Here is a 288,358-nt window from a genome sequence, read left to right on the forward strand (position 1 = left end):
AGCAGGCAGCTGAATCCCTCAAGATTTTGAAACAATGATCAAAGGAAAATGTAAAAAAGGAACATGTTCTCAGAAAGTCAGAGGAAAAAGATTTCTAGCACAACAGTGGGGATCAGGTGCCAGAGGAGGTATTTCAGCTTCTCCAGGGAATCCAGCCTCTCCCACACCAGGAAAGCACACACTTGTGCTGCAGGGAGAGCATGGGCAGGGCCGAGCAGAAAGGCCAAGTTTCCTCCTGCCTAGATTATGGGAAATGCCACAGGTGCTAAGTGTTGGATCTGGGTTGGCATGAAATGATGTGTGAAAAATAAGATATTATATGTAAAGGGAAAAATTTTCATAGCAGAGGTGGTCAAATGCTGAAACAGGTCACTTACAGAGGTTGTGCTATCTCCACCCTTAAAGATTTTCAAAGCTCGATCGGGAAAGGCCTTGGGTAAACCATTTTAATCTTGAAATCAGACTTGCTTTGAACCAAATGATCTCTTGCAGTTCCTTCCAACCCAAATTGCTCCATGATTCTGTAACTCTATGATCTGAAATGATCTCAGGGTAATATTTTAAAGTTTTAAGATGTTTGCCTGCTGTACTGGAAACCCAAGCACTGCAATACTTGGACTTAGAGAGCTGGAAAGGAGCTTACAAGAAAATGCCAGCTCCTAGCCATTCCTCAAATAGTCTGACAACTAAAGTCAAACTTCTCCTCTTGCTCGCAGACTGGGATAGGTTATATGTCTGTACCCCTGTTGTGAATATGAGTGATTTTACCAGTCAGCATTTCCACTGGGCAGTGCATCTCACCTTATAAAGGAGCAAAAGAGCATCTCTACTTCTTGCAAGCAATCAGATATTTTTACTTTATGTTCTATCTTAAGACAAGTTTTAGTGCTTGGTTTGGGTAGTTCTGTGCTGATGGGGGAGAAGCAGGAACATTTCATACACTCAAAGTCTCTTTGCAGACTTCATCCTGCCAGCCTCAAGAGAAAGTATTTGGCCATAACGTGTTTTGATCAGCCTGCTGGAAGAGTAAGCCCAAGGTCATGGACCCTGTAGCCCTGACTCAGAGCAGGAGCTAGAGAAATAAATATTAAAATGCACCTGAAAAATAAAAGCATGTGTGTGGAAATATCCCGCGGCACAGGGCAATCCTGTGGCAACATTTGATTTAAAGTTGGCCATGCCTTGCATATCAAGGCATGGCCAGGATGCCTTACCTTGCAGCTACCAGCCACCCAGGACTGAATACCCCAAACAGATCACACTTGATCGATAGTCCTTCAGTAATACCTTGAAGCTTCACAACACAATGACCCTACAGAGACAGATATTATGTGCACAAAATATACCCCCTCTCCTCCACCATCATAGTGAATTTTCCAGTCTATTTTCTCCCTTGACCCACATTTCTGTAGCAGGTGCTTTTAAAGGAAGGAAAGAAAATGAGAAGCAGCTGTTTGATGGCTACTGAATGGCCTGGGATGGCAGCAGCAGCCTGGGCTGAGAAGGATTAATAGGCAGCGTGCAATGTGAGGAGGTCAGAGGTGGCAAATAAATGCAGTTTATCAGAGAGTTTCAGAAATAAAGGAATGAATCACATTGCTCTCATCACCACAGATGAGGTATAAATAGAGTTAATCAGCACTGAATGAAGGCATATTAACTCAAGGAGAATTATTCATGCACTGCAGGTGTTTTCCCAATCCTTGTCCATGGAAGTAATAAGTGAGAGCAGTAATTGGTGTCCAGCCCATCTCTAGCCAACAGCTATTGCCCCTTCTGGACTGAATTAATCTTCCAAATTGCTATGTTGCTTTACAACACATATTTCAATATAATGATCTTTTACTTATTATTATTTTGGGTAGCTAGTGAGTTATCGAGATTGATAGCATCCTTTGCAAGAGAAATAAAGAATCCAAGGGGAACTGATAATTCATTGAACTTTTGAACTACCTCCAAGTCACCTCTCTGGGACTTGAAAATTATGATGTATTATTTATCCAGCCCTGGCTGTGCCTCTCACAGTGTGGTAGGAAGCTTCAGGAGAGTAATACAACACAGGCCCTGTGTGCTTTCCCTGAACACTCACTGGAGAGAGCTTGCTACTAATTTGCCTTTCAATAAGGGATGTATTTTTCCTTCATAGCCACTTTTTAAAACAGCAATTTCTATGTGCCAAGTTACCAATGCAGCCTCAAGAGTTTCCTTCGCTCTGGTCAGCTGAGCTGCTGCCTCCCTGCTGCGGCACAAGCTGTGTTTTGCAGCCCTCACAGGGAGGTGCACAGGTACTGCTGCCCTCCCTGCTCTCCAGGCTGACACCACATCTCCTGCAGACTTCAGCAATACAAGGACTGATCCCCAAATAAGCAGATGTAGCTCCTTTGGGTCCAGATCTCCCCTGCAAGGTGCTGAGCTATGTAGCCCAGATTCAGAAAAGTGCTTAAGCAGAGGCTTAACACAAGCATGTGCTCAGCTTCCTCATGAACTTAGGGCTCAAAGGATCATCCCTAGGCAACTCCAAATCGCATTTAGTTCCCAGCGAAGCAAAAAGGGGAAGACTTCAGTGGGTACTGAGAAAACAGCTTTCATTCGTACCAGCAACATTGAGTTTTCTCACACTCACCTCCTTATCCTCCCTACATCATGCCAGGCAGGGGGAAGATGCTGGCCGTTAGCCCTATGCTGGGAGCTGGGCTATGGCAGCAGGGCTGTGACTGTGACTTTGCGATGGCAAAGCCCCGTTTCTCTGAAGGCCTGAAGTAGTGAGGCAGGAGGAAAAAAGGCGAGCACGAGAGGTGTCTGCCTTTGCCACTTGCATTACGTTTGGCCTCTGACAGCCCTCATCAACACCACTGCCCACATCCCAGCCCGCAGCCCGCAGCCCGCAACCCGCAGCCCGCCCGCAGCCCCGCCGGGCGGGGGCCGGGGAGCTCCGCGGGCCACGGCGGAGCCAGCTCCCGCGTTTCCTTTACTCCTGGCTCCCTCTTGTGGGCCTCCCCAAAAAGCGCAGGCCCGGCGGCCCTCCCCGTCTCCCGGCCGTCACCCAGCCCAGAGCTCCGCGAGTGGGGAGGAATGCAGCGGCAGTTCGTGCTGCGGTGCCCGGCCGGGGGCATCGTTCTGATTGTGAGGTGAAATACAGTAATTTGAGTTTTCCAGGAGGTGTTCGGCTTCACAACTATGCTCAAGCCCCCAGCTATGGGGACTTGGTCATTTCATGCTCTTGCTTTCATGCCTCACCAACAGTGTAGGGGCAGATGTGTTTTCATCCAAAGCAAAAGACTGCCCGCTCCTCTGCCCTCTCCTGCACTCCCTCAAGCTAAAGTTTGCAGTAGTTGTGTCCGTGGCAGTGTCACTGCATTTCATCCCCTGCTGCTTCCCTCTATCTGAGGGGTTGATCCTGCCTGTCTCTGTAGCATCCTCCATCTACCCCACAACCTGGCTTAAATCTTCATCTAAATCTTCAGCTTGCAGCACTTTTGAAGAGCTGTCACCTTCCTCCTCATCCCCAGCCTGCTTGCCAGCTCCTCTGCCCCTTCTCGACCCACTTCACCCTGGCTCTCAATTCCTTTTTCACTAGCTGTGGCCCTGTGCCTGTTTGGCAGCCCTTTCAACTCTTCCTTCTCTCTCAGCACCTTCTACACTGTTGTCTGCCAGGGCACTGTCCGCACTGCTGCCTGCCTCTGTTGTCTGACCCCTTCCTTTCACCCCTGTGACCCCAAGTCACCTGAAAATTGCTTATCCTCCTTCACTCCTTCCTTTCATTCTTCTCCTTCTTACATTTCCACATTTCAGTCCCAGCTGTATCCCATATTCCAGCCATAGCTCATTCTGAGATGCAAACAAAGAGTGACAAGCCATGTCATCGAAAGCTGCACCAGAGCTATCACGAGGCTCAGGACATGCCTGCAGCTGCGGGGGTGTGAATTAGTGTCTGCTGCTTTGCTGCATGAACTCAGGTGGGTATCTGAACCTTCCCGTGCCTGCCTTTCCCTCTTTCACCTGATCTCTATATTTCAAACTTAAGCTGCCGAATGCAGGACAATTTCTTTGTCAGGTCAAAAGAGGTCTTAATTTCTGTGCAGATCTAAGGCCTGATAATAACACAAATAATAACAGCAGTGTATAGAGCTTGTAAAATAAACCTTTGGCAAATGGATATCTTGTAAGTGAAGTGATGCTTGCTAGACTTTTACACATTAAATACTCATGAGCCTGCACCTGCCTCCAGGACAATCTGTTTCAATTCCACCTCATTTTCCACTTGTGAGATACTCCATGAGATTTAGTGACAGTATGTGAAAAAGGAGCTAGAAAGCGTTTTGGTGTAGAACAGCCACTGAGCCATCCAATATGCTTGATGCACTTTATTTAGAAACATAAATCACTGAGTACAGAAAATTTATGAAGAATTATACCATTTGGTGATGCTTCTACCTTGCCCTTGTCACTGGTTAGGTTTCTTTGGGATCCCCGATGCATTTAGCTAGGAAGAGCATGCCCAGCCGCAACTGGGTCTTCCATGCCCCAAGTCGATGATGGAGCTCCTTTGCCTCATGGTACAAAGGGTGTAAGTGACACGGAAAACACAACTTCTTCCTCCACAAGAATCACTATTTACACATCACTTGCTCAAAATTTAACTAGGACTGTGTGTGAGGACTAGTGTCGCAAGTCTTTGAAAAACAAAGCAAGGCTACTTCTGAATGGTGTCATTCAGACTGGTAGGTTTCCCTACCAAGATGGCTCTTCGCTATTAGAAAGCAAAGTAGTTCACAGCTGACAGAGGAAGTAATTTTTGCTTTGACTGATTCAGTGTCCTTTCGGTCAGGTTGCACATGAGCTGTCCTGGGCTAGAAAGGCCTTTGTGTCTGGCAGCCTGCAACCTACTTCCCAACACATTCTTTTATCGGAGGCATAAATGCTGGACGGAGGCTTGGCCACTCAAAGCATTTCAAGCTTGGAATCTGCTGCTAAATGAAGCCTCATGTGCTCTGTGTCTGCCTCTCCCCATCTCCTTTGTCTTCAGCAGGAATTATTTATTGCCCAGGAGCAGCAGTGAGGGGCTGGGTGTTGGTCTCCTGCTTGGAGAAAGTCCGCAGCCAGAGCTCGAGTCCGCGTTTTGATTCCTTTGCCATCAGATCCATTTTTATTTCAGAGGACCAGATACTCTCTTGATGTACAATAGAAAAGAGTGAAGACATAGTACTTATCCCAGGATGATCCTCTTTAAATTCTGATGTTTGATCAGCAGATAAAGAGGCAGAGAGCAGGGGACGGAGGGGAGATCACAGGACCATAAGAATCCTGAGGAAGCTTTGTCATCTTTGTGCTGTTTCCATCAGCTCAGGAAGTCTGCAGATTTTGATTCTGCACATCGAAGTCAAAGGTGAAGGCAAGTAAATGGAGTTTATTCACTTCTCATTTGGGTGGTAAGAGTTTACCCATTCCTCACCAGGTGCTTGGAGCCCCAAGCAGGGATGATGGCTTACTTTTATTCACCACTGTAGCACTGATCCTGCTTCAAAGGCAGGTTATTGTTATTATTTTTCTATTTATTTTTCAACTTAATGTTACACAAAATGGCCAAAGTCCTCTTTAGCCTGTGCCTGGGAGAGGCAACCAGCAGGTACTTAGGGGAGACACAACACGTGCTTCCCTTGCCCCACAGCCACCAGACTTATTCAACAGTTATGCCCAGACCTCTGCATTGAACCCCTCTTGGTGGTCCCTCTGAACCTGATGGGTGTGCATTGCCACCCACTCTTGCTGTGTCTTGGTGGGCTCCTAGGTGGGTCATGCAGGACGAGGTGCAGTGCAAACACCTCCCCCAGGAACAGTCCCTTCCTCCCCCAGGGCCTTCATACCAAAGGATGGGACAGGGGACTCCAATATGACCATAAAGCAGAGGACAGCAACAAAGCCAGCCCCCTTGCTATTCGGGGTTAAACTCCTCTCCCTCTGCCCTGGTTCACCACAAAACTTCTACTAGAAAATTTTTGAGGGGTCGCTGTGGTTGGCAGGTGAATTTGGGGAGAGCTTTCTACCAGCTGCTGAGCGGGGAGGCAGAAGCACAACCACAAACAGCAGAAGACCACAAATCAGACATCAATATTGCCTACATTGGGGGAGCAAAGTGGGCAAGGGGACATGGCAGGCTGCATGATTTCAAGATGAAGCCCAGGGTCTACCTGCAGGAGGGCTTCTGAGCAGAGAGGCAAAATGACATGGCCTTGGTATTATGGTAATCTTATGATGCAGCACAAACATTACCTTTCCTTCCTTTTTATACTTACTTTTTAAGAATATTTTACAAGGAGGAGGTGGGGAAAGTAAACAATTTCAGCCTACATCTTTGATGGCAAGCTGCAAAGCTGGACTGTTGAATCTATAAATTCAGGGCTCTTTAGAAGAGCCAGTGGCTGCGAGCTGGGTGCCCTGATTGTCCCAACGCCCAGGCTTGTGCTCACACGTTGGCTTGCACAAAACCAGGAGTGGTATTGCAGCTTCATCTGCAGCAATCCTGAGTGCTGGAAACTCTGACTAACTCCCCAGGGACTCATGGGCCGCTGACTTAGGAGAGCATTTGCAGTCAGTCAGGCTGGAGAAGTCCAGTCACAAGCAGCAATGCGGCATCTTATTGCTCAATTCATTCATCTTATTCGTTAACTGTTACAGAGGAAGAAATACCCTGGAAATAGATAACATCTGACAGTCAGAAAGTGGCCAGAAGCCTTGCTAGTGTGGTTCCTGCTCCCACTGCAATTACAACACAGGGCTGTGGTTATGATATCCATCATGGTTAGACGGCACAATTATGGTTTCCCAGTGCAGTGAGCAGGGTCTGCAGCAAGCAGGGTCTGCAGCAGACAAGGGGAATCCTGTGCCACCCTGGCTTGTGCTTAGCAAGGCACTGTAAAGGCCACTGAATTTGGATTTAAGAGTGGGAAAATGGTCCTTTGGAAAGAGGGTTCTGTCTGGAAATGATGGATAAATACTATCACAAGCTCCTGCCCCCTCCCAGGGCTGCTGTTGGGGTGATTTATGAGCTGGTTTATGGACACAGACATGCAGTAGCGATTGACTGTTCCTCTGCAGTGCAGCACAGGCTGCAGCTGGCAGTAGCTGAAGGGCAGAAAGCACTGCTGTGCAGTCTCCATGGCTGGGCAGAGACAGGCCCGTTGCTCCTGACCCCAGAGAGACCCACCCTTGGGTCCTGCCCCAGGATAACACCCGGCCCAGCAGTCACAGCAGTCATATCCTGGCCTCTCATGGGCAGTCAGGGCTTGAAAAATCCTAATCACAAGGCAGCTGCAATATTCAGGAGGTCAGAGCTGCAAGGATGCTCTTTCATAAATCAAGTGCATCTACTGGCTAAATCTTCCCAATCAGAGTTCCCAGGGAAAAAAGGCTTTTTGTCTGGAATTAATGTTTGGGGATTTGCTTTATGGTTCCAAGTCAATACGTTTAAATGCTTTGCAAAAGAGCAATGGAAAAGAAAAAGCTCTGCAAACTGGCCATGCATATTAAAAGCCTCAACCTTCAACAGACTAATGCCAAGTAATAATCCACTCAGCTCTTGCTTATTCTAAGCTCATTTTTAAAATAAAATGTGGAAAGCCATCAGAACACTTGGAGCGCATTAGACAACCTGGTATCTCTGACCGAACAGGTCGCAACCTGCAGCCTGCCTGAGGAACCGTGTGTGGCTAATCTGAATGTCCCCATCCTGCCATCACGCAGGGCTGTGCGGAGACTGCAGGCCCCTTAGGCCAAGGACAGTTTATAAATCTGCTCAGCATTTCATTCTTGTCTTGCTTTGCCATAATAAATGCGATAATCACAATCAGCATTATCACCCTAGCTATTTATTATTGCTATTTGACTTATAATGGTAATTTGCATTATCGCATGAGAGCCTCTCTCTATTCTAGGCAACCACATTGGATTGGGAAGATATATTGGCAGTCAAGCTGCCCATTTTAATTTACTCCTTCATCTTAGCAATGGCAGCGCTGGTCCTGCCTGCACACAGAGCGAAGGCCTGCCAGCTGAGGACGCCAGCAATTTGCTCAGCTGTTCATCTCCTCACTTGACTTATCCCAGTAAATGGATTTCCACTGGGAAGCCAAGGAACAGGCAGGCTCCTACCCAAGCCTGCTGCAGTTGCAATAATGTAAATGGAGAGACACAGCAAAATCTAGATAAAAGCTAGTGAGCTGGCTGGGACAGATACAGTCCCCATGCAGAGAACAGCTGGAAGAACAGAGATGTCTTCCCCCTGGCTTCATGCAGGGCTTCACGAAGGGAGGGGGAGATGCCCATGCTGTGGTCAGAGGGGTTTGGCCCTGGAGGCGCAAGGGGAGCAGGCTGCGGTAAGGTACTGCCATCCGCCTCTCTTGCCTCATCTATTTGAAAGGGCAGCTCATGACAGAACTGTGAGGAACATCTGTCTGTGACTTTATCACTGGTTTCCATGGAAAATGTGTCACAGGGGAGTATGAATTCAAGGCAGGAACAAGCTGAAGAATCGGAAAAGCTGGGTAACAGGGCTGCTGCTGCTGAGCCAGGGCAGCTGGGAGAAGGCAGGGCAGGGACAGTAATGGTATCCTACCAATGGGCTTTCTTGGTGGTCAACTTGCACGTACAGGCTGCACAGCTGCCGCAGGGTTTCCAGCAGCCTACGGTGGTGAGGCCACAGGTTGTTTTTTTACAAATCCTCACCCTTGCAAAGGCCTCTCCTCCAAACCACCCCCGAGGCCCCGCTGGGCTCCCACCACTCCCCCTCAGCCAGACCCCCACACCCCGAGTCCTGGGATGCCCCTGGAGCCCCGGCACGGCTCGGATCCTGTGTCACTAGAGGGCACTCGGGTTATTTTTTCCATCAAACCTCCAGTATTAATATTCATACCACGCTCTGCGCTCTTGGGGCGGGTTGGCAATATCCTCTTGCGGGAGCAGAGAATTCTTTTCCATCTGGTTTGCAGGGAGCAGGAGCGGTCCCAAAGGCAGCGCCTGCTTTTGGAGGGGATGCCACAAGGGCTGGCGGGAGCACCAGAAATGGTGCATGCACAGGGTGTGCTGCACAGGCTGCTGCTGTACCCGCCATACGTGGGACCCCTCCCTGCTGCTCCTCAAAGCAGTGCGGGAGAAAGAGAGGGGTCCTGGCCTCACAGGGCTTTCAGTAAACTGCTGATTGCAGCAAACTCGCAGCCTCTTAGGGCTCCGAGTAAAATAAGAGTACTGACATATCCAAAGCTTGATGCCTGGTGAAGGATGAACTAGCAGTGCGGGCTTTTGTTTACTGCCTCTGATGCAGATGAGGTAATGTACTTCTATAGGGATCTGGAAAAGATCATTTAGAAAGAGAAGATGTGAGCAATTAACTGCCTGGATTGAGGGGTTGCGCTGCAGGCAACCCCTGCAGGGTTTTTATCTGGAGGGGTTTTTTCTCCAATTTTGACCTGACACTAAGGCTCCTAGTGTCCTGCCTGGCTCTGGTGTGCCCAACAGAACAGGCGGTCCAGCCACTGCCCATGCATTGCCCCGAGCCAGAGCAGCACTGCTGCCCTTGGTGTAGGCATTTGGTGCTTCCTCAGCTGCAGGATGCCCCATGCCAGGTCCTCTCCCCATGTCCTGCCCATAGGCACGTTCACACCAACACACATCAGCACACAGGGTACCACTGGCGCATGCCCCAGGAGCAGCCAGTGGCTGGCACAGGGTATGACTGTCAGGGAGGAGCACTTAGGATTACAGCTCCTGGGTTCCCCCAGCTGGCTAGGGCCAGCCCTGGCCCAGGAGGTAAGCAACCTGTGGCAAATTCCCCGATGGCTCTTCCACTGATGCTGGAGGAGAAGCCTATGCCCTCCCAAGGGATGCCAAAGCTGGCATACTGCAAGTCGCAGAAGGGTCGGTCTCACACTGGCCCTCGAAGCCTTCGCCAGCAGCAAAGTGCATGTCTCTCTCCTCTGATGAAGCACATTTCCCTCTCACAGACCATGTCTCATTAGCAGTAATGCTTTCTAAGCTGTAACTGGTATTCAAATCAAAGTAGAGTATTTTCCCTTATTTATTGCCACTTTATTTGCACTGGAGTAGCGGCTAGAGGCTCTGATTGGGACTCCCTTGTGCAAGATATAATGAAAATATGGTTCCTGCCCCAAAGAGCTTCCGGTTTAATTACAGAACAAGCGACAACAGACGGATGCCCCATACAGACAGGGAGGAGCACAAGGTAACAGGGAGACAATTATGATTAGCTTAATAAGCCGCGGTCACAGTACAACAGCTGCCTGCCATTGTCAGTAATTGTCACTCCAATTGCTATGAAAGAATTGTTTCAGTTTAATTGCAGAATGTTCTCCATCACCCAGGAGGAGAAAACACAGATATTTTCCTATGCCTTGTGCCTCTCTGTGAAAAAGTCCCACCAAGCCTAGGGATGCAGGACATATCGCCTCTGGCAGCGGTGCTCCTGCAGGATCTCCCTGCCCCTGCTCGCTTCCCGCCTGGTCCTGAGACATGGCAGCAATTTCTGGCCACTCTGCTTCTGCCCCTGTCTGGTCTCACCATGAAATGGATGGAGGAGCTCCAGTACTGTCCAACCACAACCTGAACCCATCTTTCTCTTTTCTCTCTCTTTCCCACCACCACAACTCAGCTACATTGTGCGTGCTCACTTCCAGCATCCCTCATGTGCTTTAACACTGTGACTGTTGCAGTGTAAGACCAAACTGACAGCCTTTTTGTGGCTGAAGTAACCATCATGCTTTTAAGTGGCATTAATTCAAAACTGCTCCCATCTATAGCTTTCTGGACTAGCTATTTTCTATGTATTTTTGTATTTTTTCTATGTATTTCTGTGTCTACTTCCAGACTTTGACTTCTCAGATTAATGTTTCAAATGTTTCTGAGCATCAAGACTGGCTTACTGTATTGCACACACATATGCATGCACACTTGAAGGAAACTGAATTCCTCCATGCCCGTAGAGGAGGAGAAACAGAGAGCACATCTGGCCATCCAAATTGGATTTCTGCTCTGACTGAGTCCCAGAGGAGCCTGTTTCACTCCAGCAAACAGAGAGAATCTCAGGAGACTGGGGTTGCAGCTTGGGCTTAAGCCCAAGCTCCACCAGGCACAGCTGCCCTGCACCCCTCCATTTCTACAGCCACCCACTGGCTGTTGTCCCTTCCCATGCACAGGCATGAGCTCTTGTGTGGTGAGTTGGCCATGGGGTGGCTCGGACCATCCCATATTCCTTCTCCACCAATGCCCATCTTACCCCAAACGGGAAAAAAATAGACCTACTGCCTGCTGAGTTACACCCTGACTCTCAAGGATCTCCACTGGTGTGGAGCCACCAGCTCATTTGGCCATGCCAGCTCTTGGTAGCATCTCCCCCAGGAAGGAGCAGAACTGTGAACATTGCCTTTGCTGGCTGCAGCAGTCACTGTGTTACAGGGACCTCAGCCAACCCTCTCTCACTTCCAGGGGCTCGTACTGACTTTGATTTCCTTTGCTGTTCTTCTCAAGCTGAAGCAAAAGACACCTGTGTAGAAATCATGAGGTAGAGAAGGAGGATGCACTTGTCTGCACCCATGAGGACATGGCCCCAAGCTCTCCAGGGCTCAGGTTGTCACCTGCAGCACCAAACCTGCTGTTGCAGTGCAGCATGCAACAGCCAGCAGTGAGAGCAGTGGCTGGACTGGCATCTCCTGCTCATGCTCAGAGAAGCTTCTCTGAAGCAGGACCAGAAGGTTCCTTCAGCCACTGCAGCCCCTGGGGAAGCAGGAGAGGTGCCAGTGGCTGGGCTAGTCTGGGATCAGCTGGGCTGGCAGTGGGCTACAGCCCACCTCTGCTCACCAGCTCGGTGTGCCAATGTCCTGGAGAGAAGAGGATTGCTGGTTTGCTGGCTACGATGGAGCCTGGCCAGCTTTGAGTGAACTAAATGGGAGCGCTCACACCAAAGCGAAGGATAAGCCCGTGTGTGCTGCATGCCTGCCAAGTGCCACGGGCGGCTGCTGGGCAGGCCTGGCTGTGTCCTGTGTGTAAAAGCCATTTCAGGGAACTTCATTTGCTTTGTAGTGTCCTAAAAACAAGAATTAAGTTGCTTTTGCCTTGCAGCTCAGATCACTCTGTGTCCTTGGATACTCACATCAGGTCAAGTGTGAATTAATTGTACTTGCTGCTTTCCTAGATATATTGCTTTTGTTGGGAGAGTAAACTGCCAGGTTTATTAGCAAGCTGAAGAAAATCTCTGGGTTTTGGTTTGTTTGTTTTTTTCCTGAGCATTAATAAGTCCTTATTTATTCCACTATCATAAAAAAACAAACCCCGAGCAATCAAAGATTTTATGGCAGCTGTTGCTGAATGATGCAAAGTGGAAAACCTTCTTCAGTAAAAATTAGCCCATCACATGTTTGCTGGGTTATCTGGGGTTGCACTTCTTTCCTTTCCCTACCTGGTAACTGTCGACATGACAGGTACAGGCAAGACAGAAGATAAAGGGCAAATGTAATCTTAAATAAAACCTTCTGTGTTGAGAAGCAGTAACTATATTGCAATCAATCTGCTGCTACTGTTTTCCTTCTGCTCAAGTGGGTATAATTCAGGGTAAAGGAGGATGCCACAGGACGTAGCAATGTGCTTGCCACAGCCTAGGCTGCCAAACGAGGTATCTTGGGGCCTTAAAGACCGTGACAGTTGGAAATGATTTGCCGACACATATTTTGCACCATATGTCCTAGCAGTTGAAGTACCTTTAAAGTGTGTTTAAGCAATGATATGCTGCCAGGACAAAGGCTGGTGTTCCTCAGCTTTTCAGCAACTCTGCTGACGGGACTGATTACAGAAGCTGCAGAAATCTGTTGGTTTTTCTCTACCTTGGGAATGCAGAGCTGGTTGAACTTGCCAGCCAGCCCAGCAAAAAGGTGTAGGACATCAGAGGCAATTAAAGGCAAGCCAGTGTAGAGTTCGCAGAGTTCAAAAATACTTGGGCAGATCCTGTGAGAATGAGACCATATTCCCAGAAGAAAAATGCAGTAAAATGGAGCGGGGAGCTCAACATAAACATGTATTAGGAAGAAAATATTTCTGAAGGATTCAATAATCTATTTGAGACAGGTCTTGGTAAATCAGCGCTTCAGTGCCTTATTTACAATGATGAGACAGATGATGTGAAATGATGAGAAGTCTTGTGTAACTAATTTGCTGCAATGTTTCAAAGCTGTTAGTGGGATGATAGAGAAAATAGAGAGGTTATTTTGTGCCAAGATTTTTAAAAAGCACCTCATAAAGAGAAAAGTTAAAGATTAATTAACTATTGGCTGTGGTATGATAACGCAGTAAAGCATCTAGTTAGATAGACAACCAGCTTAAAAACAGCTTATGAGGGGAGGCTAAGACATGAGCAAACCAGTAAGCATTTGATTTGAAGACTTTAATTATCTCTAATGTCTTGTATTTTTAAATGACTAGGTTGGGATACGAAATATTAGTTACCAAAATTTGCAGGTTAAGACAACAGTCAGATTTAATAAGCAGGAAGAGAGCTGGTCTGTGTGCAATACAGTTCTGCTCTGAAAGGTGACTGTGAAAATTACATGCTGGAATTTTTTTTACACTTATATTTCATGTACAAGCAAATGACAGTTTCATAACCACCTGCTCTGCAAACTGAACTGGAGATTCTTGAACATCAGTGGGAATATTTGTAGAGTTGGGTGCTTCTCAAAGTGAATCAGGGCATCAGTCTCTGACTCGAAGCCAATAAAGGAGAGATGGGCTTTAATGTTGATGACTAATGTGAAACAATAAATCAGGGAGAAGGGCCAAGCTGCAAATAGCACTGTCATGCAATACACTGCCAAGTATTTGGGAGTCCTATTCAGAAAACTTTTGAGCTCATCAGCATTGTATGTAGCTGCAATAAAACTGGGAGAAATAATGCCGTTGTTGGTGTTATTGAATGCGGAATCTGCACCATATGCCTTGTGGTTGGTGCATTTTGCTAAGAATACAGCACAAAACAAAAGCAGTAGTTCCATAAACACTGTTTTAGGACTGGATTAAATCTCAGGAGCTATGGTAGGTTTCTATGCTGCTCTTCCTTTTAAGGGATCTTTAAGATGTAGTAAATATATGTTTCATATAGGGGAGCCTGCTCAAGAATTCAGCTGTTCTGGATGGCGTGAGTTTGTCCGGGTAGTGTTTGAGGCTGAGTGACAAGGGCTGAGAGACGGAAAAGCAACTCACAGGCCATCCAGAAACAGATACAAGAAGATACATTAAAAACACAGCCTCAGCAGCCAGGAGGAGAATGCCGGCCTTGTGTGTCCCTGTGTCTGCCCAGAGAGCTGCTCATTCAGATCAGAGCACTGGCTGAAAGGCCTGCAGGGCTGTCAGCATCAAAACCATCTCAGGCTGTCTTGAGTCCTGTGTTCAGTACAGCCTGACTAGCTCCCTGGCACATGGGATCTGTCTCTCCCTGGTGTCGCAGGTATATTTTACAGGCCTCGAAGAGCAGTTTCTGACATTCTCACACTTTCGTTTTCCTCCTTTCTCCAAATTCGGCACGCAATTTAGGACACGGTCAACCCTTCCATTATTGTTTCAAACCTCCAAGCCAATAAAAATAGCTTGTAAAGGCTTTCATCTTATCTCCACCGCCCATTTTCTAGTAATTCAGCAGGAACATTTTGTGCCCTGCTGCCTTGTTGGTTCTGAGCTTCCCAAGCATCCCTTGCATCTTTTATTCCAAATTTCTGCTGCAAACAGCTTAGCTGCCTGGAAAACAGCCACTTACTCTTCACCTTTGCTCACTTCTCTGTTAAGGACCTCATTAAAGTGATCCTCTGTGTTTCTGCAATTGAATTCTTTAGAACTAAAGCTCCCATTTTTGTTCTTTATCGGACTTACTCCCACTTGCTATCTGACACTTATGTAAAATGCTCACATGCTGTTAGGGTTTCTTACTTTGCTCCCTCATGTCTGGCAAGCCACAAAAGAAATATCGTTTGCTTCATCCTATCAGCTTTGTGTACCCCCTTTCAGCAACATCACATTCCCCTGCAAGAGACTGTGTTGGATTTTGAATGCAAACAATTCATCATGCTGCACGTAAATCCTCAGCTGCTTTTGTGTCATCTTCCCCATGTTGTGTATGTCTTATAGGTACCAACATCTTTCATAACTCATACAACAGTCAAACCCTCAAACTCTTCTTAGCATTTCTGTGACATCCCTATCTAGATTTGGGTTCCTCAATGCCTCCAAGGTATTTCTATGGCTGTTCTTCATCTGCTTCTTCATCATGCAGGTATTTCTGCTATTGGCATTCTTACAAGTCACAGTCAGAGCTCCTCAGCTGCCTGGTGTTCTGATTGTTTCTGATTTCCTTAGCAACCTATCTTCTGGTTACATGTCTGGTGTTCCCCCTGCATCAGTAACTAGTGAACCTGATTTCTACAAAATGTGTCAAAAGCACAGAAATAGCAAAGACACTGTCTTCCTGCAAGTTCTGTGTAAATCAGTGATTTAATAGAGGAGACAGATGCTGCATTTGTACCCTCCCACAGAGAAAGGCAAGACTGCCTCCAGCCTCACCTACCAGGTCTGGCAACAAACACAGCCAGGATGCTCACGGCACTCTGTTGAGAGCCCGTAAGAGGTAGGTGGGAAACAAGAGAGGGATGAGAAATACTGTGATTAGCCAGGAGGAAGTAGTAAATGCTTTGGCATACCGCAGGGCTGGAGGACAGAGGCAGGGGAAGCATGGATGGGAAAGGCAGGTATGGGACTGGAGTGCTGGATGCAGAGCAGACCTGAGGATGCTGCTGTGGCAACGATGTAGAGGGCAAGTGGAGGAATGAATGTTAACGCAAAGGGCACAGATCCACCAGGAAAAGGTTCCTTAGTACTGCTGCTCATGAACCTGACTGATTGGCATGAGTAACAGTTCTCCAGATTAACAGATTTCCAGTTCTGCACAGGCATATCTTTAAGTGTGGCACAGTTAGCTGATCTCATTCCTTTGTAACTATTAATAGCCCAAGGACTCTTTTACCATGTGATTGGTTTCTTCCTCTATTCTAGCACTGTAGTTCTCTCGCCCATTTCTTAAGACAAACTTGAGAAAACTAGTATGATTGGAATAGTTCTTTATGGACTGTTCCTGTCATTTCATCATTCTCTTCTGCAGTGCCTCCCGACAAAGCAGTAGTCACTGCAGTCACCGTGCTCTCTTTTTTATCCTGAAACAGCAAATTTATTCACCAAGGGCTTCCAAACCAGTGACTGCTAATAACCCAGGCTCATCATAATACACACTCACACTGCATGTCTAGCTGGCTTGCCTCTGCTACAAAACACTGGGTTTGCTGATTTTTAAAAGACAGTCTTCCAGCTCTTTCAACATTTCCATGGCTGTGATACTCCTCTGGTTGCAATGCTGTATTTTGGGGGTGGCCTGAACTGCATAAGATCAAAACATTCCACATTCTAGCCCTTTTCCATCATAAGCCATTTGCACATATTATAGTTGGTGCTTTCCCAAGGTCATTGAGTTTCCCACAAATCAGGGCTTTTATAGGAGAGACGTTAAGCATATGCCCAGCCTGCAGTCTAACGGACCAGCCTTCTTAACCTGGCCACTCTCCTTCAGCATGATGAGGGAATCTGCAAGCAAAACTACTGGAGGCTTAGTTGTACACTCATGGGAATAAAAAAGCTCTTCTGCATGGTCATACACTAACTAGAAAGTGCCATTAAAACACCATTAGAGCTTCTACTTTGTGATGAATGAGGCCCACAGCCCTGCCTCAAGGTAGTGAAAATGAAGCAAACCTTCACTGGAGCCTCAGGAATTATTCTCAAGGGTAAATGCAGTAGGCAGGAGGACGTGAAGGCAGAACAGGACAAACTGTTAACTTACAAGACATCTGGGTTTAACCTGTGTTGCAGACTGAGGACTGCATGCCAAATGCATTGAAATCATAGAATCATAGTGTCGTAGAATGATTTAGGTTGAAAAAGACTTTTAAAATCATTGAGTCCAATTGTAAGGCTAACACTGCCAAGTTCACTGCCAGGGTCACAGCCTGTCCCACACAGACAGGATGGCTACTCACAGTAACACCAATAAAGCTTGAGGGGAGATGGCCAGTCTGATCAGGCTGCATTTTGACAAGTCAGGGGCTGCTACAAGGCACCTTAGATACATGAGTCTGCCTACAAGATGTCAGGGTCAAAATCCTGGGATAGGTGTCCATCCAGGACTCAGCGTGGCTCAGAACTCGAGTTGCAGCCTCATGTTGCTGTGTGTACCACCAGCCAATGCCATCCTCGTGCTTTTCTAGTGGTCCAGCAGGATCCCATAATGGGACCTGCACATCACCTTGCTCAGTGGTGGCTGCTTCTTATGAAGGCTTTCTCAGTAGTAAAACACCAGATAGTTCTGGGGCAAGATAGATGGGTGGACAGGTCTAGTTAAGGACCTGATAAGGTAGATCTGTTGCTTAGCTTAGTACCCTCTTTGTTATGTTCAGAGGAGAGACTGTATCAGCCCTGCTGAGCAGTGTCTCGGCAGGTTCTCTAACTGTGAGGCTTGGCTCCAAGAGTGATATCCTCCTGCAAAAAGCCTGTTTCCCCCAGAAAATATGACAGTTACATGAGCCAGCAATATGTCCTTGTGACAAAGAAGGCCAAAGGTATCCTGGGCTGCACTAGGAGGAATCATGCCAGCAGGCTGAGGGAGGTGATCCTTCCCCTCTACTCAGCACTGGTAAGGCCACTCCTGGAGCATTGTGTCCAGTTCTGGGCTTCCTAGCACAAGGCAGACATGGAAATAGAGGATAGAGTCCAGTGAAGGGCCACTAAGATGGTTAAGGGACTAGAGCACGCTTCTTATGAGGAAAGGCTGAGAGATCTGGGACTGTTCAGCCTGGAGAAGAGAAAGCTCGGGGGGATCTTATCAATGTATATAAATAACTGAAGGGAGGGTGTAAAGAAGATGGAGCTGGGGTCTTTTCAGTGGTGCCCAATGACAGGAAAAGAGGCAATGGGCACAAACGGAAATCTGTGAGCTTCCATCTGAACATCAAGAAACTCTTTTTCTCTGTGAGGATGACTGAACTCTGGCACAGGTTGCCCAGGGAGATTGTGGAGTCTCCATCCCTGGAGGTAGTGCCCATGGTCCTGAGCAACCTGGTGGACCTGCTTGAGCAAGGGGGATAGACGAGATGACCTCCAGAGTTCCCTTCCAACCCCAACCATTCTGTGACCTGTGATTCTGTAATACAAGCAGTGAGGATCCTGCCTAACACCTGGATGCCCAGCACTTTTCAAAAGGTGACCTTAACTCTCTACTATGACAATGACTGATTACATTTGGAAGCTATCCCTGAGATTCTGCTTGAGCTGAAGCCTACTGTGTGTACTTTGCATTTACTCTCAGAAACTACACCCAGGTGGATGGTTCAGAAAACAAATGTCTTTAAATTAGGTATGTGGATTTGCATCTTAATCATGTTATCATGATTAAGTAGTACCTTGGTGTTACCTGAGGCAACCATAGGCTACACACCTAAATGAAACCTGAAATAGTCAAATCACTTATGCTTTGCATATATTATGTCAGTGCAGATTTTCACATCTGCAGGGCATATCATAGATTGGCAAACAGCATTTTAGTGATTGAAAGAGACAGCCTTGCCCAGGACAGGCACTGATTAATTGCAGTAACAATGGATGCTTTGAAATAATGTATACTGTCCCTGGACCATCTCAAAATTAAATTTAGGTCTTGTCCTAGTCCCAGCATAATCGATATCAAAACCTCAGGGTCAGCTGGACATCAGTAGATTTCAATGAAGCTGGATTCTATTAGCTGAAGATCAGCCCTGAGGAGTTTAATTACTGACACTGGAGTGTCTTCAATTTGCTATTGACTCCAATGAAGTCATAACAATTTACTATAGCATAGCATTTACACCATTCCTGCTTAACATCAGGAACAGAAGCAGTATCCATTTAGGATAGAGTAGGCTAGGCTAGGCTATTTCCATTGGGAGGGACCTGCAAGGATCATCTAGTCCAACTGCCTGACCAGATCAGGGCTGACCAAGTTAAAGCATATTAAGGGCATTGGCCAAATGCCTCTTAAACATTGACAGGCTTGATCAATTCTCTAGGAAGCCTGTTCCAGCATTTGACCACCCTCTTGGTAAAGACGTGCTTCCTGATGTCCAGTCTGAACGTCCCCTGGTGCAGCTTCGAACAATTCCCACGTCATGACCCTGGACACCAGGGAGAAGAGATTAGCACCTCCCCTCTCCACTTCCCCTCCTCAAGAAGCTGTGGAGAGCAATGAGGTTGCTCCTCAGCCTCCTTTTCTCCAAATTAGATAAGCCCAGAGTCCTTAGCTGCTCCTCCTAGGACGTTCCTTCCAGCCCATTTACCTACTTTATTGCCCTCCTCTGGTTCTCCTCAAGGACCTTAACATCCTTCCTAAACTGTGGGGCCCAGAAATGCACACAGTATTTGAGGTGATCCTCTCAGAGCAATCACAACTTCATGTTCTTCTGGGTTGCCCAGGCTAAGCACTCAGCCTGTGGCAATGGCCACTGCACAGTCTTCATTTTTGCACTCAGAAAAGCCACCAAGCTAACAGACTCAGAACTAATAAGAACAGCAGCTGCCTCCTCTTACACTGTACAGCTGACCTTATATCTCATGGTGGGGAAGGAGGTCTCTGAACCTAAAGTTACTGGAGAATCGATCCTTACCGCTCCTCCCATGGTGCTTGCTGGTTGGAGGACCTCCTTGCCTGGGACTATGGGCTCTTGGCACCATGTGATAATCACTGCCTCGTCTTTTGTCACTGAAAAGAGGGCTTTGATAGGACATGTATGATGCCATAAAATGTACATTTGACACTCTTACACACACTACCAGACGGAGTCTCTACCCCCATATTAGTGGGAATTGTACCCACACCTGTAACACTGTGTTCGGTCTTGTCTGAGAATTTGAAATCCCAACTGAGGCAGCCCATCACAGATTCGATTTGCAGAACTTAAAGTTGCTCTAAAATGCATGGATCATTCCAACATTATATGGACAGAACTATACAGAGCTAAAAAGAAAACAGAAAAAAGGAGTGGGGACTGCAGATAACTTTTTACTGCTGACGGTGGTTGAGACCTGGTAACTACAGAGCTAGAGACCTGTGCAGGACCAGCAGTTGTCCTTCTTCATTGAAGCTGGAGAGTGAGGCCTGCTGCTACGGGGAGGTGAACACCCTCCCAGGAGCATCATCAGCCACCAGCCAGCCCTCAACCCTAAAATAGCAGGTGCATGTTCAGCTCTTCAGGGTCCTCCCTGGCTTTTTGTCTGTGCTTCCCATCGATTGCAGAAGAAAGCATGATCTCCACAGACGTCTGAAAAGTCCAGCTGAGTGCCACCACCCGCTCCTGCAGTATCTGCTACCTGAGGACAAGTAGCTCATCATCACTAGTCTTGAAGAGAAAGGGGTTGACATGGAGGATGACAGGGAGAAAGCCCCCATCAGGGAGGTGGGGAAAGTGAATCAAATATTTCCTGTGGGTGAGGGACTGGCGGCGGCTGAGAGAAGGGGAGTCAGGCAAGGGCAGCAGTCACACTTGCCTGTAGTGCTGTGAAGCTCAGGTCTCTTCCAAATTGCTGTCAATGTTGTTACAAATCTTGGTAATTGCTGGCATAACGTGCGAGACGGAGGGCTTCTGTGCAGCTCTGCTGAGAAGGGGTAAGGCAGAAGACAAAGGCAGCATTTGTGTAAATCCAGACTGAGTGCCTCTGGATGTGTAATAGCGCAGCCAAGAGCAGCCTGCAGCTCAGGTGAAATCTTCATTCAGAGCAAATGAATAGGAGCAAAATGCCTTTTTTGCACATTGTCACAAAAATCACTTTGGTTTTGGAAGAGATTTTATTGAACAGAAAAGTGAGAATTCTTAGGAGTGGCCTTTCCAGGAGCGGCCCTTCAGGATATTTGATGCTGAAGTTATTTTTTCACTGTCCCAGGATACTGTGAATAAATTGAAGCCATTTTGGTCCCACCTCTGCTCAGAAGTGCTCAGAAATTTATAATAAAGAACCACCAGCTGAGAATGGTTTGCCAGGTCATCATAACTGAAGAAGAAAATGCATTTTCTGCACAGCATCTCCTGATGTTTCTAGGGCAGTGTAAAACTGCATTTTTCCTGAATGCTGTTTATGTACTGTCTTTATCTCAGAATTAGATTGGAATATTTTCTGATTTCAACTTCTCATTACCACAAAATTATTATCTATGGATTGTCCATTGTGGAGAGGGAATGAGGGAAGAGAATATAATAGAACTTGCTCTTTATTTTGATTATACAGTTTCTGAAAATCAAAGAGCACTTTGTCATAGAAGAATGAAGAGTGTATTAGAGTTACATTACTTAAAATGCAAAAATATTTCATTCAAGCAGATTAATTCTCTTCCTTTTAGGTAGACTTAGTTGTGCTTATCTCCATGGGAACATTCTTATTAAAGTCAGTGACAGATTTTTAAAGGTTCAAGAGAGAAGACTGGAAAAGTTCTATTTTTCATCTTCAGTCATTTCTCCCAAGACATAAAAAAAAGGCAGTACTAATTTAAAATGCAGTATGAATAACACTGCTACTCTCAGCAACCCAAGAGAACTAATCCTACAGATTAGCTAAGAAAAAGGAACACATTTTCTACCTATTTTTTGCACATATTATCTAAAACTTGTCTTATTCTCCACAACGAACAGTACTACTGTCAACTTGGCTGAACCAGAGTGCCAGAGTACCTAGAAAAAAAAAAAAAAGTCCACAAAACAGAATTGGATAATCTTAGTCTAGCATCAACCCAGGCGCAAAAAATCGCCTCTAGCAACACGATGCTTTTCACACTTTCTATAAAGATTGATCTGACTGAGTGTGGCAAATGTGAAGTTGCAGTAACACAATACTATTAAATGAGAAAATGGCAGCTGTAGAGAGAGAGCAAGACACGGTACTGCTACTTGCAAGATGTCATAATTGCTGACCACTATTTGTTTTTTTCAATATCATCTCTGTACCATTGCTCACACCTCTTCTGAAGATCCCTGAAGTAGCATGAGATAAGGGGGGGGTTATGGTTTGTTTTGTCACTCTTTCAACACTGTCACGTGCCTAAACAGACTGGTTCCTCGAGCCAGTGCTTTCCTTAGGATACTGTGGCCTTGAAATCAGGACTGAAATAAAAATGAGCTGTTGTGTTGCCTAAATGTGGTGATGACATTCTGCTCCAGATGTCCACGACAATGGCCTCATCTAAACCCCTAGTTCCCTGCACTTCAGCCATCTTCAGACAAATTCTGGACAAAAAAAATAAAAAAGAACAAGTGGTGTCATAATGATTTCGATGGAAGCAGCTGCCCACTTCAGTTAATGCCACTCTCAAAGCGTGAATGGAATGGGAAGCCCGTTAATTTGGTGTGATCCTTTTTAGGCTCCTTGTACTCAACTGTCTGTAATCAGGAAACATACTGATCAATAAGACTCACGGCTTCCTGGAGCAACAGTAGGGAGGCAAGTTCCCTTCTTTCAGGTGAACTTTAAACAAGCATAAATTATTGAGTAAGAAAACTATAGTAGTAAGAAAAAATACTGAGGAAAAGAAAGCGATATCTTTGGGAACCTGCTGCATCTAGACTGGAAGAAGTTAGGGATTAGCATTGTTTCTTTGCCTTTGATGACACTCTGCTCCCTAAATCCTGCAAAACAAGCCAGTCAGAAGTGATAGTACCCCTAAAAGTCTCTACTAATGCACCTAATGATTTTTTGCTTCCTTAGGGTTTGTGTTTGGGTTTGCTTTTTTTTTCTCTTTAGGAAAGAATACACCAAGTGCAAAATCTTTTCATATCCCAGTCTGCCTTACCTTCAGTTCAAAATGTTGGGTTATGACATCACTAAAAGCTAGATACTTACAAGAGGAAAACAGAAGCTCTGCTGACAAATGCACTTAACAGCAGAAAGCACTTAACAGAAGGTAGCTTGCCAGATGGCTTTGCTGCCTTTTTTTCCTTTTAATTATTGTTATGAGAAAGCATTTTAGTGAAAATTGGAAACGACCAGACTCTCAGCCCTTCCCAGCACTTCTCTGTGAGCAACTGCCCTTTCTTTTCCTACCACTTCACTCATCATCACACGCGAAGATGAGAGCATTTGTGAAGCTCCCTTGCTCAGCTAGTGCATTACCAGTGAGCTGAGGCAGACAGACCTCCCTGGAAGCTGAAGAGGAGTTCTAGCATTCATCACCAAAAGAGCAGAGACTTCGCCTTCTTTGAGAAATTTTCTATATACTTCCCACCATGGTTAACATCACACTAATGGTGACTTAGCTGCTGTTGTTTTTAATATCGAGTACATTAGCTCAATGCTCAGGCTTACATGATGCAATGTCATCAAAGACAGCCCCCACTGATAGACTATTTTTGGCTCCCAATATGGATCACAGCTGTAGATTTAAACTGCTTTTGGCAAGAAGGAATTTTTTAAAATATTGCCAAATACAAACAGAGCTGGAAAGGTGACAGCTTCCTAAAAAATAATTCCAGGAAGGAAAGTCTAGGATAACAACAAGATATAAACCAGTTGTGTTACTTTGAGGTATGTTTAACTCTTTCTTATATTCTACCTTTGGAACTCATCACTATGAGCTTTCTCTGACTTCAATTTAATTATATTTTGCTTTCTGAATCCTTAGAAAACGCCTCCCTTGCTGCACATTAGCCAACTTCTCTCTGGGTTAGAAATTTCATCTGATTTCCTCAATAAGAAGAATATATTTAGGTTTTCTAGCTAGGTTTTCTAGCTGTTTATAGACTCCCCTTTGCTTATTAATGTAAAAACAATTAAAACAAAAAGCAAATAAGAGATTGCAACTTGATGCTTTTTTTCTCTTTTTCTAGAATTATCTGAAAGTGACAAAGTAGGTATTTACAACATCTTCACTTTTGTTGTTTTGTTTTAGCATGGGGGGGTCTTCATTGCTAATGAGCAATGTTTGCAACTTCTGTCCATACTCTTTATATTTCTTCGTTCATCTTAATTCCAAAATGATCTGTGGGTGGATTTTCCTGAAGTCATAAAGCGGTGACACAGCTATTTCCTGTTGCCATCAAAATTCTGTAACAGAATTTCTCCCTCTACTAGTTACTAAGTTACTTGGAGTACAGCCAAATACAAAAAAAAAACCCCCACCAAAAAAACCAAAAAACCAATAAAAAACCCTGAAGAAAAAGGAGACCTAATTTGATTGGATCTGAAAAAACTTTTCAGTAGCCATATGGACTTACTGCCTTCAGTTCTGTGGGTCTACAACGATTCCAGAAAATACGTAACTGAGAACCCCTTCACTTACATTTTTTTTCACAAAGACAAAAGAGGATTTTTAAAATCAGATCAGTCCCAGAAAAGGGGGCTGTGTTTTTCCACTGAAATATACCACAGGAAAAAGGAACTGGTAAGATGGATCATTTAATTCATTTTAGCCAGATCACATTTATTTTTAGTATATGGAATTGGCACAGATGAGTAACAGAAGCAGAATACATTCAGCTACATTTTCAAGCTTACATACAGTTTTATCATGTATCCTGAATGTCACTTTTCCGCTCGGTAGGTTTTTGTAACTGAAAATCTTGCTGTGAAAACCCAGCATTATTTACAATACACAAGGCTTTTAACTCTTTGCAAGAGTTTTTGAAATCCTTCAACTAATTCTGGAATACCTACAGTATTGCTCATACATAATCCTGCACGTGCCGGTCTGGTACACTAAACCTTCCATAGTTGTTAAAGCAGGCTTCAATATCATCTGTCACCCATCTGTCATTTTCCCAGCACAGGAACCGATTCCTCCCTGTGACTGGTGTAAGTCAGGAATAGCTCTTGAAATCCCTGAATCCTACTAATGAAAAACAGGCTGAGACTGGAAACATTAGAGCGATTGGTAGGCAGAAAACAGCTATTTCTTCATTCAGCTGCAGTTTCCTTTATAATCTCTTCCTTGCTGAAGGAGGTGGTGATAATCACCATCTGCAGGAACAGATAAGAAGGGGAAAGATAGGTATTGTAACAGGATCTTGAAAACTCTGCTGTCCCTAGTCAAATCAACTCTGATCAACTGCCCAAAAATGAGTCTCCAAAGTGGTAATAAGTAGAAAATGTAAACTCTCCTTTTAAAAAAGCAAGAGCACCAGGAAAGGAAAAAAAAAAAAAAAAAAAAGGATTGTTAAAACGTGAAGGATCCTACAAATGAATGTATCTGTGATATTAAACAGTTTGAGGTCAGGTGAGACAACTGTAACCAAGAAGGAACACAGAGAGAGAACAATGAAAACTTTGAGATATGCTGTGAAATATTTTTTTCAAGGGGGTGCTTGCCGAAGGAAGTACCAAGAGAAGTCATTTAGGAAAAACAAACCAAACTATTTTAGTCCACTGTGTCTTTTCTTTGTTTTAAAATTACAGGTTCTGAGTATAAATGTATGATTCACAAGATCTTCTATCGACTTGCACTTTTTTGAATTAACAGGTCCCAACATGCCTGCACCTTCTTGATCCAGGTAGTAGGTCCAAATACACAGCATGAGTATTATTACGACTTGAATAGCTCTTAGATCTAACAGGTATTTGGTGTCAAAGAGACATCTATCAGACATGCCCGAGGGGCAAGGGCTTCTAGAAACAAGTATGTATGTAATCACCTCCTGGACCTCTCTGTCACGTTGGGAGCAATACTTTCTGCTACACAATAGTCCACCTAGCTCTGCCCGGTTATGTGCCTGGCCGTTTGAAAAGGGCAGCTCCCTGTGTGCCGCACTGGTTGGGTTTGGTCTAGCCAATGGCCCTGAAGGTGACAGTTGAGAAAATACAATTCTTTCATCAACTGACATGTCAGGTCTGCCTGTGAAGGACCCCTGGCAACCGCACCTACCATGGTGCAAACCCCTGTCTAGCTCCAGCTCCCGAGGCAGGGGGTTTCCCAGCCCTGACAGAACCAGCACTCAGCTGCCTCTTTCCGGTGTGATGATTTTCAGCACGCAGCACTCCGTTTCCTCACCAGGGAAGACAAGCAAGGAAAAGGCATCCTTCCCAGTTCAGCTTTGCATCAGGACCTGACTGGCCGCATTCCTAGAGACGTAAACTCCCATCTCCAGCTACTCAGCATCTTGCCTTCAGGTGCTGCAGCCTCCAGAGAGAACAGTTCTCAGAGTAAGTGGTAATGCAAAAGAAAAAGCACTGCGGAAAGTCTGAGTGCCTTACACTCAGTCCCCTTCTCCTTGCAGGGAGTGTGGACAGCAGCTGTTCACACACAGGGCTCTATTTGCCCAGGCTAGCTGCTGCTTTGAACTAAAACCCTATCACCAGGTAGGTTCTGAAAGGTATAGAAAGCCAGAGCTTCCACGTGCCACGTCCTGCTGCGGGGCCCTGCCAGCCCTGCGCCCCTTCCCAGGGTCTCCACGGCGGCAAGCCCAGCTGCAGAGCAGGAGATCGCTGCTGAAGCAGGGAAAGGGAAGGCCCGGCTCCAGCCACGGCTGGAGAAGCCTCCCAAGCCCCACATCGGCCCTGGGCAGGTAACGCACTGCGAAGGCTTGTGGGGATGGCAGCCTCTGGGGTCACCCACGTCCTTCGAGGGGAGCCACGGCCTGGCACAGCCCGGTGCTGGGCTGGGCGGCTCGGAGCGGGCTGCCCGGCCTCTCGGGCACCGCGATCCCTGCCCGCACACCCGACACTCTGCTAGGAGGGCAGCGGGAGGCGAAAGTGCGGATGTGAACAGCGCTGTCCCTCACCCCTGCACCCTCCGTAGCGAATCTGCCGAGACGCGCCCATCACCGGGCAGACACAACTCTACCCCCCGCTACGGCGCGGCGCTCGGCCCAATCTTGCGCGGCCCTGCCTACGTCGGAGCGCGGGGACGCTGCGTGGTGGGCGTGGCCGAGTGCCGCCGGGGCTGCGCCGTGGGACGCGCCGGGCCGCGCTCGCCGGGGCTGCCGCTGCCGGAGGAGCGGGAGCCGCAGCAGCCGTTCCCCGCCGCCGGGGAGAGGCCGCAGCGAGGCGGTGGCCGGGTCCGGCCCATGGACCGTCCGGGCCTGAGGCGGAGCCCGAGGAAGGAGTCGCTCGGCCCCGGCGCGGCCGTGAGGGGCGGGAGGCGGCGCGGGGCGCGGGCGGTGCGGCGCGGCTGAGCGCGGCGCACGGGCCTTTGAGCGCCGTTGTCCGCCGGCTTCGCCGCCGCCCGGCTGTGCCGTGCCCTGCCCTGCGCCCGCCGCCGCGGCACCATGTCGGCCAAGGTGCGGCTGAAGCGGCTGGAGCAGCTGGTGCTGGACGGGCCGCAGCGGAACGACAGCGTGCTGAGCGTGGAGACCCTGCTCGACCTCCTGGTCGGCGTCTACACCGAGTGCAGTCGCGACTCGCCGCTCCGCCGCGACCGATACGTCTCCGACTTCCTCGAGTGGGGTGAGCCCGGGTGGGAGGGCGGGGACGGGCCGGGGCTTGTGGGGGGTGCGGGGCCCGGATCGCGGGGGGCTGTGTGGGATCTCCGGGCGAGGGGCGGCGGCGGCCCCGGGAGTGCGCTCCCGTCGGCGGCCGGGCCGGGCGGGGAGGGGGACGCCGCCCCTGGATGCGGAGCCTCCCTGGGGAACGGCCCCGCCGCCAGCCGGGCTTTGACCCCGGCAGGTCTCCTCCCTGCCCCGCTCGGTCCCAGGCGAACTGCTTGGCAGCCGCATCAGGAACAGCACCGGAGTGTCCTTGGCCTGAAACCCTGCTCGGCTTAACCCGAAATGTCAGGCTAATCCAGCGCTCCTCAGAGGCTCCCTACCTGCGGCGGGGAGGAGGGGGAGAGCAGCAGGCTCCAGCTTTGAAATACTGCTGTTAGGCCAGATTCGTTGCTGTTAGAGAGGGCGTGTGTGTGTGTGTGTGTGTGTGTGTATGTCTTGAAGGAACAACAGTTACCGCTCATCATGCAGTCTTGGGCATGCCCCCGAAGGACAGAGCAATTCTGAGCAGCCTTTATAACAGCTTTGTTTAATGGTTTCCTACTGTTAAGCAGCCTGATAATGAGAAACCTCCAATAGTCTGTAGCGTGCTGACAAAAGAAAACGTGAATACTTGTAATAATGCTTGGGATAAAAGTTTTCTGTCCAGTGTTGTTTAGTTAAGGCCATTGACTACACGTCTGAGGAGAGAGATCTTTCTCTGCTGCATGCCTAAATGAATTTATGTTAAAATGGCCTTGGTGGCTGACTGGTTTATTCAGCTGACTAAGTTATGAATAATCATGTATGACGAAGGTGACTTAGCTTCTCCATGAAATGAGAATTGGAAGGGAGGGAGGAGAGATCACTGCTCACAAGTATATTGTCCCGTTTATCAGCTGTTCCATGCGTGTACAGTTAATTAGGTTTTTTAAGAGCCCTCTTACGGAAAAAACCCAAACCCCAAAACAACCCAATGACCAAAACAAAGGATTTCCTAAGGGAGAAGGAGGGGCTGATTTACTTCAGTAAATGCAAATGTACGTCTTTAGCATTACAGACCAGAGCACTAACATATAGGGACAGCTGGTTCTCCTTAATTTCTGTGGGGACCACCACTCTTTGTCATACACTAACAAACTAAGAGGATTCACTTCCTGGACTCTTCTATTGACGTCAGTAATGCGATTGCCAACTGCATAATTAACCACTTTATCACATCTGCCCCGCAAGGCTGCAGCCTGGGGAACATTGATTATTTGTTTTGTGGTGGGAGATTTGTATGTCTTCTGCAAAGTGCAGGCTGGTTTTACACTCTTGTTCTCAAGCTGATGTCTTGAACGAGTGAGCAACTACAAACTGTTAGGACGGTACTTCAAGCACTGAAGTTGAGGAAAGGATTTAGGGCAGGCCAAAGAGTGATATGCTTTTTCTATAGCACTGCTGGTGGTTGTGTCTTACTGATTGATCCCTGCGTTGTCGTTTTCTGTGTGATGGAGAGGCTGATTGTCCAATTGTTTATAAAATCGCTTCTTTTAATTCTATTTATTGTGTTCACTGAATGTGAAAAGGTTACTGACTTGATGAAAAGTATAGCTCGCAATAAAAACTGTGTGTAGTTCTTACTGCAGTGTGGGATTACCCTAGTATAACAAAGTGCCTATTCAATAAATAATTGAAATGTATGTGAGCTACCATCTGGTGCTGCAGAGTAGGGATAAAAGTTTGTAATCCAGACCCTTGATGGTAAGGGGATGGGCCTAAATCTGGACTGCTGTATATTTGTGTTTCATCAACAAGGAATACCCTTAAAACCAATTATAGTCGGTATTCTCTGTTCTTCCTTTTCCTTCAAGCTGTTAAAAACAAATAAACGCCATCAACGAGACACCTTTTATCTGTGTCCTAATGCCCTCACAGTATGTTTCCACTGACAAGGAACTCGTTTCTGCCTCTAGCTTATAAGGAAAATATCATGCCAAACACGCTAATCTTCCTCATGTCATGAGGTGCAGTCTTAATTACAGCCTGATTCTCTGTTAGAAGATATTCCGGATTGATGTGCACAAGTTTTCTGTGCTGTTATGTGTCTGTAGAAGCATGAGAGTGTAGTTAAATATTTGGGATATACTTTGAAGATCAGTGTTTCTTTATCAACCGGAGACGGAAGGAATTTCCTTTTGACAAAATGGAGACTTATCACTGACAAAGGAAATAAGCTGCATAGGTATTAAGGTTAAATTAAGCTGAGCTACATAACAAGCATTTCTTTAGTATTTTGGATTTAAAATTGGGTGTGAGGTATCACACATATAGAATTCCCTTAAAATGATTCAGCGTGGCTAATGGACTTGCATTCGTAATTGCCAAAATAGAGTTCAGGCGTGGTAGTTGAGGCAGAGCTTCTTCCTGGCTGTGGGGTGCAGAGGAGATGCTGAGTTGTGTGGTGTAGCGCTCTGACAGCAGCAGTGATGCTGCTCATATTGTGGACTGGTGACTGTGGGAGAAGTGGGGAGTCCAGAAAATTAAGTAAGTCCTACGTTTAACCTGTGAGACTTATACCACCTTCTCCCTATTCAACATCTGTAAAAGCCTCATACCTCACCTGCAGAGGCTGGTGAGCCCCAAATGGTGGGTCTCATGGCTTCTGCCCTATAAATCCCCAGGAAGCTGCTGCTTCCTTGCAGTCCTGCCACAGGCTTATTTCTTCAAAATCTTCTTCCTATTTGCTAACCATAGAAGAGTGTAGGGTGTGGCCTTTCGCCTTGAGGCGGCTTGTGGCTTCCATTGCTTTAGAAATGTTGTAAGAATCTGCCATTTTAACCTTGGCAATCACAGCTTTCCCATGGTGAATGGAGCTTTCAAACAGACTATATTTTTTCCCTATACTGGAATTATAATACACATACCTTTATGCCAAGTATCATTGGAGAAGAGCTAGCTGAGCTGTGAGTAAGGAGGTCAAAAGACCTTTTCCTCTAGTTATTTTTATTTATAAATCCTATTGAATAAGTTCTCACCCAGTTGGTTATCACTGTATTGTTTATATAATAGATATTGAAATGATGCCCAGTATGCTTAGTGGGAATTGAGACCAAGTCTATTAGTTAGCAGACCCATGTCTACATGTTCAGAAAGAATTTCCCAAATCTGTGCTTAGTGTCTTTTAGACTGTTGCTACATCTGCTGCTCCTAGAGTGAGAAATAGTGAGGAATCCGAACAGTGAGGAGTCCTATTTATTCTGGTTGTACTTGCTCACTCCTCTCAAAGTCATCAGTGAAACTGGGCTGCTACAACACTTGTGCCTCTGAGGCCAAATTGCTTGACCATCTCTGCTTGTCCTTCCAGTTGTCAGGAGAGCAACCTAGCTGGCATCTGGGGAAATGCTGGAACTGAACAGTCCTGGGTCCTAGAAAGCCTTTAATGCAGTCTTTGTGGGCCTGGAAGTCTATGGAGGTACCTCCCTTGGTGAAGCTGACCTAGGCCACTAGTGAAGACTACCTAATGTTATCATCAAGCACAGAGGAGGCTGTGTGACCTTTGGGCTTATCTGATGGATTATGGTGCACACCAGTGCTTGGGTGCTGTGGGGTAGTATTGTCCATGCACTGCAGAGGGACCTTCTAAGAGACACTTCCTGCAAAAAAATGTATGCTGTCCCTGTTTACCGTGACAAGGAGAGAAGTGTGGGGGTGCTGGAGCAGCATGGCTGCAGCTCAGATCCATGCATCGCTTGTCCTTTAGCTTTCAGGTACAGGGTGTTCCTCCCTGTGGAGCTCCTTGTCCTGTCATACTGAGGGATCTGAATCTTTCATAATGCTGCACTAGAATGGCTGCTCACGGGGCACCTTGGTGGCTGGCATCATGTTCATGCTTGTCTGACATCACCTTGTTTTTCAGGAGTTATCTTAGTTGGCCGTGGCTGGTGCTCACTGCCCCCTGCTTCCAGTCAGCAGGGACTGGTGCAACTGGCTGCTCCATTTTTGCACAGCTACTTGGCACAGTTTGCAGCCAGTAGGCAAGCATGTTCAGAGAAGAGCCTGACAGGAATGGGCCTTATTTGTATTCAAAATGCTGTTGGTGCTGCATAGACTCTCTTGCTCCAGCCTTTGTTTCCTCTGACCCTGTTTAGTACTGTTGGCATGCTACACAGGGCAGGATGGCACATGTCCCCACATAGTTCATTCAGTGTTGTCTCACTCCTGGACTATGTACTGGCTAGTCCTCTCTGTGAGAACCAAAATGTCAGTAGTTTAGACGGATCTGAAATGTGGCGTTTTTTACCTTCAGGCAGGTGCATGGGCACTTCTGTGAACTATTTCTCCTGATGTGCTATGAGCCATCTGTTTGAATGCTGACTTATCTTCTGCATTCTCAGTTTGTGCAAGGTCTGCTGCCTGGCTAGACTGGTGTTCTGCTTTTGGATGGTGGCTGTTTGTTTGTTGGTTGGTTTTTTGTTGGTTTTGGTTTTTTGTTTGTTTGTTCATTTGTTTGTTTTGTGGTTTTGGCTTGCCCTTTTTTTTTTTCCATGTTTGGGTGTTTGTTTTTATTTTTCCTGAGAGGGTGAATTTTAAGGGGGCTGAAGCTGTGGGGAAAAGAAAGAAGATTGCAGGTGATTAGCACAAGAAGGCTGACTGGGCACCTGCTGCCAAGCCTTTGAAGACAGTCTGGCATAACAGGCAGTGGATGCTGGTGTAGTAACGGCAATATATTCCCAGTCTGGGCTAGAGGAGGGAAAAACGTGCATGCAGCATGCTCAAAGCAACCTCTCTAGCCTAACCTCAAGCTGTCACTTTTGGGTATGTAACTGTTATACTTGACACTGAATTATAGATGGGAAAAATCATGCATGTAAAGTTCATCCGAAAGGGTTGCTGTTGTGCTGGTGCGGTGATTCACAGTGTTGGGTCACGACTGGTGCTTCAGGTTTGCATCTTGCTCTTGGAGCGGGGAGAGCTCTGTGAACTTTGCAAGTCTTCTCCCAGGCCTACTTTCTCCTTTCAGTTCTGCTTAAAGAGGCACCTTAACCTTTGAAATAAAAAAAAATACCTAATGAGGGAAGGGAGAGCCTTGTAGGGTGGCCTTTCTGCAGAAGAGTGTAGAGCATGTTCTCTCAGCTGAAAGCAGTTGTATTTAGAAATGTATTTAGATGTGGACCTGAGAAAAGGTCTTCCCAGCCTGCATTAGAGCATCTTCAGAAAACTAGCTGCAGGTGAGACTTAGTCCTGTGACTGCCACAGGCACTGATGTACTAGAGAAAGTACTAAGTAGGGGTGAGGGCACGATGTGTAGCTGAGTGTGCTGCTATAGGAGGCAGAAACTACCCTTAAGTATTTTCAAGATGACCTTAGAGTTGTCAGACTTGGAGGGCTGGTTATGAGGATCTTTTCTTTGGCCTTTTTGGGTTGCACCAGGAAAAACTGTCAAATGATAACATGTCGTGTATCTTGACTTGAGGGCTTAAATTCCTCTCATCCTTCCCTTTAGCAGTCCCCCCCCCACACTGCCCCTGCTTGCAGAAATACACATAGAAAGCCAGGAAGAGACCTCAGGCTCTGCTAGCTTGTGTAATGTCCTTCTCTGTGCAGACGAAAGCTGTACAGCGAGTGATAAGCGTGTTTGGCACATGTGTGAAGTGAGTGTGGTTGGATAATGAAGACAGCTGATGAATTTCAGATTCTGGCCAAAGTTCTTCTACTTCCATCCTCTATCCACCAAAGCCTGTTACAATTCCTTATACTAGAGCTAGCAGCCAGGAGGGTGTGGATGTGGGCCCACTGGGGCAGGGCGCCTTGCAGAGGTTCTGGAAAGGCCAGGGGTGGTGGTGGCGGCCATGGTTTCTTTGTGCACAGTGCAGTGTGGATGCAGCTGGAGCCTTTTCCTGCTCCCTGAAGGTTTTCCTGTGGTCAGAGATGGGGCACCGTGGCTTGGATCGCCTTTGCTTATGAAATCTGTGATAGTCATCGGGCAGAATAGTGTGAACGTGGCCACCGAATCCCAGTTTCCTGCATTCTCTGCTTTGAGTAAACTGGTTCTGTTCTTCTGAAAAGTATGTTAGGATTAATTCATGTTGAAGTAGCTCAAACTGCCATGTTGGCTTTGATGGCATTGTAGTTCGGGCATGAGGTTCAAAGCCTGCTGCTGTATGTATGGTGGACCCTTTACAGTACATCTCTTCTAATCTGTTATTTTTAGAATGAGGCAATATCTTCTAATGACTTTTTCTGTAAAACTTTATGCTATGAAACAGTGGCACTGAATATCGCAGTCATGTTTTGACAGTGGGAAAGTGGTCTGGAGGATGTGAGATACATTGGCATGTGCTGTTAAAATGACTCATGTCCTGAGTGAAGCTTTTCTTGTGTCCCATAGAAGGAACTAATTGTCACTTTTCTCCTGTGGATAAAGTTGCTGATGAATACCAATAGTCTAGTGAGGGCTTGAGGAGTTATGTGGTATGTTAAAGGCTGTGACTTATATTTTGCATTTTAATTTTTGTTTATGTATGAAAACTCAAAAAGGGGTAAACAAGTTATAAATTTGTCTTCATGTAGGAAAAAAATGTGTGCTGCTAGTAGCTTCTCACTCATGGTACATGATAAGGTATAGAACGTAGAGGTAAGGTTTCATCAGCATCCATAAATCTAACATTTTTTCTGACTCGTTTCACTTAGAAATCCAAATAATTTTCATACTGCTTTTCCATATTACAAAAAACTTCCTTGATTTACATCATTTAAACTAATGTGGTTGGCACAGCTACGCATTATCAGCGGAAATGGCTTGGATGTTGGTTTAGTCAGCAGATTCAGTACAATGAACTTTTCTATCAAATGAAGTTGAACTAACCTTTTTTTTGTAAATAATTCATACGTGGGAATGAGTCAGTTTCTTCTACACCTACTAGAAACAAATTATTTTAACTGTGAGTCAGAACCGAAGAGTCTTGTCTCATTAGCTTTTTTTAGCAAGCTGCTTTTACTTTATGGTTATATATTAATGTTTGGTGTTTTAGAAATGTTGATCTGTAGCTGAGATTAGTTGGGAATGTTAAACTACTACAGATTCTTCAAATTTGTGAAACTTGTATTTTATCCCTTGCTTGTAATTTGAGGCAATTTATGCAAGCTGGTTTTAGATGGGTATTACAAAAAGGAAAAATTATAGTACTTACCTAAACAATCAAAAATTTATCTGAGCCATTAACAGAATATAGTAGAATACGGGTTCATCTTTTTCATTACCCATGTCTGGAAAGCTGAGTAGGATGGACTACAGGCAAATTTGTTTAGAAAAATATAAGGGACTTGTTAAAGCCTTTTACTGTATTTTTGCCTTTGATAATACTTTAAACGGAGTTGAGGTTCATTTTCTAAGTCTTTCATAAGGTACACTTGAGAATTCCAATATATTCTTGATGTCCTTACCAAAGAGCTTGTGTTGTGCTTATTAATATATCCCACTGAAGCTCTAGTATTTTTTTCTTGGTTTTTTTTAAAGGATTTAATTTTAAAAAGCTTTTCCAGGTCTATAATTTCTGAGTACATTTTTGTGATTCAGTGTGATCTGTTCATTTTAGCTGTCTCCTAATACTAAAGTATTCCACTCTATTTTTCTCATCAGTGTATGCAGATTGCCAGAGTGCAGGCTTTCATTTATAAAGATCTTTGTTCGCTTATAATGAATGTAGCTTTCTTCAATAGGAAACTACACACTGTTTTCTTAAGCCCTGATTTTGCATAGACCTCAGTAATCATGTCTGTAGATACACTTAGGGTGCATTCAGATTAAGTGTATGCATCCATCATTGCCAGCTGAGGCCTTAGGCATCCTGAAGTGCCTGAGATCTTAATTTCTGTCATTTATGTCATCAGGGTCTTAACACTCTGAAGCCTGTTATTACTTAACCATGGCCTAAAGCTTCAAATGTGACTGAGGATACCCAACCTGAGACCTCTATAAAGGAGTCTGAGCTTTGGAAAAAGGTGGGGATGTCTTCACCAAGTATTGAATCATTGAAAATGTGTGGAGTTTATTAATCAGGTGTGCATTAATGAAGGCTGAGGTATAGTTCTTAATTTGCTTGAGGGTGATGCCATTGAGGGCTGAATATGTATAGCTGCCTTTCCCAAAAAGGCCAAGAAGAGAAAAAATCAGAAGCAACAAAATTCCATATATATCCCAAATTCTTTTCACCAATTATAGTTGTTTTCCAACATAAAAATAAACGTGGATAATTGCTTTGTGGAGTCTTACTTGAAATGTGTTTGTGCCAGGTTAGCAAGATGTGCATGTTCAGGATTTTAGAGAATTCTATACAAAATTCTGTCTGGACTTGTAATTCAGATTAAACCTGTATTATACCGTTCTAATTTTCATAAAAAAATGTAGTGAAAGATGAAGTAATAAGTAAGATGAAATCAGTTTTAAACTCATGTAAAGTAGATATGTGGAAGTCAGTCTTAAAGGAGCATTGCAGCTGTTCTGGAAATATTGTACTTTTATTTGGGACTCTCTATTTCATGGGATGTAGATTAACTATTTTTATATCGATGGAGTAGATTTACCCAAAATACAGCAACCACTATTGAGGTATAGGAGGTTTTAGTATATTATGATTTCCCTTGCAAGGAATGGTCCCTTAGCCTGAGAGCTAAACTGTATGTCTTCCCTGGATAAATGAGACTATAAAGAAAAGCTTTGGGTCCAGTTCTCCAAAGGTGCATAAAAATAGATCATGCTCTACGTTGGTTTAAACCTTGTAGTACTGGGGAAAAAAGGAGGACAAAAAATACCCTCTTCTGGTGAAGACTCTGTGTTTTCTAATTGAAGGCATTTAAAACTTGAATCCCTTTTAGAGTTGTTCTAAGTGGGGTGGGGGAAATCTCTGTCCTCAAATTGTGAGGAAGGATGAGGTTTCTAGTAAGTGCTTGGTAGTACTTCTGGGGCATTTGAAATCTTTTTCCCACTTTTGAGGAATTTCTCTGTCCCTGGTTCCTCTCCTCTTCCAGAAATCCATGTGTACCTTGAGGGGAAATGGGGGTTGTCTCCATTGCCTTGTGCACCTTTGGGTTTCTGCTGTTGTTTCAGCATGGCTTGTGTGATGTTCATTTTGCACATCCTTCGTCAAAAGTTGGCTTCTTCGCGGAGCTTTCCTGTGTGTTGCTGGCTTTACTGCTGCCCATGTGACTTGGATTATCAATACTGAAAGCCAGAGTGTTCTAAGTGTCTTTTATTTTACTGTAATTAAGGCAGAGTAGAAACAGCAGGAGGGTGACTTCAGGCATGAAGATCCTATTAAAATTTTGAAATATGTTCCCAAAGGTTTGCTTTTCAAGAAGCATGTTTAGTCTTTAAATTTATCTCTTCTTCTGTTAAGATTACTTAGGTTGTCATTCCCTCCACCCCCATTTCTGTGTATGATGGCTACCTGGCTATGGTCTTGTCTCTTGTTAGTGCTAAGAGATGAACATGTCTGCAGGCTTGTTGTGCAGGCTCCTAAGTACTCTTGGACAGTGGACCTGAAGAAGCATATTTTTTCTATAGGTAGGTATACTTGAGTAAGAAGTTCGTATTGAAGATTTTTAAATTAAAGGGTTGGGTTTCCCTTATCTGGTCGGTGATCATTTGCATTGCATCTGAGTGAAATGGGAATGTAATACCTGTCTGCATTTTCTTTCCTTTTAGTTATGTTCTTTAGGGCAAGGAAGGGATCTCACTGCACACGTGCTATCAGCGGTTCCTTTTAGGATGCAACCCTCTCGCGTTAATCACCTGAAAAAAGGAAATTAAACTTTTGTGATTCAGAACCTCACCCTATATGACTTGTTACAGGAGGCTGGGAGAAGAGAATTTTTATGTGTACAAATGGCTAAAAGTAATTTAAAGGTTCTAATGAAATAACTGGTAGCTAGTAACCGCTAGGTGCTGGGTTGTAAACACAGTGCGAAGACTGGAGTCTGTGGTATTTAATCTTTCTGCCTTTTATGGGTAATGTGGTATTTCTCCTGAACTTACAACACTTCATCTTCCAGAGCAGACTTTCTGAGAAGTTGCAGATGAGTTAGCCTCTCATAGCTGCTTCTTCAGGGAAGAAGCACAAACATTTTCCTTCCAGACCAGCTTTAACTAGTTGTAGCAAAATGTGGCATGGTATCGCTGTGCAGAGGAGTTGAGTTTGACTGTGTTAACTTACTCTGTTATGTAACTAAGATTTCTACTACCAGTAAGTTCAGCCTTTGGTTTCCTGGACAGTTAGTATTTAAGTTGGGAATAATGACAATATACAAACAGCTGTTTTGAAACTGTGGTTCTGCTGGCCTGGTACTCCAGATAACATAATACAGGACAAACACACAGCAGGGATACTGAACTGAAGGCTGTATCAGGCCCACAGACTGTTTTTATCTTATCCTTAGAAGTATTTACTGGTTATTAAGGCAACTGAACTGTGGTTATCACTCTGTGTATGTTATTGCAGGCCAGCAGGATTTACTAGGCTGGGTGTAGTGCTGTGCCAACAGGGCTATTCTGGTCAGGCTTGACGCAGGCAGGCAAGACCCAGGCAGGTCTATATCCATGGTGGCCTGGTTTCAGCTGGGATAGAGTTAATTTTCTTCCTAGAAATCATAAGTCCTTGTGCATCCTGAAGTTTACGCTGTCCTGGTTTGAATTGTAAAGGCAAAAGATCTGACACTTTGAGAAGGAGGAAAGGGGGAATTTTTCATTAAAAAAAACCAAAACAAAACAAAGTGATGGACAAGCTTTTACTGCTCTTAGGAAAGGACTTTGCAGTAATTTTCCTAAACGTTAAAGGCATGCATGCACTTAAGTGGCTCAAACCTAGAGCAGAAGTGCCCTGATTTTGACAGGATCAGAGTTACAGGTAGTTTAACCACAAACTTCCTGTTCTTGTGGATACTGTTATACATTGTAAATGTTAAATATTTCAGGTGCTTTTTTGAGGGATAGCAGAGATTCTATACTTTACCTTTTGCATACCAGCATTATATTTCCTCCATCCTATAAAACCTCACAAAGTTCAGCATGACAAGTGTGAAGTCTTGCACTATGGAGCAGTAAAAGTCAGGGAATGACTAAATAGAAAGCATCCTTGCAGAAAAAGAACTGGGGATCTTGGTAAACAGTTAGTTAAAAAAGTCAGTACTGCATCACTGCAGAAACGGAGGCTGCCTGTGTACTGTACTGCATCAGCAAGACTGTAGCCAGCAGGCTGAGGGAAGTGGTTATTCTGCTCTTTAGAGCACTTGTGAGGCCATTTCTGGAGTATTCTGTCCAGTTCTGGGATTCCCAGTAAAGAAAAAACACTGCGAAACTGAAGTGAGTCCAGCGGAGAACCACTGACTGGGTTCGAGGCCTGAAGTATGTGGTATTCAAGAAAAGCTTGGGATACCTGGGTTTGGTGAGCCTGAAGAAGGGGAATCTGATCATGATCTTCAACTGCCAGTTGTGTGAATAAGGAGAACACAGAGGCAGACTCTTCTCGGGTGCACTGCCAAGGAGAGGCAATGAACAAAGATTGTGTCAAGGAGGATTCTGACTATGCGTAAGGGGGAAAAAAATTCCTCCTGAGGGTGTTCAGTCACTTGAAGAGGCACCCAGAGAGGTGATAGTCTCTCCATCCTAGGCGATAAACCTCAGCTGAACAAGGCCTTGAGTAACCTGATTGAACTTTGATGTTGTCTCAGCTGGAGCTGGAGGTTGGACTCTGATCCCCAGAGGTCTCTTCCAAGCTAAAATTATTTGGTGGTTCAGTAGTATCTTCCCCCACCCCATTAGTAAATGTATTTAACATCATGGCTCCTTTAATAGGAAACAGTTGTTCTTCATACTTCTCAGAATGAAAAGAAATATGAGAAACAGAGTCTTGTTACTGTAGATAAAGTAGTTGACACAACTTGTGTAAATTAACTTTTTTGGGTTTTTTTTTTTTTGTAACTTAGGTGTTTACCTGGATTGGTTGGCATTTTACCGGGATTTTGAACATAAGTATTGACAAGCTTTTAACATTAAGGCTGGTAAATGATAGAAAACTAAATTTTGTTCACATTGTTCTGCCATGTATTTACTAAAAGCACCTGCTTCCTTGTTCCTGGAAGAGAATTGCCAGAACAGTTTCAAGAACTTTGAACCTATGTTTTATGTCCAATGCTTTTTCCCAGGTGTGATTTCTGTATATCTAGTTGTTACCCTTGATAGCAGTTGAAGTATTTTAAAGCTTTGTTCCACAGAGCTGGCAGAAGAGCCTGCAATCCCTGCATGACTGCAAGCCTGAATCATCCTTTACAAAAAATACAGGTTTAGCTGTTCTGCTGGATACGTTCTCATATCACACAGGGATCTCCATCTAGTGGGATTCCTATATCTGACATTGTAAGGAGTCTGACTAAGCAGTTGCTAACAACAGGGTGAAACAAATCTTCCTCATAGTTGTAAAGATCTAAGTGTGAGATAGTCACTGTTCTTTTGTTTCATCTGTAAAATAAGAGGTCATATGACTTACATGAAGTTGGACTTGCAACATGGTTTTAATGCTGATACCCTTTCTTGATGATAGTGCACTTAGCAAACCAAAACACACAACACATTGTTTCAAAGTCATATCGATGTAAGGAGAATAGCATAGAAAGTGCTATCAGTGATGAGGATAACAATGCACAAATGTGACAAAACCCAAGAACCGAATCCCTTATTAGTGGTTTGTTGTAGTTATGAATAGGGTATGTATATCTGGGATTTTGACTGCGTTGCTTGCAGCAAACTTCTGGGACATAACAAGATTTTTTCAAAATTCTCATGATTTCTAAATGCCTGGAAGTCTGGTAGACGTCCTTGCCAGAGAACGTGTGCCGTCAGCTGCGTCGTGAAGGCATTCATTGACTGTACTATAAAATATAATGATCCATTACCCTTCTGGGGCAAGGACTATGTATGTGAGCCATTTATAATAATGTGTGTTAGTTTTTCAGAAGGAACTTTGTTCGAAGTGTTGTATAGTTGTTTCAGATGCTGTGGTTATGAGCCCTCGGCTGTGTTTGTGATTGATGTGTGGAAGTTGTGCACAGCTGCAGTGTATTGCTTCCCTCTTGGGAGGTACCTGCACACCGTGCAGATACCTTGCGGGGAAAAAACAAATAGTGAAGTAATGGCAGTAACTTCTTTTTTTGTCTGAGTCTTGCTGTCTAAAACTACTGAGAAATATCCCTCTCCTCTCATAATATGAGAAATATCTACGTCTCCTTAATTTCCTCTTTCATTTAATTGCTCAGAGTTTTTTTTACTTATTTCCTATTTGTGTTTAGAAAAGGCGCTTTGCGGTGGTGTCATTAAACCAGCAATGCACGCTTGTGCACGCGTTGCTGCAGTGATCTTTTGCATCAGTGGCTGTAATATGTCATCATGCACATTGGTAATAATGGCTCTGTCTTCAAGTATATGCTTGATAGCTACAGAATGAATGATACAGACACTTTACTGGGAAATGTGCTCTAGTAATTTACCTTCTGAGCTCTGTGAGTAGCTCTGAAATCAGTGACAGCTGGTGAAAGATAATGGATTATCTTTCTGCAAGAGAAGCATGGGCAAGACCTACTTCTTTCTTCAATCTCCTTGCTCTCATCTCTGCCTCCCCCCTCACATCCCATGTAACACTTAAGAACCTGTCCTCTCCATTTTCTGAGGAGACTGTTAGTTATCACTTCTCTGTTTAAAGAAACACAAAAAAATTAATTGGCAAAGAAATAAATTTAGCTGTGCATAACAATTCGTGGAAGAGGAAATCAACACTGTCAACTTGTAATCTTTTAACACTTGTCCAGAAATAGATTGTTGAGGAGTCATAGTATTTGAATTAAAATTTGCAGTATTGGAATAAAAAATAAGCAGGTACATAAATTAGAAAGGATTGGGAAAAGCAAAAGCATCACTTAAAGTCCTAAATATTGATCAATATACTACAGCTGGTGGTCAGACCAGATGTCTTTACCTGGTATTTCCAGAAGTGGTAGCCTGTACTTTGTGTATTAAAATGTCTTTTAAAAAAGATTTTGAAGGAGAGAGCTGGAAACAGTGATGCTTGAAGAAAAGTTTTTCATATGTGATAACTCAAAGACTCCTCCTTTGGGGGTTTTGATGTGTTAAATGATGTTCATGTGACAAAAATAAGACTCCAGATTGATTTCTTGATTCTTTGAAAATGCTTTTCTTATAGAATGGTTCTTAAGAAAAGTGCAACTTCTTAAATTTGGATTTATAATACAGTTGTGAACACTCCTGGCTTCTTTTCTTCCTTTAAAATACAGCTGAACAGTTAGTCGGGGCAAACTTTTGCCAGCAACTGCACAAACTACTCAGCTATTGTAAAATTTCTTAAAACAATTAGGCACATTTTTGTTCCTGTGTAAGAGTTAACTATTTTTGTTACTTTAAAGGCCATAAAACTACCAAGAGATTAAAACGTTTTTGGTAATATTCATGTCCTTGCTGGATTCACAGTGGCAACCTGAAGATGGAATAATGTGTTACTAATCAAACAGTTCTGAGTACCTTTTTCATGCAGGTTGAAGGCGAAGATGATGTAAAGTGGCATAAATATTGAGAATCTTGAGATGAAAAGTAAAGGGGAAAAAATGAAGATTATATCTCTTACAGACTTTTCTTTAGAAAATTCCAAAGAAGTTTATGGAACAGAAGGATTACAAAACCTCAGCTCCACAATACTTGCATCAAAAATGAAACTAGCATGTCTGAACTACAGTATCAAGGATGAAAAGTTTGACAGTCTTTAAAAGATTGTGGTTTGGGACTGAATGGTTTTTTTAAAGTGAGTCAATGCAAGTGGAAAATATTACTTAAGAGCTAAACCAATCTCTTAATGGGCAAAGTAGCCAAGATTTACTTAGATGACACTGGAGATAAATTAGTAAAGGAAAATATTAAATTCTGTGTGGAAAAAGAGGAGGGAATAGGGTATAGCTAAAATCATGTGCAAGAAAGTACAAAGGCAACTGTTTGGCTTTTCTCTGTGTAAATGGTTGCCTCGATGTTTATACTAGTTTACAGTTACATTGCAACAGCGTAAAGTATCTTGAAGATTGTCAGAACTTGCCTTCTCCTTCTGCTTGTGGCCTCCTCAGAGGCCGTGTACTATTTCAGAAGATTTCTGGAAGGAAGTGAGTGCATATTTGCTGGTTTCTACTCTGGAAATGGAAAGGTGTAAAGGCACATCTACACTGATAGGGTTTTTCAGCTGCATCTGTATTGGCATGAAGGTGTTCACCCTGGTGTTGCATTGGAGCATCCAAATGTTTGGTTGTTATTTTCAAGTATGAGTAAAGGAAAAGATTGGAAGCCAACAGAATAGAGCCCGAGGTATAGATGAAGACTTGAGATCGCCAGCCTACTACAAGCTTGTTCTGAATGTCCTGATACTTGATTTTCTGTTTTCAAATCAACATGCCTGTCTAGGTGGGCTGTAAATGAGGAAGGAAACGGAATTCTCTCCTTAAATGCATGAAAAAAAATCCTAGAGCAAAAGTATTATGGATGTAGTTTTTGTTAAATAAAGACGGCAGTTGGATAATCTTACTCATAAATTCAAGTAAGGAGGAGTGTAAGAAACTGAGTAGTTGTCTTTAAAGCGACAAGCTTAAAAGCAGAATGTTCTATCAGATACTGCATCTGATACAGAAACTTGCTGATATAGAAACTCACTTTATATGCCTACCTTGAAAAGCTGAGGAGCGAGACATAAAGGTGCGATATGTGGTATTTACAGTTGTGAGTGTAATGACTGAAATACTTTTCATATGTTAATGGCAGTCATTTTGGTATTGGCTAAGAACAATGAACATATTTTTCCTACTGGCTTTAAGCATATGCAAGAAAGAGGAAGAAGCTAGAGCCCAGGGAGCCTCGGCTGCTGCTGATAGTGCTGGGGTGTGCAGTAATGGGAGGCATGTGAGGATATAAGCTTCCAGGAGCCTACAAGAGGTTTGGGAATGCCTAGAAGTGTGTCCATTAAACAGTGTGTCATGTGGCCTGGCAGTCTGTTGAGAGCTTGTTGTCTAAAATCATGATCCAGAAACTGGATTTAAGAATTTCTGAAAGATATCATGGCAAAGATGTTAGGAAAAGGTGGGCTAAAAATACTAAACAAAGGTAAAAGTGTGTTCATTGATACACAAAAAATTGAGATAAGGGGAAAGAGCTTTTTCAGTGTACTCTACATAAATTAGCAAAAAGCTGTATAAGAAAGGTTGAGAGGGAGAGAAGAAGGGAGAACTCCATCCCAACTGTACTAGAGAAAGCTGAATTTATAATGCTTGGAGACTTGGAAATGTCTCTAGGAAAACGCACAGTATTCTGTTTTTAGATTCTTGTTCCATATACTTTGCATATGCATGTGATGTTGAAGCTCTTCAGTCGTGCTCTAAATCATTGGATTTTAAAAATTCACTCTTAACTCTTCCAGGATTTGACTGCCCTAAGGACAACTGTTTGATTTAAAGGACAGTTTAAAATTTGAACGTGTATAAACTGTCATTTGTCTAATATTCCAAATTAACATTTATCCAAAATGTTTTCTTTCAGGGTTATTTGATGTCTAAACAAAAAACCAACAAACAACCAACCAACCAAAGCAAGCCCTGCTTCCAGGCAAGCCTAGGTGGATTTTTATTCTTGTTTAATAGCAGGTGTTACGATCTTGGTCAGTTTGAAACTTCATAATAATTAGTTGATGCTGTTTAGCAAACCAGTAACTTAAATGGCAATGTTCTAGAACAGAATTCTGGAGGCGTCTTGGTTTATTTCTTAATAATGACAGTTTCGGGCTTTTTTTTTTCCCTTTTGAGCCATGAGCACTTTTAAAAAAATTGTTCTACTAATGATCCATGTACCACACAGTTTGACTCCATTTCTGGAAGTCTGCATCTAAGGCCATGTTTAGGATCTCCTCATAGATTTTCAGTAGATTTATTCCCACAAAATCTAGACTCTCCTTTTTCAATTTAAATTTTAACTGTAGTATATGGAAAGTCTGGGGGTAGATACAAACAAATTTTGAAATGTGCTGAGTCAATAAGACAGTATGGAAAAGTTGCATAGTGAAATGAGAAGCACGTTGCTTTATCTGGGTAAAGTTTTCATCACACCTTGGAAAGCTGAGAGATGTGTTTCTCTTCCCTTTCTACTCTCTTTACATCCTTTCTGAGCAAATAAGTGTCAGGAAACATCCTGCCTTCTGGAGATGCACTTGTCTTCTGAATACTCCAACCCCAGAGATTTTTCTATTACAGGTGACTGACCATGCTCCTAATGCCCCGCTTGTCCTGTGTTATATTAGTTGTGACTTAGCGCTTTGAGTCAGTGAAAATAGTGCTGCTGTAAAGGTCTTCCTCTTCATTGCTCTTAGCAAGGGGCATCGGAAGGAGCAGAGCAAGGTAGAACAGGTTTGGATCCAGAGTTCCTGGTCTAAAGAGGAAGATGAAGAAGTCAAAGTATTTATTATAATAATAAAAAAGTCACTCTGAGCCTTCCACTATAATGTGTAGAAAATTTTAGCATGGGATTTGTTAGTATTCCCTGAAGATTTAAGGACAATCGCCCTCTTCTCTGCTTCTGAGTCACTTGAGTTACTCTAAATATTCTCGTGCTTGGTTACAGTAATTGCTTGTCGCATGTCTTCGTGGCCTTTTCCTATGGCAAAATTTTGACTTTTAATTCACCTTTTAATTAGATCTGGAGCTCCAGGGAAGTTCTGAAACAGGGTGAGTAATGTCTAAGAAAATGTCCTGCTGCCCACTGCCATTTAAAAGGAAGTGGAGTGAAGAGAAAGATGTGCCACACCTGTGCTTAAAGTAGCCGTTGCTGTCTGAACTCCTGACATTGAAAACCAGCTCACGGTATTTATTGCATTCTATAGCACTGTAAGCTGATGTAATGCCCATCCCCTTAGTCTTATATTTCCTGGTTTATGGTGTTGATCTGGCTGAGAACTGAAGCATCAGGAAAAATATAATTGCCATTTAACTCTACTCCCTTACCCAACTTTCTGTGCAGCTGCCTAGGTGTTAGCACCAAGGCAAGGCTACCTCTGCAGCAACTGGACTGCTGTGGCAGCCATTGCATGGGCACTTCAACTCATCTTGGTCTGTGCTACTTAAGGTGATGGCCTCTGAAAAAGAGCTGCGCTCCTTTACCCTTCTTGCTTGCACTGGTGTCAAAGCCTCTCCTGACTCTTCAGTAATGATGATTCAGTTTGTCGAACTACAGGATGATAGCTCCATTGTGTGTCTTCATAGGTTGGGTTTCTGCTGGTTTAGTGAGCAGAATCAGGTCGTTGAGGCAAGATCGGCTGAATTTGTTACAGCTGATACAAGAAGAGAGCAGATATGTGAAACTGCCCCTCTGGTCACAGCAATCCACTTTCGTTGGGTCACTGAACTGCATCTTTACTTCACTTTAAATTTATAAGCAGAAAAAAGTATACCTTATAAGGTGGGTGTCTCTTTTGTAGCTATAAGTGTGAAAGGGTGGCTGCAAAGAACATGGAGGCTCTTTTTCACAAGGAGTCGCATGGAAAAGAGGAAGGGTAATGGGCACAGGTTAATCCCAGGGAGATTCTAGTTGGACACAAGAGGGAAATTTTTCACCATGTGAACAATCTGCCATTGGAATAATCTCCCCAGGGAAGTGGTGGACTCCCCAGCGTTGGACACTTTTAAGATTTGACTGGGACATCTAGCATAGGTCATGCTTTGCCTAGAAAGGTTGGACCTTGAGGTCTCTTCCAGCCTGGGATTCTATAATCTATGGTTCTGTGTAAGTGCATTTGTGTAGGATACTTTGTCAAGAAGAACTTATTAATAGAAATCTAACCTCTAAAATAAAGGAGATGGCATCACAGAACCAATGTAAAGTATGAATTGTTATGCTACATAATGCATGTATTAAATTTTTAGTAACTTGAGAGAACATCTTGCTTATATTTGGAGAAAACAAAAGATGTGTATTTACTGTAAGTAATTGATAGAACAGTTACACTGCTTGTCTTCCTAAGTTTTACTTTGATAATGGAAATAAAGCATACAGTCAGAAAGCTGAAACTTTTCTCATACATTAATGTAAGTGGTGGCTTCTTAATTAAAGTAAGTGTATGTAAGCTTATATCAGCACAGTGTGGCCATCAGATTGGAAGTGTTTTACTTGTTAGCATGGTGTGCAAGAGGTGCTGGCCTGGTGACATTTAAATTCATTTATGTGTTATTGAAATTTGGGTGAGCTAAAATTTTTTCTTAATCTCTAGTCAGAAATTATCTGAAAAAGAAGTGATAAAATCAAAGAGCTTTTCTGAGCAGTCATAATTCTCAAACTGTTCTACAAAAATATTAACTATGCTTTTTAGATTATTCATCCTACCGTAAGATTTAGCAATATTTACAATTTTTTAAATGGAATTAAAAAAATCGAATCGTTGAAATTTTACTATTTGGAGCTAGTGATTCATGTAGAACCCTGAAAGAATTTTCCTGTTTCTAACATGCTTCAGTATGTGGTCACCATTTGCTGTGGCTTAAAGCGCCTCTCCAACACCTGCGAAATTTAAAAACAAGGACATTTTGCCCTTCTCCAGCCTCGTCCTGCTGCCTGCCTTGGGCTGGGGCTCCAACATCACTGCTGTGTGTGAGTCACATTGGGTGAATGGTTCAGCAGGAGGGGACGGGATAGACAAGTCAGCTTTCACCTGGAAACATTTCCTGGTTTGACATACCATGTGAATGTTGATGATGATCCAGCCAATAGAGTGGAGCATGGTGGGAAGGAACAAGGACGAACTCTTTCAGCAGTGGAATGGATTTCCTGGAATAAAGTGGTCATGTAGCTCCGCCATTCAGTTATCTCAAAATATCTGGGACGTCAGAGAGTCCCAGGGACAATCTGTAAGTCAAAGAGCATCGATGTGCACGTGTCTTTTGTGCTAAATAGGATTGTCTTGAAGAAAATGAAAGGACTGAAGATGAAGTTTAAGAAGGCATCAAGTATCAACAGTTACTGAAGAGCAGAAAAGATTCTTTATTCTGGAATAGTAAACTTTTCTTCACATTTTGTTAGCAAGGCTTAAGAGCAAGGAAAGTACCACTTTTGAAAACCTTATGAAATTCAGGTAGAAGCAAGATGTAGTATTTCAGCCTCTTCAGAAAGACAACTCACAGATGTTACTGGGCTTCTGCAGAACAGAAAAGTATTGAAGTTTGTAAAGCTGAAGAGGCTGATAGACCAGGAGGGAATCGTGGTTGGCGTGTCGCCTGTTGAAAGAGCTGGGAAGCTTAGGGAAAGGTGAGAGAGGCATGGCAGCTTTCCCTCTCCCAGGCAAATGTGACAAGTTGGAAAGAGGTGTGAAAAACTGGACTATAAGCTGTAGTCAGGAGCACAGTTTCTCTTGGAGCTTGCTTAACTCTCCTGAGGGTTGGGCTAGAACTTAATCTCAAGCTGCTGAGTGTTTTTTGAAATGACCTGGTTAGTACTCATGAAGGTGCAGGGTTTCTTGTTCGGAATGTGTCATTGCACTTTAAAAAGTCTGTCTGTGTCCTGATAGCTGTGTGCTAAGATGTTATGTATAGTGAAGCTGCACCAAGCTAGTGTGGATGGTAAGTCACTTCTGGGTTTCCCAATGAAATGCTATTTACAGTCACATTTTTCTTCAGTCTTAGTATTGACAGTTCCATCTTCCCAGGTCAACTTCAGCCTGAAAAAAACCAAAAATTTTTTGTGAAAACAACAAACCCTACCTGACTTATTTTTCTGTAGCTACTGTCTTATATACAAGTACAGCAAAAAGTCACTTGGTGTTTGTTCTTGCATCAGAGAGGCACAGTGGCTTTGACGGGAGTTAAATTGGCAACACATTTTGTCACTTGGACTACTCAGAATCATCTGTGTGTTCCTTAGTACTTGTCTGTACAAATCTTGAGTATTATCTTCAGTGTCCTTTCATTGTAAGCATGAAAAGCAGTGAATGGGCTAGTCAGGCAGATAGCCAGCTATTAAGTGTTTGGGGTAACATTCATTAACAAGCTGGCAAATGGTAGCGTAGTGCTGAGTATTGAGTCATTCTATGTGGTACTTGCTTTTGGGGCTTGCCACACAAGAAGAGTAACAGTGAACAGGGATGATGCTTCAAGGTAAATGCTTGCTCTTCTGCTGGCCAATTTACTGACGCTATTGGGACCAGCAGCAGAACTACTGATCAATATTTCTCTCTAAAACATTTCCTGATGCCATTACCCGTTAGCATGGTGATAAGTTTTTTGTGCAGTTATCACAAACTGGTATACAAATTCTAAATGCCAGGATCAGTTCTGTAACTGATAAAGCCGCTCATGGAGCAAAATGCAGAAGCTATGAGCACTCAGTCTTGGTTTGTGCCTGAAAGTAACGATGGTTCTATTCTTTTTAACCTTTGAGGATTTTGCATGTAATTATCTAATCCCAATTTTGTCCAAACTCATGATTCTGTTATTTACCAGAAAGATATCTGATTGAAAATGGTCAGGTACTCTTATCTTACTATTGCCAGAAGGCTTTCATAAAACAAAGCAAAATCTGTAATCATGGCTGCAAATGTGCTACTTCTTCAGAAAAGTTTGAGGGTTTTTTTTAACATTTGTGTATCAGATTAAGTATTACAATGCAATATTTAGTAATAACTGCCACCTGTTCTCTTGAAAAACACTGGCAATCAGCCTCAAGAAGATTCAGTTTTTCTTAGTGTTTGTATTAGTGTATAGAAGTCGGTTTCTGCTGGCGTCTCAGTTCAGATAAATACTGTTAGAAGAGAACATCTTAAAATTACGAAGTACTGACTAGCCAGGCACTATAAAACTAGGTGACCTTGCTCAAAGGATAGAGGGGACTCTGACAGTGTGCGAAGTAGTGTCCCATATCAAGAGGTTGTTCTGCAAGGGCTAGAAGCACTTTGCAAGAGGTAACCAGGTTGTGCTTCTCAGGTTTTTAACCCAGTGGAGCTTGTATCATTATAATGATAGCCAAAGTCTTGCACCACTGAGTTTGTCTAATGGATGTTGATGAATGATGAAGAATCAGATCATTGAGCAAGAGGCAGACAGAGGAAGTGAAGTGTGTGTATGTATGTTATAAAACTGGGAGGGCAGGCATGGCAGAAGTCAAAGGCTCAGCAGAAAATGTGTCAGAGAACACAGAATGTGTCACCTTTTGCTTGTAAACAGCAGAACTTAGGTGAAGTAGAATTGGGATCTCCCTCTTTTACGAGGCTCGGTGGAATAACCCCTTGCCCTTCTCACCATACTACCTTCCCTTTTCTGCTGTACGCTTCCTTTCTTCCCTTTCCTGTGTCATGGTTTGGGTTGGAACCATCTAGTTCCAACACCCCTGCCATGGGCAGGGACACCTTCCACTAGACCAGGTTGCTTAAAGCCCCTTCCAGCCTGGCCTTGAACACTTAAGCACTGTTCTCTGCTGGGTTGGGTTTTTCGAGGGGGGGGGAGGTTGTTTTGTTTTTCGTAAGGCTTGTAGCAATTTGGACAACTTCAGTTAAATTTGGTAAAGGGGATATTAATGGTCTTCACTGGGATCAAAAGGTGCCAGGCAGGAGGAATGGATTTGGACTGCCAAACAGTCTGCTCACACATACCTTATTTCCTTAGGAAACCAGACTGGAAAAAAGTATTCACAGGGCTGGACAGTAAGAGGAAACAGGCCAGCACAGGAAAAGGGAGGCAAGGTTGTATATTGGCAACATTAAGACTGGAGTCAACAAAGAATGGAAGAACTAACAAAAATTGTCATTTCTAAAATACATGGGAAATTTCACAATTAGGTAGCAAGAGGATTGTACTTCTCTAAAACTTGAGTGTGGGTTGTAACAGGTATTTATCACCATAGTAAGCAGGTTGGGGCTACCTGGGTGTGGGTATCTCCCAAGACATGTATACAAGCACTGACTTGTTAAACCTGACAGCCTACTCTTTTAGTAGCAATATCACAGGAATGCTGTTTCTTTGAAAAGGGAGCACAAAGGGCAAACAAGTTACTTGATTTCTACAGTGTAAGTTCAGAGGGATGGTTGAGGGAAATGGTAAAACTTGCTGCTCTTTCATGTTCTTCTTCCAAAGAAAACATCTTAAATAAAATATTGGATCTGCCTGGTGGGAGTATGGCTCCACAGACAATTATCTGCGTCATTTTGTTGTTTCCCTGACATTAATATTTTGCAATTCGCATAGTTTCCTACCACAAGGTTTTGTAAAGGGGATGAGTAGATAAAGGGAGCGTGGTGGCAGATGAATTTCTGTATGACCAGGCAGTTTGGACATAGCTTCTGGGTAGATCTACCTGAATGTTATCGTGATGTTATATAATGACTTAAACCCCAAATCACTTATAAGATCAGTTCAGAACTGCAAAACTAACTGGTGCAGGGTCCTTGAGTATATGAATAGGTTGTCCAGGGAGCCGTAGAGTTACCATCCTTGGAGGTTACTGAGATCTGACCGGGTAAAACCCTGAGTAACCTGGTCTGAAATCAATATTGACTGTGATTTGAGCAGGAGATTATGCTAGAGACCTCCAGAGTTCTCTTTCAGCCTGAATCGTAACACTGTGTATTATTTTCTTGCAGTTGTCACATTTATTTAAAACTTGAAGCTGCCAATGATACAAAACATCAGATGTTCTTGAACATTTGGCAACTTTGACTCAGTTGTTTTTGTGACTCTGAATTTCTGGAAACTTGCACTGCCTAACAAAACACTTAGGAGTCCTCAAATTAGAGCCGTTGGGTAACTCCACCACTGAAACAGTAGTTATCATAAACCCAGTGGAGTTATTTTTCCACTGTATTGTAAAGGTGCTAGCTTTTGTGATTCCAGATAGTAAATTACTGACATATATTGAATGTTTCGATATCTGAACAGAAAGTAGAAATCCAAGACGTACCTCCACACTTCTCATTTTTAACCACAGTCTAGCTTGGGAAAAGTTGTCCTATTATTTTTTGAGGATGGTGTTGACAATACCATCCTTCCCTGACCTGCTTTCAGAAATGAGAGCAAATTTGACATATGCTTCTGACCTTGACAGAGGCCGGCATGCACCCATTCCTGGGGTAGCAGTGTAGAGTGTCTAGTCTGCTGTCTTAGATCGTCTCTGCTGGCATTTGATGCAGCTTTTGATCATTCTGAAACAGTCTTCGAATATCTTTTATCAGGTGTCATGATACAAATTGACTGCAGTGTAGCTGCACCAGCTAACAAACCTAAATCACAAACCTATTTACCTATGACTGCACTTCAAATGATGTTTTCTTTTTGTGCAAACAAAATATCCTAGTCCCATTTATCAGGGGAAGAGGCGAATATGATCAAAATAGGATTTGTTTGCAGGAAGAGAATTATGTCTTTCAAGCAAACCATGGGTTTCAATGAAGAAATAAATGCTGGCATTTAATTTCACATTACAAATATTAATCAAGACATCAACTGTTACTGTTTTGTATTATATTCTTGACAGCATACATTTCTTGGTTCCTTAAAATTAGTGGGTTTGTTGATTTTGGGTTTTTGTTTTGTTTTGCTTCGCTTTGCTTTGGTTTTTTTATTGTGTGTCCTTATGGAGAGAACCCTTCCTCCAAACAAATGTGAATACAATAATGTAGAATCAGCCTGAGAGAAAAGGCAGTGGTGCATGCAGATATATTGCACGTGGAACACCAATTCCAAATTCTCATTACAGCTTCACAGTCATGAGTAAACAAAGTCTTGCAATTACTCTCAGCTAATGTTACCCTGACAACAGTATATATAACAAAATTCAATAATCACTGCCAACAAAACCCCCAATACAACTAATGCTTCTGTTTGCCAGGATGAAATACTTTCATTAAGTATTAAATCAACTCCAAATAGCAAGTCCTACTTTTAATATCAAGTCTATTTTTTTGATGAAGGGATCAAAACTAATCAGTAAAGTGTAATTATTCATTACAGTATATGGAGAGAAGTTGGCTTTGAGTTCCCTCTTTATAGAATAGTGATATATAAAAGGAGAATCTAACGTTTTTAACCAGTTTTATGGTATATCACTGTGGGTATACCAATCACTTGGCATCATTCTGGCAAGTACGGTAAACATAGCTCTCTGATACTTTTTGTTGCAAGTTTCTGCTCACTCATTTTTGCCAGTTCTGTGTGTGCTACTGATGTGGATACTGGAGGGTTGAGGAACAGCAACCTCCTGGGATGGGAGCAGGAAAGCAAATTGGAAATATTTTTTAATTTAATTTACTAAGAGGTAAAAATTGTTCAATCTACTACTTACAAGCAGCAGGTCACATCCTGGTGTAAAGAGGATTCTACTCCAAGATGCCAATAAAGTAAATATGAGTTTAAATGAACTACTGGTGTATTGCCTCCTCTGAGCTCTGATCTGCTGCATAACCTCTATTGTTATGTCTGTGATTATGAGATTCTGTGGATATTAGGTTTTATTTTCAAATTTTACTTCCTTTTAAGGAATCTTGAATGCCTTGACAAAGACTTGAAGGGCTTTTTTCCATTTTGGGGAAAGCCCTATCCAATTCAAAATTTTTCTGTACATTCGAATATTCATGTTTGGTGCTCAGCCTGCCAAGAGAGAGCTCACTGAATTTGCAGTGTTTCTGAACACCTGCTAAACACTAAAAGCCAACATGAGTTAAGTACACAAATAGCTGGTCAAAAAAATAACTTCCTTTTAAGGAGGGAATACTTTTTTTTTTTTTTTTCATTTACGTCTATTAAACTAATTAATTTTAATGTGTAGTACTTTGGTTGACCAATTGAAATGGAAAAAGCAGGACCAGCCTAGGACTCTTGCAGTTTTTGAAGTGAAATGGTAGCAGTCCATAACTTGATAATGGAACTTAAATATTAGTTTCTTATCTGTAGTTGCGTTTCCTCAGTCTGTCCTGATTTGAAGGGAAGGAGGAACCTTGCAAAATCTTGATATATTGATATATATCATCACAGCCATTGGCAGTGATATTTATGTGATTAGGTGTCTGATGGGATTGGTATAGGTCTCTGACTAGTTTGTGTTGGGGTTGCTGGGTAAGTTAGATACAATTTGGGGTTTTGGGGTGATAGTCTCAATGGCTTTGTGGTGGGGGAGACCATGGTAGGTATTTCTGCCCAGCTGAAATGGGGAATCTAGTAGAAAATCCAGTAGTCTTGTTCTTAAATTTTGTACTTTGGATAGACAAGAAACATGCAGTGAAAGGGGTGTTAGTTGTGGGGAAACCTTTTCAATAATACCTCTCCTAAGTAGTACAAAGAAGCAGTGTGCCTACTCTTCAGTACACCAATTTCTTCGTTTTATTAGCTGTTATATGAATTTTGAAGTCTGTAATCTCCAGTTCAGACTTCCATATCTACTGTGTGTTTGTAAAGTTTGGTTTCTTTGAGTTAACATCTGAAATACGTCATCAAGGCAATGACCCCTCTTGTAGGAATTCTGTTTGGTTTATAACTCATTAGCTTAATGATAATGTAAGGTGAGTAAAATGGGAATCTGGGTTGAATTACAAGTAGTAGTTCTGTGATGTTTTATTCAGTTGCAAATGGGAAAATACATGTGTTTAAAAGCTTAATCTTTTTAGTTTAAGAATGTTTGTGATGAGGTGAAGAAGAGCAATCTTTTTTTGTGATAAGTTACATTCATAAGCTGCCACTTTATAGGCACCACACTTGCTCTTACACAGTTTAGCTTGCACCACTGTTTTTTCTTACTGATTTGGTCTTCATAATTAGAGTGATGAATTGTAATAAATGTTGTGTTTAAACAGTAATCCTCATCATGTGATATGATAGAAATAATTAAAATTCTGAAAGGGAATTGGAGAGGAAAAGATTGATGAGATCTGCAGGTACAGTGGAATTTACCAACCAGATATTTTGAGAAATATCCTGAATCCAGTGGGAGCACCGGCAGAAAGTACGTGTAGGTTAGTTAATTGCTGGACATCTATTAGGTTGCAGCCTTTTAATACTTACTGAAATCTAGTGATTGTTGCTTAACAGAAAAGATAGTTCAAAGTAAAAATCTTAAAGTAGCCACAGATCTTGTAGAAAATGATTTCATTGATATCAAGTAGAGACAGCTATCTCCTGAGGATGAGTTGTTAAAGCTTTAGCTGGTACTAGCTGAAATAATAAAAAGTAAAGCTGTACTCTACTTAAGAGGAGAATTATTCTAGTGGGTGAAGGATAGGTCACATTTTCTCTAGGGTTTACTCTCTCTTTCACATGGTCCTTCACTGAATCACAAAACCCTAAAGGGGGAGGGGGAGAGAAATCCTTCTGAAAGACTAGTTTGCTCTCTATTTGCTGGCAGCAAGGCAGAACCAATCATAGGATTGAACTTTTTAAAAAAATTAAGTGTTAATTAGTGTAATTTTTTTTCTTTTTAGAATTCTAATAGTATTTGAAAAACTGCTGTTGTACTGGGTGTGCAATGAATGTTTTTGACCTCTAGTTTATGCATTATTTTGGCTTAAAATATTTCTCTTCATAATTGATTTTTTTTTTTCTTAAACAGCAAGACCGTTTACAAAATTGGTAAAGGAAATGCAGCTCCATCGAGATGACTTTGAAATTATCAAAGTGATTGGAAGAGGTGCATTTGGTGAGGTAAGAGACTCTTACTCTCAGTTGTAGTAATGTAATTATAATCGTTTGTGCAAATGATTTCTTGCTACAGTTAACTTGTACTTATCCTGAAGACAAAAGATGCACACAGACATGTCAGAATACTTCCAAATGTGAGATGTAGCTAGGTACTAGTGAAAGATCCACTTGAAGCAGAGTATTAGTGCCCAGTTCTGCCATTTCTGTGACTGGCTTATTCTTACTTCAGTGTAGCAAAACAAGTGTCTCTTCAATGTGTATATGGCCCGGGTGGTCCCACCTAGCAGCTGCACAGCTGAATTTGAGATCTCTTCTCCCACTTGCCATATGTACTGTTCTGTGCTGCTTGTAATTTAACACAGAACTGGGCTGCTTCTATGGTAGGAACGCAGAGGCTGCTCCACCCATCTGCCTGTCTTTGTAGCAATCTGGTAATGCAGAAAGACACATTTGGCTGCCTCAAAGGCTGTTCCCTGTCATCTTTGAAGATCAAAGGCTGCTGGATCTGTTTTTTGGACAGCAAGTTGAATCATGCTGGGATGATAGGAACGCCTTGTGTTTTGACAGCTCGCCAGTCCCAGGACCCTGGACTGAAGCTTTACTTCTTAATATGCTTGATGAAAGTCGCTTCAGACACAGTAGTCTGATAGGGCTTGCCACTGGCAAAGGCATTCATGAGCATGTCCTCTCCACTAGGCATAGGGTACGTGAGACTTCTGGAGAACCTCAGAGACAACCCTTTCAGCATTTAAGTGCATGTAACTAAAGCCACAGATGTTAGCAAAAGAGGTTATTAACTAGAAAATTTCTGGAAGTAAGGAATACCCCTTAGATTTCTTTCAGGGAGCTTCTTTTAAGTAGTGCCGCACTAAAGTCAAATGTAGTGACAGCCATTATCAGCTCACTTCAGCCCATTAGCACTTGGTTACAACTTCTGCTGCCAGTGGCTAAGGCTAGGGTAGGCTTCCTTATCTTCATCTGGTGGTGTCTTCAGAGAGAGCAGGACATGTGCAGTGCAGGGCTTTCCTTCCAAGCATGGTATGCCCTGACATTTCAAGATATTTCACATAGAGTTTGATTATGAAACAGAGGTATAGATAGAAAAATGCCAGGACCCTACTCGACCTAGGTTCAGAAAGCAGTGAGGTTTCTATGTACATATGCACTTCAGAGTGGGTGAAGTAATAGCTTCATATCTGCATAATTCTAAGCTGCTTCAGACACTGCTTTTGAGGAAAGTGGACACATATGACAGAAATGAGTATTTCAAGAACATCTCTTCATCTGAACCATCATCTAATGATGTGATGAGGTAACATGTAGTTCATGTGTAATCATAGTGAGCATAGCTGCTGAAGGAACTTGAGCATTTTAGGTAAAATGTCCAGATAAATAGTAACATCTTGACCTGTAAGACAAAAGTTCACTTTCTAGTGGTTGTCGAACTTGGTGAGTTGCAACTTCCCTCCACTCCCCCCCAACCCCCCAAAAAAAAAGGAAGTGTTGTTTTAGGGTAGAGGAAATACTGCATGAAAATCAGTTGGTTGTTTCACTTAAATGTTTGGTTTTAGCTGGTGTGTGTTATTTTAATACGGCTTTCAGAGAGAAAAGTTACTGCAAAGAGCTTGGCAGGAAAAAGCAGAAATGGGAAAAAATGCGTTAAGTCTTAAGGAATGGCTGAAAGCTACAAATTAAATCCAGAAAAGAGATCTCAGCAGGGAGAGTAGATAAGTGTGAGCAGATAAAAGGCCTAGAGAACCAAGACAGTAGTAGGTAGCAGTCTACCTCTTTGTTAGGGTTTTGATGCAAAGCAGTAGCACATTTTTTAAGAGAGTGCCCCCACTTACTGTGAAGTGATTTTGCTGTGCATGAGCTAGATTTCCTTTGGAAGAAACTAAACCAGAACCTCCATTCCAGGTGTGCACCAAATGTGCTCCTGGCCCCAAGGAATACATAAGAATCAATCATTGGGTTTGACTCTCCTAGCAGCTTCAAAACATTTAGTTTAGGTCCAGGAGACCAACCTAGGTACAGTCTGAAGCAACAATCCTGAACAGCATACAATATATCTGGGAAGGCTCAGCACAGGCTACTTTCATCTGATGTTCTGGTCTTGCTGTGCCAAATTACTTGCTATAGTGGCTGTGACCACTGATATCTAAAGAATGTTAGATTAGTGTTTTGGCAGTGTGTCTTTTGGTAGGATTAAAAGTGGTTTCTGGATTTTTTCAGAACTAGGCTTGTGAATGCTACAGCTATCAAAAATGGGAACTCTCTATGTGACTTGCAGATGGAGTCAGTGTTGGGAATGCCTTCACACAGTGTAACTTTAAGGAAGGGCTGCTTTCCATAGTACTTGCTCTGTTCTTTTTCAAATAGGTGTTCTTCTCCACTTAACGAATTGACCAGCCGGAAATCTCAGTACAACAGCAGATGAAGTATTTCTAAGAACTTTAAGAGATTTCAGTTTATATTTGCTAGGGCGTTTAGGATGACCTTTCTTGACTTTGAATCAAGAGTCTTAAGGTATATAAAAGATACAAATTCTGTGTGGAAACTCATATTAATAGTGTTTGGAGTGCCTGAATCAACGTGTTTCATATTCTTTCATTTGGAAAAGCATGGAACTTAACTAAAGCAATTCATATCACATCCACCCCAGTGGAAATGAAATTTCGCAGAAGTGGAATGAGAAAGTATCTTATTTTCATCCTTCTGTTAGAACTGTGAGTGCTCACAAAGTCAGCGGTGTTAGTTATCTGTCAATATCATGTTGTCTTGTTCATATTTTAATTTAAAAGTGTTAGTTTATAGTTGTAGCAGCTTGAAACTTTATCAGTTTAAATTATGCAGAAATCATTGATTTTTAAGTTCATTATACTTTAATCCCACTTGCCAGAGAATATTTCATGCTTTTTGCTTATGAATGAATCCTTTGACCCTTCTATATACTACACTGCTACAACTGCCAAATATTATAAGCATTATAAAATAGCAGTTATATAAAGGTTGATGTTTCATAATGAGAAAATAAAATCAAGTTTCTGGAGGGACTTGTGGCATCTGACATGTATAAAGCAACACTTTAGAAAACTGAATGGGGAATCTGTAAGTAATTTTTCCATACTATGTTTATGCATACATAGGAACTATGTTAGAAATTAGTTGGCGGGATTCTAGTAGCTATAAGGTTATTCATTAGCTCTTGTTAAAAACAAACAAACAAAAAATCAAACAGTAGAAAAAAATGACCCAAACGCAAGTATCTGCTAGAAATAAACTTCAAAAATACCTATAGAATATTTTTTAGAATGCATAAATAAATTAATCAGAATTAAATTAAACATATTCCTATTAGAATTAAGTAGTTTAAATTGCATGCTGAACAGCTAAACAAGCAAGTCTTCAAAAAGGATGGCAACTGCATTCCATTCTTCTCAGTTTAGCTACTTTGGACTTTTTGGAGAATGCCAGAGGGTTCAGTCTTGCCAAAGAACTTTTGCGTAAATTGTAGGTTTGATGAAAGATAGCTTAAACAAAATAAAGGCATGATAATAGATATTAGTTTGGGTCACTGGTCAATTTTTGCCACATAACATGCAAGCCAAGGAAACAATGGTCTTTGACCAGAGAGAAGATTGCAAGCATATGTGAGCTTATATTGGTGAACACAACTGCAAAATCAGTGTTTAATTTAAGGCTGATTGATATAATCACCAGCACTTATCTGTACTGGCATGTCAGTGCCTTTTTCTTTCTTTCTTTCTTTCTTTCTCCTTTTCAAACCAGCAGAACTCAACCTGGTTCTTTATAATTTTTCCAGCAACAAGAGAAGAAAACCCAACTGGTAATCCAAAACTACCTGAGTGAAAGTTCTTATAGCACAGGAGATATGAGAAAGCAAGAGAAAAAGTGTTTCTTAAAGTTCTCATAATTATGCTAGGACAGAAATAGCCTAGCTCAAAACCTAGAGATTTCTTCTGTAGCCACCTGCCAAAACACGCAGGTGTCCCTTTCTAATAAACTAAGCCAGCCACTTTGCATGCAGGGTAAACTGAATGTCTGAATATCTTTTACAGCAGCTTTTAAGGCTCTGGCTTCTGGAGTCACTGCTTTGAGAACATAATTTATTTTTTTCAGAAGTTTCATAGTTATGAAGTTCAAAATTTGAAATGTTCTTTGAGTGCACGACAGAATAGCGTGTAACCTGAAATGCTAGCTGTAAGAAGGATAAACTACTTGTGGCTCTTCCCCATCTCCTAGGGTGTATTTGCCTGGGTGTATACCTAGCTGGGTGGAACGTTTTAATGAGTGCCCAAAGTAACTGAAAGTTACTTTCAGTCTTCTTTTTTTTGCAGGTCATATAGACAGATAGTTTATGTGCAGAGGGGCAATGTCCATGAGGAATAAAGCTACTAATAATTTAAAAGCACCCTGAAATAAAATCATAAATAAATGGTTTTCTGTAATCTTCATTCTGGTTTCTATTAATAAAATTAATGTAGAAGTCTGTTTTTGTAGACAAGAATGAGTATGTTGTATAGGGTGAACTAGTGAAAATACACATTCTTTAGAAGAAGATTTGAAGAATATGAGCACAGACTGGAAAACTCCAGCTTTTAAACCTTTAAAAAACCATGCCAAACCAAAAAATCCAAATCACCTGTGACTTGAAGTTCGCATGTGCCTGACTACTTCTTCTATCTAGAAATATTGTTGACCATTATTTGAAATGAAATAATGTCCTGAGAGCCTGTGGTTGGTGGGATTGTGCTTACCTGAGAAATTTATGCCAGCCTAAGTGCCTTCTGCGTGCTTGGTTTTTGCTTCTGCCTGCCAAGGGAACTGAGAGTGCTTGTGCTGCAGTATAGTGAGAGAGATAGGAGGAGGATCTTGTGTATGGGAACTGTCTGGCTCTAAATACTTGCACTGACTCCATCGCAAGCTTCATCTGACCCCTTAGCAGTGTACTTGTAAGTCTTTAAGATCACTCTTATTTTGTGTAAAGGACCAATTAGGCACGCTGCTGTAGATTAACGTGTTTCAGTGACGAGCAGTTGTTGAAAGAACTGTGTCAAAATGTACATAGTTTGAGAACTTGAATTGTATAACGTGGCTGACACCTCCTGGAAATTTGGCAGCATGGGACTGAAACAATTGTTTTCCTTCCCTTGTTTGTTAGCAAGGATCTCTTGAATGAGCAATGCTTACCATGGTTGCAGCAGAAGGGTGGAACTGCTTGTTCTTGCTTAGCACAAAAATAACTAAAACTCTTAATGTGCCCCACCTAAGTATTACTGCTCTGGATGGATTAGAAATACCTCTTGATATAAATGCTGTTGTGTACAGAGTTGATGTGTGTAGTATTTAGTAATAGTACATGTCACCTCGACTCAGGATGCTTAGTCAGAGTCTTACTTGGAATCAAAAGACTTTAAAATGTGTTTCCAGAAGAAAATAAGTAATGGTTGAGAGAATAAGACTGATCCTCTTGTTTCTGATATATTATATGGTTCCTAATGAGAGAGATTACCTGGGACATAAAGAGGAGGCCAAGGTACTCAGTGATTTTTTTTTTTTTTGCCTTGGTCTTCACCAGCAAGAGCTCCAGCCACACCGACCAAGTCACAGAAAGCATAGGCGGGGACTGTGAGAATGTGAAGAACCACCTGCTGTAGAAGATCAGGTTCGAGACCATCTAAGGAACCTGAAGGTGCACAAGTCCATGGGACCTGATGAAATCCATCCATGGGTCCTGAAGGAACTGGTGGATGAAGTGGCTACACCACTGTCCATCATAATTAAGAAGTCGTGGCAGTCCAGTGAAGTTCCCACTGACTGGAAAAATGGAAACATAACCCCCATTTTTAAAAAGGTTAAAAAGGAAGATCCAGAGAACTATAGGCTGCTCAGCCTCACCTCCGTCCCTGGCAAGATCATGGAGCAGTTCCTCTTGGAAGCTATGTTAAAGCACGTGGAAAATAAGGAAGTGATTGGTGGCAGCCAACGTGGCTTCAATAAGGGCAAATTGTGCCTGACAAATTTGGTGGCCTTTTACAATGGGGCTATGGCAATGGTGGATAGGGGAAGAGCAACTGATGTCATCTACCTGAACTTTTGCAAAGCATTTGACACTTCCACATGACACACTTGTCAGTAAACTGGAGAGACATGGATTTGAGGGATGGACCACTGGGTGACAAAAGAATTGGCTGGATGGTCACACTCAAAAGAGTTGTGGTCAAAGGACACCAGGGACAAGTAGTGTTCTTCAGGGGTCAGTAATGGGTCCAGTGCTATTTAACATCTTTGTCGGTGACATGGACAGCGGCTTGTTGGAGCAAGTCCAGAGGGGGGTCTGGAGCACCTCCCATATGAAGACAGGCTGAGGAAGTTGGGGCTGTTCAGCCTGGAGAAGGCTGCGTGGAGACCTCATAGCAGCCTTCCAGTATCTGAAGGGGGCCTATAAGGATGCTGGGGAGGGACTCTTCATTAGGGACTGTAGTGATAGGACAAGGGGGAATGGGTTCAAACTTCAGCAGGGGAAGTTTAGATTAAATATAAGGAAGAAGTTCTTTATAGTGAGGGTGGTGAGGCACTGGAATGGGTTGCCCAGGGAAGTTGTGAATGCTCCATCCCTGGCGGTGTTCAAGGCCAGGTTGGATGGAGTCTTGGGTGACATGGTTTAGTGCAAGGTGTCCCTGCCCATGGCAGGGGGATTGGAACCAGATGATCTTAAGGTCCTTTCCAACCCCGACTATTCTGTGATTCTAATTGAGTGCACCCTCAGCAAGTTTGCTGATGACACAAAGCTGTATGCTGCGGTTGACACGCTGAAGGGAAGGGGTGCCATCCAGAGGAACCTTGACAGGCTTGAGAGGTGGGCCAGTGCCAACCTCATGAAGTTCAACAGGCCAAGTGCAGGGTCCTGCACCACGTGGAGTACTGCGTTCAGCTCTGAGGCCCCCAACATAAGAAGGATGTGGACCTGTTCAGGCAAGTCCAGAGGAATGATCAGAGGGCTGGAGCACCTCTCCTATGAAGACAGGCTGAGAGTTGGAGTTGTTCAGCCTGGAGAAGAGAAGGCTCTGGGGAGACCTGCTAGCAGCCTTCCAGTACCTAAAGGAGGCTTTGAACTGGAAGATGGTAGATTTAGATTAGGTGTTAAGACGAAGCTTTTTCCTATGAGGATGGTGAAGCACCTCCAGAGAAGCTGTGGATGCCCCATCCATAGAAGTGTTCAAGGCCAGGTTGGATGGGGCTTTGAGCAACCTGATCTAGTGTGAGATGTCCCTGCCCATGGCAGGAGGGTTGGAACTAGGTGATCTTGAAGGGCCCTTCCAACCCAAACTATTCTATGATTCTATAATATACTGGCTAAGGATGCAGTGAGACTCAGAAGTGAATATGCAAAATCTAAGCTTCCTGTGGACAGTCGTGCTTGGCAGTGAGACGCAGAGCTGTTTGTGTGTTTTCCAACTGGTAATCACAGCTGTAGGGTACTGAGCTTAATGTTTTTATGTTCTTCCAGAAATTAACCTGGGGTACAGTGAGCCTACAGGCTGCAATTAAGGCTGTCTCACTATTCAGAAGCTTTGGTGATTGGTATTAAGTACCCAGCAGGGACTATGACTTCCTACATCGTAGATTAACAGAATTCAGAAGTATTGCACACAACATGTGACACTTTTCATCCAGCTATTGAAAGAGTCAAAGCATTCAGAATATGAGGCAGAAGAAATATTTAATTAGCTTTGCTTTTCTACAGTATGCTCTTCCCCGCCCCAAAAAAAAATATCAAAGCAACTATTTTCTGCTGTGGAAATGGATGAAGAAAGAAGCTGCTTTGTTTTGGAAATGCTTCAAAAGAGCTGTTTGCTGTCTTGGTTCTCCCCAGCTCCGTGTCTGTTTGTATGGCAGCACTAAGTTACTATGGTGACAGGCAGGTTGCAAGGAGCTGGAGAGACATGGTTCATTATAGTGCTGCTGCGAGACCAGCCATTTGTCTCTGCAACCCCCTCCTGACTGCTGAGGAAGAGCTTAGGTGTTATTCAGGGCCTTTATTCTTTTGCAGATCCTTTCTGGCTGGCACTTGTCACTTCTTATTTGCAAATCATGAAGATCCATGCTGTGTGCTCAAAAAACAGATTTTGCTTTGGAAATGTGTACCATGGTGTATGAACCCTAGCAAAAGACACTCTGGTTGCTCATTTTAAATGTAAAACAGACATAAGAAAACTGAGAGCGCTGTCCAGACCAGTTTTTCCTCAAAGATGCGATATTAAAACCGTTAACTAAGGAGAGACATATCAAAGACTTTTCGTATCCAAGAATATCAGGAGGATAAAGCAGTTCCTGCAGTGTTTTTTCAGTAGCTAGTGTCCAAGGTATCAATAGCATGACACAGAAATAGTAAGAGTGGCATATACAAGACTTAACTGAGGGAAATGACTGTTCTATTCAATTATGAATCTGGTAATAAGACATTATGGGTAAATTGTTTACATCTGAAATGATATTTTGTCTCTTCTCCCAGTTGAAAGGCTTGTCTAATGTCTCTGCTCAAACGTCTAAAGCCATTCCAAGTTCCTGCCAAAGGTTAATTCATGGTAATTTTACACTATTTTATCCGTGTAATTTTATTGTCCATTAGGCTAAGCAGATCTTTTATCTTATGTCATCCTTATAACTGATGCTCTTCCTTCCAATTTTATTTGTAGGTAGCAATCATATCCACTTTTTCTTTAAAACAAGTAAAGCTTTTTCTTTTCCTATGTTAGTATAAGAGGCTCTTTAGTTCCTTGATCATCTCAATAGTCTGCCTTCACACCTGCTCCAAACAGAGTATTTCTCTGAGGTATGGCTCTATGTGCAGTTTCCAGTGAGTTTGTATTTCTACAAAGCACTAATGTTTGCCCATCCCTGGTGGTGTGTATCTGCCTATGAATTCTAGAGTCACGTTTGTCTTCTTCAAAACCATGCCTGCATGGTTTCCAAGAAGTCCTTTTGTTAACTATCTTAATTGTTTTCTGTATATCTAAGCTTGCATTTAAATGATTTCTGCACTTTCATATGCCATACTTATCGCTGCTTACTAATGCTGATTGTGTCACTCAAAGGGCAGAGTACAGTGGTGGGAAGTTCTGTCATATTTGTAGAGGCTGATCTGGTGGCTGATTCCCACTATGTAGGTTTCATTGGGGCATGAGGAAACATGGAACATGGATTAGGATGGCTTTGCACATTGCAGCCCTAAATGTCAATATCAAGTGGGTTTTGAAGATCAAAATGCAGTGAAATACTTCTATAAACCAATTCAAGAAGCAAAATACTAGCTCTTGCCAAAGTCCAAAAATTATATTTTAGCTCTGTTGGTTCCTTTTTCATTGCAGTACAAGTGAAACAGCTTTGAGGCAAAAAGTACAGGGGAAAAAATGGATGGCAGGAGTAATACAAATCTGATAGGGTGTTCTGGCATGTAGTTACCACAGCTGGCTCTCATGTATGCTTTAGCCCCAGTTCTCATACGTTTTTTGACATAAATGTATCTGAAGTTGGTGGAACTGCAGGCACTAGCATTCATTAGGCTTTCTGAGGTCCGTGAGAAAACTACACTTGATTTTTATTGTAATGTCCCTGTTGTGGTGAATCTTAATCTTGATGAGTCACAGTGACAGTAATCAAATCAGCTGGTGACAGTTTAGACCCATTAAGGGCTTGCCTAGAAAGGGGGGGCTGTAGAGGCGAGGGAACCCCTGCATCTGGAATCTTTCCTTGTCAGTGTTTTGAGACTCAGTAAAACAGAAGCACCTGTATCTCTCTACCACACTGCTCTGTGATGGTTGAGTATTCGGAACCCCTGATTCTCCATTCCGACCTAGCATAATGAGATACAAGTTGGGTAAGTTAAAATTCTTAATTTGATAGGGGTATCAGAGATAGTTATTCTGGGTCAAAGGTGTGTGGATTAGTTAGCCCACATCCCATCTCTTTGGCCAGGTAGAGAGGTGTAGGAAGAGAAGGACAGACCAGACGTGAACCCTCCCAGGCTTCCAGCAGCTGAGGGTTCAGGGGGTCTCTAACCACAGTGGTCAGTAATCACTGAGACTTCTGCTGTGTGTGTTACTCAGGTAATTAAGCATGTATTTACATACCGTCTGAATACTTAGCTGTCCACAGCAGCCTGTGGCTGAGTGCCAAAACTGTTGTGTGGCAATAATATTTCCTTAATTCAAATTTTATTTGGTGCTTTTCAATTTCTGTGTTATGAGAAGCAGCAAATAATTGTTCTATATTCATCTTCAAGACATTTATGGCTTTGTATGTCTATCATAGCTGTATCTTGTCCAGGCCTGGAATATTTTAGGCTATTAAACCTTTTTCAGAAACTGTTTTACACCTCTGCTTGTGCCTTTTTCCCACTTCATTATCCTTGCCATACTTTTTTTCCTTTTAACTTCTATTACAGTGTAGGTTATAATAGGCATGGAAATGAAGAATGAACTAATCAAAATTAAATCCTGGTCTTTTGCAGCGTGTGCATAACGTAAGCGCGTGTTTGGCCAGTAGGCTTTTAAACTTCGAAGATAGAAGCAATGCTTTTGTTCTTAAAGTAGGCATTTGCAGCAGTGTACAAATCCATATCCTTTAGAATACCTTGGAACACCAAGTATTTTTTTCTTATGTTAGTAGATATGGTGGATTGGTATGTAGTATAGGAGCCATTGTATTTAAAACCTGACATCTTGCATGGTTAGCACAATTGCAATGTAAGAGGTTTCTGTTTGATCTCGCAAAGCAGTCACTGTGGTTATTATAATTGAATTTGAGCTATGCCAGAGAAAGAGGAATTAATACCGAAGTAAGAAAAAACAACAATACCGCAGCATGTCAGAAGCAGCCAAAGCATTATATGACAATTGTAAACTTAGAAACACTGCCACCTGATGAAGAAAGTAAAAGAAAGCTATCTTGAGGAGACACTGAGGTGTTCTATGGAACTATGGGTATAGGATTTCTTGCAATATTGCAACAATATTCTTGCTTATATTACTACTGAATTTATCAAGGCATAAGTTCGTGCTTCCATGTTTTAGTTCAGACATCACTGAGGTTTGGGTTTTGTGAGGCAACTTCTGCACCTTTCAGGTTTCTTTTCAGAGAGAAATTTCTTGGTCAATTCCCTATTTTGCTGTATGGTTGCATGATTTTTTCTGCTGACACAAGAAGCTGTCCCGCTGTCACCCTTACAACTAAAGCAGCAGTATGTTCACTGGTGCCATATAACCACTTACTGTGAAAATATGAGTCAACTTTCCTTTTATTAATTCTACTTTCTCTTCCACAGAAGGCAATTATCTTCCTCCTGAAGGTTTAAATTGAGCTTTTCTAAGCAGTCCCTTTCAGTTGAAAATAAATAGCACTAGTATAGATAGCAACTGGGGAATTGCTAAATAGGTCCTACAGATTTGGCTTCCTTTTTAGTTTTTTCTTTTTCCAGGCCTGTTCTCATTTTCTATTTTATTATTTGCTCAGCTCCTCAGCTGTGTACATCCTCGATGCCAGGCTCACATCATTCCTCAGCAGTGGAGCATGCTTCGAACTTCCTCCATCCTGCAGTGCTTTCAGGCAGTGATGGCCTTAGATAAAGTGCAGTAGATGCGTATCTGGGTTCTGACTTGTGCACTATATTTGTACTTAAATAGCAGAGCAGTTCTAGGGTTGTGTTGTAATGGAACTTGAATGATGCTACTTCAGGGCTCACAGAGCTATGCTTGCAAATTGCTTCTGCCCCAGAGCTTCTGTTTGTCTGCAGCAGGTAATTGCACTCAGCTCTGGTCTGTCCATTCTGTAGAGATGGGGATATTTCCCGAGTCGTCATGTTCTGTATGGAACAGAGTTTAAAATGTATAGTGGGTAATGTCAGCATCTTGCAGTTCCACAAAGCTCTTAAGGTGCAGTTTGACTTACAGTGTGCTTTCAGCTGTATCAGGGTAATGATTCAATTAAGTGTATGAAGAGGCGTTGTTACAATGGCTTTTAGCTGCAAGGCCACGATAAAGCTAGGAGCAAGGCTAAATGTTTTGAGCCATTACTGAAGGTCAATGTTGAACAGTTTCAAGTGCCAAGGAATCTCATGTGTTTGGTTGAGACTTTCTCATCTTACTTGTCGTGCCCCCCCAGCACAAGCGGGAGGTGTTTGTAGGCCAGGAGACACTGGGATGTAATGTACCTATAGATATTCTACACCACTTACAGAAGCTTCTTCTTAGTGCTGTGTCTTTCCCAGCTGCGTTTAGGGCCAGATGCACGTCTTTCCTGTGACAGGTACCAGCTTGTCCTTTGCTTAAGGCAGGTTTCCATAACATGACTGAGTGCAGGTGTATGCTAGTTGTCACTCACCTGTTACGTGACCTGCTGAGTGGAGCTTCATGCACTGAGGGGTGGAGGCTTAGGTATGCATCTGCTGAGAGGTGTCTGTCTAAATGTGAATGTCCCATTCTTGTGTTACTGGAGGAGCAGTTTCCCCCTCGTCTGGAGCTTCTTTACTGGGAAGATGCAGAGAGATCTTATATTTCCCTCATCCCTCCACAAGACTTCTGACTTTGTATACTGTTGCTCTGCTTGATTCTGCACTATTCCAACCTTGGTTTATAGTCAAGATCTTAGAGCTGCCGTAGCTCCTGAATCTCTTACAGATAAGAGATTTTAAGCAACAGAAGAGGCAAGCTGATGTCATTCCTGTTAGTTTTCCTGCTGCTGTTCAGAGCTCTGTTGGAAGCGATGTAAGCTGATTGGTCTTCTACTTCTGAAATAGAGACAATTTGAGAAGCAGCAGAAATATTCAAGCAGTCCATGTATAGTCTTGTGAAAATGTTGCTTTCTTAGTCGTGATGCCTGCTTTTCTTTTACCAACTGGAAAAAATTTTGTGGAAATGATGGCTTTACTACAAGAAGAATTAGTTTTGGTCTCGGAAAATTCAAGTCCTGGTCAAAATAAAGTCTTTGCATTCCTGAGCCTTGAAGGTTTTTTTATTCTGTTTTTTCTTCCACTGTACAGCTCTGCATAGCTACTGTTCATGATAGACCTGTCTAAGCAAGTCTAATACACAGGATGCATAGTAATATGCTTCAAACAAAATGATGAATAAGTAAATGGATACTGTTTTTACTTCTTTTTTAATAACTGCATACAGTACATAAAAGCATGTTCATTTACAAATATCTTTCAAGTTTCTGAAATCTGAAATGTGAGAACAAATTAGTCGAAGGTAGTGTATTTCTGCTGACAGCAGCCTCTCTTGTTTTCTTAGGCTGCCCTTTAAATGTTGCCTCATTGGCTGAAGGCATGGCATACAAGCATTGCTTGTTCTTGGCAAACAATGCAGCTTTACTACGCATCTTCATATGAAAAGCTTCATGCTCCTCCTGTATCATCCCCCTGTACTTGATCATGAGCACTTGACCACACATAGTGTGCTGTGCATCAAGCACATGATAATAATGTAGGAGGAATATAGAAGGAGCAAAGACTCAAGCTGTAGTTTATCAGTGTGTGTGTTGATTGCTGATGACTCTTTAGTAACTTACTAATTTGTGGGCATTAAGCTGTTTGAAAACTATTTCTCTGACTGCTTTTGTGTGAATATTAAGCTGTTTAAATACTGCCTTTCTCCAATCATGCTTTTGTTAAATAAAGATATCTTGTTATTTCAGGTAGCAGTTGTTAAAATGAAGTGTACAGAGCGCATTTATGCAATGAAAATTCTGAATAAATGGGAGATGCTTAAAAGGGCAGAGGTAAGTAATATGGTTCTTTAATGCAGAGATTTTTTTAAATGGCATTAGGAAAATTACATTGAAGCTCTTCCAGATTAGGAAGAATTATTTCGTGAGCATAGGAGCTTCATTCTTTTATTTATTTATTTATTTATTTATTTATTTCCTTAAGCTGTTTTAATGCAATCAAGTCTGACAGTCCCTTCCAGGCATCTGTTGTTCTCAGCACTACTGCGTATTCATTTATCAGACAGTCTGCCCTAGTTCTTAACCTGAATTTATTGGCCAGATTTTTGTTTACAGTAAAGGCAAGTTAAAGGCTACATGAAAGCTGAGTGAGATTGGTGCTCCTATGACATTTACAGCTGTATACAAAAACATTATGAAAGGTCTTTTTTCTCCTACATTCAGAAAGCATACATTAAGGAGCTTTGCATCCTACAGTTTGTAACAGGATTTATATAACTGGTGAAACTATAACTAAATATTTTGAATCACAGCTTCAGACTGTAAAACAAAATGTGTTAAGAAGGTAAATCTGTTTAAGAAGGGTATTTTTAATAAAAGTTGTACATTGTCACAACAAATTATGTAAATGTGAATGGGTACTTCACAGATTAGGAAAGGACCTACTAAGAATATGCCATGGGAAGTGGTATATTTCTAGGATACCTACTCTTGCATGAGGAAAACCTTGTGGCAAGTATAATATTACATAAGTCAGCAGGTAAATGAGCAATAGATTTGAGGGGAAAATGCATGTAGTGCATCAAAACTTGGAGCAGTTCTATTAAGGGCAAAGGCTAGCTGCTTGCTGAGGGCTGAGCCAGCTGACCCTTCCCTTCCCATTCTTCTGTCCCCTTCCTGACACCACCTCTCCCCCAGCCTACCCTTTCTAGTCCCTCCCTTCCTTTTAGGGAGTCAGTGCCAGCTAGCTCTTTTCCTGTGAATAAATCTCCTCCCTCTTGTTAAGCCCCTCTTCACCACAGCCTTTGCCTGATTTAGTCACACTTTGTCCATCGGACCATGCTCTGCTTTACAAGCAGTGGCAGCCACTGCCACTCTGCATTTCTTTGAGCTGTCAGGGGAGTTCACACTCTTGGCTGTGCTGCATCAGCGGTTCTGCATTAAACCTTCCCCTGTACAGCGGAAATTTGGTGCCCTTTTTACACAGATTTCAGTTGGGTTAATTAATTGGTCAATATAGAATTGTTTTAAACCCAAATGCTTGTAGGAGCTTTCAAAGTCTAATGAAACACAGCTATTGCTGGCTTACTTCAGTCATTTTTAAAGTGATTTAATTAAATGGCCTATCTAAATACCTGAAACTTTTAAATGTAGAGACGTTCTGAGAAGACAGCTGCCTACACATTGTCTTCAAAGTATACAGCTAACTCCTCTTACCCTGTCAGGCAGGCACAACAGGTGGAAGAGGGTTATCCAACAAGAAAAATGTGTAATGAGCAACTGTTTTCCCAAGTTACAGTCCAGCTAAGTTCTCTTCCCGCTGATTTTTCCCCAACTACAAAGTATCATGAACTGTCTTCTCTGCTGTGCCCCATTGTGTTTTCCTGTTCAGTTAGCTGGCTTGAATTGGCTTTTCTGGATAAGCAAGGCTTTATAACCTGCATATCAAGTTCATAAAACATCTGGGTGTTAAAATTTCCCGAATGTGGTGAAACTTGTTAGTTTTTAAAATGAAGCCTGCAAGAATACAGTAGCCTCTTAAGTGAGCAGTTCCACTGAAAAGCAGACTTTGGCTGTTTTCATATCCACTGTAAGAGTGGTCTAAGAAGCATGTTGTTATGCTGGTTTGTTTGTTTTGTATGACTCCTTAAATGTAGCAAAAAGTTACCTAAATACTGCTTATTTGTGTACTAGCTGCAAGAAAAAACCCATATGGTCAGAAACCACTAAAATACAGTGAAGATTAGTGAGTGTCAACTGACATTCATAAATGGGTTGCAAGTAAATAGGCATGCCATTTATGTTGATAAGGTAGACCGTTTGTATTCGTTGTTCTGACAGCAAAATACGTAGTCACTAGTGTATTACTGTTGACAGTTGCAAATAAGTCCTGACTAGCTGATTAGGTAAGCTGTCATACTTTTTCAAGGCACATCTTAAGGCCTTTTAAGCTAGAGTAAGGAGAGCAGCAGAGTTTTATACTTTGAATTCATGATGCAAAGCATTCAGCAGCATTACTGGTTTTGAAGTGTTCATAACATTCCCTCACTATTTGAGGTTGCACAGTGAACTGGATCAAGGAACTGATGTCTTCAAAAATAAACAAACTAGTTTTCTGTGTTGGCAGCCTCTTTGCATCGTGGTGCCAGAAGAACTGAGAAGTGCTGTGCTCTGGTGCTGCGGGCAGGGGATAGGATTACTTAGAGCTGCTGTTGCTGCCAAACTTTTGTAGAGTGATACTTTGGCCTTGCATTCATAAACCGTTAAACCACTCTCAGTTAACATTTAATTATAGTTTACATCTTTCTGCACCAATAATTGCTAACTTTACAACGTGGCCACAGTATGGTCATCTTCAGTAGAAATGTAAACTGACTTTTGCTTCCTTAGGGGGAAAAATGGTTGAGATACCTTTACAAGATGCAATCAGTATATGATAAAGCTTAGGCTTCCCAGGCATATTCCTTCTGTAGTACATTTTCTAAGACATCTGGACAAGTGACAATGACAAAAAAAAAATCAATTATTATCTAGAACTCGAACACTTGAATCTGCAGCTGCTGAATATCCTAATAATGGCTGCCTGAATTGAGAGTGGTGGAAGAGTCCCAAGGTCCTGCATCTTGGTGATTCTGATCCAATAAAAATGTTTTAATATGTTTCTATAAAGGAGGACTTGCTTGAAGTTTATGAAAGCTAGTTTTATGTAAAGATGCTGAGAAAGCCTGTTACACAGAGCTTGCTTCTCTGAAGTTTTGCAGTGTACTATTTGAAGTAGAGGAAAGATTATTGAAAATGAAATGTATTATACTGGACAAAGATAAGACAATAATAGAAGCATCTGCTTATTTCCTATAGTGTGTTGCCAGTGTCTGGAGCTGTAATGTAAGAATTAATCTCTTTTTGCAAAGGTCTTTTTTAGAAGAACCAGACTTACCTTTGTAGAGCCGTTATCTTTCTGCAACAGATTGCAGTGACAAGTTACATTTTTCTGGCTCTTAAAAATACATTATGGAACAAAGATTCAGTGTTGACTTGAATTGGTTTGTGGGCTTTTTGGTGGTTTGGGGTGGTGGTGTGTTGATTGGGGGGGTTTCTTTTGGTTTGGGGGGGGAAGTGTTGTGTTGTTTTGGGGCTTTTTTTAAGGTTGCAGTCAGGATTAGAGTGACTGAATGCTTGACTGCCAGTCTGCAGAGATTCCCTGGCTTGTCACTTGTGCAGACTGAATTCCAATGAATAGAGACCTCTGTTCAGTAATTTAAAATAATCCCATAAAACATCCATATATATTCATCCTGTGAAAACTACTTGTTGATGTTGACAATGGCTTCTCTCTGCTCTTTTCCTTTAGACAGCTTGCTTCCGAGAGGAGAGAAACGTCTTGGTGAATGGAGATTGTCAGTGGATTACCACGTTGCACTATGCCTTTCAAGATGAGAACTATTTGGTATGTTTGATTCATCAGTAGATAAAAGGTTTAGGTTATGAAAGAACTTTATTTTTGGTACATTTAAGGATATTAGTGCAGTAAATCAGTCCGCCTCATGCCTCGCAGCAGTGTTTCAACATTCTTGTTTTGTCCTTGAAGAAAGACTTCAAAGGGACTGACTGTAACTCCAGGAGAGTGAGAAATTCACATAGTACTATAGTATATAGAGGTTTAGTTAAGCACCTTTAACTAATCTACGCTTGTATAAAATATATCATGCGTAAGTTTAATGTTTTGGATAACTTTGCATTTAAATAACTTGAGAGGTGTTAATTCTGGGAAAGTAAGAAATATTTTTATTTTTATTTTTATTCTAAACTTTCAGAATGCCTTTTGAAGCAAGATTTTCTTTAAGAATGGCAAAAGTAATATAAAATTTTATTTTAAAAAGTTATTATACTGGTACTTTAAAAGCCTCAGGAAAAAAAATAGCGTATTTCTTAAAAGAATTTAAATACATTTTTAAATGAGCAGATTGGTCATCTCAGTAGTTAGAGAGACTTTAGCAACCATTTACAAAGAAAGTCATTACATTTTTTAAATGATGGGTTACTAGAACTGTTTACCTTAGTCACAGAAGTCAGAGAAGTACTAGTTAGGAGCAAAGTCAGTAAAGCCCCAACATACTACAATATACCGAACCATACAGCTGCCATGTGGCTACCTGAGGCGGGGTTTGCAAGCCTATTTCTGTAACAGCTGACATAGTTTAAATGTGAAAGTTTTCACCTTCTCAACGCTTTTTAGATAGTACCACAGTAGCAAGTCGTGATTATAAATAAGGAAAATATTACGATAAAAGGCTGCTAATGAGTTCAGGAACTAAGCAAGAAGAGTGAGAAAATACTCAAACATTTTCACAGGTGCTGAAACCAAATTCTTTTGACTGTCATGTTTAAAGTATTTTTGGAATAACAAGCACATCTAAGCAAATAAGTAGTCAGGTCTTAGACCCTCACTTACAGGCTATTTCCATTGAATGCTTTGTGATAGATCCAGGTTTTCAACTTTCCGAAGGCTAGTTATGTCTGGCACTGCCTCCTGAAGATAGCTCATGATTTCAAATTCCTTCAGAACCAAACAGCCTTCAGAGTTACATAAAAATAACCTAACCTAAATATAACATATTTCCAAGTAGCTTGTAAGAATGGAGCTACCTAAGAAAAAATTCAGCTGTACAAGATAGCAAGCAGTAGCGATGACAGTATAAAGAAGGATCTAGTTGCTAATACCATCTTGTACAAATCTGTTCCAAGCAAGCAATAGCAGTATAATACATATCTTTTCCTGAAGCTCCCAAAGACATTTAGATGTGGAAGTTTCACTTGATGGTAGATTTTAGACATCTAGCATCTAATTTAAGACCCAGTATCTAAGAAAGCAACAATTCTGCCTGGCAGTCAAAGTCAGCAGATTTCCAGCTTGCCTGAGGTCTGGTTCTGCATGCTGCCTTCTAATTTGGTCTGTTACTCAGCATCCATCTCATGTAATTGTCTGGTGCTCACAGATGGAGCGTTTCTGCATCTTACTCTGTCATAAATGATGCATGAAGAAAAGGTGAAACACATCAGGAAGTGACTTTTGTCCAAAAACCTGGAGAGAAGGTTCTCTTCTATACCAGTGGTTCACTTGTCCAGGGGCTAAAAGATCTGTTCAGTTCTCTGCTCAGCTTGAAAAAGTTTATAGCCATGTTTTTCCCCATCTCAGTAGAGTGCTGCCATATTACAGAACCTGGTCAGATTGGGTTTACTTTTTAGCTGTACTGTTCATCTTGATCCTAGTAGAATGGAATGCAAAGCTGAGAACAAAACAAGAGCAGGCATAAGAGCTTGGCTCTCCAACCTGGAGAGGACATCACTACTCTGGAAGAGAAATCACTAGGTTCTGGAATCTACTCCCAGTGATGTTTGTGCATTATAGCTAGTGATTCTTAAATACAAAACCAGGTAAGCTGACCCTGAAGTAGAGAGAGAACCTTGGTGTCTTCCCACATCTAGGGCTTGCCATCGTTCTCTGGCTGCATGATAAAAGGTTCAGAATGAGAAATAGAAAGAGAAGATAAGATCTTAAGGTAGAAAAGTAGTAGCTGCGCTTAGGGAGTCTAAAAGTGATTGGGGGTTTATTCCCTCTAGTATTAGTAGAGCATGTGGTGATGCAGAACTTATATTTAAGCAAGAAACAGAAAGTTCTACAAAATGTATATGTTCTGGAGTTCATTTTCTGGTTCTTCTCCTGTAGTTTTAAAATCTTTAGAGGCACATACACCATGTGGTAGTGTTTTCTAAACAGCCAATTCTTAAATGACATGAAATGATGGAAATGCAAGCGTGGTTTTTTTCTGGTTCTTGGAGAGCTTTCGTAGAGACAGTTTGAGTCAAGACAGGTTAAGTAAGCCTCTGGTGATTTTGCTGAAGCAGATAGAGTGTACCTGAAACACAGTCCATGAATATTACGAACATGTATAGGACCTGAAGTTCTTAATCTCTTCCAAATTCAAATCCATTAGTTTTCTTGTGACTTACCAGAAAAATTTTCTTTCCCAGTCTCATTCACAAAGAAGGGCATATATGTGTTTGTCTGCTGTGAGCCTGTTACAGGCTTCTGAGTATTCATGAGAGTATTTTGATGTCTTTTCTTCCTTTGATTTCCAACTACTCTCCTCCTGTTTGATGTAGTCACTTCCCTGAAAGAAATGCAATTCCTATAGATTTCAGTGTCAGAATAGTCTTTATTTTAAACCCATGTGAAGGGAGAATTGCCTCCTGGCAAGAAGATCGTTGTGAATTGGAAGATGAATAAAATTTGTCTTTCTTATAGAATAGGTCTCACCGTCTCCCTCTGATCCAAGTGCCTCATTTCATGAATCAGCTGAGTTCTTGCTGAGTTACGAACACTGTGGGAGCTGAGGGAAGTGCATTACCTTGCCTCTGACAGGAGGATGTTTCGCTTCCCACAGAAGGTTCTGTAAGCTCCCTTAGCTTTGAATTTGAAGAAAAATACTTCACTACAATATCCCTTTTAAAAGATTGCTAGTTCCTGTCTGTATCCTTTTGTTTTCAAACATAATTATTGCATGTGTATAGTGTTCCAGCATGTTTAAAATTCCTCGATGGGTTGTGCAATACGAACTGATCAATTTCAACGTAAGTGACGAAAAATCAGGCTATGCTACACTTTGAATAAGATGGAGAAAAATAGAAAAACCTGTGCCTTTTGGAGTCACTCATTTAAGCCAAAAGGTAGCAAGGAAATTATTAGTATTGCACTTGATGTTCCTTTGGGTTCCTATCTTCTTTAATTTCCTTATGGAAATTTCCTTATGGAAGATCAATGTGTGGCAGGGACAGTGGATCGTAGGTTGCTTTATCTTGAGTAGAAGAATAAGGTGACTGTTTTGGAAAGTTTCATTCCAGAATAAGCAAAGTTATTTCTAAAACCACAGATCAAATCATCTTGGGAAGTATGGAACAAAGTGGCTCGACTGGTAGTACTAGATGATCGTTATACTTGAAGTGATTTAGATGGATATTGCTAGGAAAAAATTAAAACGTAATCCTTGTTTTGTGGTGTGGAAAACCAATAGTAAGTCTAAGTCCTTTTCTTTCAAGTTACCCTATCTATATCTTTCCATAGATAGGATAATGGCTGGTTGGCCTAGGAGGCTGATTACTTTTTCAAAGAAATATATTCAGAAGAACATTGATGTTTGATTTTTAAGTTTCCCACTGTAGTGCCTCTGGCTTGATAGTGTTTCTGACTTGTCATGGGCACCCCTAATGTATAGTGTCACCAAGTTCCTGCCAGCAATGTTATGCATCCATGATGTGGCATGTGCTAAGATGACTTATCACATGGTGATGCGATAAGTCCCACTTTTGGAAAAACAAGTAGTATTGAAATGGTACCAAAACTAAACTAGTAATAAAATGTATGTTTCAGACTAAGCTTCATCAAGTATAGTTTTTAACTGTAGTTTTTTTCTTCCTGCATGCTCTGGAAATTCTCAGTTTAAGGGTTGATAACCTACATAAGTTTGGGTGATATTTAATAATTTTCTGTGTGTGACACTAGTTAAGACAGAGATAAACTCGCCCTGATGAACTTGTTTGTTGCTGCTGTATCTTGGAATTTGTTTTGGGTTTTTTGTTGTTGGGGTTTTTTGGTTTTGTTTTAGGGGTTTGGTTTGGTTTGGTTTTGGTTTTTGTAACGGTAAGAACTGAATGCTGATGTGTTGCCCTTACTGTGATGATTAAAGGAACTTTTACACTGAATAAGCAAGTAAAAATAACACAAAGTATCACCAATTTTTGACTACTTTCCTCAGGCACAAGAAAAAAAAAAAATTAGTGAAAGGGTTTTTGGGTTTTTTTCCAGGCGTTAACTGATGAGCTTTTATTTTTTTTTTCTTAACAGCTGTCTTTCAGTACTTGACTGCTTTATTTCCTTCTTTTCAGTATCTAGTGATGGACTACTACGTTGGTGGTGACTTACTGACACTTCTCAGTAAGTTTGAAGACAAGCTTCCTGAGGATATGGCTAGGTTCTACATTGGTGAAATGGTGCTTGCTATACATTCCATACATGAGCTGCATTATGTGCACAGGTAAAATACCATCTCACTGGCCAAAAAATGCATGTATACTTATATGAAGTTAATCCTAAAGATATTGCTTCATATACAGATGGGCACAGTAGCCACAGGCAAATTACTGTGGGTACTTGCTTACTATATGCTATATAATAGCTGTATAAGCTATTACATTTTAAATACCAAGTTTTGATGGAATGATATTAGAAGCAGTGACATTTATCTGACTAACCTTTTACTAAAGCTTCTATTTTTAATCAGGCTTCTTGACTTATTCTCAATTCTCTTCATGAATATTTATCTGCCTTTGTCCAAGCCAGCCTAGAAGTTTGAAGCAGCTTGAATTCTCTGCAAATGTTTAGACATTCTGCAAAATTATACACAGCAAGCCCATGATATCAGTGCATCTGTTTAGCTGAGGTCATCTTCAAAAAGTTTTTGTAAGGAGAAGACATATGCCAGTCTAATTGTTTTTCAACACAGGATCCAAATTCCAGAATAGTGCCTACCATTGTGCTAACTTAGGTTGTGTTTTATAATATTTAAGAATATGTAATATTCCTTGTTGTCTGTCAGAGGAAATGGGTCAGGAAGGTAGAGTATACTTCTTATGCTGCTGCTTTGGCTTCCTCTCAAAGCAACTGTTTTAGAAGGGCTGTGTATACTGCATGGGGAGGCACTTGATAAATATTTTGTTTCATCATGGCAAAAGTCTTAATGAAGTGAGAATTTCTATCTTTTGTTTGCTTTTCAGATGTAACACCTATGTATGATATGTCAGTTAGAAAGCAAAATTATACTAATTCTGGAAAGCCTTGTGGTTGTCTTGTTATATGCTGCCTTTATAGCTTGATTTCAGTAAACTCATAAGTTAAGAGGTTTTTTAGTTAACTGAAAACTGCTTATGGCCATACAAGTAAGTTCATGATAAGTCACTGAAAGTCCTGGCTGAGAAGTGGACTTCATATATAGCATTGTATCTGACTTGGCAGGTAAATCTTGGCTAGGTCCCTTTTCCTCTTTATGTTTTTTATCTTAGTCTGTGAACTAAGGACAGTTTTACTGTCTCTCTTATGAAATTTATGGTGAAAACCGTCAGGTAAGTGAGGTGATTTTTATTTGCAATTAAATTAATAAAAAGACAGGGAATTCTCAAACTATGATGCTTTGAACTATTCTGTTTGGACTTTGATCACTGTTTCAAAAATTAAAAAGATAAGAGAAACAAACTCTGTAATACTGCTCTGAATATTATATGTTGTGGACTCAGGAGTCTACCAGAGGCATCATTGCACCCATTTCCGAGGAAGGTGGCCTGACTAAATGACCAGCCTACATCTTTGCATGGGGCTGAATGAATGTCTGTTGGGGCAATAGGAATGAATGGCTTCGAGGCCAAAACATACGCTTTGAATAGGAAATGTACGAATGCCCAAGAAATTACTGCTTGGCAACTGGAATGGATTAAGAGGAAGCATGATTGCTCTGGAGAGGATTTCAAGTACCCTTTAAAGGCTTATATGACCTGTCAGCCATAGATAGGAAACAGCAGAGCTCAGAGATGAGGTATTAAGCTTTTCTGAACAGCATCAGTGTTCCCTTAGGCAAGCGAGATCTGCATGCAAAGCGGAAAAGCAGAGATGTGTTGGACGAGATTGGCTCATGCTTTGAATGGCACTGTGAGCAGTGTTCTTTAAAAAACAAATAAACAAATTTGTGTATAGTTGTATATAAGCTCCAATAGTCCTCTGCACTTACTGAGCTTGAATTGTGCTTATGGGACTGCAAGGGAATGTTGACAATATGTGGAACTGAAATGTATGGAGTAAGTCTAACACTAGAAAATTACCAATGAGTTTATTGGGAGTGTATAGTGAGATGGTCTAATTTTCTGGGTTAGTACATATTTTTCTGTATTACACAAATAAGTGTGCATTTAATTTATTTTGACAGGCATAGATTGGCATTTACTATTTTGTCTTAATACTGCTAATGAGCGGCAGTATTAGAGAAGCTTCAGTAATTAATCTCAAAGCATTAGCCCTTGGTTAAACAGTGTTAATTCAAGTTTGTATTGAAAAAAATTATCAGATTGGCAGGATTTTTACACGTATGAGGACCCTTTGTTAAACCTATCATGTTTTTTCTCATGAGTCTCCTCAAGTGTGAAACTATGAAATTTAGCACCTTAAAAATCAGACATTGTCAACTTCCACATATATGTAGCAAGGTAGATTAGAGCATTTTTTTTCCCCTACTTCCTAGTAGTTCTAGTCTCTTCCTCAAAAATTAAGCTGAAGCTATTGCATATTTTTTAAGTTTTTGGGCACATGTAGTGGCACTTGGAATTTCCCATTTGAAAGGAAATGGATTTTATGGTGCAACAAGACAGATGGGTTTAAGGTAAAGCACGTGGTTTTATTATTAATAGATAATATTATTTGAATAAATATATCTAAAAAACCCACCACAAATCAAGATATTTATAGGCTTGGTTATCTTCTTTGGCTAGCTCAGATAAATAATAATAACTGAAAATGGCATGATAATGTGCTAGCATGTTGGGAGCTGATCCTGGATGTGTTTGCTAAAGAAAGAGAAGGAGACTGGTATATGTTATCTCGGAAGACATGGATGTTCTCATTTTTAGCCTGAAGAATTGGCACATAACTGAGTTGACTTTGGTTTCTGCGGTTGCTCTTATCTCTTCCTTTCTTGCTACCTTCCCAACATATTGGGTAGGTGCTCTTAAAATCATATCATAAAATCATTGGGATATTTTGAGACTATTAATTAAAAATTGTATGTATCAGGACTGTCCTATGAAGTTGTCTCGATTCATCTTTTACTGATGCTTTAGTTTGTGTGAATTTGAGAACAAAGTGGTGAAATAAAATGTGATTAATTGGTGGACTAAATTCAATTAACATGCTCTTCAGTAAATCCTTTTTGGCTCCCTTCCTGATATCAAAAAGAATATCAAGTAATGAGCTAGAATGAAATGGGAGTCTTTGTTTCATGTCATTTAGTAGCCTTAGCATGCTGTATATTGTTTTATACCCTGCTATATATATATATGTAAAAATAGGAAAGACACAGCTTGATATTGGAGGCTTTCTAATGTTAGCATGTCCTCTTGAAATGGCATTGCCCTGATCCCAGAGCTGAGGGAGTTCAGTGGCTTGTAGAGTAGCTGCTGCAGGTACACAGGATGTAAAGGTCTTCAGGTATCCGTAGAAGCAAATGTGCTATGCAGTAGTGTATAGAAAGTCTGCTATAGCAAATGAAAAATACTGGCCAAATGGAAATGCTGGACAAAATCTAGAGAATTGTTAAAAAAATCTTCCTAGATAAGAAGTCAGAAGTTAGTTACAAGCTTTGGCAAAAAAAAGACAAGATTTAAAGATTGCCCTTTCTCTTTCATCTTTATTGCCTTTAAATAATATATTGTGATGCCTGATCTAGTTGAAGTTGTCCCTGTTTGTTGCAGGGGGGTTGGACTAGGTGACCTTTGAAGGTCCCTTCCAACCCAAACTATTCTGTGATTCTATGAGTATAATCATGAAATTATGATGATGAAGTAAAGTGCATATCCGTTTCTGTCAACATGACTCACTGTAATTGTTCTGCTTGGTTATTTGACCATTCGGAGATAAACTTGGATCTTGAAAATCTGGTGTAATGTAAGGCTTTAATATTTTGGGCAAAGTTCTAAGTTGGGCAGGAGTAGAGGGTTTTAAGTAGTGCAATAAAAAGAGTTTGCGTCAGTGGGCATCCAACATAAAATTCTTTGTTATTCTGAATCAAGATTAATCTTTATAAGCAGAGCTAATACTTTATATTTAAATCTTTTTTCACTTCTTGCTGTTGTAACAGGGACATAAAGCCTGATAATGTTCTTTTGGATGTGAATGGCCACATACGACTGGCAGACTTTGGGTCCTGTCTGAAAATGAGTGAAGATGGCACAGTATGTATGAAGCAAAATTTAATTGTAGTGGGAATTTTTAAGTGAGTTACTTAAAGCTATTATTCGTTGTCAGTGTGCATCAGGGAGGTGATAGGTTGTAAGCTTATTAACATGCTGAAAATTGAAGGAAGAGTATAACTCAGCATACTCATAAATAATTTTTGACAGCTTCATCTCCTTGCTACTTTTTAACCTTACCCCTTGTTAATGTTTTGCTCTCTTCAACCTTTTTTCCTACTGTCCATTTGAGTTCTCATGAGATTTTTATGAACTGTCCAAAGACCCTTTGTTAAAAAAGGATAGACATTTGATACTATTTGTGTTGAAGTCACGGGTGTTCAGGAACCTAGAAGCCATGCTAGACTTGAAGTGCAAGTCATTCAAATGAGGACACAGCTAAGCACAACTAGAACTTAATCTGGCTACAGCCATAAAAAACAACAAAGTATTCTATAAATATATTAGCAACAAAAGGAGGGCTAAGGAGAATGTCCATTCTATATTGGATGTTGGGGAACATACTGAAAAAGGATGAGGACAAGGCTGAGGTACTTACTGCCTTCTTTGCCCCACTCTTCAGTAGTAAGACCAGTTGCTCTCCATATGCCCAGCCTTCTGAGCATGATGAGGATGGATGTGCATCCTGAGGATGACAGGGATAGAGTGCAGCGTGAAGCCCCCATGTGGTCTCTTCTCCCTAAGAAATGATAGGACAGGAAGAAATGGCCTCAAGTTGCACCAGGGGAGATTGGATATGAGGAAAAACTTTTTCACCAAAAGGGTTCACCAGAAGCATTGGAACAGGCTGCCCAGGAAGTGGTGGAGGAAGCATCCCTGGAGATATCTAAAAGACATGTAGATGTGGTGATTAGTGACATGGTTTAGTGGTGGACTTGGCAGTGCTGGGTTAATGGTTGGACTCAATGATCCTAAGGGTCCTTTACAGCCTAAAATGATTCTATCAATTAATGAGCAGTTTTATATGCCTTTTACAAATGGAACACCACCATTATGGTAATTTGCCATCTTGTGCACTATATTGGATACACTCCTATAAGCTAAATCACTTGTGATGGTTTTTTGCTTGTTTTGTGTAATTTAAGGTGCTTCCAGGGGTGCCAGTCCTGCCAAAGTATGGCATGTAGCATCATTCACCCATTTTGGCACGAACTCGGCTCTTGGTGACATTATGTAGTCAAAAAATGCCTGCCAAGGATTTACCATATTAAAATGCAAAATAAATTGGAAGGAGCCATTAGAACTCTGTGTGAAACCTGAGAGCATATTCTTAAAAATCAGAGGTGGTCTGCTACTGCCACAATGGTCAGGGCTTCCCTACTACTTGGTCGCAGGGCAATTCCCCACCTTACCCTTGTGTTGCATCCAGTTGCACATTATGCAGTAAGTGTTTAAACAATTTCTGACATAATAAAAATAGAGGACTACTTGTGGGAGGACGTTGTTTAGTGATCTTCAAATGAAACTGTAAAATTCAGGCATAGGCTTGAACTCCCTACTTACTCATTTTTAATTTCAACTTCAGGCAGCCAGTTGCAGTTTTAAAGTATTAAACAGACACAAAGGCAAAATATGTTCTCCTTTTGTCTGTCTCCTTTCACAATGGCTGTGATTATTTTGAGTTTCTACTCTGTTCAGAATAAAACATCAGTAGATTTTTTTGTAGAATTAGACTGGAACTTAACATTTGTAGTCTTTGTTACTTTCTTAATATTTTCTTTATTTTATTGTTTATTTATTTTGTCGCTGTGAATTTATAAATCTCCTCCTTTTCCAGACTCATGTCCTGGTGTCTCCATTTATCAAAAATACTAATGTGTAAGAAAGTTGCTGAGAGAACCTTAAAACTTATGAGAATTGTGTTTGCCTTATTTTTAAGGTACAGTCATCAGTAGCAGTGGGTACGCCTGACTACATCTCCCCTGAGATACTGCAAGCAATGGAAGATGGAATGGGAAAATATGGGCCTGAATGTGACTGGTGGTCACTGGGAGTCTGCATGTATGAAATGCTGTATGGTGAAACACCCTTTTATGCAGAGTCATTAGTGGAAACCTATGGGAAGATTATGAATCATGAAGTAAGAGCTATATTAAGTGTTCACAGAGAAACTTATCACTTAAAGATATTGAAGTGGCAGTTCTTTGCTTTTACATGTTTTAGAACCATCTTTTGCAGGTTTGTTGGTTCAGGTTTTAGGAACATTTGCTTCTCCGAACTGCGGAAACTGAATTCTTTCGCAAACTGATTTTTTTTCTGTAAATGCTGATGCTCTTGTCAGAAAATCTAAGCAATCATCACAAAATCAAAATTAAAACCAACTCTTGTGTTAGGCCCATTGAAAGTTTCCTCTGGACTGCAGGAGAAATGAAGTAATGCATTATTTACACAGCTGTGCACATGTTCTGAGCACTGGTAATAGTACAAAAAAGAGAACAGGCAAGTCAACCAGTGTAGACATGAGCTGCGTGAAGAGCATGAGGTCGAGGGGAGTTGCCCAGAGTAGAAGTGGTAGAAGAACATGAACTTGAACTGCATGAAGAATGTGAGGTCAGGGGGTTTGTCCAGGGTCGAAGTGGTAGAGAAGTGCTGGAATTTCTGGGTGCATTTTGACTTTTAAAGAGTAAGTGTAAACCAGGGCATGATGTACTTTCAACAGCTTTATTAGGAGGATGTGTTTATGTGCGTAGTCATCCTAGGTAGCTAGAAGCTGTTACACAGGCTATGTTGTTGCATTTTCTTCTCCCCAGGATGAGTGCAGTTTGCTGATGTTTACAATGCTGTGCTCTGACAGTGAAGCAGTGATGGATAAGAGACTAAATCTTTGCCAGAGTTGAAACCCTTGCTGTGATGAATATTAATCTCTCTCTTGCTTTAATTTCTTCAATTAACTAACTGGTTGCGAATGTAGCAATATATATATTATAAATATATATGTACATATATATTTATACATTTACACGCACCATATATATGTGTGTATATATATGCGCTATTGTCCTTTATTGCAAAAACAAACCACAAAGCCCTTCTTGACTATACAATGGTAACAGTGGTAAGCTAAAGTACAGAAAAAGGTTTCCCGATTTTTATGCAGAATAATTTCAGATGTTAGTGGTAAGTACAGTTTTTAGACCTTCTGTTTGTTTCTGATAATAATAGATGATATTTTGGTAAAAAAACAAGTATTTAACCTATAATACATCCTTAAGTATAGCAAGTGTTTTGTAAAGAATTTGCTACCGTCATGGATTTGTAAGAGTTTAAATCAATAAAATCTCAAGGAGTATATCTTCAGGGGATCACTGGATCTGTGTTTAAGAATGCAGGTGAGGGTCTGCCTTTACTGTATGATCTTTAATATATTGTAGTGTGTCAAAATTCCTGTATGTCTCTAAAAAAAAAAAAAAAGAGTTTGCTTTTCCCAATAGAGTTACTGTAATTGCAGTTGGTTTCAAATAGATCTGTATTAAGGAAATTGAGAAATGATTACTTGTCCTCAAAATCCATTTTAAGACAAAATCCTATCACTGAATGTATTGCATTGTGCTCTGCCACTGCTCACTGAAACTAGAACAGTGTTTGACTATTTGTTTCCAATGCTATTGGTGTAATTTAGCACATTCTTTTTGAAACTACCATTGAAAGTTATGGAATGGATTCCTTCTTTAAAAATGTCTCTATTTGTTTTGTTTTCTAGGAACGATTTCAGTTTCCATCCCATGTTACAGATGTATCTGAAGAAGCAAAAGATCTTATTCAGCGACTTATCTGCAGTAGGGAACGTAGACTGGGACAAAATGGAATAGAGGATTTTAAGTCTCATGCATTTTTTGAAGGACTTAATTGGGATAACATCCGAAACCTAGAAGCACCTTACATTCCAGATGTTAGCAGTCCTTCTGACACCTCAAACTTTGATGTAGATGATGATGTATTAAGAAATCCAGTGAGTCTTTGCTTTTAAATATTACTAATGAGAATTTGCAAACTAAGGTCCTTTCCAACCCAAACCATTCTAGGATTCTAAATGGTAGCACTTGCCAAAATTGACTGCTGTTACATGGTCAAAGTTAAAACATATTTAGGTGGGGAGAAAAAAAAAACGTTAGTTGTACTTTTAGTTTAAAACTTTCCAAGGAGCTAGTATTTGGATTTATTAAAAAAAAAAAAAAAAAAAGTGTCTTCAGAAATATACATATTCTCCATGCAGCTTGCAATTACAGCTCTCCAGGTGAGAGAGAGCTCACACGGCTATTTCTCCACTCATTTAAGAACCAGCAGGCTGGTTTTCAGACTGGGGACATAGGTGTTCCCCTCCTCCATTTCTGTTGAGAAGTAGTTTACAAATTCAAGTCAACAGGAGCAGAGGGCTTTGTGGTAATTTGTTCCTCAATTTGTATTCCAAGAAATGAAGAGCTTTTGGCATGTCCTTTGATTACGTATCTAACAGGAGCTAGCATACTAAAACTAACAGCATGCATTTTGGTGCCAGGGTTAATTAGGAACTTGAAATTTTGGCTTTTCTTTTACTGGTTCATTGTACTTTGAACTGCTACCCTTTCAAGTGCCAGTTCAAGAGGCTCCTAAATTCAGGTCTTGTATTAAGTGACCTAATCTGAAATAAAGTTTGTCCAGAGACAGTGGTAGTCTCTACAATGAAGAGTAGATGCCAATTTTTATTTCGTATACTCTAGAAAAAGTCTTTCTGTTAGCTGTCTCTCTTTAACTGTTGAATCTAGATCAAATGGCTTTAGCTCATATTGGTTCTCTTTTGAGTTTTCATATATGTTATTTTCGTGCAGGAAGTGGTGCCACCAAGTTCTCATACAGGCTTTTCTGGATTGCATTTACCATTTGTTGGGTTTACATACACAACTGATAGGTAAGCAAAGGAGATGTTGTTCATTAAACTTGTTTCCTGAATGCAGCTAGTGCTAGGAAATTCTCATTTTTCTAAACATACAGAAAGGTTGATGTCCATAGGTATGCCTGTGGATAAACTTTTATCCTTTTTTTTTTTTTTCCTTCCCCCCAAGTGTCTGAACGTATTTTGGTCATGCTTGCCAAGAATAGTTGCTTTTGTGTTTAATATTTTGTCTATTTGAAATGAATGAAAGTTAAGGAACTAGATGTGTCACTTCAGTTGGATATAAACTTGCTCTTTCTTCACTGAGAAGCTGAGGGTAAGTCTTGTCCATGTTGCATGTCTGCCAGGAACAGTTCATGATTAGCTCATTAGCTCCGAAGTCCTGCTGGTAGGCTAAGATAATGTAGATGGTTCTGAGCATGGAGAAAGTTGCTCACTTTGCACATCTTTGAAATGGCCTTCATCTGACTTCAGAGATCCCTCAAACAGATACTTGTCTCTGATCTTCAGGTTGTTCTGCCCTGTTTGTTATTTCATTATTTCCCTTCCTAGGGTTTGTTACCCCATGCAAAACTAGTTCAGAAAGAACCCAGTACACATATCTCATCCTTTTTAGAGTGGCTTAAGTCCATCTTTGTCACTCTTTAAACTTTTGTGTTTGTTTCTCAGCTCTCTCAGTGCATGTACACTTACCTGTTTACTTCGCTGTCACGTAGTAGTAACCTTTGGCCTAGGAGAGTTAACATTTTCAATAATTTAGGCAAAATTTATGCCTTGTAAAGTGAATATACATCTGCATCATTAAAGTCCTGGATGCAGGTACCTTAATTCTACAGCAGCATGCACAGTAGCTAGGAAATAATAACTTTATCTACCCTGACAGTTGTCTCAACAGTAATAATTACTGCACTAATTGTTCTTGTAAATTTAAGGTGGATATTTGGTGGAATCCCATCATGTCACTGCTATAGTCTGCTGTATTTATTAAAATGTTCTAATTTATGTATTGTTTTCAGCTCTTTATCTGATAGAGGCACTTTAAAGAGTGCGATGCAGTCTGACACTGTAACCAAAGATATGGATGTACAGCGTGACTTAAAGAACAGTTCACAAATAGAAGGCTATGAAAAGAAAATACGGAAATTAGAACAAGAAAAGCAGGATTTGAACAGAAAACTGCAAGGTTGGTGGTTTAGATTTGTTAGGATTCTTAATTCTGCTTGTTAGGAGGAATGGGAATGTATTTTATTGAAAGCCTTTTCCTTCCTTTTCTGCTTTAAGAATCTACACAGACAATGCAGAACCTCCAAGGTCCAGTGTGTGTTACAGTAAATACAAGCCGTGATAAGGAGATTAAAAAATTAAATGAAGAAATTGAACGGTTGAAGAACAAATTAACAGGTAAGCCTCTGGCATGGTAGTTATAGTAATGCAATTTATTTTGCTATCCCTAGTAACATTTTGTACTGTGTTTTTGCAATAAGTAGATTTAATGTTCTTGAGGTGCTAAAAAACAGGGTTTTTCAGAGTCTCATTCAATACTAAGAGGCATTTCAGTTTTTCCAGATGAGCATTTAACTTTTTTTTCCACTTGCTTGGCCTGATAGCATATACTAGCGTGGGGAGTCTAGAGTATGATGAATTGTGTGGATGGGTTCAGTTGAATATTTTGTGTGATGCTTGTTTCCCTAAAAATCTCAAGAGATCCTGTTCTCCTTACTTCTCCTTTTTTGGGGGAAGTATTGTTTTGGAGGGGTTTTACCTGGAGGCAGGTGTAAGAGACAGTGGGGAGAGAAGACTAGTCACTCTTTCATAACATAAGGGGGTAGGTGTGGGGATATATAATAATAGTTCACATTTAAATATTTCTGAGCTCTTGTTCCCTTTGTATTTGTCTGGTGATGCATTAGCTAGGAAGCATTGAGCATTGCAGAAAAACAAATACTGGCATCTGTCCTGTGAGAAGACTGACTCATCCATATCACTGAAAATCTGTTGTCTGACAATGCTATTAGTTTATCCATACAAACCTCCTATTAGCATCTAATTTTTAAGTGGAAATTGGTGATAAACAAAACAGTAGTTTTGAATCCTAATGACTTGGCTGAGAGGTTTATAGGGGCCTGTAGGGTAGCATAAGTCAGTTCAGGTGCTGAGTTTGTGATGCTGGGTTGGTTTTTTTTTTTTCTCCCTGCATTTTGGCAATATACCCACTTTGTAGGTACATGCATTGTAAACATCAGCTCTCCTACATAGATTATCCTTCCAAAAAGAGCTATTCTAATGTATTTTGGAATTAGGTTTGAGTCCAAATAGGTTAAGGGGCTACTTCTGCAAATGATTCAGGTTTATCTAGCTCTTCATCCAATGGTGTCCTGTTAAATATAGAAAGTAGCAGTAAGGTCTGGTTTAAAAAGTAGTATTGGTTCATGTAGGGTGGGAGGAGGTTTGTGCTGAAGTGAGAAAAGGGAATTATACTTTAATCGTTACAGCAGTGCTTGGGATCCCTGCATTGGGATCCAGGTGCAATTTCCTGTTCTGCCACAGACATCAGTGGAACTTCAGAGAGACAGTTATTCCCTGTGCAGTTTCTTATTTATTTGTTTAAAAAAGGAGAAATTAAAACCAGATGGAGATTGTCAGTTCATTTTCTTACCAACTTTAAGACTGAGCAGAAATAATAAAGGTGGTTCATTTGTTGCACTGAATGGTGATAATTTCAAATCAAATTTGTTAGATTTTCTTTCAGCGTGAACTGCCAGGGATATGGTCAGTTGGGTCTCCAGCCTTGCTCGTGCAGGATGGTATTTCCTTCCCAGATTGTTAGTTCTTATTTACTCTAGGAAATAGTCGTTTCCTGTCTTGCTGGATGCACTAACGACTGACTGCAGCCTTGCTTGCTATATAATGAAAACTATTTACGAGACAAATTACTAGAACTGGAATTAGAGCAACTCAGGTTTATTTCAGTGTTTTCAAGGGCTAGAAGTTGCATTCCTCAAAACCAAAACAAAGCCCTGCGCTAAGGCTTTTTCACTTAGAGATTACAGTTTTTAGGAGGATTTCTTTAATAGGCTGAGAAAATTAAAATTATTTGGAGGTGTCAGTGCCCCAAGATTACCTTAAACAGTCTAGAATGGTGGGAACAGGAAAGAAGTTGATTTTCTGAGCAAAGTGATGTCAGTTTGCTTGAGTAATGTTGCTTACTTTATTGGTGTAAATCTGGGACCAGTTATCTTTAATATGCACTAATCTACAGATATAAGTAAACTGGAAGGACAGCTTGCAGATGCAATGGCTTTTCGACAAGAACATGAAGACTCAATGCACAAGTTGAAAGGACTAGAAAAACAATGCAGAGTACTGCGGCAAGAAAAGGAGGAGCTTCATAAGGTATTGCTCCAAAGAGAGATACGTTTAAAAATAGTCTTGTAAAGTAGGTATAGTTCTGTTGTGATTGCAATTTTAGTGTTTCAAATACTGCTTTTTAAAACTATACAGAGAATTGGGTGAACCTGTTAATTTCATTAGCAGTACAATAGTTTTCCCAAGTAGCACACTTTCATTTTTGGAAGTTGATAGGCATCTTGCTTATTTCAGAAATGTTCTGCTAGATGGAACAAACACCTAAAGAGTGGGTTTAGTTTAAATGTTAATTATTCTTAACTGTTTCAGTAGAAGTCTGAGGGCAATCAAGAGAGACTTCAGGACTTTAGGACAAATGGTTAAGGAGTCAGGAGCACAACTAGTGTTCTCCTCTATCCTTCCAGTTGCATGGAATGATGTGGGAAGAAACAGGAAGAGCCAGGAGACCAATAGCTGGTTCTAGCCTGGTGTCACTGGCAGAATTGTTTTGTTTTGGGTCAGTTTACACAACACCAGGCCTGCTGGTGACAGATGGGGTACACTTGTCTCAAAGTGGGAAAACTATCTTTACACAGGAGTTAGCAGGGTTCACTGAAAGAGCTTTAAACTAGATTTGAAGCAGGAAAGGGGAAACAGCTTTTAAACTTTCAAGTATTGGAACTTCACAGTTTGTACTAAGGAATCTTCCTCAGTTTTCTGAAGAATTTCACAAGATTTGCGGCAGCATCTCGGAGCTGGTACAGTGTATTTGATGTGCTGTCTGCTAAAACATTCCTTTAAAAATGGTTACTGTTGTGCAGGTACATTATTTAGAAGTGAGTTACAGTAGATGCGGAGTAACTGCTGTCTTGGTATGTCACTGCAGCTGCTTAGCCAGAAAACAAACAAACAAAAAAAGTGTAAACTAAGAATTAGAAGTAATATTTAGAATTGATGTAAGGTGGTTGAGCTTTCAAGTGATGCATATGTATGTCCAGTTTCTTTCTCCTTGGAAAGAATATATGGGGTTCAAATCACGGAAGATCTCAAGTGGGGACCCATAAGGGTCGAGTCCAACTCCCTGCTCCTCACAGGATTGCCTAACACTAAATCAAACATCAGCACACTTCCTGCCATCCTCAGGGGCTTTGGGCTACAGCTGCCAGTTTGTACTGGGACAGGCCAAAGGGATCCCATTTGTACTGGGATGGGGCCCAGTCTGTACTAGGAAGAGGTGAGGGGATCTAGTTTATGACCCTGTATTATATTTTTTTTTAATTTAAACCAGCAACTTGTAGAAGCCTCAGAGAGATTAAAGATGCAATCCAAAGAACTGAGGGATGCCCACCAGCAAAGAAAGCTAGCTGTGCAGGAGTTCTCCGAGCTCAGTGAGAGGATGGGAGACTTACGATCTCAAAAGCAGAAGCTGTCCCGGCAACTTCGCGACAAAGAAGAAGAGGTGGAAATGAGCATGCAGAAAATTGATGCCATGAGACAGGACATCCGTAAATCGGAGAAGATCAGAAAAGAGGTAGCTTGATAAAATAGCTAACAATAACATGTTTCAGCTGCTGCTTATCCAGTATCTCATGTGATTGTACTGAAAAATTGGGACTGTTAACAACAATTTACTTTGTCCATCTATAAGAAATTGCCCCAATTCCTCTTCCATTTAACTTTGCTACATTTCACAAAGGAGATCTTGACTTTGTTTCTAAATATTTTACTGATGTATTGGGAAATGAACCAAGGCTGATTTTTATTCTGGAGAAAACTATTCTTACTATATGACCAGCTTCTTAGTTCCTTGTGGTTTGATTCTTGCAGACTCATAGTCAGCTTGAAACCTAATTGTCTTCATATGTGCTATAATATTGGAATATTTTAACTTTTTTTAACTGAATTTTTCTGTTCAGCTGGAGGGAGAAGTAGTGGTACAGAGTAAATATGTGGTTTTCCTTCCTCAGTAGTTAGTCATTGCAGAGAAAGTCTGTAATATTTTTAAGCAAGTTAATTTCCAATTAGTATTATAGGCAGTTTGTAGTTTTACATAAGATGAAGTGGATAACCAGAAGAGGGCAGAAGAAACAGCTATTGTGGTTAACACGGAATATTTTAATCCCTGAAAAATCATAAAATTTTATGTATTCTCTGAGTGAAGCGTAGAAGAGAAATTTGCTGCTTTATAAACATTGCTAGAAAATGTCTGGTGAATTGAAGGGTAGTCTATGAAAATGTAGTAAGAGGTGAAGTTTCTCAGACTCTTATCCATGAACAAGAAGTGGTAGTTAAGTGGGAAGGGTGAAGGGCTGTGGCACCATATTTGTAGGGCTGTGGAACCTTGTCTCCACAGCAGGGTGCAGCAGGGGCATTCAAATATTGTTACTTATTCAGTTAAATATTTGCATGCAGGGCTTTATATTCTCCTGTCTTCATAGTTATAAATTCCTCTGTTCTTCCTTTCCTAATGACTGTATCAATCTTGTATTCAGAACATAGTCTGTAAGTTCTTTATTTTGGCCCACAAATCTAAATACAATCCTTTTGAAAACAACTTTGCTAGTTGAATTTGAATGCAGAAAAACAAATCTTACTCTTCCTGTCAGGTTTTAAAACTGTGCCACTATTACTTGAATTGCAGCAGTTGCCTTAGTTGCCACTAAATCTAAATTGTCTTTCTGATAAGCTTTCTGAAGTTGGTAAATGGATGATCAAGCTTATTTTGTTCCTGAATTGAAAGGTAAAAGTGTTTAGTGTTCATATTTGAAGTATTTTGCAATAATTTGGCTCAAAGGTTGGAATTTTTAAGTTGACTTAGTAGATAGCGAGGCATGGACCTGACCTATGAATGTGGGAGACTTACTTCTTTCACAATTGCAATGACTTCCTAGTGCCATTTCCTTCTTTTAGCATTAATAGAAGCCATGCAGTTATCCCTGCACATACTTGGTGTAGTTTGTATCAGTACAAATACTCATATAGTAATAGTTCTACTGCATGAGACAGATGGATGCCTGGATCACTGAAGGGAAAACAATTATCATGACATTCTGAGATTATTCTTGTAGTGGTGTAACATAAAATAGAAATAAGGAAAACTTTCTGCTCTTCCGTATGGAGGAAAGGAAATGAATGACACAGATAGCACTATCTTGTATTGAAATGACTTAAAATTACTCATTACAGCTGGAAGCCCAACTTGAAGAAGTTGTAGCAGAAGCATCAAAAGAACGCAAGCTTCGTGAGCACAGTGAGGTCTTCTCCAAACAACTGGAAAATGAACTGGAAGCACTGAAGGTTCATGTTTTTTGACAAATGTTTACTCATGGCATGAAAACTGCAATAGCTTTGCTTACTCAACTGTTGATGCCTGTGGGAGACTTAAAAACTACAGCATTACTAGAAATCTGACCTAATAAATCCTGTTAGGATTTATTTTCTTTTCTCGCTTGAAAGACTCTAATATCTCATTGTACACTAATGTCTTGAAAATGTCCAGTTTATGTAAATTCTAAGCAGATATTAAACCAATGTGGTCCAAATCTGTTATCTCTGCAACCCTTTTGAACCCCTTATTAGGGTCATGTAAGCAGGAGCAGTCACTTAGGGGGCTTAATGCTTGGATACAGCCACTTTTTAAATTAATCGGTGCCCAAATAAAAATTTTCCCAAGTGCCACCAATTGGACAGTTCTAATTTTAAACAATATTCCCAAAATATAGAGCTCATAGTCTCTTCCTGATGATTTATCATCTTCTGCAGCTGAAGCAGGGAGGCCGGGCAGCAGGTGCCACACTAGAACATCAGCAGGAGCTTTCCAAAATTAAGTCTGAGCTAGAAAAGAAAATCCTATTTTATGAAGAGGAGTTGGTCCGACGAGAAGCATCACATGTCTTGGAAGTCAAAAATGTGAAAAAGGAAGTACATGATTCAGAGAGCCATCAGCTTGCACTGCAGAAAGAGATCATGATATTAAAGGATAAATTAGAGAAAACAAAGCGAGAGAGGTAAGCTTTTGGGCGTGTTTCATTCATTATGGATTTCTTTTTTTGTGTATTGCATTGCATAGGTTTCTGTGCAGGTTGGTATTTCACCTTAACTCTGTTTATTCCTTTTTGAAAATCCCAGTCTACAGGTTCAGCAGTTTTACAGTGCAAGTGTTTCTGTTTCTTGTTGTTCTTAGGCACAGTGAAATGGAGGAAGCAGTAGGAACAATGAAAGATAAATATGAGCGTGAAAGATCTATGCTCTTGGAAGACAACAAAAAGCTAACAACAGAAAATGAGAGGGTAATTATTTTAAGAAATATTTTTAAGCAAGGTATAATTCTTTCTTACTTTCTGATGTTGAAGTAATCTACTCATTGATCAGAACAGGATCTATGAATGTTCAGGCAGTATCTGAATAAAACAAGTGTTGTTTTTGCCATATAAATATCAGATATCTAGCTAAATAGTACCTTTAGCATCTCAGTACTGCTCTTTGTGAGGTTGATTCCCACAACTCAGAGGGCACCACCTTGTGATTTCTTCATGAAGGCAGCATGGAGAGCAAAGCATTTACAAAAGAGTGCCTGCCTTCCTGATGGCTTACAGTTGAACCTCATTCCTCTCAGTGACCTCTACACTTGCTTTTCCTTTTCCTTTGTTTTGTGTGAACTGGCAATGTTCTTCTGGCCTAAGGAGCCAGTCTCAAGTTCCACAAAAAAAAGAACCCCTTTCAGCTCTTTGGTGTGTGTGGTCTGTGTTAGAACTTCCAGATATCCCAGGGTGGTCTTGTTCGTTCAATTCTGTAGGTGTGTAGACATATGCTTATGTAAAAAGTCTGAAACTGACATAAGTCACAAAGTGAAATTAATCTTTTATTTCAGCTCTGTTCGTTTGTGGACAAATTAACAGCACAGAACAGACAGTTAGAAGACGAGCTCCAAGACCTAGCAGCAAAGAAGGAGTCTGTTGCACACTGGGAAGCTCAGATTGCAGAGATTATTCAGTGGTATGTGCTGTTTAGAGATCCAGATGGCCTTTTTCAACTTCTGAAATATCGATTGGGTTTTATTTTATTTTATTTTATTATTTTATTTTTTTAAATGTATAGCTAGGCCCTTTCTCTCTGTCTGGGACCAGCAAAAGCATGGAACTTCTGTGTGCTGATTAACTGTTTCTCCTGTGCTTTCTAGTATTGCTGAGTAGTAATGCATGTGAAATTGTCAGATGCTACTAAGTACACAGGAGAGGGTTTCGGTATAAACTTGCTTTGTCTCTAATGTGATCATTAAATCGCCCAAATTGGAATATTTTGACAAACTCAGGAAGATGGTCATGAGTTAAAAGGTCCACATTAACATACAGAACCTCACTAGCTGTACTAAGCAAGCACTTGCACTTTATTTACAGGTCAGTTCTTCCCTCTGTTATTTGCTGGTTTAGTGAGCTGTGTACAAGTATTTTCAGCATGCAGAACAAGAAGGACTTGGAAGTAGCCCTTTTAAAAATTGAACAAGCAATATGCAGATCGTGTTCTAAACAATAACAGTGAATCTTTGCAGAACTCCTGCTGATGGTGGAAGGCAAACTTCAGTTTCCTTAGCAACTGCCACAATCAAGAGAATCAGATAAAAGAAAAATCCGAAGCAGGCAATCTAAGATATATTCAGTTTCTGGTTGCTGGGAGAGTTTTGTCTGCTCAGTCCATTTATGTTATATCCCTAAATGCAGTGCAGACACTGATTATTTCGTGCTGCAGTATTTGGTGCTATGAGCCATGAAACTTTTAAGTAACAGTTTTTTGCAATTGCACAACAGGGTAAGTGATGAGAAGGATGCTCGTGGCTATCTCCAAGCATTGGCTTCCAAGATGACAGAAGAACTAGAATCATTGAGAAGTTCCAGTCTGGGGTCACGAACACTGGTAAGAAAATAGCAAGCATTCAGGCTGTTCTGGGGACATCTAAAAAGCTATGTTTTTACTTTCAGCTATCTGAAAGTAAAATTACTATTATTCAGTAATCAGAATTATTTTATAATAAATCCTCTGCTTTCTAGTTTTTGCCTATTGCTTGTGAAATCCAACTAGGTAATCTGATCAGAATTTGATAATTAGAAGTTGCAAGTGTCCCATCCCTGGAAGTGTTCAAGGCCAGGTTGGATGGGGCTTTGAGCAACTTGGTCTAGTTGGAAGGTGACCCTGCCTGTGGCAGTGGTGTTGGACCTAGATTATCTTTAAGGTCTATTCCAACCCTAACCGTTCTGTGAATCACAGGGTGGGGTGTTTCATACCAATATCTGCCATCACAAGCTGCTTTAAACAGTACAGATGGGAGAAGAAACAATGATTAGGGGAGAAGAAACAATGACTTAAACCATTAAAGAGGAATAAAGACACGTATGGTAAATGCAAGTGAATAATGTTAATTGCAGTGTGAGATAACAGAGTAAGTTTTTCTTTTGTGAACATGTATTAGCTAGCTGATATTGTTGCAAATTTGTGACACACTGGGAGCATGTAGCTTCATTTACATGCAGAACAATGAGACCTTACGCCATAACTTTCCCACACAGTAGTAACATGAATTCCCAACAAAATCTGCAAAATAGAAGAGCTCTCACAGAAGAGTATGGTTTCAAAGATAAAACCACTCTTTTGCCTTGGTAGGTACAAAATGTCTGCATAAGGAAAGGAGAGTCGTTTGCAGCTAGGCATGAAAGTTCATGTCCCTATCAATGCCAGTCAGCACAGTCTGCCATGCAAAGAGTCCATCTGCTGCTCTTTTATACAGATAAAGAGTTTCTTACCCCTTCCAAACCTAGGAATAGGAGAGAATATGAGCTAACATTTGCCTGCATCATCGGGAGACTATTATAATATTGAAAAGTTTAATAGGAAAAAGATTGGATCAAATGCAGTTGGCATTTTCGTCTTAGCTACAGCCAGAATAAAGAACGCTGTATGTTCTTTATATTACAACTGGTTTTGTAACTTCAGCAGAACCTGATCTAAGACAATTATTTCTCAACATAAAAAATGCCTCTAATTTTCATGACTGTTATTTGCAAGTTCATGTGTGACTAGAGAGGCAATATCAAAAACGTAGTCCACACTGAAAAAATGCCTGGTAAAGCTCAGAATACTAGTTTTTGGGGTAGTAGGGCAGAATTGCATTTTGTATGCAGAAGTATAGTATATGCTACTTAGCAAGCCTAAGAATTGTTTAGGTAAACGTTCTATGTATCTTGGGTATCTCAAGACCTGGATTGCTTCATATTTTTCATGGTTTTGCCACTTCTGATGTGTTTTAGATTAGTGTGTTTTACATTAAATATTGACATTTATCTCCTGTTTGAAAGCCTGGTATGTCACTGTGCTAGTTTTATAGTCTTTTTCAAGATTGAAAATACTTAGTTTTCATTGTTCGGTGGGTTCTCTCAGTTTGACTTCCATGCTTGGCGATACAGCATTCTGGTTTCAAGCATATCGTGTTAGTGGTTTAACCAATACAAAAATTGCTCATTACTTCATTTTTGTGTAACATCTTCTGTCTGTTGACCAATTTCCTTGCAGCAGGTATGCTGTCCATAACTAACTAAAAGGGCATTCTTTGAAGCAGTGTAAAAACTAATTTATGTCTTTGAATAAGAACAGAAAGGTCTTTAGGCAGTTGACATTAATGTTCAGTAACTTACTGCAACAGGATCCACTTTGGAAAGTACGACGCAGTCAGAAGTTGGATATGTCAGCCAGGCTGGAATTACAATCAGCCCTTGATGCAGAAATTCGTGCCAAACAACTAGTTCAAGAAGAGCTACGAAAAGTTAAAGATGCAAATATGTCTTTTGAAAGGTAATAAGGTCTTTGATTCTGTTTGGCTTTTAATGTACTACTCTAAACTGCTGATTAGAACAGTAACAACTTAGAATGGCCCATTGGGCTTGTGATATTGGACTTTGCCAGAAAGATCCAATCCTACAGACATGTTTCTTACATAGTCAAATAAGAACTCTCAGGATTTGTTCAAGTGAACGTTTCACTGCAGTGAATAGCTTGGTAATGAGATACAGATCTCATTCTCCCTCGGGCACCTGAGGGGAAAAAGCGTAAAAGCAAATTCAATACCTTTTCTTAGACTAACCTGAGAATAGACATATTCTTGGGAATTAAAAGCCAAACTACTATTAGAATAATTTTGCTTGGCAGATATCTGCAATGATAGCAGGAGTCTAAAGTACAGTTTTCACTCTCTAGTAGAGTAATGAGGTGCCTGTTCAGGAGGAAAATAAAATTTATCAGCCTTAAAAATGGAAATATTAAAAAAAAAAAAAAAATCCCCACTCCTAGTTTTCCAAAATGGGATGTAGGACCAGAAATTAAATGAAACCTCTGAGATGTGGGACCAGAAATTAACAACCTTGTGCACTGCTGTTTCTGCCTTTGAGATATTTCACATTGAGTTTTGATCAAATTGTGTTGCTTTAGTAAATTAAAGGAATCAGAAGCAAAAAATAGGGAACTGTTGGAAGAGATGGAAGGTTTGAAGAAAAAACTGGAAGAAAAATACAGAACAGATTCAGGTAATTAAAGCTACTGTGTTTTAACAGAGTTCTTAGACCGCCTGTGGTTTTGCCTTTTAGCTAACCCTGTTCTGCTTTGGGTTTCAGGTCTCAAACTTCCAGACTTTCAAGATTCCATTTTTGAATATTTCAACACTTCTCCTCTTGCACGTGATCTGACTTTCAGAGTGAGTTATTACATAAAATATCTATAAAAATGTGATAACTGAATTATATTTTTATTATGTAAAAGTAACACTTGGGCACTATATGGCACATTTGGATCTGGCATATCAGCCAAATTAGCGTGACGCAGAATTGGATGCCCAACAGCTGTCAGATAGCTTGGCATTTTGTAGAGAAGCTGGTTTCTTTGGCAAATATTCCCAGAAGTTCACATTCATTATTTTCCATTCTATCTTCTTTGTTTAGGTTAATCTCAAATGTTTTGCTAAATAATTTATATTCAGGGTTTTTTGGAAAGGCTGGCACACCCTGTTAAAAATAAGGGATTAAACGCTTTGCAGTTGGAAGATGCTGGTTAATACAAAGAAAAGTATTCACACAGTTCAAGGAGTGTTTAAACAGATATGTAAAATTGTTGGCTCCAGATCTTAATGCAGTGGTTAGAGTAGAAGGAACAGGGAAGAGAATCAGAGCACCCACAGATGTTGGTATAAGAAGTTTATCGTGACACACCCTCTGATCCTAAGGAAACTAATCATACAAATCACAGCTTCAAATGGGCGTTTCACTTTAAAGGGTTTGTGCATTGCCTGAGGAAGCAGCTGTTAAATGCAACATTGAATCATATTTCCTTACTTCATGAACTCTTGATCCTTGAAGATTTTCCAGGAGGTTTTTTGTTTGAGGGTTTTTTTTTTTGTTGGTTTTTTTGTTTTGTTTTGTTTGGGGTTTTCATTGTTTGTGTTTTTTTTTTTTTTTTTTTTTTTCCTTCCCCTTCCCAAAATGTATAGACAGTTTAGCATAAAACCAAGAGCTGTTATGTTTATGGATCTGAGTTAAAGGGACTCAGGTTAAAACCTCATCGGTCTGGTTAGATTTTATATCTGAAATGTGTACTTCTTTCATATTGTCACTGTTGCTGAAAAGAAGACTATGTCCATGTTGTGGTATTTGCATACGCTTTGTGTATGTGCTGTTCCCAGTCACAAAATGTCCACGCTGGCTTTCTTGCTGAAGCAGCAAGGTATACTATATGGATGAGATGGAGGGAAGAGAGAAAAACATGGGATATGCTACTATCCAAATAATAATTTTTATCTACTGCCCTTGCTACTTTAAAACTTTGCTTTAAAAAGTACCAGATATACTTAAAACTGTAACATGTTGGGTATCAAGCCCATAACTAATCAACAGTCCATTCTACAGATCCTGAAATAAATTATAGTTGCTGTGGAAATGTAGGTGGCCTTTTCTGACAAATTACGTTAAAATTGCCAATACTATACTTGATGACTTCTGTTAACAATAGTTTTTCACGTGTTCTTGTAGTCAGTGTCATCTCCTCTGGGTTAATTTAGTTTGGATAAATATCATTTGGCCATACAAAACATTTTATTTAGCTAGCCTACTAATATCCTGTCTGAAGTTTTACTGTGGGTGATAAGTGATCATTTTTATCCCTCACACCCGTTACAACAAAGGATTCTGTTTCTTCTTCGTCTACATCTTCTCTGCTAGCCTTTTGGGAAGAAGTAAGTTTTTGCTAGTAATTTTGTCTCCTTATTTTGTTGTGACCTGTCGTAGTAAAAATGGCCTTCTAAAACTAGTTATTTTGCCTCCTTGACTTCTGTGTAAGTTAATCCACTAAACCTCTTTACAGGCTTACTTTTTTATATTTTTATTATCTATATGGCTAAAGCTGAATCACACTTAGCTTTTGTAAATAGTTCATATTACATAGTGGTAGAATTTGATCTTAATTGGCCCAGCTCTACCATTCAGTTCATAACCCAAAAAATAACAAATATCTGAACATATTTAGTGAGCTAACTGAACTTGAGCCATCTTCTTGTCTAAACTGGCTGGGAAGTGAGTGATTCATTACTTGTTGCCTTTAGTGCTAATTACATCACTGATGTGATGTCTAATCAGATGTTTGTTAATCATTATTTCCATAATGTCCTTAGAGTACAGTAATACAGTGTCCTACTTCCACACCCAGCTGCTTTAGCTCTGGAATTGTAGCATACTTCCCCCTTGTGCTGGCAATTAGTAGTTGCTAATTTAAGTGTGAAATTAATAGAAGGCTTGTAATGGATGCTATTCGTCGATTTTAGTGAAATATAAGTCAATGTGATTAAGAAGATGTGATTCTTTTAATGACGGAGGCCAACCTTTTTTAAACAACTTTTTAAAAGATTGTGTAGCACTACTTTAAGAATTTTTCTTGTGGCAGAATTGCTGGCTGCTGTGTGCTAGAAAAATCCTATTGTAGTAAGCTACCGTGAGAAATAAGCTATTCCATGGCTGATTGCCAAGCTTCTCAGACATCATTCCATACCTGCATGTAAGAGATTAGACGCAGCCTTGCTGGGAGAAGGTGGCTGTTGCAGCATTTATGCTGCCTTCTATGAGGTTTAGCATTTCAGTACTTCCAGTTTTACAGCTTTTCCATCAAGTGGCAGGGTTCATTTTGAGGAAAGATTTTATTTGTTTTTTTCCAGAGTGGAAAGTTGTTAGAGGTATGTGTAGTGCGTATAGAAATCAGCATAGGTTTTTGTTTCCATCTTGTTGATGTGAGAACACTTCGTCAGATCTGTGGTATCTAATCTAACATGTTTGCTATCACTTTTGCAGACGAGTTCTATTAGTGAACAGGAAACCCAGGGTCCCAAGTCAGAAGTTTCACCATCTACTTCGGTTGTAACTGCAGAGCAACAACAAGAAGTAAGAGCCATTTTTCTTACCCTGCAGAAAAATTCATTAGAAAGTCTCTGTCTTATTCATGATAAATACATATTGCAGCATTCATTACGAAGAAGGATTGAATGTTGCTTATTTACAATGTGTCAGTGTTAATTGCAACTGCTTTGGGGACAGCTGCAAATGAAACCTTTTTGCTGGCTCTATGTATGTTGATGTACCTCATTTACGTGTGTTTTCTGTATTGCTGCTTGTGTGTTTGTGTGCAGGCTTTCCTGTGAGTGCTTTAAAACACGATCTGTTTCTCTTAAATCAGAATGGCAATGTTTATGATGATTAAATTGTTGATAATTTAAAAAAAAAAAAAAAAAAAAAAGGAAAAAAAATCAGAACACAATAAGCTTTGCCACCCCAATCTTGAAACAAATTCTTGAAGCCTCATTTTGCTCAATTACAGTTTTTTGTGATTCAGGAACCAATTCGGCTTCAGAGGATGCCTGCTGCTCCTTCCCCCACCATTCAATCCATTTCTCTAGCTGTACCAAAGGTAGGGGGACTGTGCTAACCTTATTCTAAAGAACAAAGGAAAAAATACCATTTATAAATTAGCCCTCTCTGTTTATTGTTGTCCTGTTTGGGTTTGTCATGTGTTTGTTTGTTAGATCTGTGTTTTTAATCAAATGTTTCCACATGCAAGTTGATAGATTTTAATTTGTCAGAAGGGATGGCAAAAAATGGTTGTAGGTTTGGGTTTGAGTGTCTTATGCAGTTGGAAAAAAAATTGTTACTGTTGTCTTGCAACATCTTTTAGAAGCTGCACTTACTTAAAAGCAGCCCAGGTTTTGTAATGTAAGCTGGAGGGTGGTGAAGGGGGTTGTTATATTACATAAGTACAGAAAGTGAAAAGTTACTGGTTTTTTTTTATCCTAAATGTATCTTTCAGCCTAAAGCTCACCAGCTCAATATCAAGTCATTCACAAGCCCCACTCAGTGTAGTCACTGCACTTCTCTTATGGTGGGATTAGTTCGACAAGGTTATGCCTGTGACGGTGAGTCAGTTAAACTTTTTGTGTTTTCAGCAAGTCCCTGAAAAATTGTCCCCAAACTGGAAAGTGTTTTAAGGCAACCTTTTCTGTGGAGAGAGGATGGGAGGGGTAGCTGCCACTGAATGGTTCTCCTTTCTTTTGCATCATCATCAGACTTCTAAAATCAAAGAATTAATATAAGCCCTTATGGTTCCCTTTCATATTACTAATTCATTCTGCTACCATTAGTGCTGTTACATTGTGAGTTGGGGGGGCGAAGTGGGGAAGGCAGGACTGTTTTATGTTTCTGTAGTGGAGAAGAGTATGGCAATGCTCTGGTAACATAAATCTGCGTCTGTCTATTTTGTGCTATCCTGATCGTAAAGCCTGTATGTTGGGAGGACCATTTGCTGGGGTTTTTGGCCTGTAGCCTGTCTTGCTGTCCATTAGTTTTATTTACAATGCTTTCTGTGATGCATGTGTCGCTGTTGAATTCCACGTTGAGTATATGGAGGAATTCTATTTGAAAGTACTTATCTGTATCTTGATTAGACACATGAACACACAAATCTGTATAAATAACCTTACGTATTTCTGTGCCTAGCTTAGTTCTTGCTAGTGAAACCCTCTCCACTGACACCTTCAGTATCATATTCAGATTGCTTCGTCTGCCCTTCAGGGCTTTTTTCCTGGAAAATCTGGTGGCGGCTCTTCCCCGGGAGCACCTGTGCTCTGCCAGCACTTGCCCTGGGGCTTCCTTTTGTCTCCTGTTGATGACAGTTCTAAACTCTTGTTTTGCATCTCTTCCTGCAAGTTTGAAATGGTTTTTCCTTTAGTGTAGCTACCAGCTTTGGGGGTTTCTCTTCGCTCATATTTTGTTGAAACTCTACATCAGTTTTCCAGTTTGCCTCTTCTACTCCACATTGTGATAGCTACAGGAAAAAAAAAAACAAACCAGAATCATTTTGACATAAAAATGTAGATGACTCCAGTAGAACAGAATTTTGCGATGTTCCACTCCCAAACACTTGCTTTTCCCGATTTCTCTTCTTTTTAATGCTGGAGATTAAGATAAAGTACAGCTGCACTTCCAGAGGCCTGTGGAACCGGCTATATCCTGTGGATTTTTCCCTATTATGTAACCTGTGTGCTTTGATATGCACAGTTCCAGATAATTATGATGCCTCCTGAAAGAGCTGAATTTATCATCTGGTCTTGGGGAGCACATGCAGTACTTTTTGGTAACCCCTGTCCTCCTGGGAGCAGACCGCAGCTCAAAGAACAAGTTGGGCAGGCTGCTCTGGCCTGCCCTCTCCCCTGGCTGTTCCCTCAGGCATCGTGAGGAGGAGGTTTGTAGGCCAGTCTGTGGCTCTAGCAGAAAGCAGGCTGTTCCCAGGTTTAAACTGGAATCCTTTCACCCTTTGTAACTATGGGTCTACATGTCGATAGGGTATCTGCCAAATGCCCAATTCTAAGAATGTGGCTAGAAGGAAGCAGAGAATAGAGCACAGTGCTGTGCCACTCTCCCACTGCCTTCCCAAGCCTACTGGTAGAAACAGGATAACTGGGACAAACCAGGCAAAGTCCCTGTGGAAAGATCTGGCCCATAAACTGAGAGTCAGATGCCTTGATATCACGTGTTAATTCATTCTGCAGTTCTTGTAGTCTGCCTCATGTGAAGTGAGACAGTATGCCTGAGTGTATATTCTGAGTTTTTTCTGTGTAGTGCTTCTGTGTGGAGTGCTTTATAGACAAGAGACCTAGAGACATCTGTTCCTTGCTAACGTCTCTGTGTGGTGTAAATGGTAAGAAAAGATGCAACAATTAGTATGGTTGAACTCTATGTCTCTTTCACCACACAGCATTTCAGTCTTTGTCCCCTGGTTTTTACTTTATTATGCTTTCAAGTCTATTGCCTGTGTTTAATAGTTTAATCCCCCCCCCCCCCTTCTTTTGTCACTTTAGTTTTACTTTGTCTTTGCATTATTCTTGCATACTTGGATCGAATTAAACACCCACTCTATTTATCTTGTCTCCTATCACTGCCATGTAATTTTTATTCCTCCTTTATTAATACTTTTTCAATTCTGTGACTGGTTTAGTTTGTGCTTAATACCAGTGAGGCTGACCAACTTGTTTTCCTTCTGGAAAATGCTTTCATAAGTTACCTTGAAATCTGGACTCAGTTCCTGCCCTTTGTGGAAGTAATAGGCTTAAAAGAGACAATAAAAGCACTTTGGAGAGTCTTATACTAGATGTGTTCATTCCTTTAGCATAGTGGGCTATCGCAGTATTTGACTGCCAGTTTCAGTGTGATTAATTGATTTGCTGAGCATAAGGGTAGCCTATGTTAATCTCCTGTTATGACTGACTCATACACGCATTTCACTGTGCATTTTCTCTTTTGTACTTAGTGTGTTCATTTGCATGCCATGTTTCCTGCAAGGATAGCGCACCTCAGGTCTGCCCCATACCCCCTGAGCAAGCCAAGAGGCCTCTTGGAGTAGATGTGCAAAGAGGAATAGGAACTGCCTATAAAGGTTATGTAAAGGTAACAGTCTTTTGTTCTTGTCCAAGAGAAGAATACTAAACTTCACTTAGAGCTATGCAGCTTGGAACCTCTAAGTATGTTTAAACAGCTCTCCTAAATTGTGCTAAAGCCTTAGGGCTTTGTGTGCCATCTGTGTAACTTATTTAACCTTCGTTGCTTTAGATGTGGGAGAAACGGTTGGTTTTACTAGAAGAGCTAAAGGTTAGTAGATTAGTAGCTGCAATGTTCATAAGCAGTGGGGGAGGGGGAAGCATGCTTTAAGGAAGAATTTCTGTCATCGTTGATGTAAGCATAATATGAAAGGTAAACTGTCCTACCATTTTGGCATTTGTGGAATATACAACCCCATTGTTTGTCCTTGTACTACCTCATACATTTATTAAACTGTAACAGGGAATGGCTGAACTTAAGGGAGGAAAAATGATTGCTTGATTACTTGACATTTTTAACTCTGTTTTGAAGGGCAAGTAGAACGTGTTTTAATTCCATTGATCTAAGTATAAGCTTTTCTAAATGCCCTGCTTTCTGTGTCTATTACATATGCTTACGTTTAATAAGCAATCAGTTATTTATATGCAGGTCCCGAAGCCTACAGGAGTGAAGAAAGGGTGGCAGAGAGCTTATGCAGTTGTCTGTGACTGTAAGCTGTTCTTATATGATGTGCCTGAAGGAAAATCTACCCAGCCTGGAGTTGTTGCAAGTCAAGTCTTGGATCTCAGGTTTGTATTATTATGACAGAGTAGAAACCCTCTGTATTTTTTTCCAATCAGGAATACTTATTTATAGTACATGAGAAACTTTAAGATCATGGGAGCTCTGATCAACAAAAGATTTGTGTGTTCTGTATACAGGCTGCAGCTGTATTAGGCTGAATTGATTGGCTCAATAGCAAGTCACTGAAGTGTCTTTATAGTCACTTATACTACAATCACTAATACTTACAATGTTAGCATGGGTCTTCTTAGAATTCCATATGCACACATGGAAAAAAAATAGAATTTGTTTGATTGTTTTCCCCCCACACACTCTGACCTCAACATTGAGTCACAGATCATCCCATACCCAGTAATTTCAGGAACATTAGAAAAACAGAAGTAGTCTTCAGAAAAGCACCAACTAATTGACAGTACAAATGGTTTTGACCCTGCCTTCTGACAGGAGTTACTTTTTCATGGTGAACCATTTGAGCCACTGAGTACTGTCTGCAAAAGATCTGAGTCTTACGTTGACCAGAGTAACCAAGAAGTTTTTTTTATTTCCATTTATGGAAATACCATAAAAAAGGTAATACCTTTTAATGTTACAGCACCTTCTGTCTCTGTCAAATGTAAAGTTTGCATGCACAAGCACCTTGATCCATATTTTTTCCAGGCACTAGGACTCTGGAGTTGCACCAGTAGTACTGCTGTTCTGTTCTCACATTTATTCTCTTAGAACTGTCAGTGTCAGCTCTCTCTGACATGCTGGCAGCAGGAGCAGAAATGTGGAAGTGTTGCAAATAGCAGCATTCACATCAATACACTGCTTGAAGCAACTTAGCCAAGCATTATACCAACTGTCCCATGCTTTATCTGCTTATTGTAGCTGCCTCTTTGAATCTGTCTTCTGAGGATTCTTAGATGTTTTAGTAGGTGTTAACCACCACAGCTATGAATTCTAGCATGGGCAGGTTTCAGGCATTAGTGTCATCTTTACACTAAAATTGGCAATTATGGTGATCAGCTTGGTCACATTCAGTTTAAAAAGGCTTGTGTAGTCAAGCCCTCTGGGGTGGAGCACTCTGAAATGCAAAAGTTGTTCTGATGTCTGTTTATTTTACTGTAATAGAGAATAAAATCTAACTGTTTTGAAAACCTTTATTTGAATCCCACAAACTATAATTATGTTGCCAAGAGCTTTTTATGTGATTTTTCTTTTTTTCCAAAGGCCCTTCTCTTGCTACACATTGAGGTATGAATTATTTGTTTCTAATGTGTCTGCTGGCCTGGAAGAATAATATTCTTGCTGCTAATTGTAGATTAGGTGTGGTTGGTAAACCAAAACTACATAAAGCCACCCCACCTAACTTCAGGTGGACTGAGTTACATGTACTAAATGCTGTAGAAACATAACTAAAGCTTGTGAGTTGTTTAGGTCAAGGATGGTTAGAGCATAACAAGCAGTGATGGCAGTTGTGACCTCTGTGCGGTGTTAGGAGATTGCAGCCTATTGAACCAGTTGCAATATCAATTAGATTTTGTTGAATAATGTTAGTGTGGGCATATATGTGATTCTCTTGCTCTCTTTCTTACTAGAGATGAAGATTTTTGTGTGAGCTCTGTCCTAGCATCAGATGTAATACATGCAACTCGTAAAGACATCCCTTGCATATTCAGGGTAAGGCTACCAATTTACTCTTAAAGAAAATACAAGCTAATTACTAGTGTTTTGCTTTGACAGCGAAGTACATTATCCATATTTAATGTTTATTAGGTTATGCAGAAGTATAAGAATTTACAAGGGGTTCTGAAATGTGTAGAGGAACAATATAGTACTCCTCTTACAATTGAATTGTGAAGAACAAAGTTCTTCTTTTGCTACTTCCTCATATATAAAGTTTGGAGTTTTTTATTTTCTTGATTATAATTCAGTATATTCCTGTCTCCTCTTCCATTGATATTGCCAGATCCTAGTGGTTCTTTCTTGGCTTTGGAGGACTCTTGCTTTAGGAACTGATGCTGTACACAGTAGGCTGAAGCTGGGTTGTGCTCACTGATTCTAGTTTTGTCATGTGTTGTCTTGTATATAAAAAAAATACATTTGAAATTTCAGTTTCCTTAATTTCATATTGAAGTACAGTAGAAAAAATATAAAATTAGAAAATAATTAGCTTAGTTACAATGTCCTGTTGAATGTATGTTCTCTCTGAATGCTGTGTTTAGTTTTAACAGGAACATCTTTCCTAGGTTTTATGTGGATTATATTTAATTTGAAATTTTAAAATAGAGAGAAGAGTAGGTCAATAACTACTATCTACAATCTCTTGCATTTAAATACACAAACTCACTGTTTTCATAGTCTCTGAACCTTGGTGATATAGACTCAAGTCAGTGGAACATGGAAGCCAAAGAGCTGACAGTCACATGCAGTCCAAATCATTTGGTCCTTTAGGGTTTTGCTTAGGAAATGCCTTGGCTACTTGAATGCTTCTGCGGCTTTGCTTTTCTCCTTTTATGTAGAAATATTTTCTGCAGTGGATTTCCATCCTTTAGTTTACTACTACTTTTACTTTTGTTTTCTTCTTACTTGTTTCTAAATGGGTTTTGTTTGTTTGTTGTTGTGTTTTTAATTTCCATCTGCCTGCTCTCTTCTCAAATTAGCAAACACAGAATACTATGGGAAACAACTTCTGAGGAAAGAAAATGTGCTATACAGAATGGTGGTTGATTTGTTTAAGAACAAGGTATCCATACATTTTAGCCTACCTGACTTGCTGCTCTAATTTCTGCCTCCAGTTTTTAACTGAAAGGATATCTAAGAAAAAAGTCAAATATCCCCATGTAAGAATATTTGTGTGGATAGACATGACAAAATGTCTCCACAGTTTGATCAGATCATCCCCTACTAAAGAGATCTGAAATGAATTACCTGGAAGCCTGGTGTGTGATCATATCCATTTAGATAGCCTTTTGAAGGGGCCAGAGAAGATGCTGCCAAAGTCCACCTCTCTTCTCAGTTTTATGTTCTCCTTCAAAAAAGGAATTTCTAAAACTGGAAACCAGTAATACCTGATGTAAGAGAGTCTATTTTCTTCATTTCATTTAATGCTAGATTTGCATCTTGCTGATGTAATGACATAGAGTGGCTTCTGCACAACAGCTAAAACTGTTACTTTACATCATCTGTGTAAAAATCTGATCCTTCTTTCATACATATTGTTTCACGTAACACATGATGATATTGGTGGCCCACCAAAGACAGATTTTCATTTCTTTTTGATCTTCCACCACCAGAAAGCAATACCAGAATGCTGCCAAACACTGAAATATTGCCACCTCTAGCCCCCCATGAAATCAAGAAGAGGAAGAACTTGTCTCTGAGTCATATCTCTCTTTGGTAACCAGATTTTAAAGCTGGATGTTAGTCCATCCAACACTGTAGTTTAAGTGCTGCCATTGATACATGGCTGACAAGAGTGTCTTTAGGGGAGTCCTTACACCATTTAGCAATTTGAGCTAAGGAGCCTTGAGTTTCATAGCAAATACTGGATTTTTGTATGATGAATAATGCTATTTCTGTTATGACCAACTTCTATTTTTTTTCCACGTCTGACTGCATTAAGATGCTGCCTTCAAAAGACTGAGAAGTCTGGTGGTGCTTCAAAAGCAAAACCATAGCTGAAGTCGGGTTTGATTTGGTTTTGTTTTCAAATTTAGAAATATTATCCATTATGCCCCATCTTTAAAATATTAATGCTTAGTTACAGTTTAGACATGAACAAAGCTTGATGCAGATTAATAACAGCTACAAGCAATTGCAAACTGCTCAGTTATTTTCCTACTGCTTTTCACTTTCATCTTACTTCTGGAGTTCTGTCTTTGGCATCATACTCTGTCCCAAATTTATTTTCAGATATGTTTTATCTTTAAGATGAGTATTAATTGCTTAATTCACTCTTTCAGGAAGAGTATGTTGCATAACTGTATCATCCATCTTTATGGTGATTTTCTTATCAAGGCCTATAGGCTGAAGGTGTGTTATTCCATGTTACAGCCTTCAGTTCCGCACTTTTACAGCTTTTGCTGCCTTTTTCTGTTTAAATATTGTTATTCTAAAAGTCTGTTCTGGGGACTGATACTGGCTGATGGCCAGCTTGTGACTGAAAGCATAGTTCCCATGATCTCACAAACCCTTCAGTCTCTTCATAGAGGACACAAAACTTACATTAAGAACTACTTAAGTGCATACTTTGGACAACAGAAAGGTTTTGGATAGTTTTTCTATTCAGAATATATTCTGCTTTTAGATCTATAGGACAATTTACCTGAAAACTAGGTGAAGCCACAGTGATTTCCTTTCAACATGGGGAAGTAGGAGAATGCAGTACTTCAGTCTCAAAACATTGCTTTTCTTTAGAGCTTTTAATGCACATATAATGTGCTCTTCCCCCCGGACAAATACTTTGAAAATCAAGTAGCAAAATCAAAATGTAGAACTGACCCTAGCAATGCCATTTTGTTTAAATGCATCTGGCTCAGAAAGCATGTGTGCCATTTAAAATAAGTTATTAAAAAATGCTGGGGGGAGGAATCAGGACAAATTATGGCATGCTACTGCAATTCCAGTTCAGAGCAGGAAGGAGCCTTTTACTGCCGTGTACTGATTATTGTAGGAAAGGAATGTAGCATACCTTGCCCATATTTTAGGATTCAGAATGGTTAAGCAAGACTGAGTATTTTTAAACAAAGCTACTGTAGCTTGTGTGGGGTTTTTTGAAGCACTGTGGTCATATTAGCTGTGGGCTGTGTTGCATATCCCTCAGGTACATCATCACGTTGTCATAAAGAAGAGTATTTTACTTTCACGCTTCTATGATGTATATAATACTGACAAAAAAGGCTTCTATTACTTTTATTAATTTCACTCTCTCTGTTAAAAGGTGACAGCTTCTCTCTTAGGTTTGCCTTCAAAGTCTTGTTCTCTACTGATCCTGACGGAAAATGAGAATGAGAAGAGAAAGTGGGTTGGAATCCTAGAAGGGTTGCAGTCTATCTTGCACAAAAACAGGCTGAAAAACCAGGTTGTGCATATTCCACAAGAAGCCTATGACAGTACACTGCCTCTTATTAAAGCAAGTTTAGCTGCTGCTATTGTAGGTATGTTTGTTTTAACTTTCGTAAGTGTATGAGGGTTGTTGGAGCTTTTAGATGGGTTTCTGTAGTGAGAGCACTGACACCTCAAATAAATTCCTCAGCTGAATTCCTTTGTAAGAATTTAACAACAGAGGGAAATGCTAATCTTGTATTGATATTCAAATTTCTTCATCCACTCAGAGTAAATAATACTGTTCAGTTGTTTAACAGGTTGTTGTAGCAACATGATATATAGCATGCATTTGACAGACTGCACGAAGTTAAGCAAAATTGATTTGCTGTTGAAAATCTGTTCGTCCAGAAATTTTCTCAGCTGCTCAAAGCAAAGCATCTGTTTTAAAGAGAAGATTAAATGCAGCTGAATTAATAGATTTTTTTTTTTCTTCCCCCCTCCCCCTTCCTCGTTTAGATCAAGATAGAATAGCAATTGGCTCAGAAGAAGGACTGTATGTGATAGAGGTGACCCGCGATGGTAAGTTAGGCCATAATGCATGCAGTAGTTGCACAGAGAATAATGAGCTCCATCACTTCTAATGCTGTTATAATATAGGTTATACAACAGCCCTTCATGTATATTAAGTATTAAGCACTCAGTTAATTGATGAGAAGGGAAAAGTGAATGTGAGATACAAGCACTTATTTCATCATTATCATTACATTCAGTTGACTTGCTGAAATTAAAGGGATGAGTTACTGGGCATATTCTGACACATTCTCACCTTAACTGTGTTCCCACAGCAGGTAACAAAATGCTTCAGCACACAGAGCACGCACAGCCTACACAGCAGCAGTTGATGCACAGTGAATTATCAGGCACTTACTGAATAGAACTTGCATTGAGTGAGAAAAACTAGACATCGAAGCAGACTTATTCCAACCTGTACTGTCAGAGGACTTACACTGCCATGAATTAGAAGCTAGACAGCCAGTGCAAGCAACACAAGAGTTTGTAGACTTTCCATTAAAGCCACTACATATCATTGTCTGTTTCTTCCAGAAATTTGACAACCACTCGCATCCTGTTTCCTGATGATGGCCAGAGCAAATGCCTTACTTGTGCCCTTTCCGTTATCTCTTAATCTCCCTGACCCCATGCTTCTTCCTGAACCTGCTTTTTCCTTCCTTTTCTTAATGCATTCTGCCCTCTGCTTTGGGAAAAATGGGATCAGCTAAGCCTGATCTTCCGGAGGACTTAGGATGTCCATTCCAGAAATTCACGCAGAGCATGCTCCATGTATCAAAGGAAAGTGTATGCTGTGTAGTCACTGGGCAGCACAGGCATATCCCTCTATTGTATTATTAGGCATCACAGCCAAGGAATAGGGGAAGCATTTTTCCCTTACCCTAATATACTGAGCACAAACGCAAATAACAGTGGGAGACATGGCTTGGTGTGATGGGGAAAGCATGGAGGCCAGAAGGATTACTAGTACCTGAGTATGGGGATATTTGGGGTCAGTCTGTACAAAATGCAATTTTAAGCATGGAAAAGCAAAGAACAAGTCTGATTAAATTTGCAATCTGTTTCCAAAGTAAGATTTTTTTTTTTAACAAGCAAATGAACAAAAAAAATTAATAAACTAGTTGAGTTAAACTGAATTTGTAGAAGTTAAGTAATATACTTCTAAGAAGCAGTGCAGATTTAAAATACATTCATGTACTATCCTTTTCCAAATTACCACAGGAAATACTTGTTGGGGGGTTTCTTCTCTGAATTTAAAAGCACCAAACATACCTTGTGAAATCCATGCTTTCTTATAACTCCTGAGGCACTCTAAATTTAGACAATACTCTAAATCCATGTTTTTTGTGGTGTAAGAGGTAACAACCTTGGCTTTCTGATAGTATTGTTTCTAACAAAACACCCAATGCTCTCTTCACCTATATTTATAACCTCTAAGCTTGGGTTCTTCTGTTGTCTTTAACTGTCTGGGAGTTGAGGATGTTGAGGTCAGTAATACAGATTTGTAAAATTAAGAGGTGCTATTTCCGCATTTGGAAAAATCACTGAGACACTCCTGAAATATCCCTTTGATTGTTTTTAGTCATCGTCATTCCAATTTCAAGAAAGTTTGCATTGATGGAAGAATTTGAATTTCTTTTTTCAATGCAATTTAGTTTATGGCAGTTTTGAAAGTTGGATTGCGGTTATGCTGGAAGTTGCATTTCAATGTAAAATAAAGCAGTGAATACAGGTTTTTAAAGACTTACTTGACTTTCAGAATCAAATGAAGTCAGGGATGTGGTTTTGGGCCAGAAAGCTTCTTGCTTAGAATAAGGCATTGCCTGATTCCAGGAGAATCTGCATTGCACATGGAGACAGCAGATATTTGAAATTCTTTTTAGCAGTAATAAATGCCATTCCTTTGAGTAAACTTCCAGTGGTCACCATTCTGTAAGTACTTAGATATAAAAATAACTTTAGATGCAAATAATTCCAGAGATTCCAGTACAGCTTCATGCGTAAAAGAAAATTGTACATTGAATTTAAAAGGTCATTTCATAAAGGAATGATTATCTGCATCACCGTGTCATGTGGAAATGTGAAAAGGAATTGCCAGTTTTGGTTTTAAGATGTTTTGCAGGCGTTTTCTTTGGCCAGTTCCTGTATGTTAATAGCATTTTTATAAATCGTAATCCCTTATTTTATGGCAGTTGTAATTTTCAGTGTTAATTAGCTGCCAGCTGCTTATATCAAAGGTCTTTGGTCAGAATATTACTTAGTTCTTGACAAGTAAACTAAACTGTAAGCTGGAGTTGGAGCCAAAGTTGTTGCAAAGTTTACAGAATTTGGTAACTTGGCACGGTTATTCAACTAATGGTGAAAAAATGCATAAAATTTCTAGTTAATTTTTTAAAATTAGCATTCACAAATATTTTTAATATATTCAGCTAACAGAAAAATGAAAGTGACATTTTAATATAACTGGCTCATGCATATAATGTTTCCTAATTTGGAATTACTTAGTCTTTTCTATTTATTCCCCATGAAATACTCAGTACTTTCCTGAAAGTGCCTGTATACCCGTGATCTCCAAAGCAGAACAATTGTACCTAACCCCCTTAGTTGCCTCTAACCCTGTTTTAAAGAAGGTAAAACTCCCCAGCTTCCATGGGTAGTCAAACTAGTCCTTACTGTGAGAAGGCTTTTCCTGGCACCTGGCCTAAACCCCTCTCACTGCAGCTTAAGCTGGTTCCTCCTTATTCTTTTCCCATCACACAGCATTTTTTGCCTTTCCGTATAGGTGTTCAGCACCTGCTTACTGTGCTGCTTTTGTATTTGGCTAAGACATTTGCCAACAGTACAGCATTTTGTATACTCAGTTATCAGCATTAAATACTTTATATTTCTTCTCTTTGTATTCTGCTAATTTGATCTTCCTCTGTAATCTACTGAAGATGCGGATATTTTCCTGAAGGTGGGACCCATTTCAGAAGATACAGCATCTTGCAGTGTATAGATAGTACAGATATTATGTGAAAAATTTTCTCCATTTATCCCAGATGTTAAGCAGTCTTTTCCTGCAAAGTGTTGCTGAGACTTTGTATCAACAGAATGAGTTACAGGAATGCTTTGTTTCATTGTTCTGAGAATAACAAAAGATTGAACATGTATAATAAGTGCTGTTTCTTATCTGGTATGTGTCTGTGTTTAGATTCATTTTCAGACATCAGTATGTAACACTGCAATGTTTCCAGGCCTGGTGGTTTTCTTGTTTAACTTACAGCACCTCTTGTTTTCTTTGCAGTGATAGTCCGAGCTGCTGACTGCAAGAAGGTGTACCAGATCGAGCTTGCTCCCAAAGAGAAAATTATCATCCTCATCTGTGGTCGGAACCATCACGTTCACCTTTACCCCTGGGCCTCTCTGGATGGGTCAGAAGGAAACTTTGACATTAAGCTTGCAGAAACAAAAGGCTGCCAATTGATTACAACTGGAACACTGAAGAAGAGTTCTTCGACGTGTTTGTTTGTGGCTGTCAAACGACAGGTTTTTTGCTATGAAATTCACAGAACTAAACCTTTCCACAAAAAATTTGGTGAAATTCAGGCTCCAGGAACTGTACAGTGGATGACAGTGTTCAAGGACAAGCTCTGTGTTGGCTACCAGTCTGGGTTCTCTCTGTTGACCATCCAGGGAGATGGACAATCTATAAACCTGGTAAATCCTAATGACCCCTCGCTTATCTTCCTCTCACAGCAGTCTTTTGATGCCCTTTGTGCTGTGGAGCTCAGTAATGAGGAATACCTGCTTTGCTTCAGCCATATGGGAGTATACGTCGATTCGCAAGGTCGAAGGTCACGCATGCAGGAACTAATGTGGCCTGCAACTCCTGTTGCCTGTAGTATGTATATGTTTTTCTGTTGCCATATCCCTGTTGCTGCTTTACTTGTCTAAAAATAATCAGCATTGTATTCTATTTTGCTTGGGTTTGTCTTTCAACATCAATAGTTTAAGTTTTGATGAGTTAACAGGATACATAATTCTTCCTGATGGTAGTTTTGGAATTGGCCATATCTTGGGCTGAGATCCTGAATGCTGCAAGAGCAGCTCTTCTTGTTGCGGGACACAGAAGAATGAATAATGGAATAACTACAGAGAATAATCCTGAATGCAGGACATGCAACACTACTGGTCTGTGAAATTCTGTAAAGATTGTTGCTCCCCTAGAAAATGTAACAGTCTAGTTGTTTGTAGGATGTCTTCCATGTCCTGCACTCAAAGTACAATAGAAAATTGAAGAAGAAATGTAACTGAAACTTAAAGGTTCATAAAGATAACAAAATAAGATGTAAAAATATGACTTTTGGCAGAACTCATAGCATTTTTTATCCTTTTGGTTCTATTTTTAGGGGAAGAATTTCCAAAAGTAATATAGGCAGGTGGAGGGTAATTTTTCAACCCCTCTGCTTGTTTCAGGAGCATTGCTTTATCAGCTAGTTAGGATAGAAGCACATGCAGAGCATTTTTAAGTATTCAGTAGTTAAAGGCAGTTAATGATAAAACTGGGATTTCTATTTGGATCTCAAACAGTAATTAAAATGTTTTGAATGATGGAAGGCAAGAAATAGCTTTTTGTTTAAATAGTACAGTAAGCAGTTAGGTGCACATTGATCAGGCCAGGCCCTAATGGAAGTTTGTTTTATTTTAGTTGTCCTGAACTGAAATTGTTTGCTTGCTTTATTCTGACCTAGTTCTGTACAGAAGTCTGAAGTGAAGGCCCAAGGAAACAGTGTAGTTGCAAATTTACTTTAAAAAACCATTAGCCAAAGCTAATGTTTCCTTTTTCTTTATCAGCTTTAGTTTTTTGCATTTCAGCAAACTAGGCGTGCTAGCTAATGGTTTTGTCTGTTATTATTAGAAGCTGGTCTTACTGTAAACTATTTCATAGCATTCTTGTATGTGCAGTCCTGAGTGGCATTGGCCTAGGGCTGGTTTTGTAGAAAGAGCAATTTTTTTCCACTGCCAAAGGAAACTGGATTGCTTTCCTTTTCATTAGCCTTGTCCTCCATCTTCATTCCTAGTCAGGCACTAGTAATGGTGGCTTTTTTTAACTGTCCCATCAGGAGATCATCAGAGTGCAAATGGTTCTGCCCCTGTTGCAGTTTCTGCTATGGTAAAGAACTGTATTGTAGGAGAGGTTTTAGGGTACAATGGAGAATTTGTTTCTAGGGCATTCAGTCCCTTCATGCTAGGAGAGGCTGAGGTCTGTGCTAACATAGTCAGCTCTGTTAACTTGGTGGCCTGTCTAGGTTGCAGTTAAATCAGCTTAATGTGCTGGTTCTGTACAGAGTCAGTGTAGCTGTTGTGGGGCTGCTTGGCTTGAGTACAGCACAGGGCAAAGATGTGGAGCCAGCAGGTCTCAATGCCGTAGCGTGGGCAAGCCCAGTGCAGACACATATGTGTCTCTCCGGGAACCAGTTGAGGTCTGATCAAGCTCATCAGCTCTGACTGGTAAGTGCAGCCTCGGCTACAAGCTGGCCAGGCAGAAGCAGTTGGTGTTTCTGTCTGATGCTCAGTAGTGTCCTTTGATTTGGACTTCCAAGCCAACCATGACCCTGTATAATAAATACTTGACTAGAAATCACTTCTGGGATATGTATTTATGATAGTTGTCTGAGGCTTTCTGTGAATTAATTAAAAAAATAGCACCACAACCTTACTTCAGTTCTTCTAAGAAGATTCTGTGATGCGTTTAATTTCCTACTGGGTTATATTCCTTTTGTTTATGGAAGCAGCTCTTTTCTCTATTAAATCCCATAAATTTCTAGTAACTGCTCTTTACATAAAGATGCAGTCTTTACATGAGCAGAGGCATATTGATACGAAGCTCTAAGGATCTCTGCTTTTCATTTGAGCCAAAATAAACTTGTCTGCTGATGCCTTTTATGCCTTTTTTTTTTTTTTTTAAATGTTGAAAAGAGAAAATGGGTTGTGGGCTTTAAGCATTGTGACATTTTTCTGTTAACTTGATGAAAGCAACTCATACATGAATATCTAAAGCTAGATAATTGTTAGCAAAAGAGGAAGGAAATTGAGAACAGATCCGCATCATGACTTCATGACCCACCTCACAGATGGTGGCCCTCTCTTTTCCCCTGCAGCAGATGTATAGTTAGTTTGCTGCTTCCGAAATGAAGTAATCTGCATCTGTAGAAAAGCTAGCTGCTCGCTTCCTACCAAGCAGCAAATTTGTGTATGTCTGAAAACTTCAGATGCCATTTTGCAATTTCATGAAATCATAATTTGAAGTTTAAAAATACTGAAAGGGTCAAATTCAAATCTTTCCATGATGCTGCAGTTGTCGTTAGCGAATCTGTTATCACAAAAATATCTGTTTGAAAGCAGGGCTGGGAGAAAGTGTTTTAAAATGTATCTTTCACGAAGTGTAAACCTTGTAACTATTGAAATTTGCCCAAATGTATGTGAATTCTGGACTACTGAAACCACATCAGAGTTTTATGTTTCTTTTTAATCTATGCAGGTTGCAATTCTTCCTATGTAACAGTGTACAGCGAGTATGGTGTTGACGTATTTGATGTTAATACTATGGAATGGGTCCAAACTATTGGCCTGCGAAGGGTAAGTAGTTTTCTTTGGATATAGAATTTAATTGGGCTAATTCCAAATTGAGATATTTCTTCACAGTGTATGCTAGGCTTGGGTTAATTCTCTGCCTCCTTCCTCAAAACAGATCAGACCGTTAAACATGGATGGCACGCTGAATCTCCTTAACTGCGAGCCACCAAGACTGATATATTTCAAGAACGCGTTTGCAGGTGAGTACTGAGCAAGGGGAGAAATGGGAAAATGATATGGAGCTAACAGGGTAATTTTAAGCAGTGTTACCTTTGCACGAGATGAAACTTGTATTGGATATGTCTGGGTCAACATATGTATGTAAAATTGCATTGTGATACTGCAGCAGGAGCTGTCCTCAGTGTACCAGAAACATCTGACAACAGCAAGAAGCAAATGCTTCGAACTAGGAGCAAAAGAAGATTTGTATTTAAGGTTCCCGAGGAAGAGCGATTACAGCAAAGGCGGTAAGAATTTAGTCGTGGTATGTAACTTAAGATATGACGACGTGCAGAGACTGGGAATGCTGATGGTAAAAATCACTCTGTTCTTCTAGGGAAATGCTTAGAGACCCTGAGCTAAGGTCAAAGATGATTTCTAACCCAACGAATTTCAACCATGTGGCTCATATGGGACCAGGAGATGGAATGCAGGTTCTCATGGACCTCCCGCTGGTAAAATACATTTTAAAGAGAGGGAGATATATGTGCATTTGTTCTTGCTCAGAAAAACTGTGAAGATGAGCTGTATGGGGTTCAAGTATCATCTCTGTACAAAATCCTCGTTTAGTTATTTTGAGAAAGGTGGACCTTCCTAATGTGCAATGCTTCTAAATCCTGTGCAAAGAAATACTGTTAGCTGACTTATGAATGAGACACTGAAAGAAATAGATATCACTGCCAGGACCTTGTTAGTAATTTTGTAAATAATCAGCCTCTCCTCCTTCCTTTTTCTTGTTTGTTTTCTTAAAATAACAGAATGAATTTCCTTCCCCCTCATCCTCACGACATTCTGCTCTGATACCACCTCCAACAGGCTTTGAGCACGTCTATCACATGAGCTCTGTCTCTGCTGAAACCTCTCTCGAGAGTGACCATTCCTCACTGCAAGGCTCCCCTCTGCTTTCTTCCTCTTCCTGTCCCTCCTCTGCTTCCCTATCAAAGGGTAGGAGTAGCTACAAACTGTTAGGAACTGGAGTGGTGTGCTTGTGGCACTTTGCCAATTCTAGAGCAAAAACAAGGAGGGGGGAAACTAATGCTGTGAAGGTAACTAAAATGCGTGTAAGTTGCAGTGCTTTATAGCATTATTTTTATTTTGCATTTAACAAATACAGCATTTTGTAAGCTATTTTAGTGTTAATTCCAAGAGAGGAAGGCACAAAGGGATACTTCTATGTTCCGTACCTTCCATTTTATAGCTGCTGGTTGGGCTTTCTCTTGTCTTTCTCAGCTAGCCCAGATGAGGGTAATGCATTTGTCCTTTCAGCAGGAGGAGGAAGGAAAGCAGAGCTGTTGGTACAGTCCCTGCCCCTTCATAGAGGGTTTGCTGGCTGACAGGTTCCAGTGGCTGCTGTGGGGCTTAGTTCTTTCTCTGTCTTTCTCAGGGTTTGTGTCTGTTACTGAAAATATGTGGATGTGGTCAAGTAAGTTCAGTTTTTCTACCAACACTGGTTGTAATAGCTTCAAAAGCACAGTACAGTTTTCATGAGTAACAACTCCTAATTGGATAGCTTTTGCTGCTAGCTAACAAGGTGTTTCATTTCAACTATAGAGTGTCCTACCTGCTGCGCAGGATGAAAAACCATGTCCCTCTACAGCTAACCTCTCACGGCAGCAGCAGCAGAGAAACAAAACCTATATTTCATGGCCCTCATCAAGTAAGGCTGGAAGCAATCTTGTCAGTTCTGAGCTGTAATTTACAGGTTGAACAAGAGGTGTAAACCTGCCTTTTTCCCTTCTTTCTCTACAGGTGGCAGTGATGTGGGAGGAGCCGTGCCTTCCCGAAGCATGTCTGATCCTGACCAGGAGTTTGACAAAGAGGTAAAGTAGCTTTTATTAAATGGAGACTGATGATATCCTGTTGCCGTAGATTTTCTTCTTCCAATAAATTAGATTTCTGAGGAAATACTTCATAAAAACTGTGTTCTTTATGGAGATGTTTTCCTTCCGCAAATATTTTCTCCAGCCTGTAATATGTGCTTGCAAGTTGGAGATGCCAGCCCAAAAGTAAAGCTGTGAAAAGATCTTTTTATAGTGATATTTTAAGATATTTAAGAATGTCTTGGATTAAGCTTTGTAGACAAGGGAAATGTGACTAATTGATGAAGTGTCCTCAAAGCTCCTAAAAATGTTCTCTGGGCTATTAGCATAGAATAGCAAAGTAATACAACTAGTTAAGTAATTTTCTGTGCTGCCTTAAGGAAGACTTTTTGTCATGTAACTTGAGAAGGAACCATATTTTAAAATAAGTAAAATTGCTTTTAGCAAGAGTAAAAGTATGTGCTAGCAGTCACTAAACTGAAAATGTCCTGTACAAAACTGGTGTTGCTGAATTAAGAGAGAAGACGTAATTTTTATTTCCTTGATTTATCATGGGTGTAGATTATTCCAAGCTTTGCTCAAGCACTACCTGTGCAAGGACAGTGTTAGGTATTATTCCCGGAAGGCAAACCCCTAGATCAAGGTCTTTGCATCTTTAGCGCTTTCTGGTACCCAGCTGCAGGCCTGTGTAATGTTCTGGGTTTTGAAGGGTGTTTTCCTGAAGCCAGATGTTTGCAGGATGCCTTAGTACACCCCAGGTCAAAGCACTTGTCCAGAGTTCTGTTCACAGCCATGCTCCAACTTCCTTTGTTGCCTTGAGTAAGCTATTAAAAGCATATGAAAATAGGAATCTCTAAACACAAGTATTCTTGAAACTGTCTTGATCTTCCAGATGATGGACTATGTCAGTTGACTTAGGTTTTCTGCAGCATCCTTCCCAAATTCTGTGAGTTTCATGCTCTAATGATAGTTGCTGTTTGTAGGCACAAGTAGTGGAGGATTCTAAGGTTTTTACAATGTTTTCCTTTTCAGAGATGCTACAATTTCTTATGGCTTCTTAGTAGTAGTTTGAAACTTGAAAAGGGAGGCTCTAATAACACCTTTTGGCTTTATTTTGGCTTTATCACGGCATGAATTGGATCATATTAGGATAATCTTGTTATAGATATTATTGTTTGAGCCATGCAAAACCTTGTGAACAGCATTCTTGAAGGATATTACCTTTCAATCTATTTGCTAAATATACATTCCCTTTCTTGAAAGTAAGTTGCTGCGATAGTACCGGTTTTTCCTGTGCAGTATTTCACTAGCTGTGAATGTGTGCACTGCTCAGAGTTGTAACTCACCAAAATAGTGGGAAACTTGCCAGCCATCCTGTTGAAGTGAGACCAGTCTGTGAAGGCAAATATTCAGCAACCAACCTAACGCTGGGAAAATAACTGTGGATAGACTCTCTTTATTAGATATTGACGCAGGGCATCTCCAGTAAGTATATTCTGTTTCCAGATCACCAAGCTGATACTTGGCAAGCTTCACCCTTTTGTCAGGCACCTCACATGCTTTTGCTGTTTTGTAAAGAGTTCATATGCTTGTTTCCTTCCTTTTCACCAAACTGAAGATTATTTGACTGTAATTGTTTACATGTTTATATGGGCAGATAAATCTCCTAGGCTATAAAAACTGCTTAAAAAACACGGGCTGGTAAATCCAGAACGACAGTGAACAAAGAGACACTTTCAGATAGGAAAGCTTTGCAGTGGCTGGAGAAGCCTGAGATGCAGCAATTTCCATGTACTTTGCCAGAATTCCTGTTATGTCAGGAGGTCACCTTCAGGGCTGTGCTAGAGCCCATTGATGGTAACAGAAGTATTTGCATGAATGTTTAGCTATGAAATAAATCTGATACACACTGCTTCGTAGGTGTTGCTCACCCTAATTTTTGACTACCTTTGAAAGCTTTTGAGTGTGAAGAATTGATTTTAAGTAAGCATAACTTTTTTTTTTTTCCCCCATGTTTCTCATTAACAGCCTGATTCAGACTCCACCAAACACTCTACTCCCTCAAATAGCTCAAATCCAAGTGGTCCCCCAAGTCCCAACTCTCCTCATAGGAATCAGCTTACACTAGACGGACTGGACCAGTCAACCTGTGACGCATAACACTACCGCTCTCACCACTCTGGCTTCGATCATCCACTACTCCGTGGAGTATTCAAGAGCAGGGCAAAGCTGTCTCAGATGCTAGTGCCAAGACTGACACTGAATCTCTAGTGTTGTACAAGAATAATTATATATCCAGATTGTAGATACAAACTATTGAAATGAAGAAAATTCTTTACTAAATAGCGATCGAGCTTTTTATGCAGAATTGTTCACCGCTCAGTTACAGTTGATTCCTTTCTGCACAGCTGTGACACAGTTTTATTGCATAGGAGCATTTAAGGCCACCAGTAAATAGTCTTATTCTTATGCTGAAAAAGAAATAGAGAGAGATACTGATAATGTTGCTACAATATCAGGAATATTATTTTTCTATAGAATGATGTAATGTCTCGTTAGCAGGAAATTCTTTTAGACACAATTTGGACCTCTAAATAGGAAATGCAGGCAGGTCTGGTTACATCGTCAGATGAATACTCTCTTCCCTTTTTCCCATAACTGTTTGTTTCCTAAATCTTAAGGAGAATGCTAGGAAGCTGTAGGTCGTTTCCAACATCAGCAGAATCACCAGGAAGTCAAATAAAAGTTGATTATAGTTTTGTGGCCTTTTAATTCATTTAGCCATTACATATACAGCTGCATAACTGTCTTTCTATCTTTCTACCAACTTCTTAGTCTTGTATATAGGACTACTCCCAGTTATCTTTTACCTGTACCCTGCTTTTTAGTCCTCATCAATCAGGCATTAGTCAGGGCTTTTAAAATATCAGTAATTGCTGCTGGGAAAGAAAATTTTACTTCTAGATCCTGCCTATCTCCTTCCAAGAAGTTGTTTCTCCTGGGTTTTTTGGTGTAAGGACACACTACATTGTTAAGCTAGCAAGCCTTCTTGTGGATGCATTGCCCTTGAAGTCTGCTCGATCTAAGGAACTATATCGCACTAAAACATCAGTCTGGTTTTTTGGTTACCAAAGTGGAACGTGAAGGACGTGTAACTGGGGGTGCTGCTTTTCTCATTAATTGTATCCTCACCTGCATGAAGACCCCATGATTATTAATCAAGTATTGATCATGTAGAAAAATGCACAACACACTCCTGTATATTTTGCTATGGCCCACGTGCAGTGGTGATGTTTTGCGTGTATATTTAATCTCATGCTTCCATGTATTATACATTTAGTAATCAAAGATTTGTGACCATGTTTCATTAAAAGCTTGTAATTAATTCAGTGGCTGGCATATCCAGTTTGTCATTGTCACACTAGTGTGCCTTCTGTGCCAATTTTATGACAGTTGGATGTCACTTATTTAAAATTTGGTTTAAATGGGCTAATGATATACCAATGGCTAATGTTCTTTTCTGAAACACTGTATAGGACGTGCACTTATCTTTAGTTTAAACTGAGTGTTCTAGTCAACATTTAATCCTGTTATGTTAAGTGTTCGACAGTACTTGCTCTTTTTCTCAGATTCTTGATAAAGGGGCTCAGATGGAGCTGGACACTACTGCTTTGGGGGTTTTCTGGTTTTTACTTTTTTAATGTAAGTCTAAGTCTTTGTAATTATTGAATTGTGAGAACATTTTTGAACAATTTACCTGTCAATAAAGCAGAAGAGGGAGGTTTTAAAGTTCATAGTCGTCTGTCTTGACATCTGAAAACAGTCTACCACTGACACTCGCTTTAGTTTCATGGTAAATTCACTTTGCTCACATGAATGCTTTACATAAGCTGAAAGATACTTCGAAGCTCTGTACCAGAATGCTAAAAGAAGGGTGTGTGTTTCTGCACATAAATGCATGTTCAGAAGTGATGGAAGTCCTTTCAGTGGAATACAGTGTTGAAGTTTTGTGCTCCTGGATTGTGTTAGAGTTGTCATTTCATCGAGTTGTTGGCCCTATTAATGAATTTTTAAATTATTTATATGACAGTTTCTTTATGGCTGAAGCCTACTAAGGAGGCTGGACGATCTATTCAGGCACCTTAGGAGTGATAAAACAATAAAGACTTCTCACTTGTCAAAGTAGTAATTCTGAAAGAAACACTTGGGACCATTTTAAGGGTTGGAGTGTGAATGTTGCAGCCCTTAGTACAGGGGTTTGTTTAAAGCTCCCCTCATGCGCTGGTGTTTGAGCATTGCAGAGCTCACTGCAGGTAGAACAGAGCCAACATCTCTATTTCCTGGGGAAGCATCTCTCATCACTTACGGAGCACCTCAGTGCTCCTGGATGACTTCTCAGTTTGTCTCGCCCGTCTTTCTCCAGGTTATCCTAGTGTGGAAGGCCTAGCTGGGTATTGTGGACCCTGCTTCCCTTGACCAAACCCGCCTGGGCAAAGCCAGCAGGCTGGGGCAGGATGCCTTGGGAAAGCGCACCAGCACTCCGCCCTGGGGATGGGGTGAGAGCTGACGGGAGGTTTGAGGGCTGTGTCGGAAGTCTTCTCATAAGTGAATTCATGTTCATCAGCCTTCGACTTCTAAAAAACATTTCTGCTGCTCTTGAGCTGATTTTTCTCTGCACAGTGAGGACTTTGGATGACAACAAAGTCTTTAATTATGGGGGTATTAAATCACAGCACTCAGCAGTGCCAGGGCTTGGTTATAATTTAAGCAGGAGAACGTTTCTAGAAAAATTAATTGCTCAGTATGAATACATTATTCTTTTCTCTTTTTTTCCCCAAGTCTGGCCAAGCAGAATTCTTCCCTAAGTCCTTCACCACAGCCCTTTGCAAATCTTCTATTCCCTTAAGGCTTCTGATTCTGGTTGCCTAAAAGAGTCCTCCTTAAGCCCTCAGGAGAACTTTCAGAAATGCAGAAACTTGAGATTTGATGTGAATGTTCCTCTGGCAGTACAGTTTCTTCTCCCTGGAGGCTACCAGTCTAGTATCACAAGCGAGGAATTGAGTTATGCAAGGAACAAGGATAATTTGGTCTCTGCCTGTTCCTCTGCCCGTTCCATTTTCACAGAGGCATTACATCAGGGCCTGAAGGTGGGGCAATGGGTGTACCGCTCAGCAGAACACATTGGTCACTTCTAGCACAGATCTTTGCCCCAAAAGGCTATGTATTTTGGAATACATCCTGGTGTTGCTTGCTACCAAAGAATGAACTCATCTGCCACCACCTCTGCAGCACAGACATGCTGAGAACAGCTTCCTACATGGGTGCAGTTTGCTGGGGGGGTGCGTAAACACTTCATGTTTGCAGGGTAAGTGCTTAACACGGCCAAATCACAGGGAGGGGACTTCAGCATGGAAAGGCACCCTTGTTTTCTGCACAGCACCAGATGAGGCATCCCAGGGAGAAAGCAGATACATAAAAATCTGAAGAGCTTATACTGTAGTGCTGGGAAGCAGTGAAGCGTTTGAGGGAAGAGATGAGTGTAGGAATTCAACTGCACCTTTAGGTGCAATTAGGTAAAGTGACAGCCAAAGGAAGGTGGCACATCATGACCATGAACCTTGTCTTGCTGCTGAGTTTAGCTTATTTTGAAATGAAAAAACCAGATATGGTATTCTTGCATGCTGGGCTAAGAGAGCATCTCATGTTCCAGTTTGTGTGCTGCCTGCTCTCTACGGATCAGCTCTGGCAGGCAGAGGTGAGGGGGATGTACAAAGAAGCAGCATTCATCTGCCCAGCCCTTGCCTTCCATTGCAGTGGCAGCAGGGCTGGACTTGCCTTCTCCTGCCTGCTTGCACCCCTGTAAGTGTGGCTCCCCTCCCAATTCCCTCTAACATCCCTCGTTGGCACCCTTGGCCTCCTCACAGCTTGTGGGGCAAGATCTGCCACTGCTGCCACCCTTGCCCAGCACAGGGCAGCCCCATTGCTGTAGGCTGAGAGCTGCTGCCCCATAGCCTGGCAGGTCAGGTCAGTGCAGCAGCACGGGGTCAGAGGGGAAGGGGGTACCACGGGCACTGCATCAGGGAGGCAGGAGAGAAGGCACAGTGGTTGGAAAGAGCCAGCACAATGCTCCATTCCAAAGCCTTCCTCAACGTGTTTCTGGGGTCATGGGGTGCTGACGAGACCAGGCATCAGCTGCACGCCTGTTGCGGGATGTCAGGGAAAGCCAGACGTGTGCAGAGCATGTCCCAGCGGGGAATGATGCTCAGACTAGCGTTGCTGGCAGGGTTAGCTCAGGACAGCAGCAGAAGACAGCAGGACGTGCCCAGCGGACGAAAGCTGCAGTGCTGCGCTCCAGCCAGAGGAGGAACCTGAACTCAGGAATCAGCCAGCTCCCCGTCTTTGCAGCATCTATTTTCCCTGCTCCCCGGTAAGCTGCCGCACTTTTTTGTCACCTGACTACGCAGGTTTATGCAGCTTTATCGGTTGCTTTCTCATAGATAAAACTCTCGGAATTTTTGCGGCATCGCCTGCTTTCCACTTTTTTATGCAGTCCCCGCTCTGCGGTCCTGTGAGGGAGAGCAATGTGGAGGCGTGCGTGCTGATGGAGGAGATGGCCACAGCTCTGCTGCCACCCTGCAGCACCCTGGCCGGCTCCTGCATCCCAGTGGTGCCAGCCCTCACCAAATCCCCTCTTCCGATGCTGCTGCTGCCTCCTGCTAAGTAAATAAATAAATAGACAGCTAAATGAATAAATAAATAGGTAGATAAATAAATAAAATGCCCCGGGCCAAGGCTGTTTGCAGGCTCGGTGGTATTTTGAGCACTGCTGCCTGCTGCACTGCCTGAATCCAGATTTGCACAACTTCTGTGAGCAGCCCTAATGCGTGGTGGGAAGGCCAAATGATACGAGTTGGTGTCTATTAATAGTGTGCAGGTTGCTTTTTCTTTTAAGACCCCGGGAAACAATGACTCCTGAGATCTTGCCATTAACACTAATGCATTTTGCATTAGTCTGTCACAGCTGGGGACCCCGAGAGCAGAGCAAAGCCATCAGGTGCCCAGCCATGCTGCGCACAGAAACCACCCACCTAATGCACTGCTTACCACAGATGTCTGCAGATCAAACTCCTTGTTTAGGCAGAATCGCAGGAGATTCTTAGGTACCAAACCCCCTTGCGTTACCCTGCCTGCAGTGTGCTGTCTGCGTGCGCCGATGCGCAGGGTAGTGATCATGGGTACAGCTGGTTCTACAGCAGCTGGTGGCCCCCAGCATCGCAAACTGAGGCCGGTGCTTCAGTTTTGTCTGCAGAGCTCCCCCCCTCTGCGTCGCTTTCTGTACGAGCGAGCGAGCGTGGCTCCAGGAGGAAAAGTACAGACCGTGCTCTGCTAGCGCGCTGACAAAAATTGATCTCTACTTTAATTAAAGCCTCTATTGTAAGTGACCTCGGGCGGCTAATGCATTTTAAAAATGAAGCCTCGCCAGCAGCAGATCTTCACACCCCACATGGAGGGGTGACCCGGCGGTGATCCGTGGACCATCTCCCCTCTGCCGTGCTGGCTGTGCAGTGAGCTGTGCCTCCCTGGAGGCTGTCCCACCACACTAGCACATGCTGAGAGTTCTGCGTGCCGGGGGGACACAGAGTTGATGTCCTCAGGTGCTGGCAGGGGAAGGATACCATCCTGCCACCATCTTGAGCAATGGACTGTCCCTGTTGCCAGTGGGTTGTCTTGTCCCTCCCCAGCATCTAGCCATGGGATGCTTTTGCTCTCACCTTATGCACATGTTGTGGGGATGCAGCCACTGAGACCCCTTGTCATCCTGGAGCAAGGGTCCCAAAAGTAGCACATGGAGGGATGTGATTTGCTCCAGGGCGAGCGCCAGGGGGCTCCTTGGGGGATAACCCTGAGCCTTATCCTCACAGCGCTGGTGCAATGGAATGCCTGGCGCAATGGCCTCCAGCATGCAGCACTGCACTGGCCTCAGCTGTGGAAAAATAAATCATGAGTATATGCATAGCTAAAGGCTTTTAAGCTAGAGGAGATTCAGTCACTTGCAATGAAGTGATTTGAAAGGGAGAAAGAGCACAAAAAGGCTCTTGCAGGCAGCAGGCACAACCACCGTACAAATACGACCGCCTCCCCCTCCGCAGTGAGACCCAGCCGCGGCGCGATGCAGGTCCAGCGGATGCTGCGGCTGCTCTCGCAGGCACCATGGTAACACCGTGGCGCCAGCGCCTCACCAGCAGCAACGTGCAGGCTGACCATGCTGCACTGTGTCCACACCGGCCCCCAGCTGCAGGGTCCTGTCCAGCCTCATGAGGGCCGGATGGGGGCTTGGGGTGCGGGTGTGAACCCCTGGGTTCATGTCATGGGGGTGACACTGTGCTAAGGAGTGAGTTTTGGGGACGTGGGTTACTGCTGTCCACAGAGGTGCATCTCTCTTATGAGGAGAGGCTGTGGGAGTTGGGCCTGTTTAGTCTGATGAAGAGCAGACTGAGAGGGGAATCTCATTAATGCATTTAAGTATCTCAAAGGCGGGTGCCAGGAGGATGGTGCCAGACTCTTTCAGTGGTGCCCAGCGGCAGGATGAGGAGCAATGGCCATAAACAAAACACAAGAAGTTTCACCTCAACATGAGGAAGAACTTCTTTATGTTGAGGGTGGCAGAGCACTGGAACAGGCTGACCAGGGGGGTTGTGAAGTTTCCCTCTCTGGAGACATTCAATATCTGCCTGTACATGTTCCTGTGTAACCTCCTGGAGGTGGCCCTGCCTTGGCAGGGAGTTGGAGCAGACGATCTCCAGAGGTCACTTCCAGCCTTAATGATCCTGATTCTGTGATTCTGTGACCACAGAATGGTGGGATTTGGGTATTCCAGACCTGCTGGTGTCAGCCACTGCCTGCAGCAGCCGATGGCTTCCTCTGTTTTTTGACCCAGCTAGTGGCTGTTTCATTCAGCACCAAGTACCTGACAGCCACAGCAGAAGCTCCTGCCCAGGCAAGTTGCTTTTCACGCCAGTACTGCCGGAGGGGCACCCCAAGGAGAGATGTATATAGTGAAATCCCAGCGGTGTGCCCCGGAGCACAGTCCTCCTCCCAGCCCCAGCTCTGCCCCGCTTGCAAACCAAGGTAGCAACCAAGGCTATGGAGATGGTCTTATTCCCAGCCTGGCTCATGCTTTGTGTCCTACCTGCCTGCACTGTGCTGTACCAGAGGTCTCGCTGTGGGCAGGGGGGTGGCAGGGCTGGTCTCAATGCCACGTGCTGCCCGTCACCCTACTCCAGGGCTCTGATGCACCTAATGATGAATTCCAAGGCCTTTGAGAAGGGATTATGTCTTGTCTTCCAGAGACTAGAACGAAATATAATAAACTTAAAATAGCTGCTTCCTTATGGAATACGCCAACAAGCCCTACTGAAAACCCAGCAGAGTGTAAATTTGCATAAATTTGCATGCATCTCCATAATTTCCGCCTCACCCATCAGACCTGCTCCCGTAATGAAGCGCTGCCTGACATTGCAGGCACACAATGCAAACACACGCCAGGCCACAGACACCGCCACTAACGAGGCCCCTCGGTGCCACTGCCATGACTCTCGTTAGACAGGCCAGCATGACTGTTCCCAGCCATTGTGCTCCTGCCTGCATCCCTCTGCAGGGACCCTGGCACAGCACCGAACCCCTTTCCCCTTGTGCCACAAGAAAACGATCTCTCTCACCAAAGGAAATAACAGGATAAACCCCCAGGTACGTCCAAGAGGGTCTTATAACTGTCCACCTGTGTGCAGAGCTCGGGTGGCTCAGTGGACAGGATGGGGAGGGAAATGTTTGGTCAGGACTGTGCCTCATGCCAGCACCCAGGCAATGAGAGTGAGGTTTCTGAGATGGACCCTGAGCAGAGATCCCTCAGCACTGAGCACACTGCTGGAAAGCAAAATAATCTCTTTTTAAACCCAACTAACGGGTCCAAGCCCTGAAGGCTCCAGGCTACATTTTGAAATGTTTGAGCACTGAATTTCTATCATGCATCCAGGGGTGCACCCTTCAGCCTGCTGCATGCTCCAGGCAAGTCCAACATGGGGCTGGCTAAAGCACGGGGTGCTGAGTTAGACTCTGACTTCACCAGGTATCACCTGAGACCCAAATCTCAATGTCAAACTGTCTAAAAAGGACTGATGCCTACAAAATTTCTGCTTTGAAAACCAGAAGCAACACCAGGGAGGCCGTGCATGCATGACTGAGCCCTGATGGCGAAGGTTTGCTGTGGTTTCCTTCACCACGTGGACACTTTTATTCAGGTGGAATCTGTTTGTGGTTGATGTGAGGGGCTGTGAGGGCTGGAGAGGAGATGGTATCCCCATGGAGGTGGTGGATACCTCAGCACAAGGTCATGCCATCAGGTCTCTGTCTCATTTGCATCATACAGAGGGTTGAGGTAGAAGACTGGGTGGTCTCTGTGAGCCATCTCCTGCAGTTTCTCCTCTCCAGGGTCAGCTCTTCGTGGCTCCTGCAGCAGTGAGGGAGGGAAAAGCAACTGATGCGAAAGGGAAGCAACACCCTTGCCAGGGAAGGAACCCCTGCCAAGTGCACTGCACCCTGCACCCGTACTGGTAATCGAGCAGGTCCTGGCTGGGGGCCCACCACCTCCTGCCCACAGCCCCGAGCATCCCTGTCCCCGACACTGGACTTACCACATCGAACATGGGGTTGTCAAAGCCTTTGTCACTGCCTGGTGCAGGGGGTGCTGGGTCTTCAACTCTGTCCCAGAGATGGGGAAGGTGCAGGGCAGGCAAACTGGGGAGAGACCTGGGCATCATCCACCCGCATCCCCCCCGTTCCAGCAGCCCTCCCAGCTGAAACCCTGCATCTTCAAGAGGTGGGTGGGAAAATATGGGGCAAAGTTTCAGGCTGCCTTTGGAATGGGATGTTTGTTTCCCAGGGAAAAGCTGCCAAATCCAGTAGAAACCATTAAGCTCAAAGGTTTGGGACCCGCATGCTGGAGAGAAGTTTGTCAGAGGCAGACAGCCGTAGTACCAGCTTCACGTCAGAGCCGTCGCTCTCCTCCCCCGTGGCCTAAAATGAATTGCCACAAAGCCGACACCTGTTCCCACTGCAATCTCAACAAGCACTAATTGCTTTTATCACTACTTTTATCATGTTATCGTTTTATCATCTTAATCACCATCACTACTTTTATTATTTTCACCATTACTCTTATCCTAAGTGTCCCAGTTGCTAAGACTCATCTCCTGAGCCAGGCACCTGGGGCTCAGCAGTGGGTCCACACACGTCACCACCGGTCCTGAAAGCCCACCAGTATTGAGAAGCTGCAATCACAGGCTCTATCTATGCAATCGGAGGAGCTGTGTTATCTGCAGGAGGTTGTGCCAGGCCCTTTTGGGTGGAAACAAGCTAAATTTGCTGTTTTGCTGGCAGTCAGCGGCTCTGCTGCATGGAGGCAGACTGTTTGCAGGCTCCCAGAGCCTCCGGTGTAATCTGCAACATCCCTGCTGGTGTCTGATGCCTCCACGATGCTCAGCAGCACTGCCTGAAAGGGCCCTGCCCCGGAGCCAGCCAGGGACACGCAGCAGGAGCAGGTCGGCTGGGGACATGGCCTGGGCTCAGGTTCAGCTCCGTCTCCTGTAACTACATGAACTTCCCTCCTGCTGCTGACAAAGCTGGTTTCAAAGACCTGTCCAGCGTCCAAAGAAGTGTCAGTGGAAGATAAATCATTAAGTAGCAATTATGGGGCTGGGAGTTTTATTTAGAAATTAAATGAAGGCGTGGGTTTATTGCTAGGAAATACCATGTCAGCACGTGCTGACCGGCAGGACAAGCATCCCTGGCCACCGCTGCTGCTCTGTGGGAAGAAAACACCAGCAGAGGAACTGGGAGGGAAGAAACAATCTGGTTTGTGATCATTCAACTCCCCAGCCCGAGTACTGAGGAGCTCAGCATCCCCAGGCAGACATCAGTGTAGTTTCCCATCTCCTGGTTATAAACCACGCAGGGTCCACCCCACCTGCCTGCAGTCAGGTAGGGTGAGACCAGCCATCGCACTCAGCAGATGGCCTCCTGCACATGGCCTCCTGCACAAGAATGTCCAACAACAAACCTTGCAAAGCCGTCCACATGAAGGTGGGTGCCTGGTTGAGGAGCAGAGGTGGGTGCCCCAAGCACCTGATATGGGCACTGCTGGGATGACCTATTCACTGCTAGAGCCTGTCTCCAAGCTGTGAGGGGAAAGCATGATGGAGAAGGGGCATTTCTGACCCGCTCCCAGCTGTGGTGTGGTCAGGTGCCATGTGCCCCGCCATCCAGAATGGATGAGCCAGGGATGCTCCAGAAGCTGCGTTTTCTTTTGGATGCTGTCACTCCTTCTCATGGCTACAAAGCTGCGGGATGAGTGTTTTGAATTATTTTGATGCATTTCTATTTAGCAGCTGGCAGTTTCAGCACTCCAGTCCCCGGCAGGGCTGCAAACTAATGGTTACAAGGAAAAGGAGATGTTGCCAGGCAGCATGACCAGGCTGTGCACAGCTCCAACTGAGCTGCAGCAGCCCCGCTCCCCCCAGAGCACACAGCACCATGCCAAGAAGCAGCCAAGAAGCCAAGTCTCCCAGCCATGGAGGAGACTGCAGACCAGTCCAAGAGTACACAAGTGCCTTTCAGCCACCTCACCTCCAATAAACCATGAGGAACAACAAGGGCAATGGTTTTAAACTAAAAGAGTGTAGACTGAGATTAGATATAAGGCAAAAGTTCTTCCCTATGAGGGTGGTGAGGCACTGGAACAGGTTGCCCAGAGAAGTTGCAGCTGCCCCATCCCTGGCACTGTTCAAGGCCAGCTTGGATGGGGCTTTGAGCAACCTGGTCTACTGTGAGGTGTCCCTGCCCATGGCAGGGGGTTGGAACTAGATGGCGACTAAGGTTCCTTCCAACCCAAACCATTCGGTGATTCTACTAACCAGTAATGGTGGGTATAGCAGACTGCCTGGCCACGCCACTGTGGGAGCTCTGGGCAGCACTGCGTGCCTCTATGCTGCCAGGCTGGCTGGAAGGACAGCCGGGGGGTGACAGCTGCCCCCAGGCAGGAGAAGCCTGGCAGTATGCTGCCAGCAGAAGCCCCATCCCTACCTTAGCTTTCCCTTTCTGTGGAGAAAGAGGATCCCTCCAAGGAACAGGAGACCGAAGAGTAGCCCCAGGACTGTCCCCATTGTGATACTGCTCAATGCGTGGTTCCCCACTTGTTCGCTGAAAGTGTTGCCGGTGGCCACCTCCATTTTGCCACTTGAAATGCCAAGTGCTTCACCTGGGAAAGGGCAGGAAGAAATAGGGGAGCACATCCCCACACCAACTCACACACAGGGCAGAGGGAGCCTGCAGTTGGGTCTGGCACTGTTTGCCTGGTTGATCACCTTTCCCTGGGGACAGGGGATGGGATACACAGCGGGGTGGACTCAACTGGGATAAGCCCATGTAGTTCTGCTACGAACACAACAACCACCAGTTCCCCTGGCTGCGACCTACATGCTTACCAGCATCTGCCAGCCTACATGGCTGCCCCCACACACAACATTCCGGCTGGAAAACAGCTCTGCAGAGAGGGGTCCTAGTGGGCACCAAGCTGACCATGGCCAGCCATGGCAGGGAAAGACAACAGTATCCTAAGCTGCATGAGCAGGAAGGTTGCCAGCAGGTCAGGGGAGGTGACCTTTCCCCTCTGCTCTGCCCTGGTGAGACACAGCTGGAGTGCTGAGCCAGGCAGTCACAGGGCAAGAAGCAATGGGCACAAATTGAAATATGGTAAATTCAACTTAGATATAAGAAAAAAATGGTTTACTGCAAAGGTGGACAATTGCAAGGACAATGCGAGGACAGCGGTGTTACCATGCTGTGCTATGTCCTCCATGATGTCTGCTGCCAGCTGCTCCACAGTGCTGCTGGTCTGCACTCCTGTTCCATCATGGATCAGCACAATTTGGATGACAGGAATGGAGCTTCGGGGTATGACTCCCAGGAAGGTCTGTTCTTTTTGCACCTTAGATATGGCCATCTGCATGCCAGTGTACTTGGGCTTTTCAAAACACAAGGAGACACATAAAGCCCATGAGAGTCGTAGGCAGGAATTAGTCACCTCTACAGACACCCACGATGGATGCACCATCAAGGCATACCTATAAATCTTCATATGAGACCCATCACAGAGCTGCCAACCCTGTTATCACAGCGCTGTTGTGTTTCCCAAATAAGAGGTTCATACCTCCCCTCCCTTCCAAGCTGTAACCAGCACCTAGCACGCAGCGTTCTCCTGCGGAGGCGAGAGCACTGAGAAAGCAATTTCATGGAGCACACCCATTGAACCTGTATTAAGACATGTGTGGCTGTAAGGACAGGCAGCAGGCTTTCAGGTTGGGATCAATAGAGCAATACTTTGGTATTGATCCTCCCAGTGTGTCTCGGAGCACACCTCCTCCCCAGAGCAGCTCCCAGCCAGGAGGAGGGATGTCATGCTGTGTCTGACAAGCAGCAGCATGGAGTGATGCCTTACCGGGCATGCATCTGAGTGCTGATCAATGCCGGTTACCCACTCAGCGCTAGCCCACTGGGGAATGAAAAGCAGCCCAGCACTGGGAGCCATCTCCCAGAGGCCCTGGGATCGCCTGCTGCAGGTTCACATGACCCCAGCCCCATGGGCTGAGCTCCCATGATAATCTCCTAGATAACCTAGACCTGACCTCCTGGCTGGCCTCGTGTATTTTCTAGGCCGGAGTTTCCAGTAAGCCTCCCTGCAGCCTTCCTGATCTACGTGGCAGCAGCAGTTCCTGCACTGTGCTGAGAGGGGCAGCATAGCCATGGTGGCAGGCAAGGGAGGCTGTGGCAGCCCCCCTGGCAAGCTGGCACGTCCAAGAGGCCAAATGAGGGGTTGAGCCCTGCAGTATGGTAGTAAGCGAGGCTGAGCCCCCTGAATTGATGGGACTGCACATCTCCCCAGACAGCCCCACCAGCGCCGAGTCACCGGCAAACATGGCTGGTGGCTTGTGGTTCTATTAGCCCTTCCCAATCCAGCGGGCTGATGTACCTGGCTCAGCAAGGTTTGGACCAGTCTGTCCTGGTACTTCTGCAGGTCAAAATCAGAAGTGAAATCCAGGTTAATGGTGGCTCCTGCGGCCCGAAAACAGACAGAGATGACATTGTTACCAAGCTTGGGCATAGGGCTGCTGCGGCAGCACAGCTCCCACTGCCATGAAAAACACTGGCGACCCTCCAGTACCACTGTGTAACGAGTCTGGCTGGGCTCAGGAGAGGTGGCCCCACAGCCCTGCCCAAGCAGCACCGCCCCAGGAAACTTCTCCCTCCCTCACTGGTCTTTTTATCAGCTGGGTTTGATGAAAGGCTTTTGGTTTCCACCATATTCCAGGCAGAAGCTTTCTCCCCCATACTCCTCTGGGAAGCTCTGCATGTACCTGGTTTCAGGGCTGCAAGGCTGCGACTCAGCAAAGCTACCCTGGCTCTGGAGGGGACACCTGTGCTTCCCATACGGCTGCACTGCACTCCTTGAGCCAAGTATTTTCTTTGGAAAAAACACAACTGAGCATTTGTTGAAATACAAAATGCTCCAAAAGGCTGTAAGGGGCTCTGCTTTTAGGAGCACGTTAGAGAAACATATGGTGCCATTTTAATGAATTTGGTATCATATACCAAATGTGATACACCAAATATCCAGGTACAATTGGGCATGAAAAATTCTCCTTAGCAACCTTCCAGGTAGATTAATGGAGAAGTGCCCATTGCAGAAGGAATGCTGTCAATCTGCATGTTTCTATTATAAACGAAATGAAACAAACTTGCTGTTGGAAAGCTGACATTATGGTGACAAAGGTGAATTTTCTCTGAGTGCTTTCCAGTGCATAGGTTCAGCAGAGCCCTATTAGCTTGACGAGCTGTGACATCCTGACAGGATAAACCAGAGACAGGGACAAAGAGCAGCACTCCAAAAAGGCTCCCAAAAGTCAGGCTGCTGCTTCAGAGACATGCCTTCAGATAGGAAGTGGATGGGGCTTGTGGGAGCAGTGATACAGCAAAACTCCAGCCCACGATCAGCAGCACCCCCTGCACCCAGATTTCCCCCATGGAGCTAGGGCAAAGGCAGGGAGGAGGAACAGGGGCATGCCCCCCACTCACCACAGACTGGGCAGCAGTGGCCAAGGGGCTGCAAAGGGCTCTGGCATGCTGGCGCTGGGCACTGCCCTCCCAGTGCCCTGAGCAGGGCTGTGCAGATGCGGTGGCCATCCTGTAGGAGAGCAGGGCAGCGTCAATCCCTCACCCCGTGAGCTGCGATGTTACCCCCAAACTGTGATGGGAGGACTCACCAGCGTGTTCCCGCAGGCACAGCCGGACTTGTCGAGGCAGCCGGAGCCTGTCACCTGCAGAGTGCCATTGCCGTGGAACTGCAGGGCGGCGGAGGGGCCCTGCAGGTACCCGGCCCAGGCCTCGGGGCTGATGAGCTCCTGCACGGGGAGGAGCAGCAAAGCGGGTGAGTGTCCCCAGACAGGTCCCACTGCGGTCCCCAGGCACCCACTGGACACTCAGTGACACATCTGACAGCCAGCTCCATCGCAGGCAGTGAGTGCAGCAGGAAAATCCTGACAACATACCCTTTCATTCAGGCTTCTCAACAGGGCCAATGGAAGAACCCTTTCTAATTTAAAACCAAAGAAAAGGGACACAAATAAATCACGACATCTTGCTTTGATATCTTGCTTTCCTTCCTGCTGGCCCAGAGAATTCAGGTTATCAGCTTTTAACTACTGGGAAGAAAGGGCTGGATCTGAGGTGTCTTCCTTCAATCTGGGGAGCATTTAAGTGGGCTTGGCATTAGCAAAGGCTGAGGTGGACTGAACAGCCTGTCCAGCCCAGCCACCAGTAATTCTCTCACCCCCTGTGTTCCACAGGAGGCTTCTCCATGCCCTAGCAAAATAATAGGATTTCTCAGGACCTGAGGTGAAAATAGGCCACAGAGCAAGGAGTGCAAGGGCTGGCTACAAAGGGACAAAGTAGCTTATAAGGTCAGGTTTTAGGAAATACACTATAATTGCAACAATAAAAAGCACCTTCTCCTTCCATGTCATCACTCCGCAGCAGCCTGCTCCCCGGGGCACAGTCCCTGCTCCCACAGTCCCTGTGGGTGGCTGTGGGGGGACGATGTGCCACTGGGCAATACCCGGGCATTAGCGGGCCCGGCATCACTCTGAGCACCAAAGAGCATCCACCTCTGCATCCCTGTGGCTACGTGTGCCCGAGGTGCTACCTTGTCCAGACCCGCCTGCACTCACTTGGACACCGACTGCGTTTATTAGTCAAAAAGCAGTTACCTCATGCCTGGCCCCAAAATGGCAGATCCCAGGCAGCACAACAGCAGAAATAATAAATTATGAAATGCCTGCCGCATCTCTCCCTCCTGGAAGGAGCCTGTGTTTACTGCTGCAGTGCCTGTGATCTTTCACTCCTCCGACTGGCGAGGCACCGGGCTCATTGCACGCCTGATTCCCAGGCTGAAGCACAGCAGGCTGCCAGCGTTTCTATAATTATCCCTCCAATCAATTAAAGAGCAGCACTGAAGCAAAGCTGGCAGACGATTGCCAGGCCATGGGCCACGTTAAGGTCCAGGGCAGGAGGGAGGTGTCCCCAGAGGGTCCCTGTGCAGTGGAGCTGCAGACACGTGCCTGGGAAGGGAGCAGCCCCTGGGTGCTGGAGAAGATGCCATTTGGTGGTGATCTGACCTGTGCATGCTGGCCTTTGTTTTAATGTGAATAGTGAGACGGCTTGTCTTCGACACTGCAGGGAGGGAGGTAACGAACCGGTAAAGGAAACACATTGAGACCAACCACAGCAGCAGCTGCAGCCTGTGAAGCTGCAGCTCCTCTGGAGTGCCCCATCTCCCCACACAGTGCTGTGACTCCATCCCCAGCTGGCCCTTCCTCTCCTGATCTACTTTGTGGCTTGAAGGGGCTTCAAGCTGGTTTCTCATCATCCCCATATTACCTGGCCCATGAGAGAGATGCTGCGGAGATGAATCACTTGCTGAGATGAGTCGACGTTTACCCTGAAGGAGGTTTCGGGCTGGAAGAGAACATCGTCATAGCGGCATGGGACACGTTCCTCATCCACAGAAAAGATGTGCCCGCTTGGCTCGAGCTCCCCACCAGGGGACACAGCCTGCCACAGTCTGGGGTCGAACCACGCGTGGTGCTCAGCATCAGCAAACCTCACTGTTGCACCTGGAAAAGCAACAGGAAAGGTCGAGCATGACCCAGACCCAAATCGCAGCCCAGATGGATGCACCTAGGTTGGTAAAACCAGGCACTGGTTGGCCTGAAACAGAGGAGCTCATGCTGCAGGCAGGGAGTGAAGGGCTGGCTCTGGCATTGCCCTCCCAGGCAGCCACCACAGGTACTTCCCAGAGCTTAGAAAAGCTTTCCAGCGCTCAGGGCTGGGGTCTCAGCAGCTCAACCTGGACCCCACTTTGGCTGCAGGCCTCTGGCCCCACATCCCACAGGACATCTTTCCCCCTCTTCTTTAAAGCTCACCATTATGGTTAGAGAGAAAAACAGCTGCCCAAATGTTGAATAACAGCTAAACTGGATAAAAATGGATATGATAATTCATGTCCCAGTTTCCAAGCAGCCTGTCAGGCCTACAGAAACGTGACTGGCCCTGTTCCCTGCAGCAGGTAACCCCAAAACCAGTGCCTTATTTAACCATCAATTATTTAATCATTAACCATTTCCCTGCTGGTCATGGTTGGTATCATCATGCAGTTCCCTGCTTCCTCCTCACCCTTCCCCAACAGCTGAATCTTTACCAGTTCAGCTAGCACGCGGGTGTTTATTGACTGAATTACTTGTGTTCATTTTAAAAGCATGCTTTAAAAAAATCCATTTGTGAAAGTTGCCCCAAAACGCCTGTTGATTTCATGGGAGCAGCACGTATGTGGTCAGCAGGAAAAGCGCAGATGTCAGAGCATCCCTGATGGGGACAACCAGACCCAAAGGATTTCAGAGTGACTCCAGGCAGCTTGATGCTATAGTCCTTCCTCTGGGCAGACCTGCTTGGGCTTTTTCTCTCTTTTTCCTCTTTTTTTGCCAGTCAGAATACAGGCACTCTGCTTGGACTTTTCCTTTCCTGCAGCTGAACTAAAAACTTGCCAATGAAAGCATTAGTTAGCTCTTAAATACCCGAAGTACATCTCTCTAGCAAAAGCTATCAGAATAATAACAGGCACTGGTGAAAAAAATCCTGCTGTCTCCGTCACAGCAAACCTGGGCTGGAGGCTAAGAGGGAAGGGAACGACGTGCTTGCCGAAATGCCTGTGGGCATTGGGCCAAAGGCCAGCTTGCTGTGATGGCTGCGGTTCAGCTCACCCGTGTGCAACACCTAACCAGTTTTCTTTGGAAGTACCATGGCAAAGAAAATGAGGGCTTTGATGTGGCTACATGCTTAATAGTCTAGGTAACATACAAACAATATTTGCCTCTCTGCTACAACTTCAAAGGCTTGCCTAGGATAATTACTTTTTTAGAAGACAGGTGATTTAGCAGGAAAAGAAGATCTGATGTGAGGGAGGTCGTCAAAGAAAAGGTAGGTATTGAAAGAGGAATGATTCACTTTGCTCCGAGGTGGGATAGCAAAGACTTTTGTGGAAGCTTTTGGGCTGAATCTGTGTGATTAATCACAGGCTGAGGGGTGACTGAGCCGGGCAAAAAATACCTGAGTCACAGCCTGGATCCCAGCTGCCATCGAAAGCTGCGAATCCTGCACCAGCTGCCAGCACGAGCTCTCCATTCAGGGGCAGGTACTAGATGAAGGGATTCAGAGTATTACTGTGTGGTCATGCTGCCAGCCACACAGGCTTGTAATCAAATAACAGTGCTAATTGTTAGGCTGCCTATTACACTTGCTGTCTCTGAGGCATTTTACAGTCATTAGGAGCTACCCTCGCCATGCCCCACGCTTATGGGAAAGCTCCTGTTTTAACACGTGGGGATGCTGCAATGGGGAGAGGCAGTTTGACATCATCTTCCAGTAACACAGAAAAGCATGAAGCATTCAGGGAAACAAGAACAAGTCAAAAACAAACTAAGCTCTTTTGATGGCTCCTTCCTCTTGCACACACTTCCAGCAGCTCAGGAATGGCTTTGGTATCCCATGAAAAACCCAACCTCACTCTGCAAATGCCCAGAGATCCTCTCGTTTAATGGGTTTCCACCTCTGAGGGCTGCACTTGCCCCACAAAAAAGAACCCCGAGAACCAAGCAATGCTTAGTGAGGGGTCAGATGATAGTGAGTTGGCACTTGGCGTGGGCTAAGGAAAGCCCACAGTGGCATTTGGTGCAGATTGCCATAGCAAGACTCTCTTCTTGTTGGGTAGGTCATTACCAGCAGGTAGTCAGGGTCACCACACTTGCCTGGCTTCAGCCTGGCCAAGCTTCTGCTCAGGGGCACAAGGATAAACCTCAACAGGCACAGCTCTGCCATGAGATCTCTTTTGGCAAGGAGCTGTGGCCACCCAGGTCACCAGCCAGCACTGCAGGCCCCCGGACAGGCTTTGGCAAACAACTGGCAGGTGACTCGTTCACAGCACATGGGTTATTCAGCCCAGCTCATCTTATTTTACATTTAGAAATGCCCAGAAAGTCAGATTTTCTTCCAATACTTTTGTTGTGTTTTAACCCCAGTTGGCACTAAGCACCACGCACCAATTGCTCACTCTCCCCGTAGCCCTTTGCAGGAAGGGGAGAGAATCAGAAAAAAGTAAAATCCACAGGTTGATAAGAACAGTTCAATAAGAACAATAGCAATAATAATAATAGGGAAAAGAGAGAGAGGAATAAAACCCAAGACAGACAAGTGATGCACAATACAATTGCTCACCACCCGCTGACCGATGCCTAGTCTGCCCCGAGAAGTGATTGGTGGCTCCTGGCAAACTCCCCCAGTTTCTATACAACCATGGATGTTCTGTGGTATGGAATATCCCTTTGGCTGGTCTGGATCAGCTGCTCTGGTTATGCTACCTCCCAGTTCCTTGTGCCCATCCTCACTGGCAGAGCATTGGAAACTTTTAAGCTCTTGATTTAGAGTAAGCACTACTTCGCAACAACTAAAACACTGGTGTGTTATCAGCATTATTCTCATACTGAATCCAAAACACAGCACTGTACCAGCGACTAAGAAAAAATTAACTCTATCCCAGCCAAAACCAGGATAATTTTCCCATGTCAAGGCATGAGTGATGTTCATGGCTCACTTCTCCTCTAACTCAGCCTATGCAGGGTTTTCACATCACTCCCCAGGCAGCAGCTGGAAGCCCTCTAGGGCTGTTATGCTGAGGCACTGGGTCTTGTACTCAGGCAGAAGCACGTTAGATGGGATTTTAAGGTTTCATCTACTTAATTGGTCTTTAAATATGCATGTGGGTTAGAGAAAGCAAGACTTAGGAATGACTGCTGCCAGTGGCTGCAATAGCTCTGCCCTTGGGCCACTCTTTCCTGAGGATGCTCTGTCCCACACAGGGACTGCCTTGGCAGGAGGTGGACATGGCAAAAGGCTACTCACCCCCAAGCTGTAGGCAGCTGTTAAGAAGCTTAGTGCCTTGGTGGTGTGGTGCTTTGAAGACCATAGCCCAGGCCCCCCTCTTGATTCAGGAGCTGTGAGACAGGGTAGAGAGCAGAAGGCAGCTGCCACCGAGAAGAGCCCTGCAGCGCTCCTGTGCACCATCTGCTTCAGACCCAGCAATGTTGTATGCTGGGCTGGACAACAGGGGATGACAACGTAAATAGCTGAGGTCTGGACAACATCTGCCAGAAGGGTATGGAGTCTCCCCTTCAGTCAGGGAGAAGCCTATAAGAGCATAGCATGTGTCACGCCTAACTGGAAACCATGCTATCATGTTCTTTGCATTTCTATTACTCTTGAGTAAAGCAGATTTCTCCAACACTGAAGCACTGGCAGAGGCTGAGATGTCTGCCAGGATATGAATGGCAATGTGCCCTTTAGCTGCAGATATAAAAGCCGTGTCTAGTGGCATTTTGATGCTCGGGACTTGGCCTGCTTTGGGCTGGGCAAGGTCTATCTACGCTACCAGCTTTCACAGGGAGCTTCTTTCACATGGTGCTTCACTTCACAAGTGCTCTGGCTTTTTTTCCTGTGAACCCACACAGGAATGGGTGGTGAGACACTTTGGAGCAGTCACCTAACACCTATACACAGGGCAGGTACCAGCAGCACTGCCAGCCACATGCAATCTCCCCAACCTGCTGGGCCATTTCACTCACTGCTTCCTCTTGCTCAGTGTGCAGGTTGCCACCCTGCAGCCTGCTGTGCATGATAGGGCCAAGCAAGGAGAGTGGCCAGCTGCCTGCTGGGGTCCAGCTGAGAAGGTGAGGGTGGGTTTTTGGATGGGATAGAGCGGATCGTTTCACCAGCACTGGGTACCAGCTCTTCACAGCAGTCACCTGTGAGCACCCAGGCCTGTAGATGTAAGGATCTCTGGGTGGAGGAAGAAAAAAATCAGACAGCAGCTGCTGGTGATGGACATGGGTGACACAGCAGGGCCACGACTGGCTGGCCTCTGCTTGCTTTCACAAGCTGCAGAAGTCGGCATTTATGAGAGCTGTGGCTGGATCAAGACCACGAGACGGGGAAGCCCGGCTTTCATACTTGCCTTAAAGAGACTGACAGCTCTTTCCCTGCAGTTACCAAACACTTTGATTACATCTGTGGGTCAGAGTGTCCCGAACGCCCTGTGGAGGCCATGCAGGACACAATGAGCTTTCCTGTTCATGGGGTTGTTCATTCAGATCTTCACAAATTAACTAGAATGAAAGAAAAAGCTACAGAGACAACACTTAGACAAATATGTGCCTAGATTTGTAAGCTGCATCACTCACATGGCTCCAGGGAGCAATGCAAGAGCATCATGTGCATGCATTACGCACATAGCGAAGCAAGGAAAACCTGGTAAGGATTCACACAGCACGGCTGAGTTCAGAACAGCAAGATCAAGAGCTGAGGTGGGCTTGCTCGGTTACACATACACACACATATGCACACATGGATGCACAGGTGCTGGTCCAACGACCAACCAAGGTTGCATCCTCCTGTGCCTGGGAGGGCCCAGGTGAGCGGGGTCTGGATGGGTGCAGAGCAGGCTGAGGGTCAGCAGTGCATGGCCCCAGTCCTGCCCACGGGCAGCGCTGGGAGAAAACAGTCATGCTGAACCTGCCCCACGCCTGCAGTGCCTGTGCAGGGCTCTGGAGGCACTGGCCTCTGGGCTCTCTGGAGAAGATGCAGCTTCTCCAGCTACCACTGGAGATCCCCCTGCACCACCAAGGCCAAAACCTCAGGCTGGCTGGACTTTCTAAGCCCAGAGGAAGCTGTCCACATGAGTGTGAGTGTGAGGGAAATAAGAGTCCCACAGCACACATGTTGTCCCAGATGCTGATCCCTCCACACTCTAGGACTGCCCAAATGCTGTTACCACCAGCCCTGGAATTAAAATGCAATACAATGCGATGCAAGCAGGGGGATAGAGTCACCTCATGGCCACAGACAGGAAGTGCAAGAAGAGTCCTGTACTGCTTCATAGCAGGAATTTCTGAGGCTGGCCCCTGCAGCTACCACTCCCTGCCCACCAACGCAGAAGTGTTGCTCATCCACCACCAGCCCTCCCCAAGACACGCACCACTGGGAAGCATTTCAGAAGTGGCTTTGTCATCCAGTAGATCTTAGTTTGTAGTTTGCCCTTTCTTTTTGCTTATCATAAGTTAAGCATCTCAACTTGCTGCAGAGGACAAATGGAGACTCTGGTTGGGCAGTGGCTTTCTGCATTTGAGAGTTTAGTATAGAAATTGCATAAAAGCTGGGCCACTTTCCAAGTACATTTTGAACTGAGCAATGACATGTACCAAAGGACCTGAGCCAAAACGCTGGCAGTTTCATCTGCTTTCTCTTGCTCCTGCCAACCTCAAGGGCCATTAACACAGTGAGCTTAGAGTCCCATTAGTCATTTCCCATCCCTGATACTGGTAAATGACTTATCTCTTCAGTCATCGTTATCAAGTGTAATGACAACTGAAACAGTCATAATTTTTCTCATCAAAGTCAGCAAAAGAGGAAAGACCCCATGTGGCTCTGAACACAGAATCACCACGTTTACAACCGCAGTATTGGACCACTGAGAAAATATCCCACGGCCCCAATGAGTAAGTGAAAATGAAACTAACCTCTGAAATGCAAAAGGAAAAATAGACCTACGAGGCGGCTTTTTAAGTGGGTGGCATTGAACCAGCCTCCAGCACATCCCAGCTCTGCTCAATTCATAAGCACCAAGCTGAGACAACTGACAGCAGCAGTGTGACTGGCGTGTCACCATCAACAGCACAGGAAAAAATGCAGCACTTCTGCTTTGAACCCGGGTGAGCGATGCTCGTGATTGCAGCCAGCTCTTCCCCCAGCCTTGTTTGAATTTGTAGCACCAACACATTTGAATTCCTTGCTTGAGTGAGACAGTGCCACCATCCCCATCACGCAACAATAAGCCTCACCATGTGCACGGGGCTCTGCAGCGCTGCACCCATGGGTGCACCAGTGAGCCAGCCGGTAGCACTGAGGTTGCGCAGGGCTCCTGGGTACATCCCTTCACCTGGCACCCAGCCGGGGAGCAGCTTTGTGGCTGGGGCCAGTGGCTCCCCACCAAAAAACATCACTGGGGTAGGATGTGAGAGGGGTACTTCTCCAACACGGACTGCTATACCCACCACAGGCCTTATGTGCAGGGAAAAGGATTTATGTATCAGCTCTCCCAGTGCTGCTTTGCTGGGGCAGTGGCAGCCCGCAGACGGCAGCCAGGGCAGCAGGCAGGAAGGCAGCCCTGCCTGTTGCTGCCTGTGGATGGGAATAGCAGGGGTTTTCCCAATGCCCACTTGGGCTGGGGGGAAGCTGATCATAGCTGGGCGTACAGGCTCTTGGGTGGGATCCAGCTACTGGCTGGAGGCTCCAGGCCAGGTGCATCCACAGGTGAATCCTGCTGATGGCTCTGGAGTGTTGCCAGGGGCTCACTCACTGCAGGGTTTCTCTGGTTCATTAGTCGGGGTTCGTTTGCTTGTGCTCCTGCCCAGGTGAAGCTCCACCTACACCCTCAGGCTAGCATCCTTCCCCTCAGCTGCATGCACCACCCCATGCTCCCAACCTGCTGCCGGATCCTGTCTGCCCCTGCCATGGTCCCTGATCCTGCACCGGCTATCTCAGATCCCGCACCAGAGGGGCCAGCAAGGCGAGATGACCTGCAGCCACCCCGAGACCTCTGGGTGAGCTGAGGAGAGCAACCTGCCACTGGACTAGGACCTCACTGCTACGAGAGCTCCCTGCCCAGGCATATGCCCCCATGAGGAGTGGGGTTTTAGCATCCCAAGGAAACCAGGCAAGAAACACAGTTTTTATCTCCATGAAATCACGCTCAGGCAGGATGATGCAGTGTGGAGCAGGGCACAGAAGCTACTGCTCCTCTCTGCAGGACCCATCATTGGTGGGCAGAAGATGCCCACCAGCCCTGTTCTGTTCCCAGTAGTAACTCGCCCCTCTGCTTTCACCCCCAGAGCAGGCAGGGGCACAGTCAAAGGAGCACTGTGCCATCAGGACACCATCATTTCAGCATCATCCCCTTCATGCCAGCAAGGTGCTTGGCTGCTCTCCCTTGCATCCCCCTCCCGCAAGGCAGGGTCCTTCAGCAGCGGTGCAGCCATGCTTTCATTAACACAGGAACCAGTTCCCCTGGCATGGCTGCTCATCACATTTTACACTGTGTTTCGGGGCACGGGCTCCCCACATTGCCTGCCCATGCTGGCCTTGCCACCACGTCCTCTGGCACAGGCGTGGCCTGACACATCGGGTTCCCTGCCCATCCCTGCAAACCCTGCATCAGTACTGGCTGGCCCACCCCCTGCCAAATCACCCTGCAGACATCACAGACCACATGGAGGGGGATCAAAAAAGGAAGGGGCTCAAAAAGGCCACTAATTTAACTGCAGACCTCAGTGCACACTTCCAGATGCGAAGCCCTGGAACAGGTCCCAGCAGGTGCAGAAATCGGGTGTCTCTGGGAGACACAGGACATTGGGACCCCCTCAGGGAGCGCATTAAGTTAAACCAGCCCAAGACACTTGAGTTATGGATGCAGAAGGCACACAGAAGCTTAAAGCCATTTGCCAAATCTACATCAGGTTAGTTCAGCTCAGTTTCCTGAATTTCACCCCACAGACAAGGTCAGAAAGAGCTGTAAAGCGGTTTGAGGTGTGGGCAGGGGAGCAGCCCAGTAAGACCTGCCCCAGCATCCACCCCAGTCCAGGATGCTGGCAAGCTGCTCTGTTCACCACAGGCTTTAACAACTCCTCCTGCTGGAAACTAGCCTGCAAGGAGTAAATAAAACGGGGGAGGCGGCTGCAAAGGGCTGTTTTACCATGCTCATTTCCTAGGGCAAACCTTCAGCAGGAACACTGCCCAAGGAAAACCTGCAGGATTCGGGCTTGTAACTATGTGCTGGTACACACATGCACTCCCATGAAATATTTTACCTTCATCTCAGGAGAAGGAAATAATTCTTTTTCTGGGTGTCTCATTATCCTGCTGCTTGGGAAGCAGGAGGAGGGAGCGCCGGTGCCTGGGACCAGCACAAACTGTGGCAATTCATTAGAGCCTATGCCCCTGGAGAGCAATTGGCCTTTCGAGATCAATCTCTGCCAGGAACAGAGCAGGAGCATCCTGCAGCAAAGCCGAGTACATTCTGCTCTCGCAATTAGGCAGCTAAAAATATAATGCTGGGCAATGTGTCCCTGGTTAGACCCCACTATCTGCACACTCCTGACTCACCCTTTGCTGCCCCTCACCATGCACGGAGGAGCATGGGCAGCTGCAGCCACCGTGGCAGGGCTCGGGGATGGGGCAGAGCTGGAAAGGTGACATTGGTGCTAGTGAATAACCCCAGCCAGTGCCCTGACCCTGGCACCATGGGGGCCGAGTGAGGCTGCTCTGCCATGTGGCTAAACCTGACTCCTGTCACCCCAAAAATAGCAGGCGGTATCATCCATCCCTGGCCCGTGCTGCTGGTGCTGGCTGAGGTCGTCAGGGCAAACACCAGGCTCAGAGCCACAGCTGTGCCCTGGCCTGGCTCCCTTTCAAAGTGCAGCCATAGCCAGGCTTGGAGGAGCTCTTCTCCCCCAGGAGGGAGACAAGCGAAGCCAAAGCCCACCTTGCCCTGGAGAACACACATCCGGCACTGCCACCCTGAGGACCTCCATCTTTTTTGCGGATTTACCTCTGAAAGCTAGCTAAATACTGATCTGCATCTTTAGGCAGCTAAATACCATAGAAAATCCAACCTAATCACAACAGTTGTGCTTCAAAGTCACTTACGCTTAAGCTGGATTTGGATTTAGTGTGTGGCTGAATTAGGGACCCATTCGAAACTTCAGACCAAATAACCACTGAGTTGGGCAATGAATGGGTTTTCTCCAGGCAGGGAGATGGGCTGTGTGCCCCAACAACTCCAGCCTTCTCCCAACAAAGCAGCTCCCAGCATCTGGCTGGTGCCCAGATGGGATGGATGGGGAGGGGAGCTGGAGGGCTCACCATACAGAAGTGTTTCCTTTAATAACAATGTCTGGGGGGGAGGGGAGAGGGGCTGATGGTGGCACATGAGGACCCCCTGGCACCCCAGGTCTGGCTACACTCAGCTGGGGAGTCAGCATGGGAGGGCTCATGCTGCCCCTCTGCCAGCAGGGCACCGGCTCCAAGCATTCCCACCCTGCATCCACTGCAGCGGCACCATCCTCATGCAAGTCAATGAGCACCAAGCCCCTTCCCCGGCCATGAATTTCCTCCTGCGCTACTATAGCAAGCAATGCTCTCTCTTTTTTTCAGTCAAAGGCTGTATAGCATCTCCATGGTGACTCTAAAGCTTAATGTATTCCTGCTGATTTAAGTGATTAATGCTCCAGCGCGGCGCGGCCGGCAGCCAAACAGGTGCAGCCCAGCCTCTCTGCAAAAAGCCTCACGACCAATTCATTGTCTAAGCAGCCGGTTGCCAGATCTCCTGCCATCCCCACAAGTGGCAGGCTGGCTCAGGTGCTGCGTTTCATTCCTTTTTCATCCCTAACCTTGGCAGTCCCTGTATCACCAGGTGACAACAGAGCACTGCAGTGCACAGGAGGGAGGTAGCTGAGCTGAAATTAAGAAGAAATATTAGCCGCCAAGCTAGGAAACTTGCTGGGACAGTTCATCACGAATCCTTTGGGTGGTGATGCTCAGAAGGAAGGCGTGAGCTGTGGTATGGGTTATAGCATGGGACAAGCTTGGTTGCTCACAATTCAGTGCGAGTCCCTTGCTGGAGGGGATCCATGCCGCGTTCTCACAGCCAGTGCTCCTGCTGTGATTTATTCCCTTGTGTGGCCCCCAGCCCTCCTCTCCTCCTGCACAGCAGTGGGACTGTAATATTCACTGCAGTGGGGCCTGGGGAAACCCCAGGGCTGCAGAGGGTCCTTGAGGATTCCCACAATGACTGCTGGATCCTCTGATGGGTATGAGTTGGGGCCACTCCTGCACCCTGACCATCACCCAAGCCCGTGATGAGCGGAGCAGCCAGCGGATGGTTGGCACAGCCATGGATGTCACTAGTTGTGCAAAGGTTGTGTGGCACCTCCCTCTCCCTTGGCCAGCAGCAGGGCTGCTCAGCTTGGGTTTTCAGTTTGGATGTGAAAGGCTAACGCCGTAATGAGTAAAGTTGCTCTGCAATTACACACTTTTCAGGCCTCTGATGAAAGTACTTTAGAAATATTATACATTCATCTGTAAGTAAAATAAAATCTACTGGAGTGATATTTTGCTCTTTTCTTCTCTGGGTAAATTTCACATCATTTATTACACTATATTTGTACATATTTCCCCAGTATATTCTTTCCTTCAAAAATTCATATTTAAAATGCCATATAAATAAAGTAACTCCTGCAAATATTTGTAGAGGGATTAAATGTAGCACACGGCGTTATTAAAGCATCAAAACTATTAGTGGTGTAGACAGCCTGAACAAATTACACCACGTGAATTTCAAGGGCTTGTTCGGATTTAATGGCCAGAAAAAGAGCAAAGCCGCCCTAAAACCAAGAGAGAAAACTCAGCCACAAGTTCATCCTGTCCAGGGAAGGAGGTTTTGCAAACAGGATCCAGCCCATTCTGTGCCTTCCCAGTGCTAGGATGGGGCTCGCTGGTGACCTGTCCCATGCTGCTGTGCTGGGGCAGAGGGTTTGCTTTCCCTTTAATTCTTCACCGATAAATTTGACTCTCAGAACCATGAGGACTGAGACCCCACACTTTCATGGCTCTATGCAGGGCTCCTCTTCTGGGGAGACACCGGGTTGCTCAGAAACCCCTCAGAGGCGAGTCCCCGCACTCTCATCCCACTCAACACAGGCATTTCAGCAGGGTGTCATGCCCACCCTGCCACAGCCAGACAAATAATGCTGCAGAAAAATATAAACCCCAATGGCACTTGAAAGAATATTTCTCAAGCAACATGTTGGGATTTCCCAGAACAATTTGTTTTCATTTCAAGATATTTTAATGTCAGCTTCACTTAGCCTCTGCCCAGGCCTAGTACCTGCTCCATGGTGGCAATGCTGTGGCTTCGTGCTCCTCAGCAAACTACTGCCCAGGTCTCAGTCCCATGGAGGGGATTTTACATGCCGCCCAGCTAGCAGCACTCCAGTACCAGCCCTGCCCTCACCCGCCTTCCCAGCACCTCTGCACATGGCCTTACCATGTCTGTCAGTGCATGGGGAGACCTGACGAACACTGAGATCACCTGCAAGAAAAGCAACAATAAAAAAGGGCTTTTCTAATGCCTGATAGTGTTTTGCAAAGAATAAATTAACATCAAAATAATATTAAAAAATAAAACTTAAATTAAGATAAAATAATCCATTACCTGGTTCTCCTCGAAACGAACTACATCGCTGGCACAGGGGACTCTGCCTTTATCCCAGTTGGAGGCAGTTTCAAAATTGGTGTTGGGGATCCACTGCTTGTACACGGCGGTGGCAGCAGCTGGGAGAAGCAGGGAAACCAGTGTAACCCAGTCCACAGGAGGCACAGGGAGCCCCCTCCAGTGCGCTATGGGATGGTTTGGTCTTTTGGGGCCAGATGTAGGGATTTCCCACCCAAGAGCAGCCTCTGTGTGTTCCCAGCTGAGCAGCCACAGCCCTCCTCTGCACAGGGGATTTCTTTGGCTGAGTGATGGTTTTTACCTACCCAGGTAGGAAGAAGAGTATGGGACAAACACTTGGCATGCAGAGAGAAGACAAGAAGGTCCTACAGGCAATAGGCAAGAATAACATACAGCCGGTACATAAGCATTCACTATGGTGGGTTTGTTGCCATTCAGGGTAACCAAATGTGCAGAGACACCTTGACCTTGGTGTTTCAAGAAGGGACAGAGTGGGCATGCACAGCCAGCAGGACCATGAGGACAGGGTGAGAGGAGATCATTTGCTATGGGATGTGTAGCACAAAATATGGGCTGGGTTTCTGTGTTTGGAACTGGATCAGGGGGATTCAGTGGTGACCTGCGGGCTGAAGCAGTGGCAGGTTGGGAAATAGAGATCTTCCCCATGGGGCTTGCCAGGAGAGCAGTGATCCTGCCCATGGGTCCCCACAGGGATGAGCCCACTAGCCAGGGACAGGACACTTCAGAGATGGGTTTTCACCCTGACCTGCTCTGTTTGTATGAGCACAGCAGAGCCACATGCCTCCCAGCCTGACATTGCCCAGGCTGAAGATGCACTTTCAGCTGAAGATGAATCTCTAGCGGCCTGAATTAAATGGCTTCAGCCAAGTGAGTTATGAGACAGGAAAGAGGAAAGAAAAGAAAACAAAACAAAAACCAAAACCAAAAAACCTTTGCTCTTAACATGGATCATCTTTTCTTTAGGAGAAACCCCCCCAAAAAACTACATACATAAAATACATAAAAGCCAGTGGTGGAGAGGACTGGGCAGTGGAGTCAGACTTGGGTGCTGGAGGTCAGCGGAGAGCAGGGCAGGAGGGGGCACAAGGAAGGGAGGGGGAACTGACTGACTCCAGCTGATGGAGGGGCGGCACTGCAGAAGCCTGGGCCCTGCTAGCTGAAATGATGGGGAGGGATGTGGCCGGTTGCGCTAACTAGGCTCTGCAGAGGCTACTTAGTGCAACCCACGTACACAATGATCACCTTGGGGACTAATCTGCCCTGTCTGACTCTGCCAGGGGCTCCACTGGGACCTTTGCTGTAGGTAGCCACAGCCCAGCGAAAAGGAAACAATGTATTTTTGACCAGAATGAAAGTCCTAATGTAGGAACAGGGGCTGGAGCCGGGGTGCAAGGTGCAGATGGGCTCCCTCAGCTGCCTGAATGAGCCCTCAGGCAGAGCAAACACTCCCATAACCTCCATCCACTTTAAAACCCACTGAGAGGGAAAAATACTGTGACAGTGATAAGAATAGGATCAACGCAGCCGCCTGCAGTGTTGAGGGCACAAACACTTTGCTGGCTTAAGAGTCGAAAAGAGCTTAAGAAAGGAAAAAGACCCCAGATAGTAATTGCGAGTTGTTCTGTCCCTGCTGCTTGACCTGAATCCCTCCCATCCTGGGAAGCCAGGGAATTGAGAGGTTTAAGCTCCAGCAGACAGGCTCTGCCAGCCCCACTGCACACATGCCTCCCATTCCCACAGCCTCAAGGTGTTGTGTAAAGCTAGCTCATGCCACCCCACCCGGCAGCATCACCATCTCCTCCAGCCGGGGGCTCAAAAGCCATGGAGGTTAATCTCCCATTGCAAAGCCTTTTCCCCCATGCAGCTGCGCCGATGCATTCCTCCACATTTCCAGTCCTCCACAGACCTGGAAATATCATTGTGCTATTTAATCAGCCTTTTCTCCAGAGAAGCGCAGCCCTTGAACATCAAAGCAACATGCATATTCAACAGAGAGCATGTCCTGCAGAGCAGAGCTGCTGGCTTTAAATCAGAGCAGGAAAACCTGAGCTGTGGAGGTGCAGCGGGCATGATTCAGTAATCCCAGCCTCATTCCCTTGCGTTCTGTTGGTTGGAAGTACCTCTTCCTGTTTGCATTACAGATATGCCTGAAGTGACAGCACCTGCAGCTCTGCTCCAAACCAGGACTGCCAAAAGCACACCCAACATGGAGAAGTCGTTCAGCGGTCACCCCTGCTCACCGTGGCGGTCAGGCCCTGGGCATACTCACCAAGGAGCTGCAGGACACTGAGGAGGAAGAACAGGCGCCTCATTCTGCAGCAGGCTGCCAGCCCTCGCCTCCCCAGCCGCTGCCCTCCTGGACCCTGGACCCTGCCCACCCTGGGCACGTGATGGCTCAGTCCAGAGGAGGCTGCAGGGAGAAGGGAGTAAGCCAGTACAGGAGGCAGGTTTCCCCCAGCACAGACCAGAGCCTTGCTCAGCTCCAGAAGCTGGTTTGCTTTCAGCTCCTGCCCCACGCTCCCCGCTTCCTTGGCATCCATGGGAATTGCTGCTGGGGAATGAGGCACGGAGGCAAGAGCCATGGTGCCTCTGGTGCTCATGGGACCTCGTCATCCACACTCCCTCCACCCATCTGTGTCCTGCTGAAGGGTGGCAAGCATGAACACACCATATGCACGCGCCGCGCAGCGCTCCCTGCAGAACACCGGCTACCTTGTAATTACTAATAATGGTCTGAGTGTATTTTCAATTAGCTCGCTTGGAAGAGAGCAGCTCCCAGTGCCGACTCGTGATTATACTTTGGCCCCAGCTGATGTGCTCGTTACTCAGCACATGCCGCGGCAGCCGCACAGCCCCGCGCTGCTGTTGTTGAGGCTGCCAGGGACCAAAGGGAGCAGGCAGCGGCAGCACCTGTGCACACGTCTGCTGCAGGAGGGGGAAGGACTCCACCATCCCCACCCTCTGACACAGCATGGAGGGGCTCTGCGTGCAGGTCCAGGCCCATGTCTTTAGGAGGGTGTGTTAGGAGCAGAAAAGGACAGAAGGAGAGCATGGACATCCTGGAAAGGGGATAGCATGGGAATGGTGGCAGAGGCCCACACCATAGGGAGAGCTGGGGGGCTCAGCATCCCTCTGGAAGGGACCCTTTGGTAGACATCGGTACAAGCAGGGTGAGAGCAGATTTGTGAATGCAGGGCTTTACAGGAGACTGGAGAAGTGCTTGGAAGGGACATCAGTGGGGGAGTCACAAGCCATGAGAAGCTCTGACCTGACACCAGCAAGAATTCAGGAGCACAGGAGGGGGAACAGGCCAACCCCACCCCACCCGTCATGCTCCCACTGCTTTCCAGCTTCCAACTGGGCAGACTGGAGGAGAGTCAATCTGTATCAAAACCTAAACCCACTTGGTGCCATTTCCCACCTCTGTTGCAAGCATAGGAGTGAGAAGAGCAGCAGGACTCCTGTGCAGCCTGAGGTGATGCACTGTGCCCTGTGAATGAACATGGAGGTGTCCCTGCCTGGAGCTCTGTTGCCAGAGATGTCACAAGCGTGACCCATGAATTGCCAAGAGAAAAAGCTCCTGAGCTGCAGCTCTCGGCCTGGACATCAGCCAAATCAGTCAGCGCTTTCTGCACAGGGAGCTGGATGCTGAGAGATGTCCTTGAGGTGAAAGGCTCCCACACTGTCATTACCACTCACAGATCTTTCCCAGGGGACTCTCGGGGTGAATGCTGGCTGCAATGAAATGTCCTGTATTTTTATAGAGCAGGGAAAAATATAAATGGTGGATACTCAGCACTAGCAACTTCAAGAAAGGACTGCGGTGTGCAAGCTTTTTCACAGCCTCAGCACCCCACAGCATGCAGGAGGGGGGAAACCGTTCATGGGACTCTATGCAGAGAGCAGTGCCACGGCCCCTCAAACCTGGTGTTTCTGGGGGGCTCCACACTTTTCTTTTTACTTTCTGTACCACACAGCCACTGTTTTTCATTGCTGCTCATTTCAGCTGCTCTGCAGCTCCAGTCCCACCAAAGCTAATACTTGTTTAAGCAAGCCAGGGTTCACCTGACAAGCAGGCAGAGGTCTAAAATACCCGATCTGCCCTATGTTCATCAAAGGGCCTGTGAAATCCTGCCGGTGGATGGGCAGTCCCTGCTCCCCCTGCTCTAGCATTAGGGTAGGACAGAGCAGGGCAACTACAGCAATCCCAGCAAAATCTGTGTTACTGGGGATAACTGTTCACTGCACTGTTACTGCTGGGAGCGAGAGGACAGAATAACCCAGCCCTTGCTGCGGGTCTCTCCCTGGGGCCAGAGCATGCTCCTCTCTGACACAGCTTTTGTCGCTGCTACCGCCCCAAGATGCTGCTGTGCCCAGGACCAGACAGGCACAATGGAATGTGCATGGGAGCGGGATTTGGATCAGGCAGTTACAAGGAGAGAGGAATAAAGATGAAAGGAAGCAGAAAGGAGTCCCCAGAAACAAAGCAGCTGCCCTAACATGGAAATCAGCACATTCTACTCCTTGCTGCCGGCTCACCCCACTCCCCAGCCTGCTCCCCTGGGGCTGGCTGCCCACAGTGCCTGTGGGGAGAGCGAGCACATCACCGTGGCAGAGGGGGAAAACAGCACACAGCTGATGCTTGACAGCTCCATCTGTGTGGATGTGGGGACCTGAGCAACCAGGCCTGTTTCTCACATCCTGAGCCCCCAGCTTGCTGGACACGTTCACCAGCCCACCTCGTCCAGCCCCTGTGCTTGGGTAGGATCTCTTTTTATTTTTGGAGGTCTGAGGGCCACTTACCAGCCACCACTATGTACCCCCAGGACCCCTGTTAAAGGGGCAATGGCTGGAGAGAGGCTCACGCCTGGTCTGTGATCCTGCTGGCTGATGGCACAGGGTATGCTGAGACAGATGCCATTTCTACTAGGCAGGACTGATCCAAATAATCTCCTCTGTGGGAGCTTCTGTATTGGCACAAAGCAGCCACCGACTGTCCATAGCAATGTCTGCAAACAACTCCTGCCTCTAATCAGCACAGCGATGCTGTCAAAACACACTTTCACCAGCTGCAATGGGTACCGCGGGCTGCAGCCAAACATTGCTTAAACCAATTTGCAGCCTGCAGGGTGGAAGTCAGTCCCCGGGGCCTCTTCTGTGTTTGCCAGCCTTGCCAAGCCTGGAAGTCAGCTCCAGGTTTGGGCCATTCCCTCTTCTTGGGAGCCAGAGCAACACACGAGAGCACACATCGGGGACCAACATTCACCACTGCCAGGGCTCACCCTCCCCAGGTGCCCTGTTTGCCAAGGCGGGCAGGGGAAGGTACTCAGACTGTATCACCTTTTCTGGCCAAACAAGAACAAGCTGAACACGGTACTGGGTGCTGACAGCCTCCAGGGCTCAACCCAGGCATGCAGGAAGGAAACACACAACTGACTCATGGAAAACCGGCTTTGGGGGAGGATGGGGGAAATCACATCTTTCATCACTTTTTTGACTGCTGGATATTTTCCCCTTCCTCAAACAATTCCAGGACTTGGTCACATCGAAGCAGGCTATCCCAGAGAGCAGGAGATAGGTCCATCTGCAGGGCCAAGAAGTCAAAGGTTTTGAAAATGCTTCTCCTTACTGGACAGCAAGCAAACCCAAGGCTTGAAACACTGGAAAACTTCCTAAAAAATAATGAGATAACCCCAGCAGCAGTTCTGGGTTTGGGGAAAGTACAGTGTACAATGTTTGCACAGCACCCTCTGTAGACCAGGAGAGCTCCTCACCCCATTCTCTCTGGCTGCTATGTTCCCATCACCCTAAGTACTGTATCGCCCGCCAGGAGAAAGTGTGCTACAAAGCTGCTATTTGCCTCCTGTGACCTGTCACGAAGAGGAAACCTTGTATAAAGATCCATTCTTGCCAGGAGAAACATCATGTATCATTTCAATTATGAAATTCATTGCTGGGGGGAAGGAGGAGCAGGGAGGAGAGAATCGGTGTTTGCCTTCACATTTAAAACAATTTGTTTCCTCTCCCCCTACCCTGCTGCACTGTAATGACACAAGTGTCATGCCTGAGCAGCACCAAGCAAAAAAACTTGGCAGGAGGAGGAGCTCAGGGGAGAGCAAAGGCTGCTCTTCCTCTTGGGAGGGCTCTACTTGAAGATAACCCACTTCATTAAGGAAACAAGGAAGTTCACCATCTCTTCATGCTCCACACAGTGAGATATGAAGAGCTTTAGGCACAGTCTCAAGTGCTGGATGTGGGAGATGAGTGGAAAGTGCGATGAGAAGGGCAGGGCGTGCCAGAGCATCCAGAGTCACTTACCAGTGACTGCTCTCAGCAGCAGAAGGGAACATCCACCTCAGCACATCCTGCACGTGGCGAGGATGGCTTTTCAAAGCCACCCTTCCCCCTCACCACACCGATCTTCCTGCATTTGCTGTTTCTCTGGCCTCCCCATTTTATCAAGGAGAAGGCAGTTGGCCACCCAGCACTTCTAGACTACGTGCTGCAAACACCAGTATCGGCTGCTCGGGTCGTACTCAGATTTAGGTGCCAGCAGCGGGGCTGTGGCTTTGCCAAGACTCCGTGATTTTGCTTCTGACCATAGGCAGGACATTCCCACATTGCTAAACCCAGTATTACCCCTGCAGTGACATGAAAGAGAGGAATTAGGAATTTCAGTAAGAAAGGGGTGGGAGGGAAGAAGAAACAGAAGAAAGAGATCAATGTAGGGCGCGGTAGGAGTGACATGCTTCATACACCAGCCCTGGGGATCAGGGTTTTCATTACAAGGCTGAATCCAAATCGTGGTAGAAATACTACTGCTGCACTCATTTCAAAACAGCATGCTGCTTTCGCAGACTGCACTGTGCTCCACGATTTCAAACACACACCTGAAACGCATTTCTGAGTTGATAGAAGAGTCTCTAATGACACTGGAGAAGAAAAAAATAAATAAATCCACATTTCCAGACATTCAGGCCACGTCCTGCCTCTCCTTTCCCACACCTCTTTGAGGAAGTGGTGTGCCACAAATGCACAAAAAGCCATTTCAATTATTTCCACTCTATTTGCACAAGGACTCTTGACACTGATGTTAGGATGAACACCATCACCTAGTTTATTCTAGTGGAGTTATCACATGGAAAATAGGACTCTGATAAAAGTTATGGCAAGTTTGCTATGAGGAGGAAGGGAAATGCCACAATAAAGGTCTATCAGGTACATAAGCATAAAGCACTGAACAGCCAACATACAGCGAGTTCAGAGAGGAAGAAGGCTGCACCCTGCCCATTTGCCAGTCAACAGCAGTCATTCAAATTCACCACACCATGTTTTTTTTAAAAAATATGATTTCCTACTTAGATTTATTTTTCCTTTAATAACACAGTTTAGCATTTCAGAGTTTGGCATTCTACACTCTTACACACTGTCCTTGTTTATTAGCATTTAAACACAAAAAAGACATCGCAAGACCTCCAAACACAAATAAATACAAAAACACAATATACAAGAAACTGAAATACAACATATAATAATGCTATTGGGAAATTAAGACATGTTGCTAATTCCTTTTTTTTTTTTTTTTTTATAATTATTATTTTAACAACATGGTTATTGCTGAGCAATAAATTATACATTTTAAAGTTGTTTTTCCCCCAAAAAGAAAAGGACAAAAACCACTGGTTACCAGATCACTTGCACTGTATCCTTACAGCTATTGATAATTAAGACAGGCAGAATATACACAATCAAATGAGGCTGGCCTTCTTTGGTCTTTGTTTTTGATCATAAAACTGAACACAAGTGTACCGTTCACTGAAGAGTATGAGATTAAAGAAATGGATACACAAGTTTCAAACACATTAATTTGTACATTATTCTTAGTCACTGATGGTCTTTTTTTATAGATAGTTCTTACAGAATTTCTTGGAAACAAATGTCAGCTTTAGTTTTACCAATTATTACGTTGTTCCATGCATTTTAAAGGTTATCCTACTTGTCTAAGAGAAATGGACCTACCTTCAGCCCATCATCTCCTAATGGAGTATTTTTCACAGCTCTCTAGTCACCAATAAATCATTGGAGTTTTATACCTTGTAGAAAAAATCCTGAACTTCCCCTGTTTGTTTCTTTTTCTATAAAATAAAAAATAATAAAAAAAATAAACCAAACAACAGCTATAAGGAAAACAAAGGTGGATCACATGATGCATCAGCAACGATGGAAGCTTGTACCTTCCCATTCCACAAGTACAGATTATACAACTCTCTGCCAGTGATGCAGGTCATAGTTGGAAGATGTGTCCTTTCCGACATGAGCTATATTCAAATCCAAAGCTCAGAACACTATGCAAGAAAATGACCTTTACGAATGATAATGCTGGTTTATCTCAGTAACCCTTAGACAGAGTCAAATTTTATCACTACGCATCGCACTGCCAGCAATGGAGCGTGTGAACACCGGCATTGCTAAGAAGTTAAAAAGTCCTTGCAGAACTGGCAACCAAATTAAAAGCTTAGTTCCAAAGGACCAAAAAACACGAACACCACATAGAGACAACAAACCCTTCCCTAAATGGGTAGGTTAGTAAGCCACAGAGTTGGGATCCAGATTTGAATTTCACATCAAGTCTGGGATTTTTGGATCCAGGATTTTGGTTCAGGTGCTTCTCTGTGAAATTTAGAACTTATTTGAACCCTAAGGAACTAATCCTAACTTGGAGAGAAAAAACTAAACAAACACAGCCTAGTATCTACACTAAGATCATGAAATGGAAGACACAAGCTGCAGTCTTGACCATAAATTAGAAGAGAAATAGGAATAGTCAGATTCCTTACATGTTGTATATCTCTACTCTTCTAAATCTTAAGAGGATGTCCCTGAATCAGCAGTCCAAAGTTTTCCACAACTTCCTATCTGGTGCTTCTCAGCAAAGGCCTGGATTAAGAGGCAGGAAAGAATTAAGCCCTCGTTTTTTTTGGTTTAAAGAAAAAAGGAGAAAGCCCCACAAGAAAGAAATGGTCAGTCACACTACAGGCTCGCAGAACAAAGATGAACCCACTTCACTTTAACTGAGGGACGCTACCATTTTAAGAGGAGCATCAAATGAGACTTACTTTGTTGGGTAATTCTAAACAAATAAAGCAGGACATTTGCTGCTATTGACACATTGCGCTGGCCTTCCACTCTGCAGGCTGTGCAAAGCACTGCCAAGTAGGGAGCAACGTCTGGGCTACCATACACGTACAACCCCAAATCACGACAGCTTGTATGTTTAATTCTAGCCCTTTCTGTCCTGATGTGGGTCTTTAAGGTATGTAAACTTGTTTTTCAGTTCCTTTAACGTATTAGAAGAGTAAAACCTAGTGATTTGAAGATAACACTAGGGAACTGGAACCTCTCATTCAGTCCCGGCTTCAGAAGATTCCTTTTGTGACTCTGGGCATGTCACTTCACAACTCATCCTTGATTTCCTTTTCCAGAACAGACAAATAGCACTTGCTATAAGAACAACATCTTTGCAAATGCAAAGTGCTTCCTATGCTGTACATAGCACTGAAACCAACTCTCAGACTCAGTTCCCAAACCAATTGTTTTTATTGCAGTAGCTATGATTTCTAGGTCAACCAGAATATAGAGGTATTGACTGAACAGGATAGGAATTCCAGGAAGAGGTCCAGCTGCTTTTTATTATCTTTTGTTCCCAAATTAAAGGAAAGAATTTGCAATTAACAAGTTGCCCATTGCTATGTTTGTTTAAGATACAGGAAGCTCCAAATTAGAGGAGTATGAGGAAGGACATGTGCCCTAGATTACATTCCAAGGTCTTCAGAAAGGCTAAACAAACCATTTGTTTGCTATTATACAGGTCTTCAAACCTGGAAGACGCAAATCCAAAGTTTGCCCTTAGCCAAGATACTCCCTTAGCAGCAGCAAGTTATATTTGCACCAATCAATCAAGTATAACGTGGAGGAAAGGGTTTTGTTTCATCACTTCTACATAAAGACAAGACTTTGCATATATATATGCATGCATGTCTATGTGTATTATGTATGGACCTACACACGTACAAGTAATTTACAGAGCAAAACCTAAGGGATTAGGTATGCAACCCAAGAATTTTCCCCCTTCACCTATTTGTATATTTGCATAGTTAAATCATATCAAGGCATCAATTCTGCAGTCACATTTTTCACTCTTATGTGGTGCAGGCAACTTTTCTTGTCACTTTCTACACACTTCTCTGTCTTGGACTAAGCAGCACCAGTGTTTTAAAAATGAAAGAAAACAGAAACCCTGCATTGTTGGTGAAATGCCTATCCCACGTGATGGAATACAGATACAAATAGGTGGTAGCTTTTAAACTCCATCTCAACAAGCCGTAATTGTGGCATGCTGAGAAACACGAGTGATACAATAACAACCTAACATCCATGGGTTCAACATTTAAATTACAACTAACACAAATCTCTATTACCTTTGCATTTGAGAAATTCACCAGGCACAGAATCAGGCACATACCTTCAACTTTCCTTTTCCAAGTAGGAAAACCCCCAGGAAAGGAAATAAACTGTATTTCATAAGAAAGCTAGCATGTTACCCACATTTTTCTGTCAAAATTATGCCACCAATCATCCCATTTTCCTATTGCACATTCTCTTTGTGAAGAACATTTACAGTACAAGGCTGAAATTAACATTGCATATTGTAAGTCAGCAGCTGAAGGTGTACCATGTAGAGAGTAACTGAAACAAGACCCCTTTAATTAGATCAGAGAAGTAATGCAGACATGGTCATGCATCATAATCACAGGTTGGTCTTTAAACACCCAAATAGTTTCATCCTGTTTAGAATTCAAGACTTTCTAGGTAACAGATGCACTCATCCTGTGCTGAAGAGTGTACAACAAGGGCAACATCCAGATTGTCACACACTGGAATCTCCCTAGAGAAAGCTGGAAACGGAAGAGGCTTGTACATAACTCAGAGTGTCATCGTTAAGAAACAATACCAGCAAGAGATTTCAGTTGTGCGTTGCTAAGAATTACTAAGCAGAGGAAAAAAAGGTTCTGTTGAAGAGACTCTGTTCAAAGTAATGCAAATACTCTGGGACCCCCTTGCAATAATACACACCACAGGAGTTAGCTGGGATTCAAGAGTACATGTGGGGGCAGACTGTTGCCCCATGAATCACTTTGAACAGACAGTCCCTAGAAAACTTTGGATCTCTCAGTCAAGAACATACAGAAAGAAAAAGACAAAGGGCATTTCAATGATGAGAGGAAAAGTTAAATAATTTAAAGTGTTGAGTAAAGCACCAGGTATCTTTTTGTGGCCTTGTTTTCACAAAATGCTACATACTCCTTGCTGGAAAGCAAAGGAAACCGATTTCTATGTACACAGTAAGAACTCTACAGAGATGGCCTGTGAGTTCTGCGGAGAAAGGAGTGTTACAGTCAAGGCTTCAGGTATTCCACAGCAGGCGGTGTCTACGTTTGTGTAGCAAGATCCTGGATTTCACAGTACGCAGGGCTGGCAAACTGGAAATTCTCTGGCAGCTTCATGTAGTTTTAAAAAATAAGTGCAGTAGGCCTCCATTTTATTAACTGTGATAAAAAGCACATATGCAAAAATATTTTTATATCGATAGCACATTACTGCATTATAAAAGCTGCCCAAGTGAAGCTGAAGATTCTGGCAGCTGGTGCTTTTGGCACTTGGGAGATGTGGAAAGCAGCATAGAGATCTGTGAAATACAACAGTGACTGATGTTTCTGCTACAGTGATCGGCATTAATATAGTTAGCAGTGTTCATATTTAAACTTCTCTATGAAGTTTCTGAGTCAATATCCCAACTAAGAGGAGATATTCAGATCTCTTAAAGCTACTAGTTTAGGCTGTGTGCAGACTCAGGAAGACTTCCCTAATAGTTTACATTTTTCGCATGTTTCAAAGTCCTCTTTCAATCACAAAGGCTGGAAACACTTTTTTCCTCCTCTTTTAAAGAGCCTGGATTTAGAAGCGCAATTCTGTCACAGGAGTTGGAAATTGTAGTCACAAATCTGCAGAATATGCTGGCCCTGCTTATTCTAGAAATCTCCTCCAAGTCCCAGATTGAAACAGGATATAAACTGTTTTGAGATGGCCAAACGGTTTCATTTAAGTTTACAAGACATGCATTAGCAATGGGAGGAGAGTCCTTTGGACATTTCCACTTGGGAATCCTGTTTTCAGTAAAATTCTGTGATGCACAAACACAAAAGCTCAGCTGCCTACATTCACAATTATTAAAATGACACAAGTTGGACGAACCTTCGCCCTAAAGCATAAGTGATGGGTTTGCTTATGCAGCCTGCATAAAACTGCAAGTGCCATACAATTATATCTAGAGATATAGATGTGGGTATATCTATAGATATTTATCTCTTGTGCAGAACATCCTCCTTCTGTGCTAGAAATTAAATGCTAGCACATGCCTCCATATTTGAGCTTGCACCTGTTGACAGCAATGTACCATAAAGGGAGTACAGTACCTGGACAATGGAAGGCAAGAAAAGGAAGACAAGTTGCTGCTGCCGGTAGCGACAGTCAGCAGCAGGCAGTATTCTAGCAGGTGCCTGGAAAACCCATGAAGACCACTTAGCATGCATTGTATATTCATAAATACTTCTTGCAGGCACTGTGTGTGAAGGCACAGCCAAAAAAGACAACGGCAAAGACAAGCTGAAATACAAAGGCATGAATTCAACTGCAAAAATTGTGACTATGCCTCAAAAAGCAGAAAACTGACACATCCTGACATTAAAGGCTGAGATGCAACGTTTTCTTTTAAGCCCACATAGGCTAAAAACACAATGGTGCAAGTCCACTCTGCTTAAGCAGTTCTTGGATTTTAAAGAGCACCACAGTCAGGCTGTGTCTCTAGACTTGCTTGTCACAGGCTATTAAATAGAAGCAAATGAACACAGCAGGTTGCAATCAGCATGTTTCAGGGCTAGCAAATGCTTTCTACTACAGTTCAGGCTGTTTTAAGAAAGAAGCCCATGCATTCCCTGTTAGGATGCTTGTCTGCTACGAAAAGCTGTCATGAGCATATATATTCACAGCCCCACAGAGTTCTTAGATGGGCCTGTTTCAAGTGATGCCACCTCACAACCACAGGCATTAGAGGAAAAATGTCGCCTGACTTCACAGGGACCATGGAGACTGTCTAGTCCAAGCTCCATAGGAGCACTGAGCATAATGTTTTGGCACCTGAATAAGACGGATTCCACCATGGCCAAGTCATAGAAGCTCCAGAAGCCAAAGAAATGGGCTTTGGCTTCTATTTTGTACATCACAAGGTACCTAAGGACTCTGAAGACACGGCTAAACATTATGCCTGACGTCCAATTAAACTACCATTTCATATATCAGAATTAATCTGAATAAAAAGCTATGGTTTATAAGCAGCACAGCACATCTAAGGCACATATATGCATGCAAGCCACCATCACTGTATTAAGACATTGCTGATTTGTCCTTAAAGAAGCAATGGCTGCTAGTACAGAACAAACATACAGGCTTTTTTCAGCACTAATCTTCCTCCCCAATACTGAAAATACTATATACTGCTGACAGCATAATGTGCAACATATATAGCTTGATTGGAAAGCATGGGGCAGAACTTTAAAAAATGTACAGGATTCCGTTTAGAACTCCAAAGTTCAACAAATGCCCTATTTTAGGGTGAAAACAATTATAAATCTGATAATGATGCACAGCATCCATGAGTGATTTTTCCTTAATTTTGAAATAGTGTCATTAACTACGACATATATTGTAGGTTTACATTTCTAAAGAGAAATAACAGAATTGAAGTTTTTTTTTCTATCACAAGTGATAACCAGTGTTTGATATCTTCTATTTTTCTTCCAAGAAATATCAGTCTATCAACAGTTTTAAAATAAAATGTTTTCTGTAACAATAGAACTTTAAATAAAAATATGATTTTGATTCAGATACTTTTGAGAAGACATGGATACTTTTCCAAGATCTTCTGACAAAGTAATTATTAAAACAGAGACCAGATGAGGCCTTAAAAAGACAATATACTATATTTCAGACAAGATTGCACCTCAGTTTTTCAAATAATATCATAACTGCAACATTACTTCATTTCTTCTTTTAACATGCTGACAATTTCCAGCTAGCCCACGTGTGAAGTTTTTGTTTTCTGTATTCTAGCTTAAAGAAATAAAAGTCAGTAATTTATTCAGCACATACTGTATATGTCTTTTCACCTCCAATTGACTAGATCATTAATAAGTTAAAAAACCAAAATCCTCTCTGACCATAATCATTATCCTCATGAGGGATAAGTGATTCTTCAGAGCTTAAGTGTTGCTAGTTCTATTAAAAAATATACCATGGTATGATTTCTTAATGTGTTGCTACTTTTGCAATTGGACCCTATGCAGTTATGCCTTCAAACTCTTCCATCTGTTCCACAAGGTGGTTCTGTGAGCTTTAGGACCTCTGATTGAAGACAAACTGATATAAAACCCCCAAACGGAGTTGTCTTCTGTTTAATCTGCCTCCCCCATTGTATGTCAGGGGTCTGGTAGATCCGATGTATCCACTATGACTTTAATAAAAATAGTATCATCTTTAATATACGTTCCATTCTCTAGAACAGTTTGAGCCACAAAGACTGGGCAGCCGGATGCAATGTTCATTTCTCCAGTTGGCTTCTTGAAACTGCTGCTGTTTGGATCTGGCTTGAAAGCATCTCCTAAGTGGCGTCGAGACGGTCCCTGATCCATCAGCATGAGAGTCACTTTCTGTTTAAATGGCCAAGGAAGCAACGCATCATATTCTCCACGCATTATGACAAAAAACAGTGACAGGTGCGTCCCCTTTCCCATGCCATCTCCATTAAGGTAAACTCTGGCACACATCTTGTAGCCGAAGTATCCAGTATAAAAGGGTTGGCTGTACAAGGACAAGGTCTTCCCCATGACTGCCTCTTGCTTCCGACGTTTATAATCTCGGATTTTCCAAATTAATACTCCGTTGTAACTGGCAGTTTCCAAAACTTGGAATCGGAGGTCCATGTCAGCCAGCCGGATATCATGAACACTCAGCATCTGATCATGTCTGCTCAGCTGTGTCTCTAGCAGGCCTGTAAGAAAATGGAAGGGACGATGGTGAGAAAAAGTGCTTTTGGTTTGGTTTTATTTTCTGAAGACTGTGAAAATCAATCACCAATGCTGCTATTGTATATGAAACACTTTCCTCCTCAATAACCAATGTGTGTTTGGCCACTGATGAAGCAATGTCCACAGACAATAGTTTGCCAGCTAGTATTTTTACAAACATAGGTATTCCTCACAGATTCAGTAAAAGTCAAATATTCAAATGATCTAACATAAATTTTGTCTGGCAATGTAACTACAGAGGCTTCCATTTTTTGAGAGAAGACTGGGTAGCATTATCTGCAGATTGATATTAGCAGTGAAGTCCTTGGAAATGGTCACACATCCTACATAATCCCTTTGAAATTCAGAAGCACCGCTGATCACTCAAAATATCCTTCTCAGACACTACCTGTCTCAGACATGCAGTGCTGTTACCATGTCTAAAGCTCACCATAAAAACCCAGAAAATTCAAGCTTAGCTCTGTATTTTATGGTCATTTAGTTAGTTTAGAGGGAGGAGTGTTTTTAATGTCCCCTTTCCCTCACATGAAAAGGTTACTCTCTGTCTTTGCAAACTGGCAAAACTAGCCAACATACAACACTGAGAAGCAGAGGAGTTCTTAAGGAAGGTTTGTTTTATACAGATCTATTTAAATGTTCTTTGTCCAAATCATATAAACACACACATATGGTCTACACTATCTTGCTAAATGCCAGTTTTCACTTCACTCAGCATGACAATAACCTTATTCTGAAGCAGATCTCATAGTCTTCTTTGGATCAAATATACCTCTAACAGATACCAGGACAGGTGGTTTCAGGTGGATAACCACGCTACTGATCCATTCATGGGGGAGAAGAGTAATAAAAGAAGACTCATCAATATACCAACACTATATTTAAAGAAGCTGCTGAAAGCTATTAGATAAGCTGCTGAAAGCTATTTGATGTCAAAGATTGACAGAGAAACTATTTATAATGAACTAATACTGTAATTAAGGTATGGGTCAAGAAAACAAAAAAGACAAGAGTCAAGCCTAAGAAACACTGTGGAAGCAACGCTTCAAAGGGATTGCACAGTTTTATTAAAAAAAGAAAAATAAAATTAGAAGAATCAGCAGTATTGATACTTCCACAAAAATCACAATGGGAGTGCCATTCAAAGGACACATTCTTCTCTTGACAGCACTGCTTGAGTACTTCAGTCCATTGTGCTTACACTTACTTGTATTTCGAGCTCCTTGCCCTGCAGTTTTATCAACACTTTCCAGCTCAGTCACTCTGTTTTGGAGGGATTCTACACTGCTCTTCATGCTGTCAGCCTCCTCCCAGTTCTGTCGGAAAGGACGGATTTCTTTGTCCAGTTCTTTGAGTTTCTCTGCTTGACTGTCTATCACTCGCTTTATAAAACAGATATGAGTTAAAATAACAAAAATACATTATTTTATGCAAATTAAACAGGGATTATAGATCAATAAGATGCATTTTCAATATAAACAGGTTTCACTAATGTTAACTGTTTTAATAACACAAACCTTGGACATTTAGAGGAATAGCCCAAGTATTTATAAAACACTTTTATTAATTGCTGCATAGGTATTAATATTAGAGCACTATTGGAATTATCAACACAATTATTTAAAAAAAAAAAAGGAATTGTGCTCTTGTCTAAATTTAACAAACAAACAAACAACAAACCGTCAATACAAGAATATACTGAATGTCTCCATATTGATGTTATGGGCTGATACTTGTTGGGTTTTGTGTCAGAGTACTCAAGCAACAGAGCAGAGGCACAACAACTTACCATGGTGTGAATCAAGTGGCTGCTTATGTGCTTGTGTTTATCCTTGGGTAACAGCAAAATAACTTACCCTTGCAGACATGGAGCAGGAGTACATGTATGTGCAGATACAGCAGCATTAGCAAGCTGCAAGTTTACATAAATCAGCTATCAAAGCCTAAGTTATTACATGCCCATAACCATAGCAGAAGCCCTCAAGAGTGTAAGCAAAACTACCACTTCTGTCCGCTTAAGCACTTTTAAAATTCCCACCATTACTTCCTAAAATGAATAAGCCATGCATGCTGAAGGGGCTTGTTGGTTGATTCATCTTAAGAAAAACAAACAAGCAAACGCCATACAATTGATTTTGGAAAGGCATGAAATATAATACTCAAGAAAAAAATTTATAGGAAGGCTGGTATTCTATGGAAGAGGGACATTGCAAGCACCTCAGTATGCTACAAATATGAAGGAGAACATACTTCCTAGTCTTCCTCAAAACTGATGGAAGGAATACATAGCACTCACATTATCACAGCTAATTTGGACTAGCAGGAATTTTAGCCAGAACCCCATAATCAGTTGTGAAGTTCAAATGATAGAAATATTTGAGATAAGAAACTACTTTTGCTACCACCTACAGTTAAATTTCAAGTCTAACTTTACATTTTATCATCATATAGTGCCAACATGTATAAAAACGATTTCTCACTTCTTAAAAAAAAAAGTAGCAGTTGAGTACAAAACAAGAAAATAGTTATTTTGCATTTGCCTTCTGGTTAGCCATGTGGATTCGATGTTCCCCACTGATGGGGAAAACCCTTCTGCCTCATGCAACCTTCATTTCCCCTTTTAGGCATTTGCTTTTAATCATGTGGTTTCAGATATACTGAAAGTCTGTAACGATTAATTGAAGGCTGTCAATTTGATAAGCCAGCTAGCCAAATCATGTTCTAGGAGTGTTTTCTTTTGTTGTGTCTCAAAACCACTGAGTAATCTAACATATTTCAAGATTAACTATTTATTTCTATGTTAGTGTTTTAAAACAAGTGCATTGCAAAATTACAGCTTTGTGAATGAAAGTCGTGTACTGAATCATAAATGCAGGGGTATGATACTATGAAACAGATAAAGCAACTTGCTTGGATGTACAAATTATCCGCTATCAACACAGTTATTCTCTTTCATCACTTGGACTGATGGTTATCAGAAAATAAAATAGGAAAGGGCTCTTAGCTATACATATAAAAGGAAACACACCATAGAATGGCCTGAATGAACATTGTAAGAGCCAAGCCACAAGATTTGGCCAGTAGTTCACAGTTAACATACAGCAGTAAACTCAAGTTGTGCCCAAGTCTGATCTTTTTTCTTCTACTCACACAAAACATGAACTTTCCAAGGCAAGAACAGTAACATGGTTACAGGTTTGCTCAGTGCCTCAGCATAGAGATGCTCTAATTTCCAATTGGGACCTCCTGGAGCTAACACAGTATCAAACAAAACGAATAAATACATTTTTAGATGAACTGGGAAAGCAGTACAGATGCAGAAGAATTGTAAGCTATTCTTTTGGGATAAGTTTACTAAAAGTTGTTACTAGGCACCAGCTTCTCTCTATTAACCTGTGTGCAATATTCTACCTTTCTACATGCAGAAACAATTCTGGTTTTAGCTGCTTCTACTATGCATTGGCAAGCATGTAGTATTTTATCTCCTCTTTATGAGAATTCAAGAGATACAGAATCATCAGAAATAAGACTTGAACTCCGGTTTTAAAAAGCATTCGGATCTCTACCTTTTTACCTTACAAGGAGTCAACCTCCCTCATGCTGGGTGATACTGATGTGGAGAATTTCACTCTTAATTATTCCATTAAAAAGCACACAGATGTCTTGCACTGTGCTCAAATTCTCAAGTACATATTAATTTTCTGCATGCACTTTTTAGTCCAGCAACTGACCTCTCCAGACCATTAACCCAGGTTATATGCCTGGCAAACCACTGAGAGTTCTTCTTGATGCTGACTTTCATCTAGGTTTTGTTTGGTATTTCTAATAAACAATTTCCAGAATTTTAGCACTATTGTTACTACAAGAATTTAGAACATGTCATGAGGAACTGAAGAAAGTTATGTTTGCAGTTCTCTTTCAGATACTCCTAATGGACTTCTCAATTGCAAGTGATGGAGCAAAACCAAAAAGCTAAAGAACACACTAGAAAAAGCAATCAAAGGCAGTACTTGACTAGGAAAACAAATCATACATCCTCCTCCTTTGAAGGAATGTACTACCAATCAAATCATTCTATATTGATATGGTCACTGTTTCTTTTGTTTTTTAAGTACCTCATGTCCACACTCAGCTTAAGACTTTGCTTACTACTATCCTTCCATATTGTACCCACACTGGATGCTGGATGCCAAATTTCCTTTCCACAAGATAGCAGTTGAAAAAGTATCTCACATACTCTCTTAGTAAAAATACTTTCCCTTGAGACCAGTATATAGAACATGAATCTGAATCAAAACATCTCAAGGTTGAGATTCCTGACAGTGCCCAGATACCTTTGATGCACTAGTTAAGTGTCTCACAGAGTGGATGATGCCAGTGAACCAGCTGTTCCCAAGCCAAAGAAGGTTACATGACAACTAATACCAAAATGGTACTAGAATTTACTAACATGCATAGGACTTGGGGAACTAGGCAAGCATTGCGTGCCTAGACCTGAATTGGCTAGTTCTACGCTGGAAATATCTGTGGCTCTTGTAAAGCCATGGCTGCTGAACACAACCCAGAAAAAGAATGGCTCACAACAGGTAACCAATTCCTTCAGCACCTAGTAGGCAACAGAATGAGGCTAATTATATTGAGGTGTGTTTCCAGGATGCCCTTAGCAACCTGGCTGAATGAGGAAGTTACAGTAAGTGGAAGAAATCAGGTTGAAATAGCTGTAACACACAGTTTGGCTTAAAATAACTGAACTAAAATAGCTGGTGAGAAGAAGTAAAAGGGGTAAGGGGAAGAAGGAAGAGAAAAAAAAAAAAAAAAAAAAAAAAAAAGAAAGAGCAAAACACATCCTCTCTAGTATTTATTACTACCCAAAAGCTACCTGTTGGAATCTGACAACTATATTGTTCTGTGGGTTTTTTCCTAAACATAAACCATTTGAAAATTGATTTTGCTAACACTTACAGCTTGAGGAAATCAAAGATATTGCAATCTGTCATCAAGGCAATCATGAAAAACTCTGTTCTATGTTTTTTCCATTTCCCCTCTCATCACTGGTTATTGAGACAGCATGTGTAAAAACCCCAGGCTTACAAATTAACTTACCTCCTGGTAGATTCAATCAGCAATATCAATACATACAAGGATTAGTTTCCCAGTGTCAGAATGCAATATTGTAAGCATGCAGCCATATCTCAGACTATCATTGGACCAAGTAACAATGACTAAGGCAGGCTAAACTGGATACTACGTGGGCAGAACATGGAAAGCAATAAGTGCTATAAGGAGAAATGTTGCTGTTGCCAAATTTAAAGGTTTCCTTATAAATCAACATCGAGGGCCTCAAAAGCCTGAGCTCTTGAATGTGCTATCCTTTGAATTTAGCCTTACTCTAGGTTGGATACCTATATCTTTCTTGAGTATCAACATTCGCATTTTCATGTGACATGAATAATAAGTGAAAAAAGATCATTTTATTTACATTCATTTAAGCTGGATGCTGAAACAGCTGATATTCTATCAGAAGGCGTACTAAAATAACATGTAAATGATACTTTCACAATAGCTTGTTAAATATCTCCTGAGGTTTCCCTAATTGTGGTTAGTATCACGCAAGCTAACACAAAATTCCCAGCATCCACATTCCAAGCCAGCTCTGAATGCAAAGCAAAGAATTTCAGCTTGGGCTAAGCACCACACTAGAGCATCCAGAGAATTTCTAGTTTGATGCTGGCTCATAGCCAGGTGATTCAGACCACAGAATAAGAAACTCAGACCTACTAGCAAAGGAATAATTAGATACATTTTCCTCAGATGAAAGGCAACAGAAACATGGATTCAAATGCATTGTACTACATTCGGATTAATTCCACACCAGACTGATCTTGCTCATGATTAATATTTTTTAAAATACCAGCAAGTAGAAAAGAAATACATTATACATATGACAATTTTAAGGTGCTAATCTTGTTCTCCAGTTCTCCAGTCTGACAGTAGTTCCTCAAGCAGTTATTTTTTGCAGAGAAATCAAGAGTTATGATTATTCCTCAGATAAGATTTGTTATTTTTATGTCAATCTTTTCCTTTTTTAAACAGGGGTTTTTGTTTTAACACAGGTTAGGCAGCTGCAGTGTTTTAGTGAAGTATCTTACTCCAACAAACCAACCAGCTACTGACGGGGGCCAGGGGGAATAATCACAATAGCTTTATAATAAGGTAAACTCTCTCCCCCCCTTTTTAATTAGAACACCTCACTTCACAAGTGTAAAGGCACAGAACAGAAGCTACCATTTCTGCTTCAATGGGGAGATTCTAAATTTCTTACCTGTAAGTGAAGTATTTTAGATTCATTATTCCGCAGCATTTCCTTCTGTCTTTCAATTTCTATTTCAAAGCTACAAATCTGATTATGTAAAGTTTGTATACTCTTGTTCTTTTCCAAACTTTCATTCTGGAGCAAGGCCACCTGGAAAAAATTCTACAATTACTCCTGCCAAAGTTTATTAAAAATACCTATAACTTTGTTAGTTTTAAACTATCTTACACATATGAAAGGGACGAGATCCTAGTAAAATCTCTCTCATATCTTGCAAAAAAATAAATAAATAAACCCCAACCTTCTGATAGCTACTTTTGCACTTCCACAGCGTGGTATTGGTACAACTTCGGCTAATGAAAGTGCAGATGCGATACACAAACAGAAAAAGAACTTGTCTCTAAGCATATTATTTTCTTTATTCAGTTTGTTATTTAATGGCTTGGTTTCCTGGTTTCCACTGACTGACTTGGGAGTTTCTTGGAGTTTGGAAGAATTAACCTATTTAGCTCTAGATCAGTGTAAAGAACTCAAGCCCAGCAAAGAAGGGATACCAGAGAGAAGCTGAGCAGGTGAAAAGTTGGTCAGGAAGAGGAACATCAATCTTCCCCACGTACTGCAATCTATCCTGACCTATAGCAAATTTAAGAAAAACATCATCTGCATGGGATTGGCTTGGCTTCACAAAATGTGATGGTGATGAAAACTCCTGAAATGAGTGAATACAGAAGGGATCCATGTATCGGAAGGAAAATCCAATGGTGCCTACTAGTACAAAAGACTAAAGAACTACAGGCAGAGGATTATATTCTCTCTCTGTATTGACATTTTATGAATTCATTCATTAGTGACTCATTCTGATTTTAAAACAGGAGCCTTGTTAGATATAATATCTATTCCTTGGGGATGAAAGTAATACAGTAAATATTCTGTCACAGTATTTTGTGCTCTGTTCATTGACGTGGTTTGAGGAAAGGGGTCGCTTTGTGGTGGTGGGTTGCTTTTTTTTTTTTTTTTTTTAATGCCCTGACTAGTTCCACAGATAGATCTTTATATGGATAAGAAGCAGCACCATTTTTGACCCAGGAAAATCTTGATAAATGCTCCACATCAAGACCACTTGGATGCTTCATGTTCACCCCAAAAATCTACACCACCACCACCACTACAGGTGCTACCTTGAGGTCAAGCCACTTTTACTTCTGGTGTGGATACCACTGCAGAATTCCACCAACCTTAACTGTCCTTTAATCAGACATAGTTGAATCACTTAGATATCACTACTATCGAAATCACATTCCTAGACTCAAGAAGCAAGCCTGTTTAAAAAGGCAAATAATTTCAATCTCTACACTAGCCTAAAGTAGACAAGACTTTCGAAGTCCACAGGCATTCAGCAGGTTCATCAGACAGAGGCCCAAAAATACAGATACCATAACACATATGTATCTACTTTTCAATATAGCATAGCATGCGTGCATATACGCACATACATTAGTTCCCCATTTTCTATATGGAAAAACTGGCAGAAGAGGCTCAACAGAAATGAGACAAAGCTATTTTTGCCACTGCAGAGAGAGAAACAATCTTGAGGCTGAAGGAATGCATGGCTAGGTACTAGAGAAAATTTTCAAGAACAAGTTTAAATTTAAATTAGCATCCTTGCCTCCCACATACTTCAGATCTGGGTAGCCACTTCAATTTCTTGCATCCTCCTTTTCCTTAATGAATCAGAGTTCTTTAGCTAACTGTGATCTTTACATTCCCCTTTTCTCATTGTTTCCTCCCCAGGCCTCCCAATCATAAGGCAGTTACAGTGTCACTAGCATTACATTTCCATTTTTGTACAAGTTATAAAACATGGGCCTGTCTTGTACGGAGATTTTCCATGCAGTTTTACAGAACACAAGAGAAATAGAATTATGTCCTGCAGCCCTCAATCATCTGTCATTGCTAAGTTAGTAACTGTAATTTGGTGGCAATTTGTGAATAAGAATTCTTTAACTCTAAATGTAGTCTTCTAAGTGCATCTGGCATAAGTATTTGGAACTTTAGTTAAAAAAAATACGGTAAAGGAAACAGCATCTATTTACAAACTGCACCATTCAACTTCCTTTACTTCCTTGTCATATCTTAAATATTGCCAGGATAAAGCATGCTCTATTCTGCAGGTTTTCAAATTAGCTATTCCTTATTATTGCTTACTAAAAAAGAATGGAAGAAACTTCACGCCACAAAGAACTGAATTAAAACAGGTCCCATACTTAAGTCATGTATTAAAAAAGAAAAAACAGTTTATACCAGATTTCTTTAAGTATGTGACAAAGTCACATTAAGAGAGACTTACGTTCAACTCATTATTTCCAACATCACAAAACCCGTGGGAGTTCAGTCTGCAAGTCTGTCCCATCACAGAGTGAACAAAGCATGAAATTTTAACTTGCCCCACAAGGTTTTGATTCAAGATTTTACATTCGACCTTCTCTTACTATTCTTTGCCAACAGCACAATTGAAATACTAAACTGATAACTTAGCACAAGCTTTGCAGCTCTGAAGACTTTCAGTTTGCATAATCCACAAGCACTGTTAAAGAACATGGCGACTGGGAGAAGGCAACTTCTCCTTTCCCCTCCATACACATCACAACGAGTACCCCAAATGAAATCTTGACCCTACAGAAACCAACACAACTTCCACTGACTTCAGCAGGGCCAAGATTTCTGTGATATTCATCAGCTAAATTAACTTTGCACTGTTGTCCTTGTGCATCGATTCATTTTTTCCTCAAAGAAGAGAACAACAAATGAAGTTACAATCATTTTGTTACCCTTCTCTAGAATAAAGTCATTGACATATGATATGCGGTTAGCTATTCTGGTAACTTGGCACGGTCTTGGGATTTCCAGTGATTCAACTCTTTATTATGAATAGGAAGAAGTCTACAAAGCAGGAAGTGAAAAGAAAAAAAAAAATATATAAATGGACAAACAATGATAAGAAGTTATGTATGTCCTAAATGAAAGTTAAAACAAAAATTGAACATAAGCGTAGTAAAGTGTATATTCTCTTAGCTCTATTAAGAGACAAACATAGAACTGCTGGGCATTTTTTAAATGACAAAGAATCTCTCAGGACACTGACAAAAGGCAGAACATAATCTATTTTGGAAATCACAGGGAACTTGTGGGGTTTTTTTCCTATGATGTAAAATAAATTGTATAGTTTTAACCAAGACTAATGAAAAAAGAACTAAGGATCTGTTAAAACCAAAAAGTGTACAGTTCCCACATAAACAAAGAGATTCAAATGCAAAAGCAAACTTGAGTATTGTTATGGATCATCAAAATTAAGACCTACACATGTAGTAAAATTCTACCTGAAAAGAACTACACTAGACCATTCCCAGGTTCAGTGGTTTCCTCACAGGATCTTAAGTTCAAAAACAAGCAGTCCAGGGACAAATGTGCTGGGGACAAAAACCAAAATAATATTTTGCTGTTTCTGTTAACTTCTGCTTTAAAACTGTACTTTCTGTGGCTGTAGTACCTTGCTGGAAACCCATGCACAAGAGATCACTGTAGGCCAAGAAGGGAATACGCTTATTAGGCAGAGTTTGCTAACCTCAAAACAGTGATTTGTTCTGAAGTTTTGTATTTGTGTATCAAAGCCTTAAATTTTATTCGCAGACAGATGCTAAGTCATCTACACAATAGATCATAGCTGATACTGATATGATTTCCAACACCTCCCAGATTGCAAACAGTCTAAAACCAGGAGCCCCAAAGAAGCACTGCAACGTGAACTTCATTCTGGTCTAGCACAAAAGTAGAAATCATCATGCCCAGGAGTTATAGCATGTTTAATTTAATTAACCTTTGCAGGTCATTAAGTTTGGAGAGCAAGAAAGAACAAAAATAAATAAAATTACTGGTTTATTACATGGTATTTCTAATAATGTTATCTCTGGAAAAATACTGAGGTAGCAAAAATACAGCTCGTAGCTGCCACAGCTTTCTGAACCCTCCCTTTTGTAAGAAGTCAGCTCAGAGAGGAAATTTGATAGTGGACTTCTTATCTACATGAAGAAAGGGTTTTAATTAAGTTACCAATGAGGAAAATTGCATATGGAGTTGTGAAGCCAAGTTTCTCACAGCATTTTATTATAACAAAGGTACCAGATATGCTAAATGGCTTGACTGCTTTTGGAGCCTACCAGTGCTTTAGCTGTACTGTTGAACAGCTGTTAAACAGAAATAAAAGTGCTTCTTCCAGTACTTTTATGATTTAAAGAAATCAATGAAAATTAGAAGTGAGTAGAAGATATACCTTATTTTCTAGAGCATTGCTCCACTCTTTCAATAAGTTAACATGCTGCACTGCTGAGCTGGCTTCATGTGCTTTAATTTGTTGGTTTGTTCCCTGTGACAACAAAGAATTTATACATTTTAGCCAATTCCACTCCTTTTAAACCTATAAAGAAAGAGTATATCAAGACATCGAACCAGCACTACATATTTTGGTTCACGGATGCATGTTGCAGAACTGTAGAGAGAAGGGAAATCTACCCGGGAATTTACGAAAGTCAGGAACACATTTAATATAGCAAGTGTTTTATACAACTGCCATATATTTCCATCCACTGTGCTTGATACGTCAGAGACAATAAAGATGAACAAGATTTACAAAATGAATTGTATTTTAGAGTCTTCTGTGTAGCTTTACACTAAATAAAGCACAATAAAACTCTTGAGTCATACAAAACCTAAAAAGTCCAATTCCCCAAACCGTAATTTAAAACTTCTGCTGTATTTCATGAACAGCTTCATAAGCACTAAATTTTCCCTCAGTTGAGTATTAAAGACAAATATTTAAGATAAATTTATCATTACTGGAAACTGCCAGCTTTATAAACTATTTTGAGAGATATTACAATGCCTAGTTTGTCATCTTAAGATGTTACTATGATTGCTCTATGATATTTGGATATGCTGCCTCTGCACAACCTAGAAATGCTGTTACAAATAACCACTATATAAAAAGTTTACAGAACACACATAGATCATATACAGAGTACATAAGATGCAGACCATATTACTTTATTTGTATTTTGCTGCATTACACCTACTTCAGTTAGTGTTTTGCAATGCAGAGTATATTAGCTTTGATGGTAGACACGCTGCAGAGCAACTGAAAGGGTTTCAATGATCCTCAAGGTATGTACTCTATATAAATTACTAAAAATATATATGTGGATATATGTACATATATGCACACATATACATACATAAAATGAATGGCAATACATACGACATAACAGTGGGCAGGGTTACGGCTCTACCATTAAGAGCATTACTGTTAACTCTTAAATTAAATGATGAATGCTCGTTATTTAAAAACCTGGAAATACCTGCAGGAAGTAATTTATTGAGAACTGTTGCTGCTTACAGTTTTTGTCTCTCAAAGTTTTCATGGGCTAACAAACGAATCACACTATCGGATAAACTCTATATTTTCCTGTCAGCAGTTTCTGAAGTTTCCTAATCTCCTCATTATATAAGCATCCAAATTCCCCAAGATATATGATAAGGGAAGCAGAATATTGGAAGAGACGGGAATAAAAATACTGAAACTAAACTCTGAGGTTTGGCTTTCTTACTTTTTTTTTTTTTAATATTGCAGGGATTGCCAGGATTAAAACCTACAACTTCTTTTTTTAAATTTCAAGCTATGCTTTGATTATACACCTATGTGCACAGAGACATACGAATGCACATAAAAATACATGTTAAGTGTGTTAACCTATGCTTAACCTTAATAAAAATACTAAGACACACAAATGAGAGAAAATATAAACATACTTAGCTCAAGAAAATTACGTATTTTCATAGAAACAACTGAAGCTACTAGCCTATTTTCTGAAGAACAAAAGTAACTTTCCTTTTATTCTAAGTTTAAAAGTTCTTCAAATGTATCATCTTCCTATTTCAACAAGATGTATGTAATAAACGAACTCCCAAACCACCACAGGAATGTGTGGGCTTTTTATATTGTTTATTTTTAAAATGCAAAACCAAACATCTGCTGCATAATCACTTGGTGCAACTGGATCACTTTTTCTTAACCGAGACTAGAGAAGTCCAGAACTTTCACGTCAAAGAGTTAGGTTCTATTTGCAGACTTTCATCAATTGGGAAGTATAATTGTTATATACTGACCTGAAAAGTGCAGCCATAACGCTTAAAACTACAGGTACTTGGGGCATTAATACATTCTGACAAATGTGCATTCAACTGCAATAGGAAAAAAATGTGAGTTTTGGCAAAAGACGTTTGCATGATAATGCTCAAAACATAAAGGGCACAGGTTTGTATTGTGTGCCATTTGCAGAACATACAATACATGTGTGTATATTTTCTCCAGTCTGAAGTGCAAATACTATATATACACATATGTAAACCACACGCACATGCCAATACATTATACAGTGTGATACATTTAATATACAGTGAAACTTCTACTAAAGACTATTTCAATAGGCAACCCAATTAAAAAAAAAAAAAAGGCAAACAAAAAGAACACACTCTACTATTATTTATATGATTTCATTTGACTTTAGTGAATGGCTAATCTTTTCTCAGCAAGTGATTTTTTACTGGTGTTCTGAGCAAGTCTTAAGATCAGTTTCACTGTAGTAAAGTACATTTTTTTCTAATCCTGATTTCATGAGGAACCAATTTTTCAAAACATAACATGCAATTCTCTCCATGCCTGAATTTAACAGTTAAATTACACAAAAAAGACTAAACAAGTACTGTATGAAACAGACAAAGAGTCTCAGAATAGGTACAGTTCAGTAACTTTAAAAAAAATGCAGTACACAGGAGTAAAACTGATTAGTAAAATGCCTGCATTTTTCACAGATTGAGATTTACTCCAATATCTTGGATTATTATGAGCACAGACTACTTTTCATTTAAAAATGAACCAATTCACAGAAGCATATACATATATACAGATGGAAGCCATTGCAGCACAGACGGCAGCAGCTGGATGCAAACTGCCCAAAAGTTGGAGGAAGAGCCATTTCTGGGAGGGATAGTGCAATAAACACTCCCTCTTCAAAAACATGATCTGCAGTTCATATTTCCCGCAAAGCAGATAGGAGCTAGAGCACAGCTCCTCAGCTGGCATCACTCTTCTGGGTTTCAAAAACCAATTTGAAATTCCCATACCATAAGCCCCACATGACTCAGCTCATCCACCTCCATGGAAAGAGGTAGTGAACCAACGCTGCTTTGGACACATAGCTCTGGAAGAGACAGGACAGGCTTTAAAATCTGATACCGAGATGAAATCAGTCACTCATCTCTGATATACACCTATTATGTTCTAAACACTATCTGCAGAAATTCACAGTGTAGTTTCAAATGACAGGTGGTTCAGAAAAAAAATAAGACCAAATAAGAGAGAGACATGTGGTACAACAGGCTTCACAAGAATGCCACATTTTCAACTTCTCAAACTAGAAGTCTGCCAAAGAGTTATGAATTAAAAAAGAAAAATTGCCTTTTATTCTACAGTAAGATATTCATTTTTTGTACACTACAGAATTTTCTCAAACTGTTAGGCAGGCATTTTCCCATTTTCCACATTAGAGTCATTGTCCCTAACCATGCAGCTAAGTAATGTCACATTTTCACAGTATCAGAAAAAAATTAAGCAGCATACAGCAACAGATGATGCAGGGCAAGATGACTGTTTAAAGTTCTGTTGCTACGGGTGGTTTCAGAACCCAATTCTGACTACCTGTGTAACAATCCAGCCTTTAATGGGTCAATTCCTATTAGCACTCAGATACATCTCAAAGTAACTGCTGAAGATGTAAGAATATGCCTAAGTGCTCCAGAACCAAGATCTAAACTCGGAAGAAAGCACTGCCGGAATTGGCTCAGTATATATATTTTCTCTTTTCTTAGCTGCTCAATTTCTCTTAATAGGTACAGTATCTATCACGTATTTCATTATCCTGGGGGAAAAGACTACCCCTGTGCTTGGCAGGTGCCTTACGTGCCTTGTGCACTGCAACTTGATTAATAATTTACAAATGTAACTGAAAAATCATAGAAATCCAACTAAAGAAGTAAGTATCAGAGAAAAGAGAAAAGCTTATCCTCAGATCAGAAACTTAACTTTCCTTAAATGAGGCTTACAGAGAGCTGAAGACTTAAATAAGCTCTTCCCCATCCTTGGAGAATAAGTTCTATTTTTAGGAAAAAAAGTAACTCAGACAGATGCTACTTAAATTGTTTAATGCACAAGAACACAGATCTGTTCAAACAAGAAAATATTTTATTTTTTTTTTTAATCTGGTCTTTATATTATTCCTACAATCTTCCACAATTTAAGAGAAATTTTTATGCCTTGTTGCATCTGGCTATTGGAACTTTGTACTGATATTACTCTGTACCTTACACTAATTCTGTGTGTCAGTTATTATTTTTTCTCAAATTTAACAGACTTAATAATAACTAAAGGTTTTCCTTTGAATGATTCTACACATTTATATGATTTTTCTAGTCGTTACTAAGACTAGAAAGATTTTTCTAGTCTTTATTAGTGCACACTCCTGTTCGTGTGCACTAAATATTAATTCCCTCTTTTTATTTTAATACAAGCTAACTACCCAAGATGCTGCTCTATTGTGCTCAACAAATGCTTCAAATGGGGGAAGTGCAGGGAAAGAGCTAGTAAAAAGGAAAGCAGGAAAGACATGCGCTAATCTTGGACAAGCCAAGTGTAATAATAACACAAATCTCAGAAACTATATCTTTTTAAATAGTTTTTTCAAGAAATCATTAAAAATATTTGTGTGTTATCACACTTAACTGTGTGGTAGAAAAAGCTTTCTTTAGATCTCACATTTTAATAAGAAAATGGCTTCTGGCAAAATTCTTGCGAGATCTTACTAAAAAGTTATTTAATTTTTCAGCACAACACTGGGCATGACTTCTTACCTCGCTCCTCATGAGTGTTTTAACACTACATTTATGAGGACATGAAACCATGACACACGGGCAGTCTGTATCTTCATGTTTCTACAGAGGGGAAAAAAAAAGAAAAAAAAAAAAAAAAAAAAAGGCAAACAAACCACAAATCAACTCTTACTCTGAAATTAAAGAGAGCACTTACCTGCAAAGAAAATCATCCCACAGTAATTAAAAACACACACACCATCTTTTCCAGCGTTTACCCCAATTGTGTAGTTACAGAACTGCAATTGCTTAAACATCAGTTTATGCTTTCAATGGATATGTTGGTATTCTGAAGCAAAAATTAGGGGGCGGTTGTGTTTTCCCATGCAGAGTGGGAAGTTATTTCCTTCCCATTTTATTGTTTTTACTTAGAGCAACGAAACAATAAAACGTCTAGTTTTCTTCCCCAAGAAACACTGACAAAAATGGGCGTCTTTAAGAGCGAGTAGGACCACTGCAGATACCCTTTCTAGTAAGGGTATACCACGAAGCTTTAGGAGCCTACTGCCCCACAAACTTTAATGGCTTATCAACTACAAAACTAGAAAAATAATGCTCCCTTCTATCATTCATTCCCTAATTTTAATTCCCTTACTCTCTTCTCTAGCCTACTCAAACTATCTGGCAAAGGCTGTAACACTGACTCTCAGTTCTCTCCTTACTCCACATCCCAGGGCCCACTCACTGAAACCATGGGGAGCCTTTCCAATGACTTCAGGATATACCAGAGTAATCCTATTCCAGTGGCAGAATCCTTTTCCTACTGACCATATTAATACTGCCCAAGCACCAATTTTAAAGGGGAAGCATTTTTAAGTACTTTTTTGGCTTATCCACAGAAAACCTGCCCAAGTGCATCTACCTGGACTCATGCAAAAGCATTTGATGCTGTCCTGCACGACATCCATGTCTGTAAATTGAAGAGACATGTATTTGAGGGATGGAGCACTCAGTGGATAAGGAATTGCCTAGACGGTTGCACTCAAATAGTTGCAGTCAATGGCTCAAGGTCCAGGTGGACACCAAAGATGAGAAACGTTCCTCAGGGGTCAGTATTGGGAGTGGAGCTGTTTAACATCTTTGTTGGTGACATGGACAGTGGGATTGAGCGCGCCCTCAGCAAGTTTGCTGACGACACCAAGCTGTGTGGTGTGGTCAACACGCTGGAGGGAAGGGATGCCATCCAGAGGAACCTTGACAGGGTGAAGAAGTGGGCCCATGTGAACCGCATGAAGTTCAACAGGACAAGTGCTAGGTCCTGCACCTGGGTCAGGGCAATCCAAGCACAACTACAGGCTGGGCAGAGACTGGATTGAGAGCAGCCCTGAGGAAAAGGACTTGGGGGTTGATGAGAAGCTCAACATGAGCCAGCAGTATGTGTTTGCAGCCCACAAAGCCAACCATGTTCTAGGCTGCATCAAAAGCAGCATGACTGTCTCCCTCTACTCTGCTCTCATTAGACCCCACCTGGAGAACTGCATTCAGCTCTGGGGCCCCAAACACAAGAAGGATGTGGACCTGTTAGAGCAAGTCCAGAGGAGGGCCACCAAGATGACCAGAGGGCTGGAGCACCTCTCCTATGCAGGGAGGCTGAGAGAGTTGGGCTTCTTCAGCCTGGAGAAGGCTCAAGGGGAAAGCTTCTAGCAGCCTTACGGTACCACAGGAACGCCTACAGGAAATCTGGAGAGACAATTTTACAAGGGCATGTAGTGATAGAAGAAGAGGGAATGGCTTTAATCTCTAAGAGGGTAGATTTAGATTAGTTATTAGAAAGAAATTCTTTACTGTGAGGGTTGAGACACTGGAACAGGTTGCCCAGAGAAGTTATGACTGTCCTCTCCCTAGAAGTGTTCAAGGCCAAGTTGGATGGGGCTTTGAGCAACCTGCTCTAGTGGAAGTTGTCCCTGCCCAAGGCAGGGGGGTTGGAAGCCGGTGATTTTTAAGCGTCCCTTCCAACCCAAACCATTCCATGATTCTATGAAAAATATAGTAATTCAGAAGCATATCAGGCTACTAATTTCTGATTTAAGAACACACCATCTTTATCTGCTAGAAGTATAGGATGGAAAAAAACACAACCAACTTTTGAGATGATGTAAACAAAAGAAAAGAAATTAAGAAGTTAACACCTCGTGACAGTGCAGGCAAGACAAATGCAATCTAAAACTCCGTGTACTAATGCTAACTAAAGAGTCTGCCTCCAACAATGGGGATTTCCTACCCCAGGGGTCATGGGATTCTATGAAGACATGAACCATGCATACTCTGGTAAAATGTATGTATCATTTGCATATCTTTTTTCTCAGTACACTCCCTCTATCTCCATTTTCAGTTCAAGTCACTGAGGCCTGCTTTAGTCATTATTACATTAGAGAAAATTTTAGGCTAGAGATGAACTCAAGCTCTGGGTGACAGAACTCAAATGAGAAGTCAATAGGAGCCTTTCACACAAACGTACAGTCTCATTCAGCTTTTGATTCTCATTACCAAAGTATGAGGTAACATTTTATCAGGCCACAAAAAGAAAAATCTGTATTTCTATAGTAACTGAAATTTCAAAAATCTAGGAAAAAAAATTAAAAATAGCAGCCAATTGCTAATTTTCTAATTGCAGAGCTTTCTGCATCCTTAAAGCAGCATGGAAGCAAAACTGTCCTTTTTCTGCGTACTGAAACATAAAAGCCAGTGATAACATTAGAACACATAACACTGCTTGGAAATGTTCTGATTTACAAATGTAGATTTGTCAAGAACTTTTATGGGCAGGTGAATAGTGGTACCAACTTCAATACAATCAAAACAGTGACATCAACATAAAACTACATTTTAACAAACCTCTTTGGCTCTCTGTATAAGCCACGTCTGTTACCTCTTAAAGCAACTCAGAATTCCATTACTTGGGATTTTGGAGAACAGTTACTTTATTTACACACACTCTTTCCTATACTTCAGAGTAATATGCTATTCTTGTTTCCAATGTGAATGCCTAAATTAGGTTTCGCTGCGAATTAAAAATCTGATAGACTAAAGCTATCTCAGCTTCTAAATATCTTGAAAGCTACCACTAGTTCAAAGATTTCATAAATGTTAAATCCATCAACATCTTATAAAAGAGAAAGCTCTTAAACAGAGTTCTATGTTCCTCAAAACCTAAGAAGAATTTCAAGACTCTGAAAACTTTAACTATGTTGCTCCTAGAAAGAAAAACTGCTACAAAGAACCTGCATGTTGCTTAGATATGGAAATCCAGTTTGTATAACAAGACGTATTTAGTACTCACCGATTTTGTCTGTTAAGACACTACACATTCTTTAATGTCACTCCTTGCCTCACATCAGTTCCCAGCCTAAAGAAAAATCTGGGAGAACAGCACTCATAACCTAGCTAAACACAGTTTCACCTCCGTATCAGAATGTGCAAGAATAAACACAGTGTAACCTTGATTTTTTTTCTGCGTATTTTCCCATCTCAGACACCTTATGCTAGGTAAATGCACAATAATTAAAGTACTAGCCCTTGCAAGTATACACTCAAATAACTGAAAGCCAGATCTAAATCAGAACTTGGTGTGATTCTACCTACACTTTTTGCAACAACATCTCTGAGCAAAGAATGCTTCTTTATCATTGTGAGACTTCACCTAACAAACAACATACAAAAACACTAATGAAAATTAAATTCTCATCACTCTTACTATACTGAAAAGTCTCAAAATCCAAGACTGTCAAACTATGGAAACTATATAAACAGAACTTTTTTCAAAGGTTTAAGATTACAGCAGGAGGAATTCAGCATAATTCAGTTTAATGTGAAATAACACAAACACAGTCAAGTTACAATTCTATATGTAAAGTAAGTAAGACTTTCTCAAGAAGCCTTATACTTCTAACTCACAGCATGCTGCTTGTCAGAAAACCTGCTTGTATGCGAAGAACGGCAGTAACTCTGTCTAGGCCTGTCAGGTACCATTGCTGGTTATGCCATGACACAATTTCTTTTTACTCTATTTCCTCCTTTCCTCATAACAGATCATAGAGTAAGCACCCAAGAAGGATTATACAGAAAGATGCTATTTTTCCAGTCAATTGCTATGCTTATGCTTTTCCTGCACAATAATAATTGTTATCATGGTAGTTGCATTTATTATATCCATTTAAGCAAAATAAAAAAGCATAGCAAAAATTACTTTAGTATCAATATAATGCAGTGGATCTGATTTATTTTTTTAAAATGCAGTATCTGAACAGGAGGAAAAAAAAAAAAAAAAAAAAGAAAGTGTTTCCCACTCAATACAGCATTGTTTTCACAGAAAAATGCATATTTGGAAGTCAGCCTACTTTTTTGACTTACTAATTGTGGCTGAGAGGCCAAGGCTCTATTGGCAGCTACACAGAAGCATGAGAAGAGTTATTATTCCACATTAATATATGGAGTTTTGGTCTATATACACACGAAAATACCGTACCTGCAACATTATCATTGGGACTTGGCTTTTACAGTATTTACAGGTTGTCTCCCGGTATTTACAGGTCTTCTCTACATGGTCTGGCAAATCTTTTCTCAGTATTTTTTCTTTGCAATCAGCACGAGGACACGAGAGTTCTTCAAACTGACAATCAGTTTTCAAATGCATCTGAAAGATTAAAAAAATAAGTCAAGCCAACTAAGCGTTGTGTATGTCTTCTATCTTTTGAAGACATCCCACATTAAATAACTTCAGAACCAATGAAAGCAAAGTTTTGTGCACTATATTGTGCAAGCGCAAATACTAACAAATCTACTCAGGAATACATTTCTGACTTTACACTCCCTTTACCTAGACAGCAGATTTCACTGTATTATAGATGTACACAAACTACTTTTATACTAAAAGCATTCTAACACAGCATTCTACACAGGCTAAACAAAAGGTAAGCGTTCTTTTTCAAGGTATATTACTGCACATAAACATAGATGCTGCTTTCAGTTGTTTTAAGTACCTGAGCTTGTTCATTCCAAGCAAGCACCTACACATCTCCCTGCAAACTGCTGTATAGTCAGACCTTACAAATGTTAAATTACTGAATTTCTGCTATGTTATGCCTTCATGAAATAAAGCTACAGGTTATTTTGTGCAAGTCTGGAGAAGACAAAGGTTTAACTCCACACATAAACCACCACTTTCGTGAGAGGATTAAGACTAGTAAATAAAAACACATCAAAAAGGAATTAAAACTTCTCACATTTGTGAAGTACATATTTTTTCCCCAATTTCAGTTCTCCCTCCAGTTCTCATATGCTTCATACATTTACATCGTCAAGCTTTAGTGTCACACAAGAACATGATTTTTTTTTTTTACTACAATTCCTTATAGCTCATAAAAAACTTGAGTTTCAAAATAGTTTAACTATTCTGACATTTATAAATTTTGAAATTTATAAACAAACTAGCAAAGCAAGTCAAGAAAAGGACTGCAGTTTTAATTTGCAAGACTTCTTCTCATTCTCTAACTGACAAGGAAGTTTATGACTATGTTAAATTACTCACCAGTAATTGACCCAAAGATAGCTGTTCCTTACAGCCCTTGTTTTCATTTCTGCAGTATATTTGAAGGGCAAGTAGTTCTCTCCTGCAACAATTATCTTTAAATACCTGAAAAATTAAAAATCACTTCATTTTAGAAATTTAAAACCACTGAAGAATATGCAACTTGAAATAAAGTAGAAGCCATACAATTTGGCTATAGCAGTGTCATTTAATTCTAGCTTTATGTGCCAGAAATAAAATCCTACCATTCAATTTTTCTTGAACATGAACATCACAGATTCCTCCACCACAAAGCAACCCAGTGAAAGAGAATATTTGGACAACTACTGTTTTACTAGAAATACAATAAAGGAAAAGGTAGAAAAAAGGACTAAATATTTTACTATTTGCTTGCCAAGAAAAGGCCTGCATAAACCGGAACTTCACATTGTTTGGGAAGCTGGTGCATTAGGCACAATACCATAAGACAAAAAAGAGCCAGAGAACAGTGATTCAGACAGAAATGATTTCATGGAAGGCAGTCCCACAACGACTAGACTGGTTAGTTGGAACTCTTACTTGCATGTCAGTGGTAACACATAATGAAAGACACTTTCTAAGGTCTTAAACCTCTTCCAGTCTATTATGTCACAGATCTGCAAGCTTTACCTATTTCTCCATTTTAATGTTCATAAGCCTTTCCAGCTTTTTTTTTTTTTTTTTTTTTTTTTTTTTTTTTTTTTTGAGGGGCGTCTATAATAGAACTGCAAGAAGTCAGAAACGGAGAGCTTGGAGTTTGGATTTTTTACTCTTTATGGGTGATAGCCCATAAGAGATAAAGAGACAACACAACTACACTCTCAAGAAGCCCCACTGCTAAGGGCAGTAACTGGAGACAAAGACCAAAGAGCATTGCTACTATTCTGAAGTCCAAAACAAAGGGATATAAACTTCTAGTTATTTTGTAATTGCTTTCATGACCATTAAGAAACACCAAAGAACCAAGTCCAACCTCTAACAAACGGATTTCTGTGATACTGCATACACTGCTGGGTTGTTATAATTACAGAACAGTTCTGCAGGCTAACTTTTAACAGCAACAAAGAATTATGATGACCAGATCTGTCTACAGTGACTATGAATCTATCCCCAGTATCGGTGAAAAAGGAAATACTGCAACCATTCTCATCTGACACAGGTCACTGATTCGCTTACTTTCCAGATGCACATGTGAAGTTTAATGAATCAACAAATCTCATTTGAATAATCAGTTGTCAGTACTGTAGTATTTTTTGCAAAGTAATTCACAGGGTTACTAGGCACAGTTTTGCTGACTGAAATTAAGGTAAGAAGACAATTTTTAAACAGTGCTGGTTTCAGCTGTAACAGTTATTTTTAATCCTGGTGCAGTAGCTGGTAGCTGGTGCAGTGCTGTGTTTTGGCTTTAGGATGAGAACAATGCTGATAACACACCGATGTTTTAGTTGTTGCTAAGTAGTGCTTACACTGATCAAGGGCTTTACAGTTTCTCATGCTCTGCCAGTGAGGAGGGGCACAAGATGACAGGAAGGAGCAGAGACAGGACACCTGACCCAAACTACACAGCACATCATGCCCGGTATATAAACAGGGAGTGAGTTACCTGGAAGGGCAGATCGTTGCTCAGGTCAGGCTGGGTTATCAGTTGGCTGGTTGCCAGCAATTGTATTGTGCGTCACTTGTTTTTATTGGTTTGACTTGGTTTTCTTTCCTTTCCCCTTTTAGTTTTAGAGTCTCTTCCCTTGTTATTTCCCCTTATTGTTAGTAGTAGCAGTTTAATATTATACTTTAGTTTTTGGATTGTTCTTATCTCAACCTGTGGGTTTTACATTCTTTCAATTCTCCTCCCCATCCCACTCAGAAGGGCAGGGGAAAGAAAGAGGGGTGAGTGAGTGGTTGCATGGTGCTGAGTTACCGGCTGGGCCTAAACCACGACAAGACCCCAACCATGTCAAAACTGAATTATGCTGAGTACTGTTCAGAGAACTATTTTGACTTAAGGAAAGATTAATGTACTTACTAATCTTTTATCGAAAACTGTTACTATTACAAGTGTTTACTTAGGCAGGAAAGACTACCAACACACAGAATTTACTAAACACTTCAGAAAAATCTAATGTAAAAACTGCATAAACCATGTACTAACTCAAAAAGAATTTTCTCTACACTCAACCTTTCAAAGGCAACACAAGTTTTCCTGTGAAAAATACTGAAGGGGGTATCATAGAAACATAGAATCGTAAGGGTTGGAAAGGACCTTAAGATCATCTAGTTCCAACCCCCCTGCCATGGGCAGGCACACCTTGCCCTAAACCACGTGGCTCAAGGCTCTGTCCAACCTGGCCTTGAACACCGCCAGGGATGGAGCATCCACAACCTCCCTGGGCAACCCATTCCAGTGCTTCACCACCCTCACTGTAAAGAACTTCTTCCTTATATCTAATCTAAACTTCCTCTGTTTAAGTTTGAACCCATTACCCCTTGTCCTACCACTACAGTCCCTAAGGAAGAGTCCCTCCCCAGCATCCTCGTAGACCCCCTTCAGATACTGGAAGGCTGCTATGAGGTCACCACGCAGCCTTCTCTTCTCCAGGCTGAACAGCCCCAACTTTCTCAGCCTGTCTTCGTACGGGAGGTGCTCCAGCCCTCTTATCATCCTCGTGGCCCTCCTCTGGACTCGCTCCAACAGCTCCATGTCCTTTTTATGTTGAGGACACCAGAACTGTACACAGTACTCCAAGTGGGGTCTCACGAGAGCAGAGTAGAGGGGCAGGATCACCTCCTTCGACCTGCTGGTCACGCTTCTTTTGATGCAGCCCAGGATGTGGTTGGCTTTCTGGGCTGCAAGCGCACGCTGCCGGCTCATGTTAAGCTTCTCGTCAACCAACACCCCCAAGTCCTTTTCTGCAGGGCTGCTCTGAATCTCTTCTCTGCCCAGCCTGTAGCAGTGCCTGGGGTTGCCCCGACCCAGCTGTAGGACCTTGCACTTGGCTTGGTTAAACTTCATAAGGTTGGCATCGGCCCACCTCACATGCGTGTCAAGGTCCCTCTGGATGGCATCCCTTCCCTCCAGCGTATCAACGGAACCACACAGCTTGGTGTCATCGACAAACTTGCTGAGGGCGAACTCAATCCCACTGTCCATGTCACCGACAAAGATGTTGAACAGGACCGGTCCCAACACCGATCCCTGAGGGACACCACTCGTTACAGGTTTCCAACTGGACATCGAGCCATTTACCACAACTCTTTGCGTGCGGCCATCGAGCCAGTTTTTTATCCACCGAGTGGTCCATCTATCAAATTGATGTCTCTCCAATTTAGAGACAAGGATGTCATGTGGGACAGTGTCAAATGCTTTGCACAAGTCCAGGTAGATGACATCAACTGCTCTGCCGCTGTCCATCAGTTCCGTGGCTCCATCATAGAAGGCCACCAAATTGGTCAGGCAGGATTTCCCCTTAGTGAAGCCATGTTGGCTGTCACCAACCACCTCGTTGTTTTTCATGTGCCTTAGCATGTTTTCCAGGAGAAACTGTTCCAAGATTTTGCCAGGCACAGAGGTGAGGCTGACTGGTCTGTAGTTCCCCGGGTCTTCCACCTTCCCCTTCTTGAAAATGGGGGTTATATTACCCTTCTTCCAGTCATCGGGAACTTCACCTGACTGCCAGGATTTTTCGAATATGATGGACAGTGGCTTAGCAACTTCATTCGCCAGCTCCTTCAGGACCCGTGGATGGATTTCATCAGGTCCCATGGACTTGTGCACATTCAGGTTCTTAAGATGGTCTCGAACCTGGTCTTCTCCTACAGTGGGCCTAAGGTCTTCGTTCTCACAGTCCCTGCATTTGCTTTCCAAGACTTGGGTTGTGTGGTCAGAGCATTTGCTAGTGAAGACTGAGGCAAAGAAGTCATTAAGAACCTCAGCCTTCTCCAAATCCATGGTAGCCAGTTCTCCTGATAGCCTCTGGAGAGGGCCTACATTGTCCCTAGCCTGTCTTTTATTTGCTACGTATCTATAGAATCCTTTCCTGTTATCTTTTACATCCCTTGCCAAACTTAATTCTAGCTGGGCCTTAGCTTTCCTAACCTGGTCCCTAGCTTCTCGGGCAATGCTCCTGTATTCTTCCCAGGCCGCCTGTCCTTGCTTCCACCTTCTATAAGCTTCTATCAGCAAAGTAACTTATCATCTGATTCTATTACAGCTACTGTAACTCTACACTGCTGTTGTTCCCGTGTGGTTCACAGAACACCACACTGTAAAAACAAATCAGTTAAACAGTAGACACTGGAGCCAAATCAGGAGTAAGGTTTGCCTAGACCTGTCACATCTCTGCATCTACAGGAGATGCAATATTTCTTACCATCCTCCCAGCTGATGGGAAAACAACTGCCATGTGTTGCTGCAGCTCCCAACCTTGAAAACAAGATGTGACACCTGGCTGGACCATTAGGGTTGAAGCTGACATGTTTTCTACCATGTGGTTAACAGTAAAAATGAGCAGTCTTCCTACGTAAAATACATGGTTTAGGTTTTATAACATAACTGTCTTCCTCAGGTAGCATATTAGGCTTACAAAATAATTACCTCAAAGCAGTAACACATCTTATGTACACCACACAATTCAATACTCTTGAATAAGAAGCAATTTTAACAATACCTTATCTTTTACTATGCTTTCTTGACACGCTGTACATTTTGGACTAGAAGAACTAGAGAGAAAAGAAAACAGAAAAGCTATTTTTATTCATCTGAATTTCTATAGTACAAAAATTTCTCTTTATGAGGCACTTAGTTATGATTATTAAATATATTTTATAATCATTAACAGTGGATATAGTTCATTACAATGAGATAACACAAACAGTGAGTTTTCAGTGAGCAGTATCTGGCATTCTTAAGGAAATAAGACCACCACAATGCCTCCAGCCAGCTGTGCAGTGGTTTTCTTCAGGGCTGCACAATTAATTCCCTATTTTACAGCCTGTGCCTGATCCGCAGTTTTCATCACTTCTCAATCTATCTGTGCAAACAGGCAAAATACTGTCTTTTCAATTATCCAGTCCTTTCTCGAACAACACCTAATTAAACTTTACTTTCTCTGACAATCAATTATAAATTTTTGGGGGGGCGGGGGGGGGTGGGGCGGCGGGAAGAAGTACTTATGTCCATATCCTTCAAGCCTGTTCTGGTTTTAGCAACTGTTACAGATCCTTGATGCCTCCTTTATCTGAACTATTGCCCCTTAGCTGTCTTGGTAATCTAATTACTAAACTTGTGATCTCTTAGACAGCAGGTAGGTTGAAAACAGAGCAGTCTATTAACAGAAACTGAACCGGAGTATAGGAAACCTGGGCCCCTACAGCTGCTTCTGTCTCTGACCTGCTAGATGTCATAGTGTAAATCCCTCAATTCCTTTTTAGCTGCTTTCCTCCATGTAAAACGGGGGTAGCCACACTGATTTCCCTTGTAAAGCACCAAGATCTGTGGATGAAAAGCACTAGCTAAAAGCTAGGTAAATTCTTTCATAAAGCAACTCATTGACAGGCTACATTAGTTGAGGCTGCTAGCAGCAGTCAAATCAATGTCAAAGGCTGAGTGAGTTTGATTATGTTATATAATCTGTATGGTTATTTCAAATCATCTCAGTGGCTTCTGCTCCTTGCACTGACCATTCTGCGTCTCATCAGATTTCTGAGCATCTTAACTACCTTGCAGCTTCAATAGCTGCAATATTTTTATTAAAAAAAACGGGGGGGGGGGGAACTAATCTGCTTGAGGGCATAGAGTGTTTAGTACAATGTCACTCTTTCCTCCCTCTTACTGAATTCACTCAAGCATGCCATTTGCTCTTTTAAACTACTGCTGCATACTGAGCAGACATCTTTACCGAGTTATCTACACTGACTCCCAATTCTTTGTCCTCAAATAACCCTGCAACAGAAGCTACTAGCATACAATCAGCAAGTGTGTGTGCAGCAGCATATCAACACTGAATGAAAACTTTTTGTGCCAAATACGGAAGCAACGTAAACTTATTTTGCTTCCACTTTTATGGCATACTTTTTTATTTCTCAAAAAAAAGGAGCCGCAAATTTTCATACAGGATTTGTTCGCAACAAGCACTTAAATACAGTGAAATAACTCTAATGAAAGAGCAGTGTGGTAGATGGTCTCACCAATGCATCCTTTTCAATAACAGACAGGTTGGAAAGTCAGGAAGGTAAAATTACACATATTCCAGCTGCACTATAATAAGCACATGCGCATGTCTCACAGCAGAGAAGAAAAATTGCCCAGATTCCAGCAATGCCAGAATTGTTACTGCTTAGATTGTTAAGGATCTGCTCTGTCCATCTGCACATATCCAGGCATGGCAGGTGTTTGCTTTTCTGCAGTCACTGTTATTAACCACGTAAGAGTCTTCCAAAAACATATATTCAGAAACAAATAACTGCATTTCTTAAATACAAATTATACCTCACCTGAAAATGTGCATCAAAAGAAAAGCTGGTGAGGTTTTTTTGTTGTTGTTTTAAATTTGACATGCTGTAGCACAAAACCTATGGGAGTAGATTAGTGAGCTATGGATCCTTGTAATTGCCCAGTACAGAGGTTACTCTTTATCATGAGACAGAGCAATGTAATATCCTTCAATCTCTTTTGCTATGCTGCATGTAGTCTTGACTTACATCAAGATACAGTATTTCCAAGTGAAATATAAACTAATACCTAGAGTCAGGATGGTTACGAAAGGTAAACAGGAGATCACCAAGACCTTCTGAAGTCAAATCCTCTGTTAGTAGCACAGTGTGCAACATCCAGTGAGCTCAGTCTCTTCTATACTCTGCTTTCCAAGTAGTAAATGGAAGTATTTACTGCTTATTTACCCCAGCTTGCAGAATGGTCTTCAAACATCAGACCAAGTTTTGAAGTCACACTGCTGAATGCTACCAGTAGCAATGCATCAAAGTTGAGAGGCAAAGAAATATACTCTTATTGATGCACAGATACTTCTTAAAAGCTAGATACTCCTTGAATGATTGCACTTTTCTTCTTACCTAGACCAGGAAAGACTGCAACCCCCAGTGTTCATTTTGCATCTGTAACACTCAATCACCCACTTTACACTCTGGCCCAAACATCCCAGTAATAGAGAAGCAAGCCTTCCTGACTCCTCTGACTCCACAAAACATACAAGCCCCAGCAGACAGAGCTAGAAGGGTTATGGGGAAAGGAAGCTCAGTTACATTTATCCAAGGGTCCCACCACTCAGCTGTAAGGCTGGGTCCACAGGTAGGTTACATACTCCAAGGAGCCTCTGCAGGCTCACTTCCTCACACAGCCACAATTTACTAAGTATATTCTATACCAAACTAGCCATGTCAGCAGTCAGGTGAAATAGCTACTCAGTCTAGGCTCCACAGGCAATGAAATTCTTACACAATACATCACTACATGGTATTAAATCACTCTAACCACCATTGCAACAATACTGATGGAAAGCTTAGTTGTCTCATCCTGACCCAGAGCAGTACACAAATGTTTGCACCAGCATATGGGTAACAAAAAAAAAAAAAAAACAAGCAAGCAATAAGCAGAAGGCTGCTTCAACCTAGCGCATTAGCTTAATGTATTCCTAAGACAACAATGCTGTCCATACTATTTTCAGCAGTTCACAAGAATTAAAGATATCAACATGTTCTATCACAACAAAAAACATACCTTAGCAAGGCATTCATGCAGGTCTCACAGAATCTGTGCCCACATTCAGTCTGTTTAGGATTGCATAAGATGAGGTGACATTTTTCACATTTATACTTATCTTCCACGGCATTTACAAATTTCTCTTTGTAGCCACCTTGCTCTGGAACATAAATCGATGCTGAAGGACTGCGATCAGGATTGGCTCTTTGTTGTACCATTTCTACAGATAAAGGAGGTTCCGTCTTCTTACTGGTGTCCATGCTCTAAGGTAGTTTCTGTGAAGCAAAAATGAGAAAACTTCTGAGAAATTAAGAGGTCTTTTTCATATAAATAAAACAAATACAGCATCTCTGAGAGACTACATAAAAACAGAAAGCACCAAGAACAGACATTATGTGAACATAATGCATTCATAACTGCCCAAGTATAGCTAGTCTATAAAATATTCTACATTTTTAAAAGCCTCTAGAAGATCAAGGATTAAAACCTATTCCTGAAAGCAAAGCGTTAGTCAAGTATGGGCATCACTCTCAGAACAAATAAGAACAGAGCTTGCATTCTTCCTTATCTTTCTCTCTCTCTAAAAAATATCCTTAATATTTAAGTTGTATCATTAGAGGAAGCAGTAAGGGGTGTTGTGGAGAAGGTGCACTGTTACAGTACCATACGCTATACAATTCAGATGCTACTGTAAAAAACACACAACCACCAGTGTCTTATATAAGGTCTCTGGAGTCTACACAGCTCCACTGCTACCTTTTCCTGTCTATCCCATGCAATAGCAAAGTGTAAGACATGCTGCTTTAAGTCTGTTTTAGAACACCACAACAGGTTTTTACTTATTAAACACTTTCCAACCTTCTCATCATACATCCCCACATGAAGACAAGAGGTGATACAAGCCTAGCTGGCAGAGGGGAAAAGCCTACATAACATGGCCACTTGACGAATTCACCTGGACTAAGAACAACTGACAAGCAGCTGAGAAGATAATTAATGCAGTTGAAGACTGAATTACAGTACCTATTAACTTGGACTATGATTCTTCTAGGTCAGCATGCAAAGCATTAGCAGAGCAACAGAGGAAGAACACCTTAGGTTAAATTTTAAAACCTGTTTTCAATAATTTCCTTGCTTATCTTGTAGTCAAGCAAGTGTAAATGGTCATAAAAAACCTCAGCACATGAATGAGAAAGCACAGTTGGAGGATACAACACTTATTACTGGATATTTACAAAAGAAAGGTATACTTCAATTCTCCCTCCCTGTTAACTGACACTTGAAATATAAACCTATTCCATGGCTCTACAGTTGCCTCAAGTGCTACCGTTAAAATTCAGCTTTAAGAAGATGAATGAAGCAATGAGGCCCAGTTCACTTATAAATGTCCACCAATACCACAATGGGAGCCAAATGCCTCACATCCCAAATACTCAAATCCTCTTGTACACAGTTCCTGTGATCTCTTATGTTCCCTTTCTAAGCCCAAAACAAGTACTTGTAATTAAACGTATTTTCTTGTAGACCATTTTTGCATCTATATTTCCGGTATAGAGTTCTCCATGGAGACTAAATAGACAAGGAAATTTCTTTCATTTCTGCTGCCAACTGTTATTTCTAGAAACAAAAGACAAAATCATTGTGACTTATCACTGATTCCATTTTATGTCTTTATCAACAGCAGCTGAGCAAGGGTAGAGGTGTTGAGTGAAGAATCCCCACTTCATTGCCCCCTTACCCCAGGGGGAAAACCTCTCTCTATCACTGTCAAAGAGAGAGAGAGCCCACGGAAACCATCCTCGTATCTCGGTACATAGATCTAACGATTGGGTCTTAAAAAAGACCAATAAAACCCCACCCCAATCACCCCACCCCTCAAAATCCCAAACAGAACAGTTTCTACAGTAACTGAAAGGGAAATATAAATTCTGGCCCATAATTTGAATTAATGTCTGCCTATTCCTTGTCTACTCTTCAAAGACTGCAGAGTCTAATGCCTTGGCAAAACAATGGGGGGGGAGGAAGGAAAGAGAGGGACGGAGAGAAACAAAACAAACCCAAAACAAACAAACAAACAAACAAACAAAAAGAAAAGAATCAGTACTGAACTGAAAGTAACTTGCACTTCTGATTAATGATGAAATTCAAATTATTTCAGCCCAGGGAAGTAAGCAAAGCCTCAACTAGAGCTTCAGCAGCAACCACAAAAAAAAAAAACCCAAACCCAAACAAACAAACAAAAAAAGAAACAACCACCAACAAAAAACAGGTAATGATGACATTGAAGAGGCAATTCAAAAGATTGTAATCAGCACACAAGAAATGAGATGTGATGCTGAGAATTAGAGTCTGAGAGACAGGAGGTTACGAGAAGTGCCATGAGTGAGAAAGGAAAGCAGTTGATGAAAGTAGACTAGCTTTAGAGATTGCGCAAGGCATGACTGCCATTGCTGAATATCTGTGGCTGGATAGGGGGGAACCCAGTCACGAGCTTAGGCACAATCATTGCAGTTGTAAGAGAAAAGGATATTAGCAAGACAGGAAAAAAGTGCAACTCCATAGACATCCAGATTGGTAAAACTCATCTACCTATGGATTTGCTGCTTGTGCATAATTGTGGGAAATGCTTCATTTCGAGCTTGCTGCTTAGAAATCTGGTTTTTCAGTTGTCCGATTTATCATTTGTACATAGATACTAATGCCTCTTTTCCCTCTGCAACTGCGATTTTGTTTCATATTCAATACCTCTACCATTCTGCCAACTCTTTAAGTCAGAAGCCAACTTCAAGCATGTTGACTAGTAAGAACAACACAGGGACATGATTTTCCTTAAAATGCCAGAGTAAAACAAGACATGGCCTGATTCTAACTCACAGAAGAAATTAAGAAAAAGAGACACCAAAAGAGACGTGGACAGAACAGGCAAGTTGAGAGTGCACAAAGTTCCTGAACTTAAAAGCCAAAAGCACAATTTCTTCATGGAAAATGAGTAATTAGTCACAAAGAGGCAGGCAGGGGCGAGAAGGAGAATATTCAAGATTTAACTGAGAAAGAGTACTGAATGCCAAATGAGCAGCAGGTTGAGAGTTTCAGAGAGATACAAAACTGCTCAGGGGCTGGACTCTCAGCTGTCAAGAGAGATTTCATAACAAAATAAAACGCACAGGGCTCCACAGGACTCCACTTTCAGAATTAATGTGTTGGATATCTTGTCACAGAAAACAACCAGGAAGCAATGATAAATGAAATTTACTGTGCAATATATCTAACAGTCAGATTTGTGTGCCTCAGGTTTTATATTTATGTTTTATAAAGAAATACGTCAGACAAGAGAAGCTAAACAAGCACAGCACCAGAGTAGCCAGCTTGATGAGGAATTCTCTTCCACAATCCTCTGAACTGCCAGCATTTTCTTATGCAGCAGAACTAGGAAGTCATTCATTAAATATTGCAACAAACGACAATATAGAACTGAGCTGAAAAGAGCACAAACCCTCTTTATTACAACAAAGAGCTGTATTCAACAACAGGATGGGGAGACGTGATGTCTAGCAAACTGCCCACAGAAATCTGTATGCACAGAGCTATGTCTTCATACATATGAGTTACATGCTCTTACACCTGTATACAGGATCAGTGGTGAACACAAACACTTCTGCTGCCACCCGTTTGCAAACAGCTTTCTGTTATGGTTTACATGCCACTACAGGGTGTCATCTGCAATGTCTACTTTTCTTTTTCAGGAACCTTTAACAGCAGGACTCAGATTATACTCCCATAACCATGTTTCAAACTGCCAACAAGAAGCAATTTTGAAGTCACACCTCAGTAAAATACTATGCACTTACTGCAGTGAGGATAACACACTTCCAGAAAGCAGGGAGACGAGCCTGGCTAGAACATTCAAGATAGACTGGTTCTGGTGGGGCCCTCCAATTCCTAAAGGCATGGCAAGCTGCCATCAAGTCAAAGACTGGTTCTTGTTCCTCAACCTAAATCTTAACTCCTAAATCACCACTAGGTATTTCTTAAGCTCCAGTTTCTTATCCCTGAGGAAAATCGCGATAAAATAACATGACTTTTAGATGTCTTTTAAAACTGCCGTATCTTGGACAGTTACCTTTGAGGACATATAGGCACATAAAAAGCACCACAGTCACCAAGGTTGGTTCTGTCCACTGTTGATTACATTCTTTCAGCCACTTCTCCCGCAGCCAGCATATGCTGATATTCATGCTTCTGCAGTGTAACAGACACTCTTCTGGTCATGAGACTAGTGACACTACCTGCACTCCAGTCCGTCAGGTCTCACCAAGCTCCATTTGTATCACTACTCTTGTTCAGCACTAGTGGTACTCATGTATCTGAGGCTGGACCTCGTACCATTTCAGCCCGTATATGTTGTGATACAGGTTAGAACAATTTTTTGTTCTGTTTTAACACTGTACTAACATTAGTACAGTGGGTTAGAAACTGGAAGCAAAAGTGAATTTACTAAAAAAGACATTCCAAGAATTAGAAAACATGTGAGTTCCCAAACAAAAAACATCTTGCTCTTTTCCTCATTTAAGCAAGGATGCTGTTCTCACCGGAGGGGGCAAACATCACTTTTTATTTTATTTGCTCTTTGGGAACAAAACCAATTTGCAACATAGAAATACAATAAAGCTCCTGTAAAAAATTCAAAATAAATGTGCATCTTCAAAGTAAAAAAAAAAAAAAAAACCAAACCAAAAACCTCTTACATAATCTAAAGCACCCCCAAAAATTGATAGCAATAGGGACCATGGGATTTGGAACCTAGCAAGCTCTGCATGAAGACAGTTTCAATATATTGACAATACAAAACAAATAAACTTCTATCAAGTTTTAAAATTCAAAAAGATCAAGAAGTTATTTGAAGTAAATGCTTTTGTTACACTACCAGAGAAGAGGATAACAGAAGACACAATTAATTTGGTTATCATTTAGAACAGAAAAGCTTTATTGATCAAATTACAATTTGCACTGAGAGCAGAAGTTACTCAAACAGAACGGCAGCACATGCTTAATATCTAAATTAAGCTCTCAATAAGAAACCTGAAGCTGGACAGGGAGCTAAAGATCACAGCAGAAAAGTGACCAATAAGATTCAAAAAAGTTTGTATTTTTTTATCTTAAAAGCATAAAACCAAACTTCAGCATCTCATCCTAATTAGATCATTTTTTTTATTGGTAGCAAGTGGTATGTTATTTTAGTCTAGCTTTTAATGAGATAGGGCTTCTGATTGTGCTCTCTCTCCTCCCAGCCTCCCAAAAACATCTGGAAACCAACCGGACAGACAGGTTTCATGAAAATGAGCAGCTATGAAGGGAATAGAAAGAGAAACTTAGTGTAGTGTTCCAGTGAGTAAAAGGTTGTTAAAGCGCAACCTCAATCATCACCACTCCTGTGTGGTCTATCAGTTGACCAGTCAGTACACAATTACGCCAAAACCAGCCAAGACTACCTTATCCCTCTCGCCCAGACAAACTCCGTGATCTTAGTATCCTCCAGTATTACAATAGCAGAGAGTGGACTGGAGGTATTCTTTCTTTTTTTTATCAAGGCAGGGGAGGGAGGGGGGCAGAGTATGGGTAAAAAAGGGGATGTAGAACACAGATTAGTCTGAAAACAGACTTCATCGGTTCCACTCTTCACAGAATTCTCTTCTGTACTTTACAGGATACCCTCAGAGAGCCAGGTAATCAGGTACCTGGGCTGGTATTTCTAGCTTTTCAGTCTTCCCAGCCAACATGCTTTCTATTGCTAAGAATTATTGTTTCAGGTTATCATATTGAAATCTTTTATCTTAAAATTAAATTCTTATAACAATCTGAACTTTTCCTTTGTCTTATATTTCAGCAATTCATAGTTTCTAATAAACTCCTAGCACATACTTACACGTTTCTTGCACTGTCTTTTAGACAAGTCTCCTGACTTAGTTCTGCTTCTACTTCTGAATGCAATTATAATATGCAAAATATACTGCCATACCTTGATGACTGGTTAAAACAATAATGCAAGCTGAAAGCAGTATATTGGTGACGATGTATTATCAATTTACTCAGTGCACACATGTCAAAAAAAATTAAAACTGAGCAGGAAGGCTGCCATGGGAATCTTCATTCTGGAGCTCTTAAGCATGAAGGTGTCTATTACAGAGAGCCCCTCTCTCAACATCCAGCTGCCCCTCAGCCTGGCATTCTGGTAAAAGCTCCACTGTTGAGTCTGGACAGGGGCACAAAAGAACAACTGATAAATAAAATGCAAATACTCCACAAAAATATCCAGGCAGTTACTGAAGCAACATTGGGGGTGGCAGGTTTGAAAGCAGAGCACCATACACCCATTTTGCCTTGTGTGAGGTCAGAAGTCTTGGCACTTCCACTCCTCTTTTTTGTGTATGGGAACTGCTGATATTTTCCCCCTGCCCCTCCATGCACTAGTCATGCTTGAAGCACTGTTCACTGTTTCTGTACAGCATATATAGGACTAACTCACCATTGCTGAGGTATTTCCAGCACATGCTTTAAGATAAAATCCTAAGAGAGAGTAGGGGAGGACAGGGAAGGGTTGCTGGTCGCTAACACTGGATATGACTTTACAAAGTGAGATGAAATCATTCCTTATCTTCTTTTATGCAAAACATTCAATCACTAAGTCTACCTCCTGTATGAAAATAAAAGTAGCATTGATATTAAAACTTATTTTTCCTTGTATTAAAATAAATTGGGTATTTTAGCTTTTGGGTATTGGGTATTTAAACTTTGCCCTATACTTCCATAAGCATCCACCTTTCTTGCATAAACTGATGCAAATCAACTGTGAAGAAGACCTTGAGATCATACGCATGAAAGAACAGAAGATGATCAACAGGAAAAATCTCTACTTGGATATGAGCAAATAGGACAGAAGCATTTGAAAAAACATAGAAGACACTGAGTATTCTCCACAAAGAAGTTTCTGCCATTTGCAAGCTCTTCACAGCCACTTACTAGTGCAGTATCCCAAAGACACTGAGGTTGGAAGGCACCTCTGGAGGTCATCTAGCCCAACTTCCTCTTCAGAGCAAGGCCAACTTCAAAGTTAGACCAGGTTATCCAAGGCTGAATTTTCAAAAACTCCAAGGATGAAGATACCATGACCTCTCCATGCAACCTGTTCCAGTGTTTAACACTCCTCTGTGAGGAGTTCTTACTATAGCAATTATGGCATGATATTGTTATGCAGAAAAAAAACCTATTCCGATACACAAACGTCTATGTTCTAAAGCAACTAAACCAGATTTTGCCATCATCTTTATGGCTCTATTCTGTAAAAGTTCTTGAACAAATAGCAAAACTATTTTTGCCTTGGATGGTACAGGCCGTTCCTTCTTCTCCTATCTCAACTACAAAACCAGAAGTATAACCAAAAATTGTATCTTGATATTCTTGCAAATGAACAACCGTGTAAGTCACCTGAATCACAAACATTATGTATTTCCCATGTTATAGTTTGCAAGATGACCGAACAGCAGAAAACGAATGGTAAACTAAGTTTCACATTGTTTTATGCTTTTAACCTTTTTATCACTTTCCTTGGCTCTATTTCTTTCAAAAATGAGTCTTCACATTCATGTGAAGTGTCTTACAGGACTAAACAAAACAGCATGCCAGTACAGGGAACTCAATTTAGCAAGCCTGTTAAACTATGCTTTCATGAAAACAGTTCTAATACATATTCTGCCCTGTTCAGTGTAACAAATTTCTAGATACTAAATAGAAATTAAAACATTGGATAGATGTGCAAAGCAATTACACCAGCATTAAGAGATGAGAATAGGAATGTTTATAAATAATACTGTAGTATTAATATAGTTTAGAGTATCCAAGAGCCCAGGGACTGACTCTTTTAGTAACTACCCAATAATATGCCAAATAGAATTAACATGCAGTCTAATGCATACTGCACTGATGTGAGGAAAAAAAACCCCACCAGCTTTAAAAGGGATTACATTTTAACTATTAGAAAAAGACAGCAGAGAACTAATTCAGTGCAATTTAGGAAAGCTGTTGTTTACATGACACTATGTTCAACCATCACTTTTTTGAAGGTTAACAACATTCTTTTGAATCATGACATAAGGGCTGGCAAAACAGGTTTAAGATTCAGCCTGAGGCAGTAGTAAAACCAAAGTGTTTGTATTTTGACTTACACTTGCTATCTACAGCTCTCAATAATTACTTTGTAACCTCAACAGGATACCAAAATACAGTATAAAGCCATTTGAAGCACAAGAAATCAAAAGCCTCTTTTAGAAATCAAAAGACCTCTTAAGCTTTGAAAGCCTGGGTCACAAGACAACAGATAAGAGACATGCTATCCAAGTGCGCCATGAGCACTTTCTTCTGCATTTTGAATTCTAATTTGCCTATGGGTATAGGAGAGAGAAGATAAAACATACAAGGTTATTGCATTTCACCTATGAAGCTAATCCCCAGTTGGGATCCATACTTTTATATAAGGTTTTTAGTAGAAGCATTAAGTAATAGGAGAGATCAGAAGATGATCAGATGATGACAAGACAAAGTGTACTTTAATCTCTCCCTTTGCTGCTCAGAAGTCGTCCACCATTGAGATACACACACCCTTGTAGAGGAAGCGGATCAACACTGTATTTTTTTTTTTTTTTAAATTTCTGTCTCCGTTTATGAATGAAAAGTTCTATCTACCACAGAAGAAACATATTCAGATCAAATATTCTGGGAAATACCATGATAATCATAGTATTTCAAATTAAAAGGTAGTTTCCTTTTACAGAAAAATTTTATATATACTTTGAAGAGAGAACTAGCAAAATCAGTTTATACTTGCATTCTGAATACTCTGGTTTTATGGAAACTTATTTCCATTAGTCCAGATTTCCTCCACTTCTCATTTTACAGCAAGCCTAATATTTCCTTTACTTTTATTGCACAGCACAGAAGTTATTGGTTCGCTTGTTAAAAGTGGTAATGTCAAATCATACACAACTCAAAAGAGGAGTTGTTCACTCTGTTTCCGACTTATACCTGCTATGACTGGGAAATAGTAAATTTGAACTACCCATCACAAATCCTAACAAGGATCAACCAGGGTTAAGGCAGATGGCATGTCCAAATCATTTTGGACAATGCATACACTGCTAGAAAAAGATGTCTCATCCTCTAGAGGCCTAAAAATGTCCCCTTTTCCTGCCAAAGGGTGCCTTCAAGAAAAATCTGTCGCATGATTTATCAGAAACAACTTGTTTTTAAATTATAAGACACCAATGTCTCTTCATCTCTGAAATCACTAAGTAGGAATCAAACAATCTTGCTGCCTTTTAAAATTACTGTCAGTCAGTAATTTTTTTTTTTTTCCTTCTTTTTTTTTTTAATTTTTTTAACAAGACCCATCGATGGCTGCTGGTCTTTTCCACTCTGTTAATCAAACAGATCCTCAGCTTCAAAACTAATGAAATTTCAAACGTCTAGCAGAATAGCAACAGATACTCTTCAAATCACAGTCTATCTACTCTGCTGTCTGGCAAGCGCACAAAGAATACTTTCTGCATTGCCAATTTCTGGCTGAGTGCATCTGTGCTGTCTCTTAATGAATCCAGCCTTGAAATCTACGCAAAACAGAGGTCCTACCTCTCTCAAAATTCTTCACTGCACCTTCTACAATTTTTAGAAGAAAATCCATGAAAGTATCAGAGACCAGCAAATAAAAAATAAAAAATAAAAAAATTTTAAAGGCACTTCAAGAGGTTTATTATAAATAATTACAGGAAAACTTCCTTCTCAAGAATCCCCCAAATATGAGCTAATCTAATTTTAAAATGCAGCTCATCTTTAACAAAATAATCCTCCCAGGAAATTTTGCACACAGCAGAGTACAGAGGAAGCTGTAAATGAAACAGAATGCAACTTCAATATGGCTCTGCACTTTTTGAATCCAATGTTGAAATAAAGTACTGTGAAACTAGAAACGGCCATCTCAGGAAACTGAGATCACAGCATCTATCTCATTTCCACAAGAAGTGCTCTCCACTCTAACTAAAGTAAGTTTTCTAAGCCTACATCCAAAGCTGGGGGGGGGGGGGGGGGGGGGGGCGGGAAACTAAAATAAAATAAATCTCTATCCTCTCTCCTATGGAAACTAACACTCATAAAACACTTCCTGCTCAGCCATTTTATTCAGTTGAATACTGCATACTATAAACACAGATAAGAAAGAACTACTTCTTCACACTGCCCTAAATACTAATCAACCTCTAGAAACCAACAGCAGCAAGTGACATCATCAAAAAATTTTATTTAACATTGAAGTGCCTGGAAGACATTCATTCACACACAGATCTCAACTCTCACTAATCTTAAATGGATTTTTCCACCATCCTAGATGATGGCTTCAGCTTTGTCTAAAATCATTGCTTCTTCAGGAAAAAGCAAAAAAGGACCTAAGGCCAACTCTCTCGTCATTTGCCTGCATTTTATTATTTATCAGAATGTGAGAGAAGACAAAAACATTGTCCATTTATTTAACCAAGTGATAGGAGGTTTAACTTCAGTGATTTCAGTGTTTATACCATATATTTCACTGTTTACGTGCATTTTCTATGACCAACATCTTGAATTTTAGGAAAAGTGAGCAAGAGTATTTTGTTGTTAGGATTTTTCTATTAGAGGGGAAAAAAAACCCCACAAAACAAAATGAAACACATTTGTAAATGGAATCTGGAAGAAAAAACAAACATGGGGGAAGGTGAGGGGATTAAAAAACAAACAAACCACCAAAACATTTCCCCTAATATTTCTAGTTATAGAAATTAGTTATTCCAGTTTCTTATACCAGCCTTCCAAAAGCTTAAGGAGGCCTACAAGAAATCTGGAGAGGTACATTTACAAGGGCATGTAGTGATAGGACAAGGGGGAATGGCTTTAAACTGGAAGAGAGTACGTTTAGGTTAGATATTAGAAAGAAATAATTTACTGTGGGGGTGGTAAGACATTGAAGAAGTTGCCCAGAGAAGTTGTGGATGCCCCATCTCTAGAAGTGTTCAAGGCCAGGTTGGATGGGGCTTTGAGCAACGTGGCCTAGTGAAAGGTGCCCCTGCCCATGGCAGGGGGTTGGAACTAGATGATCTTTAACGTCCCTTTCAACCCAAACCATTCTGTGATTCTATGATTCCACTTCTCTAGTAAAAATATGTATGTTGAGTATATTGAGAAGGAGAAAACAAGGTTTGGAAGAAGTCACAGACCCTCAGACTTGTCACAATATTCAGAACAAGAACTTCACATTCACTGATATCTAAAGCATTTTTTACCTTTACAAATACGTTCACAGATGAAGCTGGGGTTTTTGTAACTGAAGTTTTAGATTCACAAAACATGTTTCCTAGGAATGTAAGAAAGGAACGAATTTGTTGCATCCTCTTGTAGTAAACATCGGCTTTGTGAATATGCTATTAAAGACAAATCTATATAAAACACAAATTCCTTCTGGTATATGACACTATTTGTTCTTCAAGCTGCAAAGTCTCATTAAAAGATTCTTTTACCTGGAACCTGCATCCAATTTCCTAGTTTCTCTCTCAGATTGTGATTACTTCTCCACATATCAAACAATTTTATTATTTTTCCTTGCAAACCATAAGTCTTGTATTTGCTGCTGCCTACAGGTTTATACCAATTGTTATTCTGAAGGTTTCAGATCAATAGATACTGCTGATATCTTGAGAACAAGCCATCTCTACAGCACCAATTCAGACAGGATACTTCTAAGGACCAAAAAAAACCAACCACCAACAAAAAAACCATGTGCCTTTGAACATTTCTCTCTTGCACTGGATTTTGAGGATTAACAAAAAAACACAGAGGATGTTGTCCTTCTACAATATACTTAAATGTGAAGATTGTACGAGTACTTTACAAATTTTTCTGACTAAATTTCACACCATTATCCAAAAGCAAGCGTTTATCACTGTTAGACAGCCGAAAGTTTAACACAAGAGATAGCAATCTTTCAAAGAAACTTCTGGTAGAATTGTACAGTACTGCTGCTGCTTAAAAGACACATTAAAAACTGGTACTTTCCACAAGCCCTTATAAAGATCTCTGTCTTCAGATTTGGAATATAAAGTTGGCAGTTTTAGTTGATAGTTCCTTTTGCATGCTTAAAGCCAGAGGGTTCCTCTAGTTAATATTAATGAAATTTTGTTCACCTCTACCAAATAAATACTGAATAATTTTGTTTCATGCATTAATGGCAATCTAACATTTAAACATGCATTTTTAGTTCTGAAAATTCAAACCTGAAAGCCTCCAGGTGCTGCACTAGAAACTAAATGAGAATACTCAGAGATTCCTTAGAGAATTTATGCTGATAAAGACTATCTGCTTGCATATAAAGATCCATGTAGGCACAGCCTGCGTACGAAGAATGCAAAGAATAACTTCCAACTGGAAAAAATGACAGACTTAAAAGTATGCAGAGGACGTTCACTGTTAGATCAAGGGGCTTATGTCCTAAGATTAAAGGATCTTGCACCACTAATGACTATTCAGAGGACAGACAGTGCTGATTCCTCACTTGTTGCAAATAACTTGTACGTAGGCAATGAAGCTTCCAATATTACAGCTGTGGTTTAGAATTTTTTCCCACCAATTCTATTGGATGGCTACATGATTTTAAGACTTTACACTTTTTTCCTCATAAACTGTAAATTTAGCACAATATTGCTTATTTTTCATAGCATTCCTGGCCTCAAGTGTTCTGTATCAGTAGGAAGTATTATTTTTAGACTCTTCTTCTAGTGAGATTTGTCCCCAGTCTAAATCCTCCTAGAAGTATTGGTAAGAAATCACCTGCCTGCCCTGCTCAGTCTCGCAAGAGATTTGTTTTTCCACAATGCAGCCCAGTGCTTTATGTTCTATATGAAGCAATTTCAGGATCTGAAAACACTAGGTATAATATTATAGACAAACAACCAGAGATGTCAAGGTACCCCCGTCTTTATATATAAGGGGAACTACCACCTTAACATTATAAATGCTTCTATGAAGAATCCTTCCTTCTGCTTCACATTGCTCTGGGGGATGGAACTAGATGATCTTTAAGGTCCTTTCCAACCCAAACCACTCTATGATTCTATGATCTTATACTGCTGCCTTCAGAAGATCCCAAGAAAGTGTCAAATTGAATCCAATTAAGAATATATATAAATGCGCTTCCTACCATATAGCACAAAATCCCAAAATACATCAAAAATGCTGTAATATACATCCATGAAGCCAGGCACAATCCAGTTCCTGGGATTCTTTTTCCACCATTAAACAGCGTCTAAAACACACTAGTGGATAGGCTCATTGGCTACAGCACAGGCATCATGTCATTTCATTCAAGCCTGAGTATTTGCTTTCAGTAGACATAGCTGAAAGATTTCCAGCAACATACAGCAGTTGGAGGAAAAAGAAAAAAGAAAAAAATTTAAAATAAGAAAAAAGGTAACTCCAAAGAATCTGTTAAGCGTGATTCCCATTTCCTCTATACCTCTGCTAACCGTAGAAGTAGTTATTTTGAGGCCAAAAGCAGAAGATTCCTAGTGTTATCTCTTATTGGTGAATTCTGTAGGTTAATCATATACTTACAAAAACCAAACAATTTTTGATATCTTCCACTTTCCAAAACAGTTATTTAAGAAATAAAATAAATAAATTAGGTATATGTAAACTCACACTATTTTTTCTCTTTATATAGTTTTAGTAATTTATTCTCCTGGGTATTGACAGTACCAGAGTTTTGCTAATCAAAGCTATCACCAGCATAGCTGTCAGCAAATAAGTGAACATTATCCCATTTTGGAACAAGGATACATTTTTTGTTATCAATCCAAACAGCTTCTGTGTCTCATTGAAGTAAGGGATTTCATTAGTGCACTTACAGAGGCTAGAGGGTCAAGGACAGCTGTAATTAAGGGAAATTCATAGTGTCTTCAATTCAGCTGAATGAGGACAATCCCAATTTTCTCTCTCTTCCCACATGAAAATTTGAAATCTTTAATGATATGGCATCACAAATTTTTTTCCCAAATCATCTCCAGATACATTTTTTTTTTTTTTTTAAGTGAGCAGAATGTAATATGCAACTAACAGCTCATCTCCACTAATCCAAACTTTTTGTACTCATACACCACCTTTTAATAGCCCCTTTTTTTCTCTCTCTCATCTGCTGAGTTTTGACCAGTACTTTCAATCGAGGCCTCCAATACCACATTCAAGTTTTACATTGAAGCACAACATAAAAATCAACACCACAGATTTTTGCAATATATATTCCTGGCGTTTCTCTCTCTCAGCAGCAGTGCAAAGGAAACAAAGCATTGCACATGGAAATTCAGACCAAAGTCACCAAAATAAATGCTCATCCTCACAAAAAGTTGTAATACATTTTCATTGTAAGGAGGAAATATTACATATATGACTAGATGCTGGATTAGAAACAAAGTGGAGTTTTCCAGTAAAGTTCGAGATGGCAGGTAAGTAGAAAAATATTCCACATGAGTCCTAACCAGCTACTTCAATGCAGTAAAAAGACTGTTCAGGTAAAACGTTCTCCTCTAATCAAATACTCATGCTTTAGAAGAGGAAAAGAAACAAAAATCTAAAAAAATAATTTAAAAAAAACCCACCAAAAAACCAAAAAAATCACAAACCCCTTAATAAATCTAGTAACAATTTGTCTCCTAACCATTAACTAGCAAGCTCATAAAGTTTGGATTGAGTACAGCCCAGTTCAGCCACAAACTCAAACAGGCAAAAGAAACCTATGAGAGAAAATATATCTATCTGTAATTCCAAATAAATTTTTCTCCTTCAAAGTTTATCTAACACTAGAAGAACTTTTCCCTTTAGAACAGGTTCACCTTAAGAACAGGTTACAAGACCCTTGTCTATTTAAATACCTCATCAGTATCACAGCTGCTGTCAGAATGGCATAAAGGTTGAAATCCTCGATAGTTACCCTCTTCTTCCCAGCCCAACCTTTGTTCTTACTCACTCCCCCTTCTAACCTCTTCACTAGTTACCAGCTACCAGGTAAACTACATCAGGCTGGAAATTATATACTACTCCTCACATAACTGTTCTCCTTGACAAAAAACAGAAGAGACTACACCATTAAAAGGGGAACTGTTAGTTTAAAAAAGCTCTTGATTTCCAAAGCTCGTGCAACAGCTTTCTTGATCTAATCTGTATACTTCTTTTCTTCACACACTAACACCTCTCTCTTCTGCCAGATTTGGAAGACTCTTTCACTGCTTACATTTCCTTTGTTTTATTTGAATCAAACGATGTGCAGTTTGAGGAGAAAGGAGAACAGGCTTTCTCAGTGCTCTGTTAGGGTTCTCTTTACCCTTGCCAATAACAGGAGCTTTGCTATAGTCTGCCTGCTTTCTTTCTTTGCCCTAAAGAAAGAAAAATTTAAGTTATGTTACCTTCATTCAAAAAACTCTGTAACATGCTTCTCAGCATCTGTAAAGTTAGTCTAATGAAACCGAGGAAGTATCAAACTATTTTTAATGATCAATTTTTAAAATAACATAAATAACATTATAGGTAACATAACACATGATTTTTAAACCATTGTTTTCCTATCCTCCACTATTGTTCACAAAGGACTCTCAACAAAACAATATTATAGAAAATATTATAGACATGCACAAAGTAAGAGTCACAGCTAGTTTTTCCAGCCTTTATACACACACACACACACAAACTTCTCCGCCTGGATACATTACATGCTGTTACAGACTGCCCAAAATCTTCACAGCAGTGCCATTTTCTTGGTAACAGCCTGTTAAATTCCATTTGGAAACATCAGCCCAATTCTGAAAAGTAACTAACTGTTCTGCAGAGTGTTTCTTGAAAAAAACCAAACACCTTATGAAAATATTCAAATAGATCATTAGAAGAAAGCAACCTGGTTTGGGGAAGAGGAAAAGAGTCTGAAAGCATAATTAATATACATCTCAATCAATCTCTATCTACGTGCATTCCTAAATGTGATACTGAGGTTTAGATGCAACAAATGCTACAAAAATGCCCAGGCCACCAGTACACTAAATCTTAAATCCCCATAGTCTCTCTCACATTTACCCTTCAGGGACAACATTTTGTGACCACATTGCAGTAACCTCACCTGACCATTGACCGTATATACAGTCAAACCACATTTTTGCAGGAATTTTAGTTTCTCCACTCTTGCCAATGAAGTCTGCAGCCACCTGCCACAGTCCAACTGTGTTAGTGAACTCCGACAAATCTGAGCAGCTATTCCATAGTGCCAGAGCAGCAATGTTCCCAGATGACACTAAGCAGAGCGGCATCAAGGGCCCAACTCATCAACATGTTCCCAGCTGTCATGCTGCACAGAATGCTGTGAAGATGGATCAGCCTTAGCAGTTGCACAGAGGTGGTTATGGAGGCTCAGTCACAGAATCGCATACCTGCCACTAAATGTGCTCGGCTCTCATTCCCATTATCGTGTCTAAAGAAACTGACTTTGTAACAAAAGACCCAGATAACATGTGCCAGGAAAACTGGCACATACTTCCACAGCTATAGATGAGTCTCCTTCGTGGCTGTCTGATTTTTTAATCTTTGTCACGTGCTACAATTCACCTTTGGTTCTCAGACGCTGGAAAGGAAAGGCTACTGCTATTAACAAAGTAGCAGCCATGCTACTCCGCATCATATTAACTGACAGGCTAAACAATGGTTACAGACTGTAGCAAAAAGAAACACATTGGCCAATGAAAGTCCAATCTGGCTCATTCTAGAAACACAGTAGCTGGAAAAATAGCTCGGCACTGAGATTTATAGGAAACTAGAGGAGTAAACCCTTAGTCATACCAAAAAGGGATCTGCAACCATACAACACTTTCCCTGCCAAAATAGCATACGAATTGTAAATCAGGCCATAATTCTTACAGATGTCATGAATGAAGTATGAATTTCTGTACTAAACATTTATATAGTAACTCAGCAAGAAATTTATGTTCCAAAGCTCTTATAAGCTCCCATCCTAAGTTTAGGCACCAGTTACAATTGGTTACTGTCCATTCGTATTCTTAACTATAAAGCTGAATTTAGCACAGGGAGTTTTGCACTTCCAGCCTCTCCTTTCTCTCCCAACACAACTCATTCGAATCCACAGAAAATTCCGGTGCCTCCAGGGTTTCATTCTTACTAACAAGTGCACTCCACTGTGAAACAGCAGCACTAAGACAGTGCTATACCCTCAAAATTCTGCATTAAAAAAACATCCAAACACATGGATGAGACATAGAAAGTATTAGGTCATTAGCTCTTGAGATTAACACAAAAAGAGGAACATTTCCAGAACACTGTTTTTGAAAAGAATTCCTTATTATATTAGATAAGCAAAATGAAAACTGACTCAAAAAAAAAAAAAAAAATGTTTTAATACATACAAAGTACAAATAACTGTTTGTCAACTTTAATACACTAGATAATTCAGGGAACTTATTACAATGAATTTCAATGAGTTACAAGCAATAAAAAAGGTAATCAAAACTTTTACTTGCCAACAAAAGCAGTTACTGTTGCATGCTACAACATGCAGAAATTATTTCTATTCTCCTTTGTGTTAGGCAACAGAAAGTATCTTAGCTTATTCTCCACTGAGCACAGATAATTAAAAACAAAGTATTAGGCAGAAACCGCAAGTGTTTAACATCAAGAAAAAAAAAACCAAACCACTGCATCAATAAACTTCATGGCTGTCCAGCATGCCATGCACACACTAGGGACACTTAATGAAAACTTATCCACATCGTTTTTTTGAAAGCAGTCAGATCTCTGAATTGGAAACCTGAAAGCAGCCGTTCATTACCTCTTGCTTCAAAATGCAGATCTCAGCAACACAACCCTGCAAGAGGCGCCACACTAGCTTGATTTCCTCTTCTAATAATTCCCTCCTTGCCAATTACTGCACTGCGGGGGTGGGGAGAAATGGGGAAATGAATTAATTTTTTATTTATTTTTTTTATTTTTAGGTTGTTTCTTATATTTAGCGACTTCATTGATTATAAGTTATATGAAAGCCACCTTTTATTCTCATAACCCCTAATATTTTAACGGGTTAAAAAAAATAACAATAATACAAAAATATTTTAAGGTTTGGGGTGTTTAGGGGTTTTCTGGATTTGGCAGAGGGAGATACACTGCATTTTTTGGTTTTGCTGCTTAAACTAGGGAGTTTAGTCAATTAACTATTTTAACACTTGGATGCTTTCCCTATACAATTAAAACTGCCGTGATTACACAGCAGCAGCATTTGTGAGACAAATGCCCCAGCAGGGCATTTGTAATTATTTCCCAAGTGTTTCACAACAGCAGCTAAAGAATACATCCGAGTATTAAAGAAGCTTTCACAGGAGGGTTGAAGTTGGAAGGGACATCTGGAGATCACCTAATCCATGCCCTTGCTCAAGCAGGGTCAGCTAGAGCCAGCTGCCCAGAATGGTGCCCCATGGGGCTTTGAGTATCTGCAGAGAGTGACTCTATTACCAGTCTAGGCAGCCTGTTGCAGTTTTTGAGCACCCCAAAAGTTTTTCTTGTGTTCAGATGGAATTTTATGTGGGGGTTTTATTTATTGTTTGGATTTGGGTTTGGTTGGTTGTTTTTTGGTTGGTGGTTTTTTTTTTTTATTATGCTCATTGCCTCTCTGGACACTAGCATTCTAATTTATACTTGGTTAGTATAAATCTCCCCCTTGCTTCTTCATTCTCCACAGCTGCATTTAAGAGCAAAGATGAGCCTTCAGTGTCAAGCAGCCAGTTGTTAGCTCATTTGCAACAATAGGCTCATCATTGCTTTCTCCCCTCCTTCCCTCCGCATCCTGCAGAGCCAGGCTCAAGGCCAGGTCTCTTAGCCCATAGCAGCCCAGCTGCCTACCATCAGCAACCTATTATTCCTTGAGATCCATGTCCTCCATGGAGGAGGATCCTGTCTAGCCTTTTCTGGTTTGGCCTCTCTGGAACATTAGGCATGGCTGAACACATGCTGACAATGGCATGGAAAGCTCAGAAGCTTCCAGCAGCTCTTCAGCACTTCCCTTCTGCTGCAGCCCCCTAGAAAAGGGGCAGTTTTCCAAGCAGCCCCCTAGAAAGCTAGCATTCAGAGCAGGGATAAGCAGAAAAGAAATGAGAGAGTTAGGAGGTAGATGCATCCTTTTGGGGTTTGGCTCACAGCAGTGAAAAGATTGGTTGTTTCAACAAGGTTTACATTGGCTTTTTAAAGAAAAGGTAATGGGCAACACAGGTACAGACTCACATAATAAACATACCTACTACCCACTCTCCCACCCATAGAAAGGAGAAAGATTCATTTCTCACAGCTGTGCACAACTCCTTTGCTTACTCTTCACAAGGGCTCCTGAGCTTAGCTGCACTGTAACAGTTTTGTTTGGGGGTTTTTTGGTTTGTTGGGTTTTTTTTTTCTTTTCTAGCATGGCTTAGTTAAAATTGAAATTCCTGTAATGGACAACATATGGTCAGTTTAGGCTTCCAAAGTTTAGTTAATTTTATTTTAAGCTTATCTCTACTAAAAATAATTTATTTAACACTAAAGGTCATCTTCAGTTTTAAATCTCTTCCCTGGTTTGTAGACCAAACATCACCTACCACATTTAAAAAAATATGATACTGAATTTTAAAAGGGGAAAGGCTGTGTGGGCTTTGAAACAGAAATAACCCCAAAGAATAAAAAAGAGCTATCAGAGGCTTTCTACCTGACTTAGAGCACTTCCATACATTTCTATTCTCTTTCACTGAGGAACAGATGTAAGGCCTTCTTTCTCTGATCTTACCTGGACACCTACCAAGTTCCCATCTCTTCACATACTCGTATAGGTATTACCTTGTATAACAGGATTTCAGTCTTAAGCTGGGAATTGCCAAAAGTGAAAAAATAACTAGAAATAAGGAACACAAAAACATCTCTTAATAAAGCTGGGGGAAGCAGGACCAAAAACATTAATTTCCCCTAGAAACAGAATGTAAATGGTAAAATATGACCTTCAAATACATTTCAGTTTCCACAGTTAGTCTACAGCTAGCACCTTAACAACATTTTAACCTGTTTTGCTTCAGAACACAGAGAATGACTTGAAGACAGCTACATTCAGCCTAGTTGCTGCTTTCTGGCTGGGATTTATCAAGAATGCACACAGCATTTCTTAGGGAAAAATCCACCTAGCACTAAGTTACAGGGTGGGGCCAAGGAAGAAAATATTACAAAAAGATATCAAGTCTGCTTCATAAATTGTTCAAGGCCCTGTGTATTCTTGGTGGGAGGGCAAGACAAACAGAAAAGGCCGAAATAGTATCCAGTCATTCCAGCAGAGTATTTCCTCCTCCTGCACCCTTCAGGGGCTACGTCCAGATCACAACCTAGAAAGGACTTGTCACGCAGTTACATGAACCTACCAAAAGAACCTATTGTGACAAGAACATGAACTTCTGTGTATGAACAGCATCACTAATTCACATAATTTATTACTTGCAAGAAGTTCTTTAGTCATAGTGTTTAACATATTGTCTAGTGCTACTGTAGCAAAAAGCTTGTTTACTCCTTTTCCACACAAAATTTTGAAAGAGCCTCTCTATCCCTCAGCTTTATAAAGCTGCACCTGCTCTGAGGAACAGGCCACAGAGTAGTCCCAGAGCACCACCTGCCACTACTCTCCAAAGAAACAAACCCTATCACCCCCCTGAAGGACTGAGGAATTTCCTATGTTCATGCCAAGAAGTTGAAAGGAGTATGTTTCACTTTCTTTGTTCATTCCTAATTTCCAGCTTAAAAACTGAAGGCAAGCAGGACTACTACCTTTATTGTAGAAACATCATTTCTTTTCAAACTCCGGTAAAGTAGAGTAGAAGGAGGAAAGAAAGTACAACCTCAAACCCATTTAATGTACTGTTCTAAAGATTCACAATATTTTGTACTCTTGCAACTAAGGTATAACGTAGCTTCCCAGACTAGGCTGTGGCTGACTGAGGAAGCTGATCACCACCAATGAGTTCTAACCATATCTTCAAGATATTTGAAATAAAAAATTTAAAATCTTTTGCTCAGATGTTTAATGAAATGGGGACAGTTTGCTTATCTTCCTCGCAAATACAACAGAACTGATAAAATGAACCAAAAATTTATGAACAAGCCTCCATCTACTATCAGACAACTTAATTCCATCAGGCAAAGAGTGCAGAAGAACTTGCTAAATAGTCCATTCTGATTGTGTGGAAGACGGAGCACAAAAAAGAGCAAGGCTATAAGAGGGTTTCCTTACAAAAATAAGAGTGAAACTTACTTGACTTTTGAGGCATCATCCTCATTCATAACTAAAGCAAGTCCAGGCACTGAATATGGTTTGTAAAATTGATACCATCAACTTAAAGATGTGAAAACACAAAGGAGAACAAGGTACTTTACAGTTTCATGCAATGATACAAATGCTACCAAAAAAAAAAATAAAACCCCAACAAAAAACCCCTACTCACACAACTGTCATGAGGTTTCTAAAAATACACATCACAAAATTATACAGCAGAATTGTGGCTACCTACCTGTTTACATGGAAAAAAAAAAAATAATCACAACACAAACCACAGTGACACCCAAGAGTGCAGTCTGTGCTTCCAATGGATTAATACACTGTCTCTTACTGCTGAGAGACAGTCTTGATTCAGTTAAAGCCTAAGCACTCAGGCTTTCCTGCTGGGAAACAAACAAGTAAATCGGTTTCAAGCATCTCCTATTAATATACAGAAACAATTCTCACAAGCCTGAAGGCAGAAGAGAGAAATAGGTTAAGGTTGCATGAAACCATAACAAACTACAGCAAATCAAAAAGCTGCACTGAGATACATTAGTTTACTAGAAAATACATTGCAAAAGTCTACTTCACAGAGGAAGCCACCAGTGCCGCCACTTAGTGAGTCAAGCTAATCTGCAAGAATGTTTTACATAATGGGAAAATTTTTATTGGCCAGAGGTTCACAGTGTTCTTAAATTTCCAGAAACTGCAGATGTAAAGATACTTCTGCTAACCTAAACCAAAACCAAGAAAAGAAACTATCCAAGATGCATGCTCCATTTCACAACATAGGTCTAATTCTACTAGCTACTGTACTTCAACCTATTCAGCATAGGACAGATTTACACTCTGATGTCAAAGGATGGAAATACGAACATTGAAAACACAGGTAGTTTGAATACTACCACTAAACCATATTAGAATATATTGGCTAGCACATCGTCCCCTCTTCTGAACTGTGATACTGAGAACTGAAGTAGTCTTTTTAGCTATTAGTTATATTATTGTAGAAAGCAAGTACCAGTGAAACAGTTGGAATGGAGTTACAAGAATGCATGATACCATCTTATTTCTTCCATTTTCACTTTACCGGGGGGGGGGGGGGGCAGAAAAAAAGCTAACGAGAGCCAAGAATCCCTACACACAATCAGAAACAAACTGAAAAATTTTCTTTCCTTCTCTTAGCAATGAAAATATGCTGCAACACTAGCATAAAATCCAGTTCACTTGAACGAAGTAAAGTAGCTTGAATCAAGGAATCTTTCCTCTGTTTTCAGAGGGCTGATAATAGCGTAAGGATTCTATTTAAAATCAAAGAGTAAATTCAAAACATTTCACAGCTCAAATATTATTCCCCTTTCTCTGCTAAAAATGATCAATTTAAAAGTACAGATTGTTCAGATTATATTTTAGTTGCTGCTTGTAAAATATTTTTAATGATACTTAAGAGTAAGTCCATTTTTTTAATTACATAAACTTTTGAAAGTTAAAAATTATCTTCTGGATCATAAATGCACAAGTATTGGGATTCGAGCTCTAAAACAGACTTTTAAATTACAAAACTGATCATAAACTAAACCCTACTATGTAAAGCCTCAAAAGCTCAAAGACCATATTTGGTTTAGTATTTAAGCACAATTCTGTTACCATGACACTGTAATACAGCCTTTCCTGATGGGCCACAAAGCATTTGGGGGAGGGGTGAGCAGAGAAGTTTAGAAGCCCAAATTTAGAGAGTTAAATTCATCTTCTGCCAAACCCTGGGTTTAGGACTCCATAATGCAATATATGAACAACTGTTTCTGTGGTCCTTATTTTTTATTTTACTTTTGGTGATGCAAATTCTTTATAAAGCATTCTGTCCTACTGAAACATTTTTTCCACCCCACAATACATTATGAAAAGTGAGATAGGTTGTTTCAGACAATTTACCTATATACTTGCCAGCAAAAGCCACATCTGTGATTATGCAAGTTTTATCTTAGTTGAGAATAACAGAAGGATGAATGAAGAAGGCCTTCTGACTCCAGTAACTGTATGTTCCTTTTTAAATTGGAAATCTAGTTAAGGGGACTGTCTCCACAGCACAACAGAACTGACTTGAAATTATGGACAAAGAAAGGAAAGGGGGGGAAAAAGTAAATTAAAAGAAAACAAAATAAACAAAAAAAGGCATGCAAAATAGAAACCAAAAAGCATGTTTCCTTCTGTTATCTGGTGATGCACTCAATCATTTGAAGGTCTAAATTCTACCCCTGGAGCATACCAGCCACACAGCTGCATTGTCTGAGTAAAAAGCAATATCTCAGTGTTATAATGACCAAAGCAATCTCTGGGAACCATCCTGAGAACCCAAAGGTGTCCACAAGTTCACACAGAAAGCGCAGCTTTTTACGTTTCCCAGGATAGCTAAACACTATCCTCACCTGCAACTATACTTTTCAGTCTCTTTATCCACATACTGAACACTAGTCCTCACTTTCCAAGAACTGGCAAGCTGCACTCCCTGCACGTCTTATCAAAAAACCACAGTATCGGTTTTGTGGTCTGCCTTAGGTTTTCTACCTAAGGCAATGCTACACTTCAAATCACCAGAGAAAGCACAGCTCTTCCTAGAGCGTTGGACATCTGGAAATCATGCTGGAACAAGCTTAATCCGCTGTTTTACAAGATAGCCCTACAGAGATCAGAACCCTTGGAGCTACTGTCATATGCTAAGGTCACACCATGAATGCAATTTCCCCAATTCAGATAGGAATATAATGCTATGGAAGGTTCAGTAGTTCTTGTCTAACACTGTATCTCCATGTGGTTCAGGGAAGGACCTCAGTACAGTAATCAAAAACACAAAATATACAAAGCAAATTTAAAAAAAAAAAAAAAAAAAAAAAAAAAAAAAACCAAAAACACAAAAACCAAAAAACCCCAAAACAACACAAAAAAAAAAACAAACCAAAAACAAAAACCAAAAACACAAAAACAAAAAAACCCCAAAACAACACAAAAAAAAACCAACCAAAAAAACCCACCAAAAACCAGACCAGAGGCAAAGGATGGACTGAAAAAAGAAATCCTTATAGCAGCAAACAGCTGTGTTCTGGCCTGTTGTTAAGCCTCTGATTTAGTCCTGCAGTGAATGGAAAAAGGAGAGGATGAAGGCAGACAGAACAACACTATACACCTGAAAGACTCTTTTTTCCTGTAATGGAGACTTCTGCCCTACTGTAACAGCCAAAAATCCATTTTCCCTATGCAACTCTGCTTGATTCAGTATTGGTAGTAGGGTCAGTTTTATCAGTTAACATAAACCTGAAAAGTCATAAGCCTGATATCAATTCTCATACTGCCTGTTTTCCCAAAGTTGTTAATTTGGACTAACTAGTTCTGCCACAGTCATAGCAAAACTGTGATACAGTCTCAACTGACCACTTTGAGTATCTGCTGAAAGAATTACCCAGTCACTGCTTAGTCTCATCCTAGTTATCAAAAACAGATTAATATCCTACATTAGCTTAAAACAATGGAAGCTGAACTCCTCTGTACTAATTTACAGACATTATATGCTGGCCTCCTTATTCTTGCAGTGAATATCTGGATATGTGATATAGTTTCATCAGAGGCCACATAAGGAAACAGCATGACTGGGGGGCTGCAGTGGATGGCTACAGGCTCTTCAGAGGGGATAGGCAAGAAAAGAAAGGTGGTGGTGTTGCACTGTATGTTAGGGAGTGCATTCACTGCCTGGAGCTTAATGATGTGAGAAGGTTGAATGTTTGTGCATGAAGATCAGGGGGAAGGCCAACCAAGCAGATATCCTGGCAGGAGTCTGTTATAGACCACCCAACCAGAATGAAGCTAAGGGTGAAGCATTTTTCAAAAAACTGGGAGAAGTTTCAGGATTGCTCTCCCAACAGTGTTGAAGGAGCTGGCAGAGGAGCTCACCAAGCCACTCTCCATCATTTGATCTCGTTATATAACAAGGTGACCCTCCTGGTTGATGAGGGAAAGGCTGTAGACATTGTCTATTTGGAGTTTAGTAAAGCATTTGACACTGTCTCCCACAGCATTCCCCTGGAGAAATTGGCTGCTCATGGCCTGGATAGGTATATTCTTCACTGGCTTAAAAATTGGCTGGTGTTGGTAACACCATCAGGACTGACACATGGCATCTAGTCTTAACATCAGGTTCAGGCATTTTATTTAAGATAAAGTAGGAGGCTGTAGGCCAAGTACTTGGAAGCTCAATGACATCCTGAATTGAATTCATTATTTGAAATCAGATGAACAAGAGAAACTAAAGCTACATCCTTGGCTGCAAAAAAAACGTACGCCATATGAAAACTTCAAAGCAGTGAGCTACCCAATGCCACTGCCCCCACCAAGGCCTGTTCAATTTGAACTGAAGTTCTCTTCTCCATAATACTTACAGGGTTCCCAGCTTGGTATCCATTTGCAAACATACCAAATTTAATCTCTATTATTCAGTCCTTGAAGTCACTGTTGTAAAATCTTAACTATCTCAGGAGCCAAAATAGATGTGTAGGCAATATTACCCAAGATGATGACAGTTACCTGCATCTTCCTGCTCACTTTTCCAATCTATTGCATACTACCCTTGCAGCCATGTCCTTTAAACCAGACTGTTTCCCCTCAGTCCCCCTTGACTGTCAATCAGGATACAGAAAGAATCGTGATAAAATATTATGGAGAAATTTCTAATGCCCTTACCATCATTCTGTTACCTTACAGATGTTTATAATCAAAACATTTATTCAAAATTTTCCGGAAAACAAATTTCCTTACTCAGTTTCACATCACTCATCACAGAAAACAATCACAAGATCAAATATAAAAACTCTTCTGAATTGCATTTAACCTCAATCAGAAGAGTTAACAGCTAACTGGGTTATGCATTATATCAGTTGGTTCTTCTAAAGAAGATAGAAGAAAGAAGAAATAATTACTTCATTTCTCTTGGCATCAGCTTCTGTTGCTTTTCCCTCCATATTGGCTACTGGAACAATACTCTCTTACTGCTCACACCATATGAAAAACATTTCCTCATTATCGTTTTATCTCCTATGTTAGTTCGATATTGATTTATGGCTTGAACGCTCCAATCTTTTCCCTAAACACTTGTGCCATTCTTTCTTTTTCACGTTTAACACTGTCTCCTAAATTTGTACAATTTCTCCTCAAACTTCAGATCATTAGCAATATACTGATTTAGCCGAAGTGGTCTGTTGCTATGTGTCAGTGCAAAAGAAAGTAAAAATTACCAATTCAAGCTTGTTTCCTAAAAAGAAAATACTGAATTCCTCTTAGACTGTAACATGCTTCCTATGGCATCTTACCTACAAATTTTCTGAATTCTTTGTGTTGTCTTTATTTTGCTGTTCTTCTCTATTTCTCCTTAAATTCCTAGGAATACTGAATTTTATCAATTCATCTTTCATAAGCTGCCTCCTTTCATCTTTTTAACCAGATCTTGGTCAACATTAAATCAAGATAAGCATCTACATTTATTATCAAGAGCTTTCCCATACATCAATAAATTCTTGCATAGGAGTGCGTATCCCACATGCCTTTCTCAAAAGATACCCGTGCAAATAAAATCCTTCATTTACACCAAATCTCTTCTTTGATCGTTTGTTCATTTAGTTGCCTTTTTTTTTTTTAAACAGAAGTAAGTTTCACCACTCCACCCATTTTTGGTGGGTCTATGACAATACTGCTCCCTCCCCTTTTCACCTTATTCACTTAAAAATAAACATACAGATCCTTAATACACTACAATACATTGTTAATTCTTCCCTGACTATGCTTACTATGCTCTCTCCGATCAACATTCCTGTGGGATATGCTGTTGATGCCATTTTGACTGTAGGAACAACAGCTATTTCTTGATCTGGAATCTAAGTGCAGCAAAATAAAATGACAAATCCTGTTAATAGCCTGTAAATAAAAAGGTAGTCTCCTAATCAGTTGAAAGTCAAGGTACGAGGAAAGAAGCAAAGCTAGGTGTTGCTAATATTTAAAAGTCTATTAATAGAGCTCAAAATACTATCACCTGCTCTCTATACACTATCCTGTGACAGTGTTAAAATCAAGGTTTTCTATTCAAGGTGACCAAGCACAACTGACTTTCTGCCCGATTCATTTTCCCCTTTGGTTTTGGCCTCATTTAGCAAGCCAATCACGTAACTGAGGAATAGCAAGTTCATATTTGATGTGAAGTCATATGGCTGGATGACATCACAACTGCTATCTTTTAATTGCCCCTTTAAGGTTTATTATTAGCAAGCTCTAAGTTATTATTAGCAAACTGATAAAACATTAATGGCCAAGTTCTCTCATACAACAGTTTGTCTATTTCTCCAGATATCAGACAACTGATAACTTTTCCTATTTGAGTTATTCCAAAATGGATGATTAAGACCAAGGAGAATCATTCCTCTGCCTATTACTTCATCCTGATGGACGCTGGGGAACTAAGCGCACTTGTCAATCTCCCATTTTAACCCTGGCCAAGGTTATAAAGTCAACAAAGATTTTTGCAAACTTTTCAATTTGGGGTTTTTTTTCTGAAAACAGAATATTACATGTGAAGTCCACTGGCTGCTGCACACCACTTACAGCCATTAAATTCAGGCCAAGCCTCTTAAGGTAGGCTTCCTGCTGCTGGTTCCAAAATTATTTAAACTTTCCACTCTCAAGAAGTGGATTTTTGCTAATCTACTTCTTACTCAAAAGAAAAAAAGAAAATCAGAGTTTCTTAAGAAAGATTTTGTCTCTTACATTTTTTGCTCAGTGCTATTTATTGCCACTAAATTTTTTTTGCTAGCTGGTCACAAGTATCTTGATTCTTTAAGTCACACTAAAAATACTCTACCTGTAATACGAAGAGGGCTGTGGCCCTCTAACCCAACCTAACTCTATTGCTCTTGACCAACATAATTTCTAAAAATGAGAGGGTTTTTTCCTACTTATAGCCCTGGGATGTGGGAGAATTCAAAGATCTCAGCAATGTAGTCTTGCTGTCTTTGAAGGAATCTTTACTTGGAAGGAATTCTGAAGTATTCAAATACATATGCTAATGCACCTTTTTTTTTTTTATTATTTTTTAATATGTATCTCAACTCTTAACTATTGCAGAGTGAGTCAGGTGTCCAGTTATGCGTGTTTAGTACAATTTTATATGTCCTAAAATATCCAAGACATGCAGGATGGGCAAGTAAGACTTTGGCCATATGCAAGATTGCACACTTTTGGAACATCAACTTCTGACCATCTGGGATCACCTACATCATTTAAAATGTTACTCAGTGCCTCTGTGTGCAGGCACCATCTCTGTTCCCTTAAGTTTTTTATAAAATCACTAGTCAGTCAGGGCTCAGGCAAAAGAATACTATCATTATGCGTTTAAGTTGAAACAGTGCTCTTTAAAAAGAAATCTGAATGGACAGGGGTCAACAAGAAGACAGGACCTTGAATACTAGATTCATGAGGGTATTATTACTGTAATGGGCAGTCTAATCAATTTCTGGATTTTTAAATCAAGTATTTCTTGACACTGAATTTCTTTAATACTTCAGTATTCCCATCTACAAGATAGCAGATAGTGTTAACACAATGTCAACACTTAAACAGATGAAGGGTACCACAGAGGCTGCTAAAATATAAACCACCCATGCAAAAAGCATATGATTTATTTCTTCTATACCTCCTTCCCATGGAGACAGCCTGTCATTTTAGTATCTTATCCATACATTTCAAATTGAGGAAAAATAAATATATCTTAGCAAGTATCTCTGCCTTTGGAGAATACTCTGATGAGGAGTCCTTAAAAAAAAAAAAAAAAAAAAAAAAGAACAAAACAAAACAGCCATGAAAACAGTTCTAGGCAGATGCCTGCTCACTAGGCATATAAATATTTCAATCCCAGCAGCACCATCTAATGGAGATCTCACCAATTTTTCCCCTTTAACATGACAAACATTTTATTTTGGAGGTGTTAACAACTGATACTTTTAACACATGGCCTATTTAATACTCTATAAAAACTGATTAGCTACAAGAGAAGCCAAATCATTTCTCCATAGGCAACAATCAGACAGACCTTTTTTTCCTACAGATATTACATAGAAATTTACTAAGTACAACATGACGTTTGTTTAACCAGAAGATAGTATTTTAAATACTTTTTTCTTTTATTTAAACAGTAACTGAGAAGCATCAATGCCAGCTTAAAAATACAGCTACCATAAGCATGTTTAAACTTTCCCTCTGAAAGCTGAACAGAGATGTCAGTACCTCTAATGCGTAAGGAATATTGGCAAACCTGGACCTGAAACACAGCAACAGAAGTCACTGCCTATATCTGCTTAAGATGAAGTTAAGCATTTCCAGGCATCTTTGGGTTATGCTTCTGCTACAAAGCATGCTACAGGAGATGGGTAGCAAACAGCAAATTATCGTAAGCATCAATAAAGTATGTTGTCAGCTTACACTGTTTCTCTCATTAACATTTTCTCATGCAAGCAAACATGACAGAACTTATGTATGAAATGGGTCTATAAGAAGTAGTATTTTTTCCTCACTGAATTTTGTCCTCCTTGTTCTTTCTATAAATCACAACATTGCAAGAAAAGGTTCAACAACTTTTCCAAGTAACTCAGCATATGGACACTCCTGATCTGGAATAACTGCCTTTTTATGTATAGGTCAGAGGACTTTCAAAGTCTGTCTGCCCTATCTCATCTCGGAACAGTCAACTAATACATAAACACACCAAAAAGTCTTAGTAAGTAATTCTGAAAAAAGAAAAAAAAACCACAGCATCATATTTTGGCTATATGTACTAACAGCTTCATTTACACTAACAGGACAATTCCAAGCTTCTTGCTCATTTATTTTGAGAGAATCTCCTCAGCAAAAATCTACAGAATGCAGTGGGCGGATATTTACCTACTTGTCCTAAATCTTCTTTTAAAAAATAAACACACACACACAAAAGAAAAAAAAACAAACCCCCCAAAAAAAAACAAAAAAAAAAAAACAAAACAAACAAACAAACAAAAAAAAAAAAAAACAAAAAAAAAACACCACACAAAAAAACCCACCAAAAACCAAAAAACACCCCACCACAAACAACCAACAGAGTAAATCCCCCAAAACTCCCTCAAAATCTTACTGGCCAAAATACTGTAAGCTGCATGTCTAAATAATCCTTCTCAAAAGGAAAGTGACTTTTTCAGCAATTTTTAAGAAGGAGAGAGAAGTAAGAGAAATTTATGGTCCCAGGTACTGAAAAACAGCTGATGAAGTACAACACACAATAACAATAAGCTTGTTTTATCTTGCTAGAGATTGCCAAGAGCATTCTTCTGCACATGCTCCAAAAAAGTGTCAAAATACCTTACTATAACACAGATACAAAATCTCTGCCAAACACTGTGAGCAACACAACAACAATATCTATTAGCTGATCTACAGCGCAGGATCCATTGGTATTTCCGCTATGTATCGACACCATGGGTGCATAGCGAGACATATTTGCTAATCTTAAATTCAGCATGCTCAGGTTCTGTTGACAGAAACACTATTCAACTCCTGCAGGAAAACAGACAGAGAAGATACTGCTGACTTCAAGTGATACTATGTATTATTAACTTCAGATGAAGTTCGCTCAAATCCTTTCTTTTTTCCCCTCCCAAGAAATGCTGAGTTTTAGAAGGCAATGAAAATACTACTGTATCAAATGGTTCCAAAACTGCTAGAGATGCACATATGCAAATCAGCAGCCTTCATTTATTTAGGTATACAACTTCCTTCTACTCAAACTGCAGACAAATGGTAGCATTTTGAGAACGTGTCATTTTACAGCCACAAGCATTTTACCTTTGGCACCTATTGAATGTAGAACTGGTATCCTAATCAGGTTGAACCACTGCAGTCATAACAATAAAAACATTCCCAGGCAAAAGCACAATGCTTCTCTCTCAAGGCTGCTGTGCTGAACAGAAAAGACGAAAGTGAAAAGGATGGAATGAGAGAGCAAGTGTAGATTTAAAGACATGTGTAATTCAGACAATAGCAGGGTACATTGTAGACCATTGTTAGTGATCTAGAAGCGCTGCTTAATTCACCTGAAGTGAGAGGTGAGGTGGGGAGGGAATCAAAGCCGCAGGTAGCTACAGAGAGGTCAAAGTGGATTTGCAGATAAAAATTATTAGCCAGAACTCTGAAAGCAAGTACAAGGCTGGAAACAAGTATTTAAAGAGAAGTGATGTAAGTGGAAGTAAAGGGAGAAATGCAGTCACTTGCTCAAGTGCAATGATGAAACCACATGGGAATAAAAATGATCCCTTAAACAACTCTAAAATTACAAGAGATCTGACTGAAAGCAGTTCAAAATAAGCCACTTTAAGAATCAGAGGAACCAGCTTGAGAAATTAAGAACATTTATACTGTTTGGCCAAACACTTAAGACGGAAGAGAAGCACAGCATGGACAAGAGCATTCCATTAGTAGCTGAAGAGCATAAAATGCACAAAGAGGAATCATTTGGGATGGTTTAAAGGAAATTAAAACAAAATTAAGTTGAATGAAAATTGTAAGGCTATACTGCTTACGCAAAAATCAAGACTCACATCTGCGAGTCATTAAGTTAGAAGCCACAAAACTCAAGGCAACCTACTCTCAGAAGGTTTCTCCCTGTGGAAAGACAGAAAGAGGGCATAGTCAAACTAGTACAGTACACAAGATCGCCATTATAAAAACCTCTAATAATTCTCCTAATTATCTCCCTCTCTCAAGTACATGGATGAGCTTACAAAACAAAATCCATTCATATTGCCAAAATTTGGTTTATGAGTTGGGCTTTGCTGTTAGAAAGTTATTTTAGGCACATTTATCATATAAGCTGGTTCCATAGGATAAGAAAAAATGGTTATTTTTCTATAACATCCAAAGCAGAAAGTTGGGAACAAGTACAAGCACCAGAACAGCTACCACTGACAAACGCTGTCATGTACACTAGGCTTCATATAGCACTGCATGTTTGCTGCACACAACAATGGAATAGCTTGAAGCAAATACTGTTTCCTGTGCCATGATGCTGATGGTGCAGAATGGTACAGCACTGCAGTGGTGGCAGAACAGGATGCCTCTACACAACACTTGCAGTTCATTTCACTTATCAACAGATGACGCTTGTACTGCCCTGCTGGGTCTCAGTACCTCATCATTTTTATGTCCTCAGACTATGGGAAAGCTCTACTAGTCCCATGTTATTACCAGTAAAATGGTCCGTAATCAAAGCTGCATCAAAGTAATTCTCAGAACTCCCAGTCAACTACCACCTAACCCAAGCGGCACCCAAGTATCAGCACTCTTTTTTTCCACAGCACACCTTCTATGCTGAAGGAAACATTTGTCTTGACAAAGCTGATCACCTCTGCAAGATTCTCAACATCAACTTCAAATGCATCAGAAAACCATAAACAAAACAGCAGTGGAAGAAGCATCAGCAGACTCTGTGTCCTTCCTCATCCTGGTAATTGTCCTAACCACTTGACTGAGACATCATGCTTCCTCTTGCTATGTTTCTTAGGCACACTGAGTTTGGATTTTTCCTGGCATAGCAGAAGAGTTTCAAGAGAAGGAAGTGACATTATTCTCTACTAGCCTGTGGCTTGATGAGGACAATGCTCCCCAGGGAAGTAGGAAACTTGGACTGGAATCCCCCTTCTGCCCCTGGGACTCAGGCATGATGTCATATCACTCTGCACTGCAACATCAAAGCCCCTTGCTGGTTTGGCCCTAACTGAATGACTTACAGTACACATATCTACAGGAACAAAGAAAAACCAGCTTCCAGATCTCCTAGATTTTACACTGATATCTTCAACGGACCATCTTCTCTTTCTTGATAGATGTCAAAGCTTGTGGGAACGAAGTGGCAGTCAAGAAGGCGCTTCTTATCTTACAGTAGCATCTACAACATGTTTTTCAAAACAGTCCAAATTCAAGTAACTCTTTTTGCTCAATGCCTAGGAAAGCTGTAGAGACTCATGGCATTTCAAACTTCTCTTGAGTGGGCATATCTTACTTTATTTTCAAAAAGAAACCACTAAATCAAACAGAAGTTCAGCATTACTCCAAATGTTAAATTCTTCTAATTATGAGCTTACACACAGTCATCATTAAAGCATGTAAAATAGAAGTTTTAGGACTTCTTTCACTACTGTTTTTGACTGAGGCATTTGCTATGTATGTGAAAGGATATATTCACTTCAGAACATTTAAATTATACTACAGAATTATTAGCAATTTTTATCATTGTAAATAATCTACAAAATGTTTCCTCTACACATCAGAGAAATCTATTTCATAATAATAACTTTATGACACTATATAAAATAATACTGAAACTATGAAACATTCCAACTTAAAGCATTCCTGCTATGCCCACTGCAGTTTCAATGCCTGCTATTTGCAAAAATCCGGTCTTGACGTCAAAGTAGACAACACCTCCATTTTCAGTACAAAGAGGGAGCCAAGGATGGAGGCAGTCACATATGTCCAATACTGAACCTCTGCTTCCACGAACATGTTGAGACTTCGCTTCCCATGCTGCCCTTGACTAGATGAACTGCAGAACCTGGAATTCTACTGAAATCACACTTTACACATGCAGAGTAAAGCAACAGGGAAGAACAACAGCATGGAAATCAAAGGCTTAACATTTTTTGGGGGTGGAGAGGATTAGTGACCTACAGTTGTCATATGTAATTTTAGAGACACTCACCCTGTTAACCTAGTTACAAAGCCAACAGTCAGTAGCAACTGAAGTCACAGTGGCAATGATACTTTGATGTCAGTGCTTCAGTAGGGAAGATCTCCAGGAAGAAAACAAAAACATCCTCAAAACCTATATAAATATGTAACTTTCACAATTCCCAATACCAAGTAATCTTTTGCCTTATTTGCTCCCTAAGCTCTTTCTACTGTATGCTTTTCTTACCGGTTTTCTAGGGGCAGTTTTGTCTTTATTTCCTTTTCTTTCCCATTAGAAGAGAGCACCTCTTCCTACTTGGCAGACATGTAGTAATCTTTCATTGTGATTTGCTTCCCCTTTCCTCCCAATTCTCTAGTCCCTTCTCTTTCTACCTTAAAAAAAGGCTAGGAAAGAAAAAAAAAAAAAAGAAAGGTGTTTGTGATTTGTCAAAACAAAATATACTGACTTCCCTTTTATGACAGTGCGGGAATCCACCAGGCAGAGCTGGGAGACCAGTTATACTCTTTTTGCCAGCCCTTCACTGCTGTAGTTTCTATGTCGCCACTTCATCATCATAGGTCAAAAAGTATAAGATAAAACCTAGTATGACTACAGCACTATCTCCTGAGCTACAATCACACCTTTATTCTGTTGCACAAACACACACAACTCTTCTTCCCTTGGCTTCTTTTCCCCATACCACATCTTGAGATCTCTGATTTCAGTCTCTCCCACCACTTTTAGTGTTCCTGAGCCATACACCAAAAATGCCAGGAGGTTTCAAACACAAACATCGCATTCAGAAAGTACCCACCCACAGGCACAAAAAAAATAATAAAAAATTATGCCTTGGCAATTCTTTAAAGGAACTGTGCACAAGAGCACAGACATCTGAAACTAATGTGTAATGAGCAGTCTTCAGACATCATAAGATTCGGCACCTTCAATTAAGAAACACTATTATAATAAAAAAACTTAATGAAATCCAGTTATTGCATCATCTAACATATCAGAGATCAAAATGTGTTATTCTTGCAATATCTGTTCATGCAAAGCCAGTTCGGGATACTGAAGCAGATATAAGTAATTTCTATTTTTAAACTGCTTTTTCATCTATAGAAGAACTATGGTATGGACTATGACATAGACTATAAGGACTATGGATAGTCTACTTATCAATGCGTTTATGTTCCAGTGGTTTAACAACAAAAGTTAAAAATTTTCTGCCTTTTTGACTTTTCAGCATTGCCATATCCACTAAAACAACAGCTAGACTTCAGGATTGATAAAACACGTTCCTCTTCTCTCACTTAAACTTTTCATTATGGACAAGAACAATGCAAAGGTCTACAATACAAGAAGATCTTGAAATCATTTAGAAGACAAACTGTATTAGCATGGACTGGTAAGACTTCATAAAGAATTTTTTGTCACTGATGCTAACTAACTACTGCCATCTTACACAGTTTTCCAAGGTATCAACAGTCAATATGCTTACACAATGATCAAATTCTCTGAATCCATACAAGAACAGCTTCTCAAAATTGGTATCATCAAACTTAACTGCAGAAGGACTTTAGGAAAGCCTAAAGAATGAGTCGTTTAGTACCATCTTTTGATTAGAATTAATTTGCATTGCTACTGACTGCACTTTACCTTTCTACACTCTAGGTCCAGCTATTATTAGAAGCTTTGCATCAAGTCATATTTCAGTAAAACACCTACCATTTTCATGTTGGAACAAAGCAACTTTTTCTCACAGTGCTGTCTGCTTGCAATGCCCAAACTCACGATACATCAGTGTTTCCATTATCAAGCTTTATGAAAAGGGGTTTCCCCATTCAGCCATAAAAACCTCTGATTCGTCCAAATGTTCAAATTATTTCTCGTCTTCAAACAAAAACCCTCTCCCTGATCAAAATAAATAACATTTCCACTTACATTAATCCAAATGCAGTGTGTATGGATTGACATTTATAGACACTTTAAACCAAATGTCTCATTTTAAGGGACACCATACGGTGTGTGCTATGATCTCTTTAGTTCTAACTCTCACAGTCAGAATAGCCTTTGAATCTAGGCTTCTATGCAAGTCAATAGCTATTTTAAATATAGATTTCTACTAGCTATTTCAAATTATACGATTTCATTTGTCTAACCTAAATACTGCTAGCACACCTTCACATCACACAGTAAACTCCCTTTTGGTCTATGAATGCAAGTTCAAATCAGTGCACAATAATGCTACGTGCATTCTATGGGACAAACCTGAAAGAAAAATACACAGCTCTACTGAAAAAATAAAAGATGCAGAAATTATAATAAACAAGGCTCGGTTAGATCTCGACAAGCTGGAGAAGTCACTGACCCAAGGAGACTGCAAATTTCAAATTGTATCATTGGAACTTCCCACATATTACTACTACAGAAACAGAAAAACATGCAAAATGTCCTAATGCATGGTAAAGATCCACACAGAGGTGCACATACAGCCTTACACGTCACACACAAGCTCAGATCGGCAGAATGTGAGATTATGCCTCTTTGCATTAATACTATTTCTCTTGGTTTTCCGCAGGTAATTCAGATCATAAACACATGAAGATACAAATAAATCAAGATGTAAATGCCTTACCTTCCTATTTTACAAGCCACTGCAGTTCTCGGATTATGAGTCAGTCATAGGTTCATCTGCAGAGGAATGACTCAGTATAAACTTTTAAACACTCGTTATTTTTTCTAATCTATAACACGGTAATTAATTAAACGTATTAAAAAGCGGCGCTGCGAATCAGCGCACAAAATGAATGGCGTGAAAACAAAACACTTTTCTTTCTGCTCACGCCAGGCAGATGGTCTTATAGCGCAGGGCCGTTGGAGGGAAATAGACTTTATAAAAATACAACTCCTTCCGCACCAAGTAGGGGCAGCTCCGTACCAACGGCAAAAGATTTTCCCCGGCGGCGACCGCCTTAGTGCCCATCGCCCGGGCGTCGAGCAGAACGGAGCCGCCGCAGAGGGCAGCCGCGGGAGGTATGAAGTTGCAGGGGGCCCCGCGCTCGGCTCCCAGGCGCGGCGGCAGCCGGCAGTGCCCCTTTAAAGGCCGTCGGCCCGCCCCCAGCACTGCATATGGAGGGAGCCAGGAGCGGAGCGAGGCTTCTGCATTCAAACGACACATCAAACGCCGCAAGCGTCGCCCGCCGCCGCACGGCTCCGCTCCGGCCTGCGGCCGGGCTCCCCTCCCCTCCTCCCCTTCCCTCCCCGGCACGCACGCACACACACACCGCGGGGCAGAGGGGGGGAGCAAAAGGAGAGGGGAAAGAGGGGCGGCAGAAATAAGTAAGTGAAGAGGGGGCACCTGCAAAGCGCTGGAGCGTGCGTCCGGGCACGAAGGGTCCACGCCGACCCCGCCGGAGGCTGATCTATCCCCGGGCACCAGCTGCCACCAAGGTCCCGGCAACAGGCTGCGGGTGAAGCGCACTCGGCCCCTGCCTGTAGCAGATGCCTCGCATCAGCGCCGCGCCGCCGCCTTGCCCCCGCCGGCGCCGCGGGAGCACACCCCAGCTCCCGCCGCCCGCCCAGCCCCGTCCCTCCGCCCAGGGAGCCCGAGCGCCGGGGGCCGACCCCGGCCGGTACCGCAGCCCTGAGCGGGATCCGCCACCAGGGCGGCAGTGAAGCGCCGTCCCCGCCGTGTGTGCGTGGCCCCCCCTTCACCGCCGCACCGCGCCGCTCCCCGGGGCGGCCGAGCCCCGCGGACGCCCTACCTGCGAGCGTGTGAGGGGAGCGGGGTGGCGGGCGGCAGCTGGAGCCCGGTGAAGGCGACCGCCAGCCCGACGGAAAGTCCCTGCCGCTCTGCGCCGTCTCCCCCCGCCCCGCACTTCCTCTCCCGCCCGCTCAGGCTGGAAATCCCCGGCGAAGCCCGCTGCTCTCCCGACTCCTCCTCACACACCGAGGGGCGGGCCCGGCCGAGCCGCTCAGCGCGCGCGCAGCCGGCAACCGGGGGCCGGGCCTGCCGTGCCCGCCTGCACCTGATGCCGCCGCTACCCCCTAGCCCCCGGCAGCGGGCAGAGCCCGGGGTGCGCTGGAGGGGCCCTGCGCTCCCCGCCCGGCACACGGAGCCCGTCCCGCCTGGCGCCTTCCAGCCCTCCGCAAGCGGCGAAGGGGGCGCGGGGTGGGCTGTGAGGAGAGACAGCGCGTCCCGCTCGGGGCCGGAGGAGGAGGAGTACCGGGGCAGCCGTGCCGAGGCTCGCCTCGCTGCCGCGGGGGCTCGGCCTGAGGGCGGGCGTTGGTGCGCCGGCCCGACCGTTGGGCACTGGGGGAAGGGCGGGAGCGCTGAGGAGGGGATGGCCCCGGGACGCGCGGCGCCGGGGAGAGGGATCGGCGCGGCGGAGAGCCGCTGATTTCCTGTCTCCGCGCCGAAGGAGGTGCGAGCCACCCCTCACAAAGGGTCGCCTCGAACACAATAGCCTTTATTGAAATAAAAAAAAGACACTGGGGAAAAGGGGAGGAGGGAGGAGGAGGAGGGAAAGAGGAGGAGGCAGGGGAGGGGGAGAAGAGTCTGGAAAAGCTCTGGAAAAAGCAGCGAGCCAGAGCTGTTCGCCCCCCGGAGAGGCCGATCGCCTCAGTGGAGCCCGGGCCGGCTGCAGGCAGGGAGCAGCCGACCGCAGGTGGCAACCCCGAGTTGGCGGGGGGTATGGGGAGGATGCCTTTACCCGGAGTCCCGGGGCGAGAGGAAGCCGTCCCCCTCCTCGGGCGGCTCTCCCGGTAGCGAGGGACGGGGGGCGACGCTGGCACTCGATAGAACCTGTCGCTCCGAGCTGCCACGTTAAATAAATGCCTTTGTCTGGCTCCGCTTGTATCGCGGTGTCCTAATCACGGCAGATGTCCGGCCGGTACCGGCGCCCTCGCTTTTACGCGGGGCAGAGTTCTGCGGCTTGTGCCACCGCGGCCTCACCGGCTCCTGCGGGGGGGGGGAGCAGCCCTGGCGCAGGACCGGCGCGGGGGCTCGACTGGAACGGGAACGGGGGGTTCAGCCGGAGCCGGCGGCAGCGCGGGCTCTGTTGGCTGTAGGAATTGCCGCACAAGGGCTCTCGGAGCTCCGGGTGCAGCGATGAGGCTGGGGAGGTCAGGGAGCCGGGAGAGCCGGAGTCGTGAGGAATGTGCGGAGCTGAACACGGAGAAATGAGTGGTGTTTGGCTAATTTCAGTGAGATGAGGTCACCATCCTTTTTGGACGTTGTTTATTGAGGGATCACTAGGGAGGAACAGTTGGATGCGTGATCCTGAACGGACAAGCTTTGCGTCATAGTTGCCGCTTACAGCATCTCCCCGCGTCCCGACATCCATCCTGACCCTCTTCGGGCTTCATCCCCCGGATCTCTGTACCGCCCACGACAACCTGCCCGGCACGACCAAACACCTCCAGCTCCGGTTGTGTCCTCACCAGCCCCCAAAACATGAAGCCTGGCCCGCGCTGCTAATTCCCTGCTCGTGTGCTGGTTTTTTCCTCTTCCCACCTCCCCGCTTTCTCTCTCCCCCCACCCTTTCCGCCTTTTGCTGCTATCCCCAGTAAGAGGCTGGCTCAGCTGTCACAACTGCGCCTCTTGAAATGATGCCGTGAACCTGCGATCAGAAAGACAATCTAAAACCGATGTCTTAAATGTTCCCATCGTTTGTTCGAGATTGCTTAGCTCTGGATCGGCTGATAGGACTGTGCACCAAGCCTGGATTTCTCCATCAGCGTGGCAGCAAATAAGTTTCTATCAGAGACAAACCTGCAATTTCCTTCTTTGCCACTCTTTTTGCTGTTGTATATGTGTCCTCTTGTTTTGCCCTAAAAAAAAAAAAAAAAAAGGAAAAAAACATAACAGGATTCCAGTGCCTATAGCTCTAGCAGCTGTATTAATGTATTCTTCCCCAAAAAGAGAAAACAAATTCCTATACCGTCTAAAATACGTCAGAAGCTTTTCCACGTTCGAAAATGTCTGTAGCCAAAGGGGCAGTGTTGATCTAATGCAGAATCTACCATTTCAAATGCTTTGGTGTTGATTTCTTTTCTCATATCATGACTACAAAGTTTGAAAGATTTTCTAATACCATTGTTATAGTGAGCTGTGTCACCCATTATCTTGTCCTTAACTGGTTTGGAATCTCACATTATAAGCAATGTTTTCACTGGACCTGAAACACTGTCTCAATGCTGCTGCTATGTGCTTCACAACTCTGCTTAGCAGTACTGTTTAGATTGTGTTAGCAGTATTGTTTAGATTCTCAACACAATATTTTGTGTTGAGAACAACAGAATAACACAAATAATGGTAAGGACCATGGAGCAACTCTATATTTTAGTAAAATGGTTTGAAGAAATAAAATAATAGGGCATTACATTGGAAAATTGCATGAGAGAAAAGAATTTTAAAAGAAAGAAAATCCATCGAGAGAAGGATAGTAATCCATTACAGATTTGGACAGGGATAGTTATCTCCAAAAACTATGGGGAAGATATAGGAGACCAAATATCATGTGATTATGGAAACTGTAATGTCCCAGATACAGCCTGGAAGATGCCACTGGGAAACGGTGGGGCTTAAATGTTCTCAAGTGTCATAGAAACTCAATTTCTCAAGCAAACAGTCCATGATGCAATTTTAGGCCTGTACTAATAAGAAGCAAGGTCCTTGTAGAAGGCCATAGTACTGAAACCAATCTTGAACTGAGTGATCATGGACTAATCCAGCCTATGTTAAACTGCAAGAGGAACAAATTCAGATCTTTGTCTAAGACTTGCGATCATAGAGCAGCAAAGTTCAAGAAATGGAGGAAATTCCTGAGACTGACAGGACAAAGGAACCCAAAGATGATTTTTACTCAGAGAAGCAGCTGGCAAAGGAAATAACAATTGCCAAAGCAAGGATTTGTTCAAGGTTACAAGTAGTACCCTGTGCCTAAAACACTGTAGTGAGAGGAGAAAGGTGATGATGCTGGTAGCCTTGGGCCTGCTTTGCCTGACCTTACTATGTGGCTGAATTCCTCCATGAGAAAATGAGTGTGATCTGCCAGCGGGAGTAGCTGTGGAAAAGGCTTATGCGAGTCTATGATGCATGAAGCAGAGTATTTTTAGTAGAGAGAGGGAAGTATTACACAGCTTTACACAGCACAGCTAAGGACCCTTGTTTGGAAATTATGTCCAGTTCTGGTGAATTACCATCAGAAAAGATTGACTCAGGTCACCACAGGTGCAGAAGAGGAATACTGTAGTTGCAGGGGAGCAGAGTAGCTGTATTCTTGAATGGGAGCTGCAAGCAAGCAAGCTTGGCTTCCTTAGCTGGCCAAATGAAGCCAAACAGTGTGATGATTCACTGTGAATACATTCAAACAGTAAATATAAAGGAAGGAGAACTATTTAAATTAAAGAATTATACTAGCACAAGGATGTATGGTTATAAATTGGTCATGAGTACACTTAGAGTGAAAAGCTTTCTAGCCATTCTAGGAGCAAACAGTACTCTAGGCACAAGCACCTAAATGATTTTAAAGCAGGGCATGATACCTTGGTATGTCCAAAAGGGATTTAAAGGGGACTAAGCTCCTGACATTATACTTTGACCATTCCCAAACTTCAGGGCTTCTTCTGGTCCTCTACCCCATCTGCATTTGGCTTGTGAGGGTTTTTTCAACTCCTTCTGAAGCACTGGAAATCAGTCAGAGATAGGATGTAGAAAGGACACTGGTGACATTAAATCATCAGGTGGTTTGTTGCACACGTTGCTTACAGGCGTACCATTGAACTAATTGCCAGATTTGGGTCACAACAAAACGTTTTCCCTCAGGTGAGCCTGGAAAAGGACTCTTTTGCCTGGATTTTTTCTCCCTGCCACTTAGAATCTTCTGGGAGGTTTACGTGCTAAATATCTTGTTGCAGGGGTACTGGTTATAGTCTTCTGTGATAATTCTGCTTGAGACGTTTGGTCCTTTACTGCAGCTCTTAAGTTTATTACCTGATACTAAAAAGTGTTTTGTGACCCTCAATGAGTGGGGGCTGCAGAAAATATATTCTAAACAAAACCTCCTAAACAAAACAGCCATTGAGTGGTTGTAGAGAGGGATCATTTCCAGACTTATCTTCCCAAAAGTAGCATCAACAGGTTATTTTTAATGCTGGAAGTAAATCTGAGGGGGATGGAGGGAAGAGAGAGGGCAGAAAACCATTGTTTCTTGTGTGAATTGACTTATTGCAATTAACAGTCATTCAGCTAAATGTTTGTAAAAGGTACAGTACATCCTTACTAGCCCTGCTGTTTCAGGTGCAGTTTAGCACTGCTTCTGTACGTAATGCTAACTGCAAGCATTGTGATTGCATGTGTGCATTATGCATGCCCTCTCCACAATTTCTGCAGAAGGCAGTTACGTTTTGCTCCTAATTGAGACCTATTATGGATCTCAGCAAGACTTAGCAGGACCCAGTTTCTGCATTTCTGCCACTGAGGCAGCTCCTTGACTTGCAGCTTCCTGACTTGCAGCTTCCTCATCCTATGTTTTGGATTGAAGATGCTTATTAACAGAATAATAAAAACATTAAATTTACATTCCTTTTTATTGCTGAAGCACAGCCCACGAGGACCTCTATCGTGGGAATATGCATTCATTTATTGCATCCTATACATGAGATAAAGATTCCCTGGGGTTTATTTCAACTGCTACTAAGCAATAATGTCTAATGTGATAGCCCACTTACTTATGGAAAAAGAAAAAGATTTCCCCTGCCCAAGTGATGATTTTCTAATTTAAATTCCTAGAAAGTGATGGCTTTCTAAATGACAAGCATTTGAGGTGAAACATTTCCCAAGTCTTCCAGAAGTTAGTTATATATCCCTTCATGAGTATGCTATGTGACATTTTTCCTTTCTTTCAAGCTAATTGTCATTCCCAAGTCAGCTTATAGATCTGCTTCACAATTGACAAGAAATACTAGTATGGCATATCACAACTGCATCTCAATTATCTTAAGGCCTTCTTATTCTCCTGTTGAGACTATTAAAAATATATTGAGGTCCCCAGGCTCCTCTACCATCAAGACTGCCATTGTGTCCATGCCAAATTGACTTTGCAGTCAAATGAAAATTTTTAGTGCATGTCAGTGGATTTCCAAAGAGACCTGTAAAGTAGTTCATGTGAACTCTAAGCTGTACCTGGAAAAAGAGACAAGATACAGTCCCACAGCAGGGAATTACTAGAGCACAGATATGCTTCAGCTGTATGTCTGTCTCTCAGTATGGCTGCAAAATCAGAGCTGTGATGGGAATAGTACAGAATCAGCAAGACTAACTCTCTACCATATGGAGATTTCCCTGTGACAGCTGAATCTGAATATAACCGGTAAAAGCATCTTAAAGGCTGCTTTGTGCCTTTTGAGAAGCACAAAGCAGCTTTATCAGGAACAAGGATTTGGTCCAAAAGTTTTCCCCAGACATAAAACGTCAGTTGTTACACTAGTTTATAACTAACAACTGCAAGGATTCTGTTGAATACCTGGCAAAGTAAAAAGCTGACGTGAATATAACAGCTGTATTGATTTTTTCAGATGCCCTCGTTTTCTGAATGATACATCTATTTCTGAAAAGATCGCTAGGATCTTTTCTCCATCAAGAATCTCAGAATCTAATCTTATAAGAGGAAAAAGCCTTACTTAATATTGGCAGAAAGACCAGATGAGTGTATTTGCAATGCTGAGAATTGTTCATTATTCTAGAAACTGTTATTGGCTCATTGCAGTAATCAATAATAGCTGTTTCTTCAGGGTGACGTAACTGTTTTTACTTTCACCTTTTCTGCATGTAGTCATGGGAACACAAACCAACCTGCGAGAATAGGGCTTAGGAACAATTTGAGCATTTGAGGTGTCTGGGAGGTGGTCACTGAGTCTTATCACTTTCCTGGTTTCCAGCTTAGCAGTGTGTCTTACCTCCAGTGCCATGAGAGCATCAGAACTGATTTGTTTCCAGTTGTGCCAGCTGAGAGGCTTTCCCCCTGCCCCTTCCCCCCTACCTCCTCCCGCATTTTTAATGACACTGCTCTGGTACGTTCTAAAGGGAGATTTCAGAGTATTCTTGGAGGTTGTTTGAGCCCCTGGGCGTTCTTTTGTTAAAAGTAAACTCTCTGCAAAAGATGCATTTCCAAGCCCCAAAATATTCTGTCCTGACTTCACATGCAGCCTGACCCAGGCAGGCCTACCAGGCTTTAGTACCAAAGAGATTACCATGAGATGGAACCTCTGTGTTTGCTATGCAGTAATGCCAGCAGACTTCTGGAAAGAATCCAGTCAGGAGCAATCATTATCTAAAGAATAGTTGTTCTAGAAGCCTAGAGGAGAACAACACTTCTCTTGTCAACACTGTTCCCTTGGGAGCTATAGCTGATACAGCTAACCCTGATTGCCTTTGTTAAACTGCATGGATCTTGCCCTGCATGTATGACAGAGATACTGTTGTGCTACAGAAGGATGTTCCATTCCAGATCTAGTCCTTACAGATGCAGTGTTGGGCCTTCCTTCATGGCATTAACAACTCTCTGCCAGCCTTTGTCTTGACATATATCCAGCCTTCTAGTGGACCCACAACTGTTGGATTCAAGACATACGCACACCTACATGACAGTATAATGCCCTTCTGTCTCTCTGACTTTTACCATAAAGCTTGTAGTACCTTGTTGGTCTGCCTCTTGTTACTCAACAGCTTTTTTCTCTATTCTTAGCAATTTTCTCACCTTGTATAATAAAATAGTAATTCAGATTTACAGTTTCCCAGGTACCATTCATTCTGCCTCATGACAGTATGCATGAAATGTGGTAACTTTAGAGAAAAAATAATTCCCCAGCTGTTTGTCTGAAGATATTTCTTAGCTGTATTCTACTTATCCACCTGAGTCTTCAGAGTTAGGAGAGGAAAGAAGATCAGCATACTCACTGTCTGATATTTAGCATAATTTCACTTTTGCCTCTACTTTTTTATCACAGGGTTTGGGAAGGTTTCTGCCCTGTACATATGAAGAAAGTGACAAAAAGTGCTCCAGGTGGTGTCAGGACAAGAGTGGCTGTCTTGGGATCCAGACAACTGCCTGTCTTAGCAAGCCCCATGTATTGCATAGGTGAGACCCAAGAACAGGTATCTAGCTTAAATATATCTTCAGGGAAGCATAATTATATTCAAATATTTCCCTTGCTGAGTTTCAGTATTCTCTGTATCAAATATGTTCAGTTTTCAAGTAAAAAAAGCAAAATCTAAATGCTCTCAGGACAACTTTAGCCTAGCCTGTAAGAATCAATCTTCTTTTCTTCTTTCTCACCAGTTACGATGAATGCTCTGCAAGCCACACTACACCCTAATCAGCATTTGCATAATCTTTACTATCTTTATGATTACAGTATGATGGGGTTATATGTAAGCTAGACAGTAATTAGAGGTAGAAAGAACCCAGCTTCAATGAATAAAGGAGTAAAGACTCGAGAGCACATAGACTGGGGAAAAAGGCTGAGAAAGAGAAAGGTGAGTTGGCTATCCATGGTAAGACTTCCAATGAACCTGAGAAATGCAGGATGGCAGAACTGCTAGTGCAGGGATGAAGAAGGAGGAGACCTCCCAGTCTGAGGAAGGGCAGTGCCAGTCAGCTGCCAGATAGCTGTGGTGAGCTGTGAATGTTGCATGTACGGCATTTGGAAGAGAGCTATCCCAGTAGGGTAACTACCTTGAGTTTCTTAATCATGTGGGACTATTCAGACTTCTGGTGCAAACCCACACCAAGGCCTGAACAGCAAGAGGAAACCAAACAGACCTGTTGGACATTAGACCTTCAACTACTGGATATAGTCTTCAACTGTTTCACTGTAGGGGGGATAACTGACAAGTTCTGTTGGCACCAACCCAGCCAAGAGCCATGTCCGCTGGAGAAGAAGCATCTTCCAGATGCTGAAAGACCTGTGGCGGAAAAGGTGAAATATTAGCTCAGATCCTGCAAAGGTCTGAGCTAGAAGTATTAGAAAAGTTCCTTTGGAGCCTTCAGATGATTGGAAAAGAGTATGCTTGACAAAACTGGCTTGAAGATTTTCCGCAAGAAATGAGTGAGCTACTCCCATCAGTGGTGGTCATCTGCTGTATACATGGGATGGTGTATCACTCATAGGCATCTCCCTGCAGAAAAAGTGGACAAAGGGTGATAACACTTTACTGTAGCTGCCCTCATGACAAAAAAATAACTCCCTTGAAACTCAGGGGAGATCTTAGGCTGCCACTCCATAAAGAACCCATGGAGCAGTGGAAGATGCATGGAGAGATCATCTGATCAGCTTACAGAACACACCTAGTAATTTTCTGCCAGTATGGAAAACAAGGACTCTTTACACAGCAAAAAGAGATGGGCATGTATTTGTTCACAAAACCAGATAAAGATAGAACAGAACCTGTCGTCAAGCTGCAGGCAGACCCAGGCACTCTAGTAGTTTTAGCAGATGTAGCCAAAGCAGCCCCAGAATATTCTGAATGCAACCCTCTCACTTTAGTAATAGCAGACAAATGTTATTCCTGGGTTTGAGGACAAGGGGCTGCCATGTACAATCTCAAATGGAATAGCTGAATTCTCAGGATCCCTAGGGAGATGGTACAATGGGACTTCACTATTCACTAGGTCATGCAACAGCAGTTCCCAGGTTCTTCACTTTTTCCTTCTTCATAGATTATATCCTAGAGAGATGAGAGCCCATACCTGATCCTGTACCACTGTTCTGATTTCAGTCTTCAGTGTCTGCTCTAGCCATTGAGAAATGTGCTTCCATGTCCTAAATTAAATGCTCCCCCGTTGAAGACAGATGTGAGTTAAAATGCACAAAATCTAAAATCATCTTTCTACTGAACTAAAAGTTGCAAAAAGCTGAATTCTTCTTTGGCCTCAGTCTTATCTGCGGTATGCTAATTTGTCTTTGTGCAAACACTGCAGAATTAAACCAACGTAATTCAGAGTAGAAGGAGGCCCCAAACCTCTCCTGGGCTGTTCGAGATAATACACAATCATAAAACCAAAACCCAGTATCCCTCCCTCCTCCAGTTCCCTCGATGTATCAGGAAACATTCTGATCTTAGATTCAAAGTGGAAAGCTGTGGTATTTACACTAACTTTCCTGGAATTACTCCCAATCCATACTGTGGTAACAGATCGTCAACTCAGCTGAGATCAGAACTTATTTTTTTTCTCTTTAGCCGGGCCTCCCATGTCAGTAGTTGCGGAGAGAAGGTGGCAATCTCTGTCTTTCCCTGGAGAAAAAGTTATTTCTAATGGTATTACCACTAAAGTATAGCTTTGCATCTTTCATATACTTCAGGAAGTTCTTTATTTGTAAGAAGGGCATATCTAAACCTCAGACATTTGAGGAGCTACAAATTGCCAATTCTCACAATTTTTATCATAAGTTTTGTGATATTTGAGGCTTTTTTCCTCAAAGCACCAGCTCTTGGGATGATGTGATTATGTAAGAAATTCCCAATTTTTTTCTTTCATTTAGACAAAAAGGCAGTAATTCTCTTGCTCTCATGGTTGTAGATAGAAAGCTTAAAAATACAACCTCAGCACACTGCAAAGGCTCAGGAATCAGAAGGCAAATCAAAATAGGTTGAATATATATCCACTCCTAAACATTATAATTAGAAGTCCATGTCATAATGGGTTTTGTTTTTTTAAGATCTGACTCATGATTTTTAAATTATCCAATTTGGCAATACCATATAGATTCACTATGCTCTTGGATAAAATTCTTTGTCACGCCAAAGGCTAAACTGAGGCAAGAGTAAGTTCACTATAAAAAATTACACGCATTGTCTATTCTTGGCTTTTTAAAAACATCATCTTCTCTTTGCAAAAACTCTATAACACAATGAAGACTAAAGCTTTCATGCAGCCAAGTCCCAGCATATGACAAAAATAAAAATTGAAAGGCAGTACAGAAACAGAAGCTAATAATACTTGAAGTAGGTGCGACTTATTTCTTTAAAGTATAACTTTTCCCATACCCACTGGACCACAGTCTGTTTTGGGTTATACTAGGGTAAACCCAGAGTCAATCCAGTGAAATAATCTGACTTTATTGGTCATAACCAATGTATTTTGCAATGAATTGATATCAGTTCTGTTAAGCGTATTTGTGATTCCATTTCTCGTTCCAGCACTTATATAAAAATCTAGCAAGAGCAATGTGACAGGGGAATTGGGGAAGTACTAAAATTAAGCCTGTGTGTGCTACTTCAGTTTGACTGATACCCCTTCTGCCCTGCTTCTGAATATTAACTCTGAAACCTTTAATGATGTAATCGCATTTTTTCCACAAGATTCTGCTACCTCTCTGAGTAAAGGATCACTCTGCTGGGGTTTAGATGTAAAGTGTGCAGCAAGAGAGACTCCTGCCTTCTAGATCTCTATTTCACTTTAACCCTAAAGAGGTACTTGGAGCTGCACAAACCAAGTCTTATAGAAAGTAGGTGAAAATGGGGTGTTTCTGCACTCAGCTGGTAAGGAATCCAAGATTGCAAAGACAGTTTACCATGCTGTGCTTCAAACACCTTGAATGAGAAGGGAAGAGCAAGTGGCCTGCAAACGAAAAACTATCCAGGAGTCATACTTACAGTCTTCTGATTTATAATCAGAGGGTGTTATCCATTATGCTACCAGCATGCTGTTGGCAAGATCTTTGCTTGGACAGATGCACCTTATAATCAAAGTTGAGAGATGAATAATGAAATTTATTTGTAAAACCCCACCTAAATTTTCCCCAAAATAACAGAGTAGAATGAAACCCTTGCCAGGCCGATATGAAGATGAATTGAGTGTTTGTGAAGCCCTCAATAACAGCAGTGATGAGCACTAGAGAAAGCTTTAGGACTCAAGCTACCCTATCACTGACAAAAAGTAAGAGTAGAGGTCTTACATGGTAACTCTCAAATCCTCCAAAACCAAGAGCACCTACCTTTCAAACACTCTTTTAAAAGGATCATCCAGATGGGATTCAAAGGGCAGAAATGAAGGATGTTCCAGAGAAAAACAAATATATGGCATCCTTACTCAGGAGGAAACAGATGGCTTTTAAAACAAGCCTGAATAACACACAGTAAAATAGGTAAGGGACCACACATTAAATACTGCAGATAAAACAAAATGACTAAGAAATCCTCTGTCTGCCTCATGTTCCAAATAAATTCAACTGCTTTGGAAAGAATAGCATCCCATTAAGAACTGCATCATAATGCAGTCTTTATTCTGACATTTTTCTGAGTCATCTGAATTTCTGAATCACCTGAACTCCAACCTCATTGTTACTTGTACATGTAGGTTTCTAGTTTGGGTGAGGGAAAGGAGAATTACAACTTCTTTTTTCAATGTATCATTTGGAATCATTTGTATTCTTATACTCAGAAGGCAACTCTTTAGATCTACTCCACAGACTTCTACTGCTTGACCTACTGGAGTATTTTCTCATGGTACTACAATGCCACGTACTCTGGAGGGGAGAGCAGCTCTCCTGCCATCACAGCTTCACTGCTGTATATTGACAGCACAACCAGGAGGCTCAGCAGCCTGAATGCTTTTCCATGCACTGATGGGGGGTACCGCACATCTTGATGGGCATTCCCCTATAATGGACCTTTCTGCATCTCAGTCTTTTCTACATCTCTGCTTCCCCTCATGCTGTTCACTTTTCCTGTTGTTTTAACTTCACATTCCATCGCTCAGGGATCTCATCGTCATCCCAGTCTCTCTGATGGCTTTGGAAATCTAAACTTGGCCTAATTTCTGAAGAGAAAAAAAACAAACCCACAGGTGATTTTACCATGAAGTATTAAGGAGACACACTTGCAAGTAAAAGGATCAGAGTAAATGCAGCATATCCTGAAGCCTTCGAAGTGATAATAATAACACACTTAATTTACCAGTGTCAATTTTTTATGTCCTTGGTGTATTCCAGTAATAACTGGGATAAGTCTGATTTTTGTCTCTAAGCTTATATGTTTCCTTTCCCACAGTTCAGAGAAACCTTGCTGTCTGGAATAAAGTTTTGAGAGGACAAAGACAGAATAGGAGTAGGCATGACAACCTAAATTACTAGGGTTGGCCCGGAATGCTGAGATAGGTGCTGTTATGTCTGAAACAGAGTTATTCTCCCCCTTTCTCCTCCCTCAAGAATCTCTAATTGTTTCATGCAGCAGAGAAAACCTTCAAAAGGTCTTCAGGGTCTTCTCTTCCAGCATGGTTCCAGCTATGCCTGGACACTCTGCTGATAGACAGGAGGTGAATGGATCTCTTTGTCAAGAGCTCTAACCCCTGCCCCATGTGTCATCTCCAGCAGCTGACACAGAAACAACAAAAACAACAAACAGACTAACACAATAAGGCAAAGTTTCAGACATCTAGCTCTAGTTTGAATGTTGAAAGGAGAAAGGCACTGCCTGGTGGCGTGCAGTAAGATGTCTATGCCATGGGGAGGGATGGATTTAGAACTCTGGTCAGGTGGCCTCTTGCAAATTTAACTGTGGCAAGGAATTAGCTCCTTGTCCTTCAGCTACAACTCCTGGGCAGAAAACTGCTTCCCCTTAGCAGGGCTGGCAGAATTGCTTGTGACATAACTCAGCTGCTTCAGTGCAAGAACAACCTGGTCAGACGTTGCACTGGAGGAGATGAGGAGCGCTCCAGTAAACCATTCTGCTGTGACAATGATAACTTCGAGTAGATATGTGATGAACTCAAACAGCTGAAAGGATGATTATGCCTGAAATTGTTGCAGCCTCTTCTAACATGGCAGTGTATATCCAAGGATACATCCTCTTTTCAGTGCCCCCTTTGGACTATTTTCAATAACTGGCATTTCAGCATTTGTGGATCCCCTTCTGATGTTACCTTACCCCCTCCATACACTGAGGGACCAAGAGGTCTACCACAGATCTGCAGCTCCTGCTGTGGCTGGTCTGTAGCTGTGGTCTGATTACCCATCAGTAGGGCAAATCTCCCTTAAATAAATGCACTAACAATTCAAAGGCACTAGTAAAAGACAGGAAGGAGGCCATAAGGGATTTTTTCCATATCAATCTTACCACAAAGTTAGTCAAGCTTAGCAAAGAGTCGCTTGTATAGAAAGAGAATATCCTTTAGCATTGTTGTCACTGTTACATGATAGTCCAAATAATAACTTTAAATGTACCTTTACCTTTAGCAAAATAAAACCAATAGCAGCAGAAAGGCATGGATATGCCAGCTGGTGCCTGCCTGGTCTCCAGGATCCCCAACTATGCACAAAGCTGGCAGGCTGTCTTCTTGAACCTTGAATGTTTGTACTATTGACTGACTTTGGTTTTGCCCGGTCTCCTCTCTCCCTCCCTCATCATCACTATGGTGACTTCCATATCACAGCCTGCCTCCTACCCTTTGAAACTCTCTCTCTCTCTCTCCCTTATTCATCCTTTCTTCCTTAATACCCCTCCTCATTTCAACCCAATCCTGCCCTTTAAATGATAGGATCAGATCTAGACTGTGGCTGAAGTCATCCCAGCTGTCCAGCCTGTCCCTGCTGTGTGTTTGTCTCATTGCTCATCAATCATCTCCTGAACTACCTCAGTTTGCCAAGCAACATTTTAAAGCAAACTGAAATACGCAACAGTTCACCTTGAAACACACACTCCCAACTGCAGCAGCCAAAGAGCTGACTGACGTGCAGCTATACAACAAAAGGGAAGGGAAGACATGTCCTAAGGTAAACTTTACGTTCTCTTAAAACAGTCTCCTCGATAAATACAGGTAATGAATGCTCATCCATCTTCCTCTTATTGATTTAATCTTATGTCAAACCTACCTTTTCACATATTCTGGAAGACATCCTGTTTTCCTCCACGTGTCACTTAGCATCACGTAGCACAGCGACTGATAGGAGCAGAGTTCAGGGATGATAATGAGTTCTGTTGTTTCTGATGCAAGAGACAGCCCCAGAGGCTCAGAGGTTCAAACTCAACTTCAACCTACTAAATGAAGCCCGAGGCTTCAGACAGAGCATCTCATCCCTGCAAATCCCCCTTAACATATTGAAAGAGAGCAAAAATATTAAAAGCATCAGATATGCAAAGGATCAAGTAAGGCTGGGTTTTTTAACATTCCTTATTCCGTTTCCCATTTTATCCCAATTTCCTATAAAAATAAGGCTTATGAGATGAGCTGGGCAATGCACATCTCTCCTCCCACCCCCATCTTCTTTCCCCCATGAGCCAATATCAACAGAATTTAATAGAGAAAGTAAAAGTTCTTCAGAGTTGACTAAATACTTACATGATTTATAAAAAATAGTGGCCAGGAAGCAGAGAGTGTGGTTTGGACCTTCCCAAATTGACCTCAGATCATTTTGCTTCTGTCACCCAATTTCTAGAATATCACTTGGCTTTCAAATACTTGAGGTGGGGGGAAATGTTGTAAAGGTAAAGAAAGGAGAAGCATAGTGCTTTAGTGAGTACATGCATGGCCACAATTCTCATTATATGCAACAGCCACTGTGGTGCTATTGTGGTAAAGGCGGGAGCCCTCTTGGCAGCACTCAGATGGCATGCCGAGGGTAGGCAGTAAAGGGAAGAGGGCAGGCTAATGCAACGTCAAAAAAGAGTGAAAAAACCCACGAAACCTCATATAGCTATCTAACTGCAGCTACACCAGTGGGACCATGCTCCTCCTGAGCAGCACAGCTTATGGGCCAGACAAGGACTAACCAAATGCTAGTCTAAAGATCTGAAGCCTGGCTTAACATGAGCTGCAAAAGGACATTGAACATTAGGGACACATCATCCGGGAAAAGTCTAAATATAACTTTACATGAAATGAACACAGGGTGCTGACAATGACTGCCACAAATGTGCAACCTTAGGATAAGGATGAAAAATTAATCAATTAAAAATGTATAACAGGAGATAGCAGCCACTGAGGAAGTGCACGGCACAGTGCAAAGTGCTGACAGAGTACCAGGGAGGAATACTGTAGCTCAGTTCTTCCACAATTACTTGCTGTGCCACACAGGCCCTTGTACCAGCTACTGCCCGCCCTCCTAAGAGCTGGGATGAACCCTGTGCTGTCTAGAGCTGCTTCAAAGAGCTGTAGTCCCTGCAGTAAAATGGCAGACAGCAGGAAAAAGATATTCCGTAGCTGGGTTTTGTCCAGTGGATAAATGGTCAACAGTGGAGGAGGACCGTTGGTGGGCCCCATCTGTGGAGCACCACTAGTTCTGGAGGGTCTGTTGTGGTTAATGGAGATGTGAGAGACCTTGAGAGATCATCAGTTGTGGGGGAGTGGGGTGAGGTACCACCCTGCTTCCCCTGGTGTTCCCCATGTACTGGGAGTTGTTACTGCTTGACCTCAGCCCCCCCATTATTTATGGTTACAACAGCAGCTCACATGGCCCTGCAAAGAGAAGGACAGACATGTCAAGGGTAAGGGATGGATTAAAAATGAGGAGGAAATGACAAGACAATCCCAAGAGAAACCTGGAGCAGCAGAAAAACACGGAAGCTGTAATGTGCAAGGATGGAAAGGAGGAGAAAAGCCAGTCAGCTAAAGGCAGTGGAGTAGCCGTGGAGAGGTGAGGGAGGCAAAGTGGCTGAAGAACATGGAAGTCAGAGCACGATAGCATTTATGCTTTATGCAGAGATAACAGTAGATTTGAATATAATTAACTTAAAAGTCAATACTGCCCTTTACGTGATAGGAACATAGATCTGCAGAGAAACAGGCTTCGTTATTTTTCCTGCTTACAGAATGACCTACTATCACGGAAAGCCACTCTTTGGCTGGCTCTTGTAAGGTACTGGAGGTGACAACAACTGTCCATTTTGGCAAAAAGGGAAAAGGTTATTTTAAATGGGCTGAAGCAGATGTTGTTTTCTTTTGTTCCTCCAGAGGAAAAAAAGACAAGAGCACACAAATGGAGAGCAAGAGGGAAGAGCCGTAGAGACAGAAAACACAGCGGCTGTTGTGGTGCTGACTCTTCCTCTCCATTTCATTGTGAAAGAAAGGGCACAGCGCACGCTCTTATCATTTCCTCTGAGATGATTTGTACCAGCATTCGGCTGTTCAGGGCACAGCTCAGCCTGTCTGAGCACCCTCACAATACTCTAACAAAAATGCAGTCTCGGATGCCTAATCCAAACAGGGGCACAAGCAGACAGAGAGACGGAAGAAAGAAAATAAGAGGCCAAACCAGGTTGAATATTTCAGCCAGATCCTTTACTTCAACTTCCCTGACTGCATAATTTTTCCAAGTTGAAGACACCCATCTGAGTAACTTAGTGATTTCTGGGGTTCAAGAAGAGCCTGAATAGGGCAGCCTTGATGGTTAACAACTTCCCCAGGAATGTGTCCTCCTCACCGTGTGCCCCCCAAATGGGCAGAAGCCCCACACACACATCATTTTGTCCTTCATAATAACCTTCTAGTTTGCCACATGAATTTAACTGAGCTCTGAGCCTGTGACAATGAGCTTTTTGCTCCAACCAATTCCATGTATTTTTAATCATAGAATCATAGAATCGTAAGGGTTGGAAAGGACCTTAAGATCATCTAGTTCCAACCCCCCTGCCATGGGCAGGGACACCTTGCCCTAAACCACGTGGCTCAAGGCTCTGTCCAACCTGGCCTTGAACACCGCCAGGGATGGAGCATCCACAACCTCCCTGGGCAACCCATTCCAGTGCTTCACCACCCTCACTGTAAAGAACTTCTTCCTTATATCTAGTCTAAACTTCCCCTGTTTAAGTTTGAACCCATTACCCCTTGTCCTACCACTACAGTCCCTAAGGAAGAGTCCCTCCCCAGCATCCTCGTAGACCCCCTTCAGATACTGGAAGGCTGCTATGAGGTCTCCATGCAGCCTTCTCTTCTCCAGGCTGAACAGCCCCAACTTTCTCAGCCTGTCTTTGTATGGGAGGTGCTCCAGCCCTCTTATCATCCTCGTGGCCCTCCACTGGACTCGCTCCAACAGCTCCATGTCCTTTTTATGTTGAGGACACCAGAACTGTACGCAGTACTCCAAGTGAGGTCTCACGAGAGCAGAGTAGAGGGGCAGGATCACCTCCTTCGACCTGCTGGTCACGCTTCTTTTGATGCAGCCCAGGATACAGTTGGCTTTCTGGGCTGCAAGCGCACACTGCCGGCTCATGTTGAGCTTCTCGTCAACCAACACCCCCAAGTCCTTTTCTGCAGGGCTGCTCTGAATCTCTTCTCTGCCCAGCCTGTAGCAGTGCCTGGGATTGCCCCGACCCAGGTGTAGGACCTTACACTTGGTTTGGTTAAACTTCATGAGGTTGGCATCAGCCCACCTCACAAGCGTGTCAAGGTCCCTCTGGATGGCATCCCTTCCCTCCAGCGTAATACTTCAATTACTTTTATTTTTCAAAAATAATCTTGTGTGAGGGACTGAGTTTGACCCTGTGTAACCCAAAATACCTTAAAGGTGTTGATTTCCACATTTTCATGCTGCTTTGATAAACCAAAATCAATCTTGATTAATTTAATGTAGCAACTATCACAACTGCCACAGTTCAAGAGCTTCTGCACATCCTCAGCTTCTGTCCCTGCTGTTGGCATGCTGGGGAGGGTGGGCATGGTGCTGCTGGGAAGCTGATTCAGCCGTCACACTCTAATTGGCTGCAGTGTGCAAGCTCCCACAGAGTGGTCACCTCCCATAGGACAAGCTCTCCTTGTGCTGGGCTGCGGCAGAGCCCCCATGGCGGGTGCTGGGAGGGGAGCAAGCACCTGCTTCCTGCTTCCATGCTTTCACAGGGGCTCGGGCAGGGAGCCCGCAGAGTTATTGCTCTGGCTGGCAACACAGCCATCCACAGCCATGCCAGTTCTTCCCCATGAGTGGAGGGATGAGCAGCATGCTCAGTGCATGAGTGAATGAATTGGGAGAGTAACCCTGAAATGCTGGGGAAGATATTGCAGGGCCCCAGGGGAAAAAGCAGGCTACTACTGCCAGCTGCCCCAGACAGAAAGTGGACAGGTAGACTCTCCCTGTGCCAGCATGGCAGCAGTGGCCCCCTGCAGCACAGCTCCCCTCTGTGTCCCACAGCACAGTTGTCTAGGCATTAATGCAGGAGAGAAACCACCCCTGGCTCTCCCAGCCCCTGGAGAGGGCCTGAGCCGAAGGGCTGCTCACGAGGCTGTTGTGGCTGTGCCAGAGCAGAGCCTTGGCCCAGCACAAGGAAAGACAGGAGAGACATGGCAGGACAAGGAGGTCCCTCATGGTGATTTGCGAGAGAGCATAGCTATGGATATGTTGGAGGTGGGTAGGATCCTGTCACCTACTGCCCCTGTGGTGAAATGCATGGGCATGGTCTTAGCATCATGCTTTTGGCTTTAGGGCTGGAGTGCCTCCACACAAGTACACGAACTTCAGCTATTGAATGAATTTTCATTTTGAAACCCAAGGTGCTTCTTTGGGTTAGGTTTTAGCTACAGAGGGATTTTCAAGATTGTGGTTTTCCACTTACCTGGGTGTGAATCTGTCCCTCGCTGCCCAGTGGTTGTAGCATCACCAAAGCAAGCTCCCACTTTCCATGCCTGGTGTGTATGTTTGTGGCATTTTGTTCATTGTCTCGCACAACAGGCTGAAGGTCCCAGCTGTTAATTCCTGTCTCCCTGCATTTTAATGGGGTCAGTCCCACCTCAGCTGTGGCAGCAGAAATACTGTAAAAGTACAAATACAAGTACAAAATAAGTTGTTAAAATATTGACCCTGAAATACAGAGTGAAGTAAAGACAGTCTCCTGAGAAAGCCTCCTCTGCTGCATTTTATTAAAGAAAAATAACTTTGAGACACCAGAGAGTCAAGTATTTGCCCAGGCCCCAGTGAAGAGATTTGATTTTTATTCTTCTCTTGCTGCTGCTCCCTTTATTTTTCTGTGAAGGAAGGAGGACAAAAACACCTCCCTGGGTTGGCTGGAGGGTCCTGTTCAGACCCTGGCTCACGGTCCAGGTGAGGGAGCTGACAACTGAGGGTGCTGCAGAGTGGGGGAGAAGGGACAGAGCTTTTCACATCACGCAGTGACCCACTGGCATGAAGTGACCTGAAGGACTGACAACTCCAAGACATTTTACGCATCTTAACTTTATGCCAACAAAACTAGAACAGAGCTAAACAGATATTTGCCCCCATCCCTGTAAGCTGATATGAGCTGAATTGGTTTGGTCTTTGCTTTGGGACCATCTTTTTTTTTTTTAATAACCCAGGCATTGCTTCAAGAGAAACACTGGGAGCTGAAGGACTGTAAAGCTGAGGAATACAGATAGCCAAAGAGCACACTTGTCCAAGAATGAAACTAACAGTCCTTGACAAAAAAAAAAATCATTACTGAAATAGAACCGAATCTGAATTGGGCTTTTTTTAAATGCAATTTTTCAAAGGTATAGAGCCCAAGCATTAAATGAGTGTTATTTAGAGTCTGAAGTGTACTGGTCTCTAGATTCTCCCCAAGCCCCCAGAGATGATGTGTGTGATACTGGGAGTTTAACTGCAAATACTCACAGAAGGACACCAGTCTTTTTCAGTCCGCAGGCTAATTTCTTGCCCTTCTTTAGAAATACCCATTTTAAGTCTCCTTGCTTCCGACCCCTCTAGCAGCCCTTAGTCCCATTCCCAGCACTTGGAGGATCTCTTTGAGGAGTGCGATGACAGGAGAAAGGGATTGAAGGCCCCTTGAGAGGTCATCTAATCCATCTGGTTATCTTACTCGATTCATGAGGATCAACTCTACCTTACAGATGTAAAAACCTCAGGACTCTTCCAGACTGAAAGATATTTAGTCGCTAAGCCAAGGTGAGAGGATTGTAAAGTGTTCCAGAAGGATGACTCCAGCAGAGAAAATCTGTACCCCAAAGAGAGCTGCTAGAGTCAGATGTAGAGAGAATACGGAGCAAAAACACACAGTGAGGCATTCTGTAATTTCCCTGCCACTGCAACACCCACTGGGGATGTAGCACCCATGCAGGTTAAGGCAGCTTTCCAGAGCTGCTGCATCCGGGCTGCATGCTAAATGAACCCTCGGGATCTCTGCTGTAAGCTTCTCACTTTCTACCAGCACACCAACAAATGGGGACGGGCAGCAGCATGGTGGCTTCTCAGGCCCTGATAGATGAGCATGAAATGTGCGCGGCAGGGCAACCTGCACGAAAGCCTCCAAGCCTGCTCAGAAATGCATGGCAGCCCAAAGGGAACAAATATTGTGCACTCTGAGAACTTCAAGTACATTAGGTCACTGACACAAAGGACAAATATTCTGCAGCTTAACTTTGGAAGGTTACTTTGGAGAAATGTTTTTAGATTATGCTGCGTTTGGGATGTTCAGGATGTTGAAGTGAGGTTTGGTCTGTTGCTTTATTAAATACGGAGTCATTAGCATGTTTTCAAAATACACAAGCATCAACACAGAGACCTGAAGTGTGAGGTTGGTCTTCCTTCCTTGCACATCAGCCAGCCTAACCCAGCCCTTATCTGCAGTTGCCTAGGTGGAAAGCAGGGCAGCTACCTACTTCTTGGTCATTAGCTTAAAGTAACAGATTTCAAGACAAAGCCCAGGCATGATTTTTACCACTGCTTTTCAGAATGGACAGCTGCTTCTAGGTCAGTAAAAGCACTTATTTTTCTCTATCCAAATTACTTATTTCCTAGGTTCTTACTAAATCCTTTCAACCTTCATATACAAGAATTGCAAGAGTTATTTTTATTTAGGTGACAGAATAAACATCCCCAGGAGAGCTGGGGAGCCCATGCTCCTACAAACATTGGCACATTGGTTTCCATGGGCCAGTGTTGCCTGAGACTTTGCAAACAATGTCTGGAGAAGCTGAGACACAGCAGCTTTCCTCCTGGATATGTAGTGTTTCCAAGAAAAGGATGTTCTGTTCTCTGCCACCTCTAAAAACAAAACTGATTCTGTCATCTCCATGTTTGTTTTGCTATGTCTGATATTTTTAAATTGTTTATTAAATACAGTGGTGATTTAACTGAGTGTTTGTAATAGCATGAGATCTGTGCCATTGGCTGGAGCCAGGAGCCAGAAGGCGTGCAGAAAAACTTCCCCCATCATGTTGCCGTTGCCAAGCCTCCATGGCTTGCAGAAAATCCCTTTTCCATCACCCAGTACTAAACCTCCTTAGTGTGATTCCCCAACAACCAACTGGCATGAAACTGCTGTGAGAAGTTGTCTCAGACTCTGACCTCATGCACAAAGGACCTCTCTTTAATTTCACCATAATTGTCAAAATTTGTTTTCCAAATCCTATTGTAACCACAATATAGAAAGAGTTCATGTAAAAATCTCCTTTCCTTGCTGCATTTACCAAAATCATAGGACTCATGCTGCAGCACTACTGCACTGGAAACCATTATAAGGAAAGCTCATTAAATTTCACTGCAGAAGTCAGCAAACCTGAAATGTATACAGCAAAATAATTTCAAGGAAAAATCTCAAAAGATCCCATGTCAGGAAAATGAAAATGCAGGGAGTGCCATCTAGAAACCGAAGGGAAGACTGTGCTTGTGCAGCTACAATGCTAAAACAAATACCAGAAAATACGGAAATTAGCTTTGTAGTAATGAAATAAAATAATTGCAAATTAAGTGACTGCTTACACAAAATACACCAAACAAAAACAGAATTACAATATAAAGACACAAAGGGGAATTCTAAATTAAGTCAACTCTTTGCTTAATACAATTCTTATAAAAAGGACACTTTTCCAGAAAGATATCTTATTCACAGCATATTTTTTTCTGTTTATCAGGCCACAGAGTAAGAATGAATAAATTATTATTTACACAGTTTAAGTAATGCTCCATATATCACATTCACAGCTAAATGTGTGGGTCTCAAGGCACCCAGCAATAAGAACAAGCTATCAGGATGCATTTCACTGCGACTGCCTCTCTTTCCATCACCTTCCACAGTCCCAAGTCACTTCTGCAGGAGAATCAGTGAACATTTATGCCCCCCTACCCCATTGTTCCTGCAAACCAAAGGCAAATAGCAAGCAATGGAAACTGTGCCACCTTTCTCTCCGCTGCTGCCCTCCTACAGCGAGGACAGGTGTCTGCCTTACCCGAGGGGGCGGTGGGGTTCATCTCTCAGCCTGCTATCTCTGGTGCTCCTCACTGCTCACTCACAGCAAAGGTTCACAGCTGAGCTGGAAAGCCACATTGGCAGTGGTCCGTCTGAAAGGCTTAAGGCCACCAATGGGAGATGTACCATGACAGGGCCAGGGGAGACCAAGAAGAGGTGAGCCAAGGACCCCAAGCATGATGGTTTCACTGAAAAGTTGAAGAGCCACAGTGGGTGACATCTTTCCCCTACTGAAGGTTAAATGCTAGCCTGAGCTACAGGCACTAGAAGTCCTCAGCCACCACTGTAAAGCTGTGCCTGGCCCTTGATGGAACATTGCCTGGCCAGGAGGCAAGGGAGTCTGATCTAAGCTGGAAAGGGAACCTGAACACCACTGTGGGGGAAGAAACTGTTCTCCAGGAGGCCTGGGCATCAAGGTTATGGTGGAGAGGAAAGGGAGCAAATGGGGACAGAAGTGACAGGGAATACATGTGTCAGATGCCACAGGAAACAAAACAGGAGGCCAGCAGGAGAAACATAGAATCATAGAACAGTTAGGATTGGAAAGGACCTTAAGATCATCTAGTTCCATCCCCCTGCCATGTGAGGAAAGGATGGAGGAGGCAAGAATTGAGGAAAGGAAGGGGAAATGAAGAAAAGTACTTAGTCCACTTGAGGAGGAGGCACTGGCCCCTGGAAGACTCCCAGTCAGACAAAGCCCTCCTGTTTCCAAATTCCCTGTACAGAAATTCGCACAAGAAAAATTTTCTTCCTGCTCCCAACGAAACAAATTGGGTCATGGCCTATAACAAAAGCTACTGAAGCAAAGTCAGCATTGGCACAAGAACAAATGGGTCTGAGCTGGCCACAAATGTGTTTAAGGTGGCAGTGAGAAGTGTGGCTCTGAGGTGACAAAGGGCAGGAGCTTAATTCAGTATGAAGTGGAGCTTGATGCATTCATTAAAGGGATTACATAGTGCCATCACCTAGGAAGACAGGCAACTTGTTTCAACAGCTCCCAGCTCTGTTCCCAAATCCCACTGTGCTTTCTGCGCCTCGCTTTTGCCAACCTCTTGCCAACTTTTTGCCAACCTCAACTTTCATGGACCCAGGATCACCACACTTCAAGAATAAGGGATAAAGGCAGAAAACAAATTTGGAAGCTATTAATGTAATGCCATACGTATTTATACCTCTAGACAGATAAGACCAACTTTTTCACTTAGGAATGTACGGCAAATCAAGGGCTGCAAAAGCACATACAGATCCATCCCAAAATAATGCTTTCTGTATATTTCAGGAATGACCCTTAACTATACTTAGGATGAGGAATTTCTCTTCATGTGATGAGCCTGACCTCATCATCTACAAAGGGAGAGGTTGTGAGCAAGCAGACGCTCCTCTCATCTGCAAGGTCCAAATCACCAGTATATTTCATATATTTAAAGTACTGATCTGGGACCCATTGCCGTAGTGTCTGCGTGCCTCGTAGTCTGCCTAAAAATAAACAAATATCAGTTACCCAAGTGAGTGACTCATAATCATACATGAGCCCCTTCCACTGTGAGTGGGTTGGCTGGTTAATTAACGTGAAGGCTGACTAACAGACAATCCTAATACTATCCTCAAACTACCACCAAACTACTTCAATCAGTATGTGTAAAATGGCCAAAGCGCATAAAGCTAGTAATTAATCTCCCCTTCCCTCTTACATCATGTGCTAGAAAAAATTCCCTGTTCTCAGACAAGAATTCATGCCTATTGACAAGAAACACTCATAGAGCTCTTTCTGTCCCACATTCAAAATGTGGGCAGAGGAGCAGATTTAAATCATAGAACCAGCAAAAACCCTTCACCAAACCATGAAGCCAGCATACAATTCAATCCACTCTTCAGATACTTGCCACGATGCTCATGTAGCCTGTTGTTGATATCTTAACCTCACACTCCTTCCTGAGCTCATGAGAAATATTTTTTTAAATAACAAATATTTCAAAATAAAAACATTTTTGAATGAGCAGAACTCTTTGGGATCTGAGAAGTGGTTTATTTCTTAGTTTAGTTCTTTGTTTTCAAAAAATGCCTACATATAGGTACATACACATGAGAATATAAATATATATACACACACAGATACATATGGATTATATGGACCATATGGAATTCTGCTTGCCAAGCCAGACTTAGGGGGAGCTTTGCTGGCAAGCACAGAAATATTTGCCATGCTTAGACTCAGTAGCAGCCCTCTCATTGTCAGCAACATTAGTTATCATCCAAAAATGCAGGGGAAAAAAAAATCTAGGCTCACTTTCCTTATGAAAGCCACCATACTCCATCATTCCAAGAACAATAAGTTCACCTTCTAAAAATTAAAATAAATAAAGAGACCAGATCTTGTGGCATCTCTGTATGAAGTGTTACAACCGGCCACCTTTAAAAGACATTTGAAGTTTAAGCCCGTATTATACTGCACATGCTGGTTGCCTTCCAGTCCAAGCAATTCCTCTGGGCTGGAGAGGGAAGGAAGGGGGATCCCGACAGACTCTCCTCGTCTATAATCAGCAGCTAAAATTGCACTTTCCTTTAGCTGGCTCTAGCATTTTGCAGACTAAACCCCACTGTTCTCATGCAGGGAAAATTCTTTGGAAGTCAATACAGAACTGCTGCTCCGAAGTCAGTGAGAATTGACTTTTTCAGCCTGTCTGCAGGTGCTGGCCACAGTCGCTTTTTGACATCCCTGCATTACACCAGCTTTGTGTGTACAAATGAGTGAAGTTGCTCCCCAGTGACTGACTTGAAGAGACTTATTACTACCGACAGCTGCAGGAACTCTCTTTTTGCTCAGGAGATAAAAATGTGTGGTTTGGAGCCAAAGAATCAGAGAGTCAGAGTAAAACACACTGAAGCTGATGAGGAAACTCCTACCAACTTCAATGGGACCAGAAATTTATCCCTTTTCCTGGTGGGTATGTGCGGTCATGCCTCTTGGCTTTGTAGCTTCTCTACAGCTTGTACCACAAGGGTCTGCTCTGCAGCCCTGCAGCACACACACAGCAACACCAGGTACAAGATCAGAGCATGCATCACAAAGTGGTCTCGTGTCTGCATCAATCCCAACATTCTTCTGTAAAGAAATATACGCTGGCCACTGCCATCTAATGAACGAGAGAAACATCTGGTCTCATAACTGCTTCCATGGGCTCCATGGAGCTAAACTGAGATGACTCTTTGGGGCTAAAAGCACACATACAATATTTCTCTTGGTGTTGTTACGTGAGTTTTCTATCAGCATTCCAAAATGTGTGAAAACAAAGATGATTCAGGTTTTCACCTTACTTTATTGACTATTTCAAACTGCTGTTCACCAGAGCCTAATAATTATCTAAGTGAGATAATACAACAAACACAGTTCGAGCCACAGGACTGCATCAGTGAATGAGCTGTGCTTATTGTAGCATGAAAAATACTGTTAAACTAAGCAGGGTTTTCTTCTAAGTTATCCTTCAAAAGTTGGGGGTTTTTTTGTAGGAGTTATGAAAGTACATGAAAACAAATGGGAATGTGCTGTAGAGGCAAACACAATGCTCACCACAAAAGCCAGCCTGAATGAAGAAAAAGATTCCCAACATTGTTTTGTGCGGGTCTTTTTTCAGGGAAAATAATTAGCATGAATAGCACAAATAGGCAGTTCTCTGACCTGACCGGAGTCTGAACAAAGGCAAGAAAATCTACATGGTGTGGGGTTTTTCCTTATATTTTAAGATGCTTGTGAATTTCATGGGGTATTTTCAGCCTGATGTTGGGAAAGTGGTAGAAAATACAGAAAATTTCACATGCTACACCTCACCCTTTTCTCTCCACTGAATGTTTTCTGGATATATAATTGCGATTTCCTTTTGAGCTTCCTTCTTACTCTAGAAAAGTGCCACCCAGAGCTACAAGGGGAAACAAAATAGCTGATTTTACATGAAAGCAGCAGCAAAACCCATTGTTCAAAGTATACTCTCAAATCTATCCAGTGAACACACGAGAAAAATTGAGACATTTTAATTATTTTGAGTAAAAGTAGAGTGATGCTGAAATTGGTAACATCCTTTCAGCATTAGCAAAGGCTGCCAGTTTGCACTGGAGGTCAGAGCATTCTTTACCTCTATGTAATGGGGTTTTCTCATTTGATGAAGGTACATATAGCTCCCCCTGCCATCAAGCTGGGGCTTTTTCTACTTCTGTTAAGGAAAGAAGGTGAAAAAAAAAAACAGAAAACCTCTGGCACAAAAACAAAGGATGACTTTAAAAGACATTCAAACTACAAGTTTTATCTCTGTCTGAAATATGTCATTCCTGCCAATGTACGGTGTGCTGTGACATTACCCTGTAGTAAAATGAATTCTGCCATGAATCTTACACAAGGAAAATAGTTTCTATTGTAACTCCCACCTCAGGGCTTGTGTCTGGATTTGTTTTTTGAATTGAGGGTTTTTTTCTTACTTTCACATTCCTATGTGAAAAATACCTGTAGGTTTTTTGTTGGTCTGTTGGTTTGGGTTTCGGTTTGGGGTTTTTTTCCCCTTAATTTCAGCACCTAAAAAGGAATTAATCCCTTTTTCTTGGGTGAGGCCCTGTGGTGGGGTAAGAGGCCATACAGCATCCTGAGGGTGACCCATTCCCTTTGGTTCCCTATGACCATGGGGGAAGAGCTCCCCACTTCTCTCTGCTGCCAGGAGCTTAGAGGTGGTGCTCCCATGTGAGTACCTCATCCATTGCTCACCTTGCCAAGCAATTCCTGCAGGGTCCAGAGGACATGGATGTGGCCCCTCTCTCCTTTGTCTGTATCCTGCAGCAAGGACAGAAACAAGTTGTATCTATCTTCAAAGTCTGCAGAAGTGTACGCACTTCTGCAGAAGGTACATATGGTTACACTTGACCCATGCAGTGCATGCATACTTTAGACTGTTCTAGCTCACAGACATGAGACTTTGCTCCAAGTGGAAGCACTTCCCTGGTGCTACTTATTGATGGTTTAACCAGATCAGAAGGAGGATCTGAAGTCCATAAAGAGCTCAGAATCCAAAGCGCTTCACACAGGCTTTTTTCATGGTTCCGGTAACAGAGGAGCTTGGAACATCCTGTCATCATCTCGCCATGAGGAAAGGACTGTGCTACACCTCTGCTGCCACCAATAGCACTGTTGGTATCACTAACGGCAGGCAGACGGATTTCAAAAATCCCTTCTCAGCCCGGGTCCCTGTGGTTCAGTAACCAGCTGATCCTGCAACACCCGTGCCAGCCCTGTAAGCCCCAGAGGCATGTCCAGTTGTGCCAGAAGCACATATGTCTGTGTGAGGCTTGGTCTGTGCTGCTCTGCCTCACTCATATCACAGCCCTGAAATGCCTGCTAAGCACTATCAGCGCCAGTGAAACTGTGTCAGTGCCAACAATGGTTTCCACCTTAAAGTCAGGCTTTGAGCACAAACCTGAGATTTCTTGGTACCTTGGCATGAACCATGTCTCAAGCTCCCGCACTTATCCTCATTCTGAAATGCAAGACGGAAATTAGTCTGTCATCACCTCACATTTCCACCAACCCATCACCATCCAAATTTCACTTTGTTAGGGTCCTTCCTCAGGCACATCCAGGTTGTTGTTACCTTTCTGCTCAAGAGACTTACCCAAACTGGCAGGGGCAGGTGCAGGTCCAGGTCCAGGCAGGGGTCTCTCTGTCCTGAGTTTTGGCATAGGCAACCAAACCAATCCTGATGAATACCAGGGATGTCCTGGTCTATATCACATCCTGGTCCATGTTGCAGGCCATCAGCGCCGATCAGGATCTGCAGGCTGCACTAGGGACCCCCTTGAAAGACTTGTCCATGGGGGAAATCTGAAGAGCAGCAGTTCCAATGTTCACCCCTCACCTGCCAATGCTCCATGCCATGATGAGGTCCAACACAGACACCAGCAAGGTTGTCTTACCCTCAGGCTCTAAACAAACACTGAGTCCCAGCATCATGGAGCCCTACTTGGGATCTTCATACAGTAAAACAGACAAGTGCAATCAATCAAGGAAATAAGTAATACTGTGCACAGCAAAATAAAGTTTTGTTTTCTACAAACATCATCTTAAAGATGAGGCTGGATTCTTCCAGATACCCAATGAAAGATGAGTTGCTGTCTCTTCCCTGTCTTGGAAGTGGTAACAAGTCTACATATTCATGTAATTGAAAGAGCTTGATACTTCTGAGGTCCCAGAAATTTTATCTAACTTTGTCAAATGAGCTCAGCATCAGAGGAAGACAGAGTGATAATATGAGCATGTAATCTCACTTGCATAGTAACCATTTAGACCAAGTCGCAACCCTGCTTTTCTGCAGCCCCCCGGCCCCCTGTGGGAGCTGAGGGTGGGACAGCAGAAGGACATGCGCCACCTGGAATTTCTAACTGCAGGAACTTTTCCTGTGTGCTGAACAAGAGCACAGCACAGCTAAATGTGTGTGTCACACACCTCAAATGGGACAGCTCCATGTGGGCACAGAACCATCTCTATTTTTTCCCTGCTGGCTGACTAACACCAGGGGAACCGTTCACAACTGAGATAGGGACTCCCATTCAGTGCTACACAAGTGGTAATGTCCAGCAAAGGCTGGAGTGGTCAGATAAAGACAATTAGGCTTCAAACCACCACCACGGGACTTCCTGAAGCTTCTCTGACAAAACCCTTGGTCTCTGTGGCTTAGTCATTCTCATGAAGATAAAACTACTCCTTTCCTGCTTGCACTTGTCTGGCTCTCACAGTGACTGCAGAGGTTCAAACAGCATGTAGGGGAGCGCCCCAAAAAAATGGGCTTTGTTTTCTGTTTTGGGGGTTTTTTCGGTAACAGAAATGCAGATAAACTTGCAAGTGGTTGATTCATGTTTTAAAAAGGATATCTTTTCCTTCCTGAGCATCCCCCACCTTACCAGCTACAGATCGCATCTCCCAGCAAACACCCTTACAGAAATGAGTGTCCTTCTGTTGGAATATCACAGACTGGCTCTTGAGAGAGAGCAAATAATGCCAGCAAAGTCCTTTTCAAGTGATACAACTGCATCAGCACTGGGACATTTGCCAGCACAGCTATTTTTTGGCAAGTAAAAAGCCACTGCTCTGACCAACATAACGAAGCTGGCAAAACAGAAGCATGGGCCATGGTATTTCTGATAGCATCTGTCTCCTCTGCTCCCTTCTCCAGCCCTACTTTCTCCCACCACCACCACTTACACACAGTTTCAGATCTGCTCAGGAAGCAAAGGGATGTACTGCTGTCTCCTCATGAGGATAAAGCCAAAATGTCATGCGTACACAAGTCCAAAGGACCTATGGCAGATGTGGTCCGCATGTTGCAAGTCACTTCAGTCACTCATTACCTCACGGAGCCACCAACCTGACAGCATCTCCTCAGATCTCCTCGCTAACTACAAAGCTTTTATTCCAAAGGAAAATGCTTTGAATGATCTTTGTGCAGAAAAAGATACCATGTCAGTGATGAGAGCTGCAGTGCTGCCGTTTGGTCTGCGGGGCACTGCTGAAAGGAGCAAACAGCCAAAAGCATAGCTGCAGCCTGTTCACTTTAATGAGCAGTGAACTTCATGGGGGAGTTGGGACCAGTTTCATCAATAGGGTTATTAAACACAGCTCATTTGCCCTCCCACCTTCCGACTATGAAAAAAGGAGAGAAGTTCAATACCCAACTCCGCGCTAGTGCAACTGCAAAACTACAGTTTAAAAAAGAGCTCAAAAAGGGGAAGCTGGGGGACTGGTTTAGCAGCAGCCGTAGTCCAGCCTTGCTGCAGTGACCCAGGTGGGTTCCCCTGGGCGAGGTCACGCTGGCAGCATTACAGCTTTGATCGCGATGCTTTGGCACAGCAGAGAGCTCAGGGAGACTTGGCACATCCTGGGTGCAACTTCCAGTGCCCCTGCAGGCTTGCACCTTGGCTTTCATTTTAGCAAACAGTGCGTGGTGCAGTCTGACGGTGCCTGGAAGGAGGCTGTGCCGTAGCTACACATGTACACAAGAAAACTGAGGAACTGATAGGAAAAACAAAGTCTATGCAGCCCCGTCTCTGCTGACAAGCAGGTAAATCCTGATGACAGACTCTAATCCTTGTTAACACACCTAAATTTCTTCCTTTAGCAAGTTAATGCTATTTGGACAAAATACCACAGTCAAAATATAAGCTGGCAGGCATGGCAAATTGAAAAGGCTTTAAATAATGTTGATCCAATTCCTAGCTTGAAAGCTTATAGCTTACAAACAACATAACACGTAACAACACTGTGTATTGATTTCATTAAATAATAGCATTGGGTGGGGGGAAATTGCTCTGAATAGCAGCTTTTAGGAGAATCACTTTATAGTCCATGGTATCTGATAAAACGTAGTGCTGGCAATCGAGACCAAGGGGAGAAAGAGCTGAATCAGAGGCCCCTGGGATGCAGTGCCAGTCTCTGCTGCAAGGGTGTGGGAATCCTGCAGCAAATTTTACTAATTCTCCTCCAGCCCTGCAGTAGCAGCATGTGACTGCAATCCCCTGGCCCTGGGCTGCCCTGCGTCCCCAGGAAGCGCCACTCACATCCTTCACGGCAAGACACAGCGTCGATCCCTCCAAGCAGCACTTGTGTTCCGACAGATCAGGCTGTGCTGCAGAACAAAACGTTGCTGGGGCAGGCAGGAACATTTTGGGTAGGGGCTGGAGCTGCGCTGGCAGCATTTACCAGGACAGCTAGACCAGGCTATACCCTGGCAAAGTGGGCTGAGTGCAGGTCATCTGCAAAAGTGAATTTTTGACAGATAAATATACCCAACCTCTCCTCTGCTCCCCATGCCCTAAACAAGCCCTAGCAGGCAAAAAGCTGCTCAGGGCACATCTAAGGCACTTATTCCATCACAATTCTCTCAAGCACCTACTGCATCTCATCACCCCTCCGGCCAGCACAGCTCTGCGGGGTGAGATCAGAGCCTGGCTTCCAGCAAGATACAAGGGAAAAGCCTCAGATTTGTCAAACTATCTCCCGCTCAGAGCGGCGTGGACTGCATCAGGATCTGGCAGGGCAACCATTTAACCTTGCCATTAAGTTTCCAGCAGACAACGCCACTGCCCCTGACAGGGTGGAGCCCAGTTAATTGGGCTTGTGACCTCCTCCTTCTCGCTCCTCTCATTCAGAGCAGGCTCGTAAAAGCGCAGACGTTGCCAGCCAGAAGCACGCTATTAGTAGTAATAGTAGTGGCGCTGTTATTATTAGCTAGTCTTTTATTTATTCTTTAGGAAGTTACACTGCTAGGCTGCAGACCTGCCTGTAATGCTTTTCTAAGGGGGGGTTGGGAAGGGCAGACTCCCCGGCACCAAACCCATCATTAATCTATTTTGAAAACAAGATCGTGTTTTCCAAATATCACTGCATGACTCGCTCCTATTCTGCCAACACATTTTTATGGTAGTTTGGGATTTTTAGGGGGTTTCTTGGCGGTGGGGGGAGGAGTTTAACAACTGATAAGCATACTAGTGTGCTCACAGCGAGCCAGAAGAGTCTGTGCCCTCACTGGGGCGTGCTTAGCAAGCAAAGCCCTTCTGCATCAGGCGGGGGTCGGGTCCTCAGGAAGCCCTTCCAAGGGTGCTGGTAATCCATTCCAGCTGGAGGATGTACACATTTCAATACCAGCGATATCTGAAGGCAACAGTGTCACCAGACATGCATGCAGAATGTTTGCTTGGGTGCATGGCCCAGGGGCATGGTTAACCCCCACCAAAAGTTAGCGTGACTTTAGCCCAGCAAAATGTGGGGCCAGATTCTCCACTGATGCTCTGCAAAGCTGAGCTCTAACTGCCCCATACGCACTGGAACTGCAGCCTCCCGCAGCACAACACCCCTGACTGCTCCGCAGTGCTGACCCCACAGCACTGGGGTGGGTTGTTGGTCCCCAGCCGTTTTCGCCAAGTGTAAATGTGCCATCTCTGTCAATGCTGTGATTGAAGATGAGGCTCAGCTACAGGCACCACGTCAGATTTACAGTGCTTGAGCGTGGACTGGTGCTCCAAATCCAAACAGAATTGCCCTGCACCTCAGTAAAGTCTAGCTCATAATCAAAAGCTGGTTCAGTCTCTAACTGCTGTTATTTAAAGGAGATGTGCACTGTCCTGATAGGAAGAAATGAGCTGGCTGCTGGCAGCCTTTGCAGGCGAGGACCAGCAACCTTGCTGTGAAGGCAGCGTGGAAAGTGAAACACTATCATTTTGGCTCATAGCTTTGGACTCCTTTTGGGGAATTCCCAGCACTTGAGACACTGTTTGCTTTCTCCTGGGGTCTCTCAGGGGCTTTTGGGCAATTACAAATGCACGTGGCAGGCCACAAAACCTGGCTTCTCCCTGAGATAGACGAGGCAGCCTCGTCCTGCAGCAAGGGCTTTGAGGAGCTGTGCTGCACACGAGCCTCTGCACCTCCCCTGCCTCCGGCACTAATGCAGGTAAAAGGCATCCAAGCAAGCAGGTGAGGAGGTGAGAGCACAGACCTACAGCTCAGGAAACAGAGTGTCTAGTTCCAGCACCACCTTTACTTCCCAATGATTCCATACAAGATGCTTGGCTCTGTGCCTCTGTTTTCTCTCTGTAAAATGTGCTAGCAGCCACCCTTCTGGTAAGCTCTTCAACAGGTAGGGAGGAGAAGCACTGCAAGTGCTATCACATGGGTGATGCCCTGGGGAGAGGATAGGGGAAAGGGGCAGGTAGATGTGCCCCCTCTGTAGGACGAACAGCAGAAAAGGCCTTTAGCATCTGTTTTTGTTCAGTTTAAAAAACAGGAATCCTGGGCAAAGGAAAACAAATTAAAAGTCAGGTGAGAAGTCAGGTAGCTGGTAAAGTCACACAGCTAGGGAAACTGAGGCAGAGACAAGCTTCAGTTGGGAATCAATTCACTGACACCAAAAAGCCTCTTCTGCAGAAGGTCTCATCAGCTCCTGAGACTGGGACAATCCTGGCAGTAAGAAACCCATGTGCTACTTCTGAATATTGCAGAAAGTCCCAGTTACTGCAGGGAAAGGAGTCTTCCACCAGGACAGAGCTAGGCTGGCTCAGGGGAACGTGAGCGTGCTGCAAACCATATTTCATGGAGAGGCTAGTGGGTGCTTTGCTCATTTAAAGCAGCATTGTGCTTATTCATTTTTGTGCAACGTCCCCTGTGATTGCACACGGCTACATGCAATACTGGAGAAGTTAGGAGAAATTCAATTATATTGATTTACAGAAGAAAGAGACAATAATAAATGTAATGGGTAGTTGCTATTCCATGTTTTATAGTAAGCCATTAAGACTTTGGTTTCTAATATCCTCTACCTTTAGAATGAAATTAAAACAATCATTTTCAGGATGAGGCGCTTCTCAACACAAAGCCTGGAGCTGCCAGCTAACCTAGCGTTGACACACATAAATCAAGACCTCCTCAAATCTGGGTGCATTCAAATACTTGCTGGAAATCAATTGAAGAAGGATCCTCTCAGAAAAAGTGCTTCTTGGTATAAAATATGCCAAGCAGGCATCCCACTCATTGTGCAAATCTAGTTCTAGACTGGATAGACACTAGGAAACTGAATCTGAGGAGGCTTCTGTTTAACATCCATACTTTGAAGATCCACTTTCTAATTACTGCATAGAGGATCACAGTCTACAGCAAGAAAATAAAAAACTCAAAGTATTAAGCTAAAGTGAGTAGAGAATTGTACTGGTCTGTAGCATGTTCCAGGTATCAATGACCAAAACCTGACTGATTTTAGGGGAGACATGAAAAAAAAAAAAGACAGATTTTTTGACAGGGGTAACAAAATCAGCCATCCAGACTTGAGATTACCAGCTAAGAAACCCCTGGCATCTCCCAGTGCTGGGTGCACATATCACAAGTGACAGCTTAATGTGCTGGTGCCCTGCTGCTGGGGGTATGGCTCCACTTCCACAAGGAATAAAGCCCTGAGCCTCTCCTAACCAGGCTTTCCTCCACTGGCTCACTCTTCATTAGAGGTTGAAGTACCATGATGGCCCAGATGGAAAACAAAGTGCACCCAATTCCCCAAATCTCTTCCTTTCAGCAAGTAAAATATGAAACCACCTTGTTTATAATTATGCTGCTAGCAGAGGAGTTTGCCTCCCCAGTATTCAGATTCTGCTGGGCACACCACCACCAGGCAGCTGCTCTTTGTAACACAGATTGAAAATGCCTGCTCTTTATTATGGACAAAGGCTAAAAAGCTGCAGACACACATTCCAGCATTGTAATATTGCTCTGAATAGAAAAACAATAGGTTAAAACTCTGGCTTCTTGAGGTAGAGCACTTTTGTGTTAATTGTGGTTTAGGAGCCCTGCTCAGTAGTTGAATGAATGACCATTTGTTTGCAGCATCTTATGCTACCACTGCATGCAGTTTATGGCAATTTAACAGAGTATTTATAGCTGAGGTTAATAATTTCCCTGCAGTTTTTCTTAGCTCCTTGCCATTATTTGACACTTTGAATGGCTCCTCCCCACCCACTGCCTTGACCGAGCAGCAGTGTGCTGCCAGAACAGCAGTGATGCCTCTTTCAGCACACTCCTTTCTCAGCTGAGCAAGGGGAGCAACTTTTGCCTTCCTAAATTATGGCCCTCTGTTCCCAGAAATCAGTCTCAGAGTCGTACATCTCTTTTTCTAACTCCATCAATGATGAAGGCTTCTCAAAAGTGCCCCCCCCCCCCCCATCCTGAGACACCAGGGCAGCATGTGCCCCTCCCCGCACAGAGGCTGGCGTGGCCCTGGCACAGCTCCCATGGGACATGAGGAAGGCTGCCAACCGACCCAGCCTTCCTCCGGTAAGCAGACCAGGGTGCTGCTTCAGCTCACAGCTGCCTGGCACCCCTCCAGGTGATGCTTGCTTGCTTTTTAAAGCAAGCCACTCACAGCCCAGTCCCCACCAGCAGCGGTTTCCCCAGCTCTGGCTTTCTGCATGAAGCCTGGAGGCACATTGTGGTTCAGAAGCACTGGTGGGCAGAAAGTGGCTACCTGAGCCCTGCACATAGACCCTTCCCTGAGCGTCACCCCTGCAGGAAGCCTCCAAAGGAGGCTCTTCTCACCTTAAGGTGAGAAGAGCTGAGAGGGCAGCTCCCTCCATCAGGCTCTTCCCTCTGCCCCAGAGCATGGGTTTCACTCCCATTTCGCACCTGTTTGAATGGATGGAAGGATGGATGGATGGATGCTCCAATGCCTCCACCTCCTTAAGGATATGCCTGCTCACCTCCTGCAGGGCAGGCAACTGAGGGCTGGCTCTGCCCCAGCTGTAGCCTGGAGCTCATCCAACAGGTTCATCCAACACTTTTGGACCATCCTGGGGGACAGAGAGCCTGAGGTTTGGGTGGAGGCCAGGCAGGTGGGATGAGGCTCTGGGGCATCCCCAGGGTGCAGGGCTGGGGTGTGAGGGGAAGCAGCAGCTGCATGCCTTCTCTGGGGAGCAGATAGCTGAGAGACAAGTTTCAGTGCCAGTTTCAAAGGCACACGCTTCTCACAATTAACCCTCTGACCTCCCAGCACGCCCTAGGCCAGCCTGTTGCCACTCTTCTAGGTGTTTGAGAGGCTCAGGGCATCCTCCTCGAGCTTTACAACAGCGCTACAACACACAAGCTGTATTTCCAAGCAGGAAGATGGAGGAAAAGGAACAATGAGACTGGACGATTTACAGTGTCAGATGGGTGAGGCTGGCAGGGGCCTCTGGAGACTGTCCACCCCTGCAGAGTCAAGGGTCAGCCAGAGCAGGTTGCTCGATTGGGTTTTGTGTATCTCCATAGGTGGAGATGCTGCACTGCCTCTGGGTGCCCTGTTCCTGTGTTTGACCACTGGTAACATCCAGGAAGCCTGGGATTTAGTCTGTCAACATCTGAAAATGCCATCAAAGCTGGGGCAGAGCTGGTCACCTTCACCCTTACCCCAGGTCTGCTCCATTTGTGGCAGCCTCTGCAGGGGTCCTGGTCCAGCTCTGCTCTATGGGAGCCTTCACCGCCTCAGAAGTGTGATCACATCAGCACAGGAGACACAGGCTCCCAGTTAGACCTGCTCCCCTCTCTTTCACCGTCAACGTATAATTCACAGATAATTCACAGATTCACATATTCTACCTTTTTGCCATTTAACCTTTGTCAGCAAAGTTAATTTGCAGAGGCAGATTGTGAGCTCTGTGGGACAGAAACCACATTTTTCTACTGTGTTGTACATAGTAACAGTTTCTATGTAATATTCCATAGAAATAATAGTCTTTATAGGAAGGGCTAAATATAACAGCTCTAATGAAGTTACCTCTGGTCTTAAACATAACATGCCGCCTTCCATCCTGCAGGGCTTCAGCACACGCATTGTTCCCCTTCATCAAAAATAGGGGAGTAGGATGGCTATTTTGCTGTCCTCAGGCAGATTTACCTGCCTCAATTTTGGCCTGAGAGCTCCTTCAATACATCCTTCTCTTTCTAAATATCACACAGTGACCCTTAGGAAATCACAGCCCTCTTTTGCCACCTCCTCATGCCCAGGCCGCTTCCCAGCTCTGTCCCACCACTCCATGGCCTCCTCGCTCCTGCCATTTCAAAAGCTCTCTCCCTGCCTTTCTTGGCATTGCTGTCCCTCACCAACTGCCAGGAGTACCCAAATCTCAGCAGAAAACAGGTCTGCCACTGTTACTATTTTTAAAAATGAGGAGATAAAGCTTATGTGAAAGAAAACAAAATCATCCCCCAACCTCAGGATGAACAAAACTGAACGTTGCCTGATTAGGTGGAGCAGAATTGAAACCTCCCTCTAAAAGCTCACAACATAGGAGATCCAAAACTAGGAAACTTTAATGACCTCAGCTAATCATGTCTATGAATTAGGCTGCTTAGGTTGATTCGTACTTGTGAGTTCTATGGCATCACACACAGTGCAGCAACACAGCCATCCAGGTTAAAAGCATGCACAATCACTTCCAGCGCTGCAAACAGCAATGGCAGAGAAGCAATTTCCACACTGCCCGAAGAGCCGTTCCCTTGGATCACTGTACCCTAATGTGTACAATTATTAAATACCTTTGTTGGGGCCATCTGCTCTGAAAGCTGCAGCACGAGGGCAGGGGAAGCTGCGTGCAATAGCTTGTTGTCTCTAGCTGCTTATCTGGAACCCAAGTCACAGTTGACTGGTCATCCAGAACTGAGAAGCAAAAGACACCCAAATGAAACGTAGTCAGCTCAAGCACTGCTTTAGCATTTCACTAACAGGCTGCCTTCGCTTAAAATCACTTAAACCTTCTGTTACACACGCAGAGGGAAAGAGCACTCCAGAAGTTACAGATTCTCTACAGATGCACAAAAATAAACAGTGGCTTAGCTAAATTGTGTATAGATACGGCAGGGAGGGGGACACACAACACGGTATCCCTATTATGCATTTCAGGCTCCCAGACAGTAAGAATCTGATTTTCCTTCCCTTCCTACTACCTGCATTCTCTTCCACTGCAGGCAATGTTTAGAGAACCCAAGTAAGCAAAGAGTACCTGATGACACGCCACTGCAGATGTAGTGGTGGCACTTGCTATTTGCACAGAATTACCTTTACTGTGTAAAACAGACATCATGCTCTTATAAACAAGCCAGAGACTCCATCCCACACTTCTTCACTACAGTAGGTACACCTACTACAGTTGTACCTATAGAACTCTACCTATTCTGTAGGTAGAATAGGTACACTCATTCACTGTACCCAAAGGATGTGCTGGATAAACAAGGGGAGAAGTTGCTTTAAAATACCCATTTTGCGTTCCCTGTGAAGGCCAGATCCAGCCAATAGCACTCTGTACCACATGCAACACAATAAGCTGTAGATCATGATTTGACAGGAGACTCACCCACAGACTGCCAAGCTGTACAGGAGTGGTAACAAGATACTTCGCTGCCTTCAGCTAACCCTAATGTGCTCAGAACCTGTGGATCACTGTGCACCACTGTGCACCACTCTCTCCCATGAAGCAAGCATTGGTCCATCCCCGTCATGAAGTCACTGTCATTGACAACAGTGACCGACACATCCGGCTGCATCTCAAGTAAGAGCTGAAAGCCCCTTGGCTGGGGTTCTTCTGTACAGTCCCCATGGGCTGCAACCAGGCAGGGTGGAGGCTAATGTCGCTCGTCAGAAGGCTGGCTCCTGGCCAGCGCTCCAGATAGCAGTGGAGGGTTATCTGCCTCAGGGGATCTTAACTTGGGACGTTCAAATTCCAAGTAACAGATCAGTTTACTGAGCTAGACCTGGAGCTCTGTGCTTGCCAGAGTCCAAGCTGCTCTTTTGAGCACCACGCTGTTACCAGGAGCTGGCCACCTGCCAACTCCAAGGTCTCCAGGTTGGGGGGCTGCAACTTGATTCCAAGAAAACCGACCCCAAAACCCATGCAATGTCCTCATTTTCTGTTTTACCACTCTAAAATGCTGTTTGCTCAAGTGGCCAATTATGCTCAGCTATCACCACCAAGCAAAGGCAGCTCTGCAGCTGCATCCACCCTGGCACCCTTGGCGTGAGGTCAGCTGGAGAGCATGGCCATGCACCAGAGGGACTGCAGGAGAGGTGGGAGAGAGGATCTTCCATCTTCCTCCTGCTTTACACTCTGTTCTGTCTTTTCTCCTTTTATCACTTTACCTTTTTCTGCTGTTTATTTCCTCCTCTCTCCTTGATCATGAATCCTCCCTTGTTTCCCATCAAAGCCAGGTAGGTCCAGCCCCCAGCACTGAACTGCACTTTTTCTCTAGGAAGGAGCATCAGTTCCCCCACCAGGATTTGCCCTCAGTCTTTGCACTTCCATTTCCCTCCAAAGCTTTTTCCCCCCCAGCCCAAGACCATGAAGTTTCTGGGTGAGATTAGATTTGTAAACTGCAAGCTGATGCCCATGGTGCAGAGGAAACAGCCTTTGGCTGGTTTGCTGGAGCAGAGCACTGTGGGTGCCTGAGCTTCAATGCCAAACACACGAGTCCTCTGTTGGGTGCACAAGGGCACGGTGAGTCCCTCTGTCCAGCTGCGTCTGGACCCGCAGCTCTCCCCTCCCAAGCTGGCATCTCTAGTCACGCCATCACCATGTGCTCTGCCTCCAGAGCTTGCTCAAAATCAAACGGTATTCACAAGGACTCTATTGGAAGCACCTATATCCTTCATTCCCACCATCATGCAACAGTGAGCTGAAACTCTTCAGATTCAGTTTATCACAAGAATTTCTTTCACTAAGTCCATACTAGAAACCCCTCACATTATCCTGAGACTCGGCACTAATCCAATACGCAGCCACCAACAAATTCAGATTTGTTGCTAACAAACATGAGGGAATTCTTGGCCGCTGATGCATCTATGACCTTGTCTCAGGCACCACAAGGAATTACTGTTTTCCCCTTACCTGCTGCCTTCTCTTCTATTCCCCGGGATGTGAAACAATCATGGAAGTGGGGAAAGCACTCCTCTTCACTCCTGGAGAGGGGAAGAAAGGAGCTGCAGGACATTTCTAGCCCAAGTAAAAAGCATCAGGATAACAGTCTGGCACCAAGTCATTCTACAGAAAAATTAGCAACGATCTCCACTGCAACATGAACTGGAGCTGGCTGGATATTTGTCAGGGTTTTGGCATGTGTGGGTTGGGGCTGGTTGGGGTTTTTTGCTTTTATATAAATTAATTTAGAAATGGAATGCAGAGGTGCCTCTTGTATAGTGGCTCAGCTCAGAAAGTGTTGATTTGTAGGTTTTGTGAGGGTTTAGTGCTCCTCTTGCTTTCACTGTAGCAGCCTGTGTCTAGACTACGGACACACCAGTTTGCTTCCTTTTTGCTAGTTTGTGAGGAATATGTATCAGGTTATACATATATATACATACACACATATGTGTGTGTTTATGTTCCATGTTTATATTTCAGACCTTCTTTTCTTCCTCTCCTGGCATCCTTACTGACAGAGTAATAAATACTACAGCATCTCTTTCCCGTGGATTAGGAGGGCTGCAACTATATGTTCAAATGTTCAGATTAATTCATTTTTTCACTGCGCATAGTAGGGGAGGGTAAGAAAAAGTACCGTAAACCACAATGGATGATCAGGCAGGGGAACAGCATGTACACAAAATGCTCCATAGCGGCTCTGGAATGACACTGTACCTGTTTCTGAAAGCTTAATTTCTCATTTCAGGATTTTGTATAGCAGAGGATCCAGCTGCAAGCTTGAATCATTGCATTCCCATCAGGGCAGCTCACAGAAATCTAGGAGGTAAACCAGCACTGCAAGGTGTATTGCTTTCAGTAAGGCAGGTAAGAAGGGGTTTGCCAAAAAAGGGGTGTCTCAAAACAAGAGTGTGCCTGTAGTTCTGGAAACGCAGAATCAGATTTGAGGTTCTTGAGTCAATAGCAATCCTCTGGTATTCTCCAGCACCCTAAATATCTCAGGATGCCACAGGCTCATCTCCTTTCCCAGAGGCAGCGTTGCCTTTGTTAGTCCTGTGCTGTAGTTTGGGGCCAGACACAGGAAAGCCACACTGGATTTTCAGGCAGGATTTGCATCAGTGATGTATTACAGCTGCAAAGCTCGATGCTCTGGGCAAGACCAAGGCAATGGGACTTACTAAAATCACTGCTTTCCCTCAGAAAAAAAAAAAGTAATCTCTTACCTTTATCACAGGAGCGTTACCCACTGACACAGAGAGCTTTGAGAGCACAGGGCATCAAGTGGGTAGAACTGACAGGGGTAAAGGAGAAACGAGATATGAAATTTAATCATGTATTGTAACACTTGCCTCTTGCCTGCGAGAATTTGGAACTTAGAGACAGGAAGGTGCCTGGCACCAGAAATACCATCAAAAAAGGCTTATGCAAGATTTTATTTTTATGAAGACATGCTCAAAAGGAAGACAAGCAACGCATGGCTCTAAAACAAATATAATTTTTCACAGTCAAAAAGATTAGTCGTGCTCAATAGTCTACAGCTAAGTGGGAAGAGCTGGTTATTAGGTGACACTGGAAAAGAAATAGAACACTGCAATCTTACCAAAAAAAAAAAAAAAAAAGGAAGGATATCACTTTCATATAAAGACAGAAGCTTCTGAGGCCTGAGATGGGAGATTTACTTCAAACCCACACCCTTTTGAAACGCCTAGTTTAAGGCTAGATTGTAAGGGCTGTCAAAGACACAAAGCTGGAAAAAAGCCTGCTAAAAGAGCCCAGTAAGGATTCACATTGCTGTAGATCACAGCCGCAAATCCTGGCCAGAAAACCACAGACGACAAAGAAATCAGATCCAGCCCCAGGGACCAGGTGTGCAGGGCCAGATTTGCAAGACCTGAGAAGAGATTTGCAAAGCCTGGCATATTTGCACAAAGGGGTTTCCATCCAGTGTGGAAGTATGTGTGGGCTTCTGCAACAATGCTGCATTTACAAGAACATGATGAGGACCTGCAGAAACATACCTTGAAAGAAACCCCAAAGGTCCGTCCCTGCAGGAAGCAGATGGCCTCAGTAGAAAGATGAGATGCGGAAACGCCTGCGTGATTTCTTAAGCCAAGGCACCAATGAGTGAAAAATCAGCCTGAGCATGAAGGTCTCTTATAAATGGAACATTTCTGTGAGTGGGTAGATGGAGTTTCAATAAAAGGGTTGAAAAGAAAATATAATTGTGCTCATTGCTGCACTTGGCTATTGCAGTAGGAAAATCATTTCTGTCATAGGTAGAAGCAAGCTAGATGTCAGAGGAAAACAAAACACCAAGAAGTTTGTGTAAAGTAACAAGCTCATATTTTAAGCTTCAGCATTTGGGCTCATCTTCCCCAACTATCAGGATGTCCAGAATGGAAACCTGCATTTGCACTGCCTATCCAGGGCCCTTATGGGAGGAGAACAGGCACTTCTGGGATGCAGTTCATCTCAGCTAGTTTAGAGATGTAGCTTAGCTCCAGCTTAGAAGGAGATGAGTCCTATCCTAGATGTGGGTATTTTTCTCCATCAGATAAAAAGGGAGGCTTTACACCACAGGTATCTACATATGAGCTGGATGGTCACCATCATCTGAGACCAGGGTGGGATTCATCTTACCTTCCTGAAAATTCATAAAATTGGTATGATAGGACAGGAGCCTGCGGAGAAAAAATAAATAAAGAGAAGCAGAACTAAAGAAAGGGGGGGGAAAAACAACCAAACAACAAACAAAAAAACCCCAACCCAAAATAAAAGCCCAATTCCCTATAGTAGGTGAAGGCAATGCGGAAAGTGATCCTTCTGAAGTAAAATGCAAAAGACAGAATTAAAACCCCCCTAAGCTAATGTTTCTGAACATACTGAAGGAAGCCAGATTCCCAGGCCAAGGCTGGCACAGGCCTTCTTCTGCTGGGAAAATATATATTGATTTTGGATCATTGTTCTTAGAATCCAAAAATAGCATTATTAAAGATTACAAACCAGTAACCATGTGGTCTCCTGTCTAAAAGTCTATCTGCCAGTCATAGCATAACAACTGTGGAAACAACAGATAACAAACCACAGCTTGAGCATTACAATATAAGTGTTTCAGGGGAAAAAATATTATGAAGAAACTCCTCTGAGCTCAAAGCAATTTGGCTCAGTCTGGGATTTCCACCTTATCTACCTCATGGGAAGCGATGCCTATAGTCCCAACCCAGTTTACAAATGTATAATGAGGTGTTAGTCTGGGTGCTGGCAGGTAATTCCACCCTCTAGAGGGGACCAGACTTCTAAGAGAAACAGGAAACCCTCCATCAGGTTCATTCAGAAAAAGGGGAGATGGCAGTTCTGGTTCTCCAGGCAACAGAGCAAGGCCGGCTGGACTTGTTGTACCAGGGAGGGGACTGAGGCAGTCAGCACAAGGACACTTGGGGGACCAGAAGTAAGAAGGCCAGCTCTGAAACACAACTGTGTCCCACAGAACTGCTCTTTCAGTGCTATCTAGGCAAGTCCTTCCTTCCCTCCTTGATACAGTGTGGCTGAACTGCAGTGTCCCAGAGCAACCCAGTCAGGGCAGTTTTGGGAACAGTAAGAGCTTGCAGCCAGAGCCAAGCAGATGATGACTTTCTTCAGCTGGCAGGAATGATTTTTAATTTGTCTCTTATACTAAGATGCATCCAAGTCATTACCCCAGCCAGGAAACTGTCCCCCTCACCCACCACCATCACACGTACTGCCTGTGTGAAGAAGCTGTTGTCAACACCTTGACATCTCCACCCAAGGCTGCGTGGCTGTACCTCTGTGATCAAGCTACCTGGGGGTAAGTGGGCTAGTCCCATAGGGGCCAGGGCTGCTGATGGACTGAGCAGGCGCTGCCGGAGCTGCAGTCCCTGCTGGGTCTTCTGTGACTCCTCTACGTCCAGAGTGCTGCAGCCTCTGGGGTTTGCTGCAAGCTTGACACTCACATTTGGAAACTGGGAATTTTTAGCCCCTGGCAGAGGCACAAAAGATGATGGAGGAGAGAGAGGGGGAAGGACTAAAATTTGATGCTGTTCTGAGTGCAGTGAAAACTACAGAAAGAAAAAAATAATCCTGCAGAGTTAGAAAAGCTGATTTACAGCCGAGCTCGTTTTTAGAGTGGCAGCCACCAACATCTGCTAATGGCAGCAAAAGGCCTCCCACTTAGGCTGCATATCAGCTCCTGTATAAACTCATCCACAGGCTGATAGGCGTTCTGCACTGGCTGTTTCAGTACGCTTTATTGCTCCAGCACTTGTGAAGGGAACAAGTTTGTGCCCCCGATGGCTAAGAGCCACACTTAACCCGCAGCCTCACCTCACTTCAGGGTAGGGCTCTCTCACCCTGCATCCCCCTTCCCATGCCGACCCCCTGATGCTGCCCCAGGCTGCCAACTCCCAGCCCAGCTCCCACCTTCACAGCAGCTCCACCAAGCCCCTGATTCCCAGCAGAGGAGAATGCCGCCACAGACAACTTACCTCTTACCTGACCAGGGGTTCCTTTAGGAGGAATGCTCCAGCTAAGCAACCCCAGGGCAGGCATCGCCCACAGCTTGCAGCACAGGGCAAGCCACCCAGGGTGCTTCCAGCAGGGCAGGGGAGTAGCTACAACTTCTGCTAAAACTCCTCTGCAAAGTACTCCAGATGCTAATAGGTTTTAATTTTCCATGAATTTGCAAAAGCAGTATCCTGCAAGACTGCAGACAATTGTTCATGCTTCCTCACCTAGTCTAACATTCATTATATTTTTCAAACAGACATTAGTATTAATTTAATCTTGATTTTTTTTTTCCTGAAGCAGGCTATAATTAAATGTCCTTTTCCGGTGACATTTGCTGGGATACAGCGAGGCCAGGGCATTTTTAAAGACTCATTCAATATAACTAGCATTTCAATTAGTGTAAGTGCATGAAGTAAACATTAAAAAACCAACAGCCCTGTCGCTTGGACTCATACACATAGGACAGTTTGATTTTTAATTGACTGCTATTTTTTATGTTTCCAAAGGAGAGGAAGTCTGACTGTGAGGTGGGAGTCCAAACAGAGCGTGCATGTTAAAGCATGCTGAATTCATTTTCATTTTCTCCTCAGAGCTGTGATATGTTTTCCTTACCACAGCTGAAGCTTCATGTTGACACTTCATCTCTGTGCTGCTGCCCTTACTTGGGGAGATTCTCATATAGGAAATTTCCTACTGAGCGACACTCTTTGCTTGAACAAAGCTGCTTCTCTTTTGGTCCATCACATCAACATGCCTGAGCATGGATTAGCAAAGGCATGTGTAATATTTTCAACAGCTTACACTTCCTCTTTAAAAGGAATCACAGAGAAATACAGTACTTTTTCATTCCTACCTCTCAGGGAACATCTTCCCCAAAAAAGTGGCCTCCTTTGGGGGTTCACAGATCCCCGCTGCCTGCTGAGGAGATCATTAAAGCAAGAGTCACATCTTGCTGCATATTAGTGCAGCATCTCAGTGCAGCATCTCACACAACAGCCCCCTGACCTTGCCTGGGGTGCTGGGCAGGAGGCAGTGCTATGCAGCAGCAACAGTCATTGAGCCTTTAATAAGTTATCTCAAATTACCATAGCAGACATTAAGGAAAGGAACATTTAATTACACTTCTTTGTTAGAGGAAGAAAAAAGCAACAATCCGTTTAATCCACCTCCCACAAGTGTGGAAAAGGAAGAGCATCTTCCTCCTGCCATTTAATTCTCATTTCTGTACCGCTGGGGCCAAAGCTGAGGGGGCCATGGGAGAGGACACCAGCCCATGGGCTGACAGAGGCTCCTGGAGAAGCAAACTAGAAGGCTTGGTTTTTCCAACCCAACATAAAGGCACTTAGAACAGTGCTCAGAGAGGTTGTCCTGCTTTGAGAAAGTTCCCTGTGTTCCCACAAGCTCCTGCTGGTTGCACAGCTCTGAGGGTGGTGTGTCTGTAAGAGGGCTCCAGTGTTCCTGGGCTTGTTTCAGGAGCCACAGGAAGAAACGAGGTACTGAAGGTGAAGAGGCAGGCTTGGCGAATCCAGGCTTGCCCTGCAGAAAATGGAGGCCTGGGGGGCTCATGTGGTAAGAGGGGCACATCTCTAAAGGGACTGCTCAAAAGCACACATAGCAGGCTCCCAACATGGCAGCAGCAACAAGGAATGCTGAGTGCAGATACCTCGTCCTCACGTAACCCAACCAGGCTGCAGTAAATTGAGCAGATCTTTGGCCCTAATTACCCTCAGGAGCTGGAGAAACATGGGGATAGTGCTCCAGAAGAAAGCCAGCATCAGCACAGCTATTTCTCTTCCCAATAATACTGTTGCAACATCAAAATGAAGCATGATTACAAAAGCTAATAGTATTTCTAAAAATAAAGGAAATACCAGTAAATGCCTGTATATGAAATGCAGCATTTTATCTAACACTACCAATTGAACTCAACACTGCGGTGCTCCCTGTGCCGTTCGTAGAATAAGCACAGCGCATCTCCAATTGATTTACCCTTATTATTCATTTTGTACTGGGGTTTGCAAATTCCTCTCCCAGCACAGAACACAATTTTTCTTGGTTGTTGACGGACAGCAGCAGGCTGACTGGCATAAACCCCACTTGGTCAGAATCAACTATCTCCATAGTCATTCCTCCTGAGTGGCTCAAACACTGCCGACGCCGTTAGTGGGAGGCGGTTTCAGTATTTTGACTTTATATTGCATTTATTCTTCCTTTAGTCTCTTCCATAGATGCCAGAGCTTTCGCATTATCTCAGACACTGGAGACACTTTCCTTAACTTAGGTGTAAAGCAATCCTCTCCAGGAGGAGAGGAGATTTGAATGCCATCACCTTTGAGCAGAAAATTGCCTTTAGGAAGGCTCAACCCAGAGCCATCAGCTCCCGAGGGGAAGCAAGCATCCCACTGCCCTTTTCCCACTTCAGCCAATGGCACTTGGTTTGAGCTGGAACCCAACAGACCCCATGGTCAGGGTAAGATTCATGAGCAATTTTTGTGCAGTCAGTTACTACAGTTACTGCACACTGACAAGTGTCCTTACTGTGACACTAGGCTCTCTTCTGGGGTTGGCATTTCCTGACCAACAAGTCTACCCATGGGCTTTTATTAATCCCTAGACATCCTCAACATTTGCTGATGGGACCCCCACCAGGGGTCTGCACTCCCTTTTCCTGGGCATGGAGAACCTCATCTCCCCCTTTTTGATTTGATCACACTAGTAACATGTGGGTACCAGAGCTGAACAGGGGAGGAGGAGGAAGGAGACAAGTTAAACACAGAAAATGACCTGCCTGGCATGCTAATGAGGCTCCTCAGTGCGTTGCCACTCGCCAGCAGCAAATCATTTCCCCATCTCTCCCTACAGCAGGGTGACATGGAAGAGACTACAGAGAATGCAAACCCGCCTGAGCTGCCTCTAAGTTGAAGGATACATCTAGAAAGCCCTTTGCTGCAGGAGGGAGGCAGCACCCCTGGCCCGCTGTGTCCCTCCATATCCTCGGGAAGGGACACAGGAGCTGGAGCCTCCCCCATGCCCTTCCCAGAGGAGCCTAAACTCAGCTCCCTGCCCACAGGTCAGTTTTTTACCTTGGTGCCCACCAGGCCTCCGTAAGAAACCACATTGTTTTTCCTCAGGGACATCTTTTAGCACCTGCGGCCTCTTGTCTGGACTCCGCCAATTAGAGACAGAGTTGCAGGCACTGCAGAACTGTTCTCATTTTGTATTTCATTTTTTCAGATTAGTTCAGGGATCAGAAATGAATGAGCTTAGCTCGAGTCCCACCAGCCTGCTTTTCCCTCAGGCAACTAAACATACTGCTCTGCTTGCTAGACAAACAGTTAATCACTTTCTGCACTCAGCATCTTCCGCCATGCTGGGAGATGGGCTCTGGCCAGGTTCCTCAAACAGGGAAAGCAGCCACACACACAGATTTATTTCCCATGTAAGTTGTGGCTGACACACACAAGGACAAGACATAAAAAGAGGAAATCACTTTTTGTAAATGAGAAACCTTGTAAATAGGATCAGGTTAAACAGGCTCCCTGGCTTCAGGAGTGTCTTCAATGCAACTGTAAAACTGGAACCTTGTAACATACTACCAGTTTATGGCAGGAAACATAGGGGAAGGAAGATTCACCTTCACATGCTACCAATGCCAGATGCCATGGTTTTGAGTGGAGGGCATTTCTGCTCTGTCAAGTCTGCCTTTCCACGTGAACGGCAGAAAACTCGTACTCCTCAGTTTATCCAAAAGAAGACTAAGATGTAGCTGCCTTTTCATCTACAAGTACCGGGCTAGGAAGAAGAGTCTTCTAATAGTCTTTAACCTAGCAGGAAGAGATGCAATGAGATATACCAATTTGAAAAAAAAAGGAAAAGATGCTGGGCAAATTAAGGCAGCAAAGGTAACTTACAGTTGAAACAACTTGCTTAGGGACCTTGTGGATTCATCATTGCTTGAAGTCAAACCTGGGCATCTTTCCAAAAGCTATGTTACAGCTTGAGAATAAATTACAGGTGTGACAGAGCTGATGTTCTGGAAGCGCGGAGATATGATAAAGGCTGTGGAAGCAGTCACATCAAGCAGAAGTCATTATGAATAAATTGGTATTCCTTACCTGATGGGAACCGCTGAAGTGCTGAAGGGGAGAAAGGGATAATTAGGGCATGTTCCCACAATTGCCTCCATAGATGGCTTGTCCTCTTGACACATCACCTCCCAGAGAAAATAGCATTGCTTGGCTCAGGGGGCTGGATAAGGCCCTTGAGCTAAACACCAGCAGTGCTAGACTCAGAGGAACAGCCTTCACTCCTGTACCAAATGCCAAACACGTGCTCCACAAGCATCATCTGCTCCCACTGCTGTCCTGCTAACCTGAGCAGACATCGACTTGCTTTGTGGGAGCCTCTGCACAGAGCTGGGGAGGTCGAGCTGACATCCAACATGTGGAAACTACCACGGTACATCATAAGGCAGCTGTGGGTTTAAAACCCACCCCTGGGGAGGTGGAAGTGTGGGACAGAGGCATTAAAAGACCTAGAGACGTCCTCAGGGAGCTGCAGAAGAGCTGCAAGTATGGCCAGCCTGGGGGTCTGAACAGGGTTCTCAGTGCAGAGGTCATTAAGCAGGTCCTGAGATGTTTTAGGACTGTTAAAGTCTGAGAGGTGGGATAATCCACACAAAACATGGCTGTGGGCTTTTCTGGCCTTCAAAACCTACAAGATCATTTATCACTAGATGCGTGGGTCCTTCATGCATCCCAGCACAACTTGTGTCTCCTTCTCAAATTATATTTATTTAGACTTCTCTTCAGAGAAAACCCCCAAGTAAATCATTTGTGATTCATGACTTATTCAAGCAGTTCCAAATCCTTTGGACTAGGTATTGCTTGGGTTGTCATCTGACAAGATTAATCGCTTTTCAGTGCCATTGGGAACACCTTGCCTACCCTCTCCTCCTCAGCTTCACCAACTCTGGCAAAGTACAGGCTGGAGGTGCCACTTGGTACGCTTGCCTTGAGCACAAGCTGTCGAGAAACAGTTTGTGTAGAAAGACAACCCAACTCAAAGTTTAGCAGCAATAAAGAATATGGCATATCTGTCACTCAGCTCTGCTCATGATTAATTCCTTTTTCCACCTCATTTCCAGGACTTTGTCAAGAGCTCATTTCTAGCCCTACCACACAGCCTGGTCTGAAGCACTCGCCTGTCAACCTCCCTGGCCAGAAACCATCTCCTGCAGAAATAAAACTTAGGGCTCCGAGTTGTTCCTTTCATCCATGGCACAGCCTACACCCGGTGCCTCCTTTCCATCCCCCAGGGACTTGCACCGCTTCTCTCCAGCCCCTTGCCACTCCTGCCATCGCCATTCTGCGACCTTGGCTTGATCACTGGCAGAGAGGTGGATGTTTTAACAGTAGATTTCAGTACCTTTGAATGGCCAGAGTAATCTGGATTTACATGGAGATTCCCATGTGAAAAATCTTCTTGTGAGGGGGTAGGAAGGAGTGAAGAGAAAATGCGAGGACACATCCATGCCCTTTCTTCCTGTAAGGTCTACAGTTGCTTCCCCAGCTTCTGCTGTAGGCAATATTCAAGACAGCAGCACTCAAGCACAGCCCAGCTTCCAGCCACAAACACATGGTTCCAAAGGCTTCTGCAAGCATTAATCAAACACTTCAGGACACAGTTTTCACATACTAATTTACTTAAATGACATGTTACTTTGTCTTTACAGCTAAGACACCTAAACAGCTGAACAGAAATCATGAACTGAATCTCATAGGAATAATTAGTACTTGAAAAATAAACCAAGCCAAGCTAGAGCCACCCAGGCAAGTGGCCCTTGGGGTCTGCCTACAGAACAACTCACTTAGAATCAAAGTAGTCACTGAAGAAATTTGGACAGTGTTCTCCAAAGCTCCAGCTATTCTAGGAGAACAACCTGCTGTAAAAGGCTGCTCTGAAAAACAGATCTTGTGATGTGCAGATAGACCCAGCATGGAAAACAGAACAAACTGTTCATCCATTACTCAGGAATGATCTTAGAGGTGGGATCGCGGCAGAGGTCCCATGCCCCAACTCCCCCACAGTCTGTGATGGTGCTTCCAACTACTCCCAGCATAGGTTCAAGGTACTTTTTGATTTCTAGACGCCCACACTGGTCTGTAGCTGGAGCACAGCCCAGCAATTTTGTTGATGTGTATAATACCAAGACATTCTTTTGTACTCTCCAACTTCCCTCTGTGCTTTGGTTATCCCCGGTTAGGAGTTTTCAGAAAAGCCTGCTATAAATGCAATCACTGACAAGGAGTAAGCCAAACACCAAGGGCAACACCCTTCTAGCATCAGAGAACTTTGCCTTCAGAAAGCAAGTCCATGCTGGCATCTCTCTCTAGAAGCTTTTTGCATCCAACAAAGGACCCATCCCTCCAACCTCCTACTCAAACACACGACCTCAGCCGCTGCAATGTTCCTCCAACAGGGCCACAGCAGCGTTGATTTTCATACGGCTTGTTTTATACAAGTTAAAAATAACTTGTTGCTATTAGACAACACCTCCCCCAAATCTCCCGTATGACACCTTGAATGCACTGCCTAAAATGACATTCTAGGGCCTTTGGTAGCCATGTATCATAAGGATTAGTAAATGCCTTCTTCCTTAGGTATGTAATTGCTGCTCTACAACTGCGCAACATTAACTTTGGGGTTTACCTCCCAAACACCCATGGGTTGGCAATCCAAGCCCTAACCGAGTATTATCCTAGGACTTACTTATCCATAGGGAGGACACATCCTAACACTTCCCATCTACAGACATCAGCACTTTCACATCAACATTACAGCTCTCTACCCTGAGCTCACGGGTGACTTAACATTGACCTTGTTTTGGCAGAAATTATAGTTTTTCTCCTCCTCCATGAGCACATCAGTGACTCTGAGCAGTGCTATGAGTCCTGCCAAATGACCAGCAGTTGTTTGAAGCCTTTAGTAGGTTCTGAATTTTTAAACAAAGATGGATTCTCCTGAGTGCTTACAAGGCATTAAGTACACATTAAACTTTTTAGTTAAATGTAAAAACATTGAAAACCATCTCAATTACTCAGCTTTCATTTAGACAGCACTGTGACCTTTCCATCCCAGGGGGCTGTAGAAACAAGACTGAGTTACTAAATGAAAAAATGCACCTTTACAAGAAAAAGCAGAGATGACTCCACTGCCTTTTGGCAATGTCCAAATGCAGGAACAGCAACAAAAATTATGTAAGCCCTCTTTGCTTCATTTTACAGGTTACGCTTTCTTGTAAAGAATTGGTTGGAAGAGACCTTAAAGCTCATCCAGTTCCAACCCCCCTGCCATGGGCAGAGACACCTTCCACTAGACCAGGCTGCTCAAAGCCCCATCCAACCCGGCCTTGAACACTGCCGCGGATGGGGCAGCCACAACTTCTCTGGGCAACTTTCACACCTAACAACTGCCATGTTAAGGGGGTCTTTACCCCAGTAAGGGGTTTAACACCACCCACTTGCCTGTAAGTTTGACAGGTTTGTTACCATCCCAGGAAAGACAAGACCCTTGAGCCTGATCAGCCCGTTGGAGCCGTCTGCAGGCGCTCCACCAGACAGCATCAGAGGGTGATTTGACCGTCCTGTTCAGGGTACGAGGTACCAGATTCACCCCCAAATTGAAAATTTTTAAGTAATTTTTTAAGCCAACTCGAAGTCAATTTACATCTCCAGAAACTCACACAAGATAGATCTCAACTGAGAATTTTTATTACATAATTTCATGACAGTGAATTTCATGGCTGGCAAAGATTGCCAGTGACAATGTAATATACTGTGAGAACAAGTGAGAAAATAATATATAAAGCCAGCTAAAAATCAATCATTACCTGCACATAAAGTATAGCTCTCACCCAACAGACGTCCCCAGGGAGGGGGAGAAGCTTCAGCCTGTTGACCAATCCCAGCAGTTATGATGGAGTCTTCCCCCTCATTTCTGGCTCCGCCCTCCCTCCCCCCCAAATTTCACATATTTGTATGATTTAATTCGAATAAGTAACTGCCCATAATCCCCCACCTTTTACAGATTAGACAACTAATTTGCATAATGAGTACATAACCAAATGCCCAATTACCCATGCTCATAAACAGGGGAGGGTATCCTGACCTGGGCTGGGGTCTTTTGACCCGTGGGTGTGATTTTTAGTATTAAAATGAGGTTATAATGAGGATAGTCCACCAAAAGGATACCTAATCATGTTTTTCTCACTCATAAAAACCATACTCGGACAATTGTCCAGGTGTTGCCTGATTGTAGCAGACTTCAGGGACAGACTTTCTTGATTCGTTAGTCGTCTTGTTCTCAGTCTGCCTACAAGGCCGAAGCCTCTCTGGCTATCAGTTCTTATTGTAAATCACTGTTGTTTCTCAAGTATTCTGACCCTTTTAGAGGCCCTTGTATCTGTTCAGGCTCTTTCACAGTAATACAAGTTTCAATTTCTTACCTTAATACTCATGGAATTTTAACTATATATGATTATGGAGCTTAAATATATGATTATAGAGTTTAAACACCTATGGAGCTTGAGTGGCTCCAGTCATATACATGTGGTGTGAAATTCTCTCACTTTATAACCGTTGTTTGCCAGCTGCTCGGTGGTTCACCAGTACATGGTGTCTTCATATTCCCGCACCTGCAGGGAGCAGAACAGAGCCTGACGGTGAAGCTTCCGCTCTGCTCCACTCTGATAAGTTTATATCAGCATATGCTATAAGGTCGCAGGGTTGCCTGAAGAGCTATGGCAGGGTGGATTCTGTGCACGTTAACCACATTCCATCCCAGAGGTAGCAGCTGCATTTTACCTTAATTTTAATATTGTAACCCAACTTTGAGGATTTTTTAGGGGGTGGTGTCTCTAATTTCCCCCAGTATTGCACACAGAGCAAAAGCAAAACATTGCAGGAGGACAGAAGGCTGGACCACATCCAGGTCTGAAGGCACTGCCCTCCTATTAACACATACTGCTGGTAAAATCCTTGAGATTAACCAGACTGGATCCAGGAAATTACCATCTCCAGTGGACAAAGTCCTGAATGAAAGATAATTCCCTCCTCCAAGCCCTCAAAACAGGGTCACCGACCATCAAGGAAGTAATTCAGAGGCATAAGATGCTCTCTCAAGTCTCTAAAGCATTGCTGAAACCTTGCTGCTTCTCACAGAGTGCTGACACGTTCCTTCGTTAGCAAGGCACATCTTTCCTTGTCAGGTTTCTGCTTGGGCCCAGACACTAATGATAGGCTGGCAGGTAATCATTTAAAACTGCATTTGCTCTAACATTATAAAGTTATTTACTATCCACCTGGTCCCAACTCTTACTGCAGACTATGTAAAAGTGCCTACCAAGGCTTGGATTAGGCTCCCTACTATTTAATGCCTATAGCAGGGGCATCTTCGTGTGGGGGACTTGTAGTTTAAAGCATTAATACAAAAATACCTTGGGAAATCCAGCAGAAGTTAAGGAGTCATGAGTAATTTACATATTTTTTATATATATATTTATGTCTATAAAAATCAAGTTTTCTCCTGTTATTGAAAGGGATCTTTTTCCACACATTGAGGAACAGGGTGGACAGGGTGGCAGAAGAGGACTTAGCGTATTTCACATTACAGAGGCCCTGTGCAGCGCACATTTGAAGGCAATGAAGATGCAAGTCAGTTCGTAGTTATTTATTATTATGGATCTTTTTTCTTGACACTGGATTCTGAGCCACAAATCTGGAGCCCTGGGTAGGTCCCAGCACTCACTGCTAACAACGCACGAAAATAAAACCAGGAAGAAGAGAAGTTACCCATCCATGCTTTGGGCTAAAGGCATTGTTTGTAACAAACTGCTTGACTAGTTTATGTTCCTTTTGTGCATAGCACAATTCTCTTCAATTATTTTTCTGCTGCTAAATCCCACTGTGGTTCTGGGTCGCTCTTTGGAAGCCAAAGCGAGAGGCTGCTTGTGGCGGAGCACAGACATAGGTATTGTTTGCTTCCCAAGTATGGCATGGCGTTGAACCCAGGGGCTCCAGTGATTAATCGCAGAAACTGGAATCTTTATAGAAACGCTTTTAAAGGAGAATTTGATTAAGCTTAAAATTTATTTTCTCAGAATATTTGTACCAGTGAGACTCGACCATGCAGGGAGGGGAGAACCAGCCATGCAGCAAAAGGGACTTAGCTTAAAGGAGAACATCTAATTAACTGCTTGGGGGTTTGGTTTTGTTTTTCAATAATTGTTTTTATTTTTTAAGGGAGAACATTATCAGCACAACATACCAATCAGAGATGCAAAGCTACTTTGGGCATTAGAAAAGTTGTCTCTAAAGTTGTACTGGAAAGGCTAAAAATGATGGAAAATATACAAGAACATTTTTGGCATTAGCAAATTATGACACTTCTTACCTGCCTCTTCACGAGAGTGGGACACAGGGCCCAAAAGAATGGAAATTGGATCCAATAAGTGCCTCTGTCAGCCAGCAGCTTCACCCTGGTGCAAGTTCAGACATGAAATCCACAGCCAGCACACTCTTACATGCTCACAGCACCTCTCCTCACCTTTCATACCAGAATGCTGCTTGGCCTCTGCAATGTGCTGGCCGGCTGCAGGCAGCCAGGCGCCCACAACAGGGGAAGAGCACAGATACAATCAGAGGTAGGTACGTCTCCTGGAGCACCCTTCATCAGAAGCTGTGGCTCTGCCAACAGGACAAACCCCCGTGGTTCAACACCATTACTCTGCTGGAGGAAGAAAACCAGCTGGCAGTAAGGGTGGACCCAACTGACAAACCAGAGCTTACCCAATACCCTTCTGTACCAAGAAGAGAGCTGGAAGGAATGTGCCATCTGGAGTTCAGCTCAGTAACCATGACCTCCTTCCCATACTTTCAGAGCTTAGAGTTAATGGAGAGGCTTGCACCCAGACCTGGAAGAATCGCCTCACTTAAGGTGCTGGACAGACTAAAATCCCACCTAGCTTTTCTCCCATCAGTGGTGCCTTTATCTTAGCCTGTTAGCCCCAGGGTGATATTTATGGAGACCAGACACAACCTCCAGCCCTTCATCCACCACCCAAGCAAGCCGACCTCACTGGGTGCCTTCCTTCCATTTCCATCCACTCAGGCAGACCTGCCTTCCGGAGTTTGAGCCAGGTTTGTACACAATACCCCAAGGTTTGTACACAAAAGGAGCTTTTCAAAGCATTGATATGGCATCAATATTTCTTTGTTGAGCTAGAAGCACAATGCCCAGCGCTACAGTGAGGGGTTTAAGTCCTTCCCTCTCCTGGGGTTAAGCCCAGGCAGCCATGGCACTGGTGTGGTTAATGCCCAGCTTCCACATCTGAGACAGAGCCCCAGATCCTGCATATAATCTATCATAAGGAGAGAAATAAGCACGTTCAGGATGTAATACACCAGATCAGTTTTCACCATCTAATTTAGGATTAAATTAATTATACCCTTGAAAAGCTTATTTCTCTCCGAGGGAATCTGGACAGCGAGCTCAGGCAGCGATATCCATATCCATTGATGGATCCTGCACCTTGTGATTGACTAGTCAGGCACAAGTCTTTGTCTGGCAAAACTATTGCATCCATTCTTCTATTTTATTAATTCACCTAATTCTTATTTCTGTCATGACTTATTCTAAACCTTGAATACACAAGGCAGTATCAAGAAATTTGCAGCTGCCTAGATCTACTATTCATCTTTCTCTTTCAGAAATCAGTTCAGTTTGTCAGTCACAAAGCACCATCTTCCATTTTAAAAGCTTATTCAGGTCTTGCTGAGCCACACAGTTCCATATGCCAGGTGCCAGGCAAATTACATGCTCTCCCAAGGCATGCGGATGGAGAAAAGCTCCTCCCAGCTCACATGTGCATGTTTTCTTTCCGTCATCACACACCTTCTCCTTTTCCGAACTACCTTGGTGAAAACTAAGTTTCCATCCAGAATCAGAACCAACATTGGCCTCTCCCTCACCATTGCCTCTGGCTGGAAACACGTGGCAGTCAGAAACAACACGTCATGCTCACTCCCATTCCCTGGTCTCCCCAGTGTAAACACTTCAGCTGATCACTGTTTTTCCCCATCTTACAAGTCCCCGCCCTTCACTGCCCTGGTTAAGCTAGGCCTGCAGCCTTCTTCCACACAAACTCCTCCCCTTGCAGGAAGGGAAACTTCCAGGTAATTTCTCCATCTTAGATCAAAGTTGAGACCTCCTGTATGCTCCCCTCCTCAAGATTTCCCTTCTTGATGACTTCAGGAACTAGTTCCCCTAATATTTTACAGTAATTCTCTCCCAGTCCCTCCTGCAGTGAAAGCAAACAATTCCTCCACCACTGTGAGCAGGCCCTTTGCTGAGTTTTGGGGGGCATTTTTTGTTTTGGTTGGGGTTTTTTTGTTTGTTTCTACATCCACACATGCACATTTTGTTTACTAAAAGCAAGACCAGAAATTACATTTGCTCCTCTTAGTTCCTCTTAGTTCCAAATCCCTTAGGATTTGGGTGGATAAGCCAAAGCACGGTTTAGAGGGGAATGAGATGCTAGGTTTGATACCCAGCTCTCTCTCAAACATC

General features: G+C 42.5%; 3 protein-coding genes across 16 annotated transcripts; 1 reads left to right on the forward strand and 2 right to left on the reverse strand.

Moving 5' to 3' along the window:
- Nucleotides 1-27,003: 27,003 nt before the first annotated feature.
- CDC42BPB (CDC42 binding protein kinase beta) lies at nt 27,004-123,298 on the forward strand. Of its 11 annotated transcripts, none has more exons than XM_030485440.1 (38): nt 27,009-27,537; nt 55,189-55,280; nt 68,994-69,077; nt 72,595-72,690; nt 77,187-77,335; nt 81,197-81,290; nt 83,188-83,388; nt 85,009-85,257; nt 86,114-86,193; nt 87,195-87,361; nt 87,460-87,579; nt 89,438-89,571; nt 90,812-91,054; nt 92,710-92,820; nt 93,286-93,530; nt 93,707-93,812; nt 94,394-94,518; nt 95,328-95,433; nt 97,214-97,362; nt 97,996-98,090; nt 98,178-98,257; nt 100,893-100,982; nt 101,416-101,505; nt 101,902-102,007; nt 104,398-104,534; nt 105,114-105,253; nt 106,829-106,910; nt 110,173-110,389; nt 110,796-110,858; nt 114,136-114,732; nt 117,373-117,470; nt 117,583-117,667; nt 117,814-117,934; nt 118,024-118,141; nt 119,071-119,109; nt 119,238-119,343; nt 119,436-119,506; nt 121,535-123,298. In XM_030485440.1, the coding sequence occupies exons 1-38, from the start codon at nt 27,360-27,362 to the stop codon at nt 121,664-121,666; spliced, it is 5,196 nt and encodes a 1,731-aa protein (XP_030341300.1). In that variant the 5' UTR covers nt 27,009-27,359; the 3' UTR covers nt 121,667-123,298. The 11 variants fall into 11 exon arrangements, 10 of the variants coding, with proteins under 10 accessions (XP_030341291.1, XP_030341292.1, XP_030341293.1 ...); XM_030485437.1 differs by lacking the exons at nt 27,009-27,537; nt 119,071-119,109 and adding exons at nt 65,068-65,407; nt 65,746-65,823 and having other exon boundaries at nt 55,209-55,280; nt 121,535-123,294; XM_030485438.1 differs by lacking the exons at nt 27,009-27,537; nt 119,071-119,109 and adding exons at nt 65,068-65,178; nt 65,746-65,823 and having other exon boundaries at nt 55,209-55,280; nt 121,535-123,294.
- A 6,438-nt stretch (nt 123,299-129,736) lies between these two features.
- Nucleotides 129,737-151,945, reverse strand: AMN (amnion associated transmembrane protein). 2 transcript variants are annotated; one of them, XM_030484777.1, is made up of 12 exons: nt 151,852-151,945; nt 149,544-149,662; nt 149,376-149,420; nt 139,277-139,364; nt 137,552-137,787; nt 135,880-136,017; nt 135,692-135,800; nt 134,589-134,671; nt 133,397-133,583; nt 132,644-132,818; nt 130,198-130,300; nt 129,737-130,013 (listed from the first exon to the last, which is right to left on the reverse strand). In XM_030484777.1, exons 1-12 carry the CDS (start codon nt 151,892-151,894, stop codon nt 129,903-129,905), a joined length of 1,437 nt encoding a protein of 478 aa, XP_030340637.1. In that variant the 5' UTR covers nt 151,895-151,945; the 3' UTR covers nt 129,737-129,902. The 2 variants fall into 2 exon arrangements, with proteins under 2 accessions (XP_030340637.1, XP_030340638.1); XM_030484778.1 differs by lacking the exon at nt 132,644-132,818.
- A 4,984-nt stretch (nt 151,946-156,929) lies between these two features.
- Nucleotides 156,930-231,524, reverse strand: TRAF3 (TNF receptor associated factor 3). 3 transcript variants are annotated; one of them, XM_030483279.1, is made up of 13 exons: nt 231,354-231,524; nt 230,948-231,081; nt 230,225-230,280; nt 193,397-193,653; nt 190,332-190,383; nt 185,653-185,757; nt 184,591-184,758; nt 180,108-180,188; nt 177,309-177,383; nt 175,420-175,512; nt 171,102-171,242; nt 165,987-166,161; nt 156,930-164,745 (listed from the first exon to the last, which is right to left on the reverse strand). In XM_030483279.1, the coding sequence occupies exons 4-13, from the start codon at nt 193,636-193,638 to the stop codon at nt 164,174-164,176; spliced, it is 1,704 nt and encodes a 567-aa protein (XP_030339139.1). In that variant the 5' UTR covers nt 193,639-193,653; nt 230,225-230,280; nt 230,948-231,081; nt 231,354-231,524; the 3' UTR covers nt 156,930-164,173. The 3 variants fall into 3 exon arrangements, with proteins under 3 accessions (XP_030339139.1, XP_030339140.1, XP_030339141.1); XM_030483280.1 differs by having other exon boundaries at nt 230,948-231,077; nt 231,354-231,449; XM_030483281.1 differs by lacking the exons at nt 175,420-175,512; nt 177,309-177,383; nt 180,108-180,188.
- Between the last annotated feature and the right edge of the window lie 56,834 nt (nt 231,525-288,358).

Source organism: Strigops habroptila, chromosome 4 (assembly GCF_004027225.2).
Source record: "Strigops habroptila isolate Jane chromosome 4, bStrHab1.2.pri, whole genome shotgun sequence".
Lineage (NCBI taxonomy): Eukaryota > Metazoa > Chordata > Aves > Psittaciformes > Psittacidae > Strigops > Strigops habroptila.

What these genes read in the sequence shown, in the direction of transcription:
- CDC42BPB (XM_030485440.1), top strand. Translation starts at nt 27,360, where the DNA reads ATGTCGGCCAAGGTGCGGCTGAAGCGGCTGGAGCAGCTGGTGCTGGAC. An exon ending in GCAAATATGTCTTTTGAAAG is followed by an intron (nt 97,363 to 97,995) that starts GTAATAAGGTCT and finishes GTGTTGCTTTAG; the next exon opens with TAAATTAAAGGAATCAGAAG. An exon ending in CACGTGATCTGACTTTCAGA is followed by an intron (nt 98,258 to 100,892) that starts GTGAGTTATTAC and finishes TCACTTTTGCAG; the next exon opens with ACGAGTTCTATTAGTGAACA.
- AMN (XM_030484777.1), bottom strand. Translation starts at nt 151,894, where the DNA reads ATGAGGCGCCTGTTCTTCCTCCTCAGTGTCCTGCAGCTCCTTG. An exon ending in CAGTGTCCTGCAGCTCCTTG is followed by an intron (nt 149,663 to 151,851) that starts GTGAGTATGCCC and finishes TGCTTCTCCCAG; the next exon opens with CTGCTGCCACCGCCGTGTAC. An exon ending in ACAACCCCATGTTCGATGTG is followed by an intron (nt 130,014 to 130,197) that starts GTAAGTCCAGTG and finishes TCACTGCTGCAG; the next exon opens with GAGCCACGAAGAGCTGACCC.
- TRAF3 (XM_030483279.1), bottom strand. Translation starts at nt 193,638, where the DNA reads ATGGACACCAGTAAGAAGACGGAACCTCCTTTATCTGTAGAAATGGTA. An exon ending in TGCATGAATGCCTTGCTAAG is followed by an intron (nt 190,384 to 193,396) that starts GTATGTTTTTTG and finishes TTTTCTCTCTAG; the next exon opens with TTCTTCTAGTCCAAAATGTA. An exon ending in AAAGCATAGTAAAAGATAAG is followed by an intron (nt 185,758 to 190,331) that starts GTATTGTTAAAA and finishes TTAATTTTTCAG; the next exon opens with GTATTTAAAGATAATTGTTG.